Below are 288,358 nucleotides of genomic sequence, written 5' to 3'. Positions count from 1 at the left end.
TCACTGTAGTTAGTGAATGACTTAAGTCGCATATATATTTCTGAAATGTGACATATGTCCACAAACAGACGGTCAGTGACTTGCAGCGAGGTTACTGCATAGAGATCCAAGAAATTGAGCCAGCGTTGATGATGGTGTGATAGATTCGATCAAAATATACTATTAACCCCATGTAGAATTTTCCGTCATTCGGGGGCTGATAGTTAGTTAAACGCCGATGTTTGGCAGTATTTTAATTGAACCGTATGATGGCATCATATATCCCATACGTCAAGAGCCCAGGTCACAAATCAGCTGAAGTTTAGCTAAGATGGCCATGAAGGGGCCTTAACACATGTGATCTCAGCTCAAGCAAAAATGAGTATCTATTCACCCAGCAGTGAATGGGTACCCGGTGGTACCAGATGGTCATATGACTCTTAACATTCTAGCGCCTAACAGGCAGCTTGAGTTGTGGAGCACATTGATCCATTGACCTGGGTAATTATCTTTGAGCATGCACCTTGAGCATGGAGGGTAGGGTTTACTCCCATAAGAACTACACCCCATTTGAACTACATCCCAATTTAACTACAGGGATTAATTAGTGATCAATTATCTGAGTAGAGGCACCCCCCATGACATGTAATGAGCACAGCCCATCAGCTCTCCCAGAAGACTGACTGACTGACTGAGTTTGGTTTTACGCCGCTTTTAGCAATATTCCAGTAACATCACGGCGGGGGACACCAGAAATGGGCTTCACACATTGTGCCCATGTGGGCATTCGAACCCGGGTCTTCGGCGTGACGAGCCAACACTTTAACCATTAGGCTACCCCAACGCCCCTCTCCCAGAAGAACTACATGCTTAAATCTGTGCAATCTATAGGCATATTTCATTAATGTTTGTGAGTGTTAAAATGTGCATGTACGGGTGAGTGAATCCGTATGGGGTGAGGATCCGTGCGTGAAGGAATTTGGGGGTGGGGGTGTGCGTGCGTGTGTGGAAGAAAATGTGCTATGTATGTTGTATGTATATATACATGTATCTAATGTTTTAAATTTGTAATATCGTGTCTCGTAGGCCTGAGGGTCGGATGCTGGTTTGTATCTAAATTGTAATGATTATATTAGCATGTGACACGTAAATATGATATATTTCTTCCTCTTCTTCTTCTAAAACTCCTATTGACCAGTAATTATGTTGTTGTAAAGGTAATCTAATAACCAGAAAGTAAAGGACAAGAGAGAAGGGTGTGTTGTAGTTAGTAGTTAGTATAACACACTATACATACACAAAGGTATAATGACCGATATATGTGAGTGAGTGAGTGAGCGAGTATGTTCTACGCCGCTGTTAGCAATACATACATACATACTAACATTTGTATAGCGCCGATATCCAGCTCAGCTGCTCAAAGGCGCTTTGTTTTTCCCTCGTTCACTGGATGTCATTCTCAACGGCACATCGTATTGTCAATCTCAACTCCCTGGGGATCATACAGGCCAGCAATGTCACGGCGGGGGACACCAGAAATGGGCTTCACGCATTGTACCCATGTGGGGATTCGAACCCGTATCTTCAACGAGCCGAGCGAACCACATTAGGTTACCCCATCTTGCACCGATATATATAAGTGTATTGTTCGAAGAAGTGGTAATTGACATCATGCCCTGGCTCGCGTGCATTAAGTCCTATACCAACATTGGTTAAAATGTTGTACAGCGTTGTGTCGAGTTGCTTCCCTTAGCCGTTGGAGGATCCCTTGTTATTGATTCGAATCACAGGTGCACCACCGTACTTCAAGGTTTATCAGAAGCATGGTCGTTGTGGTGGGTATTCTTCCACACCAAGCTGACACATTTATTACTGCAACAGAGTGTCACTGGCAGATAAAACACAGGTATTGCCACAGGGAAACACAGGGAGACATAGGGACATAGGGTCACAGCTATATGCATATACAAGGACACACGGGTACTGAGTCTCTGGAACACACGGACACACGGGTACATTGTCTCTATTGACACAGGGACACACGGGTAAAGGGTCTCTAGGAACACAAGGGCACACGGGTACAGGGTATCTAGGAACACAAGGGTACACGGGTACAGGGTCTCTAGGAACACCAGGGCACACGGGTACATGGTCTCTAGGAACACAAGGGTACACGGGTACAGGGTGTCTAGGAACACAAGGGTACACGGTCTCTAGGAACATCAGGGCACACGGGTACATGGTCTCTAGGAACACAAGGGTACACGGGTACAGGGTATCTAGGAACACAAGGGTACACGGGTACAGGGTCTCTAGGAACACAAGGGCACACGGGTACATGGTCTCTAGGAACATAGGGACACACGGGTACAGGGTCTCGAGGAACACAAGGGTACACGGGTACAGATTCTCTAGGGACACAAGGGGACGTGGATACAGGTTCTCTAGGAACACACGGACACACAGGTACTGAGTCTCTGGGAACACAATGACACACAGGTACTGAATCTCTGGGAACACAGGGACACATCCGTACATGGTCTCTAGGAACACAAGGACACACGGGTACAGGTTCTCTAGGAACAGAAGGGCACACGGGTACAGGATCTCTAGGAACACAAGGACACACGGGTACTGAGTGTCTGAGAACACAGGGACACACGGGTACATGGTCTCTAGGAACACAAGGACACACGAGTACATGGTCTCTGCCAACACAAGGTTACGCGGGTACAGGGTCTCTAGGAACACAAGGGTACACGGGTACAGGGTCTCTAGGAACACAGGGGCACACGGGTACATGGTCTCTAGGAACACAAGGGCACACGGGTACAGAATCTCTAGGAACACAAGGGTACACGGGTACAGGGTATCTAGGAACACAATGGTACACGGGTACAGGGTCTCTAGGAACACAAGGGCACACGGGTACATGGTCTCTAGGAACATAGGGACACACGGGTACAGGGTCTCGAGGAACACAAGGGTACACGGGTACAGGGTATCTAGGAACACAGGGACACACGGGTACAGGGTCTCTGGGAACACAAGGACACACGGGTACAGGGTCTGAGAACAAAGGGACATTCGGGTACATGGTCTCTAGGAACACAGGGACACACGGGTACAGGGTCTCTGGGAACACAAGGACACACGGGTACAGGGTCTGAGAACACAGGGACATACGGGTACATGGTCTCTAGGAACACAAGGACACTAACTGATGTAGTTACGATCACAACGAAGCAAGCACGACGAAGTCTAACCCTGGAGATGAAGTGGACTCGACACCGGTGGGCCAGTGGTTACTGGGGATGTAACTCCAGACACACAGTGACCTTCATTGGCATCGTCTGGTTTCAACTGAGCGAGTGAGTTTGGTTTTACGCCGCTTTTAGCAATTTTCCAGCAATATCACGGCGGCGCGGTTTCAACTGATCTCGAGATTGATTTCATGATTCTTTTGATATTTCTGTTTCTTTCAAATTATCACAAGTGCTTCTGATATTCACCAAATCGTTAAGCATTATTCCCACATAGCATTGTCTTAAAATTCTAAAACACTCAGTCACTCACTCACTCACTCACTCCATGAGTTTGACATTCCACCATATAAAGACTGTATACTGGACCTATCAGCTGATGGAATGAAGATGTGGGTTGATGGACTGATATGACAATGTCAGTGTACTCACCGTGTCCCGATATAGATTTCCTTACCCTGGGGCCAAGGGGAATCACCCAGTGCGGCAGCAGGGTGAGCCCCCGGCAACGTGTGTGGCAGACTGAGTTAACAACGCGTGAACGATGCCAACGAGATAACGAGGTCACTGACTCGACCCGTGATACAGAACACAAGAGTACATCCAGGAATTGAAATGTATTAAAAATGTCCACTGTACGCACTCGTAGCAAGCCATTTTTTTCGTGTAAGTCCAATAGGTTGCAAAGCTTTATACTTAGATCGCAGGTACCTTAGTAAGCAGAAGGTTAAACTTTATTGTGTGTTCGTGGATTTTGCTAAGGCATTCGGCAGTGTAAGTCGTTTGAAATTATGGTCAGTTTTGAAATCTAGAGGTGTTTCCCCCAAAATGGTTAACTCTATACAGTCCATCTATTCATCCGTTAAGGCTAGCGTAAAATTTAATAATGTGTTGTCAGGATTTTCCTCTTGTTCACATGGTGTTCGCCAGGGCTGTGTCCTTAGCCCTCTGTTGTTTTCGATTTTTATCAACGAGTTGGCTGTTGAGGTAGAACGAAGTTCAGGTCCAGCTATTCAATTACATCCTGATGATATTCAAATATTTATTCTTCTTTTTGCGGATGACATCGCACTTATATCTGATACTATTGGAGGGCTACAGAAGCGCATCGATGTTTTAGAAAGGTTTTGTATAGAATATGGTCTTGAGGTCAGTTTGGATAAGACAAAAGTTGTCGTTTTTCAGAAAGGTGGTATTTTATCAAAAAGAGAAAGTTGGTTTTATAATGGAAGGAAGTTGGAAGCGGTTACTTCATATAAGTATCTAGGTATAACATTCACAAGGGGCTTGTCTTGGTCTAGTCATTGTTCTAATGCAGCTTTGCAAGGTAAAAAAATATAAGTAAGCTTGGTAATGTATCTCATGAATTATACTTTAAGATATTTGATATGATAATAGCTCCTATTCTGCTGTATGGTGCCGAGGTCTGGGGATTCTGTCAAAATGATTATGTTGAATCTGTGCACACATTAGCTTGCAAACGGTTTTTAGGCGTTAAGATCTCTACAACTAATAATATAGCTCGTGGTGAATGTGGGCGGTATCCCCTATATATCCTAGCATATAAAAGGGTAATAAAGTATTGGTTAAAATTATTGAGTATGTCTGATTCTCGTCATCTCAAAAAATGTTATCATATGATGTTAATGGCTTTAGATCATAATAAAGTTAATTTGGCGTCGAAGTGTCGAGATCTGCTGTACAGTTTGGGTTTTGGTTTTGTTTGGGAACAGCAATCTGTTATTTCTTCTACCTCGTTTTTATCTGAATTTGTGAGTCGACTTAAATGTATTCATGAACAGAATTGGTATAGTTCACTTCAAAATGGCAGCAAATCTATGTTTTATTCTTACTTCAAAATTTCATTGTCCAGGGAATTGTATTTAAATGTGATTAACATTAAAAAGTTTAGAGTAGCACTCGCTCAGTTTAAATGTTTTTCACATCAGTTGCGTATAGAAACTGGAAGGTATTATAATATAGATAGAAATGATAGATTATGTTTAGAGTGCGATGAAGGTTATATTGAGGATGAATACCATCTTCTCCTCGTGTGTTCCAAATTCCAACAGCTCCGATGGCCTACACTTCTGTAATAAATAATTGAATACTTAGATCGTATTGAGGGCTTGCCCAACCCTTTTAGCAAGGATCATGTGTAAGCCCGGGTTTTTTTATAATGGTAACCACGCCCCTGCTGTACACCGAGGTTATCTCATCGTAGTAAGTATCATCCATCAGGAAATAGCGATATGCTAACACTGAAGATACAGAGGCAAACAAGAGGTATCGAATAGTGTCATTCTGTGTCATCAACATGTAAATTGCTTTCCAGTAAAAATATGCATTATAGTACCACGTCCCAACTTTCGCAGGAGTGGTTGTCTTTAATGAAAATGTAGCTTGTCCAGTTTATTACACCTTAGATCGAATCACGATTTGCAATCAGCCATCCGACACACGCGAAATAGGACAGAGTGAATGCCCAGGAAGTCTAGCTGTTCTCAGTTCCGGAAATGAGCTGAATCAGCAGGGGTACAAACACACGGGCATGGGATTTGAAATCCCACCGTTCTTCTTAGATTTCTTAGTAGTCGTCAGTTCTTATGACCAAAGATAACTAAACTTGTGAATGGCCTGAGTTTTGGACATTTCTTGCAACATCTACAATAATAGGGACCTTGCGTAAGTCAAGAAACATTGCGAGACCTAGCATTGTTTTTGTACTTCCGGTGACACGGTTTCGCAAAAGTGATACGTCGGACAGACAACAAGTCCTTTAACGCAAAGATAAGAAAGAAAGATACGTTACAGGCAACATTAATACCCAAGGTAGCAGGAACAACACATATATGCTTCTCAAAATAGCTGTATTCTGTCAAAACGTCTACATCAGCCGTCTCCTGAAGCGACAAGCAGGCATCGAAACCTACTTTACCAGCTCTACATCACTGAAATCCCTACTGAAAGCTAATGGCAGGAACACCTCTAAACGACAACATCAACCCAAAGGTGTTGTCTACAAAATCAACTGTGACTATGGCGAGGCCTATGTAGGCGAAACCTCCCGGCCCATAAAAATAAGAATCAAAGAACACTTATCATCTACCACTAAATCTGATAGAAAATCAGTACTATCAGACCACATCATCAACTGTTCCAATCACAACATAATTTGGGACAATGTAGAGATATTATCGAAAAACCACTACGACTTCACCAAAAGAAAACTTGCAGAAGCAGTTCAAATCCGGAGACACAAGCCCTCAATCAACAGAGACCAGGGATATCTCATCCCTTCTGCATACAATGAACTGATAAAAACAACAGATTAGAGCACTCCAGCTATCATTGCTAATTAATCTCATCAGCCATGTATATTTTGTTTCTGCCTCTAGGACCATTGGCTTCCTCCTATTGTCACTACATTATTACCACCGTGCCTTGTTGTTGTTGTTAATCCCCTTGATTCATACCTACATGTTGTTATTACTTAATCCCTGTTCATGTATATAAGTCTGTTCTGTGCTGTAGTACTTCACTCTTGCTTGACAACGGTATAAGAATCCATACCGAAACGTCGCATCATATATAATAAAAGAAGTTGTTATCCATAAACAATCTTACTTTCTTACGATTGTAATCGTATTTGTTGTTATTCATATTCAATGTAAACAAGAAATGCAGTGGGTATTTGATGCTCATCCGTTATTCATGATACAATAACAGGGCAGATGTACGTGTATTGAAAAGTCAGGTCGCAATTCATATAAAGAAGAACGTTTCATCTAATCTATAAATAGCAATGAATACATCCTTTAAAGCTGCACGCTTTGGTTCTGTGTGAGACCAACACGATTATTACAAACCAAAATGGGCCTAGCAAGCTGAGTTAACGGTACGATCAACATGCCATTATCAATACTATTTTGACGTTAACGGTACGATCAACATGCCATTATCAATACTATTTTGACGTTAACGGTACGATCAACATGCCATTATCAATACTATTTTGACGTTAACGGTACGATCAACATGCCATTATCAATACTATTTTGACGTCACATCATCACAATGTAATTATAAGGAATTGTTGGCATATTGTACAGTATATAATGTGCGGTCTCAAAAGTGGTATTTAACTTTGCAGTGGACCCAGACTTCCGTGTCCTCACACTATAGGGAACGTCAGTGGGTGATAGCTTCCACAGTATAGTGTATCTGGTCACCTGAAGCTTCTGTGACCTGCTCCATCTTGTGGCAAGTGTGCCCCCCAGATCTAGAACAACACAGGGGCGGTGGGGTATCCGTCTGCATCTGTTCTGCACATATTTTCCTTTCATTCTATATAAGTTGCTCCTACCCTTATCATGCCGGCAGTGTCAGTAAACGCTAAGTTCGGTCTGGAGAGATTACCCATTTTCTATGTGCTCATGCTGATGTTATTGTTAGATATACGGAGCGAGATAACCTTGTCTGTCGCACATTTACTGAAACAGGTGATTTCAGGTCAAAATTGTATATCAATGATTCTGGACAATGGTATTGTCCAAGGTGAACTAACACCTATTCCTTATAACTGTATTTTGTGTCAGTGTTACAGCACTTACCTACACAAGGCGGCTTTGTTGACATATAGATGCTTGTTTAGTGCTGTGTACATATTAATACTTTCTGTCAGATATAACGCTGGTTAATTTGGAGCGTTTCATATTTGCTAAGACACAATTTGACCCGAACGACACATCCATATAGACCACATGGTAGAACTACTCAATTCCAAATACGTTTAGCCACTATAGGATTCAAACCTCTGAAGTAGACTAGAGTCATGGTTCATAGTTTTCAATTTTCGTATCTTTTCTCAAACAATATTTGTTCAGTTATATTCAACTGTTTTTAGAGATATGTTGGATTATAACTGAGCAAAGTTGTTCGTCCGCTTGAAGTATCCCTTGATATTTTCCCTGGAAGGTCATGGAATAGATTATTTATATACAAAGAAAATAGCCAAGCAGATAAGACACGACCTTGGCCCACGCCTTATCTAAAGTAAAACAGATCAGACTTAAAACCAACAGAACTAACACATGAGTACCTTGAAGTATAGGATAAGCGTCCGATCCTCCAGAGTTTCCGGGTACTTCCACGACAGTAGAGCTGTCAGTAGAGCTGTCAGTAGAGCTGACAGAGTAAACTTTTAATGTCCCACACGGTCAAATACTTTCTTGTTATCGAGGAGAGAGAGAGAAAGTTTAGCTTTACGCCGCTTTTAACAATATTTCAACAATATCACGGACACCAGAAATGGGCTTCACACATTGTGCCCATGTTGAGAATCGAACCCGGGTCTTTGGCGTGAAGAGCGAACGCTTTAACTACTATGCTACCCCACCACCCCTCGTTATCGAGGAAGGCTCAGTAGTCTGGTGAATGTTTTTTATTGTAATGTTGCAATACATCATACAAGTGAGAGAACTGCTGTCTCAGCACTTAAATATTTTTAAACTGGAAGGGGCTGGGGAACTCTATATTTTCAGGTGTTGTCCATTTTTCAATTCTGTTAAGGAGCATTCTTTCAAAACGTTTCCTCAGAATCGACGTTGATGTTATACCCTGTAGCTCTAGAGATCAGCTTTATTTTTAACATGACCCTTATGTAGTGGCAAAATTCGACCAACATTAAAAACTTTCAAGCCTAACAAGAAAGACAAATAACCGATCTTATCATTCCTAACTTAGCCCTCTATATATTTACGACTGTCAAAATGTTTGACAGCCAAACGTGTTAGGATAAACGTTACCTCATGCGGCCGCGCAGTAACAACGCAGAACTAGTTCATGAGCATTGTCACCGGAAATCTGTTAACGGAAGTTGCGCTGTGCCAGAGATGTAGGCCCTATTATTTTGAAAATATTTACAATCAAGCCGAACAAAACACATTCCATACCTAACAGTCGTAGCCATCTTCGGATGCAAGGAAAACTCACTTCACACTTTATATCACTCTTACAATTCTTCTTTTATGGTACATGTGTATTTTGCATATACCATACAACACAACACTTCCCCCTTTTCTCAATATTTGGCGGGACTGTAATGAAAGATATATATATCTGTCTGTGTGAATTAGGAAACATCAGTTACAAGATACATATTCACCAATTTTGAAGTCTGGATTAAACAGATTACATATGAAGATAAATTAATTCTGTACATCAATACGGAGCTGCAAGAGCTGCAAGAGCTGCAAGACAGAGCTTGGGACTACTCAGAATGTAGTTTTGACAAATTCCACCATATAATTATGACAGTAGGTTGACGTCCGTGTGAGCCAGTCCTGTGAAAGACCAGGTATGTCCGTCAGTGAGGTCTATATTAAGCTACAACACGGATATGTCAGCTTGACATTGAACTGGAGAAATGAAAGATATGTAAAATGTACATTAAGAATGCAGACGTCACTGAGCAGGGACCTCTAGCAGACCTTGAGGGGACTTGGGATCGAGCAGTAAGGTCAAGCAACAGTTCAAGTCGTTCAGTGTGTTTGTCGTCTCCGTTAGTATGCATGTCGAACCGACAGTTAATGATTACCCTTGTTCCACCGTCAGTATGATCTACAGTGGCCACTGACGCTATTACATAAGACGATTAAATAAACACACTTACATTTCAAACGCAAACAAAAATCATTTCTTAAACCTTTGCGTAGAAGGAGAATAATTATACTGTACAGATATGTTGTCGTGTTTTAGTAGTTTTGTGTATTCTAAGATGTTTCGCTAAGAGATCAAAGGCGCCGACAGTACTTTATCAGGCTATAAAAGTACACTTTTTTTGCATGACGTCTCACTGTGTTGACGTCATTACCATATTCTCTTCTGCCCCTCGTTATCAAACGTACCCATGGTAACCGACGTCACGATGCGGGTCAGTTGTCACATAGCCTTGTACAGTCTCCCACGGTAAACTACTCCGTAGCACCCCGTTTCTTGGTTTGCAGTTGCTTCACTCGGCTACCATCACTGGAGGAAGCATTACGTTTATGTTTTTGATGGATAAGAAGTCTCAGTTCGACTCTCAATTAAACAACGACACGGCAACGTTCGCAATGTTTACAGTCCCACAATGGTCCGTGGAATGTCACGTGACTAGTCACCTTCATCTGGATTTAAGGTTCTAAACTTACGTTGGTAGTAGAAATGCGACGTTCAAATTGCACCATATGGTTTAAGTTTAGTACAGATGCAATTGAATAAGTTAGAGAAGATATTTAACCCGAACGTAAACCATTAAAAGGTTTGTCGTTTGTTTTTCTGGTAACGTGCGTTTTAACGTAGGGGGTCAGACATGTCAACAGAACAGCACGTCAGTTAGCCCTGAACGAGAATTGTTAATTTAGGTCACCGACAACGTCGTTTTTCTGTTTGTTTTCTGCCTTAGATTTATCGTCTGGTATGTATTAGATTTGGCATCTTTGAAAAGAAATACAGTTGGCTCTACCCCCCAGGTATAGTGTAATAAAGTACACTTGTGCCCTAGACTATTACAACGTTAAAGCATGGGGCTAGAGCCAACTGTTTGTCTTAATTATTTGTAGGTGTAAGATATATGGACTCGCGTGTGGTGTACTGAAAATAGGTGCGGCAGTACAGAACATAACGTGGGATATACACAGTGTCACTATATATAGGTCTGATATGTAGAGACATACATGTGGTATAAACACAGTGTCACTATATATAGGTTTGATATGTAGAGACATACATGTGGTAAATACACAGCGTCACTATATATAGGTCTGATATGTAGAGACATACATGTGGTATATACACAGTGTCACTATATATAGGTCTGATATGTCGAGACATACATGTGGTATATACACAGCGTCACTATATATAGGTCTGATATGTAGAGACATACATGTGGTATATACACAGTGTCACTATATATAGGTCTGATATGTAGAGACATACGTGTGGTATATACACAGTGTCACTATATATAGGTCTGATATGTAGAGACATACATGTGGTATATACACAGTGTCACTATATATAGGTCTGATATGTCGATACATACATGTGGTATATACACAGCGTCACTATATATAGGTCTGACATGTAGAGACATACATGTGGTATATACACAGTGTCACTATATATAGGTCTGATATGTAGAGACATACGTGTGGTATATACACAGTGTCACTATATATAGGTCTGATATGTAGAGACATACATGTGGTATATACACAGTGTCACTATATATAGGTCTGATATGTCGATACATACATGTGGTATATACACAGCGTCACTATATATAGGTCTGACATGTAGAGACATACATGTGGTATATACACAGTGTCACTATATATAGGTTTGATATGTCGAGACATACATGTGGTATATACACAGTGTCACTATATATAGGTTTGATATGTAGAGACATACATGTGGTATAAACACAGTGTCACTATATATAGGTTTGATATGTAGAGACATACATGTGGTATATACACAGTGTCACTATATATAGGTCTGATATGTCGAGAGATACATGTGGTATATACACAGTGTCACTATATATAGGTTTGATATGTAGAGACATACATGTGGTATATACACAGTGTCACTATATATAGGTCTGATATGTAGAGACATACATGTGGTATATACACAGTGTCACTATATATAGGTCTGATATGTAGAGACATACATGTGGTATAAACACAGTGTCACTATATATAGGTTTGATATGTAGAGACATACATGTGGTATATACACAGTGTCACTATATATAGGCTTGATATGTCGAGACATACATGTGGTATATACACAGAGTCACTATATATAGGTTTGATATGTAGAGACATACATGTGGTATATACACAGTGTCACTATATATAGGTCTGATATGTAGAGACATACATGTGGTATATACACAGTGTCACTATATATAGGTTTGATATGTAGAGAAATACATGTGGTATATACACAGTGTCACTATATATAGGTTTGATATGTAGAGACATACATGTGGTATATACACAGTGTCACTATATACAGGTTTGGTATGTAGAGACATACATTTGGGATATGCACAGTATCACTATATATAGGTCTGATATGTAGAGACATACATGTGGTATATACACAGTGTCACTATATATAGGTTTGATATGTCGAGACATACATGTGGGATATGCACACAGACGTTGTATATTATGTTTTGCGGTATTCACTGACAGTATGTATTAGACAGGCATCTGTGAACGAGATTCCCACATCTATTTGTTTTGAGTATCATATATGTATATGACTAATCTTATAGAACTTTATCAGACTTACCGGCCAGTCTAGCTCGTTGTCACAAAGTCTAAATGCTAAACGTTTAGAACGTAAACACGTTATATATAGTCCTCACTTCAGTGCCTCCCTAGCTTGACCAGAACTTAACAAATGATATATCCATATTACAAAAACAAGATTCCCACACATAAATTTATCTATAGGTAAGTATACCTGTTTTATCGGATTGTTTCTTTTGATCTGATCCCAAGATCCGGATGTATCAGCGCACCCACCCGGATATGACGTCATCCAGATGATTTTCAAGGAATGTAGAAATTACAATGTATGTCAACGATAAAAGATTCTAAGAAGTGGCACACGAAGAATGTAAGTGAAGTCACCGTGAAGTACTTTCTGGGTGATGTCCTGGCTGGTGTCCATACATGGAGGCTGGTATTCCTTACTTCACTGACGTTGACTGGACTGTGACGTACATAGAGGAAAATATTCAATGGCAGCTGGCGTTGACTAGACTGTGATATGTATAGGGGATACTATTCTATATTGAACTATTAACATGAAAGTATTTACTCATGTAAATGGTGATATATTTGATACGGAAGTCATACTTGCATCACGTCAGTGAGTATCACCAGCGACACGATGTCTGAAGGAACTCGTCGCAGTCTCACGTTACATAGCAGCATGCAATGGCAGGAGTGAAATTTCAAGTGTACACTTTCTTTTACAAGGTACTATATTTTAGACTCTGTACAGGGGACATTTATATTTTATCGGCCTCTTGTACTATTTGAGTGACCTGAGTGAGTGAGTGAGTGAGTGATGAGGCGGAGTGACCGCCACTGTGGTGATCTGGTCAGCGAAAACATTAACGTAACAGCACATTTGTTCAGGAAGTGACCTCATGGCCACCGGATCACATCTAACGCTCTGACCACACGACTGCCGCTCAGCACCAACCCATGATGTATTTATCTACGAATAGTTCGCTCAAGGCATCAGGATTTGCTGGAGTCAGTTTGTTTTATGGTGTTTCAAAGTTTAACTGTCCTGACGGTTTAAGCCAACGGTATCCTACATAATTCAACTGCTTTTCCATTAAAATTCACATTATAATCAATGTCTGCATTTTAACACATAACCGAGAAACATTTCACTTGGAACCCTGCTATTCCGATCTGCCTTATGGTTCCAAACACCCATTACTTAATGTATGAAATAATGCAGTGGGTATCATCATAATCACCATCATTGTGATGTTTCAACACACCACGTGACACAGATATTGGGTATTTTAGCTGCTCTACATTGGCCAATACGTCGACAGATGTATAATTGCATACAACACCCTACTGGTGCCTCAGCAATATACGCACTGTCGTCTTTATGGATGTGGTGATGCTTTCTTCACTGTGGTATATTCCAGTCGAGACTATCCCGACACCAGGGGACTGTAGGTTGTGTCAGTGCCAGTCCCTGGGGGCGTCATGCCGCGTCCTTCAGTTGGTTCACTTTTAACCTTGAACCTTTCTTTACGACGTTTCCTGACGTTATTCAAACTCATAAAAATGGATTGACGTGCAGAAATCATGTGTTTTATTATTGTTGTTTAACGAGGAATTTCAGTTTACCACAAAACACAACACCTGTCACAATTTAGCGCTTGAAGCAGAAGTGTCATGGCTGACAACGTCAGGCGATAGAGCGTGACCTAGGGCTGGGACGGGTACTCGGGTACTCGAATCCGGGTCGGGTACAGTTGGAATTGAGTCCTATTTCTAGGAATCGAGTACCCGGAAAAGGAGAGAATTCTGTAATGGCAAGGGCAGATAATAACTTGTCTTTTTCATGATTGACGTAGCACTCATTTGCATCATTGGTATTATCCGATTAATAGAGGTTATTATTAACGACTATAATATATCTGCGCATGAGCAGTGAGTAGTCAATTTACAGTAACAGCAGGGGCGAAAAGTTCAATCTGTGTTTTAAGGAGGAATGTAAGTAATGGTGTTACTCTCTATATTGTTTAAACAAACGCAAATTATATAGCCTAAGTTCAGTTTCAGTGTCTTATTGCGATCATTTCAAGTTTTTTTGAAAAATGCCTGTCAACTCGTGATTAAATATTCAGAAAGTACATGCGGGTACTCGATTCCATTTTTTCCTACCCGTCCCAGCCCTAGCGTGACCTTGACCTCGCGATGAATGCCACATGTGTGGGACGTACACCTGTGGGGGACACATGATAACGTGGTGAGACGCGAATGTAAGGAGGATTCTGTAGACTGTGGCTACGGATGGTTGTGTCTTTCCGTGCTTACTTAATAAGATATTATTCTGTCTCTAAGACATCAAGATGACATTAACATTACATCTAGCTTCGTGTCAGAGAGGATAAACGAGGATTAGTTGGCCACAGTACATAAATGCTGACTCTGTGACTCTGTCATCTGACTGATGTTGAGTCACACACACAAATGCACCCACACACATATTTATAAGCACAAGAACACAAATTCAAACACACACACACACACACATGTACCCACATCAGCACAGCCACATAAACACACTAACATACAAAATCAAGCACACACACACACACACACAAAATCACACACATGTAAACACACGCACACACCAAATCGAACGCACGCATACACAGAAACATACACAGAATCAAATACACACTAATGCACGCATACACACACACATATACATTCTCTCTCTCTCTCTCTCTCTCTCTCTCTCTCTCTCACACACACACACACACACACACACACACTCACTCACTCACTCTCGCACTAACACCGAATAGCTGGAATATTGCCGACTAGAATAACACCCAAACACTCTGTACCAGCGCTGCGTCTCGTACAACTCTTCTCTGCTGTAATCCCAGACCGCCTGGAGGCAGTATTTGTGTTAGCAATGATGTCACTGACAACTGATCACATGACGGTATGAATACTAGCAACTAAACACTGACAGCAGGACACATGTGTTCTGAGGATTGATACTTTGCTAAACGTTCAAGACGTCTTCCACACCCAACTTTGAAGGTACTGCATACAGCCCACATCAAAGGCCTGGAAACACGTCAACAAGTGTAATCTATCGTCTGTCTAAATCGAAAAATGTTTCTTCCGAAACTTTTCAATCATGTCTGGCTGGAAAAACGTCTTTGTTGACGACTGCTTTCAACCCAGATATTCAGCTTCGTCAACTTTGCTAAAGGCTTATAATGTGTCATTTATGTAACTTTAAAAGAACGTAAAAGTTCCTTGGGTGATTTTTAGATTGAAGAGAAACAGATTTATTTTTTTCTCAGTTTAAAGGATAACGTTAAGTCTGCGAAAAGTGAAGAGTTTGACAATTTACCGAGATGACACAAAGGAGAAAGGATATTTTGTCGGAGAACGCACAAAACCTCGACGTGCAATTTAGAAGCTGCTATGCAGGGATTAATATGGATTTAATATTGGGTATTCCGAGTCAGTTAGGACACAGGGGCAGGAACCCTGTAGGCCAGTCGTTAATGAAGAAATTTTAAACGAGATAAACATGATGAGAGCTGGGGGAAGCTGCGAAAGAGCATTGTTAAGGCAAGTACATGTTAGACTTGTGAGTAATAAGTGAAGGCTTTTTTAACACATTTGAAGTAAGTTCTACGTAGATAGGTTGGCAGGTAGGCTCTTTATACTTCTGTTTCTGTTATCATTTTGTCACCCATTATCGTCACTAGTAAACATCGTGATGGGACGAATATAACATATGTTATATTTGGGATTACACTTTCTTAGTAAAGTACAGATTCTAGTACTTTTGTTGGGTTGAGTCCCATCCGGGATTCGAACCCACACCCTCAGAGTCAGGCACCTATTCGCCAGCACACAGAGTCAGCTGCCTAACCCGCTCAACCACCGCGACTTCCACTTTACTAAGAAAGTGCAATCCCAAATATAACATATGTTACATTTGACCACTTTCTAAATGGCATTGTGTAATCATAGCTTTCGGCAGTGGGAGCCGTGCCAATTTACACTTATCAGAGGGGTACACAAAGTCCGCAGTCTAGACTACCAGTTGTTCGACTTGTCGCGGTGGCTCAGCGGGTTAGGCAGCGGACTTTGTGTGTGATTGGATGTGGGTTCGAATCCCGGATGGGACACAAGCCAACAAAAGTACTAGAATCTGTACTTTACTAAGAAAGTGTAATCCCAAATATAACGGTTGTTACATTTGACCACTTTCTAAATGGCATTGTGTAACCATGGGACCAATAGCCTGCAATGCAGTTACATTTAACAGGTCTCTTTGCTTGTTTCATGTCTGTAACATTGTCTTGGTTTGTTTCTGTTTTAGGGTGGGGCAGGGGGCTGGGTGCAAATATTATAAGTTGAAGTGTTGATTTAACAACATCTCTTGTTTAGGAATATATTGTGACTATTTGTGGTGTTATGTAAGTAGGAATACCCCTGTTCTTGCTTGTTGTACAAAACGGTAAATGTGATGTATACGAGTGATTATAGAATTAAGACCTGAATGTTATGTGCTCAACAACACATAATTAACTATGTTGATCTATTTCATACCATCTCATGTCCATCACAGGCTGCTGAAGACTCTCTCGTGGTGGAGTCTTCACAGTGGAACATGGTCAGAGAATATCAGGTGAATATGTGGCTAACAGTAAGATTGGGGTCAGTACCGCTGTGGTCAGATGTATCCCGGCTGGACAACAGATGTGTGGACAGCCTGAAGTGATGTATGTCATTGTACCGCTGTGGTCAGATGTATCCCGGCATGACAACAGATGTGTGGACAGCCTGAAGTGATGTATGTCATTGTACCGCTGTGGTCAGATGTATCCCGGCATGACAACAGATGTGTGGACAGTCTGAAGTGATGTATGTCATTGTACCGCTGTGGTCAGATGTATCCCGGCTGGACAACAGATGTGTGGAAAGTCTGAAGTGATGTATGTCATTGTACCGCTGTGGTCAGATGTATCCCGGCTGGACAACAGATGTGTGGACAGTCTGAAGTGATGTATGTCATTGTACCGCTGTGGTCAGATGTATCCCGGCATGACAACAGATGTGTGGACAGTCTGAAGTGATGTATGTCATTGTACCGCTGTGGTCAGATGTATCCCGGCTGGACAACAGATGTGTGAAAGTCTGAAGTGATGTATGTCATTGTACCGCTGTGGTCAGATGTATCCCGGCTGACATCAGATGTGGAAAGTCTGAAGTGATGTGTGTCATTGTACCGCTGTGGTCAGATGTATCCCGGCATGACAACAGATGTGAGGACAGTCTGAAGTGATGTATGTCATTGTACCGCTGTGGTCAGATGTATCCCGGCTGGACAACAGATGTGTGGACAGTCTGAAGTGATGTATGTCATTGTACCGCTGTGGTCAGATGTATCCCGGCATGACAACAGATGTGTGGACAGTCTGAAGTGATGTATGTCATTGTACCGCTGTGGTCAGATGTATCCCGGCTGGACAACAGATGTGTGGACAGTCTGAAGTGATGTATGTCATTGTACCGCTGTGGTCAGATGTATCCCGGCTGGACAACAGATGTGTGGACAGCCTGAAGTGATGTATGTCATTGTACCGCTGTAGTCAGATGTATCCCGGCTGGACAACAGATGTGTGGACAGTCTGAAATGATGTATGTCATTGTACCGCTGTGGTCAGATGTATCCCGGCTGGACAACAGATGTGTGGACCGTCTGAAGTGATGTATGTCATTGTACCGCTGTGGTCAGATGTATCCCGGCATGACAAAGGATGTGAGGACAGTCTCAAGTGATGTATGTCATTGTACCGCTGTGGTCAGATGTATCCCGGCTGGACAACAGATGTGTGGAAAGTCTGAAATGATGTATGTCATTGTACCGCTGTGGTCAGATGTATCCCGGCTGGACAACAGATGTGTGGACAGCCTGAAGTGATGTATGTCATTGTACCGCTGTGGTCAGATGTATCCCGGCTGGACAACAGATGTGGACCGTCTGAAGTGATGTATGTCATTGTACCGCTGTGGTCAGATGTATCCCGGCATGACAACAGATGTGTGGACAGTCTGAAGTGATGTATGTCATTGTACCGCTGTGGTCAGATGTATCCCGGCTGGACAACAGATGTGTGGAAAGTCTGAAGTGATGTATGTCATTGTACCGCTGTGGTCAGATGTATCCCGGCTGGACAACAGATGTGTGGACAGTCTGAAGTGATGTATGTCATTGTACCGCTGTGGTCAGATGTATCCCGGCATGACAACAGATGTGTGGACAGTCTGAAGTGATGTATGTCATTGTACCGCTGTGGTCAGATGTATCCCGGCTGGACAACAGATGTGTGGAAAGTCTGAAGTGATGTATGTCATTGTACCGCTGTGGTCAGATGTATCCCGGCTGGACATCAGATGTGTGGAAAGTCTGAAGTGATGTATGTCATTGTACCGCTGTGGTCAGATGTATCCCGGCATGACAACAGATGTGAGGACAGTCTGAAGTGATGTATGTCATTGTACCGCTATGGTCAGATGTATCCCGGCTGGACAACAGATGTGAGGACAGTCTGAAGTGATGTATGTCATTGTACCGCTGTGGTCAGATGTATCCCGGCTGACAACAGATGTGTGGACAGTCTGAAGTGATGTATGTCATTGTACCGCTGTGGTCAGATGTATCCCGGCTGGACAACAGATGTGTGGACAGTCTGAAGTGATGTATGTCATTGTACCGCTGTGGTCAGATGTATCCCGGCTGGACAACAGATGTGAGGACAGTCTGAAGTGATGTATGTCATTGTACCGCTGTGGTCAGATGTATCCCGGCTGGACAACAGATGTGTGGACAGCCTGACGTGATGTATGTCATTGTACCGCTGTGGTCAGATGTATCCCGGCTGGACAACAGATGTGTGGACAGTCTGAAGTGATGTATGTCATTGTACCGCTGTGGTCAGATGTATCCCGGCTGGACAACAGATGTGTGGACAGCCTGAAGTGATGTATGTCATTGTACCGCTGTGGTCAGATGTATCCCGGCATGACAACAGATGTGTGGACAGTCTGAAATGATGTATGTCATTGTACCGCTGTGGTCAGATGTATCCCGGCTGGACAACAGATGTGTGGACAGTCTGAAGTGATGTATGTCATTGTACCGCTGTGGTCAGATGTATCCCGGCATGACAAAGGATGTGAGGACAGTCTCAAAGTGATGTATGTCATTGTACCGCTGTGGTCAGATGTATCCCGGCTGGACAACAGATGTGTGGAAAGTCTGAAATGATGTATGTCATTGTACCGCTGTGGTCAGATGTATCCCGGCTGGACAACAGATGTGTGGACAGCCAGAAGTGATGTATGTCATTGTACCGCTGTGGTCAGATGTATCCCGGCTGGACAACAGATGTGTGGACAGTCTGAAGTGATGTATGTCATTGTACCGCTGTGGTCAGATGTATCCCGGCATGACAAAGGATGTGAGGACAGTCTCAAGTGATGTATGTCATTGTACCGCTGTGGTCAGATGTATCCCGGCATGACAACAGATGTGTGGAAAGTCTGAAATGATGTATGTCATTGTACCGCTGTGGTCAGATGTATCCCGGCATGACAACAGATGTGAGGACAGTCTGAAGTGATGTATGTCATTGTACCGCTGTGGTCAGATGTATCCCGGCTGGACAACAGATGTGGACAGTCTGAAGTGATGTATGTCATTGTACCGCTGTGGTCAGATGTATCCCGGCTGGACAACAGATGTGTGGACAGTCTGAAGTGATGTATGTCATTGTACCGCTGTGGTCAGATGTATCCCGGCTGGACAACAGATGTGTTGACAGTCTGAAGTGATGTATGTCATTGTACCGCTGTGGTCAGATGTATCCCGGCTGGACAACAGATGTGTGGACAGGCTGAAGTGATGTATGTCATTGTACCGCTGTGGTCAGATGTATCCCGGCTGGACAACAGATGTGTGGACAGTCTGAAATGATGTATGTCATTGTACCGCTGTGGTCAGATGTATCCCGGCTGGACAACAGATGTGTGGAAAGTCTGAAGTGATGTATGTCATTGTACCGCTGTGGTCAGATGTATCCCGGCATGACAAAGGATGTGAGGACAGTCTCAAGTGATGTATGTCATTGTACCGCTGTGGTCAGATGTATCCCGGCTGGACAACAGATGTGTGGAAAGTCTGAAATGATGTATGTCATTGTACCGCTGTGGTCAGATGTATCCCGGCTGGACAACAGATGTGTGGACAGCCAGAAGTGATGTATGTCATTGTACCGCTGTGGTCAGATGTATCCCGGCTGGACAACAGATGTGTGGACCGTCTGAAGTGATGTATGTCATTGTACCGCTGTGGTCAGATGTATCCCGGCATGACAACAGATGTGTGGACAGTCTGAAGTGATGTATGTCATTGTACCGCTGTGGTCAGATGTATCCCGGCTGGACAACAGATGTGTGGACAGCCTGAAGTGATGTATGTCATTGTACCGCTGTGGTCAGATGTATCCCGGCATGACAACAGATGTGTGGACAGTCTGAAGTGATGTATGTCATTGTACCGCTGTGGTCAGATGTATCCCGGCTGGACAACAGATGTGTGGACAGTCTGAAGTGATGTATGTCATTGTACCGCTGTGGTCAGATGTATCCCGGCTGGACAACAGATGTGTGGACAGTCTGAAGTGATGTATGTCATTGTACCGCTGTGGTCAGATGTATCCCGGCATGACAACAGATGTGGGACAGTCTGAAGTGATGTATGTCATTGTACCGCTGTGGTCAGATGTATCCCGGCTGGACAACAGATGTGTGGAAAGTCTGAAGTGATGTATGTCATTGTACCGCTGTGGTCAGATGTATCCCGGCTGGACATCAGATGTGGAAAGTCTGAAGTGATGTATGTCATTGTACCGCTGTGGTCAGATGTATCCCGGCATGACAACAGATGTGAGGACAGTCTGAAGTGATGTATGTCATTGTACCGCTATGGTCAGATGTATCCCGGCTGGACAACAGATGTGAGGACAGTCTGAAGTGATGTATGTCATTGTACCGCTGTGGTCAGATGTATCCCGGCTGGACAACAGATGTGTGGACAGTCTGAAGTGATGTATGTAATTGTACCGCTGTGGTCAGATGTATCCCGGCTGGACAACAGATGTGTGGACAGTCTGAAGTGATGTATGTCATTGTACCGCTGTGGTCAGATGTATCCCGGCTGGACAACAGATGTGTGGACAGCCTGAAGTGATGTATGTCATTGTACCGCTGTGGTCAGATGTATCCCGGCTGGACAACAGATGTGTGGACAGTCTGAAGTGATGTATGTCATTGTACCGCTGTGGTCAGATGTATCCCGGCTGGACAACAGATGTGGACAGTCTGAAGTGATGTATGTCATTGTACCGCTGTGGTCAGATGTATCCCGGCATGACAACAGATGTGTGGACAGTCTGAAATGATGTATGTCATTGTACCGCTGTGGTCAGATGTATCCCGGCTGGACAACAGATGTGACAGTCTGAAGTGATGTATGTCATTGTACCGCTGTGGTCAGATGTATCCCGGCATGACAACAGATGTGAGGACAGTCTGAAGTGATGTATGTCATTGTACCGCTGTGGTCAGATGTGGACAACAGATCCCGGTGGTCAGATGTATGGACATGTATGTCATTGTACCGCTGTGGTCAGATGTATCCCAGCTGGACAACAGATGTGTGGACAGCCTGAAGTGATGTATGTCATTGTACCGCTGTGGTCAGATGTATCCCGGCATGACAACAGATGGACAGTCTGAAATGATGTATGTCATTGTACCGCTGTGGTCAGATGTATCCCGGCTGGACAACAGATGTGTGGACAGTCTGAAGTGATGTATGTCATTGTACCGCTGTGGTCAGATGTATCCCGGCATGACAAAGGATGTGAGGACAGTCTCAAGTGATGTATGTCATTGTACCGCTGTGGTCAGATGTATCCCGGCTGGACAACAGATGTGTGGAAAGTCTGAAATGATGTATGTCATTGTACCGCTGTGGTCAGATGTATCCCGGCTGGACAACAGATGTGTGACAGCCAGAAGTGATGTATGTCATTGTACCGCTGTGGTCAGATGTATCCCGGCTGGACAACAGATGTGTGGACAGTCTGAAGTGATGTATGTCATTGTACCGCTGTGGTCAGATGTATCCCGGCATGACAAAGGATGTGAGGACAGTCTCAAGTGATGTATGTCATTGTACCGCTGTGGTCAGATGTATCCCGGCTGGACAACAGATGTGTGGAAAGTCTGAAATGATGTATGTCATTGTACCGCTGTGGTCAGATGTATCCCGGCATGACAACAGATGTGAGGACAGTCTGAAGTGATGTATGTCATTGTACCGCTGTGGTCAGATGTATCCCGGCATGACAACAGATGTGAGGACAGTCTGAAGTGATGTATGTCATTGTACCGCTGTGGTCAGATGTATCCCGGCTGGACAACAGATGTGTGGACAGTCTGAAGTGATGTATGTCATTGTACCGCTGTGGTCAGATGTATCCCGGCTGGACAACAGATGTGTGGACAGTCTGAAGTGATGTATGTCATTGTACCGCTGTGGTCAGATGTATCCCGGCTGGACAACAGATGTGGACAGCCTGAAGTGATGTATGTCATTGTACCGCTGTGGTCAGATGTATCCCGGCTGACAACAGATGTGTGGACAGTCTGAAATGATGTATGTCATTGTACCGCTGTGGTCAGATGTATCCCGGCTGGACAACAGATGTGTGGACAGTCTGAAGTGATGTATGTCATTGTACCGCTGTGGTCAGATGTATCCCGGCATGACAAAGGATGTGAGGACAGTCTCAAGTGATGTATGTCATTGTACCGCTGTGGTCAGATGTATCCCGGCTGGACAACAGATGTGTGGAAAGTCTGAAATGATGTATGTCATTGTACCGCTGTGGTCAGATGTATCCCGGCTGGACAACAGATGTGTGGACAGCCAGAAGTGATGTATGTCATTGTACCGCTGTGGTCAGATGTATCCCGGCTGGACAACAGATGTGTGGACAGTCTGAAGTGATGTATGTCATTGTACCGCTGTGGTCAGATGTATCCCGGCATGACAACAGATGTGTGGACAGTCTGAAGTGATGTATGTCATTGTACCGCTGTGGTCAGATGTATCCCGGCTGGACAACAGATGTGGAACAGTCTGAAATGATGTATGTCATTGTACCGCTGTGGTCAGATGTATCCCGGCATGACAACAGATGTCTGTGATGATGTCATTGTAGTCTGAAATGATGTATGTCATTGTACCGCTGTGTACAGATGTATCCCGCATGACAAAAGGATGTGAGACAGTCTGAAGTGATGTATGTCATTGTACCGCTGTGGTCAGATGTATCCGACATGACAAAGGATGTGAGGACAGTCTCAAGCGATGTGATGTCATTGTCATTGTACCCGGCTGGACAACAGATGTGTGGAAAGTCTGAAATGATGTATGTCATTGTACCGCTGTGGTCAGATGTATCCCGGCTGGACAACAGATGTGGACAGTCTGAAGTGATGTATGTCATTGTACCGCTGTGGTCAGATGTATCCCGGCTGGACAACAGATGTGTGGACAGTCTGAAGTGATGTATGTCATTGTACCGCTGTGGTCAGATGTATCCCGGCATGACAACAGATGTGTGGACAGTCTGAAGTGATGTATGTCATTGTACCGCTGTGGTCAGATGTATCCCGGCTGGACAACAGATGTGTGGACAGTCTGAAGTGATGTATGTCATTGTACCGCTGTGGTCAGATGTATCCCGGCATGACAACAGATGTGTGGACAGTCTGAAGTGATGTATGTCATTGTACCGCTGTGGTCAGATGTATCCCGGCTGGACAACAGATGTGTGGACAGTCTGAAGTGATGTATGTCATTGTACCGCTGTGGTCAGATGTATCCCGGCATGACAACAGATGTGTGGACAGTCTGAAGTGATGTATGTCATTGTACCGCTGTGGTCAGATGTATCCCGGCATGACAACAGATGTGTGGACAGTCTGAAGTGATGTATGTCATTGTACCGCTGTGGTCAGATGTATCCCGTACAAATCAGATGTGTGAAATGTATGTCATTGTACCGCTGTGATGTATGGCATTGTACCGCTGTGGTGGTCAGATGTATCCCGGCATGACAACAGATGTGAGGACAGTCTGAAGTGATGTATGTCATTGTACCGCTGTGGTCAGATGTATCCCGGCTGGACAACAGATGTGAGGACAGTCTGAAGTGATGTATGTCATTGTACCGCTGTGGTCAGATGTATCCCGGCTGGACAACAGATGTGTGGACAGTCTGAAGTGATGTATGTCATTGTACCGCTGTGGTCAGATGTATCCCGGCTGGACAACAGATGTGTGGACAGTCTGAAGTGATGTATGTCATTGTACCGCTGTGGTCAGATGTATCCCGGCTGGACAACAGATGTGGGACAGCCTGAAGTGATGTATGTCATTGTACCGCTGTGGTCAGATGTATCCCGGCTGGACAACAGATGTGTGACAGTCTGAAGTGATGTATGTCATTGTACCGCTGTGGTCAGATGTATCCCGGCTGGACAACAGATGTGTGGACAGCCTGAAGTGATGTATGTCATTGTACCGCTGTGGTCAGATGTATCCCGGCATGACAACAGATGTGTGGACAGTCTGAAATGATGTATGTCATTGTACCGCTGTGGTCAGATGTATCCCGGCTGGACAACAGATGTGTGGACAGTCTGAAGTGATGTATGTCATTGTACCGCTGTGGTCAGATGTATCCCGGCATGACAAAGGATGTGAGGACAGTCTCAAGTGATGTATGTCATTGTACCGCTGTGGTCAGATGTATCCCGGCTGGACAACAGATGTGGAAAGTCTGAAATGATGTATGTCATTGTACCGCTGTGGTCAGATGTATCCCGGCTGGACAACAGATGTGTGGACAGCCAGAAGTGATGTATGTCATTGTACCGCTGTGGTCAGATGTATCCCGGCTGGACAACAGATGTGTGGACAGTCTGAAGTGATGTATGTCATTGTACCGCTGTGGTCAGATGTATCCCGGCATGACAAAGGATGTGAGGACAGTCTCAAGTGATGTATGTCATTGTACCGCTGTGGTCAGATGTATCCCGGCTGGACAACAGATGTGTGGAAAGTCTGAAATGATGTATGTCATTGTACCGCTGTGGTCAGATGTATCCCGGCATGACAAAGGATGTGAGGACAGTCTGAAGTGATGTATGTCATTGTACCGCTGTGGTCAGATGTATCCCGACATGACAACAGATGTGAGGACAGTCTGAAGTGATGTATGTCATTGTACCGCTGTGGTCAGATGTATCCCGGCTGGACAACAGATGTGTGGACAGTCTGAAGTGATGTATGTCATTGTACCGCTGTGGTCAGATGTATCCCGGCTGGACAACAGATGTGGGACAGTCTGAAGTGATGTATGTCATTGTACCGCTGTGGTCAGATGTATCCCGGCTGGACAACAGATGTGGACAGCCTGAAGTGATGTATGTCATTGTACCGCTGTGGTCAGATGTATCCCGGCATGACAACAGATGTGTGGACAGTCTGAAATGATGTATGTCATTGTACCGCTGTGGTCAGATGTATCCCGGCTGGACAACAGATGTGGGACAGTCTGAAGTGATGTATGTCATTGTACCGCTGTGGTCAGATGTATCCCGGCATGACAAAGGATGTGAGGACAGTCTCAAGTGATGTATGTCATTGTACCGCTGTGGTCAGATGTATCCCGGCTGGACAACAGATGTGTGGAAAGTCTGAAATGATGTATGTCATTGTACCGCTGTGGTCAGATGTATCCCGGCTGGACAACAGATGTGTGGACAGCCAGAAGTGATGTATGTCATTGTACCGCTGTGGTCAGATGTATCCCGGCTGGACAACAGATGTGTGGACAGTCTGAAGTGATGTATGTCATTGTACCGCTGTGGTCAGATGTATCCCGGCATGACAAAGGATGTGAGGACAGTCTCAAGTGATGTATGTCATTGTACCGCTGTGGTCAGATGTATCCCGGCTGGACATCAGATGTGTGGAAAGTCTGAAATGATGTATGTCATTGTACCGCTGTGGTCAGATGTATCCCGGCATGACAAAGGATGTGAGGACAGTCTGAAGTGATGTATGTCATTGTACCGCTGTGGTCAGATGTATCCCGACATGAAAAAGGATGTGAGGACAGTCTGAAGTGATGTTTGTCATTGTACCGCTGTGGTCAGATGTATCCCGGCATGACAACAGATGTGTGGACAGTCTGAAGTGATGTATGTCATTGTACCGCTGTGGTCAGATGTATCCCGGCATGACAACAGATGTGTGGACAGTCTGAAATGATGTATGTCATTGTACCGCTGTGGTCAGATGTATCCCGGCTGGACAACAGATGTGTGGACAGTCTGAAGTGATGTATGTCATTGTACCGCTGTGGTCAGATGTATCCCGGCATGACAAAGGATGTGAGGACAGTCTCAAGTGATGTATGTCATTGTACCGCTGTGGTCAGATGTATCCCGGCTGGACAACAGATGTGTGGAAAGTCTGAAATGATGTATGTCATTGTACCGCTGTGGTCAGATATATCCCGGCTGGACAACAGATGTGTGGACAGGCTGAAGTGATGTATGTCATTGTACCGCTGTGGTCAGATGTATCCCGGCTGGACAACAGATGTGTGGACAGTCTCAAGTGATGTATGTCATTGTACCGCTGTGGTCAGATGTATCCCGGCATGACAAAGGATGTGAGGACAGTCTCAAGTGATGTATGTCATTGTACCGCTGTGGTCAGATGTATCCCGGCTGGACAACAGATGTGTGGAAAGTCTGAAATGATGTATGTCATTGTACCGCTGTGGTCAGATGTATCCCGGCATGACAAAGGATGTGAGGACAGTCTGAAGTGATGTATGTCATTGTACCGCTGTGGTCAGATGTATCCCGACATGAAAAAGGATGTGAGGACAGTCTGAAGTGATGTTTGTCATTGTACCGCTGTGGTCAGATGTATCCCGGGATGACAACGGATGTGAGGACAGTCTGAAATGATGTATGTCATTGTACCGCTGTGGTCAGATGTATCCCGGCATGACAACAGATGTGTGGACAGTCTGAAGCGATGTATGTCATTGTACCGCTGTGGTCAGATGTATCCCGGGATAACAACGGATGTGTGGTCAGTCTGAAGTGATGTATGTCATTGTACCGATGTGGTCAGATGTATCCCGGCATGACAACGGAGGTGAGGACAGTCTGAAGTGATGTATGCCATTGTACTGCTGTGGTCAGATGTATCCCGACATGAAAAAGGATGTGAGGACAGTCTGAAGTGATGTTTGTCATTGTACCGCTGTGGTCAGATGTATCCCTGGATGACAACGAATGTGAGGACAGTCTGAAGTGATGTATGTCATTTTACCGCTGTGGTCAGATGTATCCCGGGATGACAACGAATTTGTGGTCAGTCTGAAGTGATGTATGTCATTGTACCGATGTGGTCAGATGTATCCCGGCATGACAACGGAGGTGAGGACAGTCTGAAGTGATGTATGCCATTGTACTGCTGCACCACCGAAACAGTTTGACCATTCCCAGTAACAACACACGGTTGGTGATGACCTTGACCTTGAGGTCTCTCGTATCGTTGTTAAACCGGCTCTGCAGAGTCTACCCCGATCTTCCCTGTGGCGAAACTCAACTGTTACGTAACCAGTACTCCCTAACTCACAAGCTCATGCAGTCCAATATGACAACCAGAGGATACAGAGGATTGTCCGAAGCAAGATGGGTTCTAATAGCTGCGTTCATGACGCTTCTGGCTACACGATAACGTCAGCAAGGAATCGTTAAGTGTACATGAGAACATCCTTGTTACCAAGTAAATCAGGATTCTGCTCGTAAATAACGTGTACACGGACATTACTAAACGCAGGTTTATTGCAGGTTTAAATTTAGGTATTTGTTACTGTGTGTCCACATTCCCCCGCCTGTGTGTAGACAGGAAACATTATTCTTCCCCTATAAAACAGTGCGGATGTGAAAGAAAGCCGAGAGACTACCTGTAGAGAATAATTATACGAACAGCAAAACACATCCATATATCTTAACCTGACTTAGAAACACAACAGCGAATGTATCATTGATATAGCAACACACACCGAAGGCTAAAAGTTTTTGAGTGATGAATTAAAAGGTTTGGTTGAAAGCTCATATTTTCACCTGTATGTTTGTGGTGTGTCCATATTCTTACCTGTCTGTGGTTTGTCCATATTCTCAACTGTATGTTTGTGGTGTGTGCATATTCTCACCTGTATGTTTGTGGTGTGTCATATTCTCACCTATGTGTTTATAGTGTGCCCATATTCTCACCTGTATGTTTGTGGTGTGCCCATATTCTCATCTGTATGTTTGTGGTGTGCCCATATTCTCATCTGTATGTTTGTGGTGTGTCCATATTCCCACCTGTATGTTTGTGATGTGTCCATATTCCCACCTGTATGTTTGTGGTGTGCCCATATTCTCACCTGTATGTTTGTGATGTGTCCATATTTCCACCTGTCTGTTTGCGGTGTGTCCATATTCCCACCTGTATGTTTGTGGTGTACCCATATTCTCACCTGTATGTTTATGGTGTGTCCACATTCTCACGTGTGTGTTTGTGATGTGTCCATATTCCCTCCTGACAGTGTGTTAGTAGTGTGTCCACATTCCCATCTAATCGTGTGTTTGTAGCGCTTCCATATTCTCACATGTGTTTGTTTTCGGTGTGTCCATATTCTCACCTGTGTGCTTGTGCACGTGGCTAGTCCATATTCTCACCTGTGTGTTTGTGGTTTGGCCATATTCCCACCTAACAGTGTGTTAGTAGTGTGGCCATATTCCCCACTAACCTTGTGTTTGTAGAGCGCCCAGGTTCCTCTATAAAAGTGTTCTTAGGTCACGATGTTCAGGTTAAGCTGACCTGCCAATCATGTTATATATTTACGATTGACACCGTCACCCCCACCCATGTTTTGTAATCCGTCAGCTGGCGGAACTATCCTGTCTTAAGGGGAGTCTGCTCTTAACAACGTTATTCATCTCTAACAAATGGTTCTGTTCATTCAAAAGGAGTGTGGGGACGTGTTTTAGTTTAAGTCAAGATGCCCCAGCCTCAGCTGTCTTCCGATGTTGTACATGACATTCCTTTCCGTGTCGAAACTACACCAATACGTCTGTATACGTCTGTTGTTGAAAATATTCATCAGTATTCACAATTCAATCTTTCAGGGCAATAATGTGGGTGAGTGAGTTGTGTTTTATGGCGTTTTTATATAGAGATTATTACACGAGCAAGTGTGTCTTACGACTTATACCAAACGAGTGTGAAATTTTGTATTGCGAACGGGTGCGAGGGAAATACTTAATGTTGCACGAGTTTCGTATGCATCATATGACACACTTGCTCGAGTGTAATTATTTCTTTATTATCCATTTTATTCATGTGCATTTGTGCAGTAACACTCGGTAAGCAAGTGTGACGGCCATGTTAATTGAGGTCACGTTCAACTGTTTAATGACGTCACAGACGACAAAATACAAAAACAATGGTTGCTAGGCAAAAGTGATATGTACACATGTGTACATATGATATGTATGACACTAGTTGTGTTTTGACATATGGATAATAAATAATTCTATCAGACATATCACAAGGGTCACCACGATTGAATGGTAGTGCAATCATGTACAGATTCGAACTTGGGCGTGACGAGGCAACGTCCTAACCGCTCTTTTACCCGGCCACCGACCCAGGGTACCACCATTAGAGCGGGTAGATGCACCTTGCTGGCATTAAACACGCTGATGTTCATCTCCCTTGTACTTAATAAACTTACTTCTAAAGCATACAGACACATCACTGAGATATTATCTCTGACGTCATATCCTTGTGACGTCAATGATGAATAGCTCTGCTTGTGACGTCATATATGCAATGGTGCTGAATTTTTTAAAGAATTGAATGTCACTTTGTGTGTTTGCCCTGAAAAATTAACGATGTCAAAGCGTTGTTCACACAAGTTTGAACAACGCTTTGACATCGTTCATTTTTCAGTCACTTTCAGTGTTTGCACTGAAAAATGAACCGTGTCAAAGCGTTGTTCACACAAGTTTGAACAACGCTTTGACATCGTTCATTTTTCAGTGCAAACACACAAAGTGACATTCAATTCTTATAATTTCGCACTTTGATGTTTACACACACGTATTTTACCCACTTCTACATGATCATTGTTTACAGTGATGTGTTTTAATGCCTGTAAAATAGTGTAAGACCGTATTGTAGCGATGTTTGTATACTTGGCGATTTGTTTACACATACATGTATATCCCAACCCTTGAAGAAATAGTTCTCAAAGTATTCCTTAAAATATTACAACAAATTCGTCAATAGTTTTGAATCTGCTTTAATAAGCATTACATCAATAAAATTATCAAACAGAAACAAATATCAATAACAATATCATTTTATCAAACTGTCATTGTACCTACAAAACTATGACGGATTCGTTTGACCGCGTAATAATACTCTGACCGACTTCGAAGTTGTGCGGCGTGGCAATAGAATCTCTTTGTTGTATTCTATTTATTTGTGATTGTTTATTGTGAAATTTAATGAGCAGTTTTTAAACAGATCACGGTGCAGAACCCGCAAACCGCAAGAGATTAAACTCTTGTGATAAGGAACAATGCTCTGCAATTGGAAATCCGTTTGGTCGTGAAGAAGCGACATTGCCAAAATTGGGGTGACTTGAAACAGGATCGCTCGCTAAATTGGCATCACCAAATGCAGCAAGATCATTGGGGTTCCTTGAAACCGTAGCGGAAATTTTGAAAATTAGGTCGCACTGGCTGGGACTTGTTGTCGGACCCGTTGTCAGTCATATTTTTGCAAAACTGTGCTCAGTTGGTGCTTTTTGTCATATACAAAAACAAGTAAGTGATATGTATACATTAAAAGGAGTGTGAATGCAAATGATTTATTTTGTTTACGTCAAGCTGGACAGCGAGTATCCTGGGAAAAACCCGGAAAGTAGTTCCGGCAAAAGTTCACATGACCCAGATCGGCTCGAAAACGTTCAGACACGTATGAACGATGTTTACACACGTATGAACGATTTGAAGGGTTCAAGGGAAATGAACCTTGAAATTTAGATCACATGACCCCTATCTAAACCAACCAACGTTCGGGAATCTGTGTAAACTTCACAGTACGAAATTATTAACATTTTCACACTTTCCTCGCAACAGCCGGAATCCCTGACTCGAAACCTCGAACAACAATTCAGTCGGAGAGATGGATGTTCCTCTTGTAGCTCGTAGTGTTTTGCCTAGCTTTGTAGTTAACACAACCGAGACCCGAGACTTCATTAGTAGTCCGGCGGTATCCTGGTCTGACAGGAGCCGGTGAGTTATAAGTACAGATATATCCCTAGGTTAATCCTCACATATGTTTGTACCCTACATTCTGGTCCTTACATTTGTCTGGTTCACTCGGGGAATATACTTGGTGCCTTTGATTGTCAGGTATTGCACATAACCCCCAATCTAACACCTTTATTACGAATATTTCGAGATATCACTAATGTCTTGTCATCAGTTTTGCGAGAACAGAGATAGAGAAGTAGTCACGTCAGCTGTTAGGGAGTTGAGAGGAAAGGTCAAGTTGATGCACGTCTCACAGGTGTGACCTACACACTTAATGAGGGATTCGAACCCATGACCATAGGCATGGGTCGAGGTGCAGGGACCCACTGGGCCACCAATGTACGCGGTTGCACCTTGATTGTAGACAATATAAAGCCGCCATGATACAGTATAACTTTAGGTGTCATGTGTCAATAAAACGGTCAGAGTATTACTCAGATATTGAAAGGTGTCCTGAACACGACACCTTTGCTTTACTGCAGGGGAGACGTCTTCCGCCAGACGTTACCGACAAATGCAAGTTACAGTTGTTACCCTCTGTAACACAGATCTGCCTGGAGATGAAATGTTCAAGAGTTTGTCACCAAGAACTACCAGAAACAGGAAACACGTGGCGCACATTTCCTGGAGTGCGTACATTACAACGTGCCTCCTCGGACACGTGAGGTATACTTCCATGAGGTATACTTCCGTGACGTATACTTCCTTGAGGTATACTTCCGTGAGGTATACTTCCGTGAGGTATACTTCCGTGAGGTATCAGCACTCGTGTGAACGTTGGTCAAGGCAATCAACTTTGCAGAGAGGGGCATTGGCCATTAACATAGCACAAATTTAAGTTGCGACACAACTCATAACCTTTATGAACTCACCAGAATCCCCACAGGGAGACTAGCATAAGGTATAGGGGACCAAGTCTGTCACCAGAATCTCTACAGGGAGACCAGCATAGGGTATAGGGGACCAAGACTATCACCAGAATCTCTACAGGGAGACCAGCATAGGGTATAGGGGACCAAGTCCGTCACCAGAATCCCCACAGGGAGACCAGCATAAGGTATAGGGGACCAAGTCCGTCACCAGAATCCCCACAGGGAGACCAGCATAAGGTATAGGGGACCAAGATTATCACCAGAATCCCCACGGGGAGACCAGCATAGGGTATAGGGGACCAAGACTATCACCAGAATCCCCACAGGGAGACCAGCATAGGGTATAGGGGACCAAGACTATCACCAGAATCCCTACAGGGAGACCAGCATAGGGTATAGGGGACCAAGTCCGTCACCAGAATCCCCACAGGGAGACCAGCATAAGGTATAGGGTCCCAAGAATATCACCAGAATCCCCACGGGGAGACCAGCATAAGGTATAGGGGACCAACTCTGTCACCAGAATCCCCACAGGGAGACCAGCATAAGGTACAGGGGACCAAGACTATCACCAGACTCTCCACAGGGAGACCAACATAGGGTATAGGGGACCAAGACTATCACCAGAATCCCCACAGGGAGACCAGCATAAGGTACAGGGGACCAAGACTCACACTCCGGCACAGCGATGACTTAACATAACATCACTGACACAGGCTAATTCGCATATCACGTGACCGGACTTTTCTCTTGTTTGTAATCAAACGCGCATATTCATAATAAGAAGAGACTGGACTCACGAAAGCTTTTCGGCGCTCTCTTCATAATGTTTTACATTGTTACATATATATTCTTCCACAACTGCGACAGTAAGGTCTATGACAGTACATATTTAGATATCAAACTGGCTGCATCGTTTGCTCTCCATCAGCTTCGATGACAGTACGTGGAGCCGTACAACCTATGTAAACAAAGGATCGCTACGCAAATCGAAATAGTGTTACATGTTTTAGGATATTTTCTCAATGAAACTAAACCATTCTATCAAAGATGTTTAATTAGTTGTGTAGACTCGTCAAAAATAAAAGAGTTGAGGAATATGTAAATTATATTGAATGGACATTGCAAGATGTGACGAATCGTAACCTTTTTCTGGACTGTGGCAGAGATACTATGCTGGCTTGCCGCATGGAACTCTGGTTAGGAAAGTGACCAAGACTATCACCAGAATCTCCACAGGGAGACCAGCATAGGGTATAGGGTCCCAAGAATATCACCAGAATCTCTACAGGGAGACCAGCATAAGGTATAGGGACCAAGACTATCACCAGAATCTCTACAGGGAGACCAGCATAAGGTATAGGGTCCCAAGAATATCACCAGATTCCCCACGGGGAGACCAGCATAGGGTATAGGGGACCAAGACTATCACCAGAATCTCCACAGGGAGACCAGCATAAGGTATAGGGACCAAGACTATCACCAGAATCTCTACAGGGAGACCAGCATAAGGTAAAGGGTCCCAGGAATTTCACCAGAATCCCTACAGGGAGACCAGCATAGGGTATAGGGGACCAAGACTATCACCAGAATCCCCACAGGGAGACCAGCATAAGGTATAGGGTCCAAACAATATCACCAGAATCCCCACGGGGAGACCAGCATAGGGTATAGGGGACCAAGACTATCACCAGAATCTCTACAGGGAGACCAGCATAGGGTATAGGGTCCCAAGAATGTCACCAGAATCCCCACGGGGAGACCAGCATAGGGTATAGGGGACCAAGACTATCACCAGAATCCCCACAGGGAGACCAGCATAGGGTATAGGGGACCAAGAATATCACCAGAATCCCTACGGGGAGACCAGCATAGGGTATAGGGTCCCAAGACTATCACCAGAATCCCTACAGGGAGACCAGCATAGGGTATAGGGGACCAAGACTATCACCAGAATCCCCACAGGGAGACCAACATAGGGTATAGGGGACCAAAACTATCACCAGAATCCCCACAGGGAGACCAGCATAGGGTATAGGGGACCAAGACTATCACCAGAATCCCCACAGGGAGACCAACATAGGGTATAGGGGACCAAAACTATCACCAGAATCCCCACAGGGAGACCAGCATAGGGTATAGGGGACCAAGACTATCACCAGAATCCCCAGGGGAGACCAGCATAGGGTATAGGGGACCAAGACTATCACCAGAATCCCCACAGGGAGACCAGCATAGGGTATAGGGGACCAAGACTATCACCAGAATCCCTACAGGGAGACCAGCATAAGGTATAGGGGACCATGACTATCACCAGAATCCCCACAGGGAGACCAGTATAAGGTATAGGGGACCAAGACTATCACCAGAATCCCCACAGGGAGACCAGCATAGGGTATAGTGGACCAAGACTATCACCAGAATCCCCACAGGGAGACCAGCATAAGGTATAGGGTTCCAAGAATATCACCAGAATCCCCACGGGGAGACCAGCATAGGGTATAGGGTCCCAAGACTATCACCAGAATCCCCACGGGGAGACCAGCATAAGGTATAGGGGACCCCGTCACCAGAATCCCCACAGGGACCAGCATAAGGTATAGGGGACCAAGTCCGTCACCAGAATCCCCAAGGTATATCACCAGAATCCCCACAGGGACCAGTATAAGTCCAAGTCACCAGAATCCCCACAGGGAGACCAGCATAAGGTATAGGGGACACCAGAATCCCCCACAGTCACCAGAATCCCCACAGGGAGACCAGCATAAGGTATAGGGGACCAAGACTATCACCAGAATCCCCACAGGGAGACCAGTATAAGGTATAGGGGACCAAGACTATCACCAGAATCCCCACAGGGAGACCAGCATAGGGTATAGTGGACCAAGACTATCACCAGAATCCCCACAGGGAGACCAGCATAAGGTATAGGGTTCCAAGAATATCACCAGAATCCCCACGGGGAGACCAGCATAGGGTATAGGGTCCCAAGACTATCACCAGAATCCCCACGGGGAGACCAGCATAAGGTATAGGGGACCAAGTCCGTCACCAGAATCCCCACAGGGAGACCAGCATAAGGTATAGGGGACCAAGTCCGTCACCAGAATCCCCACAGGGAGACCAGCATAAGGTATAGGGGACCAAGACTATCACCAGAATCCCCACAGGGAGACCAGCATAAGGTACAGGGGACCAAGACTCACACTGCGGCACAGCGATGACTTAACATAACATCACTGCCACAGGCTAATTCGCATATCACGTGACCGGACTTTTCTCTTGTTTGTAATCAAACGCGCATATTCATAATAAGAAGAGACTGGACTCACGAAAGCTTTTCGGCGCTCTCTTCATAATGTTTTACATTGTTACATATATATTCTTCCACAACTGCGACAGTAAGGTCTATGACAGTACATATTTAGATATCAAACTGGCTGCATCGTTTGCTCTCCATCAGCTTCGATGACAGTACGTGGAGCCGTACAACCTATGTAAACAAAGGATCGCTACGCAAATCGAAATAGTGTTACATGTTTTAGGATATTTTCTCAATGAAACTAAACCATTCTATCAAAGATGTTTAATTAGTTGTGTAGACTCGTCAAAAATAAAAGAGTTGAGGAATATGTAAATTATATTGAATGGACATTGCAAGATGTGACGAATCGTAACCTTTTTCTGGACTGTGGCAGAGATACTATGCTGGCTTGCCGCATGGAACTCTGGTTAGGAAAGTGACCAAGACTATCACCAGAATCTCCACAGGGAGACCAGCATAGGGTATAGGGTCCCAAGAATATCACCAGAATCTCTACAGGGAGACCAGCATAAGGTATAGGGACCAAGACTATCACCAGAATCTCTACAGGGAGACCAGCATAAGGTATAGGGTCCCAAGAATATCACCAGATTCCCCACGGGGAGACCAGCATAGGGTATAGGGGACCAAGACTATCACCAGAATCCCCACAGGGAGACCAGCATAAGGTATAGGGTCCCAAAAATATCACCAGAATCCCCACGGGGAGACCAGCATAGGGTGCAGGGTCCCAAGACTATCACCAGAAACCCCTACAGGGAGACCAGCATAGGGTATAGGGGACCAAGACTATCACCAGAATCCCCACAGGGAGACCAGCATAGGGTATAGGGAACCAAGAATATCACCAGAATCCCCACGGGGAGACCAGCATAAGGTATAGGGGACCAAGAATATCACCAGAATCCCCACGGGGAGACCAGCATAGGGTATAGGGTCCCAAGACTATCACCAGAATCCCCACAGGGAGACCAGCATAGGGTATAGGGGACCAAGACTATCACCAGAATCCCTACAAGGAGACCAACATAGGGTATAGGGTCCCAAGATTATCACAAGAATCCCTACAGGGAGACCAGCATAGGGTATAGGGTCCCAAGACTATCACCAGAATCCCTACAGGGAGACCAGCATAGGGTATAGGGAACCAAGTCCGTCACCAGAATCCCCACAGGGAGACCAGCATAAGGTATAGGGGACCAAGTCCGTCACCAGAATCCCCACAGGGAGACCAGCATAGGGTATAGGGGACCAAGACTATCACCAGAATCCCCACAGGGAGACCAGCATAGGGTACAGGGGACCAATTCTGTCACCAGATTCCCCTCAAGGAGACCAGGATATGGTACACGGGACCAAGTCTATCAACAGAATCCATGATACTGCAACCAACAGCATGCCGACCTCGGGTGCTGAAAGGTCCTGCACCGAGCTGTACCTCGGCTCTGAGTGCACGTTGATGACGCCATCCATTGGTCACATTTTACGGGCACTAAGTGACAACGTGTCTCTCAGCCCCCGACGTCGAGACAGCTGCTGCAAGACGTCACATCACATACATATGTATGTCCGAGGAAACAGCAGTCTGGGGTACATCAGGAATTTATACATGAATATGCAAGTGGCTAGATATAATTTAAACCTTGGTGAAATTACAACTGAAAAACACAGTAACAAACAGAAGTTTTGAAATATAATATTTATTATGATTTCATGATCTGTGAAATACCATGTATCATTGGAAAGGAACAGTCACGTGATCCATGCATTGTTCCGTTCAGGTAAAGCAAAATGATGGTCATTTTTGCTTCGATATTCAAAGATTCCTATTTCTAAATGTACTAAATAAAAAAGCGATCTTAAAGCATGTAACTTCTGAACAGCGGGTGACATCACAATGCGCATCTTACATCTTGAAGATACATTTGTTTAAGACTGAGAAGGCAGACCGGTCTACGCGAATACAGTTATGTTGTGTTACGTCTGGGGGTCGGGGTAGTGTGGGGGGTCGGGGGTAGTGTGGGGGTCGGGGTAGTGTGGGGGTCGGGGTGGTGTCGGGGACCGGGGTAGTGTAGGGGTCGGGGTGGTGTGGGGGTCTGGGTAGTGTGGGGGTCGGGGTGGTGTGGGGGTCGGGGGTGGTGGGGTGGTGGGGGCCGGGGTAGTGTGGGGGTCGGGGTGGTGTGGGGTCGGGGGTAGTGTGGGGTCGGGGTGGTGTGGGGATCGGGGTGGTGTCGGGGGCTTCAAGAGGGGCTGCTCAGCAGCATCTTTACTCTGAGTTTACTTACATGCCCATGTGCATTACCGGACACCACCCACTGTTTTACATAGACGAAAACACTACATTTTGCTGTACATGTTTTGAATGTGAACTTCGGCGAGTTAAAACTGGTAATTAGAATATATTTACTAATGCTAAAACAAAGCAATGTTGAAATATGGTAACAAGTTACAAGTTGAGAGGTTTACACAAACATGTATTTATTTATCAACAATGCCGGAACGTGAGGTCACCATGACATCGCCTCCAGTCTGATGATTATAGTGGAGACCTCATCAGTACCTGGTGTAGCCGACCCGAGCACTGATTACATCGGCCAGTCTTCCCCCCCCACCCCCGTACACCCATCAGTACCTGGTGTAGCCACCCCGCGCACTGATTACATCGGCCAGTCTCCTCCGGATACTCTCATACTGTGCCTGCAGATTTTGAACAGGAGAATCTCAAGCTAGAAATTGGCGTTCCCAGATGACATCCGCGTTTTCATACGCGGCTGCTTGCCGGCCAGGGTAATATTTCCACGGCGTTGTTCTGTAAATGGGCGATGACGGTTCAAGAACAGTCAGGTCTAAAGTTGTCATCCATGAATATCGGACGACGGGGTTGGGGGTAGGGGTAATGACGACGGTATCTGGTATTTCCTGAAGATACGGTTGACCACTGAGTGCCCCAGGTACTGTTATGAAGATCCAACATGCAGTCAAACGCCACACCATCACTGACCCACCAAACGGTTCAGCTGCATGGAACCTCTTCTGATGATGCACCTCGTTACCACGTCTCTATTCATGTCAACGGCGTTGGTAACGTGTGCGACTTACAGGGGATACGGTAGCCTAGCGGTTTATAAGCTTTCGCTCATGACACCGACCACCAAATATGACAAACAACGTTCACTCATGTTACAGTTAAGGTTATCTATCATCTCAGGATTTTCAACAATCGTTACAAACCGTTATATTGCATTGAGTTGCACTTAACAGGACGTAAAACGACAGTCGCTCATCACACGTCATATTGTTTCCCAGATGCGACCGGATGGCCCGTTAACTGAGGCACCTCGGTTTCGCCTTTCCAAGTTCAAGGATCCGCTGAACGTGACGTGATAATGATCCCAAGTTTGCAATCGTCACGTTTATTAAAATTGTAAGCGTCTGCGAACTGCATCATTTTCCTTTCTACACTGGGCGTTGGGGTAGCCTAGTGGTTAAAGCGTTCGCTCGTCACGCCGAAGGCTCGATTCCCCACATGAATGTGTCAAGACCATTTCTGGTGTCCCCTGTCGCGATATTGCTGGAGTATTGCTAAAGGCGACGTAAAACCATACTCACTCACTCACCTTTCTACACCAAACGCCCTGGTATATCCGAAATACTGCTCTTACTGCGGCTTTAAACCATACTCACTCACTCACCTTTCTACACCAAACGCCCTGGTATATCCGAAATACTGCTCTTACTGCGGCTTTAAACCATACTCACTCACTCACCTTTCTACACCAAACGCCCTGGTATATCCGAAATACTGCTCTTACTGCGGCTTTAAACCATACTCACTCACTCACCTTTCTACACCAAACGCCCTGGTATATCCGAAATACTGCTCTTACTGCGGCTTTAAACCATACTCACTCACTCAACTTTCTACACCAAACGCCCTGGTATATCCGAAATACTGCTCTTACTGCGGCTTTAAACCATACTCACTCACTCAACTTTCTACACCAAACGCCCTGGTATATCCGAAATACTGCTCTTACTGCGGCTTTAAACCATACTCACTCACTCACCTTTCTACACCAAACGCCCTGGTATATCCGAAATACTGCTCTTACTGCGGCTTTAAACCATACTCACTCACTCACCTTTCTACACCAAACGCCCTGGTATATCCGAAATACTGCTCTTACTGCGGCTTTAAACCATACTCACTCACTCACCTTTCTACACCAAACGCCCTGGTATATCCGAAATACTGCTCTTACTGCGGCTTTAAACCATACTCACTCACTCACCTTTCTACACCAAACGCCCTGGTATATCCGAAATACTGCTCTTACTGCGGCTTTAAACCATACTCACTCACTCACCTTTCTACACCAAACGCCCTGGTATATCCGAAATACTGCTCTTACTGCGGCTTTAAACCATACTCACTCACTCACCTTTCTACACCAAACGCCCTGGTATATCCGAAATACTGCTCTTACTGCGGCTTTAAACCATACTCACTCACTCACCTTTCTACACCAAACGCCCTGGTATATCCGAAATACTGCTCTTACTGCGGCTTTAAACTATGCTCAGTCACTCATGAACAAACCCCGTTCTACACTCTGTCTAACACTGGACCATGTACAAAGGACAGTCAGTTCAGACATCGTGTCTACCTTCTTTGTATGTTACATGTTTTTCAATTCCAGTTGACAGATGAGAAAAATAACACGACCCTGGAAGACGTCGCCAATACCGTCAGTGCAACTAGGTGAACGTAAGACGCTGTCCCCCTCCCTGGCTGTGAGGGTCAGAGCGTGTTACGCGGCATGTCATCCGTCGTGTCGATGTGACGTCAACGACTGTGGTGACGTTGTGGTGTGTCGGGCTGTCAAGGTGGACGGTGGACAGTATCATGTACCTGACAGTTTCCTGACTTGGGAACAGGTTCCGTCACACTGAACTCTCTACTTGGACTTTACTGCCCTAACAATGTATACAGTTAAGAGAAAATGAGTCGACGTTTTCGCCGCTTTTAGTAATAGTCCGAGAAGCGAAACAAGAAATACTCTGTACCCCTGTCAGTCATTTAACCCTGTCTTCCATTCTGGCTTGCAAGCACCCTAGCCATGAGACTACGTCGCCGCCTCTATACATATACACATGGAAAAAAAGTATCGTGACACCCCATACATTTCACAGTATCAATAGTTTACCATTAACCATAGCAAATGAACTTATCTAAACCTCAATTTAACTTACTATCTGGATATTTTGACAATCAAGGAATCATTAAATGGCAAATCTAAACTAAAAAGAACGAAAACGTGTAGTTTATTCAGAGAAACAAACATGGCAAAACATGGCTCATTTTATTGTGCTGATAACGTTCAAGGTTCTAGCATATAATCCCCAAGAAATCATATAATTAGCAATAACTGAGCACAATGTCGGCATCTGTTGTAGCCTCCGCTAACTGCAATATCATCCCTCTCTGACCCTCTTCCGCATGGACTGCATCAGACTGCATCAGACTGCATCCAACACATCAAGATTCCGTATGATGCCTGTAATTGCTAATACCTCAGTCACACTTGAGGCGGAATGGGCCGGAATGGGCCGGAATGCTGTTGGAATGAAACTGGATACTTCTGGAAATTCAAACTGAATTCTAAACCTCCTAATGCATTCTGAATGCATTCCAGCTATTCGGGTCAATTTCTGAACATGTTCAAAACGTTCGAGGTACATTCGAAAAGGAAAAATATCAAACGGCATTTGAGGTGCATTCGAACTGCATTCTATAAGTAAGTATTCTTACTGAATGTATCTCGATTGCTGCTGGACTTCAGGTGGGACATTCTTCAAATGGTTCGGAATATTTCGATTGAAGTTGGCATACAGCTTGAATGTACCTCGAATACACCTGGAATACATTCAGAACGTCCCGAATGCTCTTCAAATGAGTACTGACGTCATCAGAACACCGCCGAATCGCATAAAAACTTGGCCACCTGTCACTGAAACGTCAGATTTGCGTGTCGCAGTCTTACAAAGCTTGACAAAATTGTTTATTTTGACATTCTCTCCCGAATGCGGTTCGAATTTTGGAAATATATATTTTTCTTACTGATTCTCCTCGATTCCTGTCAATTCGAAATAAGTGCGAAGGGGCAATAAAGGCTCTCTCTGGTGCAGTATGTGACCCGCGAAGTCCCGTACTTGTTATTAGAGACCTGGACTCCTGGCGTGCCAATGTTCTTACTGCCTCTGGGCGGAAGAAATCAGCAGCTGCACGTACACGATGAGGCTTCCATTAAGACTGGCCCTCTGTTCAGGAGATGGCCATCTAAATGTGGTACAACAGCCCTGTCTATAATGTCAGTGTGCAATTTCCAAAAGTACGTGTTCTACCGGGTACAAGGTCTTGCTTTTAAAAACACACCTTTAAAGTGCTTTTCAAACATAACACCTAGTTGACTTGATTGACACATCCCAACTGCGAAGATGACAGGATTGACTGGTCCAGATTCGAATATTTGCAGACCGCCGCCATATAGCTGTAACATTGCTGAGCGCCGTACCAACGAACCAACAAACCTGATGGTAAGAAGACGTCATGCGAGAGTTTGCATTTCAATACTAAGTCTTCCCCCTCTACAGGCATAAATCGCAATAGGTTTATAAAAATAGTAACCGTCTGCGACCTGCTTGACGTTTGGGCTTAACTTGAAAATATATTTTGTGTCATGTTTTGTTTACAAACAGCATCAGAACGTTGTGGGCGTTGGTGTGGTGAAAGACGTCGTGCCTGGCGGGCACATCATGCTCTTACCACATCCATCGCTCCGTCCCAGCGACAAACAACAACACATTCTTACTTCTGCTACTGGTTACACAAGGTAACACGAGACGGAGTACTCGCTGACGTGCGGTATAGCGGGGATCTCTCAACCGCCACTACATTTGCATAATGCTGACATATGATTTGTATTCCGGGAAACAGTACGCGGATGTAGCCGTCACTCTTGTCACGTGCAGCCTTTGATGTAACGTGACAACTGGACGTGCCATGACGTATGTTTATCATCTCATACCGCTGTAATATGTGGTCACCTTGCAGAATAATGCATTGTCATTCGGGAACAAACGGCCTATTCCGTTAACAAACGTATTCCCATTGACATCATGTCTGGATATTGCCCTGGAATTAACAGTTGCAGAATTCCAACTTTGACAGTCCGATGATCAACTCCAAGACGACACATGTCTGCGTTGAGATGTGAAGACACGTCAATGGTAAAGACACTGGAATCAGGAAATACTACTCTCAGAATGTTTCTGTGGGACCGTACTTAATAATTCAAAATTTATGGCTAGAGGGGTGATGATGATTAATAATTATGGAGAAGCATGTACAATGTGAATGGTCCCCCCTAAAATGTATGTACAAAGTAAGTGACACCACACACACACACACACACTGCATGTCATGTACAAAATCAACCACCACCACCCCTGACCCCCCCCACCCCACACAATAATTTGGAATCATGAGACTGTCGCAGTAATCAGACAGTTTCATGTCGGCTTCCGCATCCTGTTTGATAAGATAATCTGAGTCATACGCGACAAATTCATGAACACAACATATTTCTGTAAGTCCTACAGCCTCTTAATTTCCGTCTTTCAGGCTCCGGTATCGGTTGTCAGAAAATATCTTTTCTCCTCGCCGCCATTAAACTGGATTGGAGCATGCATACATCTTGTCGTTATTGTACCATGTTCGTAAGTTCGGGTCTGATACGTGCTGTACAAGTACTCTCAGTTTGATTTGGACATGTAATTTGTATATGTATTACGCATCTTGTCCAATTCTGGGTTGGGGTTTGTTGTTTGTGTGTTTGTCCTAATCCCCGTTGCTGTCCCCGTTCCGGACGCCCTCCAGTGGGTAGACGGTTTAAAACGCCATGCTCATGCTCAGTCCGTGGCCTTGGCCAGCCTTGGCCGATAGATGATATTGGACTGCTGTTTTACATGCTCCGGTTGCAGATTCAAAGATCGCATGAGTGAAAGGTTATATGACGCCGCTAGCAATATTTCAGCGATACCACATTAAAGCGGGTGACAAAAGATAATCCGGTGATCGACAACACGAACATCGATACGGTTACATGCATCGACCAAGTCTGAGCAATCATGGGTTTCTGAAGAAAAGTTCTAACCCAAATCCTCGTGGGCAAACTTAGTCACTTTTCACAATATCAGTTGTGGTGTGCATTCACTTCACCCTGTGGCCACAGAAGGACCCAGACATACTTACAACCCCAGATGGCGTACTGACATCGGAGTCACGTCACTATAGACTGGGACATGACCCAGTAATGTCATGAGATCTCCTAATTATAACCTTATCCACAACTCAATGTTAAATTAAGCATGCAAGTACCGTCAAACAATACCTGCCAGTCCATTGTCTGCAGTTTGTGTAACGATTATATGTATACATATTAGTTAGTAAGAGTATGTTGACCTACACTGTAAATGTTCAACAAGTGTAGGCATGGGAAATGTGGAATGCAAAGTTGTACTCTCTCGCTCTCTTTCTACTCCCACTGTCTCTGTCTCTGTCTGTATCTCTCTCTGTCTGTCTCTCTCTCTCTCTCTGTCTCTCTACTCCCACTGTCTCTGTCTCTGTCTGTCTCTGTCTCTGTCTGTCTCTCTCTCTCTCTCTCTGTCTCTGTACTCCCACTGTTTCTCTGTCTCTCAATATCTCTGTCTCTGTCTCTCTTTCGCTCGCTCTCTCTCGCTGTCTCTCACTTATCCTTCTCTTTAATGAAAGGACACACACAGAATCCTGTCAGCTCAGACAGGGACGTCTAAAACTCACTCCCAATTAGACCACACCTTCCCGACCTACCTGTCGATATCTGAGATATCCCACACACGCGCATTGAGCGGTGGAGTCAAGGAACGTGGTCAACGGCAGCAACTACGCCTTCTCCTCCCGATCAACACCACACCGACATAGGGCGTGGTTGGGATGCATTCAGGGATCCCCTGTACATATAGGACTTAATGTGATTAGTGCTACAGTCATCTGCATAGTTACACAGTAAGCCAGGGCCATTTGATCCTCAGAATGGAGACCAAGTGGCTTTGTAAAGGATTGATACACCAGGGTGTGGCAGAACCTTACTGATGTACTGTGATGTACGAGACTATATGATAGTACTATACTCTCCTACACATAAAGAGGATCATAGAACATAAATGACAAGTAATAGAACAACGATACATGTTTAGGACAAACATCACTTTCAAGGACGGCAGTAAAACCTAATACCAAAATACATTCGATAATCTACACGTGACGCACACAGTAGCGCCATACACGTGTGCCAGGTGTCACAGGTAAAGTTGACACACTAAATTAATGTCGACTAATCACTGTTATTTCCGTTATTTCTCTTGTTGATTGTGCTTGTCTTACATGATTTACAGGATTTCATTCATTGTCATGGGACGCTGGAGTAGCCTGGTGTTCGCTCGTCACGCCTCAAACACTGGTTCGATTCCCCACATGGGTACAATGTGTGAACAGATATAGAAGATGGCTTATAGTCGGGGTGACAACGCTGTGATTGAAAGACTCCGGACGTTTACTGGACAGAGGTATCGGCACACTGACACCTTTGTTGTCCAGTGTGCCGCGATTGTGTTTGAATGTTTGTCTTCCAGTACCACAACGCTGACCCAGGTGGGATCTTACCTCCACAACAAGGACAACATCCACAGAACGCCCTGCATCAGAGAGCTTGACTATAGATCATATATTTTGCATTGCATCAGAGCCTTCGGCTTCAAGATAATCTGTTTTACATTGCACCAGCGCCCTTGACTTGCAGATTATCTGTTTTACATTGCAACAGAGCCCTTGACTTGCAGATTATCTCTTTTACATTCCATCTCGGCCCTTGACTTGCAGATTATCTGTTTTACATTGCAACAGAGCCCTTGACTTGCAGATTATCTCTTTTCCATTGCATCATAGCCCTCGACGTGAGGATTATCTGTTTTACATTGCAACAGAGCCCTTGACTTACAGATTATCTGTTTTATATTGCATAAGAGCCCTTGACTTACAGATTATCTCTTTTACATTGCATCAGAGCCCTTGACTTGCAGATTATCTGTTTTACATTGCAACAGAGCCCTTGACTTGCAGATTATCTCTTTTACATTCCATCTCGGCCCTTGACTTGCAGATTATCTGTTTTACATTGCAACAGAGCCCTTGATTTGCAGCTCATCTGATTTACACTGCATCAGACCCCTTGACTTACAGATTATCTGTTTTACTTTGCAACAGAGCCCTTGACCTACAGATTATCTGTTTTACATTGCATCAGAGCCCTTGACCTACAGATTATCTGTTTTACATTGCAACAGAGCCCTTGACTTGCAGATTATCTGTTTTACATTGCATCAGAGCCCTTGACTTACAGATTATCTGTTTTACATTGCAACAGAGCCCTTGACTTGCAGATTATCTGTTTTACATTGCATCACGGCCCTTGAATTGCAGATTATCTGTTTTACATTGCAACAGAGCCCTTGACGCGACGATTATCTGGTTTACATTCCATAAGAGCCCTTGACGTGAAGATTATCTGTTTTACATTGTATAAGAGCTCTTGACTTATAGATTATCTGTTTTACATTGCAACAGGTTCCTTGACTTGCTGATTGCTGATTATATGTTTATATCACATAGCTCCTTTTACAAAGGGATTTGGTTCTTCAACAATGAAAAGGCTTAGCTATCAACGTTTTTATTAACGACGACGCCAACCTGAAGTACGAGGTAACAACTGCGAAACAGGGTTATCCCCCTTGAGACGGCGTATCTGTCATCTTTCTTCTGTGGCAGTATTCTGTTGAGTGTTTTGATAGGCTATCCGTCACACGTCGGCTTTGTTTACTGGTTCACTGACCCAATCCCACCATGCCTTGGGTTGTGGGCCACAGCGTGTAATAATCATGCAACCATAACTCACACGTGCCAATCTTCCCTACACGTCTGTCAGCGGTATCCGCGGTGCGGTGGAGTTTGATGGATGCCACGTGAAGCGGACATGAACATGACATACGGCGGTGATTGGAGATAAAACAGTTCTCACCTCAACTAATATATCTGCCTAATTGCTTCGTTTAAGAAAAACTTAATGGTTGATTGGTTATTATTATAGATGTTGCAGATATTTGTTGGAATAGAAACTATATGACTACATTATTTAAAACTCTTTCCAAAACATAGTAAGTATTAAATGTTTGTTTGACTTCTAGGACAAATATGTACGACGACTGCACAAAAAATGCTGTTACGGGTGGCGTCCTCTGTGAAGGGCTCGCGCAGTGTTCTGCTAGTGATCTCGGTATCTACACTTACACGCCTCTTGTTCAAACACGTCCTTCTGTACTGATGGTACAAAATCTGACTGATGTACAGAACTGTACAGACAACGTATCGCTATTGTGTGTTAAAGGCGGGCCGCATTCTTTTAGTTGGGACGTGTCCATCACTGTGTGGAGCAAACGACTGATGCAAGGGGCACGTGGAGGAAATAGCACCTCCAGTCACCTCCAGGTGTGGGAGGTATGTTCCGATTGAGATGCAATATTTTAGATGCATATGTGTGCTGGTTGGTTGTAAAACCGCAGCATCCAGCTATATGACGGGGTAATGTTAGAAGTCTAACGACCAGCATGTTAGAACCTGGAATACTCTCTTGAATTCTTGTGACGGTGGCTGAGTGGGTAAGACCATCCGTTTCTGAGATTTTGGGTTCGAATGCTGAGTGGGACTCAGCCCTAAAAGAAAAGTACAACAAACGTTACAACCAGATTCAAGTTTATAAAAAACTTATTTTTCTCACTGTCCTCACATGACTTCGTTCCTCAGAACTAAAACATTTTATGTCACTCTATCAAAAACAAAATAACCGTTTTGAGACATGTAGACGACTTTATGGCCATATGACATTGGTACATGGAATGCATTGCTGGCACAAAAAGAATACATTTAGAAATATCGCTGCATTGTACAACAGTGAGTGAGTGGCGTTGACACCACGTCACGAAGTATTCCACGTGATCCTCCTGAATCTGCTTCAACACTTATCGTACCCATATTGGGTGTGGACTTCGATCCTTCGGCGGAGCGGGCGCACCCTTAAGCCACAAGGCTATCCCTCCGCATTTTCTTAAAACATTAAGAAAGATGAAGACAAGATGATGTTTGTGACGCTCCGTAATTGAGATGCCAGCGTCGCCTTGGTGACAGAGACATCATAATTTGCATAATGCCATGCCCTGACATCCTGGCATCCACAGCCAAGGCCAACGTATCTATTAGTATTGGATGAGTCAGGTTTGGAAGAAACAGTGTACACCCTCAAGCGTACAAGCTCGGGGGACTTCACTGAAACGCTCATTCGTCACACTAAACGTCACGGAGCCGATCTGTGATACGCTGAGTCAGCGATATGTGACGGCCGACTCAGGGGGACCAGTGCGAACTGCCTCAGGGGAGGAGATATTAATATATTATTGCTTTTCTGTCTCTCTCAGTGTCCGCTACATATACCCTCCTGAGATTAGGATGTCAATGTTCCAGAGAAACATCCGAGATGATATCAGCTGATCGCCTCACGGCTACTAATGGGACGGGGTTTTTCACTTTTTTGTAAGAAATATGCTTCATGAGCCTGCCACAGTATATACTCCCAACATGTGTTGCCACGTTTCCAAATAAATAGCTAATGGTACAAAAGTTAGCTGGAGATGCAGATAGGTGAACTGACGAATTCTGCATCTGATAAAGCTGCTGTTATCTCCAGCAAAATAGAAGCAAGAGCAACATGAAGTACAGTCGAGTCGATTGTACCATTACGACAGTACCATCAGCATGAGTTTATGCATCACAAACAGTGGTGACACCCGGTGTTCACGAACAGATGCTAACCAGCGTCACCGTCACAAACACATGGACAGGTTATTCATATATTTACCTCGAAAACCTCAGGAACAATTAGGGATGTCCACCACATGTCTACTCTAACGATGGTTGGAAGCTTCACTGAAGTCTTGACCTTGTGACGTCGATCATGCAGCTTCTCTGAAACCTTCGCAGGGTAGAGTATGTCGACTGAATGTCAATAGAACTCCAAAGGCTGAAACTGCTGGGATATTGCTCTAAAGTTTACAATCAGAAAGTTAAAGTCATGCATTTTGTGATACAGTCTTGTGGGGATAATTTTGTCACTCTGAGTCTATATGCAAAGACCTAGATCTGACACAGATCAAGATCTGACGCAGACCTAGATCTGACACAGACCAATATCTGACACAAACATAGATCTGACACAGACATAGATCTGACACAGACATAGATCTGACACAGACATAGATCTGACACAGGCGATGCGGTCAGCATTGTCCCTTATATTTCCAGTTCAGGGTCAAATCAGGGAAATGGGAACTTGGTATGATTACAGAACGTCATCAAATCATATTCATGCCTGAAGTTTAAGTAAAACGTTGTGGCTAAACTGCTTTGTTTGATGTTGTCAACCAGAGCAGAAATTCCGATATGGTTAAAGAAACACACAAGTAAGACGTTGAACACAGTCGGTGCCCGCGGGCATCGTCAGGTGCCGGAGTTGATAACTTAGAGCAGAAACTTCGATACCATTGATTCATGATTTGGGCAAATTTCCTGATTTTTCCAAATTTGGGCCTTATATGAGACATTCTGATGTTTCAATGATACACAATTCTTTGCAGCTTTGCATGTCGGACAGCCAGACGTTGTATGTCAGCTGTTTTCTCTTGTTCAGTGTCTGCATTCTACCGAGGTGACAAGTCACACACCGACTACGAGCAAGTAGAAGTAAGTTAAAAACACAATAGATCACCACAGAGGAAGCTAAGACAGAACCCAATAGACCACCACAGAGGAAGCTAAGACAGAACCCAATAGACCACCACAGAGGAAGCAGAATTAAGAACAGAACCCACATAGACCACCACACAACCACGAGGAAGCTAAGACAGAACCCAATAGATGAACCACCACACAGAGGAAGCTAAGAGTCACTATATAATACCTCTGTACTTCATGTACTGTTTTAGTGGTGACTGGTCATTGTATAATACCTCTGTACTTCATGTACTGTTTTAGTGGTGACGGGTCACTATATAATACCTCTGTACTTCATGTACTGTTTTAGTGGTGACGGGTCACTGTATAATACCTCTGTACTTCATGTACTGTTTTAGTGGTGACGGGTCACTATATAATACCTCTGTACTTCATGTACTGTTTTAGTGGTGACGGGTCACTGTATAATACCTCTGTACTTCATGTACTTCATGTTTTAGTGGTGACGGGTCACTGTATAATACCTCTGTACTTCATGTACTGTTTTAGTGGTGACGGGTCACTGTATAATCTGTACTTCATGTACTGTTTTAGTGGTGACGGGTCACTATATATAATACCTCTGTACTTCATGTACTGTTTTAGTGGTGACGGGTCACTATATAATACCTCTTTGTACTTCATGTATTCATGTACTGTTTTAGTGGTGACGGGTCACTATATAATACCTCTGTACTTCATGTACTGTTTTAGTGGTGACGGGTCACTATATAATACCTCTGTACTTCATGTACTGTTTTAGTGGTGACGGGTCACTATATAATACCTCTGTACTTCATGTACTGTTTTAGTGGTGACGGGTCACTCGCTATATAATACCTCTGTACTTCATGTACTGTTTTAGTGGTGACGGGTCACTATATAATACCTCTGTACTTCATGTACTTGTTTTAGTGGTGACGGGTCACTATATAATACCTCTGTACTTCATGTACTGTTTTAGTGGTGACGGGTCACTATATAATACCTCTGTACTTCATGTACTGTTTTAGTGGTGACGGTCACTGTATAATACCTCTGTACTTCATGTACTGTTTTAGTGGTGACGGGTCACTTCATGCTGTTTACCTCTGTACTTCATGTACCTCTGTTTTCATAGTGGTGACGGGTCACTATATAATACCTCTGTACTTCATGTACTGTTTTAGTGGTGACGGGTCACTATATAATACCTCTGTACTTCATGTACTGTTTTAGTGGTGACGGGTCACTATAATACCTCTGTACTTCATGTACTGTTTTAGTGGTGACGGGTCACTATATAATACCTCTGTACTTCATAATGGTGACGGGTCACTATATATAATACCTCTGTACTTCATGTACTGTTTTAGTGGTGACGGGTCACTATATAATACTGTCTGTACTTCATGTACTGTACTGTTTTAGTGGTGACGGGTCACTATATAATACCTCTGTACTTCATGTACTGTTTTAGTGGTGACGGGTACTCACGGGTCATAATACCTCTGTACTTCATGTACTGTTTTAGTGGTGACGGGTCACTATATAATACCTCTGTACTTCATGTACTGTTTTAGTGGTGACGGGTCACTATATAATACCTCTGTACTTCATGTACTGTTTTAGTGGTGACGGGTCACTATATAATACCTCTGTACTTCATGTACTGTTTTAGTGGTGACGGGTCACTATATAATACCTCTGTACTTCATCTGTACTTCATGTACTTCATGTACTGTTTTAGTGGTGACGGGTCACTATATAATACCTCTGTACTTCATGTACTGTTTTAGTGGTGACGGGTCACTATATATAATACCTCTGTACTTCATGTACTGTTTTAGTGGTGACGGGTCACTATATAATACCTCTGTACTTCATGTACTGTTTTAGTGGTGACGGGTCACTATATAATACCTCTGTACTTCATGTACTGTTTTAGTGGTGAAATAGACCACCACAGAGGAAGCTAAGACAGAACCCAATAGACCACCACAGAGGAAGCTAAGACAGAACCCAATAGACCACCACAGAGGAAGCTAAGACAGAACCCAATAGATCACCACAGAGGAAGCTAAGACAGAACCCAATAGACCACCACAGAGGAAGCTAAGACAGAACCCAATAGATCACCACAGAGGAAGCTAAGACAGAACCCAATAGATCACCACAGAGGAAGCTAAGACAGAACCCAATAGACCACCACAGAGGAAGCTAAGACAGAACCCAATAGACCACCACAGAGGAAGCTAAGACAGAACCCAATAGACCACCACAGAGGAAGCTAAGACAGAACCCAATAGACCACCACAGAGGAAGCTAAGACAGAACCCAATAGACCACCACAGAGGAAGCTAAGACAGAACCCAATAGATAAGACTAAGACAGAACCCAGACCCAATAGACAGCTAAGACAGAACCCAATAGATCACCACAGAGGAAGCTAAGACAGAACCCAATAGACCACCACAGAGGAAGCTAAGACAGAACCCAATAGACCACCACAGAGGAAGCTAAGACAGAACCCAATAGACCACCACAGAGGAAGCTAAGACAGAAAATAACTTGGCCAGACAAGGCAAACATTTTCACAGACAAGGTAGAATTAGAACACAATTTTAGAAATCACAACACAGAGATGTGCCACACAATCACGGACATTTACAATTACAGAGATTAAGATACATTCATAGAGACTAGCATCTATCCTCTGAGATGAACATAATTTACAGATAAAGATTGCTTCTAAATTATATACATAAAGTATAATTAAAAGGTGCCAGAGACTATCTTCATCTTCAGATTTGTTATGTTTGTTTCAAGTCCGTACGACAGACTAACATAGACAGTCAGACCAAGTTAAACACACGTGGACATTCAGAGAAGTGGGCTCACTTGAACATGGCGCTTTGGAATTCCAAACAATTTCTTTGAAGCGAGACCAAAGTGTTCTACCTCAAGTTTCTGTGACAGGCGATGTCGAGGTATGTCACCTGTCATTGCTGACGACCAAGGTTTAGTGGTGACGGTTCATTGTCATTCTGTACTTCCTGTACTGTTTTAGTGGTGACCATTGATAATACCTCTGTACTTCATGTAGTTTTAGTGGTGACTGGTCATCATTGTATAATACCTCACTGTATAATCCTGTACTTCATGTACTGTTTTAGTGGTGACTGGTCACTGTATAATACCTCTGTACTTCATGTACTGTTTTAGTGGTGACTGGTCATTGTATAATACTCTCTGTTTTAGTGGTGACTGGTCATTGTATAATACTCTGTTTTGTAGTGGTGACTGGTCATTGTATAATACCTCTGTACTTCATGTACTAGTGGTGACTGGTCATTGTATAATACCTCTGTACTTCATGTACTGTTTTAGTGGTGACTGGTCATTGTATAATACCTCTGTACTTCTGGTCATGTACTCTGTTTTAGTGGTGACTGGTCATTGTATAATACCTCTGTACTTCATGTACTGTGACTGGTCATTGTATAATACCTCTGTACTTCATGTACTGTTTTAGTGGTGACTGGTCACTATATAATACCTCTGTACTTCATGTACTGTTTTAGTGGTGACTGGTCACTTGTATAATACCTCTGTATAATACCTCTGTACTTCATGTACTGTTTTAGTGGTGACTGGTCATTGTATAATACCTCTGTACTTCATGTACTGTTTTAGTGGTGACGGGTCACTATATAATACCTCTGTACTTCATGTACTGTTTTAGTGGTGACGGGTCACTGTATAATACCTCTGTACTTCATGTACTGTTTTAGTGGTGACGGGTCACTGTATAATACCTCTGTACTTCATGTACTGTTTTAGTGGTGACTGGTCATTGTATAATACCTCTGTACTTCATGTACTGTTTTAGTGGTGACTGGTCATTGTATAATACCTCTGTACTTCATGTACTGTTTTAGTGGTGACTGGTCATTGTATAATACCTCTGTACTTCATGTACTGTTTTAGTGGTGACTGGTCATTGTATAATACCTCTGTACTTCATGTACTTCACTAAAATACAACGAATGTTCCCAGGTGTCCGAAAACTCAAACTCAAAGTTTGACGATATATTGCTGCGGCAGTGTTATACGTTGTGCACTATTGTTTTCACCTGTTGTACATTGTACCCGTAGAGTCAGTGACGGCCAGTGGTTATGAGGCAGTGTTATACGTTGTGCACCAATGTTTGACTTGTACCATTTGGAATCAGAATTCAACCACACATATCTGCAGCTAAAATTAATCTCAATATCATAGCACCTTACCGACTCCTGTATTGAAACCACAGGTCGATCTTACCCTCACTAAACTCAAAAAGTCCGAAACAAATCCTTTGATGTTCCATCAGGAATACAACCAATTACGTTCCAAGTATGACACCCATAGATCCATTTTCACAGACGGATCCTAGGATGAGGGCCAAGTTGCCAGTGCTACAGTCATTGGATCTAAGACTGTCTCCTCTAGGATTTCCCAACAACAGTTCCATTTTCACTGCCGAGGCCAAAACTACCTTTTCAGCTTTGACCTACATTAAACAGCAAAATCATTCCAAAAACTTCGTCGTTTTTACAGATTCATTATCTTGCCTTCAAGCACTTCAGAATGTTACTTGATTCTGGACATTTTAGAACTTTACAACGACCTTTCTACTGGCCAATGTGACATCGTCCTCTGCTGGTTGCCGGGTCACGTCGGCATAGCAGGTAACACAAAAGCCGATGCTGCAGCTAAAGCAGCTCTTGACAAGCCCTTATCTCCACTGCTGATCCTGTATAGTGATTTCAAACCCACGATCAAAAGCTATACTCGGGACCTCATGCAAAAGAGGTGGGACACTCAAGTAGGAAGAAATAAACTGTATGAAATGAAGCCAACAATTGGTTATACCTACTTGGGTTGTCAGTCAAGACGTGATGAGGTAATTTTACGACGATGTCGTATTGGCCACAGTCGGTTTACACATGAATATCTGCTGAAAACGGATGGGGATGGACCCCCCATGTGTGTCTCTTGCGATGAGGTTTTCACCATCAAGCATATTCAGCTTGACTGCGTGGACTTATCGTCTGAAAGGGACTCACACTATGATGCAACAAATCTGAAAGATCTGTTCTCCCGCGTGAGCGCTCATCTGATAGTGAACTACCTGACGGAAGTTGATCTGTATCATAAATTGTAACTGTGTAATGTGACTAACAAATTGCCCGCCTTTAATTTTAGTGCTATGCCTTTTTCTGTCTTTAAATGACAATGTAATGAATATATGTTTTTTAAATAAAACTCATTTTGACTCTGTACTTACAATATTTATTAAATGCAGACTTGTTCTCGTCACTATATGGCTGAAATACTTGTTGTACATTGTACCTGTAGAGTCAGTGACGGCCAGTGGTTATGACTGACTGACTGACTGACTGAGTTTGGTTTTACGCCGCTTTTAGCAATATTCTAGCAACATCATAGCAGGGGACACCAGAAATGGGCTTCACACATTGTGCCCATGTGGGGATTCGAACCCGGGTCTTCGGCGTGACGAACCAACGCTTTAACCATTAGGCTACCCCACCGCCTCCGAGTGGTTATGAGGCAGTGTTATACGTTGTGCACCATGTTTCACCTGTTGTACATTGTACCCGTAGAGTCAGTGACGGCCAGTGGTCATGAAACAGTGTTATACGTTGTGCACCAATCTTTCCCCTTTTGTACATTGTACCTGTAGAGTCAGTGAGGGGAAGAGGTGTACTATATCTAGGCTTTACTATATTTTCCAAATTAAGGCCTTGGGAAGTCCCCGATGCAGTTCCACCCATTGTGTATACTACTACTGCGGTGCATGCAAAGTTTCACGAAATTCGGTGGAATAGTTTAGTTACAGTGACAGAAATATATCATACTACAACTAATACCCAACACACACACACACACACACACGCGCGCGCGCGCACACACACACACACACACACAACACAAAAACAACAGAAAAACAACACAAACACACACACACAACACACACACACACACTGATAAATCATGAGAAAAATATCATACAGTGGGCGATCTAAAAGGGACTGTGTCGTGAGGTACGATCATCAACTGCTCTTTGGCGAATGCTCTCGCTGTCTTTGATGTCGACAAGGTCTAAGTTGTACGTTTTCATGGACCATATCGGATCGGTGGCGCATTTTCTGCTGTCTCCCTCGTATTCTCCCGGCTGGTACAAGTACCTAACACTGACATGGTAATGTATTATCGCGACGTGCCGCTGCCGACGACGATTCGACAGATTTCATTTTGATGGCTTCGACGGGTCTCTTCCCACGAGACTGGTGTTTTCGTTGTTGATGGCATCCACCACTCGCGGCGAGCGTACGACCCATTCCGTGTTTCTGTTTTTGGGATCCATTAAATCCTGCAAGTACTGATGTGAGAACAGGTATTCGGCTAAGGTGCGATTGAATCTCTCGACTATGGCTTGGCTTCGGTGACCTCCCACCACACCTCACCTCACTTGGACTTTGTGCTTGGCCAGCAGTTGTGACACGGCTCCCATGAACTCGCGTCCGGGATCGATTTGCAATACGGCAGGCCAGGTCAAGTGACTGCGTTTGTATATGCGTTCTAAGACTTTGGCGACTTCGTTCGAATCTTTGGTCATCAACGGTTTGGCTTCCTTGTAGCGACTGGCGACGTCAACGACTGTTATAAGAATCTCACTTAGGCTAAGGCTACCCATTTTTTCAGCAACCACCTACCCCATTTTCGACCCGATACCAAGACAGGTAAGCAAAAATACTGGCACCAAGGTTGCTCGAACTTCCAATTAGACATATGGAGTTGCTACAGTATACAGTATACACTCAAACAACAACAACTATGGCAAAACAAATTGCAGCAACTTTCCAAGAAATGGACATTCGATGCAGCAAATCGATCGCACACCACCTCCTACTGGAAAACACGCACGACAACAATCTTGTGTCCGATATCTCGAGGGTAAACTATCTATCTCGCAAAGACATCGTGCAGCAAAAGGGAAGCGTCCAGTGTACGACGGCAGAGCACAGCCACGCGAAAAATATCGTCAGACTACTCTACTGGATACTACGCACCACCTACAAAGAGCATACCGAAGCCACTAAAATGTATGCGACACTTCTCCACACGGTGCTAAAGACGAGTGCAGGAGCTATTGCCAGCACGATCCAAAAGATTGAAAGCGAAACCCGGCAGAAATCGCTACGAGCATGGAAAGCCCAAAACGACGACGAACCCCTTTTGCAGTCTTTGTGGCCAAATAGCGATCGACCGACTCCAAGAGTAATTGTCCAATCTAGAAACAAAACTACAAGGCAATGGGCTAGGAATCTACAGCATCAACTACACCTGAGACTATTCCGTCGTCCTTGACTGCAAACAGCTCGTGCAATTCCTCTGTAGCCAACATGGATTTGTCGAACAAGGCGATCTTGTGGAAGCCATCGAAACTGGAAAACCCACCATCCTGGACAACACACACTCGGTCGGCAACCATTGAAGAGACAACAAAGTCCGGCAAATGATGCGCACCAAGCTGTACAACAAAGTCGTTTGCAACTTCGAAGCTGGAGGAATCCGAGAACCGATTGGCGGACATCTTACGACTATGTGGATTGTCCAGATGAGCATCTCTGGAAAACATTTTACCACCCAGACGTACAACAACGAGGTTGCACTCGCATAGAAGTGTCCCTGTATTCCAACTGCTTTTCGTTGAACTCGGAACGGTACGGAAATTAGGCCTGGACGAAAAAAGCAAACGCATGGTTCGTATACCCTACTACAATACCTAGGCAAACTAGGTCCTGCCTAGTTCGCACATAGTTCCTACCTAGTTTGCGTCTAGTTTGGCTAGTTCGCCTAGGTTCTGCCTAGTTTTCTATATAGAAAATGGTGTAGATATATAGTACCAACACAATGCCTCCGAAAAGACAACTATTGCAAGATGCGTGGAAAATCTCTGCACAAGAAACCATACAACGATTTGGAATCGGTTCCAATCGACTACGCAAAATATGGAATACAGAAGAAGATATGCAAATAGCTACAAAGCCCATTTCTTCTTCCCCGGCTACAAATCCGAACTCCAGCACATCCGTATTGACAACCGCAGAACCGTCTACCAACACGCTCTTGCCTGCTGGCGAGATAGCTCCAAATCCGACGTCTACGTCCAGCACAATCGTATTGCCTGCTGCAGATCCGTCGACTGCACCAACCGTCCAGGACTTCTACGACCAATTTGGGAGGCCCGAGGCCCGTGTGGAACCAAACGCGACAATGTTGTCGGCTTGTGTGGAGCAAACCGCGACGATGTTGTCAGCCCGTGCGGAGCAAACCACGAATTTGTTGGTCAACATATTGTTGAGGCTGGACAAGGACGACAACGAAGAAGAACTCCGGGAGGAAATAGAAAGCGTCGAGGAGGAACAAGAAGAGACCCGTCTGGATATTGAGAAGGTGCGGCAGATGGTAGAATCGGCCCAAAGGTGGACCACCCTTTCGCTAGCCATTGTGTTTCTCTGGAAGGTCGTCCACAAGGCCTTGAAGCACAGCACACCGGCTAGCACGCCGGCACACATACCGGTCGACGAGAAGACAGAAACGCCCAAACCAGTTTCCACGGCCACACCCAAGGATCCCCACTATATGGAGTAGAGAAGTCGATGTGTGGAATGGAGCCTATTTGGAAAAAAGTATTGTAGTAGGGTATACGAACTGTACTTTTGTCTTTTTCGTCCGGGCGTGCGCCCTACGAAAACAGGCCTAGACAAGTCTATGACTCGTCCTTTGCAACCCCAAGCCCGTGACTGTGCATCTGCAAAAATACTAGGCGAGCTGTCGGAGGGTCTGTGTAGAAAACTATGCAATTGGGGCAAGACTAGACTATGTGCTGTCGGCTATGGAAACAGTCTGTGGACTTGTACTTCTAGAGGTGGCGTTGTGTTGTAGTTTCTATTTGTATGATTCTAGCTTTATTTTTGTTTGGGGTTGTGCGAATGGGCCCTAGACTACACAGAGCTGGGCTTTGCTTTGTCGACAGATCTATATCCGCTGCAGCACTGTCCATCCAATGTCCATGTACAGGTATGTCTACATCGTCTTTTGGTGCTCCATTTTCGTCCAGCGCTTGTAGATACAGGATAGTTCGCTTGGTCCCACGATACATATGTTTTGCAAACCTGTGGATGGCATAGATCCCTTCTGGAAAGTCTACACATTTCTGGATGGCGGGCGTTTTTGGCGGCGATACCTGGGAGATGGATTTCATACCCCTTTGTAGTTCTAAATATTCTTCGTATTCCGACATGTTCTCTATTTCCTCTATCTTCCTGCGCTCGTCCAGATACTCCTTTCCCAAAGGAGATGCCACTACCTGTATTTTCTTCCAAAGAATCTCTTTGCCGATTTTGTCGAAGAGCGATCTTACGGAGGATTCGATCTCGATTTGCAGGGTGTGTTCGTACACTTCATCTTGAGAGAAATCCTTTTCTACCAACCAATACGTTGTCGCTCAAAACAGTCTGTCTTCGTTCTCTCGAAGTAGGAGTCCTGTTGTCGCAGTACTCTTTCTAGCCCCGCTGTAGTCCAAACAGTGCTCGTTTGGCCTGTTGGCCATTGGACGACGATGCGTGTGAAACGGTTGGTGGTTTCGGAAGCTGACCTTACCGTATCAACCGGCTATTACCCCTACTTTGTTTGTATCCGTATTGCGGAGAGCATTTTCCACAAGCAGTTGGGATTGTCTTCGTTTTTAGATGTATGTTGTGGCTTCTGCGAAACTGTCTTGCAGAGCTTCGATCTCCTTTTTGCGTAGTTCTGCTCGTTCTTCCCGTATTTGTATTTCCTTTAGTAGCACCTTTCCCGCTTCTTTTTTCCAATTTTCTGCCTTCTCGGACTCCAGTAGCTCCATCAATTTCCTTCCTCGTGTCTGTGTAGACAGAGTAACAATTTTGCAATTGGCCGCTTTGTTCAGCATTTCTTGGAAAGGTTGATCGGATCCTTCTCTGCCAAGCTTTTGACATTTTTTCTGCCTCCATTGCCATTCGATGTGTGGAGTTGTCGGGAGAAATATGTCTGTATTCATGCCGGATGGATGTAGAGCTGTTGGCTTCTTGCTGGCAGCTAGCACCGTCTTGGTGTCCTCGCCTTTTGCACAGCATCAGAGTGGGCCTAGTTCCATTGTATCTCCTTCTACCGATAGGATGTCCACACGGAATATTGGAACCCTTCGAAAACCGAAGTCTCCTATGGCCCAGTCGATGTTTTTTGCCCAGGATTCTGTGTTGGTTGGATGAATGTGTACTCCGGACACACGACCCGTTTTCGAGTGTGCGTATCACGCGACGAAGATCGTTTGCTGTGGACGGCCGGCTAGGACCAAACAGCGGTCTATCTTTTCTGCGAGACGAAGCCACTGCGTTGCTGGTGGTTCTACTATGAATAGACCATCGCCTGCTGCTGAAACCCACTCTAACACATCTTGCAAATCGTTTTCTGCTCAGTTGGTGGACATGTCAGTGTCTTGGCAGGCGTACAGGGACACTTATATGTGAGTGCAACCTCGTTGTTGTACGTCTGGGTGGTAAAATGTTTTCCAGAGATGCTCATTTGGACAATCCACATAGTCCGCAAGATGTCCGCCAATCGGTTCTCGGATTCCTCCGGCTTCGAAGTTGCAAACGACTTTGTTGCAGAGCTTGGTGCACATCGTTTTGCCGGACTTTGTTGTCTCTTCCCAAGTGCAAACATGGTTGCCGACCGAGTGTGTGTTGTCCAGGATGGTGGGTTTTCCAGTTTCGATGGCTTCCACAAGTTCGCCTTGTTCGCCAAATCCATGTTGGCTACAGAGGAATTGCACGAGCTGTTTGCAGTCAAGGACGACGGAATAGTCTCAGGTGTAGTTGATGCTGTAGATTCCTAGCCCATTGCCTTGTAGTTTTGTTTCTAGATTGGACAATTACTCTTGTAGTCGGTTGATCGCGATTTCGAGACGTCCACTTTGGCCACGAAGACTGCAAAAGGGGTTTCGTCATCATTTTGGGCTTTCCATGCTCGTAGCGATTTCTGCCGGGTTTCGCTTTCGATCTTTTGGATCGTGCTGGCAATAGCTCCTGCACTCGCCTTTTGAACCGTGTGGAGAAGTGTCGCATACATTTTAGTGGCTTCGGTATGCTCTTTGTTGGTGGTAGTATCCAGTAGAGTAGTCCGACGTTTTTTTTCGCGATTTTACACTGGACGCTTCCCTTGTGCTGCACGATGTCTTTGCGAGATCGATAGCCAAACACGTAGAGGTCGTCGACAAAGGCTGGAAGACTGGAGATTAGTTGCAGGTGGGTTTCCCCAAGATTTCTGGCGAGATAATCTACCGTCGAGATATCGGACATGAGGTTGTTGTCGTGCGTGTTTTCCAGTAGGAGGTGGTGTGCGATCGATTTGCTGCATCGAATGTCCATTTCTTGGAAAGTTGCTGCAATTTGTTTTGCCATAGTTGTTGTTGTTTGAGTGTATACTGTATACTGTAGCAACTCCATATGTCTAATTGGAAGTTCGAGCAAACGTGGTGCCAGTTTTGTTGCATACCTGTCTTGGGGTTGGTGGTTGCTGAAAAAATGGGTAGCGTTAGCGAAAATGAGATTCTTATAAGTAGTAGTTTACACAATGGGTTGAACTGCATCGGGAACTTCCCAAGGCCTTAATTTGAAAAAAATTGAAAAATTAAGGCCTTGGGGAGGACCTGATGCAGTTCCACCATTGTGTATACTACTGAGTGTGCTGGAATTTACTAGAATCCATTCTGATGCACAGAATATTTTAGATTGTTCTAGAGTTTTTGTGTATATGAGGGAAGCTAGCTATTGCCTGTCATCTCACATTATGTCCCAAGTACACCAGCATTGTTTGTGAAGATCAGTATACTCTGCCAGGCCTATAGTTCTGTTACCGACAATATTACTCACCATTGTCTGTATTGCTATAATCACGGCTCTTGTATTATACTGCCTCTAAAATTGTAATACCAGACAATGGACCAGACAATCCAGTGATCAACAGCATGAGCTTCGATCTACGCAATTTGGATACAATGACATGTGTCAACCAAGTCAGCGAGCATGACACCCTATCCCGTCAGACAAGCATAGGTTATTGAAGACCCATTCTACCCCGGATCTTCACGGGTATGTATTGTCATAGTGACACATTTGTACCAAGTTGTATTCAATAATTTAGAACAGAGTTGTTAATCACATATGTTTGATGTTTGATGGTTCCACACCGTGTTCTTTAACGGACTGACACCCGCTTAATTTGGGGGATTTAGGATTGATCACGTAACAATATAACATTCTCAACGTGCATTATATAACATTATCTTCTCTCTCTGAAGATAAGGGTATAGGCGGAACATTCCTGTCGTGTCATTATTGTGAGTATTTCCTTATATATAATTTTTATATGCCACTGTACACTGTTGAACTTCGACACTGTATATAGACGATATCTATATGACACCCGGGCATATTTCTAAATATGTCATAGATATAACTCTTATAAAACAACTCGACATACACGTAACGCCGTGTTGTATAACATCATGTAACAGGTGGATATAAATGTGCATAGATCGGGGTTATAACAATCTATGTAAATATCTGAGAAAATGTCGGAATTCCTGTTCTCCTGCCATCTGTGACAGAATTATTACTACCATTAAAAAGAGGTTAGGTAATATTATATAACGTTCGTTTACAACGCTGCAATAGGCAAATATGTACAGTTTTGTTGACGTTTGGACATGTAAAACACAACACGTGTAGGAATGAGAAAACGACACATTCCGTATTTCGAGTTAAACAACCAATTTCTGAATATATTGAAAAGGAATTCATTTTAGGGATTAATTACAACATATATTTATGAGTAATCACAGATTATATCTTGGACTTGTTTTGAAGATTGTATTTATAAATGTCAAAGAAAAGGAGTTTTTAACTATTACAGGGATTAGTCCCTCATGTAACTATATCAAAATCAAGTCAGTAACCACTTCCACTGCATCCCACAATCCATTCTTTGGACTGGATCCCACCTCTATTTCCTGTTCGCCTCCCAATTGCATAGATCGATGTCTTTAAAGTGAGTCACATATTTTAAGTCACATGTCACGGTTTCCCTGTGAAAAGGCCATGTTCGTCATTTCCAGAAAGTGTTCATTTGCTGAATTTGTGAAGTGACATAATATACTTTCATTACTCAACAAAGTCTGACGATCTAACACCAGGTGAAGGCTGCATGATGACGATTATGTTAAAAGTATTGAAGGTGACCTCAATCATTCATATTTAACAATGGTTGTAATGTATAGAGAGGAAGCGTGTATAATGTATAGAGAGGAAGCGTGTATAATGTATAGAGAGGAAGCGTGTATAATGTATAGAGAGGAAGCGTGTATAATGTATAGAGAGGAAGCGTGTATAATGTATAGAGAGGAAGCGTGTAAAATGTAGAGAGAGGAAGCGTGTATAATGTATAGAGAGGAAGCGTGTATAATGTATAGAGAGGAAGCGTGTATAATGTATAGAGGAAGCGTGTATAATGTATAGAGAGGAAGGCGTGTATAATGTATAGAGAGGAAGCGTATAATGTAGAGAGAGGAAGCGTGTATAATGTAGAGAGAGGAAGCGTGTATAATGTACAGAGAGAGGAAGCGTGTATAATGTATAGAGAGGAAGCGTGTATAATGTATAGAGAGGAAGCGTGTATAATGTATAGAGAGGAAGCGTGTATAATGTATAGAGAGGAAGCGTGTATAATGTATAGAGAGGAAGCGTGTATAATGTATAGAGAGGAAGCGTGTATGATGTATAGAGAGGAAGCGTGTATAATGTATAGAGAGGAAGCGTGTATAATGTATAGAGAGGAAGCGTGTATAATGTAGAGAGGAAGCGTGTATAATGTATAGAGAGGAAGCGTGTATAATGTAGAGAGGAAGCGTGTATAATGTATAGAGAGGAAGCGTGTATAATGTATAGAGAGGAAGCGTGTATAATGTATAGAGAGGAAGCGTGTATAATGTAGAGAGAGGAAGTATAATGTATGAGAGGAAGCGTATGATGTATAGAGAGGAAGCGTGTATAATGTATAGAGGAAGCGTGTATAATGTATAGAGAGGAAGCGTGTATAATGTATAGAGAGGAAGCGTGTATAATGTAGAGAGAGGAAGCGTGTATAATGTAGAGAGAGGAAGCGTGTATAATGTATAGAGAGGAAGCGTGTATAATGTATAGAGAGGAAGCGTGTATAATGTATAGAGAGGAAGCGTGTATAATGTATAGAGAGGAAGCGTGTATAATGTATAGAGAGGAAGCGTGTATAATGTAGAGAGAGGAAGCGTGTATAATGTAGAGAGAGGAAGCGTGTATTGATATTGTTGTAAGTCATAGTTAAATATATTTTATTCCATTTTAGTAAACTTATTTTGTTACCTCTACATTTCTCCAACATTAACCACAGCAAGAGGAGGGACGCTTGACAGTAACTGTATGCCACTTTGTATCAATAAAACATTAACCACAGCAAGAGGAGGGACGCTTGACAGTAACTGTATGCCACTTTGTATCAGTAACAATATCTTAATGTATGACCCACCAACCAGTGCTGGCAGAGACCGTCAAGAACTGACAACAATGTCATAATGTATAACCCACCAATCGAGAAGCGTCCGGGTGCGGAAAGGCGAAGTGTGATTGACACTTAATCTTAGCTGACAGTTCTACATATTATATATATTGTATATATAGTACTGTCAGCCAAGATTAAGTGTGTCGAGTGTACTTGCTGTCTGGTCAAGCTCCCTCAAGCAGACAGGGCGCAAACACTCTCTGTCACTGGGTCGGGATAACAAGTCAGCAGTGGTTTCAATTCACTCTGCTGCTTCCTGTCATACGACAATATACAGTTTCCCTGTCGAGCTTTTAAAACAGTTTAAATAAAGACAGACCTCATTGCAGAAAGTTTTATGAATATACACCGTGTATACACATATTTTAAACATAATATTATTTTTATTTTATAAAACTAAATCTGGGTTGGTACTTCTGTCTGTCTGTCTGTCTGTCTGTCTGTCACATCGCTCCAGGAAAAAAACCGTGTAATTGTATGTAAACATGTTCAAGTTGAATATTCATACACATAACTAGTTATTCGTTCATATAACCACTATTCGACTATTTTACCTTTGGCAAAACGATGCTACACTGATCTAAGAACTTCCATTCTGATTGTATCAGTGAGCGGTGAGTTGGTGTATATACACGTTCAGGTTGTCGCCGCTGATGCACAAATACATATTGTTTCGGGTATTTGGGTAGTGTCGCCATGCAGTTAGATATTATCTCCACGTTAGCAGTCTGAGCTGATTACGTTTAGATCAATGAACATTTAATTCGATATAACCGAGCCGGAGGCGAAATTTCATAATTTGTCAGAATCGAGCACCGAAGATAAAGTAAATAGTTATTTGTAATGTAAGGGCGTCTAATTGTTAGATTCTCTACATGAGCAAGCGTTCGTGAGGTTATCGGGGAGGGCGTTCTGTGGTTCATGTACCAGAAAGGAATGAACGTGCATACGGTTAGGTCCCTCAGTTCATTGTTCGAAAATCTTATCCAGGTTATGAATGTTATAATTTGGGACTTGAGCAGGAATAGGTACACTTTGATCCTCAGGTGCAGCATCCGTAATAGGTATACTTTGATCTTCATGTGCAATATCCGGAATAGGTACACTTTGATCTTCATGTGCAACATCCGTAATAGGTACACTTTGATCTTCAGGTGCAACATCCGTAATAGGTACACTTTGATCTTCATGTGCAATATCCGTAATAGGTACACTTTGATCTTCAGGTGCAATATCCGTAATAGGTACACTTTGATCTTCATGTGCAATATCCGTAATAGGTACACTTTGATCTTCATGTGCAATATCCGTAATAGGTACACTTTGATCTTCATGTGCAACATCCGTAATAGGTACACTTTGATCTTCAGGTGCAACATCCGTAATAGGTACACTTTGATCTTCAGGTGCAATATCCGGAATAGGTACACTTTGATCTTCATGTGCAACATCCGTAATAGGTACACTTTGATCTTCAAGTGGAATATCCGTAATAGGTACACTTTGATCTTCAGGTGCAACATCCGTAATAGGTACACTTTCTTCATGTGCAACATCCATAATAGGTACACTTTGATCTTCAAGTGGAACATCCGTAATAGGTACACTTTGATCTTCAAGTGGGAATATCCGTAATAGGTACACTTTGATCTTCATGTGCAACATCCGTAATAGGTACACTTTGATCTTCAGGTGCAACATCCGTAATAGGTACACTTTGATCTTCATGTGCAATATCCGTAATAGGTACACTTTGATCTTCATGTGCAACATCCGTAATAGGTACACTTTGATCTTCAGGTGCAACATCCGTAATAGGTACACTTTGATCTTCAGGTGCAACATCCGTAATAGGTACACTTTTTGATCTTCAGGTGCAACATCCATAATAGGTACACTTTGATCTTCAAGTGGAACATCCGTAATAGGTACACTTTGATCTTCAGGTGCAACATCCGTAATAGGTACACTTTGATCTTCAGGTGCAACATCCGTAATAGGTACACTTTGATCTTCAGGTGCAACATCCGTAATAGGTACACTTTGATCTTCAGGTGCAATATCCGTAATAGGTACACTTTGATCTTCATGTGCAACATCCGTAATAGGTACACTTTGATCTTCATGTGCAACATCCGTAATAGGTACACTTTGATCTTCATGTGCAACATCCGTAATAGGTACACTTTGATCTTCATGTGCAACATCCGTAATAGGTACACTTTGATGGTACACTTTGATCTTCATGTGCAATATCCGTAATAGGTACACTTTGATCTTCATGTGCAACATCCGTAATAGGTACACTTTGATCTTCATGTGCAACATCCGTAATAGGTACACTTTGATCTTCAGGTGCAACATCCGTAATAGGTACACTTTGATCTTCAGGTGCAACATCCGTAATAGGTACACTTTGATCTTCAGGTGCAACATCCGTAATAGGTACACTTTGATCTTCAGGTGCACATCCGTAATAGGTACACTTTGATCTTCAGGTGCAACATCAGGGTTCATTTTTAAGGTCTCCAATCTGGAACTGTATCGTCTTGCTTTTTGATATTTGACTGGTGCAGCGAGCCCAGTGATCAGTAGATATTTATGAGTCCAAATGTAGGTCTTCTAATAACAGTCTGAGACAAACAATCGGCAGCAGCAATAAGGCCTGAAGTATGAAACACTGATACATTAGGTCGAGATAATAGATACTCCTTCAACAGCTGATCATGGAACCAACCTTTCTCACAAAATCATCGCTATGCATTTTCCATGAACTTATTGAATATCGTTAACATTTTCGGCCTTTTACCAGGATCGTCCTTTCGGATGAATCTTATACAACATGTAGAAGGATAACATGACAGATATCGGGACAACATTCACAGATATAGGGACAGTATGACGGACACAGGCACAGTTCGAAACCAGTAAGAGCAATCTGACAGTTATAGGACCAATATGACATATAGAGGGTCAGTATGGCAGTTATAGGGCCAGTATGACATATAGAGGGTCAGTATGACAGTTATAGGACCAATATGACATATAGACGGTCAGTATGACAGTTATAGGACCAATATGACATATAGAGGGTCAGTATGACAGTTATAGGACCAATATGACATATAGAGGGTCAGTATGACAGTTATAGGACCAATATGACATATAGAGGGTCAGTATGGCAGTTATAGGACCAATATGACATATAGAGGGACAATATGATGAGGTCAGTTACAGGGACCAATATGACATATAGAGGGTCAGTATGACAGTTATAGGACCAATATGACATATAGAGGGTCAGTATGGCAGTTATAGGACCAATATGACATATAGAGGGTCAGTATGACAGTTATAGGACCAATATGACATATAGAGGGTCAGTATGGCAGTTATAGGACCAATATGACATATAGAGGGGCAGTATGACAGTTATAGGACCAATATGACATATAGAGGGTCAGTATGACAGTTATAGGACCAATATGACATATAGAGGGGCAGTATGGCAGTTATAGGACCAATATGACATATAGAGGGTCAGTATGACAGTTATAGGACCAATATGACATATAGAGGGTCAGTATGACAGTTATAGGACCAATATGACATATAGAGGGTCAGTATGGCAGTTATAGGACCAATATGACATATAGAGGGTCAGTATGACAGTTATAGGACCAATATGACATATAGAGGGGCAGTATGACAGTTATAGGACCAATATGACATATAGAGGGTCAGTATGACAGTTATAGGACCAATATGACATATAGAGGGGCAGTATGGCAGTTATAGGACCAATATGACATATAGAGGGTCAGTATGACAGTTATAGGGCCAATATGACATATAGAGGGGCAGTATGGCAGTTATAGGACCAATATGACATATAGAGGGTCAGTATGACAGTTATAGGACCAATATGACATATAGAGGGGCAGTATGGCAGTTATAGGACCAAAATGACATGTAGAGGGTCAGTATGACAGTTATAGGAATATGACATATAAAGGGGCAGTGTGACAGTTATAGGACCAATATGGCAGATATGACAGAAATAAGGACATTATGACAGATACAGGGTCAATGTGATAGACGACTAGGCAATGTGACATGTTTAGTATATATATGGTATATATGCGGCAATATAACAGGTATTGGCAATTTGACAATATAGAGTTGGTCAGGAGATCGCCAGTAACCCGTGCTTGTCGTAAGAGCCGACTAACTGGATCGGGTGGTTAGGCTCGCTGACTGGGTTGACACATCTCATCGTATCCCAGTTGCGTAGATCGATGCTCATGTTGTTGATCACTGGGTTGTCTGGTACAGATCCGATTATTTACAGACCGCCGCCATATAGCTGGAATATTGCTGACTGCGGCGTGTAACTAAACTCACTCACTCACTCACTCACGCAGATAAAGGGGCAACATGGCAGAAATACGAAAACTATACATTCATTATCGTTTGGAAATATTTTATTAAACGGGGGAGATCAGAGTGTTTAGAAATTGTATCGAATAGGAAAGAGTGTGGTGTTTCGTTTTTTACACATGCTAAATAATTACAAACGTGTAAACTAGACAAGCATCGATATGTCCCCTGTTGTGAAGAATCTAGGCGTCCTAATTGATGCTGGATTATCGATGGAACAGCAAGTGAACAACATATGTAAAGTTGTTACTTTCAACTGAGAAACTTGGGAAAATCCGTCATCTCATAACTGAGGATTCAGCTGCAAAGCTCGCTCGTTGCCTGATTCTGACACGCATAGACTACTGCAACAGTCTGCTTGCAAACATACCAGCAACACTCCTAAGTAAACTTCAAAAAGTGCAAAATCAAGCGGCGAGGATAGTCACCAGATCTCCCTCAAGAATGCACATAACACCAGTGCTTAAGGCGTTACATTGGCTCCCAGTAGCGGCGAGAGTGGACTTTAAAATCATCATCCTGGCATATCTGCGTTCACAATCTAGCCCCATCATACCTGTGTGACATTGTATGTATGTACATTCCACCACGTTCCCTCAGGTCTGAGAATCAACAGAGACTCATAGTTGCCATCATGGAAGAAAATGTCCTTTGGTTACAAGTCCTTTAGTGTTGCAGCTGCCACTAAATGGAACTCACTGCCAGATTTTCTCAAAGACGCCCAGTCGTTGGAACAATTTAAGTGTCTCCTAAAGACTCATCTGTTCCATTTGTACTTTTAAAGTGACCTTGTACTGCTACTAGTTTTACTTCTTTTCCTTGACTCTTGTACTATGAGCACGCCCCAGTGGAGTTTGGCGCCATATAAATGGACATTATATATATATATATATAAACTAACATTAAAGAGAATAGTTGTTAATAGTGGTCTAAACTGGCATTGTTGACATTTCAGTACTTACGAGAAAACAACCTGTTCCTGGTAGCTTGTGTGAAGCAGGCGACAACAACGTTCAATTGAGAACTATTTCAACTAGTAGCAGTACGGATAATAACTGTGAGAACATGTGAGAACATAACATCCCATCCGGATTCTATTCGAACCCAAACTCAAACTCGCTGGTGGCAGAGTAGTTTGGACTGTAGTTGACTTTGTGTGCTACCAATTAGGTGCCCCACACTGTGAGAGAGTGTTCGAATCCCAGATGGGAGACAACCATGAAGTACTAGAATATGTACTTTTCTCAGTACCTGTAATCCAACATATAACACATGTTACGTGTTGATCCCTTTCTGAAAAGCATATTGAAGATGTGAGAAAACAACAAAATGACAACCAAAAGAAATTTTACCATGGTTTCAAATCAATTTAGTTTAAAAACCACAAATGCTTAAGGCAAGAAATAAAATGTATTCTTCTATGACCTCAAATTACTGGATTGTGATTGGTTAATCAAGGTCATTCAGAGTTATTATAATTTCGTTATATACCTCTGATTTTTCAACACAGTGTGTTTATCTCCTAATTGAAAAGAAATCTCACACTGAAACCGATGCTAGCATGGCCGTTGTCCCTTTTTCAAACGAAGGATCTCTGAACGACCGCTGTAAGTGTAGTGTGTTGACAGGAACACCAGCACCGTAGAGTCCTCAGCATGGATGACGGTCCCTGGACTGAACAGTGGAGCAGAAGGCTTTCTGATTGCTGCTCAGGGCCTCTCACCTCCAACTCGATAGGGTCAATGTGCGATTTTGCATCAAAATGTAAGTATGAGATGCAGATTACGAAACGAATATTCTGAGACATTCAAGCACCTTTTCAGTGGATGCCCAGCGTTGGCACACACAGAGCATTTCTAGCCACCGATTTGCGGAAGACGAGGTGGCTGTGTGGGTTCGATCGTTGAATTTGAGTGCTGGTGATTATGTCACGTCTCTGAGATTGTGGATTCGGATGTAACTCAGTCTAAATAATTCTAGAATCTGCACTGTACTGAGAAACTGACCCGAAATATAACATTTGTTGCATAAGATATACTTTTTTCATAAAAACAGTAATAACTGAAAAACGAAAAGAAGCTATGAACAACTGGGAAATATCATGTACGAACCAGTGAGTGGAACGAAGAGAGATATACTTGTTTCGATAAATAAACATGTTTCGATTTTTTAGACGTTGCTATTAATCATTAATACTACCAGAAGACCTACTTGTTCATTGCATAAACATATTCCAGTAATGAATATATATATCGGGATAAAGTGAATATATTATATTTAACGCTGTATTGAGACATGGTTAAAGCTGTAAGTCGGTGTTGTCTGGCGAGGGTTCAGCTACATCTACGTGTCGCCGGGATGTCCGTGGAGGTGGCGTGATGGAACCAGTCTTGTCGCTTGGAGGCTAAATATAACGTTATATCAGGTATAATGCCGTAAGTCAGGCTTCAGGGGGATGTAAACACAGACTTCGGGTAATGCTATTACAGGGAAGAAGAGGCATGCGAGTTCAGCATCAGTGAAGCAACGACTCTCAACCAGTGTATGTCTGTAGTGCCAGTATATGTCTGTAGTGCCAGTGTATGACTCTAGTGCCAGTGTATGTACGTAGTGCCAGTGTATGTCTGTAGTGCCAGTGTATGTCTGTAGTGCCAGTGTATGTCTGTAGTGCCAGTGTATGTCTGTAGTGCCAGTGTATGTCTGTAGTGCCAGTGTATGTCTGTAGTGCCAGTGTATGTCTGTAGTGCCAGTGTATGTCTGTAGTGCCAGTGTATGTCTGTGTGTGCAAGTGTATGTATGTCTGTAGTGCCAGTGTATGTCTGTAGTGCACAGTGTATGTCTGTAGTGCCAGTGTATGTCTTGTAGTGCCAGTGTATGTCTGTAGTGCCAGTGTATGTCTGTGTATGCCAGTGTATGTCTGTAGTGTCAGTGTATGTCTGTAGTGCCAGTGTATGTCTGTAGTGCCAGTGTATGCCAGTGTATGTCTGTAGTGCCAGTGTATGTCTGTATGTCTGTGCCAGTGTATGTCTGTAGTGCCAGTGTATGTCTGTAGTGCCAGTGTATGTCTGTAGTGCCAGTGTATGTCTGTAGTGCCAGTGTATGTCAGTAGTGTATGTGTATGTCTGTAGTGCCAGTGTATGTCTGTGTAGTGCCAGTGTATGTCTGTAGTGCCAGTGTATGTCTGTAGTGCCAGTGTATGTCTGTAGTGCCAGTGTATGTCTGTAGTGTGCCAGTGTATGTCTGTAGTGCCAGTGTATGTCTGTGTAGTGCCAGTGTATGTCTGTAGTGCCAGTGTATGTCTGTAGTGCCAGTGTATGTCTGTAGTGCCAGTGTATGTCTGTAGTGCCAGTGTATATCTGTAGTGCCAGTGTATGTCTGTAGTGCCAGTGTATGTCTGTAGTGCCAGTGTATGTCTGTAGTGCCAGTGTATGTCTGTAGTGCCAGTGTATGTCTGTAGTGCCAGTGTATGTCTGTAGTGCCAGTGTATGTCTGTAGTGCCAGTGTATGTCTATAGTGCCAGTGTATGTCTGTAGTGCCAGTGTATGTCTGTAGTGCCAGTGTATGTCTGTTGTGCCAGTGTATGTCTGTAGTGCCAGTGTATGTCTGTAGTGCCAGTGTATGTCTGTTGTGCCAGTGTATGTCTGTAGTGCCAGTGTATGTCTGTAGTGCCAGTGTATGTCTGTAGTGCCAGTGTATGTCTGTAGTGCCAGTGTATGTCTGTAGTGCCAGTGTATGTATGTAGTGCCAGTGTATGTCTGTAGTGCCAGTGTATGTCTGTAGTGCCAGTGTATGTCTGTAGTGCCAGTGTATGTCTGTTGTGCCAGTGTATGTCTGTAGTGCCAGTGTATGTCTGTAGTGCCAGTGTATGTCTGTAGTGCCAGTGTATGTCTGTAGTGCCAGTGTATGCTTGTAGTGCCAGTGTATGTCTGTAGTGCCAGTGTATGTCTGTAGTGCCAGTGTATGTCTGTAGTGCCAGTGTATGTCTGTAGTGCCAGTGTATGTCTGTAGTGCCAGTGTATGTCTGTAGTGCCAGTAGTGTATGTCTGTAGTGCCAGTGTATGTATGTAGTGCCAGTGTATGTCTGTAGTGCCAGTGTATGTCTGTAGTGCCAGTGTATGTCTGTAGTGCCAGTGTATGTCTGTTAGTGCCAGTGTATGTCTGTAGTGCCAGTGTATGTCTGTAGTGCCAGTGTATGTCTGTAGTGCCAGTGTATGTCTGCTAGTGCCAGTGTATGCTTGTAGTGCCAGTGTATGTCTGTAGTGCCAGTGTATGTCTGTAGTGTGTATGTCAGTGTATGTCTGTAGTGCCAGTGTATGTCTGTAGTGCCAGTGTATGTCTGTAGTGCCAGTGTATGTCTGTAGTGCCAGTGTATGTCTGTAGTGCCAGTGTATGTCTGTAGTGCCAGTGTATGTGTGCCAGTGTATGTATGTAGTGCCAGTGTATGTCTGTAGTGCCAGTGTATGTCTGTAGTGCCAGTGTATGTCTGTAGTGCCAGTGTATGTCTGTAGTGCCAGTGTATGTCTGTAGTGCCAGTGTATGTCTGTAGTGTAGTGCAGTGTATGTCTGTAGTGCCAGTGTATGTCTATGTCGCTATGTATGTAGTATAGTGCCAGTGTATGTATGTAGTGCCAGTGTATGTCTGTAGTGCCAGTGTATGTCTGTAGTGCCAGTGTATGTCTGTAGTGCCAGTGTATGTCTGTAGTGCCAGTGTATGTCTGTAGTGCCAGTGTATGACTGTAGTGCCAGTGTATGTATGTCTGTAGTGCCAGTGTATGTCTGTTGTGCCAGTGTATGTCTGTAGTGCCAGTGTATGTCTGTTGTGCCAGTGTATGACTGTAGTGCCAGTGTATGACTGTAGTGCCAGTGTATGACTGTAGTGCCAGTGTATGTCTGTAGTGCCAGTGTATGTCTGTAGTGCCAGTGTATGTCTGTAGTGCCAGTGTATGTCTGTAGTGCCAGTGATACTAGATACTAGTGTGTGCTTTCATCTGTAATTTCATTTCTTTGTCTTCTTGACTCTACAGTATTTTTTCCAGAGTCCTGGCGTTCGATATCACACTGGGTGCTGTGTCAATATCATGTAATGCCCACGCTTAGCTGATCAACTTGTGTTTAGTGTTGATATTTACCAAAACGGTGAAGGGTACGTTTTGTCGAGGAATGTCGATACACGTGACACTATGACCTTGTAAATAAACCCGTATCCCCTGTATATCAGAAGTTGAAAGGAGGTCAGTTTCCACAAAGAAACTATAAACGCTTGAATCTGATGTTCGCTTGTTTGGCATCATCCCTTGGAACCTAAGGTGTCTTGCTACCAATCCATTGAGTTAATGTCGTCTTAGCGTGTACGAATACATGCTCATCCCGGGACTCTACACGCATTACCGAGGGAATCCCCATTAGTCTGGTAAGTGAGTTATTAAGGACAGATGATGAATAGCTTGACTCACGCGGTCTGCCCGTAATGCCGCCTTATTATGTAGGCTATACATGTCACGGTGCGAAAAGGTTACAGGAAAAACGTCGCACTTGAAATATAATTCAGCCCAGCGTAATTTTGCTATTTCATACAGGTACGCTGTCTCGAAACAAGGACGGTGGGGTAGCCTAGTGGTTAAAGCGTTGGCTCGTCACGCAGCAGACCCAGGTTCGAATCCCCACATGGGTACAATGTGTGAAGCCTATTTCTGGTGTCCCCCGCCGTGATGTTGCTGGAATATTGCTAAAAGCGGCGTAAAACCAAACTCCAGTCAGTCTCGAAACACAGCCACTATTGCCAGGACTGTGAAATTAAATAAATTGCAAAATATTTCTAAAAATCTGAAATTAATAAAACATTTATTTGAAATTATCGAGATAAAAATGGGTAAAATCTGTTACCCGTTAGTGTGTTTGTTTGTTGGTGCTTGCTGCGCCCAGCTGTGTACCTGATTACATCTGTGCCAGACAACCCAGTGATTGACACCATGACGATCGATCTGCGTAATTGCCAAACGATGACATTCATCGACCAAGTCAGCAAGTCATAAGCCCATAAGCCCGACTCCCTTAGTATTGGCCAAATGTCTAACCCGAGTCACCCTCCCTAATCCCCGAACACACACAGACCGTTAAAGGGTAATCTGTCTGCGAGACATGGCTGATGTCTGCAGATGTAATCAGACACGGAGCAGAATTAAGACAGGAATATCCGACATTAATAGCAGCTCATTCAGCGTACCTCGTCAGATATCGATGTACCAAATGTCGCGCTAACTAAATATCGCTGAACATTAGGGATCTGGACGCATATTCTTTAACAGCTTCACTTTCTCGAATCATTTCTCACTTTCACGTCAGTGCCAGAGACAAGGTAATTCTGTAATCAAATCAGCGGCTGCTGTAGTTCGGTTGTTGTTTGAAGCAGCACTCCGCAATAATGGAGGATTTCTGTCAACAATCGAGTCTGGACCAGACATTCAAGTGATCAACAGCATGAGAATCAATCTACTCAGCTGGGAACCGATGACATGTGTCAACCTAGTCAGAGAGCGCGACCACCCGATCCCGTCGCCTTTTACGACAAGCATGGGTTACTGAAGATCAATTCTAACCCGGATCTTCACGGGTCAGCGGCTGGAGTTGATTAAAGGTGTTGCCTGTCTATTTAACGTATCGACATTACTGGCGCTCTAATTAATGTCGACCAGTGATTGACCAGCGGAAGTGACTCTAGATAAATGTGACAGGTGATTGACCAGAGGAAGTGACGCAAGGTAATTGTGACAGGTGATTGACCAGAGGAAGTGACGCAAGGTAATTGTGACAGGTGATTGACCAGAGGAAGTGACGCAAGGTAATTGTGACAGGTGATTGACCAGAGGAAGTGACGCAAGGTAATTGTGACAGGTGATTGACCAGAGGAAGTGACGCAAGGTAATTGTGATAGGTGATTGACCAGAGGAAGTGACGCAAGGTAATTGTGATAGGTGATTGACCAGAGGAAGTGACGCAAGGTAATTGTGATAGGTGATTGACCAGAGGAAGTGACGCAAGGTAATTGTGATAGGTGATTGACCAGAGGAAGTGACGCAAGGTAATTGTGACAAGTGATTGACCAGAGGAAGTGACACAAGGTAATTGTGATAGGTGATTGACAAGAGGAAGTGACGCAAGGTAATTGTGATAGGTGATTGACCAGAGGAAGTGACGCAAGGTAATTGTGACAGGTGATTGACCAGAGGAAGTGACGCAAGGTAATTGTGATAGGTGATTGACCAGAGGAAGTGACGCAAGGTAATTGTGACAAGTGATTGACCAGAGGAAGTGACACAAGGTAATTGTGATAGGTGATTGACAAGAGGAAGTGACGCAAGGTAATTGTGACAGGTGATTGACCAGAGGAAGTGACGCAAGGTAATTGTGACAGGTGATTGACCAGAGGAAGTGACGCAAGGTAATTGTGATAGGTGATTGACCAGAGGAAGTGACGCAAGGTAATTGTGATAGGTGATTGACCAGAGGAAGTGACGCAAGGTAATTGTGACAGGTGATTGACCAGAGGAAGTGACGCAAGGTAATTGTGATAGGTGATTGACCAGAGGAAGTGACGCAAGGTAATTGTGATAGGTGATTGACCAGAGGAAGTGACCCTGTGACAGGTGATTGACTGTATTTAATTACTTATAAAGGCTTATTGTTTTAAACCATATGAACACCAGATGCGGATCAGCTCGAACACCCATTCCGAGGCCTGTCGATGTTTAACAGACACAAGGAACTACTCAGTCGGTAGTACGCATAAGGGAACAGTGTTTCATATATTTATCAGCTTCGGGTGGACATGGACGCAAGGCTATGGGGTTGACAAGTCAATGATCAGCTTTATCAGGCCAGTAGTCTATTTGAAACGCCATTGTTTTGGATCCTAACAAATCTAAGGAACGTAACTCTATGGCGCATAACCTGTGACTTAATCGACTTAGGTGTGGATGAAGTGTATCATTGCGACAGATATTATTCGTGAATAACAGGTCCTTACATTCCGGAAGTAGAGGTAGTGTAAACGGCGTGCTGGGTAGTCAGTGAACGGTGTATTGAGGCGTCTGGCACAAGACGTGCTGGGTAGTCAGTGAGTGGTATATTGAGGCGTCTGGCACACGACGTGATGGGTAGTCAGTGAACGGTGTATTGAGGCGTCTGGCACAATGCGTGCTGGGTAGTCAGTGAACGGTGTATTGAGGCGCCTGGCACAATGCGTGCTGGGTAGTCAGAGAACGGTATATTGAGGCGCCTGGCACAATGCGTGCTGGGTAGTCAGTGAACGGTATATTGAGGCGCCTGGCACACGACGTGCTGGGTAGTCAGTGAACGGTGTATTGAGGCGCCTGGCACACGACGTGCTGGGTAGTCAGTGAACGGTGTATTGAGGCACCTGGCACACGACGTGCTGGGTAGTCAGTGAACGGTATATTGAGGCACCTGGCACAATGACGTGCTGGGTAGTCAGTGAACGGTATATTGAGGCGCCTGGCACAAGACGTGCTGGGTAGTCAGTGAACGGTATATTGAGGCGCCTGGCACAACGACGTGCTGGGTAGTCAGTGAACGGTATATTGAGGCGCCTGGCACAATGCGTGCTGGGTAGTCAGTGAACGGTATATTGAGGCGCGCCTGGCACAATGCGTGCTTGGTAGTCAGTGAACGGTATATTGAGGCACCTGGCACACGACGTGCTGGGTAGTCAGTGAACGGTATATTGAGGCGCCTGGCACAAGGCGTGCTGGGTAGTCAGTGAACGGTGTATTGAGGCGCCTGGCACACGACGTGCTGGGTAGTCAGTGAACGGTATATTGAGGCGCCTGGCACCCGATGTGCTGGGTAGTCAGTGAACGGTATATTGAGGCGCCTGGCACAAGACGTGCTGGGTAGTCAGTGAACGGTATATTGAGGCGCCTGGCACACGATGTGCTGGGTAGTCAGTGAACGGTATATTGAGGCGCCTGGCACCCGACGTGCTGGGTAGTCAGTGAACGGTGTATTGAGGCGCCTGGCACAAGACGTGCTGGGTAGTCAGTGAACGGTATATTGAGGCGCCTGGCACACGATGTGCTGGGTAGTCAGTGAACGGTATATTGAGGCGCCTGGCACAAGTCGCGTGCTGGGTAGTCAGTGGCGGGTATATTGAGGCGCCTGGCACCACGGCGTGCTGGGTAGTCAGTGAACGGTATATTGAGGCGCCTGGCACAACGGCGTGCTGGGTAGTCAGTGAACGGTATATTGAGGCACCTGGCACCACGACGTGCTGGGTAGTCAGTGAAGCGGTATATTGAGGCACCTGGCACCACGACGTGCTGGGTAGTCAGTGAACGGTATATTGAGGCGCCTGGCACCCGATGTGCTGGGTAGTCAGTGAACGGTATATTGAGGCGTCTGGCACCCGCGTGCTGGGTAGTCAGTGAACGGTATATTGAGGCACCTGGCACACGACGTGCTGGGTAGTCAGTGAACGGTGTATTGAGGCACCTGGCACACGACGTGCTGGGTAGTCAGTGAGCGGTGTATTGAGGCACCTGGCACACGACGTGCTGGGTAGTCAGTGAACGGTGTATTGAGGCGTCTGGCACCCGATGTGCTGGGTAGTCAGTGAGCGGTGTATTGAGGCGCCTGGCACACGACGTGCTGGGTAGTCAGTGAACGGTATATTGAGGCACCTGGCACAAGACGTGCTGGGTAGTCAGTGAACGGTATATTGAGGCGCCTGGCACACGGCGTGCTGGGTAGTCAGTGAACGGTATATTGAGGCGCCTGGCACACGACGTGCTGGGTAGTCAGTGAACGGTATATTGAGGCACCTGGCACCCGACGTGCTGGGTAGTCAGTGAGCGGTGTATTGAGGCGCCTGGCACACGACGTGCTGGGTAGTCAGTGAGCGGTGTATTGAGGCACCTGGCACACGACGTGCTGGGTAGTCAGTGAACGGTGTATTGAGGCACCTGGCACAATTAGTCATGCGTGCTGGGTAGTCAGTGAACGGTATATTGAGGCACCTGGCACACGACGTGCTGGGTAGTCAGTGAGCGGTGTATTGAGGCACCTGGCACACGACGTGCTGGGTAGTCAGTGAGCGGTGTATTGAGGCACCTGGCACCCGATGTGCTGGGTAGTCAGTGAGCGGTGTATTGAGGCACCTGGCACACGACGTGCTGGGTAGTCAGTGAACGGTATATTGAGGCACCTGGCACACGACGTGCTGGGTAGTCAGTGAACGGTGTATTGAGGCGCCTGGCACCACGACGTGCTGGGTAGTCAGTGAGCGGTATATTGAGGCACCTGGCACACGACGTGCTGGGTAGTCAGTGAGCGGTGTATTGAGGCACCTGGCACCACGACGTGCTGGGTAGTCAGTGAGCGGTATATTGAGGCACCTGGCACCACGGCGTGCTGGGTAGTCAGTGAACGGTATATTGAGGCACCTGGCACACGGCGTGCTGGGTAGTCAGTGAACGGTGTATTGAGGCACCTGGCACACGACGTGCTGGGTAGTCAGTGAGCGGTGTATTGAGGCGCCTGGCACACGGCGTGCTGGGTAGTCAGTGAGCGGTATATTGAGGCACCTGGCACACGACGTGCTGGGTAGTCAGAGAGCGGTATATTGAGGCACCTGGCACCGGTATATTGAGCGCGTGCACCCGGGTAGTCAGTGAACGGTATATTGAGGCGTCCTGGCACAATGCGTGCTGGGTAGTCAGTGAGCCGGTATATTGAGGCACCTGGCACAATGCGTGCTGGGTAGTCAGTGAGGCGGTATATTGAGGCACCTGGCACCCGATGTGCTGGGTAGTCAGTGAACGGTATATTGAGGCACCTGGCACACCGACGTGCTGGGTAGTCAGTGAGCGGTGTATTGAGGCACCTGGCACACGACGTGCTGGGTAGTCAGTGAACGGTATATTGAGGCACCTGGCACACGACGTGCTGGGTAGTCAGTGAGCGGTATATTGAGGCACCTGGCACAAGACGTGCTGGGTAGTCAGTGAACGGTATATTGAGGCACCTGGCACCACGACGTGCTGGGTAGTCAGTGAGCGGTGTATTGAGGCACCTGGCACAATGACGTGCTGGGTAGTCAGTGAAGCGGTATATTGAGGCACCTGGCACCACGGCGTGCTGGGTAGTCAGTGAACGGTATATTGAGGCGCCTGGCACAATGACGTGCTGGGTAGTCAGTGAGCCGGTATATTGAGGCACCTGGCACCACGACGTGCTGGGTAGTCAGTGAACGGGTGTATTGAGGCACCTGGCACAATACGGCGTGCTGGGTAGTCAGTGAGCGGTGTATTGAGGCACTGGCACACGGCGTGCTGGGTAGTCAGTGAGCGGTATATTGAGGCACCTGGCACAACGCGTGCTGGGTAGTCAGTGAAGCGGTATATTGAGGCACCTGGCACACGGCGTGCTGGGTAGTCAGTGAAGCGGTATATTGAGGCACCTGGCACAATGCTGGGTAGTCAGTGAGCGGTATATTGAGGCGCCTGGCACAACGACGTGCTGGGTAGTCAGTGAACGGTATATTGAGGCGCCTGGCACACGACGTGCTGGGTGGTAGTCAGTGAAGGGTATATTGAGGCGCCTGGCACAATGACGTGCTGGGTAGTCAGTGAAGCGGTGTATTGAGGCACCTGGCACACGCGTGCTGGGTAGTCAGTGAACGGTGTATTGAGGCGCCTGGCACAATGCATGCTGGGGGTAGTCAGTGAACGCGGTGTATTGAGGCACCTGGCACAACGCGTGCTGGGTAGTCAGTGAACGGTATATTGAGGCGCCTGGCACACGGCGTGCTGGGTAGTCAGTGAACGGTGTATTGAGGCACCTGGCACAATGCGTGCTGGGTAGTCAGTGAAGCGGTGTATTGAGGCGCCTGGCAACACAACGCGTGCTGGGTAGTCAGTGAGCGGTATATTGAGGCACCTGGCACAACGTGCTGGGTAGTCAGTGAGCGGTATATTGAGGCACCTGGCACACGCGATGCTGGGTAGTCAGTGAACGGTATATTGAGGCACCTGGCACACGACGTGCTGGGTAGTCAGTGAACGGTGTATTGAGGCACCTGGCACACGGCGTGCTGGGTAGTCAGTGAGCGGTATATTGAGGCACCTGGCACACGACGTGCTGGGTAGTCAGTGAACGGTATATTGAGGCACCTGGCACCACGGCGTGTGAGGCACCTGGCACCACGACGTGCTGGGTAGTCAGTGAGCCGGTGTATTGAGGCACCTGGCACACACGGCGTGCTGGGTAGTCAGTGAGCGGTGTATTGAGGCACCTGGCACCACGGCATGCTTGGTAGTCAGTGAGCGGTATATTGAGGCACCTGGCACCGCGACGTGCTGGGTAGTCAGTGAGCGGTGTATTGAGGCACCTGGCACCACGGGCGTGCTGGGTAGTCAGTGAGCGGTGTATTGAGGCACCTGGCACACGACGTGCTGGGTAGTCAGTGAGCGGTATATTGAGGCACCTGGCACCGGCGTGCTGGGTAGTCAGTGAGCGGTGTATTGAGGCACCTGGCACAATTGGCGTGCTGGGTAGTCAGTGAGCGGTATATTGAGGCACCTGGCACACGACGCGTGCTGGGTAGTCAGTGAGCGGTGTATTGAGGCACCTGGCACACGGGCGTGCTGGGTAGTCAGTGAGCGGTGAACGGTGTATTGAGGCACCTGGCACCGCGACGTGCTGGGTAGTCAGTGAACGGTATATTGAGGCGCCTGGCACAATGCGTGCTGGGTAGTCAGTGAACGGTATATTGAGGCACCTGGCACAATGCGGCGTGCTGGGTAGTCAGTGATATTGGGTGTATTGAGGCGACCTGGCACACGACGGTATGCTGGGTAGTCAGTGAGCGGTATATTGAGGCACCTGGCACACACCACGACGTGCTGGGTAGTCAGTGAAGCGGTATATTGAGGCACCTGGCACCACGGCGTGCTTGGTAGTCAGTGAGCGGTGTATTGAGGCACCTGGCACACGACGTGCTGGGTAGTCAGTGAACGGTATATTGAGGCACCTGGCACACGACGTGCTGGGTAGTCAGTGAACGGTATATTGAGGCACCTGGCACACCACGTGCTGGGTAGTCAGTGAGCGGTATATTGAGGCACCTGGCACACGACGTGCTGGGTAGTCAGTGAACGGTATATTGAGGCACCTGGCACACGACGTGCTGGGTAGTCAGTGAACGGTATATTGAGGCACCTGGCACACCACGTGCTTTTAGTCAGTGAGCGGTGTATTGAGGCACCTGGCACACGCGGCGTGCTGGGTAGTCAGTGAACGGTATATTGAGGCGCCTGGCACACGACGTGCTGGGTAGTCAGTGAACGGTATATTGAGGCGCCTGGCACAAGACGTGCTGGGTAGTCAGTGAACGGTGTATTGAGGCACCTGGCACAAGACGTGCTGGGTAGTCAGTGAACGGTATATTGAGGCACCTGGCACACGACGTGCTGGGTAGTCAGTGAACGGTGTATTGAGGCGCCTGGCACAAGACGTGCTGGGTAGTCAGTGAACGGTGTATTGAGGCGCCTGGCACAAGGCGTGCTGGGTAGTCAGTGAACGGTGTATTGAGGCGCCTGGCACAAGACGTGCTGGGTAGTCAGTGAACGGTATATTGAGGCACCTGGCACAAGACGTGCTGGGTAGTCAGTGAACGGTGTATTGAGGCGCCTGGCACACGACGTGCTGGGTAGTCAGTGAACGGTGTATTGAGGCACCTGGCACACGACGTGCTGGGTAGTCAGTGAACGGTATATTGAGGCACCTGGCACAAGACGTGCTGGGTAGTCAGTGAGCGGTGTATTGAGGCACCTGGCACACGACATGCTTTTAGTCAGTGAGCGGTAGCCACTCGTGTCTCCTTAGAGTAAACCTTAGACCACTCTTGTCCCCTTACGAGTAAACCTTAGAACAGTCGTGTCCCCTTACGAGTAAACCTTAGATCACTCGTGTCCCGTTAGAGTAAACCTTAGACCACTCGTGTCCCCTTACGAGGAAACCTTAGACCACTCGTGTCCCCTTAGAGTAAGCCGTAGACCACTCGTGTCCCCTTAAGAGTAAGCCGTAGACCACTCGTGTCCCCTTAAGAGTAAGCCGTAGACCACTCGTGTCCCTTACGAGTAAGCCGTAGACCACTCGTGTCCCCTTAAGGGTAAGCCGTTGACCACTCGTGTCCCCTTAAGAGTAAGCCGTAGACCACTCGTGTCCCCTTAAGAGTAAGCCTTAGACCACCCGTGTCCCCTTAAGAGTAAGCCTTGACCACCCGTGTCCCCTTAAGAGTAAGCCGTAGACCACTCGTGTCCCCTTAAGAGTAAGCCGTAGACCACTCGTGTCCCCTTAAGAGTAAGCCGTAGACCACTCGTGTCCCCTTAAGAGTAAGCCAGACCACCCGTGTCCCCTTAAGAGTAAGCCTTAGACCACCCGTGTCCCCTTAAGAGTAAGCCGTAACCACTCGTGTCCCCTTTTAAGAGTAAGCCGTAGACCACTCGTGTCCCCTTAAGAGTAAGCCGTAGACCACTCGTGTCCCCTTAAGAGCAAGCCGTAGACCACCCGTGTCCCCTTAAGAGTAAGCCGTAGACCACTCGTGTCCCCTTAAGAGTATGCAGTAGACCACTCGTGTCCCCTTAAGAGTAAGCCTTAGACCACCCGTGTCCCCTTAAGAGTAAGCCGTAGACCACTCGTGTCCCCTTAAGAGTAAGCCGTAGACCACTCGTGTCCCCTTAAGAGTAAGCCGTAGACCACCCGTGTCCCCTTAAGAGTAAGCCGTAGACCACTCGTGTCCCCTTAAGAGTAAGCCGTAGACCACACGTGTCCCCTTAAGAGTAAGCCTTAGACCACCCGTGTCCCCTTAAGAGTAAGCCGTAGACCACCCGTGTCCCCTTAAGAGTAAGCCGTAGACCACACGTGTCCCCTTAAGAGTAAGCCATAGACCACCCGATTTCCATTCTCGAATAAAGACCTATTTCAATATTCATATTCACGTAAAATATCAGTATCACTATATTCATAGAAACATAAAAGTGCACACTGATATCACTCTGGGTTATCAACATATGTCACCGCCCGTGAGTACGTGCATGACCAGGATGACGTCTTCCAGATTAGATGACGCCGTCCCCGCCGCCTCAAACAGTGACTTGATGTAGGAATCAGACAAATTACATGTACCATCGCCATGACATGATATAACCAGGTCCATTGCTACAAACACAACACGGAAAACTTGAAAAGAAACAAGCATGAAAAACACATTCTTCCGTGAGACAAATTCTCACATTCACGACTCGTTGACGTTTGTTTGTGTCAGTGTTGGTGTTGATGTTTAAAGGGGCATCACACCGATGATAAATGAGTGAATGAGTGAGTGAGTTTAGTTTCAGCAATATCAATATTCCATCTGTATTGCGGAGGTCTGTAAATAATCGAGTCTGGACCAGACACTCCGGTGATCAACATCATGAGCATCGATCTATACAATTGGGATACGATGACATGTGTCAACCAAGTCAGCAAGCCAGACCACGCAATCCCGTTAGTCGTCTCTAAGCATGGGTTACTGAAGATCAATTTTAACCCGGATCTTCACGGGTAGATGATAAGTGACTGTCCCAGCAAATGTATTGAAACCAAGTGGAGTGTTAGGACGTCAGTCATTCAGCAGTGTCATGATGACACAAACATTACCCGTAAATGTCTCGTTTTTCAATGTCAGTGGGTAGGCGAGTGGTGACAGCACCGGCTCGTCACGTCCAGCATACTGGTTCGACTTCCTACCTGGGTACGATGTGTGAGCGTGGATCAAGTGTACCGCTGCTGGAAAAACAGAGCCAACCCTCGGCTTAATGTCGGGCTTCAGAAAAGGCAACAAGTAACAGCTGTCTCACAGAGGATCGGACGTACGACCTTTCATTCCTGATGGAGACGATCCGTCCTCCAGACCTAGCCAAGCGAACCCCAGGGTCATGAAGAAACCATGTATCCACGTGGTGGACTAAACTCAGGTGGTAGGCGTGGCAAATGAACACTTTGTCCAAGGGCTACCTGACCGCACCCAGTCACGTGATCAGACATAATGTAAAATATTACCCGTTACGGGACAAATACACTTTCAAAGATACATTGTTTGTTATCAAGTTGACGGCAAAGGTAAACCAGTTAAACCTTCAATCATAAGTTATTGGCGTTTAACAAAATATAGGAGCACTTCGTGTGATTTCATTTCTCAATAAAACACTGCACAAACAGGTGTTACAAAAACTATAAAAGTAAGTCTTAACCTTTTTCAATGTCACCTTCGTGTCTAACACTCGATAAAAACTGTTGATCATTAACGTGGGTTTATGTTACTTAACCGTCGCAGTAATTCTTGTTTGAAAAAAGGGGTACACCCATGTGACATTAGTGCTCCAACTATCCTAGAAAAAGTAGGAATAGAATATCACGCCGCATGTATCAAAATGTTGCACCACTTTCAGCCATATGGAAAATTGGCTTCGCATGTTATACGATTTCTAGAGTCAAACCCGGGCCTTTGGCGTGACAATGACAAGCGAAGTGCTTACACACTAGGCTACCCCTACCTTCTTCAGCTGAACACAATACAGCTTTCTCCCATTTCAGAACATGATCACATCAGCTGTATAGCCATAGCATGTGTTATATACATGATCACATCAGCTGTATAGCCATAGCACGGGTTATATACATGATCACATCAGCTGTATAGCCATAGCATGTGTTATATACATGATCACATCAGCTGTATAGCCATAGCACGGGTTATATACATGATCACATCAGCTGTATAGCCATAGCACGGGTTATATACATGATCACATCAGCTGTATAGCCATAGCATGTGTTATATACATGATCACATCAGCTGTATAGCCATAGCACGGGTTATATACATGATCACATCAGCTGTATAGCCATAGCACGGGTTATATACATGATCACATCAGCTGTATAGCCATAGCATGTGTTATATACATGATCACATCAGCTGTATAGCCATAGCACGGGTTATATACATGATCACATCAGCTGTATAGCCATAGCATGTGTTATATACATGATCACATCAGCTGTATAGCCATAGCATGGGTTATATACATGATCACATCAGCTGTATAGCCATAGCACGGGTTATATACATGATCACATCAGCTGTATAGCCATAGCATGTGTTATATACATGATCACATCAGCTGTATAGCCATAGCACGGGTTATATACATGATCACATCAGCTGTATAGCCATAGCATGTGTTATATACATGATCACATCAGCTGTATAGCCATAGCATGTGTTATATACATGATCACATCAGCTGTATAGCCATAGCACGGGTTATATACATGATCACATCAGCTGTATAGCCATAGCATGTGTTATATACATGATCACATCAGCTGTATAGCCATAGCACGGGTTATATACATGATCACATCAGCTGTATAGCCATAGCATGTGTTATATACATGATCACATCAGCTGTATAGCCATAGCACGTGTTATATACATGATCACATCAGCTGTATAGCCATAGCATGTGTTATATACATGATCACATCAGCTGTATAGCCATAGCACGGGTTATATACATGATCACATCAGCTGTATAGCCATAGCATGTGTTATATACATGATCACATCAGCTGTATAGCCATAGCATGTGTTATATACATGATCACATCAGCTGTATAGCCATAGCACGGGTTATATACATGATCACATCAGCTGTATAGCCATAGCATGTGTTATATACATGATCACATCAGCTGTATAGCCATAGCACGGGTTATATACATGATCACATCAGCTGTATAGCCATAGCATGTGTTATATACATGATCACATCAGCTGTATAGCCATAGCATGTGTTATATACATGATCACATCAGCTGTATAGCCATAGCAGCACGGGTTATATACATGATCACATCAGCTGTATAGCCATAGCATGTGTTATATACATGATCACATCAGCTGTATAGCCATAGCATGTGTTATATACATGATCACATCAGCTGTATAGCCATAGCACGGGTTATATACATGATCACATCAGCTGTATAGCCATAGCACGGGTTATATACATGATCACATCAGCTGTATAGCCATAGCACGGGTTATATACATGATCACATCAGCTGTATAGCCATATCATGTGTTATATACATGATCACATCAGCTGTATAGCCATAGCATGTGTTATATACATGATCACATCAGCTGTATAGCCATAGCACGGGTTATATACATGATCACATCAGCTGTATAGCCATAGCACGGGTTATATACATGATCACATCAGCTGTATAGCCATAGCATGTGTTATATACATGATCACATCAGCTGTATAGCCATAGCATGTGTTATATACATGACCACATCAGCTGTATAGCCATAGCATGTTATATACATGATCACATCAGCTGTATAGCCATAGCATGTGTTATATACATGATCACATCAGCTGTATAGCCATAGCACGGGTTATATACATGATCACATCAGCTGTATAGCCATAGCACGGGTTATATACATGATCACATCAGCTGTATAGCCATAGCATGTGTTATATACATGATCACATCAGCTGTATAGCCATAGCATGTGCTATATACATGATCACATCAGCTGTATAGCCATAGCATGGGTTATATACATGATCACATCAGCTGTATAGCCATAGCATGTGTTATATACATGATCACATCAGCTGTATAGCCATAGCATGTGTTATATACATGATCACATCAGCTGTATAGCCATAGCATGTGTTATATACATGATCACATCAGCTGTATAGCCATAGCACGGGTTATACATGATCACATCAGCTGTATAGCCATAGCATGTGTTATATACATGATCACATCAGCTGTATAGCCATAGCATGTGTTATATACATGATCACATCAGCTGTATAGCCATAGCATGTGTTATATACATGATCACATCAGCTGTATAGCCATAGCATAGCATATGTTATATACATGATCACATCAGCTGTATAGCCATAGCACGGGTTATATACATGATCACATCAGCTGTATAGCCATAGCATGTGTTATATACATGATCACATCAGCTGTATATAGCCATAGCACGGGTTATATACATGATCACATCAGCTGTATAGCCATAGCATGTGTTATATACATGATCACATCAGCTGTATAGCCATAGCATGTGTTATATACATGATCACATCAGCTGTATAGCCATAGCATGTGTTATATACATGATCACATCAGCTGTATAGCCATAGCATGTGTTATATACATGATCACATCAGCTGTATAGCCATAGCATGTGTTATATACATGATCACATCAGCTGTATAGCCATAGCATGTGTTATATATACATGATCACATCAGCTGTATAGCCATAGCACGGGTTATATACATGATCACATCAGCTGTATAGCCATAGCATGTGTTATATACATGATCACATCAGCTGTATAGCCATAGCACGGGTTATATACATGATCACATCAGCTGTATAGCCATAGCATGTGTTATATACATGATCTCATCAGCTGTATAGCCATAGCATGTGTTATATACATGATCACATCAGCTGTATAGCCATAGCACGGGTTATATACATGATCACATCAGCTGTATAGCCATAGCACGGGTTATATACATGATCACATCAGCTGTATAGCCATAGCATGTGTTATATACATGATCACATCAGCTGTATAGCCATAGCATGTGTTATATACATGATCACATCAGCTGTATAGCCATAGCATGTGTTATATACATGATCACATCAGCTGTATAGCCATAGCATGTGTTATATACATGATCACATCAGCTGTATAGCCATAGCATGTGTTATATACATGATCACATCAGCTGTATAGCCATAGCACGGGTTATATACATGATCACATCAGCTGTATAGCCATAGCACGGGTTATATACATGATCACATCAGCTGTATAGCCATAGCATGTGTTATATACATGATCACATCAGCTGTATAGCCATAGCACGGGTTATATACATGATCACATCAGCTGCCATAGCCATAGCATGTGTTATATACATGATCACATCAGCTGTATAGCCATAGCACGGCACGGTTATATACATGATCACATCAGCTGTATAGCCATAGCACGGGTTATATACATGATCACATCAGCTGTATAGCCATAGCACGGGTTATATACATGATCACATCAGCTGTATAGCCATAGCACGGGTTATATACATGATCACATCAGCTGTATAGCCATAGCACGGGTTATATACATGATCACATCAGCTGTATAGCCATAGCATGTGTTATATACATGATCACATCAGCTGTATAGCCATAGCATGTGTTATATACATGATCACATCAGCTGTATAGCCATAGCATGGGTTATATACATGATCACATCAGCTGTATAGCCATAGCACGGGTTATATACATGATCACATCAGCTGTATAGCCATAGCATGTGGGTTATATACATGATCACATCAGCTGTATAGCCATAGCATGTGTTATATACATGATCACATCAGCTGTATAGCCATAGCACGGTTATATACATGATCACATCAGCTGTATAGCCATAGCACGGTTATATACATGATCATCAGCTGTATAGCCATAGCATGTGTTATATACATGATCACATCAGCTGTATAGCCATAGCATGTGTTATATACATGATCACATCAGCTGTATAGCCATAGCATGTGTTATATACATGATCACATCAGCTGTATAGCCATAGCACGGGTTATATACATGATCACATCAGCTGTATAGCCATAGCATGTGTTTACACCATGTGATATATACATTTCTTTGGGGGGCATTTAGAAGCTGGGGCAGTAAGGAAGGGTAACAATATATGGATGAACAATGTACCCAACACAATTCGTAAGAAAGCTGGTTTTTACGCCGCATGTAGCAATAATTCGGCAACAACATCGTACCCATGAGGGGATGTTCAGCGTGATGAGCGAACGCTTTAACCACAAGGCTACCCCATCGCCCCTAACAATTAGGGCTGCGCAGTAAAACCGGTTTACCGGTACTTACCGGTTCAGACATGAAATTGCGATACGCTGATCGAAAACCGGTATTTTGACTTGCATTCGGAAAACTTCGTAACGCTCGGAAATCTTCGGATATTTCATTGTTTCATTTGTGACAAATATTATTTACTTTTCTAATTTATTTGGATTAAAAGTTGGTACATATCGCAATATATATGCTTTCGTATGGCAATATATCGCAATATGAAATTTCTCTGTAATACCCACCCCTACTAACAATAATAGAAATCTGACATCCACATTAATGATATCAATTGTGTGTGGAGTAATCCTTGTCAGCCTCTTGTTGTGTCACATAACAGCAATGACGTGCAGGTTGAAGGAACATGGTCTTGCTGAAAGATTGTGACATCCAACGATCAAGCATACAGCTATTGATAAAAAGGAAATAGATACACGAGAATGGTGTGACACAATAAGCCATTTGAGTGTGCCATTGGTCGGCTTGATGCTGGACAGATCGTTGCAGTATTTGCACAAGCCCTGGGATGAAGCCTGGGAGCATCGCTGCCGATGTGACGTCACACCTATGTGACCTACAAACAGGGTTACGTCATTTCCGCAACAGACTGGCGACTGAAAACTCAACCAGCAGACAGTAAAATAGAGGTAAGAGTCATCGCAGAGCATCAGGAATCGACTGGGCACCACATGTATCCGAGATGGACCACCATGAATAGGACCTATTCTGACCCAGTGTCGTAGTGGTCAACGTTAACGACACGTCCGCAGATATGCCAGACTCAACCAGAGGTAGTGGAGCAGAACTGTCTTGACTGACCAGTCACGCTTCACATTGTATTATATTATTTAAGACACTAAACAAGAGAAGACAAGTCTGACTGAAGTGAAATATTCGTGACACTGTTGCCATTACCTTCCCACAGGGAGGACGGCGGGATCATACCAACTGTCCGGGATAGAAGGGTTGATGTCATGGACGTCGATCTACGCAGCTGGGGCACGATGACATGCATTAGCCAAGTCATCGAGTCTGACCGACCGATTCCGATGTCTTCACAAGCATGACTTGATGAAGACAACAATTTTGACTCAGGTCTTCACTGACCAAACCTAAACACGAGTATCATTAACCAATTCAGACAATGACCTACTTTTCGGCCGATCAGAATTTTCTCGTGTGAAAGTGAAAAAGACACCACAAACAACAATGGTTACACTGAATTCCAATTCCTTGTTTCATAGGAAAATGGTATTTACCATTCTCTTCCCACAGAGGTTACTTGTAATATCTTCCTACGAACCTCTGTTCTAATACGGCCATATTTCCCGGTTCTCGAAAAATCCCCTAGCTGCAAAAAATCGCAACACGAATTATCTCCCTTTTTTCTATCCAATCAGAACACGTGTTACATCGGCTTAGATCCAACTTGACTAATACAAGCAAATATGGGGCCACAAATATCCCTCCTCAGTCGGGGGACTTGTGTTGATGTGACACACAAAACATTTATTGGCTACCTTGTCCGTTGTCAACGAGGGCGATGGACACGCCATTGATCCGCCATTTACATGACTGAGTACTGTCTTTCAGAAACGTTTGCGCATCGCGCAGGGGAAGAGGTTCTAGTTTTCTCCGAAGCATACGGAAATTACCGAGGCCTTGCGAATGATCACTTTTGAAACGTCGCTGATTGCACAACTAAATTTGATTTCAACCAATTGCGCTGAAGGGAGCCTGAACACCACTCCATCTCACCTACTGACAGACATCCTTACTGTGTGACATATGACAGGGTCCAATGTAATTTTGTCTGCGTATTTCAGACTCTACTTCCGTGTCACCAGTGACGCGACAGGTTGCCGTCAACTGTATACCGGCTGACGCACTCCGACCCGCATCAACCAGATCCTTCACAGCTCACGGTTTGGACTTTTACATAATGTCGCAAGATATATTACATAAAGTGTACTATTTCAGATTTAGTTATTGATTTCACATCTCGCTGTTACTTTTCATCAGTGGAAACTGTCCACCACCAACCAGCAACGACAGTCGGCGTTGTGCCACCACCAGCAACACTGCAGCTTCACCACGGCGCAACATCAGCAGCTGAAAGTTTAAGCCGGAGTGAGTGAGGGCCAAGCGCGAAGTCGGAGTGGTCACTTCCGGTTCCTGTTTAGTACTTTTAAAACCTCCCCCCGTTCATCCACACGCTTACTCACACACGAGCGCTTGTACATACAGTAAAGCTTGGATTGTCACTTATAAAGTCGAACTTCACTGGGACTGAACCAAGACAGTCGTGATCGGTGTGTGTGTGTGTGTGTGTGTGTGTGTAGCCTTGTGGTTAAAGCGTTCCCTCGTCACGCCGAGGAGCCGAGTTCGATTTCCCACATGGGGTCAATGTGGAAGCCCATTTGTGGTGCCCCCCGCCATGATATTGCTGGAATATTGCTAAAAGCGAAAAATGAACTCACTTACTCAATCACTCACATTTGTGATCAATAACGCCTCCCTCCACACATACACACATCGGCCTATGTTAGGTCAGCACTTGTGGTGATATACACACCTACTTGCATGTGATTTACTGCCAATCGCGCCGACCTCGGGAACATATTCCCGATAGCTCCACCACTCAAGTCGGACAGAAAGATTTGAGGCCATATTGTCCTTCATGAAGATCGCCTGACAGATCCTTAAACTTAAAAACACTGTACCTGGTTAGATTAAACCCCAGCGACCTACGCTGGTCGTCAGAGGTGACTAAATGTACCAGCTTGTCAGCTGACCTGGTTGACAGTATGTGTTCGTACGTCGAGGACGGTGCTCAGAATATCAGTCACGGGATTGTCTGGTCCAGACTACATTGTTTCCGATCACCCTGACACACAAGTCCGTGAGTTTACAGGAGTGAGTGAATGATAGAAAGAAGTGAGAGAATGAGTTACGGGGGTGATGGAGTGAAGGTTGGAGTGACGCAATGGACTGAGTGAGTGAGTTACCTTCCGGAATTTGCAGAATCATGTACAATGGACCAAGTCAGTGAAATGAGTGAGTGAGTGAGCGAGTTTAGTTTTACACCGCTTTTAGCAATACTCCAGCAATATCACAGTGGGAGACACCAGAAATGGGCTTCACACATTGTACCCACGTGGGCAATCCAAACCCAGGCATGACCAGAGAAAACTTTAACCCTGAGTTTACCCCACCACCCACTTAGTAAAGTGAGTTGGAATATAGAATGAGTCAGTCTGTGAGGTGAGTGAGTGACTTACGAGAGTGACAGTTAGTGAGTGTCACCTGTCTGTATCACCAACACAAGCTCCACCTTTGAATTGCTGTCAGAGCACTGGACAAATACCTGCTCATCACGAGGCTGACAAAACAACAATAACAACAACCATGCCAGTATTTTGTTCTTTCAATCAGCAAAATATGGAAATTTGACAGTAGATTTCACAGGTGTTCAGTGTCTCAACTAAAACATGACTTTGATTATTCTGAAAATATATACATAGCTGCCAGTAGTGATGACCTTGAAAGGTCATGCGTCTTTAGAACATTTAAAGATGAATTAAACATGAAAAACCTTTCAGTCAAATAATGATAACACTTTTATTTTGCATGATGAAAGTGATGATGGTGATGATGGTGGTGATGATGTATATGATTGTTCCTGTATTGAAAAGTCAAGTACAGTCAATCAGGGTGGTGGGGGGAGTGATCATGCCACATTTTATTTTAAACACAAAACTCAGATCAGTTGTGAATCCAGGAGAAAGTCTGCATCAACATCCCCCTCCACCTCATCAGGTCCAGCGTTGGGTCCCTGCGATGGTGTAAACACCAGTGAGTCTGAACCACCTGAAACCCCTCCCTCACTGGGTACAACATTGATGTGCTCGGCAGAGCCATTTCTGTGTTTAGACAAACTGGACATCAAACTTCCCTCAGACCACAAGTGACATTTACCCTCAGTGTCTGTCCCTGAGACCCTATGCTGGTGTCGTAACGACCTCGAGGTCTTACACAATCCTCCTAGTGCATGATGGGGTACGTTTGTTAAGGAACCATCACAACCTGCTCTAGTGGCCCAGGAAAGGTCACTTCCTTGTGCCATCCTGTCAGTGTCTGAGTCATCCTGACCTGATTTCCAAATACAAATCTGCTGCAAGGGTCTCACTGGACCTGTTGCCCCTCCACCATCGGATGTCGCTGGAGGGGACAGATCGAGAGAGTTCACACTGTCAGACAAGTTTGGCTTCAAGGCAAGTTTTGGGTCTAGATTGTGATCATTAAGACTTCCACGTGACCTGCCGAGTAATGATGTCGGCTCCAAGCCATTTCCACCATGTTCCAATAAACACAGCAAGTCCGGAGTCCCTCTGTCATCTCTCCAGGAGATGGACGCTGAAGGCGATGTTTTGCATTCTTCCTCTTCTAGCTCCAAGCAACAATTTGTAACATTCACGTCTATTCCCCGAGCCACTGATCTGACTTGACAGCCTCGTCTCAATCTCCTTACCAATATTTCGTCACTGGGATCCATGTCGTGTTTTGTCAACACATTGCCACTTACACAGTGTCTGTCACAATCAATATCTAATGAGTCAGAAAAACATAGCCTTGGCCCAGATTTACAAGAGTCATCGTGAAAAGTCTGAGTGAAAGTTAGAGAGCTATCCACAAATCTTACAGTATCTTCACATACGTTTTCCTCTCCCTGTTTTTCAGATTCCCTGAGTTTGAAACCCCTTGAACCTTTTCTCATACGTAAAGGAAGAGAATCTGACAGGTTAACTGTGAAGAGAGCATCTCTAAATCCGGTTTTGTCGGTTTTGTGATCATCTTCCAACTCATGTTGTTGCCTCCATCTAGTACCTTCATCCTGAGATGCTTCAGGCTCACAAGATGGTAAGATGGATTTGTCTAAGCTCTGATTCCCAACCATGTCTGGACAAGATGAATCACTCCTTTTAATGACCGGCTCTTCAAGCTTTGGTTTGGAAAAATCAATATGAGACAGGTGCTCTTCCACTCGAACAGGCACATCTTCATGTGAGTCACACATTCGTTGAAGAGTAGCCTCCCTTGAATGCTGATTTGAGTTTGGTGAGCTGAGGTCTTGATTTGAGGAACTTTTGTCCCCTGATGTGGAGCAGACATTTGTGGATGAGAATAAAGGGTCAAATTCTATATGACTGTCCAGAAAATGTTCACTGTCATACGAGGAGTGTTCACTGTCACATGAGGAGTGTTCACCAGCTTGAGGCTCATTGCTGGATTCTTTAGTTGGTTGTTTAGCTGTAACAAGAAGGAGTGAGTGAGTGAGTGAATTTAGTTTTACGCTGCACTCAGCAATATTCCAGCTATATGGAGGCGGTCTGTAAATAATCGAGTCTGGACCAGACAATCCAGTGATCAACAGCATGAGCATTGATCTGCGCAATTTGGAACCGATGACATATGTCAACCTAGTCAGGGAGTCTGACCACCGCCTCTTATAACAAGGAACTAATCAAGAGACACTGTCCATTGCTGTACCAACTCTAACGATTTTTCTAAAACCTTCTAGATTCAGTTGCTCCAGTTACAGTTCCTGGCCTCCTGCTGATACACAACTCTCTGTCTGACAAACATGTGGTCAATAGCATGAGCAAATTCGTTATATTATATATACATATTGTCTGTACCAACATCTTGTCTGTATATATCATATTTGATACACTCTCGGTCGTCTCCTACCTACCACAGTTGTTTTTTGTGTGGAAGAAGCCCTGTATTGTGGTCCCCTACCTTCCACTGTTAATGCGGAAGAAGCCCTGTATTGTGGTCCTCTACCTACCAATGTTTGTGTGGAAGAAGCCCTGTATTGTGGACCCCTACCTACCACTGTTTGTGTGGAAGAAGCCCTGAATTGTGGTCCCCTACCTACCACTGTTGTTTGTGCGGAAGAAGCCCAGTATTGTGGTCCCCTACCTACCACTGTTTGTGTGGAAGAAGCCCTGTATTGTGGACCCCTACCTACCACTGTTTGTGTGGAAGAAGCCCTGAATTGTGGTCCCCTACCTACCACTGTTGTTTGTGCGGAAGAAGCCCAGTATTGTGGTCCCCTACCTACCACTGTTGTTGTTTGTGCGGAAGAAGCCCTGTATTGAGGACCCTTACCTACCACTGTTGTTTGTGCGGAAGGAGACCAGTATTGTGGTCCCCTACCTACCACTGTTGTTTGTGCGGAAGAAGCCCTGTATTGTGGTCCCCTACCTACCACTGTTTGTGTGGAAGAAGCCCTGTATTGTGGTCCCCTACCTACCACTGTTTGTGTGGAAGAAGCCCTGTATTGTGGTCCCCTACCTACCACTGTTTGTGTGGAAGAAGCCATGTATTGTGGTCCCCTACCTACCACTGTTTGTGTGGAAGAAGCCCTGTATTGTGGTCCCCTACCTACCACTGTTTGTGTGGAAGAAGCCCTGTACCGTGGTCCCCTACCTACCACTGTTTGTGTGGAAGAAGCCCTGTATTGTGGTCCCCTACCTACCACTGTTTGTGTGGAAGAAGCCCAGTATTGTGGTCCCCTACCTACCACTGTCTGTGTGGAAGAAGCCCTGTATTGTGGTCCTCTACCTACCACTGTTTGTGTGGAAGAAGCCCTGTACTGTGGTCCCCTACCCCACCACTGTTTGTGTGGAAGAAGCCCTGTATTGTGGTCCCCTACCTACCACTGTTTGTGTGGAAGAAGCCCAGTATTGTGGTCCCCTACCTACCACTGTCTGTGTGGAAGAAGCCCTGTATTGTGGTCCTCTACCTACCACTGTTTGTGTGGAAGAAGCCATGTATTGTGGTCCCCTACCTACCACTGTTTGTGTGGAAGAAGCCCTGTATTGTGGTCCCCTACCACTGTTTGTGTGGAAGAAGCCCTGTATTGTGGTCCCCTACCTACCACTGTTTGTGTGGAAGAAGCTCCTGTACTGTGGTCCCCTACCTACCACTGTTTGTGTGGAAGAAGCCCTGTATTGTGGTCCCCTACCTACCACTGTTTGTGTGGAAGAAGCTCCAGTATTGTGGTCCCCTACCTACCACTGTCTGTGTGGAAGAAGCCCTGTATTGTGGTCCTCTACCTACCACTGTTTGTGTGGAAGAAGCCATGTATTGTGGTCCCCTACCTACCACTGTTTGTGTGGAAGAAGCCCTGTATTGTGGTCCCCTACCTACCACTGTTTGTGTGGAAGAAGCCCTGTATTGTGGTCCCCTACCTACCACTGTTTGTGTGGAAGAAGCCCTGTATTGTGGTCCTCTACCTACCACTGTTTGTGTGGAAGAAGCCCTGTATTGTGGTCCCCTACCTACCACTGTTTGTGTGGAAGAAGCCCTGTACTGTGGTCCCCTACCTACCACTGTTTGTGTGGAAGAAGCCCTGTATTGTGGTCCCCTACCTACCACTGTTTGTGTGGAAGAAGCCCTGTATTGTGGTCCCCTACCTACCACTGTTTGTGTGGAAGAAGCCCAGTATTGCGGTCCCCTACCTACCACTGTTTGTGTGAAAGAAGCCCTGTATTGTGGTCCTCTACCTACCACTGTTTGTGTGTGGAAGAAGCCATGTATTGTTTTCCCCCTACCTACCACTGTTTGTGTGGAAGAAGCCCTGTATTGTGGTCCCCTACCTACCACTGTTTGTGTGGAAGAAGCCCTGTATTGTGGTCCCCTACCTACCACTGTTTGTGTTGAAGAAGCCCTGTATTGTGGTCCCCTACCTACCACTGTTTGTGTGTGAAAGAAGCCCTGTATTGTGGTCCCCTACCTACCACTGTTTGTGTGGAAGAAGCCCTGTATTGTGGTCCCCACCTACCACTGTTTGTGTGGAAGAAGCCCTGTGTTGTGGTCCCCTACATACCACTGTTGTTGTTTGTCTTGGAAGAAGCCCTGTATTGTGGTCCCCTACCTACCACTGTTTGTGTGGAAGAAGCCCTGTATTGTGGTCCCCACCTACCTACCACTGTTGTTGTTTGTGTGGAAGAAGCCCTGTATTGTGGTCCCCACCTACCACTGTTTGTGTTGAAGAAGCCCTGTATTTGTGTCCCCTACCTACCACTGTTTGTGTGGAAGAAGCCCTGTGTTGTGGTCCCCTATCTACCACTGTTTGTGTGGAAGAAGCCCTGTATTGTGGTCCCCTATCTACCACTGTTGTTGTGTGCGGAAGAAGCCCTGTATTGTGGTCCCCTACCTACCACTGTTTGGGTGGAAGAAGCCCTGTATTGTGGTCCCCTACCTACCACTGTTCTTTGTGGAAGAAGCCCTGTATTGTGGTCCCCTACCTACCACTGTTTGTGTGGAAGAAGCCCTGTATTGTGGTCCCCTACCTACCACTGTTTGTGTGGAAGAAGCCCAGTGTTGCGGTCCCCTACCTACCACTGTTTCTGTGGAAGAAGCCCTGTATTGTCGTCCCCTACCTACCACTGTTTGTGTGGAAGAAGCCCTGTATTGTGGTCCCCTACCTACCACTGTTTGTGTGGAAGAAGCCCTGTATTGTGGTCCCCTACCTACCACTGTTTGTGTGGAAGAAGCCCTGTATTGGGGTCCCCCACCTATCTCTGTTTGTGTGGAAGAAGCCCTGTATTGTGGTCCCCTACCTACCACTGTTTGTGTGGAAGAAGCCCTGTATTGTGGTCCCCTACCTACCACTGTTGTTGTTTGTGTGGAAGAAGCCCTGTATTGTGGTCCCCTACCTTCCACTGTTAATGCGGAAGAAGCCCTGTATTGTGGTCCTCTACCTACCAATGTTTGTGAGGAAGAAGCCCTGTATTGTGGACCCCTACCTACCACTGTTTGTGTGGAAGAAGCCCTGAATTGTGGTCCCCTACCTACCACTGTTGTTTGTGCGGAAGAAGCCCAGTATTGTGGTCCCCTACCTACCACTGTTGTTTGTGCGGAAGAAGCCCAGTATTGTGGTCCCCTACCTACCACTGTTGTTGTTTGTGCGGAAGAAGCCCTGTATTGAGGACCCTTACCTACCACTGTTGTTTGTGCGGAAGGAGACCAGTATTGTGGTCCCCTACCTACCACTGTTGTTTGTGTGGAAGAAGCCCTGTATTGTGGTCCCCTACCTACCACTGTTTGTGTGGAAGAAGCCCTGTATTGTGGTCCCCTACCTACCACTGTTTGTGTGGAAGAAGCCCTGTATTGTGGTCCCCTACCTACCACTGTTTGTGTGGAAGAAGCCCTGTATTGTGGTCCCCTACCTACCACTGTTTGTGTGGAAGAAGCCCTGTATTGTGGTCCCTACCTACCACTGTTTGTGTGGAAGAAGCCCTGTACTGTGGTCCCCTACCTACCACTGTTTGTGTGGAAGAAGCCCTGTATTGTGGTCCCCTACCTACCACTGTTTGTGTGGAAGAAGCCCTGTATTGTGGTCCCCTACCTACCACTGTTTGTGTGGAAGAAGCCCAGTATTGCGGTCCCCTACCTACCACTGTTTGTGTGGAAGAAGCCCTGTATTGTGGTCCTCTACCTACCACTGTTTGTGTGGAAGAAGCCATGTATTGTGGTCCCCTACCTACCACTGTTTGTGTGGAAGAAGCCCTGTATTGTGGTCCCCTACCTACCACTGTTTGTGTGGAAGAAGCCCTGTATTGTGGTCCCCTACCTACCACTGTTTGTGTGGAAGAAGCCATGTATTGTGGTCCCCTACCTACCACTGTTTGTGTGGAAGAAGCCCTGTATTGTGGTCCCCTACCTACCACTGTTTGTGTGGAAGAAGCCCTGTACTGTGGTCCCCTACCTACCACTGTTTGTGTGGAAGAAGCCCTGTATTGTGGTCCCTACCTACCACTGTTTGTGTGGAAGAAGCCCTGTATTGTGGTCCCCTACCTACCACTGTTTGTGTGGAAGAAGCCCAGTATTATGGTCCCCTACCTACCACTGTTTGTGTGGAAGAAGCCCTGTATTGTGGTCCTCTACCTACCACTGTTTGTGTGGAAGAAGCCATGTATTGTTGTCCCCTACCTACCACTGTTTGTGTGGAAGAAGCCCTGTATTGTGGTCCCCTACCTACCACTGTTTGTGTGGAAGAAGCCCTGTATTGTGGTCCCCTACCTACCACTGTTTGTGTTGAAGAAGCCCTGTATTGTGGTCCCCTACCTACCACTGTTTGTGTGGAAGAAGCCCTGTATTGTGGTCCCCTACCTACCACTGTTTGTGTGGAAGAAGCCCTGTATTGTGGTCCCCTACATACCACTGTTGTTGTTTGTGCGGAAGAAGCCCTGTATTGTGGTCCCCTACCTACCACTGTTTGTGTGGAAGAAGCCCTGTATTGTGGTCCCCTACCTACCACTGTTCTTTGTGGAAGAAGCCCTGTATTGTGGTCCCCTACCTACCACTGTTTGTGTTGAAGAAGCCCTGTATTTTTGTCCCCTACCTACCACTGTTTGTGTGGAAGAAGCCCTGTGTTGTGGTCCCCTATCTACCACTGTTTGTGTGGAAGAAGCCCTGTATTGCGGTCCCCTATCTACCACTGTTGTTTGTGCGGAAGAAGCCCTGTATTGTGGTCCCCTACCTACCACTGTTTGGGTGGAAGAAGCCCTGTATTGTGGTCCCCTACCTACCACTGTTCTTTGTGGAAGAAGCCCTGTATTGTGGTCCCCTACCTACCACTGTTTGTGTGGAAGAAGCCCTGTATTGTGGTCCCCTACCTACCTCTGTTTGTGTGGAAGAAGCCCTGTATTGTGGTCCCCTACCTACCACTGTTTGTGTGGAAGAAGCCCTGTATTGTGGTCCCCTACCTACCACTGTTGTTGTTTGTGCGGAAGAAGCCCTGTATTGTGGTCCCCTACCTACCACTGTTTGTGTGGAAGAAGCCCTGTATTGTGGTCCCCTACCTACCACTGTTGTTGTTTGTGTGGAAGAAGCCCTGTATTGTGGTCCCCTACCTTCCACTGTTAATGCGGAAGAAGCCCTGTATTGTGGTCCTCTACCTACCAATGTTTGTGAGGAAGAAGCCCTGTATTGTGGACCCCTACCTACCACTGTTTGTGTGGAAGAAGCCCTGAATTGTGGTCCCCTACCTACCACTGTTGTTTGTGCGGAAGAAGCCCAGTATTGTGGTCCCCTACCTACCACTGTTGTTTGTGCGGAAGAAGCCCAGTATTGTGGTCCCCTACCTACCACTGTTGTTGTTTGTGCGGAAGAAGCCCTGTATTGAGGACCCTTACCTACCACTGTTGTTTGTGCGGAAGGAGACCAGTATTGTGGTCCCCTACCTACCACTGTTGTTTGTGCAGAAGAAGCCCTGTATTGTGGTCCCCTACCTACCACTGTTTGTGTGGAAGAAGCCCTGTATTGTGGTCCCCTACCTACCACTGTTTGTGTGGAAGAAGCCCTGTATTGTGGTCCCCTACCTACCACTGTTTGTGTGGAAGAAGCCCTGTATTGTGGTCCCCTACCTACCACTGTTTGTGTGGAAGAAGCCATGTATTGTGGTCCCCTACCTACCACTGTTTGTGTGGAAGAAGCCCTGTATTGTGGTCCCCTACCTACCACTGTTTGTGTGGAAGAAGCCCTGTATTGTGGTCCCCTACATACCACTGTTGTTGTTTGTGCGGAAGAAGCCCTGTATTGTGGTCCCCTACCTACCACTGTTTGTGTGGAAGAAGCCCTGTATTGTGGTCCCCTACCTACCACTGTTGTTGTTTGTGTGGAAGAAGCCCTGTATTGTGGTCCCCTACCAACCACTGTTTGTGTTGAAGAAGCCCTGTATTTTTGTCCCCTAAATACCACTGTTTGTGTGGAAGAAGCCCTGTGTTGTGGTCCCCTATCTACCACTGTTTGTGTGGAAGAAGCCCTGTATTGTGGTCCCCTATCTACCACTGTTGTTTGTTGTGAAGAAGAAGCCCTGTATTGTGGTCCCCTACCTACCACTGTTTGGGTGGAAGAAGCCCTGTATTGTGGTCCCCTACCTACCACTGTTCTTTGTGGAAGAAGCCCTGTATTGTGGTCCCCTACCTACCACTGTTTGTGTGGAAGAAGCCCTGTATTGTGGTCCCCTACCTACCACTGTTTGTGTGGAAGAAGCCCAGTGTTATGTGGTCCCCTACCTACCACTGTTTCTGTGGAAGAAGCCCTGTATTGTCGTCCCCCTACCTACCACTGTTTGTGTGGAAGAAGCCATGTATTGTGGTCCCCTACCTACCACTGTTTGTGTGGAAGAAGCCCTGTATTGTGGTCCCCTACCTACCACTGTTTGTGTGGAAGAAGCCCTGTATTGTGGTCCCCTACCTACCTCTGTTTGTGTGGAAGAAGCCCTGTATTGTGGTCCCCTACCTACCACTGTTTGTGTGGAAGAAGCCCTGTATTGTGGTCCCCTACCTACCACTGTTGTTGTTTGTGCGGAAGAAGCCCTGTATTGTGGTCCCCTACCTACCACTGTTTGTGTGGAAGAAGCCCTGTATTGTGGTCCCCTACCTACCACTGTTTGTGTGGAAGAAGCCCTGTATTGTGGTCCCCTACCTACCACTGTTTGTGTGGAAGAAGCCCTGTATTGTGGTCCCCTACCTACCACTGTTTGTGTGGAAGAAGCCATGTATTGTGGTCCCCTACCTACCACTGTTTGTGTGGAAGAAGCCCTGTATTGTGGTCCCCACCTACCACTGTTTGTGTGGAAGAAGCCCTGTATTGTGGTCCCCTACATACCACTGTTGTTGTTTGTGCGGAAGAAGCCCTGTATTGTGGTCCCCTACCTACCACTGTTTGTGTGGAAGAAGCCCTGTATTGTGGTCCCCTACCTACCACTGTTTGTGTGGAAGAAGCCCTGTATTGTGGTCCCCTACCTACCACTGTTTGTGTGGAAGAAGCCATGTATTGTGGTCCCCTACCTACCACTGTTTGTGTGGAAGAAGCCCTGTATTGTGGTCCCCTACCTACCACTGTTTGTGTGGAAGAAGCCCTGTATTGTGGTCCCCTACATACCACTGTTGTTGTTTGTGCGGAAGAAGCCCTGTATTGTGGTCCCCTACCTACCACTGTTTGTGTGGAAGAAGCCCTGTATTGTGGTCCCCTACCTACCACTGTTGTTGTTTGTGTGGAAGAAGCCCTGTATTGTGGTCCCCTACCTACCACTGTTTGTGTTGAAGAAGCCCTGTATTTTGGTCCCCTACCTACCACTGTTTGTGTGGAAGAAGCCCTGTATTGTGGTCCCCTACCTACCACTGTTTGTGTGGAAGAAGCCCTGTATTGTGGTCCCCTACCTACCACTGTTGTTGTTTGTGCGGAAGAAGCCCTGTATTGTGGTCCCCTACCTACCACTGTTTGTGTGGAAGAAGCCCTGTATTGTGGTCACCTACCTACCACTGTTGTTGTTTGTGTGGAAGAAGCCCTGTATTGTGGTCCCCTACCTACCACTGTTGTTTGTGCGGAAGAAGCCCTGTATTGTGGTCCCCTACCTACCACTGTTGTTGTTTGTGTGGAAGAAGCCCTGTATTGTGGTCCCCTACCTACCACTGTTTGTGTTGAAGAAGCCCTGTATTTTTGTCCCCTACCTACCACTGTTTGTGTGGAAGAAGCCCTGTGTTGTGGTCCCCTATCTACCACTGTTTGTGTGGAAGAAGCCCTGTATTGTGGTCCCCTATCTACCACTGTTGTTTGTGCGGAAGAAGCCCTGTATTGTGGTCCCCTACCTACCACTGTTTGGGTGGAAGAAGCCATGTATTGTGGTCCCCTACCTACCACTGTTCTTTGTGGAAGAAGCCCTGTATTGTGGTCCCCTACCTACCACTGTTTGTGTGGAAGAAGCCCTGTATTGTGGTCCCCTACCTACCACTGTTTGTGTGGAAGAAGCCCAGTGTTGCGGTCCCCTACCTACCACTGTTTCTGTGGAAGAAGCCCTGTATTGTCATCCCCTACCTACCACTGTTTGTGTGGAAGAAGCCATGTATTGTGGTCCCCTACCTACCACTGTTTGTGTGGAAGAAGCCCTGTATTGTGGTCCCCTACCTACCACTGTTTGTGTGGAAGAAGCCCTGTATTGTGGTCCCCTACCTACCTCTGTTTGTGTGGAAGAAGCCCTGTATTGTGGTCCCCTACCTACCACTGTTTGTGTGGAAGAAGCCCTGTATTGTGGTCCCCTACCTACCACTGTTGTTGTTTGTGTGGAAGAAGCCCTGTATTGTGGTCCCCTACCTACCACTGTTGTTGTTTGTGTGGAAGAAGCCCTGTATTGTGGTCCCCTACCTTCCACTGTTAATGGAAGAAGCCCTGTATTGTGGTCCTCTACCTACCAATGTTTGTGTGGAAGAAGCCCTGTATTGTGGACCCCTACCTACCACTGTTTGTGTGGAAGAAGCCCTGAATTGTGGTCCCCTACCTACCACTGTTGTTTGTGCGGAAGAAGCCCAGTATTGTGGTCCCCTACCTACCACTGTTGTTTGTGCGGAAGAAGCCCAGTATTGTGGTCCCCTACCTACCACTGTTGTTGTTTGTGCGGAAGAAGCCCTGTATTGAGGACCCTTACCTACCACTGTTGTTTGTGCGGAAGGAGACCAGTATTGTGGTCCCCTACCTACCACTGTTGTTTGTAAAGGAAGAAGCCCTGTATTGTGGTCCCCTACCTACCACTGTTTGTGTGGAAGAAGCCCTGTATTGTGGTCCCCTACCTACCACTGTTTGTGTGGAAGAAGCCCTGTATTGTGGTCCCCTACCTACCACTGTTTGTGTGGAAGAAGCCCTGTATTGTGGTCCCCTACCTACCACTGTTTGTGTGGAAGAAGCCATGTATTGTGGTCCCCTACCTACCACTGTTTGTGTGGAAGAAGCCCTGTATTGTGGTCCCCTACCTACCACTGTTTGTGTGGAAGAAGCCCTGTACTGTGGTCCCCTACCTACCACTGTTTGTGTGGAAGAAGCCCTGTATTGTGGTCCCCTACCTACCACTGTTTGTGTGTGGAAGAAGCCCTGTATTGTGGTCCCCTACCTACCACTGTTTGTGTGGAAGAAGCCCAGTATTATGTCCCCTACCTACCACTGTTTGTGTGGAAGAAGCCTCTGTATTGTGGTCCTCTACCTACCACTGTTTGTGTGGAAGAAGCCCTGTATTGTTGTCCCTACCTACCACTGTTTTGTGTGGAAGAAGCCCTGTATTCTGGTCCCCCTACCTACCACTGTTTGTGTGGAAGAAGCCATGTATTGTGGTCCCCTACCTACCACTGTTTCTGTGGAAGAAGCCCTGTATTGTGGTCCCCTACCTACCACTGTTTGTGTGGAAGAAGCCCTGTATTGTGGTCCCCTACATACCACTGTTGTTGTTTGGAAGAAGCCCTGTATTGTGGTCCCCTACCTACCACTGTTTGTGTGGAAGAAGCCCTGTATTGTGGTCCCCTACCTACCACTGTTGTTGTTTGTGTGGAAGAAGCCCTGTATTGTGGTCCCCTACCTACCACTGTTTGTGTGGAAGAAGCCCTGTATTGTGGTCCCCTACATACCACTGTTGTTGTTTGTGAAAGAAGCCCTGTATTGTGGTCCCCTATCTACCACTGTTGTTTGTGCGGAAGAAGCCCTGTATTGTGGTCCCCTACCTACCACTGTTTGGGTGGAAGAAGCCCTGTATTGTGGTCCCCTACCTACCACTGTTCTTTGTGGAAGAAGCCCTGTATTGTGGTCCCCTACCTACCACTGTTTGTGTGGAAGAAGCCCTGTATTGTGGTCCCCTACCTACCACTGTTTGTGTGGAAGAAGCCCAGTGTTATGGTCCCCTACCTACCACTGTTTCTGAGGAAGAAGCCCTGTGTATTGTCGCCCCCCTACCTACCACTGTTTGTGTGGAAGAAGCCATGTATTGTGGTCCCCTACCTACCACTGTTTGTGTGGAAGAAGCCCTGTATTGTGGTCCCCTACCTACCACTGTTTGTGTGGAAGAAGCCCTGTATTGTGGTCCCCTACCTACCTCTGTTTGTATGGAAGAAGCCCTGTATTGTGGTCCCCTACCTACCACTGTTTGTGTGGAAGAAGCCCTGTATTGTGGTCCCCTACCTACCACTGTTGTTGTTTGTCTTGAAGAAGAAGCCCTGTATTGTGGTCCCCTACCTACCACTGTTTGTGTGGAAGAAGCCCTGTATTGTGGTCCCCTACCTACCACTGTTGTTGTTTGTGTGGAAGAAGCCCTGTATTGTGGTCCCCTACCTACCACTGTTTGTGTTGAAGAAGCCCTGTATTTTGGTCCCCTACCTACCACTGTTTGTGTGGAAGAAGCCCTGTGTTGTGGTCCCCTACCTACCACTGTTTGTGTGGAAGAAGCCCTGTATTGTGGTCCCCTATCTACCACTGTTGTTTGTGCAGAAGAAGCCCTGTATTGTGGTAACCTACCTACCACTGTTTGGGTGGAAGAAGCCCTGTATTGTGGTCCCCTACCTACCACTGTTCTTTGTGTGGAAGAAGCCCCGTATTGTGGTCCCCTACCTACCACTGTTTATGTGGAAGAAGCTCCTGTATTGTGGTCCCCTACCTACCACTGTTTGTGTGGAAGAAGCCCTGTATTGTGGTCCCCTACCTACCACTGTTTGTGTGGAAGAAGCCCTGTATTGTGGTCCTCTACCTACCACTGTTTGTGTGGAAGAAGCCCAGTATTTTGGTCCCCTACCTACCACTGTTGTTTGTGCGGAAGAAGCCCTGTATTGTGGTCCCCTACCTACCACTGTTTGTGTGGAAGAAGCCCAGTATTGTGGTCCCCTACCTACCACTGTTGTTTGTGCGGAAGAAGCCCTGTATTGTGGTCCCCTACCTTCCACTGTTTATGTGGAAGAAGCCCTGTATTGTGGTCCCCTACGTACCAATGTTGTTTGTGTGGAAGAAGCCCTGTATTGTGGTCCCCTACCTACCACTGTTTGTGTGGAAGAAGCCCTGTATTGTGGTCCCCTACCTACCACTGTTTGTGTGGAAGAAGCCCTGTATTGTGGTCCTCTACCTACCACTGTTTGTGTGGAAGAAGCCCTGTATTGTGGTCCTCTACCTACCACTGTTTGTGTGGAAGAAGCCCAGTATTGTGGTCCCCTACCTACCACTGTTGTTTGTGCGGAAGAAGCCCTGTATTGTGGTCCCCTACCTACCACTGTTTGTGTGGAAGAAGCCCTGTATTGTGGTCCCCCACCTACCACTGTTTGTGTGGAAGAAGCCCTGTATTGTGGTCCCCTACCTACCACTGTTTGTGTGGAAGAAGCCATGTATTGTGGTCCCCTACCTACCACTGTTTGTGTGGAAGAAGCCCTGTATTGTGGTCCCCTACCTACCACTGTTTGTGTGGAAGAAGCCCTGTACTGTGGTCCCCTACCTACCACTGTTTGTGTGGAAGAAGCCCTGTATTGTGGTCCCCTACCTACCACTGTTTGTGTGGAAGAAGCCCTGTATTGTGGTCCCCTACCTACCACTGTTTGTGTGGAAGAAGCCCAGTATTGCGGTCCCCTACCTACCACTGTTTGTGTGGAAGAAGCCCTGTATTGTGGTCCTCTACCTACCACTGTTTGTGTGGAAGAAGCCCTGTATTGTTGTCCCCTACCTACCACTGTTTGTGTGGAAGAAGCCCTGTATTCTGGTCCCCTACCTACCACTGTTTGTGTGGAAGAAGCCATGTATTGTGGTCCCCTACCTACCACTGTTTGTGTGGAAGAAGCCCTGTATTGTGGTCCCCTACCTACCACTGTTTGTGTGGAAGAAGCCCTGTATTGTGGTCCCCTACATACCACTGTTGTTGTTTGTGCGGAAGAAGCCCTGTATTGTGGTCCCCTACCTACCACTGTTTGTGTGGAAGAAGCCCTGTATTGTGGTCCCCTACCTACCACTGTTGTTGTTTGTGTGGAAGAAGCCCTGTATTGTGGTCCCCTACCTACCACTGTTTGTGTGGAAGAAGCCCTGTATTGTGGTCCCCTACATACCACTGTTGTTGTTTGTGCGGAAGAAGCCCTGTATTGTGGTCCCCTATCTACCACTGTTGTTTGTGCGGAAGAAGCCCTGTATTGTGGTCCCCTACCTACCACTGTTTGGGTGGAAGAAGCCCTGTATTGTGGTCCCCTACCTACCACTGTTCTTTGTGGAAGAAGCCCTGTATTGTGGTCCCCTACCTACCACTGTTTGTGTGGAAGAAGCCCTGTATTGTGGTCCCCTACCTACCACTGTTTGTGTGGAAGAAGCCCAGTGTTGCGGTCCCCTACCTACCACTGTTTCTGAGGAAGAAGCCCTGTATTGTCGTCCCCTACCTACCACTGTTTGTGTGGAAGAAGCCATGTATTGTGGTCCCCTACCTACCACTGTTTGTGTGGAAGAAGCCCTGTATTGTGGTCCCCTACCTACCACTGTTTGTGTGGGAAGAAGCCCTGTATTGTGGTCCCCTACCTACCTCTGTTTGTATGGAAGAAGCCCTGTATTGTGGTCCCCTACCTACCACTGTTTGTGTGGAAGAAGCCCTGTATTGTGGTCCCCTACCTACCACTGTTGTTGTTTGTGCGGAAGAAGCCCTGTATTGTGGTCCCCTACCTACCACTGTTTGTGTGGAAGAAGCCCTGTATTGTGGTCCCCTACCTACCACTGTTGTTGTTTGTGTGGAAGAAGCCCTGTATTGTGGTCCCCTACCTACCACTGTTTGTGTTGAAGAAGCCCTGTATTTTGGTCCCCTACCTACCACTGTTTGTGTGGAAGAAGCCCTGTGTTGTGGTCCCCTACCTACCACTGTTTGTGTGGAAGAAGCCCTGTATTGTGGTCCCCTATCTACCACTGTTGTTTGTGCAGAAGAAGCCCTGTATTGTGGTAACCTACCTACCACTGTTTGGGTGGAAGAAGCCCTGTATTGTGGTCCCCTACCTACCACTGTTCTTTGTGTGGAAGAAGCCCCGTATTGTGGTCCCCTACCTACCACTGTTTATGTGGAAGAAGCCCTGTATTGTGGTCCCCTACCTACCACTGTTTGTGTGGAAGAAGCCCTGTATTGTGGTCCCCTACCTACCACTGTTTGTGTGGAAGAAGCCCTGTATTGTGGTCCTCTACCTACCACTGTTTGTGTGGAAGAAGCCCAGTATTGTGGTCCCCTACCTACCACTGTTGTTTGTGCGGAAGAAGCCCTGTATTGTGGTCCCCTACCTACCACTGTTTGTGTGGAAGAAGCCCAGTATTGTGGTCCCCTACCTACCACTGTTGTTTGTGCGGAAGAAGCCCTGTATTGTGGTCCCCTACCTTCCACTGTTTATGTGGAAGAAGCCCTGTATTGTGGTCCCCTACGTACCAATGTTGTTTGTGTGGAAGAAGCCCTGTATTGTGGTCCCCTACCTACCACTGTTTGTGTGGAAGAAGCCCTGTATTGTGGTCCCCTACCTACCACTGTTTGTGTGGAAGAAGCCCTGTATTGTGGTCCCCTACCTACCACTGTTTGTGTGGAAGAAGCCCTGTATTGTGGTCCTCTACCTACCACTGTTTGTGTGGAAGAAGCCCTGTATTGTGGTCCCCTACCTACCACTGTTGTTGTTTGTGTGGAAGAAGCCCTGTATTGTGGTCCCCTACCTACCACTGTTTGTGTTGAAGAAGCCCTGTATTTTGGTCCCCTACCTACCACTGTTTGTGTGGAAGAAGCCCTGTGTTGTGGTCCCCTACCTACCACTGTTTGTGTGGAAGAAGCCCTGTATTGTGGTCCCCTATCTACCACTGTTGTTTGTGCAGAAGAAGCCCTGTATTGTGGTAACCTACCTACCACTGTTTGGGTGGAAGAAGCCCTGTATTGTGGTCCCCTACCTACCACTGTTCTTTGTGTGGAAGAAGCCCCTGTATTGTGGTCCCCTACCTACCACTGTTTATGTGGAAGAAGCCCTGTATTGTGGTCCCCTACCTACCACTGTTTGTGTGGAAGAAGCCCTGTATTGTGGTCCCCTACCTACCACTGTTTGTGTGGAAGAAGCCCTGTATTGTGGTCCTCTACCTACCACTGTTTGTGTGGAAGAAGCCCAGTATTGTGGTCCCCTACCTACCACTGTTGTTTGTGCGGAAGAAGCCCTGTATTGTGGTCCCCTACCTACCACTGTTTGTGTGGAAGAAGCCCAGTATTGTGGTCCCCTACCTACCACTGTTGTTTGTGCGGAAGAAGCCCTGTATTGTGGTCCCCTACCTTCCACTGTTTATGTGGAAGAAGCCCTGTATTGTGGTCCCCTACGTACCAATGTTGTTTGTGTGGAAGAAGCCCTGTATTGTGGTCCCCTACCTACCACTGTTTGTGTGGAAGAAGCCCTGTATTGTGGTCCCCTACCTACCACTGTTTGTGTGGAAGAAGCCCTGTATTGTGGTCCTCTACCTACCACTGTTTGTGTGGAAGAAGCCCTGTATTGTGGTCCTCTACCTACCACTGTTTGTGTGGAAGAAGCCCAGTATTGTGGTCCCCTACCTACCACTGTTGTTTGTGCGGAAGAAGCCCTGTATTGTGGTCCCCTACCTACCACTGTTGTTGTTTGTGCGGAAGAAGCCCTGTATTGTGGTCCCCTACCTACCACTGTTTGTGTGGAAGAAGCCCTGTATTGTGGTCCCCTACCTACCACTGTTTGTGTGGAAGAAGCCCTGTATTGTGGTCCCCTACCTACCACTGTTTGTGTGGAAGAAGCCCTGTATTGTTGTTTGTTTTGTGGCTGTAAAGAGGAGAGGGTGAGGGGCCGTGGTCTGAGTCAGTTCCCATAGCGATGACTTGGACTGTCGGGGAAATCCCCTAACCACACTTGAGCGTCGTCTCTTATGCTTGGGTGAGGCTGGCTTGATCTGCAACACAGATTAAATATAAAGCACATTTAACAAATATTCCAAGTTAGTCATCATTTGCATGTAAAAGCATTCAGGTGATTTCTGGGTGAAATGATGAAACTATTACACAAGTCAGTAATACATCATTGTTTCAGGAAATGAAACCCAGGTGTGTTTACCTGGCTGGTGGGAAGGTACAACCCAGATGTGTTTACCTGGCTGGTGGGAAGGTACAACCAAGATGTGTTTACCTGGCTGGTGGGAAGGTACAACCCAGATGTGTTTACCTGGCTGGTGGGAAGGTACAACCCAGATGTGTTTACCTGGCTGGTGGGAAGGTACAACCCAGATGTGTTTACCTGGCTGGTGGGAAGGTACAACCCAGATGTGTTTACCTGGCTGGTGGGAAGGTACAACCCAGATGTGTTTACCTGGCTGGTGGGAAGGTACAACCCAGATGTGTTTACCTGGCTGGTGGGAAGGTACAACCCAGATGTGTTTACCTGGCTGGTGGGAAGGTACAACCCAGATGTGTTTACCTGGCTGGTGCAAAGGTACAACCCAGATGTGTTTACCTGGCTGGTGGGAAGGTACAACCCAGATGTGTTTACCTGGCTGGTGGGAAGGTACAACCCAGATGTGTTTACCTGGCTGGTGGGAAGGTACAACCAAGATGTGTTTACCTGGCTGGTGCAAAGGTACAACCCAGATGTGTTTACCTGGCTGGTGGGAAGGTAAAAACAACTATACCTGGACTGACAGACATGTTAAATGGATGCAGATACTCAAAACTGTATTTAAACTTGGAAAACCAATTTCTATTTCAGTTGTGAATGTATTGCTCGCTGTCCAGAAAGAAACCTTTCCTAATGATGCCCTGTGTTATAACGGGGCTGTGCTCAAGTGAAGTAGACACTGAATATATAACCTCTAGAGTGCTTCCATCAGCTGACCAAACCCCCAACGGTGAGGAACTCCAACTGTGAGGCCATGACAAGTCACAATCTGCCACACTCTTGCATTCCTCTGTAAGCTCATGTAAAATTAAAACACCCTGACATAAAGAAAACAAACATTTGAAGCTGATTTGTTTATCAATGCCACATTCAGCAGCACTCCAGTTATATGATGAAGGATGTAAATACCAGGGCCTGGACCACACAATCAGGTGATTGCTATCCCTAAGGTCGGGAATAAGTAACGTAAATGTGTGTCTTGCATATCCATTACACACTAGTAACAAGGAGCCAGTAAGTCTGCACCAGACAATCCAGTGACAATCCAGTGACAACACCAAGACTCCCCATGTAGAGACAAGCTAATGAGATGAAGCCAATATTCCCTTTTACTAGTTTTAGTCGATGATTTGAGAAGTAATGCACAATTTGACATTCGTCTTAGACTAACACACATCAGAGCTAAGTGTGTTACTGTTTCACAGTAATAAAGTAAAATCTTGATGGTAAAAGATATCAGTGTTTTATCACTAAAGTATGTTTGTCCTGAACATGATGAATGTTGCTTACAATGCAGTCAGTTACATTGGCGGGTTCGAACCCCCCACCTTTTGAAAATGACTTAAGACCACATTGAACATTTTTTTTTTTGCGATGGCGGAGTCAATGGGGGGTTCAGGGCTTCAAGCCCCTGAACCCTCCCTCCTTTCAAAATTCCTGGATCCGCCCATGAGCTATATTCCAGCTGTACAATGCAGTCAGTTATATTCCAGCTGTACAATGCAGTCTGACAGTTATATTCCAGCTGTACAATGCAGTCAGTTATATCCCAGCTGTACAATGCAGTCTAACAGTAATATCCCAGCTGTACAATGCAGTCTGACAGTTATATTCCAGCTGTACAATGCAGTCAGTTATATCCCAGCTGTACAATGCAGTCTAACAGTAATATCCCAGCTGTACAATGCAGTCTGACAGTTATATTCCAGCTGTACAATGCTAGGTAAAAGGAAGCAGGAATCCTCATGAGATTTTCTCTGAATGCATGATGGTTTTCCTGCAGGCACAAACTTGGAGTGGATCTCACAATTTAGTTGGGATTTTTGTTCTGTTCTTTCAGTAGCCTTGGACGAAAAAAACTGAGATCTTGTCAAACCGTATCAAAAATAATATCTACCTTTTGTTTATTCCTAGTGGAAAGCCATTCCTCAGATGTTGCAGAGGAGTTGTCATCATCCGGCTGCTTCCTCTTCATCCTTGCAACAACAGAAGAAACATCACATCAGCAACATATCACAACATCATCCTAACACTGGACATCTACCATATACAAGACAAATCTTATGTATACCAACTTCTTGGTTTATTTTTCCACAACGTTTCTGGGCTACTTCTTGCCCCTTCTTCAGGTGAATAATGGTGATAGTGAACAGTACAGTATATATATAGATGTACAGGAAGCCAGATATGTAAATTGAGTATATACAAGGGAAGAAGGAGGTATAATTAAGTATGTACAAACAATGCAGTGAGATCAAAGAGCAGAATGCAATGATAGGGTATGTTTCTACTGTAAGGGCAAGGGTGTGTTTACATAGCAGAGTGGTTAAAGCAGATAGAGTTTGAGAGTCTATGATTTCTGGGTGATGGAACAGGCGCTGGGGAGGTAAACCCCTTAATCTCTGTTGATCTCAGGCACTAATCTTCTTATGTTGATTGACTCTCACAGTTTTCTTTTGCACAAATTGCTGATGTTGGAAGCCAGGACTTCGGTGTGTTGCCAGTTGATAGATTGGTTGGGATTGTTAACGATGTGTTCTGAGAGGGCAGATTTGAGATCAGATTTTCCAACAAGAGACTTCTTGTGCTGGCGTTCTAACTTTGCTGTTGGATCCTTGGGTATGATCTTGTTCATCGAGTGAACGACCACCAGCAATGCATCCCTCAACGGTAAGATGAAACAACGCCATACTAAGAAATTGAGCAACCTTCAGCAGCATGCAGCAGCTCACTCATCCCATTCCACGCAAAGATAGAAGGCCAGCACAAGAAAACTCTGAAGACTCTCCATGACAGCAACCAAATCAATGACACTGTGTTCAATAAGTTAAACCCAATCAATTGTCAATCTCCTTATGCTCGTGCCAATGTAAAAATCCACAAAAAGCCTGTAAAAAACAAGGATTCTTGTGTGCTCGCGAGGGTCAGTGTACTACAATACTGCACTATTTCTTTCTATACTGCTTGCCCCTTTGGGTAAAGAAGGTAAATCATTCATCAGTGACTCAGCATCATTTGTGAACCAACTGTTGGACTCTAGATTATCAGGCCAAATGGTCAGCTATGATGTTGTTGATTTATTTACAAACATTCCATTGTATGAAGCTCTTAACATTCTCCATGCAAAATTAGACAGTTGTATTGACACTGTTGAAACTAAACTCACCACAGACAGTATAATCGAATTGGTATCCAGCTGTTTACAGACTTCCTATTTCACATGACAGAACTTCATCTATCAGCAGATTCATGGGCTCCCCATGGGTTCACCAATCTCCCCTCTGATTACTGAAATCTTCATGACCAGCTTTGAAGAATCAGCCTTATCTACATCGCCCTACCAGCCACTATGCTGGTACAGGAAGGTGGACGACACTTTCGCCATCCTTGATCCTGACCACGACCCTGCCGTCCTCCTAGATCACCGGGGCGGTGGGGTAGCCTTGTGGTTAAAGCGTTGTCTCGTCATGCCGAAGACCCGGGTTCGATTCCCCACATGGGCACAATGTGTGAAGCCCATTTCTGGTGTCCCCAGCCATGATATTGCTGGAATATTGCTAAAAGCGGCGTAAAACCACACTCACTCAGTCAGTCAGTCCTAGATCACCTCAACAAACAGCACAACCGCATCCAGTTCATCATGGAGACTGAAGATCAACACAAACTGCCCTTCCTTGATGTATCCCTCGACAACTCATCCAACAAGATTACTCCCTCTGTCTATAGAAAACCAACACACACGGACCAGTATATCCACTATCTATCCAACCATCACCCACAAATCAAACGAGCCATAGTCTCTACCCTAACCAGACGTGCCAAGGTTATCTGCGACCCAGCACAACTCAATAATGAAACTGACCACCTCAAAGCGACCTTCATCACCCTCAACGGGTATGTCCCAAGAAACTTGTAGAGCGGACTATAGTCACCACCCTCCAGCCACAAAATCACAGTCCACCCAAATCCGAACCAGCTCCCATCCGAATCAATATCCCTTACCAAGGCCAGATTAGCCATCACATCAGTCGACTCCTTAGAAAAACTGCCAGTGTTGATGTGACATTTTATTCCGACAAAACCTTAAAATCAATCCTGAGAGCGAGGTAGCAGCCATCAGGGAGAACCCAGTCCAAGAGGATGTGTCTACAAAATTAGTTGTGATTGTGGAAGCAGCTATATTGGAGAAACATGTCAGCCCTTCAACATAAGACTAAAAGAACATAAAACTCTCAGAACACATCGTTAACAATCCCAACCACTCGATCAACTGGCAACACACCAAAGTCCTGGCTTCCAACATCAGCAATTTGTGCAAAAGAAAACTGAGAGTCAATCAACGTAAGAAGATTAGTGCCTGAGATCAACAGAGATTAAGGGGTTTACCTCCCCAGCGCCTGGTTCATCACCCAGAAATCATAGACTCTCAAACTCTATCTGCTTTAACCACTCTGCTATGTAAAAACACCCTTGCCCTTACAGTAGAAACATACCCTATCATTGTATTCTGCTCTTTGATCTCACTGCATTGTTTGTACATACTTAATTATACCTCCTTCTTCCCTTGTATATACTCAATTTACATATCTGGCTTCCTGTACATCTGTATATATACTGTACTGTTCACTATCACCATTATTCACCTGAAGAAGGGACAAGAAGTAGCCCAGAAACGTTGTGGAAAAATAAACCAAGAAGTTGTTATCCATAAGATTCGTCTTGTATTACTACACCAACTTCTAAATGCCTTTGAAGAATTTCATCTACCATATAGCACTACATAAGGTACATGGATGCAAGTTGGACTCAAATTTAACCCAAAAAGCAAACTTAACCTTTCTGGTTAGACTTCCGCCCATATCCCCCCTAAATCATAACAATGAGGAAAACTTCCTTTGAGTGGCATTTTTAGAAGTTTCGTATGTCTTTCAGTAAATGTTCAGATACAATTAAAAACATTTTAAAAATCACCCTTATCAGATAAGGAATATATATTCAGGTGATGATTTGACTAGAATAACATTTATGGGGGGATACGGGCGGAAGTCTTTACACTATGACGTATAATGTAAGTAACTTGTAAAAATAACAGTTAATATTCACACACACGGAGTCACTGACTCAGCCGGTAAAGTAACAGCTTGATTTTGTCATTCGCTATTTTTTCACCTGCTTAGTCAATCCGTAGCCCAGCTCAGAATAACAGCCTTAAGTATTATTAGTAGTGCGCTTTTAAAAACATAGCCTGATCACGGATATGTTGTCTGTGAACGCGACAAACCGCACCTTTAAAAATACTAACACTAATTTTTACCTGTTTACACGAGCGCGCCATGTGATGTACTATTTACCAAAGGGGCGTAACTCTACTGCAGCACTTTTCACACCGTTAAAGAAACACACATTCAAGCATTTCATGAGAGGCTCCTTGATTTACATTATAAATCTGAACACAAATTTCGAATCCTCAACATTATGGATCTATAATTTGCATCTTGAAAACGAATAAGATTATGTTCCTCTTTTGCGACGATGATAATAATTGTTGAGAAACAGAAACAATATGCACGGACGATACTTACCGCAGGTGTTCGTTACATTAAGTATGAGATTATGTAATTTGTATGTCTAATTTTATGTCGAATTAATGATCGCCTATAGTGCCAGCGTGTGTTGTAATGGAATGTCATAAGCGGCATAGTAGGAAGCAGTTTTTGTCAATTCTACTCTATTGATTCACAAAATGCACAAAAAGAATGTCGATTAACCAACTCACAAAAATAACGCTATTTGAATCTTTCTCTTCTTTAGTTATTGTATTGAAACTATAAGCAAGTATTATAAATGCAAGTCTGTCAACTATTGAAAAATACACTGCCCTTGCAGCTGCCGCTTGTCTTGGGTGAACACACATTGTACGACCGCTTCAGACATTATGTTCATGGCGTGGTGTACACGTGCAACAGAAATAGGCCGATTGGCGTCCCGTTTCCGAGGCCCAGACGGCTTGTAGCTCTTGCACGTTCTCGTGAGTATTGTTTCATATATAAAACAATCTCACCCATTCCTTTTTTTAGGTGTAAGAGTATTTATCACTTTGATGGTTTTTTTACATTCCAGAGTCTGCAAATTTGATTCATTTGTTTTGCTGTTCACCACTGCACTCGGGAATATACCCCAGACACGGGAACGTGGTTTGTCAATGATCAGTCTGGTCCATCGTCTCCAGTGACGGACACCAGGTCACCGAAACACAACACTGAAACACGATGCCATGCATGGACCAACAAGCCTGTCCACCTGGTATGTGTTTGACGAGCGTTACCAGAGTTTAAGAAAGCAAAATCCTCTACCTCAAAATATTTGCTTGCATTTCAGTTTTCCCAAGCTACCACCCTTCAAGTTCGGTCGGTGTCACAGTGAAAAAGTCTTCTTATGGTTCCTAAGAGATTTCTATTTTGATTTCTTTCGCTTGTAATTCAGCTGGGCTTGTTTTCATTTTAGGTTCATTGATGGAGTTTTTAAGTCAGTGAAAGAGATTGCCCGATTGGCATACTTTCGTTGACGTAACATTGGCGATTTCTTTCAGAGACGTGACGGAGGGCCAACAGTCCCTAAAGCGTACATAAAATATCCACAGGACGTCTAGAAGTTACGTCTCATCTTTACTCTCATTGTCTCGGATCCCGCGACAGATTACTTTTCTCATTTTTACTCTCATTGTCTCGGATCCCGCGACAGTTTACTTTTCTCATCTTTACTCTCATTGTCTCGGATCCCGCGACAGTTTACTTTTCTCATCTTTACTCTCATTGTCTCGGATCCCGCGACAGATTACTTTTCTCATCTTTACTCTCATTGTCTCGGATCCCGCGACAGTTTACTTTTCTCATCTTTACTCTCATTGTCTCGGATCCCGCGACAGTTTACTTTTGAGTTCAATCAAACTGTAAATATGAAACAACAATATTCTCATGGCAACAGTTAAAAATGCACTTGTAGAAATGTGTATACCCTACATGTAGGAGTGGGAAGGAGAAGCAGACTTGTTGCCGACGTTAACCAGAAGAGCTAATATGTGAGTGAGTGAGTTAATAGATACCGCGTTTTGTGACGACCGGTCAGCTTAACGTGGGAGCACAACCTGCAGTGTTGCAGATCTATTTGGCGAAACCTATATTCCCAGATATCTGAACCACGCACCTTTTGGGAAATACACGTGTATGAAAGTCTGTTGTGAGAAGTCATATATACAGTAGAAGACTACTTCACGCTTCTTCGTTGCGGCAGTAAAATGTAAAATGTGTGATAGAAATGAATGTCCTAAAGAGACATAATGCATGGTCGGCTGTGCGTTGATAGCAACTGAAGATGACACGCCCCTCTTAGGCATCGATTTAACATACATCAAACAATCAACAGAACCATTCAGTAGACGCGTTGTCGATAAAACACGATCAAGGTGGCTTAGAATGTGAAAAGAGATTTGAATATAAATTGAGACAGGTTGGTCTGTTCTCCAGGGCAAGATGAACAGCTGATTTAAACAACAATTCCACATACATACATCAAAAACTTAAACCAAGCACCCTTCATTCCAGCCACTTTTACCAAATATGTATACTCTCAACAGAGAAACGCATAGATGGTATTGATTCATGAAATTTCAAATATTTTCCAAAATTAGTGTTTGGTTGTTATAGGTTCGCCATTATAATGCTGGTGTGCGTACATGGATCGAACGTATAGTGCAAAAACTGATCTCAGGAAGCTTCAATGCAAGTTTATGTTCGAAAGTGTCAACTTTCATGAAAATGTCATGGAGAAAAAGTGGTTCGGAATATGTACGTGAAATTCCGATGAATCGGGAGCAGGGCCATTGCCTATATAAGGCCGTTTTGAATTTGTTTAGCTACATGAAAGAATGTCATTATGTCGCGGCTCACTTCTGTAAAATCGGCACGTTGCCATTGGACGTCTGGAAGCTGGGGAGTCTCAATCTGCCGTTGTACATCACCTCAGTGTCCACCAAAACGGCGACGTGTGTGGTTCAGTGACGAATCACGCTTTCTTCTTCCTTGCCGTGACGGAAGAGTACGTGTCTATCGACGTCGAGATGGACGTTTAGAGCAGAACTGGTTGTTGTCGTGTTACACAGAAATCTAACTTAGTGCGCCTTCAAGGCAATTTAACTGCTATTCGATGCAGAGACGAAAACTTAAGGATTCATATGGCTCCGATCATTTACCACCAGAGGGAGTTGTTCCAGCAAGATAATGCCAGGCCTCACACACCAAATGCCACTATTCAGTATCTACAGAATGAAAACATTACAGTGCTTTAAAGTAAAGCAGATTAAATTCGTGAAAATACACCCATGCGTTTCTCTTTTTTGAGTGTATATTTCGTACAGTGTGATATTTTCAGTTTTGCTTCACACGTTTTTCAAACAAAACTTGCATCTGGTCACTTTTTAGAAACTGAGCAAAATGTATAACGCGTTAACTTTTACGATTCTCGAAACATATTGTGTCCTTCTCACGTTCATCTGGGTTCACTATACCAAACCTTAGCACCAGCCATGAAGTTCATGTCACAAGCATATACATTGTATAAAGAGCAAGGCTATGTAAAAGTGAATCTTTGTGCATATGTAATATACACATTTTACTCTTGATGTTTCAGCCACAAGATTTGATAGATATTACATCACATATACATGTACTTTGTATGCATGCAGATATAATATTCTCCTTACTTACTCAGATATACAGAAAAATATGATATTTATTTAAACTAAATACGTGGACGCTGCAGCAGGAGTGCGTGTCATCCACATACATGATGTGTGGGCACACAACACATCAACATAGAAATAGCTGACATGCAGGTAGCATGTTCTTGCACACTGACTGGAAATGTACAATAGTTACGTATATGCACAAATACATGGTGATCAAACCACTGGTATATAGATCAAATACATGGTGATCAAACCACTGGTATATAGATCAAATACATGGTGATCAAACCACTGGTATATAGATCAAATACATGGTGATCAAACCACTTGTATAGGGATCAAATACATGGTGATCAAACCACTGGTATATAGATCAAATACATGGTGATCAAACCACTTGTATAGGGATCAAATACATGGTGATCAAACCACTTGTATAGAGATCAAATACATGGTGATCAAACCACTGGTATATAGATCAAATAGTGGTGAAATATATATGACAATGATTGCAATAATAACATAATAACACAATATACGACACACCTGGTGAGACTGTTTCCCAGTCTCAGCTCACTTTGCAAGGGCTTGATGAAAGACGAGTTGTTTAAGCGTTCCATTGGCAACTCAAATACACAGCTGCTATCACTGACCACATGCAATTTGAACTTAACACCAATCAGGCTATACACCATAAACAAAATGCATTGATTTATGGCCCGAGTTCGGTCTCTGTCACATTATGTAATTACACAGACAGGCAGGTGTGATACTTGAACACATGACACGTTATGATGTCTGTTGATTGCAAAATATTTTACACAAAAAATGAGCATGTATTTACAAAACCCAACATCTCTATATATACACACACAATGACCCGTGAGGGCATCTGCTAATGAACCAGCCGTTACACTTGAGTGCACACCCACCCGCTCTGACTGGGTTCGGTATCCCGGCTGCTTCGTTTCTTGGGAAGTAAACCGAAGTACACAATATTGCACTTTTGATTTGCAATTGTACGCTTATAATTTTGTTTATATGTTTTTTCATAACCAGCAATGAAAATTATATGTCATGAATAAGTGATAATTGTGTTTTAATTATGTTTGATTTTTTGGTTGCATGTGACCTTTAACCTGCCTCTATGTTCGTGCATGTACGATGAGATGTTTCCAGAGTAGCTGGTTAAGTGGAGGCAGTTAAGACACCGACTAGTCACATGAGTTATCACGCCAGGTGAGATCAAGTCAGTCATTACGCCAGGTGAGGTCAAGTCTGTCCTCAGGGCCCAGGGGCGGACATGTGGTCCCCTTTACACGTGGGCAAGTCAATCAGACACTTGCTCTGCCACACGAACATCTCATTACCATATTTCCTCTCTGAAGTAGGATCAGGGCCGTGTGGGCAAGAGACGATCAACCCACGGCAAGTTAAGTGTTTGTTCCTTCCCCTGGACATCGGAGATTATCTCATCTTGCTATTTGACTCATGTTAATTCTGTCACAAACTGTTGGAATCAACCCAACATGTTATTCTGTCACAAACTGTTGGAATGGCCGTGTCACAGTTAACAGTCCCGACGGCATCACGCTCACAACAAAAACAGAACCAACTGATCGAAGGGTATGTACAAAAGTTCGCATACAATACAACGCCTTTATCATAAGAAACACACCGTTTCGGAGTATACTGCTACTCCTTGATGAGGGGAAACGTTGTGCTCCGTTTGATTAAGCAGCTGACACAATAAAGGAGAAATCTATGGACTGCAAGTTCAATATGTGTCTCACTTCTGCACATCCTTCAAAGACATGTTTTTAATCACTTTGTCTATCAACCCAACATATTAATGTCGCATATGTTTTGTTTTTTTCGTAGGCCGTCTTTTCTCTTTCGTGGAGACTGATATTGCTAGTTGCTTCCGGTTGAATGATAGTGAGGCTGTTGAAGGGAGCAGGTTCAACCGAAAGTTGGGATCTTCCATGGAGTGGACAATTACAACTGAATGTCATGTCACCCACTGTCCGGTTTTGTCACAAAATGAAACTATCCCCTGTTAAAAGGAAGGTCCCTGTACTGTAGACGTACCTGCAACCATGAAGCTTTGGTCGTAACTGGCCCCGCTGTCGATAATGAATCCTGGAACGAAATGAACACAACCATGATGGTAAGGCACATATTACTTTCCTTAATGCTACTATTTCTGCTGTATGACGTCGGTTTGTAAAAATCGAGGTTGGAGTAGACAGTCAGATAGTTCACACCATGACCACCGATCCACGCTTTAGCCCAACGATTAGGGTTTACGACAGAATAGGGTTTCAGTGACTGAAACCAAATGTTTATACCCACAAAATATTCTTGTCAGAACAACCAATATGTGCAGACAACAAAAAGACATAAAGACAAAGTATATTTTACGAAAAATTATTTAAAGATGTCACATGTGTATTGTACATGTCTTACCTGCAATTGGCGGCCCGACCAGGTAACCAGATCCTAGGACAAAGGTTCCCACCCCTATACCTCCTGCCAGGTTGTCCACGCCTACCAACTCCACCGTCAGCGGACTCAGTAGAACCATAGGACTTGCTAAATAGAACCCTAGCATTGAAGAATATATCATCTGTCCCACATAGGTGGCGCTGTACAGCGGGAATAAGAACTGGCTATAGATGCCATTCCTAGACACCCCATGTGTAAAATTAGGCCGTCTATTTCCTGCCTCGTCACTACAAGTCCCGTGAGAATTCGTGCAACCAGCGAGAACACGCCCATTCCTGTAAACAGCGCGGCCGCCGATTCGGGAGATGTTCTTTTACTCTGGGCATAAAATGGAAGGTGTAGGTAAATCGTGGACTGGGCGAGATTCCACGAGAATATACTAACACAGTACAGACCAAACGTTCGGTTTTGGAATATAAGAACATACCGCTACCATCCGTCGCGAGCAGATTCTCTCATGGTTTGTTTTGAACTCTTCTGACGTTTCTGTTTCAAGTTCCTCTCTAGCTTGGTCGGCCGGAACAACATTCCACGTGCACACATATTGGCGCTGATACCGCCCATGAGGATGAAGGTCCCACTGAGGCCGTAGTTGTCGATGAAGAAGCGGATGATGGGCCCGTCACTAAAGAGGCCGAGAGCGACACCCGTCCTTGAGATGTGGCCACTGAAACAGACGTTTAAACGTTATACATTACTAGTTTTTGTCTGCCCAAAACTGGGATCAAGTTAGAGGATTAACGTCTTGGTGTTGTCATCGTCGTAGACGTCTAGAAGGGCGACGTGGACGACCCCGACGGTATAGGCGAACCAGCCGGACAGCAGGAAGGCATGATCCCAGCACGACCCAGGACCAGCCTTTGTGTGGAAACAGAGTCAACCTGCGGGGCAAGAGCAGACAGAAGGTAGATGAGGTATACCGATGGGTGTGACTATAACAAGAACAAGGGTACACCTGCATACACAAACACGCGAACCTCAGCCGTCTTGGATTTTGCCGAAAATATGCCCAACAAATCGGGCACACCTCAAAAATATGTTTTATCATGATGTTCCCTAGCACTGTGCTGGGTTTTCTGCTTTAATATAACGGGCAAAAGTCACATAGTGGTAGAATTTGAAATCGTGGGCGCCATCTTGGATTTTTCGGAAAATGGGCCCAACAAATCGGGCACCCCCCAAAAATATGTTTTATCATGATGACTGATAATTATAGAGGAATATCTCTTATTTGTTCATTCTGTAAAGTTCTCTGTGCTGTTCTTAGGAATAGACTTCAAACTTGGTGTGATACAAATTCTGTCCTGTGCGAAACTCAGGCTGGTTTTCGTCCCAGATTATTCAACAGTAGATCAAATATTTTGTTTACATGCAATGATACAAAATATTTGTCTAAAAAAGGTGTTAGAGTGTATTGTATATTTGTAAGACTTTAAATAAAGCCTTTGATAGTGTTGACAATGAAGTATTATTTAAAAGCCTAATTAACATGGGTATCAAAGGGATATTTCTTAGTTTAATTGTCTCTATGTATTCAAATTTATCTGCTTGTGTTAGGACAGATCAGGGTCTATCCAGGTGTTTTAAATGTAATATTGGTATCCGTCAGGGTTGTATCTTGAGCCTTCTGCTTTTTTGTAATCTTCGTAAATCAGTTATCTCAAATGTTTGATGTTAGTGGTGGTAACGGTATCTTTATTTCTAATGATGTCCCCAGTGTTGCAGGCTTCTTGTTGGCAGTGTCATGTTTATCTGACACAGCAGTACAGTTACACAGGAAGATAAATGTGCTTGAGCAATTTTGTAATGATACACGATGAGTATAAACTTGAGTAAAACAACAACAAATATGATTTTCGTAAAGGTGGTCCTCTCCGCCACTACGAGGAGTGTTGTTTTAGGGCGAGAAAATAGAGGTCGTATGTATACAGATACCTAGGTGTTGTGTTTACATCAGCTCTCTCATGGACTAAGGTTCAGTGTTGTCTCTCAGCTCAAGTACAAAAAGCTTGTATGTCATTGTATAATTATCAAAATAGATTTGGAGCAATTCCGTGTCTAGATATATTGAAAATGTTTTTGATGCAGCTATTTGTCCTATCCCTTCTCATGGGGCAGAGATTTGGGGCACTTCATACTGTAGAAAAATATAAAGTTTGCAAATATCCTTGTGTAGAAGGTGTTTGAAAGTTAGTATATATACCAGCAATATCATGGCGTAAGGTGAATGTAACAGAGTTCCATGCAATATCACGATATGTCTGGATGTGTTAAATATTGGTGTAGATTGCTTCAGTTAAATACTCAGAGGTTGCCGTATCAGAGTTTTGGATAAAGGTGGTCGAAATACTTGGGTTACATCTGTTAAACACATTTTGTATCATTTTGGTTTTGTTAATGTATGGTTATCCCAACAAGTAGGTAATGTAAAGTTATTTATGTTCACCTTCAAACAAAGGTTGTATGATAGTTTATGTCATCAAAATGTAATGTATATACTTAAGTGCAGATATTCAATATCATTAGAAGCATGTTATTACATGTAATAATTTCCGTTTAGCGGATGCTTGATGGGCATTTAGAAGTTGTGAGGTAAGACAACAACGTCTGTTATGGATTTACAACGTCTTTAATATTTACAACACGACGTTTCTGGGCTACTTCTTGCCCTTTCACCAGGAGAATATGATACAAGCAAAATATATAGTATGTACAGGAAATCGGTGAGATAGAATTACAGATTGAGATGTACAGAGCTTAAGTGATGTGTTTAGATGAGATGTACAGAGTTCAAAGAGATTAAGTGGTATGTTTATGCAAAGGACGTACGGAATGTTTATATAGTGTAAAGGATTGGATATACATGATAGGATTGATTGGAAGCCAGTTATGAAAACAATGAAGGAGCTGTAGCGATGGACACCCCAGAGCTCATCAGCCTAGTGAACAACACCCTCAGTGACAACAGCACCTATAAGATCCTTGACAAGGACCTACGGCCAAACTTGAGCGGAAACATAAAAAACAGCTGAAGACCCTCAATGAGATCAACGATGTCATCTACAACAAACTCAACTCCATAAACTCTCAGCAACCCTATGCACGTGCCACCATTAAAATCCACAATTCGCCTGTCAAAACTAGGATACCAGTGTGTCTCGTGGTTCTGTGTATTATGATGCTGCCCAGTTCTTGTCTAGATTAGCACCATTAGGCAAAGAAGGACGCTCCTTCATTAGTGACTCTTCCTCATTTGTAGAGAAACTCAAGAACATTGACACTGATGGCACCATGGTCAGTTATGATCTGGTAGATCTTTTCACCAACATTCCACTTGACGAAGCCCTGGACATTCTGCGCACCAAGTTAGAAATCTGGTTCAATGACATAGACACTAAATTATCCGTTGACAGCATCATCAATCTTGTACATAGTTGTTTTTTTGAGACTTCTTATTTCAGTTGGCAGAACCAAATATACCAGCAAATACATGGCTTACCCATGGGCTCTTCTCTGTCACCTCTCATAACAGAGATCTACATGACTAACTAATTCGTGAAATAATATATATTTATATCTTACAAGAACCAAGAATAACTGATTGTTTGACTATTTAGGGTTCATAACTATCTTTAATTTTCTTCTTATGTTACTTACCGTGAAGACATTACTTTTGCTGTCCTTTATTGTTGTCAAATACCGTCGGGGAAAAATACCGGAATTGTAATTGACCGGAACTGCGAACGTGTGATACTGATGTATTGGCGATAACTGGTACGCGGTGATAACTGTTCGCTAGCCAGTATGGTGTTAGAATTGGACATCTTTGAATTTAGGCGGCCATCTTGGACGTCATCTTGGATTTTCGGAAAATTGGCCAAAAATCAAGCAAACCCCCCAAAATATGTTTTATCATGATATTCCCTAGCACTTTGCAAAGTTTCATGCTTTAGTCCGGCGTGTAACGATCAACTTCAAAATCGAACTAAGCCACTGCGCTATATGTAGACAATTGAAGCTGGGTCGTTGCTGTAAAGAGCGGACACTAAAACCATTAGACTACATCACCGACCCCATTGATCATGAAGTGGGACAATTGTAAATCTTCTAACATTAACTAACATCTTCAACGACTAACACTTGGTTCAAGCACCAATGCTGTGTTTCATCACAAAGCACTAATGTGGTGTTCTAGCACAAACGGAGCGATTAAACACAAATGTGATGATCCATCACTAACTGAGTGTTCAAACGTTATTTTGGTGTTCTACACTAACGTAGTGTTCAAACGCTAATGTGGTGTTGTAGCACTAACGGAGTGTTCAAACGCTAGTATGGTGTTCTAGCACTAACGGAGAGTTCAAACACTAATGTGGTGTTCTAACACTAACGGAGTGTTCAAACACTGATGTGGTGTTCTAGCACAAATGGAGTGTTCAAACGCTGATTTTGGTGTTCTAGCACTAGCGGAGTGTTCAAACGCTAATGTGGTGTTCTAGCACAAACATAGTGTTCAAACGCTGATTTTGGTGTTCTAGCACAAACGGAGTGTTCAAACACGGACTCTAATGTGGTGTTCCAGCACAAACGGAGTGTTCAAACGCTAATATGGTGTTCTAGCACTAACGGAGTGTTCAAACGCTGGTTTTGGTGTTCTAGCACTAACGGAGTGTTCAAACGCTAATATGGTGCTATATCACTAACGAAGGGTTCAAACACTAATATGGTGTTCTAGCACAAACGGAGTGTTCAAACTCTAATGTGGTGTTCCAGCACAAACGGAGTGTTCAAACGCTAATATGGTGTTCTAGCACTAACGGAGTGTTCAAACGCTGATTTTGGTGTTCTAGCACTAACGGAGTGTTCAAACGCTAATATGGTGTTATATCACTAACGAAGGGTTCAAACACTAATGTGGTGTGCTAGCACTAACGGAGTGTTCTAACACTAATGTGGTGTGCTAGCACTAACGGAGTGTTCAAACGCTGATTTTGGAGTTCTAGCACCAACGGAAAGTTCAAGTGGTTCTGTGTTGTTCCAGCACTAACACAGCATGCCTTATGGTAGGCCTATCTTTAACCCTCCAGTTTATACACCCCGTCTTTTGTCATTAATTTATCGTAAAGTCACTAACATTGTGCTTGATGTTCCTGGAACATACTGACACCAGACATCGTGCTTGTTGTTGCTGGAACATACTGACACCTGACATCGTGCTTGTTGTTGCTGGAACATACTGACACCAGACATCGTGCTTGTTGTTGCTGGAACATACTGACACCATCGAACATACTGACACCTGACATCGTGCTTGTTGTTGCTGGAACATACTGACACCAGACATCGTGCTTGTTGTTGCTGGAACATACTGACACCAGACATCGTGCTTGTTGTTGCTGGAACATACTGACACCTGACATCGTGCTTGTTGTTGCTGGAACTTGCTGGAACTTACTGACATCGTGCTTGTTGTTGCTGGAACATACTGACATCTCACATTGTGCTTGATATTCTGGAACATATTGACATGACCTTGTGCTTGATGTTGCTGGAACATACTGACATCTCACATTGTGCTTGATGTTGCTGGAACTTACTGACATCTGACATTGTGCTTGATGTTGCTGGAACATGCTGACATCTCACATTGTGCTTGATGTTGCTGGAACTTACTGACATCTGACATTGTGCTTGATGTTGTTGGAATGTACTGACTGACATTGTGCTTGATGTTGCTGGAGCATACTGACATCTGACAATGTGCTTGATGTTGCTGGAATAATATAACAAAGGTGGACACGTAACAAAAGATGTCTACAGCTTATAAGCACTGACTGGCGACAGATAATACGCTGTCATTAGTAATGGACACCAGGCTGTCAAATCAGCTGGCTTCTGTCCGTCCTGGCGATGAGTGTTAATTAATTCTAGCCCTCTTGTTGTACAGGACCAGTCTACAAAATCGTCCAGAATAGTTGGCCAGCCGAGGTTAATGTCTGAGAATCTAAGGCTTGTTTTAGTATATTTTGGTTTGTGATTTTCTGTAAAATATGTTTATGGCTGAAACTACATATCAGTGTACCGACTGCCCAACGCTCCATGACTTGCGCAACATGATATACTACGCAGAGCACTCGCCTTTTACATTTTAGATGGTACCATTACATGTTTACCTATCGGGTTGGAGGCGGGACTGATTGGGACTTTACCCGCCATTGCGGTCACCGATGACGTCCACCAATCCGTACGGTCTCGATAATTCCAACCCGACACGTTGACAAAAAGTTGTATTTTCGAAGAACAATTACACACATTTGAAGGCATTGTGTGGTATTTGTCTAGTCCAGCAACACAGAGATACGGTGCAGCTACGCAATGACGTATACACATGGAAGAAAGTATCGCAACACACTATGTTTTTGTACCTCCATATAGCCATGTAGTACAGTACAATTGTATCATGATGATTCAGGCGCACAATATATTCATTTTAGTTATGCACGTGCTACGATCAAAGCCAAGTCTGCTACTGCAAACTGTTCTAACACCTTGATAAGTTGGACAATAAATACTGGGCCTCTTCAACAGTCGAAAGGCAACGCAGTCGTTCTAAGTCGAGCTCAGCGAGGACGGAAACCTCGCGTAGACCATAAGGGCAAAACATCGCTTGATTTTGATGTTCAGTTCGATTACAGACCGTGAAAGCATGGTCTAACGATCCTTTTTAGACAATATGACATTCATTGTCTCACTTTACGAGTTTTTCTCAAAGATGGCGCGTTAATAGTAACATATGTTACATTTGAAAACTTTCTAAATGGCATTTTGTATTTGTGTTGATAGTATTCGGAATGCTGAGATGTCACTGAGGGCAACAGCAAGATGTGTTTGATGTCATCCATCCACTATCAGCCTTTTGGCCAGTAACAATCAACAAACTATAGAGATTTATGACCGTCAGCTTTCAGGCCGACCACGAGTGAAACCTCCAAGGGAGGATACAGCCATTCTCAGAATCACAAGACTTCATCCGTTCATGTCCAGTAGCCAAGTCAAGATCCTCCAGGACAAAATCTTGATGTCCTGAATCAAACTCTCCATTAACGTCAACGCCACGTCAACGTCAACGTCAACGTCTCACGCCGTCAATGAGGGCGAGGGTCGAGGATATTAATGCACCTATCGGAGTTACACCAGGTATTGACATTGTGCTCGGTTGTTGACACTTGTGCCATTTCTTGATGCATGCCAGAATCTTGACAATTATCGCACTTGTAAATGTTAGCACGACAAAATGAGTCAAATTTCGCCATGTCTGCTTCTACTAATACACCACTGTTTTCATTGTGTTTAGATTTGGGTCAGTTTATGTGGATAGTAAGTTAATTTGTTTGGATAATTTGCATTAGTTAGTAGTAACAAATACATGCTATGAGATATATGGGGTGTTGCGATACTTTTCCTTGTGTATATATACTGAGTCAAAAAAGAAACTTCACAAAATGTAATTTGAAAAATAAAGAATAATTTTTCTCTGATGATACATCTCTGTATCCGAAATGGGATCCCTATCTTTCGACTCTAGAAAAACGTTAGCAAAACCCACTCAAACCCATCCATTCGTCGTGCAAATGACGTTAGTGCCAAATCAGGTTTTGCACGTGCAGTCGATCACGTGATCTTCGCATCGAAGTTTTCTTCATATGCACGTGTTTGCATTGGCCTCAAGAATTGCAAAAAACACTTTTAAACCACAGTTCTAAGGGTACTTGAAATGCCACGATTGTCAAATGTGCAACGTGAACGTGCCGTTGGCATGTTGCAAGCTGGAAGATCAGTTATTGACATCGCAAGAGCAATGGGATGCGGCCGTCGTACTGTGTATGACTTGCGAGGTCGTTTACAACAAACAGGCACCACTTCTGATCGCCCAAAGTCGGGTCGTCCACGTGTGACGTCACGAGCGGAAGACCGTCAAATCGTCCTACGTCACCTACGTGACAGATTTCTGCCGGCTACACGAACCAGGGCTGAGATGTTTAGAGGTCGACTGTCCTCACAGACCATTCGAAATCGGTTGCAGGCTGCCAATCTCCATTCTCGACGTCCATATCGTGGGCCAATATTGACGCCGTTTCATCAACGTCAACGTCTGCTGTGAGCCCAACGTCACCTCCGATGGACCCAGAGAGACTGGAATCGAGTCGTTTTTAGCGATAAATCCTGGTTTACCCTCAGATTCGCGGACGGCAGGCATAGAGTCTGGAGACGACGACGTGAACGGTATGCCCAATGCTGTGTACAGGAAGTCGACAGATTCGGGGGCTGAAGTTGCATGGTGTGGGGTGCTTTCTGTGGGAACAACCGTTCCCGACTTCTGGTCATCCGTGGAAACCTCACAGTTGCTGCTTACCGCGACCAGGTGCTCACCCCTGAACCCGTTCCTTTCATGGCGGCTCACGGCCCAGGTCTACAGTTCCAGCATGATAATGCTCGGCCGCATACCGCGATGTTGACACGAAATTTCCTTCAAAACGCTGGAATCAACGTCATGGACTGGCCATCGAGGTCCCCTAACCTTAATCCAATAGGTCACGTTTGGGATGCACTTGGGAGAAGGCTTCGTGGTCTTAGGAACCAACCTTAGAATTTGCAGGAACTTGGCGCTGCCTTGCAAGAGCAATGGCGCAGAATCCCCAACCACGTGTTCACAAGCATCAGGCAGTCGATGAGGAGACTGTGTTTGGCAGTGGTGAATGCGCGGGGCGGCCATACACGATATTGAACTGAGAAATTTCGCATTTTTATTCTTGTGACTTGACATTCTGTATACCCATGTTTTGGAACGGCGGTGTAGCCTAATGGAACTGATTATGGCACTGTCAGTGTATCGAGTACATCACACAGATCTCAGCAATGAAATAATAACAATTTAACCATCTTACCATCTCATGTTCTTTGATAGTGCCCTGAAGAAAGAATGTGAAGTTGTTTTTTTGACTCAGTATAAAACGTATAACTGAAATACTGTTCCGTGCGTCATTTTACGACCTACTCACTCATGAAATGATTTAGTAACCATAATTTAGACTTTCAACACCCCGGTCGTGTTATTTGTCTCTTTTATTTATTCAGAAGGAAGTTGGGACGTCTTTACGTACTTTGTTCCACAGCCCACCTGACAATGATCTACGTTGTATTCCCGCATCCCTTGAAACACATCTGATATGAAATAACACTTCATTGTTTGCTGTATGCCATGATCTAAGGAACACAATGATGAAACACGTGTAGTGAATACATGTGGCAATGTTCCATCAAACAGTTAAAAAAACCACTTGAAAACCTAAAGGGTGGGCAAAACTCTTGCATATGAGATCGGCCATACTGCAGATATTGGGATATATCGACGGTTTAGTTTGAAAACAAAAGAAAGAATATTAAGATAAATAATCATCAGCTGATTACTTCAGAGTTACACCACTACTGTTGACCACAACGAAACAAGGTCAGATCACCTAATTGGGGGACCATGGGGACTGACGGTGCTTCTTCTCCCTGGATGATCTCCGTCATCATGTTGGTCACCAGAGGTTGGGTGAAATGATTATCAACATAAGATATGTAAATACTATCTAGGGATTAAGGCACTAGTTGAGGTTATATTCCTTGATTTAACCTGCTCACGTGCCTCTACCCGAACAGATAAAATCATAAACTATCTGGGTTATATCATATACGTATAACACAACAGAAGCAAACAGTAACTTAAAGGCATTTCAGTCCCGCCTTCTCGGACAATACGATGTGGAGACAGGAATTTCAGTAGATCCGCTGATATGTGGAATTGGCTGCCCCAGACAAATCAGTTAACTCAGCAGCTTCCGTGCCACCCTGAAAACCGTCCTTTTCTCCAGAGCATATGGCTAAACGCACCTAAACAGGGGTATCTCTGGATATAGGATGCGCAATATTAATGTCCAATATATGTAAATGTTTCTTACCTTATACGAAGAAGAGGAAGGATTACAGGCAAGCAGATTCCTGTCAGTGGTGTACTGACCAATGAAGGCGCTTGACCTTTATAGTAATCGCCCTCCTGTCTCTCGATTGTGAGTGATACCTATTTGAATGAATTGTCCATTGTCTTGATGTAAGTCGTGACCGATTATACATCGCTGGTGTATTAGCATGTAATTATACCTTGTATGGCGATACAACTGCAGTCAGCGCGCAATGGCTCTGCTGTATGTGTCCATCTGACGTCCTGGTAGCCTGCTATGTAGCTGTCAGTGTTTAACCTGACGCATACTGGCAAATCGGTACATCAAACAAGTCTTTGCACGTCTCATGCTTCTGATTATGGGCCGACAGAGGGAGTTGTTCCAGCTTTACAAAGCTACTTCATATACAGCACGCGTCACGGTACGCTACCTTCCCAATTCTAACGTCAATGTTTTGCTATGGCCTTCCCGATCACCAGATCTAAACCCGGTAGAATACCTGTGGGATGAACTCGATCGACGTGTACCTTATCGTCAAAACACGCCTAGACACTTCTACAACTGGCCATCGCATTGCAGGAAGAGTGAGGAAGAATTCGGCAAGATCGACTTCGTCGACTTATCCAGTCTGTGCCAAGACGGTGCCGAGCCGTAATTGCGACTTTGACGCTATCTTGTGGACTCAAGTAAAGAGTAACTCAAAAATGAAGTTGTATGGATGAACTCTGTGTCTGTTGACATGTAAAATTTTCACCTTTTTACCATTGAAATTTCATGAGATAATTGCTCTTAAACTAGCGCAATATGTATACTACTTTGTTCGTTTGTTGCGATAAAACGTATTGAGTTGGATACCCGGAACCAGAACATGTACAATATACTCTCCCAATAAAGAAACGCACGGGTTATATTGGTACATGAAATTGCAATATTTTTCTAAAGTAGTGTTTGACTGTTATAATTTCGCCGTTATAATGCCAGTTTGTGTACATGGAACGAATGCAAAGCGCAAAAACCGCATCATAGGAAACTTTAATGCGCGTTTACGTTTGAAAGTGTCAACTTGAATAAATATGTCATGGAGAAAATGTGGCTCGCAATATGCACATGAAGTTCCTGGAAATTGTCCAGTTTCTGGTGTCCAGCCGTGATATTGCTAAAAGCGGCATAAAAACCTCACTCACTCACTCCTAGAAATCGTGAGCAGGACATTGTCTATATAAGTCCGTTTAACGTTTAGACGGTCAATGGCACTGATTAGCTAAATGAAGAATATCGTTATGCCGCGACTTAATTCTGTAAATCGAAACATTGTCATTTCACGTCAGGGGACATGGCAGTCTCAGTCTGCCATTGCACGTCACCTCAATGTTTATGGGACCGATATCAACAAACCAGGTCTACGCTAGATCGGCCTTGAAGTGGTACACCAAGGGTTACAACAGTAACTGCGGCGCAGGATAGGCGCATCCGGGTACTTCATTGGCGGAATCGAACCGTTAACAGCAATGTCAACTGTAAGTACAGTGCCTGGTGCAAACCATTCGTAATCGTTTACGGCAAGCTGGACAGAAGACTCTTATCATGGAACTGTTCTGCGACGACTGCATCGACGTCGACGGGTCTAGTGGTGAAGTAACGTTTGACTCTGGAATCTATATACAACACTGGCGATGTGTGTGGCTCAGTGACGAATTACGCTCTCTTCTTCATTGCCATGACAGAAGAGTACGTGTCTATCGACATCGAGATGGACGTTTGGCGCAGTGTCAGGATGCCGAGGTTGGGAGTCATATTCTACACAGAAATATTAGTGCGCCTTCGAGGCAATTTAACTGCTAAATCCTAAGGATCCACATGGTTCCGATCATTGACCACCAGGGAGAGTTGTTCCAGCAAGATAATGCCAGGCCTCACACAACACATGACACTATTCAGTATCTTCAGAATGAGAACATTACAGTGCTTCCATGGCCTTCCAAATCGCCCAACCTCAAGCTCCCTCGAGTATTTGTGGGATGACCTCGGCCGACGCCTTCGTTAACGTCAACCGGCACCCCAGACATTAGAACAACTGTTGCAGGCACTGCAAGAGGAATGAATCGGAATTCCACGCAGTCGCACGCAAAGACTTGTTTAGTTCATGAATATCAGAAATATTATCTTTCATACTGTGAAACGTGGCTGCAACTGGTCCAGAAATGCACGTGTTCTCTCACTTTAAATTAGCAGATTAAATTCGTAAAAATACACCCATGCTTTTTGGGGGGAGTGTCTATTTCATACAGTGTGATATTTTTATTGTTGTTTCGAATTCCCCACATAGTAAGTGTTTCAAACAAAATCTGCATTTAGTCGCTTTATATACATTGAGCAGGATTTATCGTATATTTTTTACTCCGAACATATCGTGTGCTTTCCACGTTCATCTGGGTTCACTATATATATATATAAAGAACAAGGCTATGTAGATGTGAATCTTTGTGCATATATAATATACACATTTTACTTTTGATATTTTAGCCACAAGATTTGAAAGACATTACATCACATATACTTTGTATGTATCCAGATAGAACATTCTCTTTACTTACCCAAATATACAGAAAAATATCATATTTGCTAATTGTAAGCACGTGAACGCAGTACAAACAAATCTGCAGCAGCAGTGCGTGTCATCCATATACATAATGTGAGAACATACAACACATCAATATAGAAATAGCTGATATCATGTTTTTGTACACTGATTGGAAATGTAAAATAAAGAGATACTTATATGCACAAATATATTGTGATCAAATCACTTGTATAGAGATCAAACGTCGCAGCGTGCTTGTCGGTTCAACATCCATAGAACACCATATACCTTCCCCATTGTAGCCGTCCCCGTTGTTGCCGTCCACCACGTCAAGACCGACGGTTCGAACCACGCACCGCTGACACAGGTTCCAGCGAGCATCCAGTGTCCACGAGAACTATTGGTCGACGTGTGCGAGTCTACGGCCTGTTCTGATCCCAGTATATCGACGTCGCCATCTCCAGAGAAGCAGACACGGCTTGCGATAGGGAGCACATGAGTGGAGAGGAGTTCTCGTCAACGATGATTCCCACTTCCTTCTTCTGACAGGACACATGTTTACACGTGCACAAGTGAACGATGTGTTCGGAACGATGAAAACCATGTGTTTGGAAGGTGGTCGTTTTGGAGGTGGAAGCGTTATGATCTAGGTTAACAGCTGCAAGCAGGATGCCAATGATTGTGATTGAGAGGAACTTGAGTTCTGTACCAACTGCCTACTTTCCGCTTTTGCAACTGGAATGATCCTTCAACACGATTGCAACCAGACGTTGTTCGATTTGTACAATAGTGTCTTAATCAGATCAGTGTTAATATGCTATGCTGAAGAGATCCCAAGATCTGTCCCACATGGAATATGTCTTGGATAAAATGGAGCAACGTTTACGACGTCATCGAACCCTCCAGGAACTCATGAAGGGTGTGCAGAAACTGCTTCCTCGGATATGGAATGATCTTCCCCAGGACATTCATCAACGTTTAGTGGCCTCAGTGTGGAGAAGCAGTCATGTTTCCATCAATGCACAAGGTGGACACACTCGCTGATGACCGTGTGAAAGTGCTTGTGAACCCCTTCTGCATCTGCCAGGCCCCCTATTCTTGAGGTCTGTTGATCGTTACTACATCTTGGAACTTTTGTGTTTCCATGTAATCACGTTTCATTCGCTGTGGTACACGCTTAACACTGATTCTGTTTGAGTGTCACAATAACTTTTGCCTTTGAGCATAAATCAGTAAAACAAAGAGGACAGAATAATGTGAACACATATCTAACTTGTCATTTCCTTGGCCCAGTTTGAAGCCTTGTAGTAGTAGTATCTTCATTCTGCACAAGTGCCTGGTAAACACGGGGAGAATACATCGTATTTATTATAGGAAATACACTGTACCGTTTAATGTTTCTCCTTCTTGTGGGAAAACACTAAGCTCTTTTTAATTAAGCAGTTGACCCAATAAAGGAGAATTCTATGGATTGTAAAATCAATGTGTGTCTCACTTCTGCACACCCTTCAAAAGTGATTGTTTTCAATTACTTCAAATGACTACCTTTCCTGTACCACTGTGTCCTCCTGGTTAATGATGCTATTATCGACAAGTAAGGATATTTCGCTGGGTTGTGAATTTTGATTGTTGTCACCAGGGTGATATGCAAAATCTCTCCCCAACTCATCTATGAACATATTAATGTCGCGTATATGTTTTGGTTTTTCAGAGGTCCACGACCCCGAAGCGGCCGCCTTTTCTCGTAACTCTCTAGCGTGGAGACTGATATTGCTAGCCGCTTCCGGTGGAATGATAGTGAGGCTGGTGAAGAGAGCAGGTTCAACCGGAAGTTGGGATCTTCCATGGAGTGCCGCCGCCCCCAGGGTAACAAGCGAGGACACAAGGAGAAAACAGCCTGAAATAGAAGGTTAAACAGAAGTCAACACAGAATTCCAAACTCACACCACTCCATGGGTACACGCGGTATATTGTTCCCTCAGTAGCCCATTGCCAGATGTCACACAAGAGGACAAGAGTATGTTGCTGGGGACCTGTTCTGAAATGAATCCCTAACGAGGAGACCGGCACCAGAGTCAGACTTGGGCATGATCTTCAGGACATATTCTACCCGCAGGACATATTCTACCCACAAGACACATTTTACCCACAGCACACATTGTACCCGCAGGACACATTCTACCCGCAGCACACATTCTACCCGCAGGACATATTCTACCCGTAGGACACATTCTACCCACAAGACACATTTTACCCGCAGGACATATTCTACCCCCAGGACACATTCTACCCGCAGCACACATTCTACCCGCAGCACACATTCTACCCGCAGGACATATTCTACCCGCGGATGCTGTTAAGATCCTTGTCAGAATCCCCAGAAGGCCAACGGTGTCCTGTATGAACTCAAAGTCCGTTTTATACAGGACATTTTCGTGGACAATTACAACTGAATGTCATGTCACCCACTGTCCGGTTTAGCCACAAAATGAAACTATTCCCTGTTGAAAGGAAGGTCCCTGTACTGTAGACGTACCTGCAACCATGAAGCTGTGGTCGTAACTGGCCCCGCTGTCGATGATGAATCCTGGAACACAATGAACACAACCATGACGGTAAGGCACATATTACCTTCTTTAATGCTACTATTTCTGCTGTATTTGTAAAAATCGAGTTTGGAGCAGACAATCAGAAACTTTACACCATGACAACAGATCCACGCTTTAGGCCAAAGTTTAGTGTTTGCGACAGAATCTGATTTCAGTGACTGAAACCAAATAATTTTGTTTATACCAACAAAATGTTCTTGTCAGAACACCCCATTTGCGCAAAACATAAAGACAAAGTATATTTTACAAATAATTATTTAAAGATGTCACATGTGTATTGTACATGTCTTACCTGCAATTGGCGGCCCGACCAGGTAGCCAGATCCTAGGACAAAGGTTCCCACCCCTATACCTCCTGCCAGGTTGTCCACGCCTACCAACTCCACCGTCAGCGGACTCAGTAGAACCATAGGACTTGCTAAATAGAACCCTAGCATTGAAGAATATATCATCTGTCCCACATAGGTGGCGCTGTACAGCGGGAATAAGAAGGTGGTTATAGATGCCATTCCTAGACACCCCATGTGTAAAATAAGGCCGTCTATTTCCTGCCTCGTCACTACAAGTCCCGTGAGAATTCGTGCAACCAGCGAGAACGCGCCCATTCCTGTAAACAGCGCGGCCGCCGATTCGGGAGATGTTCCTTTGCTCTGGGCATAAAATGGAAGGTGTAGGTAAATCGCGGACTGGGCGAGATTCCACGAGAATATACTAACACAGTACAGACCAAACGTTCGGTTTTGGAATATAAGAACATACCGCTGCCATCCGTCGCGAGCAGATTCTCTCATGGTTTGTTTTGAACTCTCCTGACGTTTCTGTTTCAAATCCCTCTCGAGCTTGGTTGGCCGGAACAACATTCCACATGCACACATATTGGCGCCGATACCGCCCATGAGGAGGAAGGTCCCACTGAGGCCGTAGTTGTCGATGAAGAGTCGAATGACAGGCCCGCCACTAAAGAGGCCGAGAGCGGCACCCGTCATTGAGACGCCGGCCGTTATTCCCAGGTACTTCTGGAAGTTGTAGCCCAGACTGACGACAGCGGGGCAGTAACTGAAGCCAGTACCAGCACCTGTTGAAAAATAAAATCACAATATGATATGATTCTTTCCAAACAGCTGGTAATCACTTAAACTGAGTGAAGAATACAACATGGTGATCTCCATTTGGAGCTCTTTAGTTGACTCTACGACATTACTTACCTTAATGTCTTCTTTCGTAACAATCACTCATCTGACATGGACTGGTTACTTCGCAATTATTACGTACTGTTTATACACCGTTGATGACTATAGGAAGGATGTAGACGCACCTGCAATTACACCGTATGTGATGAGGAGGACGTCGATACTGTGGACGAAGGCGGAGATGGTGAAGCCGATGAGGATCAGGATGCCGCCGATGATGGTGCAGACGCGGCAGTTGTAGCGGTTGATCACCAAACTCGCCACAGGGCCTTTTGGTGAGAAACATGGAAGACATGAAACATCTGTCAGTGAAAGGATATTCATTCATTGTACAGGCAGGGGGCTACAGGAATTGACTTCAGACACCGGGTGTTCAGCAAGCCGTCGCTTTAACCACTGGGCCCCACCAACCTTTCGTGAATAAATGTAGATTAATGTGGATTTGTAAGGTAATGTACAGGTTGGAAATGGAGATACTTTAAGTCAAAAATGTAAGTAATGGTGCAGATATTAATGAGCACCCTTGGCTAAATTAGCATTAGTATCGGAGTATATGCATCGTCCATGTAGACCGTCGTAGACCCTGCACAGCTGTCCAAAATAACTTGTGAGTTAGACAATGAGTTAAATGAGCTTTTCTTAGGAGTGTTAACATGAGAATTGATAGGCAAGCAACGTTATTTTTCATGTCTATAGGACTTATGAAAGTTGAGGAAAATATCGACAACTATATATGTCACACATCTCATGGACATCACGTCATTTCATCGCTGAAAAAGACGTTTAAACGTTATACATTACTAGTTTCTGTCTGCCAAAAATCGGGATCAAGTTGGAGGATTAACTCTTAGTCTGGCAGTACCTTGCGTCCCGTCTTAAAGGGTAGCTACGCCCCATTTTCTCTCACAACTGACAATGTCTAGACCTAGAACGGGCATCAGGCCACGGTGTCCCCCTTTAAACTTCTCCACCTGTCAGACACATCATGCTGGAGTGGAGCGCTCCAACCCACGACGTCTTGGCGTTGTCGTCGTCGTAGACGTCTAGAAGGGCGACGTGGACGACCCCGACGGTATAGGCGAACCAGCCGGACAGCAGGAAGGCCACGAAGCATGATCCCAGCACGACCCAGGACCAGCCTTTGTCCATCTTTGTGTGGAAACAGAGTCAACCTGCGGGCAAGAGCAGACAGAAGGTAGATGAGGTATACAGATGGGTGTGACTGTATGAATAAGGGTAGACCCGTGACTGACACGGCATACACAACCCACACCAGTCTCATGTGTGATGAGGACCTCTTATGTACACGTCCCCCATTACAACAACGCTGTCATCTTCGGTATTGGCCACCGTAGCTACACTCAATAAACTCAAGGACTTACGTGCGTGCTGTCAAAGATACGCCTTCTTACAAATGAGCCATTTTTTAACCCTCCAAACAAAGTGGAGTAATCCCTGCCGACTACGCTATGTCATACCGATAATGGTGCCTCTATTTCACCGTAAATCAACATTAACCTGCTCAAATACAACGGTGACTGGTTCCTGCCGGCTGAGATGGTCGTCATGTGATTTTCCACAGGGAGAGGCACCCGCTCGAGGAGATCGGGAAACATTTGCGAAACATGTTGTTCATACCAAGTATACTAAAGTACATACAGTCTAATTACCGCATGGTGGGTCAGTTGAACCTTTAGGGACGAAACGTAGACACACAGGTCGAATTCAGTGTGCTTTTCTTTTAAATAAATAACTATTATGATAGTTTATCGATGCTGACTGATAGAGTGAGTATGGTTTTACGCCGCTTTTAACAATATTCCACAATCCCACGGCGGGGGACACAACAAAGTGGATTTACAAATTGTAACTGTGGACAAATGAACCTGGGTTTTTGAGGTAACGAGCCAACACTTTAACCGTTAGACTACATCATAGCAACTATTGATCTAGAAGTGGGACAATTGTTAATGTTCGAACATTAACTAACGTCTTCAAGCACTAACACTAAGCACCAATGCTGTGTTTCATCACTAACGTGTTGTTATTGATAGAGTTGTGCTGATTGCTTCCTTAAACAACATACTCTCACCACATACCTTGTGGTCGACCTATCTTTAACCCTTCAGTTTATGGACCCTATGATAATAGTGTATTTCCAAACATAACGATGCTCTAATCGCACAATCTGGTTGATAATCAACAGTCAGGGAAAGCTTGAATACAGTGTTTGTATGGGGAACAACAAGGTGAGACTTGGTCTGGGATCTGAGAGTTCGAGCAGGCTGGTAGATCTGAAGAAGGTTGCGGAGGTAGACGAGCTGATCCGGAGATACATTGGAAGGCGAGGAACAGGAGATGGCCCTTGATACGGAAGTCATTTTTTCATTACAATGTTGTAAAACCACTGACACTGGGCTTGATGTTGCTGGGACATACTGGCATCTGACACTGGGCTTGATGTTGCTGAGACATACTGACATCTGACACTGGGCTTGATGTTGCTGGGACATACTGACATCTGCCACTGGGCTTGATGTTGCTGGGACATACTGACATCTGCCACTGGGCTTCATGTTGCTGGGACATACTGACATCTGACACTGGGCTTGATGTTGCTGGGACATACTGACATCTGACACTAGGCTTGATGTTGCTGGAACATACTGACATCTGACACTGGGCTTGATGTTGCTGGAACATACTGACATCTGACACTGGGCTTCATGTTGCTGGAACATACTGACATCTGACACTGGGCTTGATGTTGCTGGAACATACTGACATCTGACACTGGGCTTGATGTTGCTGGAACATACTGGCATCTGACACTGGGCTTCATGTTGCTGGAACATTCTGACATCTGACAGTGTGCTTGATGTTGCTGGAACATTCTGACATCTGACACTGGGCTTCATGTTGCTGGAACATACTGACATCTGACACTGGGCTTCATGTTGCTGGGACATACTGACATCTGACACTGGGCTTCATGTTGCTGGAACATACTGACATCTGACACTGGGCTTCATGTTACTGGAACATACTGACATCTGACACTGGGCTTCATGTTGCTGGGACATACTGACATCTGACAATGATACATAAAGCAATAATATAACAAAAGTGGACACGTCACAAAGGATGTCCACAGCTTATAAGCGCTGACTGGCGACAGATAATAAGATGTAATGGACTCTAGGTTGTTAAATCAGCTGGCTTCTGTCCGTCCTGGCCATGTATGTTAATTACTTCCAGCCCTCTTGTTTTGTACATGACCACTTTACAATGTCGTCCAGAGAAGTTGGCCAGTCGAGGTTAATGTCTAAGAATCTATGGCTCGTTTTATTATATACATGTATTGGTTTGTATGCTACATATCAGTGTACCGACTCCCTTACGCTCCATGATTTGCGCAACATTATTCACTGTGTAGAACACTCGCCTTTTAAATTGTATATGGTACCATAATGTGTTTGCCTATCGGGTTGGAAACGGGGCTGGTTAGGAGTTGAGCAATACAGACATACACTGCAGCAACGTTATGATGCATAAATTGATCAACACCCCGGACGTGTTATGATGCATAATTGATCAACACCCCGTGGACGTGTTATGATGCATAAATTGATCAACACCCCGGATGTGTTATGATGCATAAATTGATCAACACCCCGTGGACGTGTTATGAAGCATACACACGGAAAAAAGTATCGCAACAACCATGAAGTTTAACGCCCATATATGCATTTATATTGATATAATAATTATATTTGTTTGTATAATTATTTTAACCCTTCGTTTGGACATATATTGATTTAAGCTGTGCACGTGCTCCGATCAAAGGCGATCAAGTTTCATCAAACTGACCTTGCGACGATCACACACAATCTGACAGGACAACGGTACATCGACATCACTGACATCCTGTACAGGGTTGTTGTACCACATTTAGATGACCATCCCCTGGACACAAGGCCAGTCTTCGTGGACGACAGTGCTCTGCCAAGTCGGGCACGTTATGTCAAAAGGCGATGGAAGCTCTATTAGCCCAGATACCAATCCCACAGAACATGTTGGGACATTATGTGTCGTGGAATACGTCAGGGAGATCATACAGTACAAAATCTTGATGTAATGGAACAAGCCTCCATTAGGAATAGAACGCAATACCTAAACATCAAATTAAACGTCTGATACAGTCAAAGGTTGGTCAGGGGGTGTTACCGCAGTATGCCGAGGTTATCGGCAGAAATTGACATTGTGATCAGTTATTCATACTTCTGTGATTCCTGGAGGATTGTATGCGAGAATCTTAAACACTGATTACATTGTTAACGTCAATACAAAGTAAGTCAGTTAATTATTGCCATGTCTGCTACCACGCATAAACCACAGTGTCTCGTTCTTTAGCGTCTAGATTTGCCATTTTTATTCCTTGTGGGTCAGTTTATGTGGATAGTAAGTTAAATTGTTGGATAAATTGCTTTAGTTAATAGTAACAACTACATACTATGAAGCATAAGGGTGTTGTGATACTTTGGTTTCATGTACGTCATTTTACAACCCGCTGACTCACGAAATGATTTATTAACCATAATTTAGACTCTCCTCATAAAATATTCCACCATGGCGTATATGTATCTTTGTAATCATGTACCTGGTGGCATTGTCACTGTCGCTAAACCTTGATCAACACCTCGGACGTGTTATTTGTCTCTTATATTATTCGGAAGGAAGTTGGGGACGTCTTTATGTACTTTGTTCCACAGCCCACCTGACAATGGTCTACGTTGTATTCCCGCATCCCTTGAAACACACCTGATCATATTGTACCATGAAAACTTCATTGTTTGCTATGTCATAATCTAAGGAACACAATGATGAAACGCATGTACTGAATAAATGTGACAATGTTACATCAAACAGTTAAAAATAACATCAAAAACCTAAAGGGTGGGCAATACAATTATACATCACATCGGCCATATTGAAGCTATATTGCGATGAGATCAAGCTTGTTATTACATTGTAGATTGAGGTCACAAATCAGGTGAAGTGAAGAAAACTTGGTCACGAAGAGTGGTTGAATGGGTCCCTGTGTTTGGCGACTTGACTCCTGGGAGTTTCTACGAAGCACAAATGTGGTCTCACGTTAGGCAGGTGAGTTTGCCTCTGTTCACCCAGCAGAAAATGGTGGATGAATCATATGGCTATTAACCTTCCTGCGCCTCACAGGTAACTTGGGTTATCCGGGGTAATGATGGCCACCATGTTGTGTGCTCTTACAGCATGACCCAGCGGCGTGGAGCGCTTTATAATTGACTATATTATAATAATTATTATTATTATTCCTTGTGATAGAAAAATCTTTAGTCATGCAGTCACTGTAATTCTGTCATCACTCGTAACAGAATGGAGCATATTAGCAAGTGTTCATGGGTACAACGCGTATGGCCAATCTGACATCGTCGTATTACATCTTCATCCTGCCTAGAGAGACACGCATAGCAGTTGTGACCTAATTTAGGTTTGAATTAAAGTTTATTTTTTCCCACTATTGCATTGATTTACGATCATGGTCATAAATGCATTGTGTGAAATCACTGTAGAGAATTGAAAGGAGAAAGCTGATTTATTAAGACATGCACCGTCAGCTCTTGTCTTAATTACCTGCAACACCAGCCTGACCTGGGACAAAGGACGCATTGACTGTACATTTATTGACAATGAAGTCAATGTTGTCAGTGCTACAGCATAATTATCGCCAGAACAGATGGTGTTGGTCGTATCTGGATACGTCTGGATATAGTTATATGACACACACACCAGGCACAGTTGATATTGACAACTGGTGACTAGAGGGTGCCAACACTGACAGCACACCTACATGGTTTCACGTGGTAAAACATATTTAGGATAAATGATAGGGTGTGCAGTGTATGTGGATAGAGGTGTGGGGTGGAGAGAGAGAAGGAGCGAGAGAGAGGGAGAGAGGAATGGGGAGAGAGGGGGAGATAAACGGGGAGAGAGGGGAAGAAGAGAAAGGGATGGGGAGAGAGGGAGGTAAAGACGGAGAGAAATAGAGAGAGAGAGATACAGAGAGTGGGTGAGGAGAGAGGGAGATACACGGAGAGAGAGAGAGATAGAGAGAGAGAGAGTGAGAGAGAGAGAGGGAGGGAGAGAGAGAGGGGGAGAGAGAGAGAGGGAGAGAGAGAGAGGGAGAGAGAGAGAGCGAGAGAGAGAGAGAGAGAAAGAAAGAGAAAGTGAGTACGACGGAGACAGAAAGAGGCAGTGGGAAGAGGGAGGGCAACATAGTACATCAACTTTGTGTATCATACCATATGTCAGATGCCTACAACGTCGTTGCCGAACGTACTGGCACCAGTCAAATTATTATTACGCCTACATACGTCAATTAGAAATATGACATTATAGATGACATTTAGCCACATTCACCAACACACAACGTGAGTACATCCGTATTGGGGAAATCATCTGTTGGATTTAAACAAAGACGTTTTGTGTACACACAATCTCTACATCTCTACACAATACATTCACGCTGGCAAGGTGGTCGGTGAGTACCTGGGTGAGTAGTGGGTGAGTTGCTCGGGAGAGTCACGGGGACAACATCGGTGCCCATAATGTTCAGGCAACATATGTCAGCCTGTTTTAAATAAAACAAACACTGCAGTGACTGAGTGCACCAACTGGTCAGTGTGTCCGCCCGATGTGTCATTCCCCCCGACGTTATTCCAGCCAGTGCAGTAGTTCCCTGTCAACATGGCCAGGCCTACATGTATGTCCTCGAGTTGAATATGATACACTTACTAACCTTGCCCAGGTAGCTCCCTGTATCTCACATCAAGCTCGTATCCTCCTATAAATGTCAAAACGGAGATTTTACATATTCCGCCATTGCCGCGGAAGGAAGACGATTCTTCACTCCCTCAGCACAAAGAGGTTTAAAGGTCTATCCAAACCTCGGTTAGCTCACACACACAAATCGATGCGGGCGCGCTGACAAAGGGCTCCCTCTACTGGCGAGAACAAAGTTAACAGGTCTTCTGGCTCACGTGCCGGGAAGCGGCGCATATGAAACTATGAATGACGGGATGAATGGACAGATTGGTCACCACCCGAGGAATATATTGGTTAAAAAAACGCATGCTGCTCCGTTAAATTCGGTACTTCTGACGACCCTCTAGCGTGTCTATAACTGTACCAAAGACGATCTCTGTTGCCATGGCAACCCATGCGAACATTCTCCGATCGCCTTTTCGAAGAATATCATTTTCCATGAAGGTCATCATTTTTCTTTGGAGAGGAGCTAGATGTCAGTAACAGATCTCACGGAGCTGTCGGAAATATTTTAGTTATTAATTATAATTAGTGTGCTAGCTGCGCTGGCTGCAGTTGAAACACGGAGCAACAGTCACACACCGGGGTGCAGTTCGTTGACACATTGGTTACACTGGGAGTCTCGGCACACAGAGTACGCGCGCCTACGTGTGTGCGTGTGTGTCTGTCTGTCTGTTTGTCTGACTCTGTGTGTCAATGTGTATCTCTGCATGTCTGTTTGTGTGAGTCTGTGTGTGGATCTCTGCATGTCTGTTTGTGTGAGTCTGTGTGTGTATCTCTGCATGACTGTTTGTGTGGGTCTGTGTGTGTATGTATGCATGTCTGTTTGTTTGAGTCTGTGTGTATCTCTGCATGTTTGTTAGTGTGAGTCTATGCGTGTATTTGTCCATTTCTCTTCGTCACAGTGTCTGTGTGTGTGTGTCTGTGCGTGTTTCTCTCCATGGGTATGTATGTCTGTGTACGTGTCTGGATGTGTGTGTCTATACACGCGTGCCTGGGTGTCTAAGCGTCTCTCTATGTGTGTATATGTCTGCTGCGTGTATGCACGTGTGTGTGTGTCTGTGTGCACAAACCGGTGTGAGTAACCAGCACGTGGGCAGTCAGCGAGTGTACAGCGCAACATGGTCATTGGTCAGTGAATGTGGACTGTATATTTCTGACTGACCACGTGCTTGGTGCTCCGCCCACCTCCTGACTTCCACACGATGTAGAAGTCTATGACGATGACCCACAATGACGTCGACACGACAACATAATGCAGTCAGGATACTATTGTCTGTTTCCTATGCCTGGCTGGAATACTGGTTACGGTAGTGTGGAAATGCTGTCCCTCGTTCTGATTAACAACACATATTAGGATCGACATCCCGAACATCGTCACCTTCATCCCCACTGGCCGGTTGATGACCGGTCAGCCTATCACTGTTTACACGCACATATCAGTTGATTTGCTTGGAATGTTTACCCCTAAACCAAGGTGAAGGTTGAACATCAAGACAACGCACTTCTCCAGCTACGGAGACACGCGTGTGTGCCTGCCGGCTTTACTGAACCACTGTCCCGTTATTCATCCCGTTATACCGCGCGCCAGGCAAGGTAACAAAATGTACCATGTCTTAACGTGATTCGCTGTAACGAAGTCAGATAATCTAAACACCGTTCTTCCGTTAGACCTTTATTCCGGGACACGAATAAGATTAAAAGCACGTTCTACACACTGGCGTCATGAGACTAAAACATGGTTAGAATTTCCAGGGTAGGAAACATTCCAAGTGCCCCCACCCCAATCCCTCAGCCCCACTAATTACGTCTGTAGCCAACAGGCCCGTGTGTGGGGAGTTCAATACTGTTTGACAGACCTTCGCCTTAAACTTGTTTTCTAAACAAACGGTTGTGTCACCTCTGACGGACTTGTGCTGTTCATGCAAGAAATCCGCTTAGCTTGACATACAGAGTGCGATAAGTGCGATACATGGTCTGTATATTAATCTGCTTCAACCCACCACTAACGTGCTTGGTGCAGCTGGTATTAAACTAACCCCTTGACTACGTATTTCCTACTTACTGCTGTATGTATTATTAGTTTTGGTCACGCGATGAGTCAGCATTGGGTCAGTGTGACCTCACCCCAGGCCACATGACATCAGGGCTCGTCTTGAGATCGATGTTTGGTAATATAGCCCCTGCTCCTGTGTTCACAACAACGGTTACTGTTACGGTAATATAGCCCCTGCTCCTGTGTTCACAACAACGGTTACTGTTACGGTAATATAGCCCCTGCTCCTGTGTTCACAACAACGGTTACTGTTACGGTAATATAGCCCCTGCTCCTGTGTTCACAACAACGGTTACTGTTACGGTAATATAGCCCCTGCTCCTGTGTTCAAAACAACGGTTACTGTTACGGTAATATAGCCCTTACTCCAGTGTTCACAACAACGGTTACTGTTACGGTAATATAGCCCCTGCTCCTGTGTTCAAAACAACGGTTACTATTACGGTAATATAGCCCCTGCTCCTGTGTTCACAACAACGGTTACTGTTACGGTAATATAGCCCCTGCTCCTGTGTTCACAACAACGGTTACTGTTACGGTAATATAGCCCCTGCTCCCGTGTTCAAAACAACGGCTACTGTCAAAGGCGTCACACTTGCTGCCGTCTAGAATGTAATGCTGAATGTTTAATTAGAAATTAGAAATTCCTTTCTGCCTGCACGACGCTATGTCCTCCCATGCGGTTAAAAAGCCGCAATCTGGTGTTCTCGCTTATGTCTTCCTGTTTTGATCTTCACCTTCTCATTAAAAGTATATGAACATCAAAATGTGTTTAGCTGTCACGTCACCAGCCTGTCTTCCAATGGTAAAGCCTTGTATCTATACTAACATCACATTGAATCTCCATACGTATAATTAGTACAGTGTCCCATTGACGTTAACAAACTGTAACTGACATTAATGCAGTGTAACTGACGTTAATGCCGTGTAACTGACGTTAAGATCGTGTACCTGACGTTAAGATTGTGTACCTGATGTTAATACAATGTACCTGACGTTAATACAATGTAACTGACGTTAATACAGTGTAACTGACGTTGATGCCGTGTATTTGACGTTACTACAATGTAACTGACGTTAATGTCGTGCACCTGACGTTAAGATCGTGTACCTGACGTTAATACAATGTACCTGACATTAATACAATGTAACTGACGTGAAGACAGTGTAACTGACGTTAATACAATGTGCCTGACGTTAAGACAGTGTAACTGACTTTAATACAATGTAACTGACGTTAATACAGTGTAACTGACGTTAATACAATGTACCTGACGTTAGGACAGTGTATCTGACGTTAATACAATGTAACTGACGTTAATGCCGTGTAATTGACGTTACTACAATGTAACTGATGTTAATACAATGTACCTGACGTTAAGATCGTGTACCTGACGTTAATACAATGTAACTGACGTTAGGACAGTGCAACTGACGTTAATTCAATGTACCTGACGTTAATACAGTGTAACTGACGTTAATACAATGTAACTGACGTTAATACAGTGTAACTGACGTTAATGCCGTTTAATTGACGCTACTACAATGTAACTGACGTTAATACAATGTACCTGACGTTAATACAATGTAACTGACGTTACTACAATGTAACTGACTTTAATACATGTAACTGACGTTAATACAATGGAACGACGTTAATACATTTAACTGACGTTAATACAATGTAACTGACGTTAATACAATGTAACTGACGTTAATACAGTGTAACTGACGTTAATGCCGTTTAATTGACGCTACTACAATGTAACTGACGTTAATGCAATGTACCTGACGCTAATTCAATGTGACTGACGTGAAGACAGTGTAACTGACGTTAATACAATGTAACTGACGTTAATACAATGTAACTGACTTTAATATAATGTAACTGACGTTACTACAATGTAACTGACGTTAATACAATGTAACTGACGTTGATACAATGTAACTGACGTTAATACATTTAACTGACGTTAATACAATGTAACTGACTTTAATGCAATGTAACTGACGTTAATACAATGTAACTGACGTTAATACAATGTACCTGACGTTAATACAATGTAACTGACGTTAATACAGTGTAACTGACGTTGATGCCGTGTAATTGACGTTACTACAATGTACCTGACGTTAGTTCCCTGGTGATGGGTCAAAGACGTCAGTTCAAACCTGACATGTTCACACACGATCGCATGAACGTCACATTTCACGCAGTTCTTGTGGTGCTTTGCGTACAGATCAGCGCCACGAGGTGTAACAGCACGCGTGTTACGACTAGAGCGGGATACCCAGTCCACAATTTTGTAAAACCCCATTTACTGCGATACTGCTCCCGGTTAACTATAAACACCTGAGGCGATTGCTGTGTGGAATATGATGTTCACGTTTTTCTCGGGAAACTAATTGAAAATGGTCATTTTCCATATTTCCATATTCCTATGTGAATACGTAACCCATATTGAATTTGTCACTTACATCACACCGAATGAAAGGCGCGGAGGGTGTATATAGGAACATAACTTACATCACACAGAATGAAAGGCTGAAGTTAATGTTACACATCATATTTAGACTAAAAGGCGATTTGGCGTGTGTATAGTATGTCGTCATCATTCAGGAAGAAAGGAGGGGAGCCGGGAGTGGGATAACGCCTATCAGCCCGTTTACAGCTGATATGGAATTACATGGCTTCATTCGGACTGTTGATAGTGAATAACATTTCTAACTTGTGAGAGTTTTGGTGCCACATTGTGAGTGAGTGAATGAATATGGTTTTACGCCGATTTTAGCAATATTCCAACAATATCACCGCGGATATCACCAGAAATGGGCTTCACACATTATGCACATTTGGGGAATCTAACCCGGGCCTTCGGCGTGACGAGCGAACACTTGAACCACAAGGCTACCCACCGCCCCGCCACAATGTGATGGATGTATGATGTATGCATCAATTACATAAAGAGTCACTACACTGCGAAGTTCAAGTCTGACGAGGACGCCAAGTACAACGCACGTATTGATTTACAATCGCCATTTAATTACTGCCATGGATTACGCGACATTGGAAACAACATATTTATTGTGAAATGTTATACATCATAATTTATTGCTTTCGCTGTTAGCATATATGGGTTTATGGGTAGGTAATTGAATGGAAAATGTATACATAATTTTCATTTTTTTCTACAATTGTTTGTAAAGAGGAGCAATGTTTATGGAGAGACAACCTCTGTATGGTATGCTGATGATGGACGGTGCCGGTTGCTGACATACTGGTGTGTCTCTGTATGGTAGGCTGACGATGGATGGTGCCGGTTGCTGACATCCTGGTGTGTCTCTGTATGGTATGCTGATGATGGATGGTGCTGGTTGCTGACATGCTGGTGTGTCTCTGTATGGTATGCTGACGATGGATGGTGCCGGTTGCTGACATGCTGATGTGTCTCTGTATGGTATGCTGATGATGGATGGTGCTGGTTGCTGGCATGCTGGTGTGTCTCTGTATGGTATGCTGATGATGGATGGTGCTGGTTGCTGGCATGCTGGTGTGTCTCTGTATGGTATGCTGATGATGGATGGTGCCGGTTGCTGACATGCTGGTGTGTCTCTGTATGGTATGCTGATGATGTATGGTGCCGGTTGCTGACATGCTGATGTGTCTCTGTATGGTATGCTGATGATGGATGGTGCCGGTTGCTGACATGCTGGTGTGTCTCTGTATGTTATGCTGATGATGGATGGTGCTGGTTGCTGACATGCTGGTGTGTCTCTGTATGGTATGCTGATGATGGATGGTGCCGGTTGCTGACATACTGGTGTGTCTCTGTATGGTATGCTGATGATGGACGGTGCTGGTTGCTGACATACTGGTGTGTCTCTGTATGGTATGCTGATGATGGATGGTGCTGGTTGCTGACATGCTGGTGTGTCTCTGTATGGTATGCTGATGATGGACGGTGCCGGTTGCTGACATACTGGTGTGTCTCTGTATGGTATGCTGATGATGGATGGTGCCGGTTGCGGACATACTGGTGTGTCTCTGTATGGTATGCTGATGATGGATGGTGCTGGTTGCTGACATGCTGGTGTGTCTCTGTATGTTATGCTGATGATGGATGGTGCTGGTTGCTGACATGCTGGTGTGTCTCTGTATGGTATGCTGATGATGGATGGTGCCGGTTGCTGACATGCTGGTGTGTCTCTGTATGGTATGCTGATGATGGATGGTGCTGGTTGCTGACATGCTGGTGTGTCTCTGTATGGTATGCTGATGATGGATGGTGCCGGTTGCTGACATGCTGGTGTGTCTCTGTATGGTATGCTGATGATGGACGGTGCTGGTTGCTGACATACTGGTGTGTCTCTGTATGGTATGCTGATGATGGATGGTGCCGGTTGCTGACATGCTGGTGTGTCTCTGTATGGTATGCTGATGATGGATGGTGCTGGTTGCTGACATACTGGTGTGTCTCTGTATGGTATGCTGATGATGGATGGTGCCGGTTGCTGACATACTGGTGTGTCTCTGTATGGTATGCTGATGATGGATGGTGCTGGTTGCTGACATGCTGGTGTGTCTCTGTATGGTATGCTGATGATGGATGGTGCCGGTTGCTGACATGCTGGTGTGTCTCTGTATGGTATGCTGATGATGGATGGTGCCGGTTGCTGACATGCTGGTGTGTCTCTGTATGTATGGTATGCTGATGATGGATGGTGCCGGTTGCTGACATACTGGTGTGTCTCTGTATGGTATGCTGATGATGGATGGTGCTGGTTGCTGACATGCTGGTGCGTCTCTGTATGGTATGCTGCTGATGGATGGTGCTGGTTGCTGGTGTGTCTCTGTATGGTATGCTGATGATGGATGTTGCTGGTTGCTGACATCCCTGGTGTGTCTCTGTATGGTATGCTGATGATGGATGTTGCTGGTTGCTGACATCCTGGTGTGTCTCTGTATGGTATGCTGATGATGGATGTTGCTGGTTGCTGACATCCTGGTGTGTCTCTGTATGGTATGCTGATGATGGATGGTGCTGGTTGCTGACATCCTGGTGTGTCTCTGTATGGTATGCTGATGATGGACGGTGCCGGTTGCTGACATGCTGATGTGTCTCTGTATGGTATGCTGATGATGGACGGTGCCGGTTGCCGACATGCTGATGTGTCTCTGTATGGTATGCTGATGATGGATGGTGCTGGTTGCTGACATGCTGATGTGTCTCTGTATGGTATGCTGATGATGGATGGTGCCGGTTGCTGGTGTGTCTCTGTATGGTATGCTGATGATGGATGTGTTGCTGCTGGCTGGTGTGTCTCTGTATGGTATGCTGATGATGGATGGTGCTGGTTGCTGGTGTGTCTCTGTATGGTATGCTGATGATGGATGTTGCTGGTTGCTGACATCCTGGTGTGTCTGTATGGTATGCTGATGATGGACGGTGCCGGTTGCTGACATGCTGATGTGTCTCTGTATGGTATGCTGATGATGGACGGTGCCGGTTGCTGACATGCTGATGTGTCTCTGTATGGTATGCTGATGATGGATGGTGCTGGTTGCTGACATGCTGATGTGTCTCTGTATGGTATGCTGATGATGGATGGTGCTGGTTGCTGACATGCTGGTGTGTCTCTGTATGGTATGCTGATGATGGACGGTGCCGGTTGCTGACATACTGGTGTGTCTCTGTATGGTATGCTGATGATGGATGGTGCTGGTTGCTGACATGCTGGTGTGTCTCTGTGGTATGCTGCTGATGGATGGTGCTGGTTGCTGGTGTGTCTCTGTATGGTATGATGATGGATGGTGCTGGTTGCTGACATGCTGGTGTGTCTCTGTATGGTATGCTGATGATGGATGGTGCTGGTTGCTGACATGCTGGTGTGTCTCTGTATGGTATGCTGATGATGGATGGTGCTGGTTGCTGACATGCTGGTGTGTCTCTGTATGGTATGCTGATGATGGATGGTGCTGGTTGCTGACATGCTGGCTGTATGGTATGCTGATGATGGATGGTGCTGGTTGCTGACATACTGGTGTGTCTCTCTGTATGGTATGCTGATGATGGATGGTGCTGGTTGCTGACATACTGGTGCTTACTCTCTGTATGGGCTTCTGACGATGGATGGTGCTGGTTGCTGACATGCTGGTGTGTCTCCTCCATAACCTTTGCCTAATGGGGTCAAATCTGTCATCACAACAACCATCAGTAATGTTCACTTGACATCAACTTCTTCAATTTCATGAACTCTAATATCCTTCATGCATATATTCTCCTTGTGCAGGGGCGGTGGGGTAGCCTAGTGCTTAAAGCGTTGGTTCGTGACGCCGAAGACCCGGGTTCGATTCCCCACATGGGCACAATGTGTAAAGCCCATTTCTGGTGTCCCCCGCCGTGATATTGCTGGAATATTGCTAAAAGCGGCGTAAAACTAAACTCAGTCACTCTCCTTGTGCAAAATGTCGTTTATCATTTGCTTGATAACGGTGTTAGCATCTACACCGAAACGTCGTATCTATGGCAATCAAGAAGCTGTCTATCCATAAAACTTGTTCCTCATCCCAATACCAGCTTCTAAACTCCAGATAAAGACATTGTCTGTAACAGCCGTTGTGATCACGTGCTCTGTGCTGCCTCTCCTGCACCCTGCGACAGGTGCCCTCTGACTTGTGTTGGTTCTGAATTAACTGTTTAATCATTGTATATCATTTGCATAATTCAAACTTGAATAAACTCTGTAATTATACTGGTCTGTTGATAGTGCTCTGAAAGGTCTATGGCACACTGCATGCATGTATGTATTTTAATAAGTACTGTTTTAGGCATGTCATATTATTTAGTTGTTTTAAACTGAGAAATACGTGGCTTCTGTTAGACACTTCCGACGTGATAGATCATGGAGTGACATTGAGACCCAACTAGGCTACCATCACATTCAGTATGTACAGACCTAACTAGGCTACCATCACATTCAGTATGTACAGACCTAACTAGGCTACCATCACATTCAGTATGTACAGGCCTAACTAGGCTACCAGCACATTCAGTATGTACAGCTCGCAGGTGTGATCTGTTGGTGGTCAGCTGTCTCCCAGGTGTGATCTGTTGGTGGTCAGGTGTCTCCCATGTTCGGTCTGTTGGTGCTTAGCTGTCTCCAAGGTGTGGTCTGTTGATGGTCAGCAGTCTCCCAGGTGTTGTCTGTTGCTGATCAGTGTCGCCCAGGTGTGATCTGTTGTGGTCAGCTGTCTCTCAGGTGTGTGGTCTTTTAGTGGTAACCTATCACACAGGTGTTGTCTGTTGGTGGTCACCTGTCGCCAGGTGTGTTCTGTTGATGTTGATGGTGTCACAGATGTGGTCTGTTGGTGGTCACCAGTCTCCCAGGTGTGGTCTGTTGATGGTCAGCAGTCTCTCAGGTGTGGTCTTTAGTGGTCACCTGTCACCGTCAGGTGTGGTCTGTTGGTGGTCACCTGTCGCCAAGGTGTGTTCTGTTAATGGTCAGGTGTGTTCCTACAGGTGTGGTCTGTTGGTGGTCAGCTGTCTCGCATCTTGCGAGGTGTGGTCTCGTTAGTGATCAGTGTCTCCCAGGTTTGATCTGTTGGTGGTTAGCTGTCTCCCATGTGTGGTCTGTTGGTAGTCAGCTGCCTCCCCAGGTGTGATATGTTGGTTGTCAGATGTCTCGCAGGTGTGATCTGTTGGTGGTCAGCTGTCTCCCAGGTGTGATCTGTTGGTGGTCAGGTGTCTCCCATGTGTGGTCTGTTGGTGGTTAGCTTTCTCCCAGGTGTGGTCTGCTGATGGTCAGCAGTCTCCCAGGTGTTGTCTGTTGCTGATCAGTGTCGCTTGGGTGTGATCTGTTGTGGTCAGCTGTCTCTCAGGTGTGGTCTTTTAGTGGTAACCTATCACACAGGTGTTGTCTGTTGGTAGTCAGCTGCCTCCCCCAGATGTGATATGTTGGTTGTCAGCTGTCTCCCTGTTGGTGGTGAGCTGTTGGTGGTCAGGTGGTCAGGTGTCTCCCCATGTGTGGTCTGTTGGTGGTTAGCTTTCTCCCATGTGTGGTCTGTTGGTAGTCAGCTGCCTCCCAGGTGTGATATGTTGGTTGTCAGATGTCTCGCAGGTGTGATCTGTTGGTGGTCAGCTGTCTCCCAGGTGTGATCTGTTGGTGGTCAGGTGTCTCCCATGTGTGGTCTGTTGGTGGTTAGCTTTCTCCCAGGTGTGGTCTGCTGATGGTCAGCAGTCTCCCCAGGTATTGTCTGTTGCTGATCAGTGTCGCCCAGGTGTGATCTGTTGTGGTCAGCTGTCTCTCTCAGGTGTGGTCTTTTAGTGGTAACCTATCACACAGGTGTTGTCTGTTGGTGGTCACCTGGCGCCAGGTGTGTTCTGTTGATGTTGATGGTGTCACAGATGTGGTCTGTTGGTGGTCACCAGTCTCCCAGGTGTGGTCTGTTGATGGTCAGCAGTCTCTCAGGTGTGGTCTTTGGTGGTCACCTGTCACACAGGTGTGGTCTGTTGGTGGTCACCTGTCGCCAAGGTGTGTTCTGTTAATGGTCAGGTGTTTCACAGGTGTGGTCTGTTGGTGGTCAGCTGTCTCATCTTGCGAGGTGTGGTCTGTTAGTGATCAGTGTCTCCCAGGTTTGATCTGTTGGTAGTTAGCTGTCCTCCCAGTTGTGATCTGTTGGTGATCAGCTGTCTCCCAGGTGTGATCTGCAGGTGGTCAGCTGTCTCTCAGGTCTGGCCTGTTGGTCGTCAGCAGTCTTTTAGGTGCGGTGTTTTAGTGGTCACCTATCACACAGGTGTTGTCTGTTGGTGGTCACCTGTCGCCAGGTGTGTTCTGTTGATGTTAATGGTCTCACAGGTGTGGTCTGATGGTGGTCACCTGTCTCCCATCTTACGAGGTGTAGTCTGTTGGTGATCAGTGTCTAACAGGTTTGATCTATTGGTGGTCAGCAGTCTCCCAGGTGTGGTTTGTTGGTGACCAGGTGTCTCACAAGTGTGGTCTGTTGGTGGTCACCTTTCTTCCAGGTGTGGTTTTGTTGATGGTCAGACTGTCTCCAAGGTGTGGTCTGTTGGTGATCACATGTCTCCCAGGTGTGGTCGGTTGGTGGTCAGCAGGTTCCCAGGTATGGTCTGTTGATGGTCAGTTGTCTCCCAGGTGTGATATGTTGTGGTCACTGTCAGCTGTCGCTCAGGTTAGGTCTGCTTGTGGGCACCTGTCGCCAAGGTGTGTTCTGCTGATGGTCAGGTGTTTCACAGGTGTGGTCTGTTGGTGGTCACCTGTCTCCCATCTTGCGAGGTGTCGTCTGTTAGTGATCAGTGTCTCCCAGGTTTGATCTGTTGGTGGTTAGCTGTCTCCCATGTGTGATCTGTTGGTAGTCAGCTGCCTCCCAGGTGTGATATGTTGGTTGTCAGATGTCTCGCAGGTGTGATCTGTTGGTGGTCAGCTGTCTCCCAGGTGTGATCTGTTGGTGGTCAGATGTCTCGCAAGTGTGTGATCTGTTGGTGGTCAGCTGTCTCCCAGGTGTGATCTGTTGGTGGTCAGGTGTCTCCCATGTGTGGTCTGTTGGTGGTTAGCTTTCTCCCAGGTGTGGTCTGCTGATGGTCAGCAGTCTCCCAGGTGTTGTCTGTTGCTGATCAGTGTCGCTCCCAGGTGTGATCTGTTGTGGTCAGCTGTCTCTCAGGTGTGGTCTTTTAGTGGTAACCTATCACACAGGTGTTGTCTGTTGGTAGTCAGCTACCTCCCAGGTGTGATATGTTGGTTGTCAGCTGTCTCCCAGGTGTGATCTGTTGGTGGTGAGCTGTTTCCCAGGTGTGATCTGTTGGTGGCCAGACTGTCTCCCATGCGTGGTCTGTTGGTGGTCAGCTGTCTCCCATGTGTGGTCTGTTGGTAGTCAGCTGCCTCCCAGGTGTGACATGTTGGTTGTCAGATGTCTCGCAGGTGTGGTCTGTTGGTGGTCAGCTGTCTCCCAGGTGTGATCTGTTGGTGGTCAGGTGTCTCCCATGTGTGGTCTGTTGGTGGTTAGCTTTCTCCCAGGTGTGGTCTGCTGATGGTCAGCAGTCTCCCAGGTGTTGTCTGTTGCTGATCAGTGTCGCCCAGGTGTGATCTGTTGTGGTCAGCTGTCTCTCAGGTGTGGTCTTTTAGTGGTAAACCTATCGCACAGGTGTTGTCTGTTGGTGGTCACCTGTCGCCAGGTGTGTTCTGTTGATGTTGATGGTGTCACAGATGTGGTCTGTTGGTGGTCACCAGTCTCCCAGGTGTGGTCTGTTGATGGTCAGCAGTCTCTCAGGTGTGGTCTTTTAGTGGTCACCTGTCACACAGGTGTGGTCTGTTGGTGGTCACCTGTCGCCAAGGTGTGTTCTGTTAATGGTCAGGTGTTTCCCATGTGTGGTCTGTTGGTAGTCAGCTGCCTCCCAGGTGTGATATGTTGGTCCTCGCAGTGTCAGATGTCTCATGTCTGTTGGTGGATTAGCTCTCCCGGGGATGTGTGATCTGTTGGTGGTCAGCTGTCTCAGGTGTGTGATCTGTTGGTGGTCAGGTCTCCCATGTGTGGTCTGTTGGTGGTTATCTGGTGTGGTCTGCTGATGGTCAGCAGTCTCAGCTGTTGCTGATCAGTGTCCCAGGTGTGATCTGTTGTGTCAGGTCAGGTGTCTCCTATCACACAGGTGTTGTCTGTTAGTGGTCACCTGTGTGTTCTGTTGATGGATGGTACAGATGTGGTCGTCTTTGGTGGTCTCTCCCAGTGTGGTCTGTTGATGGTCAGCAGTCTGGTGTGGTCAGCAGTTGTCTCACAGGTGTGATGTCTGTTGGTGGTCACTGTCGCCAAGGTGCTGATCAGTGTCGCCTGTGGTGTGATCTGTTGTGGTCAGCTGTCTCAGGTGTGGTCTTGTAGTGGTAACCTATCACACAGGTGTTGTCTGTTGGTGGTCACCTGGCGCCAGGTGTGTTCTGTTGATGCTGATGTGTGTGGTCTGCTGGTGTCAGTGCAGTTTATCCTGGTCGGTTGGTGGTCACAGATGGTGGGTCTGTTGGTGGTCAGCAGTCTCCCAGGTGTGGTCTGTTGATGGTCACCCAGTCACAGGTGTGGTCTGTTGGTGGTCACCTGTCGCCAAGGTGTCTGCTTGTGGGCACCTGTCGCTGTTAATGGTCAGGTGTTTCACAGGTGTGGTCTGTTGGTGGTCAGCTGTCTCGCATCTTGCGAGGTGTGGTCTGTTAGTGATTAGTGTCTCCCAGGTTTGATCTGTTGGTGGTTAGCTGTCCTGCCTCCCAGTTGTGATCTGTTGGTGATCAGCTGTCTCCCAGGTGTGATCTGTGCAGGTGTGGTCTCAGCTGTCTCTCAGGTCTGGCCTTTTGGTCGTCAGCAGTCTTTTAGGTGCGGTGTTTTAGTGGTCACCTATCACACAGGTGTTGTCTGTTGGTGGTCACCTGTCGCCAGGTGTGTTCTGTTGATGTTGATGGTCTCTCACAGGTGTGGTCTGATGGTGGTCACCTGTCTCCCATCTTCCGAGGTGTAGTCTGTTGGTGATCAGTGTCTAACAGGTTTGATCTATTGGTGGTCAGCAGTCTCCCAGGTGTGGTTTGTTGGTGACCAGGTGTCTCTATCGCTCAAGTGTGGTCTGTTGGTGGTCACCTTTCTTCCAGGTGTGGTTTGTTGATGGTCAGACTGTCTCCAAGGTGTGGTCTGTTGGTGATCACATGTCTCCCAGGTGTGGTCGGTTGGTGGTCAGCAGGCTCCCAGGTATGGTCTGTTGATGGTCAGTTGTCTCCCAGGTGTGATATGTTGTGGTCACTGTCAGCTGTCGCTCAGGTTAGGTCTGCTTGTGGGCACCTGTCGCCAAGGTGTTCTGCTGATGGTCAGGTGTTTCACAGGTGTGGTCTGTTGGTGGTCACCTGTCTCCCATCTTGCGAGGTGTCGTCTGTTAGTGATCAGTGTCTCCCAGGTTTGATCTGTTGGTGGTTAGCTGTCTCCCATGTGTGGTCTGTTGGTAGTCAGCTGCCTCCCAGGTGTGACATGTTGGTTGTCAGATGTCTCGCAGGTGTGATCTGTTGGTGGTCAGCTGTCTCCCAGGTGTGATCTGTTGGTGGTCAGGTGTCTCCATGTGTGGTCTGTTGGTGGTTAGCTTTCTCCCAGGTGTGATCTGTTGTGGTCAGCTGTCTCTCAGGTGTGGTCTTTTAGTGGTAACCTATCACACAGGTGTTGTCTGTTGGTGGTCAGCTGTCTCCCAGGTTTGATCTGTTGGTGGTTAGCTGTCTCCCATGTGTGATCTCTGTTGGTTGTTAGCTGTCTCCCAGGTGTGGTCTTTTCGTGGTGAACTGTCTCTCAGCTGTCTCCCCAAGTGTGGTCTGTTGGTGGTCACCAGGTGATAGGTGTGTGAGTGAGTGAGTGAATGAGTGAATGAATTGTGCAGATTACTTCCTTAGGTAAACTACTCTCACCACAAACATTGTGGTTGCCCTACATTTAATGCATCAGTTTATGGACCCCGTCCTTTTTTGTCACATAACATTACATGAAGATGCACTGATAGTTTTTTTATGTTTCTGGAACATACTGACATCTGATATTGCGCTTGATGTTGCTGGAACATACTGACACCTCACATTGTGCTTCCTGTTGCTGGAACATACTGAAACATGACATTGTGCTTGATGTTGCTGGAGCATACTGACATCTGATATTGTGCTTGGTGGTGCTAGAACATACCGACATCTGGTATTGTGCTTGATGTTGCTGGAACATACTGACATCTGACATTGTGCTTGGTGTTGCTAGCATATACTGACATCTGACATTGTGCTTGATGTTGCTGGAACATACTGATATCGGCCGGACGTTGTGCTAGAACATACAGACATCTTACATTTTCCTTGATGTTGCTGGAACATACTGACATCTGACATTGTGCTTGATGTTGCTGGAACATACTGACATCTGACATTGTGCTTGGTGGTGCTAGAACAGACAGACATCTGACAGTGTGCTTGATGTTGCTAGAACATACATACTGTTATTGAGCTTAACATTGCTGGAACATGCTGACACCTGGCACAGTGCTTGATGATGTTGGAACATAATAACAGCTGACATTGTGCTTGATGTTGCTGGAACATACAGACATCTGACATTTGTGCTTGGTGGTGCTAGAATATACTGACATCTGACATTGTGCTTGGTGGTTGCTAGAACATACTGACATCTGACATTGTGTGCTTGATGTTGCTAGAATATACTGACACTTGACAGTGTGCTTTGATGTTGCTCCCTTGATCCAAAATAGAATGATTATAGAGATGGTCCCTTCAGTCCTAACTTCCTGTCCACCCACATGGCTGATGGCTATTATGCAATAAGCGCCAGGTCTCCAATAGGCGCAGGGCCTGAAAAGTCCGTTGAAAAAACTAAGCGCCCGGCGCTCACTAGAGGTAATGCGGTACATGGCTTTCTTCAGGCTGTTGATAGTAAATAACATTTAAGACGTTTTGAGCAAATTGAAATTAAGATATAGGTGTTGCCTATACTTTATACTTATGGGCAGAATCTGAAACACAGGACAAAAAGCTGGATTGTACACCTTTGAAATAACCGCAAACACGTGTTATGGCCCGGATTTACATATGTCTGCAGATATTTCCTAACTTTGGGTATCTATACTGAACAATATAACGTACCACCCATATAATACGAAATATCCCCGTCAGACTGAAATGTACCCATGATATCTGAGCATCGTCGGTGCATTTTAGTGTTGTGCGTTTCTAATGTTGTTCAGTATATTTTCATACAATGCTATACCTTTGAAACATACGCTCATCGTATGTTTTCGTATGCACAAACACCTCGTTCATGTATGCTATGACCGCATTTTTCAGGTGTAAGCATGAATTAAAAACAGATACCCCAGCAAATGCGTGACCATAGCGTATTTCCAATGAATTTCTTTTAATTGCAGTGGGTGTCGAAATTTCCGTTTAGAAGGGTTGGAAACAAGGGAAATTTCATTAGGCGAGGAGACATATGTAAACTGTATATATTTCAAATCTTTACTTATCTTAAATTGATGTATCATACCGGATATCAAGGGTATGTGTATGTGAACGAATAGTTAATTTTCAAATTACCGGTGCTCAAACAAGATGATCACCTGTTTCCATCACGTGAAATACTTGATCCATGTTATTTCATTTTCAGCCATTTAATGCGTTTTAAATCATGTGACCTTATTCATCTCACCACCTAAGGCGCCTATCAAAGAAAACAGTATTATGCAAATTAACACGTCCTGCTACCAGTATCAGTTACGCCTCACAGGCGGTTCAGAGGGAGGTGGGGGTGCCGGAGGAATTTGCAGGGGGTGCGCATCCCCCTTTGTCCTGAAAGTTTATAAAATGACCATTGAAACTCATGTGAAATCGGGTCAAAATGCAGTGTGCAGCCCACCCCTTCTCAAAACCCCTGTATCACCCCTGCGCCGCCTTGTGTACTGCACTGTAGACAAATATTGTGAGGTGCTTGTTTCAAGGATGGGAAGTTTGCACAGCTCCTTTGTCGTCGCAAGTGACATTACATAATTATCCCTATAGAATCACACTGACAGTCAAATGCCCGAGACAAACCATGTAAATATCAAAGCTTATAAGTCTATTCAGTTCGAGCTACACTGCTGTATACAATATGTTATATACAATCCAGGTGTAATATATTAGCCGTGGTGATAAGCTTGTCAATATACACTAAACGCCAAAAGAAACGTTACGGAAGTACCTATCTTCAGCTGGTGTTGTGATGCGTGGACGTCCACTGCTTGGTCTGTCTACGGTGACCCCAGTCTGTCTGAAGCCCTGAATAAGTCTTATAACCGTGATACGATGGCATCCGAGGGCGTTGGCAACGGCATGCTATGTCGACCCAATCTGCACCATTACAATGGCTCTTTCTCTCTCTTCAGCTGTTAATCGTTGGCATATTTCTCGTACTTGTGTATCATATCATGCATTCTAGGCTCTCTTCATACCCTATAAAATCATTCTACATGTGAAATGGATGCAAATGCTGCTTCAATTATGCTGCGGTGTGGCGATTGATATTGCTATATGTAAACAGAAAATGGAAAATGTTACTTTGCAAGCAAAAAATGTTAACAAAGATACTTTAAGATGTTCCTGAACATTTTTGACAATATCAAAGACACGTTTTACTTGTTTTCACTAATGCAAATTTGCAGAAAATGTTTTAAAGGACAGAAATCATAGGAATGATTATTTTACAGTTATACAGTTGTTTCTTGTTTTAATAGTTGAAAAATGGTACCTTTAAATGTTTTATCATTTTTCCCAAGCAGAATTTTATTTCAACCTTTCTTTTGGACATCAAGATCACTGTTATTGGTTATTTCGGCATGGACGAATATAGGACAACTTAACTCTTCTGGAAAAGATACATTTCACCTAAATATGAATACATTGGATAATTTTTTTTTTCGTGATTTGCATAAAGCTGTGTTGTTAAGCTTTCTTGTAAACTAATACCTTTATAACATATCTGTGATAGCTTTTCAGTAATTCATAAAGGTAGGAGGGTAACGTTCTTATGGCGTTTAGTGTATATATCACTGGCCCTCGTGTCTTTGAGAGGAATAAAGATTAATTTGGCTTTTTGAAATGAAACCCGACTCGAAATGCTTCACAGTACAACGCATCATGACAAGGCTGGACACTTCGGTGCACCCCGCCCGCCTGTTTTGCCAATCGCTACACGCTACCATCGCATGCAATCGATTAAAATTGAATGTAAACATAATCATGTATGATTGGCCTGTCAATCATACTCCTGATACTCATGTCACCTACCAAATGTTTATTTCTACAAGTCGACTGAAAGCCTATTCTGACCCTCAACTTAACGATCTGGTCACAAATGGATGACGATAGGTCCACAACGCTTGTAAATCTGCACATTCTTTACAAATTCGGCGGAATGTTGACTTTCATCGACTGCTTGACTTGGAAATGTAAGATATTTATTTTCAGCTTCTCAAAGAAAGCATCAGCTGTAGATGTCTCCTTAACAAGCGTCGACCAATCAGAAGGCTTGCTTCGACCACACCCGCTCTGTGCGGACCTATTGGCACCTTTCCCATAAACAATAAACAGACAACCCACACAATCTCCAGCCCTCACTTCCAGGATCAAGACATTACCTTCTGGATAAAAGCAACCCCCTTAAGATAAAATAACTACCTCGGAAAGTGCATAATATACATTGTCAATATTTTTATTTTGAAATAATATAACATAAAGGGGGTACAAAATACCACAGTTGGTATCCACACGGTATTATCACTGGATTGTTGTGTGGTGTGGAAGTGACTGGTATTTGCATGGATTTGCAATTAACACAATGTATGTCGTCAATAACAGCTGGTCTCAGCATAAGCTGTTTCTTACAGTGGGAAGTGTAAATAAGGTAATCACAATGAGCTGTTCAATATATGAATACACAATGCCATTAAGAAAGTGTTCAAACGTAACATACATGTATGTTATGTTTGGGATTACACTTTCTTAGTAAAATAAAGATTCTTATACTGTTTGGCGTTGAGGCCTATTCGAGATTCGAACCCACACCCTCAGAGTCACCTAATCGCCAGCACACAAAGTCAGCCACTTGACCCGCTCAGCCACCGCGACTTCCACATGTTCAATATAACCATACTGTACTCTTGTCATTTGCCAGACGCGTTAGATGCATTAAAAAACAACTTTGCTTTTCACGAAGCAGTACCCGACTAGTTTGTCATAGAGACGCTCTTTGGTAGTTTTGGATTTCTGAATAAAATATTTTGTTTGGGTTTCCATGGCAACAACTTTGACTTCGACAGAAATTGGTGTTGGTGCTCTTTTCCGGAGCAGAACTTTTAAACCGTTCAATATTCCTTCACAAGACTTGGCACAGAGATAGGTCTGGTAGTGAACTGTGCCTTTTGAATAGTTTACATATGTATGTTTTCGTTAGATCAATGTGAAGAACAATGTAACATTTGACATAGTCATAACTAGTTGTCATATTCATGAAGAGTACTTTACCATTGCGGGGAAACTGACGACTTTGTCTTCTTGCAACATTGTATAATTTTCTTTAGAAATATCTTTCCATCATGACATGTCAGCGTTAAGTCAAAATGCTCAAGTGCTTAACTGCCCATTGACGACAGTTTTTTTTTATGTTGTACGTTTATTCATTCTTAATGCAAAACATGTTGTCGTCACGATATGACTGACATACTAGATATGTGACGTTATGAAGCAACATACTCACTCAGTCATTGTTGACCTCTTGTTTAAGGTTAGTGTTCCAATGTTAAGTAATGGAAGTATTATCGCGAAACTCTCGTTATACCATTCTGATTATGAAGTTCATATGATTTTTGACGCCTGGAGCTACCTGCTAGGACAAGACCAATGCCAATGTGGTTGACCTTAGTGGCGCAACTACTGGCGAGGGCAACATCAAACATCGACTGGGGTTGAATTTGAACTGCCGATACTTAATACTAAAGGGCAAACATTTGAAAGACTGGTGGTACACTGGCATGAGGTTTGTTTTACATTATCACAGTATTGTTTCGTTGGGATGTTACATGTCATGGTGTCAGTGTTTTAACTATAAGTCGTTTGTAACGATGTTATATTTGAAACCATGAAACGACTGTCTTTCATTTTTACAAACTGCCTGTAGGTAACGTTTTTACTTCATGTCCTCGTCTTCGTGCAAGCACATGTTTCGTCACATGCTTGCTTGGAAAGGAATAAGAAAAGATTGTTAGTTTAGTGTCTCGAAATTACAAAGCAAGTTAGATGTTCAGCGGATTCTTGTCAGATGAAATAATTGGTCCCGGATACACTCAATGCCCAATCAGCTTACCAAACGGATGACATTTTACACTTGGCGTTTTACTGTGATATACATCTACACATATGTTATATTTTCTATGCCATTTGCAAATCAAATACTATCCGTGACAAACTCATTTTGAAGTCTTTGAAGTCTTTGAATCACAATTTATAAGTGTAATTTTTGTCATACATGCAATGATAATGTTAAAATTGAAATCTATCTATCCGTGGTAAACATACAGATGTTTTCAGCATCCTCTCTGAGACATGTGTTGCGTTTCGTAAACATACCTACACAATTAGAATCTTTAAATCCCTTTTAGCAGTCTTGGCCTACCGCTCAATCTTTTTGTTTTATCGTGTTTATGTATGCAGGTTTATGCATTCGTAAACATCCAGACATTAGAGACATTCAATTTGCGTAATGTTTGTGTCGCTTTGTTGTTGCCCATGAGGCTGAACTGTAATAAACAGGATCGCCACAATAGTCCCGCTTAGAAGTGCAGTCCTATTTATCCCTAATGTTCGGCAGTTAACAAAGCCGAGGTCACCCAGCCCACCAGTGGGACACGCAACAAACTTTGTCCTTGGCCAAAGCAAGAACATGATCTATCTTGTAGAATCTCTAAGCGGCAGTAAAGAAGTGTCAATCAAAGTCAGTACGACACCTTCCAGAAATTGTGTATGTTTTCGTTAGATCAATGTGAAGAACAATGTAACATTTGACATAGTCATAACTAGTTGTCATATTCATGAAGAGTACTTTACCATTGCGGCGACTTTGTCTTCTTGCAACATTGTGTGTAATTTTCTGTAGAAATATCTTTCCATCATGACATGTCAGCGTTAAGTCAAAATGCTCAAGTGCTTAACTGCCCATTGACGACAGTTTTTTATGTTGTACGTTTATTCATTCTTAATGCAAAACATGTTGTCGCTGTCACGATATGACTGACATACTAGATATGTGACGTTATGAAGCAACATATACTCACTCAGTCATTGTTGACCTCTTGTTAAGGTTAGTGTTCCAATGTTAAGTAATGGAAGTATTATCGCGAAACTCTCGTTATACCATTCTGATTATGAAGTTCATATGATTTTTGACGCCTGGAGCTACCTGCTAGGACAAGACCAATGCCAATGTGGTTGACCTTAGTGGCGCAACTACTGGCGAGGGGCAACATCAAACATCGACTGGGGGTTGAATTTGAACCGCCGATACTCTAATACTAATGGAGCGAAACATTTGAAAGACTGGTGGTACACTGGCATGAGGTTTGTTTTACATTATCATGCCAGTATTGTTTCTTGTTGGGATGTTACATGTCATGGTGTCAGTGTTTCTAACTATAAGTCGTTTGTAACGATGTTATATTTGAAACCATGAAACGACTGTCTTTCATTTTACAAACTGCCTGTAGGTAACGTTTTTACTTCATGTCCTCGTCTTCGATGCAAGCACATGTTTCGTCACATGCTTGCTTGGAAAAAGGAATAAGAAAAGATTGTTATTTAGTGTCTCGAAAAGTTACAAAAGCAAGATTAGATGTTCAGCGGATTCTTGTCATGAATGAAATAATTGGGTCCCGGATACACTCAATGCCCATCAAGCTTACCAAACGGATGGCATTTTACACTTGGCGTTTTGCACTGTGATATACATCTACACATATGTTATATTTTCTATGCCATTTACAAATCAAATACTATCCGTGACAAAACTCATTTGAAGTCTTTGAAGTCTTTGAATCACAATTTATAAGTGTAATTTTTGTCATACATGCAATGATAATGTTAAAATTGAAATCTATCTATCCGTGGTAAACATACAGATGTTTTCCAGCATCCTCTCTAAGAGACATGTGTGCGTTTCGTGGTGTTTGCAACATACCTACACAATTAGAATCTTTAAATCCTTTTGCAGCAGTCTTGGCCTACAACTCAATCTTTTTGTTTTATCGTGTTTATGTATGCAGGTTTATGCATTCGTAAACATCCAGACGATAGAGACATTCAATTTGCGTAATGTTTGTGTCGCTTTGTTGTTGCCCATGAGGGCTGAACTGTAATAAACAGGATCGCCACAATAGTCCCGCTTAGAAGTGCAGTCTATTTTATCCCTAATGTTCAGCAGTTAACAAAGCCGAGGTCACCCAGCCCACCAGTGGGACACGCAACAAACTTTGTCCTTGGCCAAAGCAAGAACATGATCTATCTTGTAGAATCTCTAAGCAGCAGTAAAAGTGTCAATCAAAAGTCAGTACGACACCTTCCAGAATTTCTTGTGGCTTTGGAACTCGCCACAGAATATCAAGGTTACCAACAACAACCATGGGTTACCCCACTCCTTGACTCACACAGTCCACGTCTAAGAAATGAGGACAAGTATCCGGATTAAGATCAACAGTGTTAATTGCATGCAAATTGTAAAATTTACTGTCCATAAACAAATAAAGAGTTCACAGAATGAACTTGAACATGTACATTGGAAAGATATAAACTTTTGATATCGTTCATGTATGCTATGACCAGGTTTTCAGGTGTTTCCAAGCAAGAATTAAAAACAGATAGCCCAGCAAATCCGTGATGATAGAGTCTACGCAGCTGGAGTTATCCAAATTATCATACAGGGCACCCAGGGCATATATATAGATGTTTTCCATATGTTCATGTTACCGGTGCTCAAACAAGATAATCATGTGTTTCCGTCATTCTAAATACTTGCTTCATATTGACACATTTTAGTACATCTAAAATCAACGTTCAAGTGAGCTCATTAATCTGATCACCTAAAGAGACTGGCAAAGAAAGCATTACACGCAAGCTAACACGCCTTTTTACGTTGGATTCGCTCTTGCTACCGTATCAAGCAAATGCAAGAGACCAACTAGCTCGTAACTTCAAAGTCTATTCCGCTCGAGCAAGACTGCTGTATGAAATATATTTCTGGCATTACATAACTGGAATATTATCGTACTAAACGTGACTGTTTAATAAGTAGTCTCACAGTGCCTGAACAATGGTATTTCCCCGCCCGCTAAGCCTTTGCTGTAGTAACTTCATATATTAACGTTAAAATATATTGCAAAAGTGTTCGATAACAAACAGTGTCATTTCGAATGATTTATTCTGTGAGACATGAACTGAAAAATAGATTTTATGCTATGTAACGATATTGTCTGGATAGCACAGTCGGGAGTCTGGAATGGCGCATGCGTTCGAATTGCGGAGTCGAATTACATCCTGGTGATTTGAACAACCGCTGAGAAACTACGATAAATCTATCTGTCTTGTTGTATGCCGACGAGGATTTGTTTCAAATTGGTATAACTTTAGTACAACTGATAAATCTGGACATCACGTATCTCATCCTTGTAGTCTCTTCATATCCTGATGAAGGATCTAGCATGAATCTCATCCATGTAGTCTCTTCATAGCCTGATGAAGGATCTAGCATGAATCTCATCCATGTAGTCTTTTCATATCCTGATGAAGGATCTAGCATGAATCTCATCCATGTAATCTCTTCATAGCCTGATGAAGGATCTAGCATGAATCTCATCCATGTAGTCTCTTCATATCCTGATGAAGGATCTAGCATGAATCTCATCCATGTAGTCTCTTCATATCCTGATGAAGGATCTAGCATGAATCTCATCCATGTAGTCTCTTCATAGCCTGATGAAGGATCTAGCATGAATCTCATCCATGTAGTCTCTTCATTCATAGCCTGATGAATGAAGGATCTAGCATGAATCTCATCCATGTAGTCTCTTCATAGCCTGATGAAGGATCTAGCATGAATCTCATCCAAGTAGTCTCTTCATATCCTGATGAAGGATCTAGCATGAATCTCATCCATGTAGTCTCTTCATAGCCTGATGAAGGATCTAGCATGAATCTCATCCATGTAGTCTCTTCCTATCCTGATGAAGGATCTAGCATGAATCTCATCCATGTAGTCTCTTCATAGCCTGATGAAGGATCTAGCATGAATCTCATCCATGTAGTCTCTTCATATCCTGATGAAGGATCTAGCATGAATCTCATCCATGTAGTCTCTTCATAGCCTGATGAAGGATCTAGCATGAATCTCATCCATGTAGTCTCTTCATAGCCTGATGTAGGATCTGGCATGAATCTCATCCATGTAGTCTCTTCCTATCCTGATGAAGGATCTAGCATGAATTTCATCCATGTAGTCTCTTCATAGCCTGATGAAGGATCTAGCATGAATCTCATCCATGTAGTCTCTTCATATCCTGATGAAGGATCTAGCATGAATTTCATCCATGTAGTCTCTTCATATCCTGATGAAGGATCTAGCATGAATTTCTTCCATGTAGTCTCTTCCTATCCTGATGAAGGATCTAGCATGAATCTCATCCATGTAATCTCTTCATATCCTGATGGAAGGATCTAGCATGAATCTCATCCATGTAGTCTCTTTTCATATCCTGATGAAGGATCTAGCATGAATCTCATCCATGTAGTCTCTTCATAGCCTGATGAAGGATCTAGCATGAATCTCATCCATGTAGTCTCTTCATAGCCTGATGAAGGATCTAGCATGAATCTCATCCATGTAGTCTCTTCCTATCCTGATGAAGGATCTAGCATGAATTTCATCCATGTAGTCTCTTCATAGCCTGATGAAGGATCTAGCATGAATCTCATCCATGTAGTCTCTTCATATCCTGATGAAGGATCTAGCATGAATTTCATCCATGTAGTCTCTTCATATCCTGATGAAGGATCTAGCATGAATTTCTTCCATGTAGTCTCTTCCTATCCTGATGAAGGATCTAGCATGAATCTCATCCATGTAATCTCTTCATATCCTGATGAAGGATCTAGCATGAATCTCATCCTTGTAGTCTCTTCATAGCCTGATGAAGGATCTAGCATGAATCTCATCCATGTAGTCTCTTCATAGCCTGATGAAGGATCTAGCATGAATCTCATCCATGTAGTCTCTTCATAGCCTGATGAAGGATCTAGCATGAATCTCATCCTTGTAGTCTCTCTTCTCCTGATGAAGGATCTAGCATGAATCTCATCCATGTAGTCTCTTCATAGCCTGATGAAGGATCTAGCATGAATCTCATCCATGTAGTCTCTTCATAGCCTGATGAAGGATCTAGCATGAATCTCATCCATGTAGTCTCTTCATAGCCTGATGAAGGGATCTAGCATGAATCTCATCCATGTAGTCTCTTCATAGCCTGATGAAGGATCTAGCATGAATTTCATCCATGTAGTCTCTTCATAGCCTGATGAAGGATCTAGCATGAATCTCATCCATGTAGTCTCTTCATATCCTGATGAAGGATCTAGCATGAATTTCATCAATGTAGTCTCTTCATATCCTGATGAAGGATCTAGCATGAATTTCTTTCCATGTAGTCTCTTCATATCCTGATGAAGGATCTAGCATGAATCTCATCCATGTAATCTCTTCATATCCTGATGAAGGATCTAGCATGAATCTCATCCTTGTAGTCTCTTTCATAGCCTGATGAAGGATCTAGCATGAATCTCATCCATGTAGTCTCTTCATAGCCTGATGAAGGATCTAGCATGAATCTCATCCATGTAGTCTCTTCATAGCCTGATGAAGGATCTAGCATGAATCTCATCCATGTAGTCTCTTCATAGCCTGATGAAGGATCTAGCATGAATCTCATCCATGTAGTCTCTTCATAGCCTGATGAAGGGATCTAGCATGAATCTCATCCTTGTAGTCTCTTTCTCTCCTGATGAAGGATCTAGCATGAATCTCATCCATGTAGTCTCTTCATATCCTGATGAAGGATCTAGCATGAATCTCATCCATGTAGTCTCTTCATAGCCTGATGAAGGATCTAGCATGAATCTCATCCTTGTAGTCTCTCTCATATCCTGATGAAGGATCTAGCATGAATCTCATCCATGTAGTCTCTTCATATCCTGATGAAGGATCTAGCATGAATCTCATCCATGTAGTCTCTTCCCTATCCTGATGAAGGATCTAGCATGAATTTCATCCATGTAGTCTCTTCATATCCTGATGAAGGATCTAGCATGAATCTCATCCATGTAGTCTCTTCATATCCTGATGAAGGATCTAGCATGAATCTCATCCATGTAGTCTCTTCATAGCCTGATGAAGGATCTAGCATGAATTTCTTCCATGTAGTCTCTTCATAGCCTGATGAAGGATCTAGCATGAATCTCATCCTTGTAGTCTCTTCCCTATCCTGATGAAGGATCTAGCATGAATCTCATCCATGTAGTCTCTTCATATCCTGATGAAGGATCTAGCATGAATCTCATCCTTGTAGTCTCTTCCTATCCTTATGAAGGATCTGGCATGAATCTCATCCTTGTAGTCTCTTCATATCCTGATGAAGGATCTAGCATGAATCTCATCCTTGTAGTCTCTTCATATCCTTATGAAGGATCTAGCATGAATCTCATCCTTGTAGCCTCTTCATATCCTGATGAAGGATCTAGCATGAATCTCATCCTTGTAGTCTCTTCATATCCTGATGAAGGATCTAGCATGAATCTCATCCATGTAGTCTCTTCATAGCCTGATGAAGGATCTAGCATGAATTTCTTCCATGTAGTCTCTTCATATCCTGATGAAGGATCTAGGATGAATCTCTTCCATGTAGTCTCTTCCTATCCTGATGAAGGATCTAGCATGAATCTCATCCATGTAGTCTCTTCATATCCTGATGAAGGATCTAGCATGAATCTCATCCTTGTAGTCTCTTCCTATCCTGATGAAGGATCTAGCATGAATCTCATCCATGTAGTCTCTTCATATCCTGATGAAGGATCTAGCATGAATCTCATCCTTGTAGTCTCTTCATATCCTTATGAAGGATCTAGCATGAATCTCATCCATGTAGTCTCTTCATAGCCTGATGAAGGATCTAGCATGAATTTCTTCCATGTAGTCTCTTCATATCCTGATGAAGGATCTAGCATGAATCTCATCCATGTAGTCTCTTCATAGCCTGATGAAGGATCTAGCATGAATCTCATCCTTGTAGTCTCTTCATATCCTGATGAAGGATCTAGCATGAATCTCATCCATGTAGTCTCTTCATAGCCTGATGAAGGATCTAGCATGAATCTCATCCTTGTAGTCTCTTCCTATCCTGATGAAGGATCTAGCATGAATCTCATCCATGTAGTCTCTTCCTATCCTGATGAAGGATCTAGCATGAATCTCATCCATGTAGTCTCTTCGTTGTGCCTTTACTAACAAGTTAACATCCACAAATGTTTCCCTGAGTTGATAAAATATAAACAGCAAAATATTTATTTTTACATATGAATGTATATGATAGATTATATTATAGGATTCTCCCTCCATCCGGCGCATCGCCCCCACCTGGGAAGTTGTGCCCCAGGAGTCACATTATAATTAGGGTTCATAGAATTATTCAGTTTTACTGTGATACGTTTCGTTTTGTGCATGTATGTTAACACACATAGGTTTAAAGGTGTTTCCCTAAGACTTCCTACTCCTCCTCTGGTATTTCCGTGCATCAAACACATCGTTCTGCTTGTTTCAACCATGAAAGATTAAACAGTTTTAAGCGTGAATTATCTCAATTTGAGAAAGGAAAAAGTCATTGTTACTAATTAACATAAGCCGAGTTTTCTGCCTACCATCTTAGAATACGATGAAAATATACCGAAAATACAGAAGTACCTAACGCTTTGTAACCACAATGGTGTCGATAACGAACATGTTTCAGCGTAACGGTGCTGTATACTTTTTACAGACTGTTTGATAAAGATCGATATATAGTGAACAGAAACACAATACGTATTCTCACCAAGCTACGCAGCGGTATCCTAGCTCTCCATGTCGAAACAGGACGATACAACAAGAATCAGAGAGTATGCCCATTTTGCAGCAGTGTAGAAGATGAAATCCATTACCTTTTAAGTTGCCATTTTATAATGACTGAAGAATGAAGTTATTAACCTTATTTTTATTAGCTTAAAAGGACATTTGTAATTTTCAGCTTTGAGATTAGTACATTCTTCATTAAACCATGGCGGTTGGTTATCTGTGCTTCTAGAGAAACTGTAGCCGTCATATCCAACTTGTGAAACACAAATATTTCAGTTAATGTAACTACTGCAGCATTTACATCATCAGTTAATGTAACTACTGCAACATTTACATCATCAGTTAATTTAACTACTGCAACATTTACATCATCAGTTAATGTAACTACTGCAGCATTTATATCATCAGTTAATGTAACTACTGCAGCATTTACATCATCAGTTAATTTAACTACTGCAACATTTACATCATCAGTTAATGTTAACTACTGCAGCATTTACATCATCAGTTAATGTAACTACTGCAGCATTTACATCATCAGTTAATGTAACTACTGCAGCATTTACATCATCAGTTAATGTAACTACTGCAGCATTTTACATCATCAGTTAATGTAACTACTGCAGCAACATCAGTATTAACTACATCATCAGTTAATGTAACTACTGCAGTTTACATCATCAGTTAATGTAACTACTGCAGCATTTACATCATCAGTTAATGTAACTACTGCAGCATTTACATCATCAGTTAATGTAACTACTGCAGCATTTACATCATCAGCACTTTTACATCATCAGTTAATGTAACTACTGCTGCATTTACATCATCAGTTAATGTAACTACTTTTTACATCATCAGTTAATGTAACTACTGCAGCATTTACATCATCAGTTAATGTAACTACTGCAGCATTTACATCATCAGTTAATGTAACCACTGCAGCATTTACATCATCAGTTAATGTAACTACTGCAGCATTTACATCATCAGTTAATGTAACTACTGCAGCATTTACATCATCAGTTAATGTAACTATCTGTTAATGTAACTACTGCAGCATTTACATCATCAGTTAATGTAACTACTGCAGCATTTACATCATCAGTTAATGTAACTACTGCAGCATTTACATCATCAGTTAATGTAACTACTGCAGCATTTACATCATCAGTTAATGTTATTACTGCAGCATTACATGATCAGTTTATAGCAGCACATATTCTTCAAACGTCAAACTAAACGAGTTGGTTGAATTTAGAATATCAAGCTTCAAACGGGAATAATCTCTTAGTTTTCTCAACAGCAATATTCACTACATCAGAATCCGAACTGTGAAAAAAGAATGTTTTTAAGCAAACATTCCAATGGCAAATGGGCAGACTCTGTTCGTGGCAGTACAGTCACATCATGAAGATTACTGAATAAGGCAGTGGTAATAATATAATAGTGAACAGCACTAGTCCCTATGCTTGACATACAAGAGAAGTTCGGTGGTGTGTTTGGACGTCCATTAACAATATGCATATTCATGGTTTTGCACAAAGCAAGAAGTTGTTTTCCATAACTGGTTACTACATTACCACAAGATGATCATGGTTTAACAAACGAATCTTCATTATACAGGGCTTCATCAACTGGTGCTTATTTATGGTCATAAACACTCATTCTCAGTCACCGTGCGTATTTGTCATCTTGGAAATCGGATTTTGTTATTCTGAACACAATTTCTTCGATATGACAACAAGTACTATTTACAGACAAACAGACAACAAGTACTATTTACAGACAGACAGAACAATAAGTACTATTTACAGACAGACAGACAATAAGTACTATTTACAGACAGACAGACAACAAGTACTATTTACAGACAGACAGACAGACAGACAGTACTATTTACAGACAGACAGACAACAAGTACTATTTACAGACAGACAGACAACAAGTACTATTTACAGATAGACAGACAACAAGTACTATTTATAGACAGACAGACAACAAGTACTATTTACAGACAGACAGACAACAAGTACTATTTACAGACAGACAGACAGACACTTTATTCGGTAATATACGAACTTATGGCCCATTTCACAGTTAATATGCAAAGTATTTATAATGTCACGTGAACACAAATTGATGTAAATATATGTTTTAACAATACTGCAACTGAGGATTTTGAGAGTTTAATAAATTTACCATTAACATATTGTCTTTATGGACACGTTTAATATGTCGATGATATTCTCTCTCAGATCTTTATATTCATCATAAACTAATAATGCATGAAGTGCATCTTCAAATAGAGCCCAATTTACAGTTTGCACATTGAATTAGATCAATATCGTCCTGTTTATGCCTTCTAGAAAATTTGACATTAAAATTGTGTAGGAAAGTCTAAATTTACGCATGGCTGTGATCAAATGCGTATTTTCTAATGATGTCAAATATTTCTCTGGTTTTATAGCTGACGTAATCGAATTATAATCACATTAAAAGGATGAAGATGAAACACTATTGTGCCAGTTTTTATAATACATATCTTGTAATCTTTGTTTTAACGAAAATTGAAATAACTCTTCATCATCAAAGTCTTGCGCAATCCAAACAAAAGAATACCCACAAGTAAAAAGCAAAGATCTAACATTTGAAACCCAATCACAACTGGTCTTACCATTATCATCAAGACTTTTTCATAAACTTTAGCATTGATAAGGATATCGTTGTCGTTCCATCTTTAGAAATTTACACCAATATTAACCACTCCAATTTAGCTGAGAATGAAAAGAGGATAACGCCGTGTATCGCCTAAAATAGCCTTATTTGAAGCAAACTTCCGAACCCATAAAAAGCGTTGAAAATATGATGATTGGACTTTCTCCATTGCCTCATTATATTTAGTGCCCCATATCTCTGCACCATATAACATAATCGGTGCAATTTTACCATAAAATAATTGAACATGCTGTAGAAAAAATGTTTATACTGGAATAACAGCTTCAAGAAGCTTGACATGCTAATTGTTTACAAGATACTGACCATGATAACCTAGAAGATATAACTAATCCTAAATATTTATAACATGTCTTAATTTCTAAAGGAACATTGTCATATGCCCAGTGTTCATGCTTAGCAATTCTATCTCCATTTTTTAATACAATGACATTTGTTTTTTGTAGCTGACTTCTAAACATTTACAAAGGAAGACTTCTAAACATTTAATTACATTTAATGGTTTCTGCAGGCCATTAACAGTATATGAAAATATGACATCATCAGCAAAGAGAAGTAACATTAAATTAAAAATAGTCTGTGTCACAAATACACCATAAATACACTCATTATATTCTTCTGTTACTAGTTCATTAATGAAAAAGATAAATAAAGCTGGGCTTAATATACAACCCTGCCTCACACCACTAGAAGTGGAAAACCATTCTTTACTAACAGATGAAATTTAATACAAGCCTTTACAGAAGAATACATATTACGAATGACGTTAAACAATTTTACATGAGAACTTTTTTTAAGCAGTACATCCAACAATTTCTTTATATCAACGTAATCAAAAGTCTTTTCTCAAATCGATAAAAGCACAATAAAATCTACCTTTTGGCTTACATAAATAGTTTGAACACAATGCTTGCAATATGAATAAATTATCAACGTTTGAGTAATTTTGGCGGAAACCAGCTTGACATTCTGATAAAAGATCATTTACATCTCCCGACATCTTGAAAAATTCAGGGGTACTCCATCCTCACCTGCAGATTTACCACTTTTCAGAGCATCTACTATTTGTCTACCTGTTATTTTACCTGATAAAATATCATCCGTGAAAGACAAATCATTACAATCCACACACTTTTGTAAATTAATACTAGTATATTGGGAAACAAAACAATCAAACTCGATTACATCAACTTTCGGATTAAGCAAATTATTGAAATAAACGTACCAAATATCAGGAGACATCGAATAACTTGAAACATTTCCACGTATAACTTTCTTTAACGTCTTCCAAAAACTCTTACAATCTCCATGTTGAGCAGACCTCTGTATATCATCACATATTTTGGCATTATAAGAACGTTTTTGTCTTTTCACAACATTTTTTATATTCAGTTTTGGCATCCACATATAACTTTTAGTGTAAATCACATTTAAATTTTCTGAATTTGTTCAATAGAAAATATTTTCTCGATTTTAATTGACTACAATCCTTATTAAACCAAGGTGTTTGGTGTGAATGAGATTTCCGTGTGATTGTATGATAAGCTCCTGCATTCACGCCACAGTGAATTAATATATCAATTAGCCGTAGTACAGCAGTTTTCCTGCAATAATAAAGTAAATGTGTTCAACATATCTATGACATCTTTACTGCGGAGACGATTTTGATATGGAATTTGACAATCCGAAGGAAGCCGGTAACTTATCCTACCCTTATCATGACTATGATTCAATTTTTTGTGAATTCGGAATCTCATTATTCCTTACAGATGGGATAATATTCTTAAAATAGCACACCGAGTATTATTTATTTGCCCTATTTACAAAATGGTAGGTACAATGTCTTATGATTTGTTAATAAACGGCACTTACTAGCAGTGGGGGTATTTTATGGTGTATTTTACGTCACACAGATATATTAATGTCAAATATATAAAACTAAACTACAACTTGTTTTAATTGTTTGCTTAAATCCTTTTACAAATTAAAGTTAATTTCAACACAAATAAATCAAAAGAGTAAGCAGGTGTTACTAGTATATAGAATTTGACCATTATATTGACAATTGTTTAAACGTCAAACAAGAATTTCCAAATAGATTCTCTAGTTCATCTAAAGTAATATTGAATGCATTTCTATATTTATAGACGTTGTCAAGGAGTTATGCGACCTGGAAATATATTTATTTGCTCCATAGTGGTTATCGAATGTATCACTATAAGGTAATAGACATTTGATACAACATTTATGTTCATTTAACGCCAGTACAAACTGATATAGTGTGAATATAGGAGACGGGAAAATTAACTAGGTTGCATACTCCTTACCAGATGATCATATAGATGTGCTCAGGTTATGTATAAGCTCTTATATCGTCGTAACGTAAAATACACCCCTATCTATAATGTATATTGTATCTTCCCAACATATTTAGATTTTTACAACAAATGGACTTGATGTTCAGTGTCTTCAATAAGGCATGAGCGGTTACCTTCGGAAAGTTACTGGATGCAATTTTTTTCTCTTTTGATGTTTTCTTTCTTTTTGGAGCATAACGTAAAATACAAAAAAATAAGCGACAGTGGAATTTCATTACAATTTTACTAATATCCTCAAATATTAGGTTAAATGACTACCTCACAGTAAAATTTAGCATGATATTTTCTACATGTGATGCTATACATATCGTAAGAATATAATATATATATTTTCATGCATTATAGTAATGGGAAATGAACACAGAATACCGAATGTAGATTTATTTCCAAACTCATTTTTGTGAAGAAGTTCAATATTTTTACACTTGCAATCGCAATAGAGTAAATGTGCAGAATGAGTGATAATCTGGTTCAGAGGTTGTTCTTGCAATAAAATATCCACATATGATAAACATAGAGTCAACTCCATCTCCATGCTTCAACGCTTCAACAAGTCAATACCACTGTCTTCCGAAATCTCGCACCCGACAAGCCCGCGAGTGTATACATAGGAATGCAAGTTACATTGTATAAGGAAGATTAACATAAATAATTGAAAAATGCAATAATTTCACCAGTTACAGTTAAATCCGCTTGAAATGTGATTTTAGTGCTTTGCTTATGCAAAGAGAAATTCCCCATGAAAATCGTCCACGGACGACGTTTTGCCTCTGATGTGCAGCAAAGCTAGTAATCAAATGTGCTGCACATCTGACTGTGTGCTTCACATCGCCGCTAGAACTGAAATACTTCCGTATGCAGATACAATTAATAAGGGGTAACATTTCCTCAGTATTGTGTATTTGTATTGTGGATTCATAAACAAACAACCTTGTAGTTATATGAGCAACTGACTGTCCGAGATTAAAGAATTAATACGAATGGTTTTATGCTTTTCCATTTCTTTAAATGACGATACAAACTTAAGCTGAACTCACCTTTCAAAATCCTCAGTTGTCCTGTCCGATTTGGTAAAGTAAATTGTCACAGACGTTGCTCACAGTGCTGTATGGCGTTGTGACTGTCGCCGGATCGTCGCACACTGGGAGATGGTTGCTCCTCCACCAGCACGACCGTCGTTGGTGTTGCCGGGTCACGTGATACGTACCGATGACGATTCTGGGACGAATGGCGATGCGTGTTTTGTGCAACGCTTGTGTGACGTCAGGAAACGGCAGGGGGCGGCGCCGGTTCAGAAATCATAAGATAGAAAATAACAACAAATGACCTTTTCTGATTGACAGATTCACGTGGTTTACAATAATACACTATTATGTAAAGTGGACGAAGTTTATGCTCATATATCACAGACTGAAAATAGTGCTTCTTTCGAAAATGTGCTTATTGACAAAAATGAAGGCAGTTTTGGAATGAGAGCAGTTTGCACAGGTCATTCTGAATACACATACAACTGGAGACATGGTCTCCCAAAGAAATATAAATATGATCAACAACAACAATATCCTGGATGAGGAATGTATCGAGCCAGAACCTGGATCACTGGATCACTGGAATACTGGATCACTGGGATACTCGAGCACTGGAATACTGGATCACTGGAATACTGAATCACGGGAGACTGGAATACTGGATCACTGGAATACTGAATCACTGGATCACTGGAATACTGGATCACTGGATTCTGGATCACTGGAATACTGAATACTGGATCACTGGAATACTGATCACTGGGATCACTGGAATACTGGATCACTGGAATACTGGATCACTGGAATACTGCATCACTGGGGATACTGGATCACTGGAATTCTGGACTGGAATACTGGATCACTGGAATACTGGATCACTGGAATACTGAATCACTGGAATACTGGATCACTGGAATACTGGAATACTGGATCACTGGGATACTCGAGCGCTAGAATACTGGATCACTGGGGACTTGAACACTGGATCAATGGGAGACTGGATCTCTGGGGACTGGATCACTGGGGGACTGGAATACTGGACTACAGAATCACTAGGAGACTGGATCACTGGAGTACTGAATCACTGGAGCACCGGAATACTGGATCAGTGGGGGACTGGATCACTGGAATACTGAATCACTGGATCACCGGAATACTGGAGCACTGGGGGACTGGAATATTGGATCAGTGGGGGCTGGATCACTGGAATACTGAATCACTGGGGACTGGATCACTGGAATACTGAATCACTGGAGCACTGGAATATTGGATCACTGGGGACTGGATCACTGGAATACTGGATCACTGGAGACAGGATCACTGGAATACTGGAGCACTGGGGTACTGGATCACTAGAATACTAAGATCACTGGGGACTGGATCACTAGAAACTGGATCACTGGGGAACTGGAGCTTGGATCACTGGAATACTAAAAGCACTGGCACTGAGCACTGGGGACTGGAGCACTGGAATACTGAATCACCCTTGTATCCTTAATGAAAAAGATTATTGATCTTCCCTGGAATAACACGACTTGGTCCCGAATGACCAGATTATAATCGGAGGGCGTTACTCAATGTAAGAACCTGAAACCATTACTTTCAAGTTAAAACCGGACGATGGAATAAACACCCCAAAATGAAAGATTATACTTTCTTTGTAAAACAAAAACGTGTATCAAAACCTGTTACTGCAGGAACCCGAATATACACACAATGAACCAATGCGACTGCAATAAACAATTAACAAGTGGCAAATTAATATTCTGCAAAATAAATGTGCCCCGTTTTAAGCACCCCCTCCTCCCCAAATCATAATTAAATTAAATTAAAATTTAAAAATAGGAAAAAAGGAAAACAATAACATATTAGAGTAACATTTTCATTTAACTGGTTAAATGCATGCACACACATAGCTTATTCTTGCACCCAAGCGATATGTCTACATTACTTTGTGTATCATCCATGTATGTAACATATGTAAGTTGTACATAATAATGTTATAAACATGTACCTCTAATGCCGCAGGAAACTAAAAGTTCAGTTCAATTTTGTTCTCTGAGCATACCATGGAACTGTTGGACCTCGGCGCCTCTTGGAAATTCGTCTCAGATCGCCAAGGCAAATATCGTATAAGTAAAAGCGATACGAGGGGTGTCCCAGAGGTTTCCGGCCTAACCATGAAAAATACGATATGTATGAAAATCTGTCTATATATTTTTCAACATAGTCCCCCTTGACACACTTTCCAACGTTTCTTCTACATTTGTAACCCATCCGAAAAACAGTTTGTCACGTGACCCTTAACCTTTTTCATGCTAATGTTCCCATATGGGAACATGGCAGAAAAGGCTTTGTAACTTTTTGATGCATGAAGATAAATTAATGTGCTTCAACCATATTGATCTTTGCCAATGTTCTAACATTTCAAAGTCATACTCTGAATTTTTTTTTAAAGAAATGACCAGGGTCCAAAAATGCAACAAAATGACACAGAGACTCAAAAAGAGAGGCACACACAGAGACACAGACACACACACAGTCACAGAGACGTACACGCACACGCACGCACGCACACATCAATGTCAATGAGTTTACCAGTTATTTCATGCTGAAATAGAGAAGATTTTGTAATACCACTTTGATGGTTTAAATAAATATTAAAGAAAAATATGTTTTCAATAACTTGTACACAATCATTTCTTTTCAAAATTAACCCTCTGAGATGAGGAACAACCTCTCCCGCTTATTTCATTCTGAAGTAAGTATGGCTTGTATGGTTGTGTCATGCACCTCCCACGTGTATGTTTCTCTAGTTGTGTAGGTCATCGTGCACACAATACTCAGATGAAAGGTATGTATGGTCACGGCTGGTAAATCTAATACGATAATGACAGTAATGTCAACACAACATTACCTGGAGGCTAAAATCATTATGCAAAATGAAGCCACTATTTGCTTGAAGGAGGAGGGACATCAACTTTTCGGGGTGAGACCTCAAAGTAAACCTTTCAACTCAGTTCAAATCTGCATTCTATATTAGAAGGTGAGCATTCGGCTGTCTGTATAACAACATCTTGTTTATTGCTGCCATTGGCTGATTTTTCAAAAAGTAGCTTAATAAAGTACATAAGTAGTTCAAGTGATTTTGCTGTTACTAAGTGTTTGTCGGCTGAATGCAAAGTTCAAAGCAACACGCATAATTTTCCATGGTGTTAACCCTTAGTTTTAGTCTCTATACGCGAACACGACCAGCCATCGGATTTGTGGCGCCACATTGTGACTGAGTGAGTATGGTTTTGTGCCAATTTTAGCAATGTTCCAGCAATGTCACGGCGGGGAACGCCAGAAATGGGCTTCACCCATTGTACCCATGTGGGGAATCAAATTCAGGCCTTCGGCGTGACGAGCGAACACTTGAACCACAAGGCTACCCCACCGCCCCGCCACAATGTTATGGATGTATGATGTATGCATCAATTACAGAAAGAGTCACTACATTGCGAAGTTCATGTCTGACGAGGACGCCAAGTACAACGCACGTATTGATTTTACAATCGCCATTTAATTACTGCCATTGATTATGTGAAATTGGAAACAACATATTTAATGTGAAATTTTATACATGATAGGTTACTTTCGCTGTTGGCATATGTGGGTTTGTTGGTAGGTAACTGAATGGAAAATGTATGCATTTCATTTTTCTCTAAAATCTCTACAAAGAGTTTTTTATGGACTGACAACTTCTGTATGGTATGCTGATAACCTTTGTCCTGGGGCGGGGGTAGCCCAGTGGGTAAAGCGTTCGCTCGTCACGCCGAAGACCCGGGTTCGATACCCTACACTGACTCACCCTTTTGCCCTTCTGGCTTCAACATCTGTAATCACAGCAAGTATCAACAATGTCAACACACTGTACACCAACTCCTCAATTGTACAAACTCAAATATCCCTCCATGTATATATCCAGTAAGGTATTATGTACAGATCTGTAACTATGTCTGCATATAGGGGTTGTTTGTGCCAGTGTGTGATGGTTGTTAGAGTATGTGTGTTGACTAGATGCGTGCCATTTTTTATAAACTCTGTCAAAGAAACGCAACCCCTGTCCTCAGATATGAAAAATTCGTTTGAATGAAGTTATTGCTTCCAAACTAAATTTTATTCGAATGTATTGAAATGATACACGTAATTAATGAAGATTACCATCCAAACAACTGCATTTGTACGCATAAGTGTATTTTATTGCTTATTCCAGTCACAACGCATGAAATGACCCTCATGGTGACTTCGCACAAAAAACACATGCAAATCATGAAAATGGCAGTTAATGTAGTGTGTATAAAGCCCATGTGCTTCCGTATTATATTCATTCATTTGTCGCCGAAAAGCTGTGTTAAAAATGCCACGATTGAGTGCTGCCGACCGAAATATCGCCATTGGTCGTGTTCAAGCCGGAGAAAGTTTTGGAACTGTTGCACGGCACCTAAATGTTCACAAAACAACGATATCCCGACTTTGGAGCCGCTACAACAACTTCAATTTGACCAACGATCGCCCGAGAAGTGGAAGGCCAAGAATCACGCCCCCCCTTCAAGATCGGTACATCCGGGTCCATCACCTGCGTAATCGGCATGCCCTACCAACCGTGACTGCCACACAAATACCAGGTTTGAGGAGAGTGTCAGCTCAAACGATTAGGAACCGTCTGAAAGAAGCGGGTTTACGTGCCTGTAGACCAGTTGTTGACCTGTACTACGCCCCCTACATCGACGCCGACGACTCAGGTGGTGCAACAACGTAAGGATACGGACTTTACAAAAACTGGAGGCGAATCTGGTTTTCTGATGAATCACGTTTTCTTTTGCAACGTCACGACGGAAGACAGCGTCTGTATAGGAGACGTCATAAACGTTTAGCGCCCATCTGCGTCCGACAGGTGGACAGATTTGGCGGAGAAAGCGTCATGGTTTGGGGAACCATCTCATACAACCAGAAATCTGACTTGGTGATCGTTCCAGGGAACCTGACAGCCCAACGTTACATCAACCACGTGTTAGAGCTTCACCTTCTCCCGATTATTGACCAACAGACACAGATTTTTCAACGGGACAACGCCCGGCCTCATACTGCACGTGCAACAATGAACTTTCTGCAGAATTCCAACGTCAATGTCTTGCCATGACCCTCTAAATCACCAGACCTCAACCCTATTGAACACCTGTGGGATACTCTGGATCGACGCGTACGTCAACGTCAGCCGCCGCCACAGACGCTGCAACAGCTCGCCGTTGCACTGCAGGAGGAGTGGAGAGCCATTCCCCAGGAAAGAATCCGGCGTCTTATCCGTTCTTGTCCAAGGAGATGCCGTGCAGTGATTGCATCGCGTGGTGCTCATACGAGATACTGAGACAGACGCCCCCTGGTGACAAACTGGTGTCTGTGAGATGACTTTGAAATGACAATTTTAAACATGCCCATCTGGGTTATTATTCTGCCAAATTTCAGACTTCTGTCTTAAATAATAAAAATGCCGTGTCGTCCTAAAACTTCAGATCAAAATCTCTAAAATACAGGGGTTGCGTTTCTTTTTTGACAGAGTTTATTATCATGGTTTATGTCCTTTTTCTTGTTGTGTCTCGTAGGCCTAAAGAGGCCGGACAAACAATGTTCTTCTTTTCTTCTATCTTTCTATATTCTTCTTGTACATAATGTCGCTTATCATTTGCTTGATAACGGTGTTAGCATCTACACCGAAACGTCGTATCTATGGCAATCAAGAAGCTGTCTTTCCATAAAACGTGTTCCTAATCCCCATACTGGAAGTTGTCATTGTTTATAGTTTTAACGCAAGCAGTATCATTTTAAGCGTTAGTCGATGGTTATTTTTAGATCTTGCCTAGTCCATTACGGGTATAAGGGGTGTCAAGAGATTGTGTCATCGCTTGTGTTGTGCCCCTTTGACTTGCTTGGCCCCTTTTTGTGTTGATTGGTTCTTTTAAAACACTAAACATTACTTGCACGTCAGCCATTGCACTTCACTTCAATCCGATCGCAGTTCAGAGCATAAAACAACTAACACGTCCGATCTAAAGGTAGGAACAATATTTCCAAGTATTTTATATATGTTGTAACTAAATAACAATGTTATTAGTGCTAATTAAATGTTCTTCTTGATAATAAAATAGGTTAAAGTATATTTGTGCAATTGTAAATATTATGCCAAGGTAAGTAGACAATCTTGCAGTGATATAGTAAATAACGATCATGCTTAAAACTATGATACTTTGTTTATTTGAATGATGTTTATGCATAGGTTATTTATTGTGCATTATAACCATAGCGCACTTGGTTTGCATTGTACTTACGATGCAGAATGATTGAATGTGTGATTGATTTTGGGTATGACCTAATGTGGCTTTACACATAGTTACGTCAGAACCGAACCATAGCTATTGATTGTTGTGATTTTGTATACATACATATTTAGAATATTGAGACTTTGGTTTGCTTTGTTCTTGTAGCAGCAGTATATTCCTCCTTTGGAGGCGTGGCTCTTCTTCTACACCCCAGTGTCACGCACAGGGTATGAACGTTATCATTGTGTCATATGTATAAAGTTATTATGTTATTCACATAGTTGATGGATTTTATGTATTATGTACAAACACGTTCACCATAATGTGTACGTTGGTACGACGTATTTGAAACCGTTATTCTAATACCAAGGAGTTACTGTTCTTGGTGGTTCAGTCAACGTGTTAATGGCTATGTACCTATTACCACAACAACATTATATAATGTGCACCTGTTGACATTAATTGATATTACACTCATTTCTAATGTTAGAAATGATATAAGAGATTCAATGATTGTATATATTTATCTATATTTACATGTTTGCCCTTAACTTGGCACTTATTTTGTAAGCATGTGTTTCAGGTGTCTGTCAATAAAGAATAGATCTCACAACCCGTAATCAGTGTCTGGTCCTCAGTATTCCCATTCACGTCCCGGTTACAATACCAGCTTCTAAACTCCAGATAAAGACATTGTCTGTAACAGTCATTGTGATCACGTGCTCAGTGCTGCCCTCTCCTGCACCCTGCGACAGGTGCCCTCTGACTTGTGTTGGTTCTGAATTAACTGTTTAATTATTCATTTTTTTGGTATATCACTTTGCATAATTCAAACTTGACTAAACACTGTAATTATACTGGTCTGTTTATGATAGTGCTCTGAAAGGTATACGGCACAATGCATGCATGTTGGTATTCTAATAAGTACTGTTTTCAACGTCATATTTTTTAGTTGTTTTAAACTGTGAAATACGTGCCTTGTGCTAGGGAGTTGCTTGCAGCCATGCGCAGTTTCGATGTGATAGTTCACGCGGGGACCTTGTGACCCAAATAGGCTACCATCACCTTCGAGTATGTACAGACCTAACTAGGCTACCATCACATTCAGTATGTACAGGACGTAAAGGGTGTCTGTGTACAACAGCTAGAAAGGAGTAAAATCAATATTGTCTTAAACATACCTGTGATGATTAAACGGTTTGTGACCATGGTTATTGCTGTGGCAAGCATCAACCTTTCTTGTCTTCTTGTATCAACTGCTCTGTCGGTCAGCTGTCTCCCAGGTGTGATCTGTTGGTGGTCAGCTGTCTCCCAGGTGTGATCTGCTGGTGGTCAGGTGTCTCCCAGGTGTGACATGTTGGTGGTCACCTGTCTCTCGGGTGTGATCTGTTGGTGGTCAGCTGTCTCCCAGGTGTGTGATCTGTTGGTGGTCACCTGTCTTCCAGGTGTGATCTGTTGGTGATCACCTGAGCATTGTGCCACATTGATGGTTGCCCTACCTTGGTAACGTACGTCACTTGACATGGACCCAGTCCTTTTGTCATGACATTGTGCTTGATGTTGCTAGAATGTACTTCATCTGACATTGTGCTTGATGTTGCTAGAATGTACTTTATCTGACATTGTGCTTGATGTTGCTAGAATGTACTTGATCTGACATTGTGCTTGATGTTGCTAGAATTACTTTTATCTGACATTGTGCTTGATGTTGCTAGAATGTACTTTATCTGACATTGTGCTTGATCTTGACATTGTGCTTGATGTTGCTAGAATGTACTTTATCTGACATTGTGCTTGATGTTGCTAGAATGTACTTCATCTGACATTGTGCTTGATGTTGCTAGAATGTACTTTATCTGACATTGTGCTTGATGTTGCTAGAATGTACTTCATCTGATATTGTGCTTGATGTTGCTGAAACATTCTGAAATCTGACAATGTGCTTAATGTTGCTGGAGCATACCGACATCTCACAATGTGCTTGAAGTTGTTGGAACATACTTATTTCTGACATTTTGCTTGCTGTTGCTAGAAAATACTGACACCTGATACTACAATATTCCAACAATATGGAGGCTGGGGACAACGAAAATTCCCAGAGCTTATTCTACCCATGTTTGGAATCGAACCCAGTGCTTCGGCGTGACAAACAAGCACTTTAACCACGAGGACAACCGACCAACCTGTTTAGAGAGAACTAGTCATAATAAAGCAGCAGCTTATTGTATATATATATATATACAACGAAAGAGGATCCAGTCATAGTTATATCGAAGCATCTAATGGAAATGTCAGCCCATGCGTAGACAAAATATCAAAACAAAACTATGTCTTTTATGACATGTTTTCAATTCATATATGCTGAGAAAAGTTGTATTCTCATGCTGCATGTTGACTACATCCTCTGTGTTAATGTATGACACTTCGACAGACCCACTCCACCAGCTATGACGACCAGGTAACCGTTGCTGATTGAATAGAGTGCTCGACTTCCACGGAGAAATATGTTATCTGTGTTTGCATGGGTAGGAGCGAACGTAATGGCGAGGGTAGGGCGACGGTAGGAGTTGTAGTGGTAAGAGCGTCCGCCCGGAGAGCGGAAGGTCGCAGGTTCGATCCCCGACCGCGTCATAAGACGTTACTATATGGTACTTGTTGATCTCTGCCTTGCGCTCGGCATTAATGGGAACAACAAGGACTGGTCGGCTCGGAGTCAGTATAATGTGTCTGAGTGGGGTATTCATGCTTCACTGCGGCATGGTATCTCAGTGTGCTAGCACTATAAAACCAGTTTAAGTCTGGGCTAATACAAGCAGCCACACATACACACGCATGCACGTCGTCATATGAGCGAAATATTCTGAAGTACGACGTTAAACCCAATTTCATCTCTCCTCTTGTTAAATCACAGAATCATATATTGTTGGTATGAAATTTATACCCGTTACATAGAAAATACTCACACATTAAACACTGCTGCAGGGCTTAGCTTGTTTTACTTACGTTTTTTAATATTCTCACATTTTGTTGTTGCTGGGGATTTGTGTGTGGCGGTGATTCGCTCAGATAACATCCAACAGTTGGGGTAATAACGTCATCGTGTTAAACTAATCCAAAACAACTGCTCAAAGAGTGAGTGAGTGAGTTTAGTTTTACGCCGCACTCGGCAATATTCCATGTATATGACGGCAATCTGTAAATAATCGAGTTTAGACCAGACAATCCAGTGATCAACAGCATGATCATCGATATACGCAACTGGGAACCGATGACATGTGTCAACCAAGTCAGCGAGCCTGACCACCCGATCCCGTTAGTCGCCTCTTACGACAGGCATGGGATACTGGAGATCAATTCTAACCCGGGCCTTCACGGGTGCTCAAAAGAAAGTATACAGTGTGTTTGACCAAACTTGAAAAGAAAAGGGAAAAGCATATAAATGAACATGTATTTAGTTTTAATGGAGTATTCAACACTACACGAAATATACACAATTTCATACAAAGTCGAAAGTACCGTTTGACGGACCCTGAAAGACACGTGGTATCATAGTCTGAACGTTTACACAAATCAACAGGCGGTTGTTTGCAAAATGTCATCAAATGTTGAATCAATAGTGACTGTGACCACCACTGGCTTCAATACACGCCAAAACACGTTGACGCATTGATGACGAAAGGCGAAGAATGACGTTAGGCGTAATCCGTTGCCATTCCTGTCGGAGACAGTAGTTGTTTAGCGGTGATAGGTGGCGCTGGCAGTCTTCTGATTGGTCGATCCAGATAGTTCCATAAGTGTTCTATCGGATTCATGTCGGGTGAATACGCTGACCACGGCAAAACATCGATGTTAGCGTTATGCCGAAAGTCGTTTGTCAGTCTTGCTGTATGAGGCCTTGCGTTATCGTGCTGGTAGACAATACCACGTGGTTGTTGCTGGATAAATGGCAGCAAGACTGGTCGCAAAACTTCATCCCTGTATCTTCGAGCATTCAGGTTGCCATGAATAATCACCAGTCGCGTTTTGTGATATTCGTCTTCTTGTTAGGATATAATGCCTCAACTATTGAACATTTGCTCTGGTTTATCACCATTTCTTTCAAAGATAACATACCTGACCGATGCTCATGGTGTCAGCCATTGGGTTTGTATGCGTCATACAGCTGGACAATAGCTGAATGCGGTGTTAAACAGAAAACGAAACGACAGCTCTCGCCCATGGTAGCCGTGGCATTTACACAGGTGCACAAAGTACAAGGCCGATACTTCCACGATGTGGGTAAACTCGCTGACTCTGTTGACAGACTGTGGTGTACCTCATCCAGTGAAAGAGTGAAAGAGCCTGGCGTGCTTGTCACGACTGGCTCGTGGCAATATAAGCACAGATATTGACACATACATATCGATACCTAACGCGATCTGAACATATCATGGTACGCTGATGAGGTGAAACTCTCGGAGCTACATAAATTCCCATTCACATCACTACTCACTCGCTCGAACCGTAAAGGCGTTTATTTAACCATATTTATATTCATGAAAATATACAAGTCATGAATGGATTGGCCAACAAGCACCGAGTAGCTTGTTTGAAGGCCGCTCCAATATACACAAATTAATACATATACAAGTAAATACAGAAACAGATGACACAATAATGATGCAAGTTTATTTATCAGCAATCACGATGAGGATAATGCACGAATATCGATTAACGCGATTATGTCGTGGAATTTATTGCCCCGTGAAGCTGTTAACGCTACTTCCCTGAATCAATTTAAAACCATGATAAACCAAACAAAAACTCGCAATTAGTTTGATTTAAATTTTGGAGCTAGATTTTGCTAAATCATCCCTTGTCGCCTTAAACTCTGCTGTATTGATCTAAACGCAGACAGCTATGATCGACATACATTGGAAACATCCTGGTGTTCATGTGGTCATTATAACGTAGACGTTATTCTCTGCATTTTTACATGTCGTAGGTATCAAATGTAAGAAAAACTATGCATTTATATTCAAGGATACGATGTTAAAACTACTCTATGCGGTAACAGCGCATTTAATAACTCAACTAATAGTAACATTCTCAACTCATTACACTAGTTCATTTCTAAAAGCTTCCAGTGATTATCGGCACTACATATATACTCAATGTAGCTCAAATTTCATATGATTGGATTTTCTGCTGCAGCTCATTTCGTTGCTAGGCATAACCAACACCATAACGAACATATTCATTATTATCATACATCTAATATTTGTGTCAGCATTATTCTGTTGTTGCTGTTAAATTATTTCATTTATGTATCCAGCTATTGTAATAATGCACTGGAGCGGCGTTCATATAATCCACTAGGCTTGTTCTCCTATCCAGGTTTCAGTTTTGGCGAAATTAAAATATGTTTCAACAAATATCGATTCGTTTGTTTGACACATGTCTGAGACGTGCGTAAAATCTCCCGTTGTCGTCGTGTCTGGTAAAAGCGACATATTTATTTCTTCCCTTCTGAGATCGAAACTAACTTGACTTTTTCTCAGATTTTTTTCGGTTTCGGTTTTCCGCTACACGAAGCATAACTATGCAATGTAATAAACATAACGATAAAAAGGCTCGAGTTATACTTTCATTATACAGCCAAAGACATATTTGACAACTGGCACTAAAGTCACAAGAAGACAGAGTTATTTCCCTTGCTAATGAATTAATAGTTTTAATTATCAGTGCTGGCCTCCATATCATCGAGGTTATCACCAACATGACTCTCTAGGCCTGGATAAATGCACTGGAGATTACCAATCGGCGCCAATAGATTGACTGACTGACTGACTGCCTTCAGGTTGGTTTTACGCCGCTTTTAGCAATATTCCAGCAACATCCCGGCGGGGACACCAAAATGGGCTTCACTCATTGTACCCATGTGGGATTAACCACTGGCTTCTATATATGATTCGAACCCGGGTCTTCGGCGTGATGAGCCAACGCTTTAACCATTAGGCTACCCCACCGCCCTTGGTGCCATTAGACGCTGGCTACGTTGTTAAGTGGCATCATTGTTATCTCATCTTTGATGACTTGATTAATCCCTGGCTTCTATATATGTTATTGACATTAAACCCTGGCTTCTATATATGTTATTGAGATTAACCACAGGCTTCCCTTGTTCAGTCCTCACCATTGATGACTGATGCCTGGATTAATCCCTGGCTTCATTCTCCATTGCCATTATAGTCTGGTAGGATGGGTACAGCATTCAAGTCAAGTGGAAGTTTTGTGATGAAAGCAAGACATTGTGTGTTTTATATTCATCCGACATGCTAGTTTAATATAAAAAGTTTGGTTCCAAGCTGAAATATGGTGCAAATAGTACTTTTTTATTAGGGATTAAACTACTGAAGCACTGTACAAAATGGTTGTGAAAAGGTTGCTAAAACGGCCAGAAGGTCATAATGGGAGAGTTGAATATTTATAGTTTCAGGTTATTAACTGTATCCAAGTGTATTTCTCTATTTTTCATGGATTTTTTTTATCAAAAGAAAACCTCAAAATATTTTGTTGGAATACGAAAAAAATTAAAATAATGAACACTCCCTCTCTCTCAAAATGGCAGCTAGCAGACGAATTTAAGCAGATAAGCAGATTTTGTGCATTTTGTAGGTATGCGGTTGCTTCAGTTTATACAATCAATGTAATTCAAGTTATTCATAAATGTGAAAGAACAGTTATGCATGAAACTAAAAGATATGTTTATTCCTGTTTGGTGAGACAACCAGCAAGGGAGCAGTCCATATTTCAAAATGTAGCTGCTCAGTATGAGATTATAATTGATCATTTTTTTTATTAACATGTTTAAAGCTCTTCTTCTAAAAGCAGAGTTCTTTGAAAATAGATAAGAATATAATGAAATGATGGGCAGAAAACTCTATTTTCTGATTCACACTCTCTCAGTTTAATCCCTTGAAATAATTCGAAAAGTTTTCATTTCGGATCATTCTACAATGTTTATAATCTTTGAAACAAATATACCAAATACATGTGGCGAGAAATCTTCTTTTTGTTGTTGTATTTCTGTCAACAAAGACACACATGCAGATGTCGATATGGAATCAGATTGTCCAGTTGCACAACTGACAGAGACAGATAATCTGTTCCTTAAGTGTATTATAATATAGAGACACATGTATAGTGTAAACATTTTCAAAAGCAAGCTGGTGGTTGTCCACAAAGAAACAAGTACCGGCAGGAAATCTTCCACTAACCCTGCAGCACTGAAACTACACATGCTGAGATCGCATTTCCAAGCATACATATATATATCTGGCATAATGCCATCTGTGCCAATATTGACCTTCCTTCCCCAGAAAAGTATGGCTGGACTCTAACTGAGGACGTTTCAAACCAGTCACCACAACAGTTCCGCCACCTCCTACATCGATCATTCAACTGGTTCAATCATTCAAGATGTTCTACCAGCCTATCTGTATCTCACAAGACCAGACTCCCATGCATTGAAATGTACATGCTCAACGGCCGACTCTTGTGAAGATGTCTTCACTATTCACTCTAGCGATTCAGACACTGACACTGATAGTGACTGATAAAAAACGTAAAGCCTAACATTCAAGTCATTGGACATCTGTTTAACTCAAAACTATTCGCAGTAGAATTGAATGACGCACCAAACCGATTGTATATTGTAGTAGCCAAGACAATTTCATTGCGTGTTTGACCTTGAGAAAAGGCATTATATAATTATACAATTTAAAAATAGAGAAACGCATAGGTGATTTTTAGAATATTGGACTCATGTAGCTGTGGCAAAAACAATACAAGTATACTATTTCTTCCCAAAACGTCATCTTAGTGTGATTGTAAACAGCTTCAGCGCCAAAACGCGGCAATTTTAACTTTGTCCCTTGTTTTAGAAGCGTTTGAAGAAATATTTGCCAAAACGTCACCAAGAAAACATGCAAAGCAAAATGCAGGTGCAAGTAAGCGGACAGCAGGCGGTATCGATCATTCTAAAAAGGCAAACGGTGTGTTCAATTTTTTTATTCGTTTTAGCCTGGAAAAGAGGAAATCATCATGCTACGACTGTGTGCAGTTAATCGAAACATCGCCATAGGCCGCCTTGAAGCTGGGGCGTCGCAGTCTGCAGTTCATCACATGTGGTGCTGTGTGGTCTTGTGCATCTAGCTCAGGTCACAAATTAGTCCAAGTTAAGCAACGTTGGGCATGGAGAGTCCTTGGATGGGTGACCGTGTTTGGCAGCTACACTCCTGAGAGTTTCTAGGACTTCAGTCCTGATCCACAACGAAGTGCATGTAATACATGTGGTCTCACCTTCAGCAAGTGTTTTTCAAAATTGGATCTGTCGAGCAGCAGATAATTCGTATCCGGTGGGATATGGTATGTGATTATAACCTATCATTTCGCAAGCAGCTTGGGTTATCCAGGGTAATAATGTGATGTGCTTTGATTGCTAGCGCTATGAGCATTCACCTAGTAAATGAAGTGTAGAGCAATATAAATGCACATATTATTGTTACAAGAGCACCATATCTCGCCTTTGGGGCCGTTTCCTGCAGACAGATTCCACCCAAGCAATACATCTGGGCTGCTCACTTGCGTCATCGTCTTGAAACAGCCGTGGAGACTGCACAACACATCCCTGGTTTGAGAAGAATTTCTGACCAAACCTTCAGGAATCAATTGCGTGAAGTGGGGATTTGACCAGGAAGGCCAGTTGTCAAAATGGAAGACAGTGTGTTTAACGTCAGAGAAATGAACGTTTTGCCCCTAATTGCATTTGACAGTTCAACAGCTTCGGTGGAGGCGTGTCATGGTGTGGGGTTAAATATCCAGCACACATAGATCTGATTTAGAGGTGGTTCAGGGGAATTTGACAGCAAATCGGTACATCAAACAAGTCCTTGCATGTCTCAGACTTCCGATTATGGACCGACAGAGGGAGCTGTTCCAGTATGCCAACGGTACTTCATATACAGCACGCGTCACTGTCCGCTACCTTACCAATTCTAACATCTTTGTCTTGCTATGGCCTTCCCGATCACTAGATCTGAACCCAGAATGAATTCGAATTCCAGAGCCGTCGAGCTACGATTTGGAAGCTTCTGTTTCCAAAAGATGTTCGGGCGGAGGGAACTGTCAGTAGGAGTTGGTTATCGGATCGCAAAGATCTTACAGGTTGGTATTTGTGAATAAGTTCGTTGAGATAGGGAGGTGACTCAGAGTGGTATCCACGGAAAGTTAGAGTGAGTGTTTTGACCTTGATTCTGTCTACAATCTTCAGCCAGTGTAGATTCTTCAGTACAGGGGTGATGTGGTCTGATTTTCATGTTCTCTTGATTAATCGTGCAGCGGAATTCTGGACTTTTTGCAGTTTGTTGATGAGACGGTTTAGGAGGCCATAAAGAAGTGAATTGCTGTAGTCAAGATGAGACATAACACAGGCTTGCACAAGCATGGATGAAGTTTGGAAGTTGATGAATTGACGGATGCGACTGATGTTCCTGACGTTCATATAGGCTCGTCGACAGACTTTGCTGACGTGAGACTCGGCCCTGAGTGTAGAGTCGAAAATGACACCGAGATTCCTGGTTTCCTGGCTAGGGTCGATGATACTGGTTGACACTTTGAACTCAGGACGTGACAGTTTAGGTCTGTTGAAAACGCGCCTCAGGCACTTCCACAACTGGCCAGAGTGGGTCAGAATTCCACAAGAGCGACTTCGTCAACTTATCCAGTATGTGTCGAGACTGTGCCGAGCAGTATTTGCTGCCAATGATGGCCATACAAAGTACTCACCTTTACCCCCACCTCTAGACTCAAGTAAAGAGAAACATGTCAATAAAGGTTGTTGCTATGTTGGGGAACTCTTTGTCTATAGACGTTTGATTTTTTCTAAAATGGATTATGCGTTTCTTATTTTGAAGAGTATATTCTGGATCTGCCACTGTTATCCCCTGTTAAAGAAGGATAACCTAGATCCAAACTTGCTTAAAACTTTCGACCAGTCTCTAACCTGAAGTTTATATCCAAGATACTTGAGAGAGCGGTTAATATTCGACTCAGGTATCATTTCTCTGCCTTTTCACTTTTGGATAAATTCCAGTCCGCCTACAGATCAAATCATAGCACCGAGTCAGCTCTCCTTAGAGTCTCCAACGACTTACTTACAGCTGTTGATGAAGGCAAACTAGCTACTCTTATCTTGCTTGACCTCTCTTCTGCCTTCGATACAATCGACCACCAACTTCTTCTGGAAAGACTCAAGGGCCAATTTGGAATCCATGGGGTACCCCTCATCTGGCAGAAGTCAGACTGTCCTGTTAGATAACATCAAATCACAAACCTCCTTGGTCCACTGTGGTGTACCCCAGGGATCGGTACTCGGTCCGCTTCTTTTCAATGCATACACGACCGATGTTGCAGACGTAATTGACAAACATGGCATTTGCCATCATTCGTTTGCAGGTGACACCCAACTTCTGAAAAACTCAACTCCCAAGGACTTTCACACTTGTCTTCATAAAATAACAGACTGTACTAAAGATGTTAAGTCATGGATGACAAACAACTTGCTAAAGTTAAATGATGACAAAACTGAGGTAATGGTTGTTGGATCAGGCAATTGCATAAACAAATTATCACCAGTACTGTTCTGGTAGCAGATGCAGAGATACAACCAGTGGACTCAATTAAATACCTCAGGTTACACTTGACTCACACCTGGCGGTGGATACTCATGTAAATCAACTCTGCAGAATACGCTACTTTCATCTACGAGCCATTGGCAGAATACGCCATCTCATCAGTCGTGATGCAGCACACGGTCTGGTCCAGGGACTTGTTATATCAAGAATTGATTACTGCAATAGCCTCCTTTTGGTATTTCTCAGAAGCTGTTATAAAAATTGCAAAATGTCCAAAATACAGCCTCCCGAATCATAAGCAGAACTTCAAAGCGCTCACACATAACACCTGTCATGAAAACCTCCACTGGCTGCATGTTAAATCAAGAATTGACTTTAAATTATTGTGTTTTGTCTACAAATGCCTCAATGGCATAGGCCCAGAATACTTGAAAGAACTTCTTACCCCATACACTCCAGAAAGACAGCTCCGTTCTCAGAATCTGAACCTACTCTCTGTGCCTCGGTTCAAAGCTGCAAACTTTTGGAAGGAAATCCTTTGCCTGCTCTGTCCCTCTACTCTGGAACTCTCTCCCTATCACCATTAAATCAGCAGTTGACTTTACTTCCTTCAAACGACTTCTCAAGACTCATCTGTTTTCACTGCATTATGACTAGCTACTAGTCCCTAATTGTATATATGTATATGTATATTATCCACCCACTTTGTTAGCGCTTTGAGCATGGGCCTTGTGCTTGGAAAAGGCGCATTAAAGGTTCACATTTATTATTATTATTATTATTATTATTATTATTATCAGTTTCATGTGAAGACAGTGCTTAAACAGGGTAAGAAGCATATTCCTTTTTCATATTGTAATAGTTCTATATAAAATTTATGCTTTGTGCAGAAATAGGGGTTTTATCCATCATTGTGACTGTCAATCATCGTTAAGATTTGGAGCTAAAAATAACTTTTTTATGTATAAGACTAAAGCAAACACTACCAAGATCTGGTGACTTACAGCATATGAGAAATATATTCCTTAACTAAATATGCATGGTATTTGATATTATACCATTGTTTTGTTCCGAGTGTTTGCAACTTTTTCAGTTCCCGGTTATATTTTGGCGGCCATCTTGGATTTTGAGCTAAAAATAGCTTTCGCACTAAAATTCGGATTGGAACCAAACATTTCTTTAAACTACTTAAACATATAAACACAAAAGAATATATGATTTACTTTCAGCAAGTAACTTTCACTTGACTCCATAAGCTTCTTGACTATTACCAGTCAGAGCCAATGACCTACTGGCTTCCCTTGTCATCTTATCATTGTTGTTGTTTCATAAAATATAAAACGAAAAAACAGACACATGCACACACGGCAACGGAACGTCCGACGGCCCAACTAGGGCTAACATATAAAAATAATACAAAACAAAACATCAAAGCAAACAAAACAAATACCAGCAAAACCATACCATAGTTCATTCACCCCTACATCTGGCAACTTTCAAAATATTAAGATTCATACAAATTTAATTATGCAACACTAACGCTCCCTTCAAGTTACCATGTCTTTCGGTCAAATCAACCATCTTTCGATCAACCACAAGATGGGCTGGCGGGCCCGTGAAATACGCATTATGTCGGAAAGTGCATCATCATCATCATCATCATCATCATCAACAACAACAATAACCTAGTTGTATTCATTCACTTAATGAAGGAGCAAGAATGTACTCCAAACCATCGTGTTCTTAAAAATAATGAGTGAGTGGGTTTAGTTTTACGCCGCACTCAGCAATATTCCAGCTATATGGCGGCGGTCTGTAATAATCGAGTTTGGACCAAACAATCCAGTGATCAACTGCATGATCATCGATCTAAGCAACTGGGAACCGATGACATGTATCAACTAAGTCAGCGAGCCTGACCACCCGATCCCGTTAGTCGCCTCTTACGACAAGCATGGGTTACTGAAGATCAGTTCCAACCCAGATCTTCACGGGTTCCTCAAAATAAATAAACGGACATCCATAAATCCTTACCTTCCCTTACACCATAGTGTAAATCCAGCTCGTGTCCTTGCAGGTAGCAAAAGTCCCCATGGACCCTAGTATGGTGATCTACCTTGATTTGTTGGCAATCTATAGCCTGTTTTCATGTTATGTATTGTCCAAATAATGCTATTAATTTTGATATTACATGCTAGTTCTAACTGTGATAGTCAAGTTCAAGTTGTTTTACTGTCCTTTGACGACAGTGTTATAATGTACACATCTTCATTATCAATGTCAAATTTGTTCTTGTCACGACATGGCTGAAACATTGCCGATGTGACGTTAAATATTAACTCACTCACTCACCTTATACCATTTGTGCGACAGGCACTGGCACTAGGCTTTGTCTCGGGCAAGTTCCAGGTGTAGGACTCAAGCACAGTTGTTTATTAGAAGAACTGTGTAGAAATGTACATAGGATGAAATGCATTTATGACAAGGAATTCAGCGCTTAAAATTCCCGCCTGCCCGACCGTCCGGAACGGTCTATTTTCTTCTCGGAAGGTCAAATTTCAAAAGTAGCCTGTCCGGTGGTCTGGGAGATATTTTTACTCCTAAGAGTAAATATTTCATAATATCAGACGGGTTCTCTTGTCGCCAGTTTGAGGTGTTTAAGGTATTAGGTTAGTTATGTTAAACTACTTACGATTGGACAGTTCATGCTACGATAACCAATCACAATTACGTACGTTTAGTTTTACCTAAACTCGGTGCATTGCCTGTTTGTGTTATGTAAAGTGAGTGAACTGAATTCATGCTGACAATGACAACAATACATATGTTCATCCGTGTGTGGAGTTTCCTGCATCTATCTTAAAACTCAATGGACTTATGAACACTTAGATACGTTACCTTAAATTTTGATCTATGCGTTTCGTTTTTGAAGATTTTATCTTTAATAGCATGTGTCCTGTTCTCCGGTAAACATGTAACTGGCTGTAATGTGTAGGGTTTTAAGGGATAACACATGAAATAAAGTCTAACAAAACTGCAGACATTAACAATCTACATGTAGCTCAGTTTATCTATATGCATACGAAATGAAAGAAGGTTAGAAAAACAGAAAATAGTTATTAAAATTTTAAAAATTCCAGTCCAGGAATACATATATATGTTACTGATATTTTCCACTGGGGATGTAGGATAATCTATGCAGGTAGACAGGTAGATGCTATGAATTTTAAGAAAATGTTTCATTTTTTCGTTCATGCCTTCATGACTATTTGGAACATATTAATTATATGTATATGGGTTGGTGACCTTCATGATTTAGATTCTAATAAAGATTGTGATGATGAAAAACAAAAACAGAAAATCCACAGAAGTTTGGAAAAATGGTGAATCAGCAAACAATACAATTAGATATTTTGCATCAGAAACAACTGTTTTATTTGATGCTGAGGATAAAGGGGCGTGACAGAGGTACTAGGTGGGCTGCAAGGATCTCAGGATAAAGGGGCGAGTCGGAGGTACTAGGTGGGCTGCAAGGATCTCAGGATAAAGGAGCCTGTCAGAGGTACTAGGTGGGCTGTAAGGATCTCAGAATAAAGGAGCGTGTCAGAGGTACTAGGTGGGCTGTAAGGATCTCAGGATAAAGGAGCGTGTCAGAGGTACTAGGTGGGCTGCAAGGATCTCAGGATAAAGAAGCGTGTCAGAAGTACTAGGTGGGCTGTAAGGATCTCAGGATAAAGGAGCGTGTCAGAGGTACTAGGTGGGCTGCAAGGATCTCAGGATAAAGAAGCGTGTCAGAAGTACTAGGTGGGCTGTAAGGATCTCAGGATAAAGGAGCGTGTCAGAGGTACTAGGTGGGCTGTAAGGATCTCAGAATAAAGGAGCGTGTCAGAGGTACTAGGTGGGCTGTAAGGATCTCAGGATAAAGGAGCGTGTCAGAGGTACTAGGTGGGCTGTAAGGATCTCAGGATAAAGGAGCAAGTCAGGGGGTACTAGGTGGGCTGTAAGGATCTCAGGATAAAGGAGCGTGTCAGAGGTACTAGGTGGGCTGCAAGGATCTCAGGATAAAGGAGCGTGTCAGAAGTACTAGGTGGGCTGTAAGGATCTCAGGATAAAGGAGCGTGTCAGAAGTACTAGGTGGGCTGTAAGGATCTCAGGATAAAGGAGCGTGTCAGAAGTACTAGGTGGGCTGTGAGGATCTCAGGATAAAGGAGCGTGTCAGAGGTACTAGGTGGGCTGTAAGGATCTCAGGATAAAGGAGCGTGTCAGAGGTACTAGGTGGGCTGTAAGGATCTCAGGATAAAGGATACTAGGTGGGCTGCAAGGATCTCAGAATAAAGGAGCGTGTCAGAAGTACTAGGTGGGCTGTAAGGATCTCAGGATAAAGGAGCGTGTCAGAGGTACTAGGTACTAGGTGGTCAGCTGTAAGGATCTCAGGATAAAGGAGCGTGTCAGAGGTACTAGGTGGGCTGTAAGGATCTCAGGATAAAGGAGCGTGTCAGAAGTACTAGGTGGGCTGTAAGGATCTCAGGATAAAGGAGCGTGTCAGAAGTACTAGGTGGGCTGTAAGGATCTCAGGATAAAGGAGCGTGTCAGAAGTACTAGGTGGGCTGCAAGGATCTCAGGATAAAGAAGCGTGTCAGAAGTACTAGGTGGGCTGTAAGGATCTCAGGATAAAGGAGCGTGTCAGAGGTACTAGGTGGGCTGCAGTGATCTCAGGATAAGTTCCCTAGGCGGGAGAGAGGTACAGAAACCCAAAAGGTTCATTACCTGTGTCGTCCCAGCTTACACTCACTGTGCGGCTTTGGTTATAATTGAACGTATATTACGACAACAGTTTATGGTCCGTCAACAGCTATTATTGGGATTTTTATACACCACCCACATAGCATTGACGTCTTTTGTTTTAATTTACATGCCATAAGCAGAATCGTGTTGATAACATTTGTTTTTGTGTTTAATTTCCAATTGGAATCAACCGCAAAATTATCGACCAACGTCGTTTATACATCCCAAGAAGTCATATATTCCACAACATACGTGTATGTATAAATAGAAATACATACAAAGAGAGGAATGTGTAGATGGCCGTTGCATGTCCAGTACCCGGATCTCTCTGTCCGGCTGCGTCCACCCACCACCATGATGTCTGCAACTCCCGTGACGTAACGAGCAACCATTGCGCCCTGAGAACAAATGGATATATGGCAATGAGGAAGTGGTGTGCTGGGTTTTCCCCTACCAGCTAGCACGTGACATCAGTAACGTAAACAATATGTGGCCTGTGATATGTGATCCTACTTCCTGTATCCTATGTCCTGTTGTGACTATAGAGACACACAAGGAATACAACCCATACAAACATGACTGAAATCTCGTTGTAAAGTTGAGATAGCTACGGCTCACCGTTCACAGACACACGCTGTTCCTGACGTGCTTGTTCTTCTTTGAGAGAACACAACAGGCCCTGTCGTTGACGTTGTAGAGGTGCGGCACGTCGACATGCAATATACTTGTGGTCAGGATCGTTTTGATATGTTTCTTGGTTTACCATTCATTGTGAACACCAATGAATGCTAAGTGCACGTGTACTAACAACACCGAAAGCAGCAGATCACAGATCACTCACACAGATACATTCTAAGTTTAAGCTACGTTTCGTTAACTTTAAAAAATGTTTTCCACCCAAAATATCTTGTCAAGTCTAAACATATAGTGTCAAGTTGAAGACAAACACCATCCAACACACGTTGCCCCTATGTTCCCCTATGTTCTCCTACTGTAGCCCCCTCCATGTTTCCAGCTGTTGTACTATTGATAGATCAGCGGACAGAGATATAAATATACCAGGAGCGGCTGGTTAGTCTGTAGAATTTCACTATAATTATTTACTTGCAACACGCACTGGATCCAACATGGACTCGTGAAGGTCACTAATGCAAGTATTCCATAGAAAACCTTCTCCTAAAAACGAAGTCAAGGACGTTCTGTGGAACACACACAGCATCCTCTTCCTGGAGTCCCACATGGAGGCGGGGATGGGGGTTAGAGGGTAGCTCATGCAGCTTCCCGGTCTGTTGATAAGGTTCAAGTTGTATATCTTTTTTCCTTCGAGACGACGTGGCTGTGGCGATACAAGTATATACAGTTGACAGGAACGCTGATGTGATTCTAGATACTGTTTGTCCAAGTGCCTGATTTCGGATGTCCACAGATTAGCCATGTACGTTTCTTATCGTAAATATCATTTCTCTGTAATACACGTTGTTTTACGCGAAGCTGTAGCGTGCACGATTCATGTTTACACACGACATATTTAACATGTGGAAACACGCAAGGATAATAATCTATTTACCGCATAATATCGTGCTTAAAATATTTGCCAAGTTATTTGTATTCACTTTAATCACTTTAGGAAGGTATATGTAGCCTGCGTTACCTGTTCAGGCTCCAATTTCTCGAAACAAACTTAAGTCTGAGTTTTGACTTAAGTTAGAGTTTTGACTTAAGTTAGAGTTTTTACTCAAATGTGAGAAGGCGCAGGTAAATGCATTACCCAAAATGAACTGAAATCGACATTAAACTCAAATTTAGTAGACAATTTGAGTTTGGTGGATAGATTTGTTTGGGCTTTTTTACTGCAAACATGGAGTTGAGTTACAAATTCATTTGTTTCAAATTATCAAACTCAGTTGGAAACTTGAGTAAAAACTTAAGTTTGCTTCGAGAAATCGGGGCCAGGATACAGTTCCGTAAGATGAACAGCCAAGTTGGAAGTTGTGATGAAGATGAGGAAGTAGGAAGATGAAAGAGAACTCTGGTCCGCAGAAAATATCATACAGTAAGCAAAGTATTTTGAATGACTCGTGTTCTGAATAATTTTTAACAAATTTTCGAGGAATAACAAATCATTGTTTTGTATTTAGTCAGTTCCATTTGATTTTAAATGAAACTATGGTGAAATTTGTTTGCGTTTTAATTGAATCGACGGAATTGGTATGAGAGAGAGTACATGCACACATACATATGGATGACGTGAATAAATAAATACATAACTTGAATGGTTAAAAAGTAGCAATTACTGTTCATCAAGGATTGGGTAAAATGCTCTTGAGAGATCCTCTAACACGTCCAAGCATACGTTAAGGGGACACTGGTTTCCGCATCTGGAAACACTTGTTCTCAGTATGAAGAATGGTAAGTCCAATACAACGTTGATGTTGATAATGATGATATGTATTGGGAACCTTTTCATGATGTCAATGAGGTAAAATTCGAATAAGACATAAGTGTGATAACTGAGGTGATTTGGAAATATGAAAAGCGCAAGGCCATGAGGATATCATAGCACAAATGTTGAAATGCTGTCAGTTTGATATCATGCCATTCTCCGAAATATAATCAAAATAAAATCTTTAATAAAGGTATTTTTCGAAAGTGTAGGGTTTTCTCTGTTTAATCCCGTTATAAAAGAAAGGGACCCAAAAATCCCGAAGACTGGAGGAGTATTTTGGGAAAGGTTTTCACACAAACTGATAACAATAGGTGTTTACCTGTAATATGCCCGATATACAACCTGACCCCTGGTTTCTGAATGAACTACTCTACTTCTAACTACATATTTACTAAAAATGAAACAGTTGTCATTAAACTGACATGGATTGTGTATCATTATACGATTTAACAAAAGCATTTGACACTGATGGTCGTTCTAAATTATGCAATGTATCATTAAAGTTGACCATAGATGTAAGATCTACTTCATCGTGAAAGTTGTGAACAGAAATGTTAAATCATGTATTTGTTGTGGATATGACGTCACAGACTGTCCTGATTGTCCGAATGGACTGCGTCAGGGGTTCACCCTAAGTCCTATTCTCTTCTCTTCTCCTTCTACCAAATCGTCAATGAATTGTACGTTGAAGTTCTGCATTATGGTAAACATTGTATGGTACAAATGTTCCCTAGATGTAACAGAACTTCTACTACTTCCCGTTGCGATGATGTAAGATTAGTATCAAACTCTATTGTTGGACTATAAACACAATAGAATGATGTAAGATTAGTATCAAACTCTATTGTTGGACTATAAACACAATAGAAGATTTTTGGAAAATATTGTAATCCATCTATACTGTCGCATAATTTGTATAAGAATATCATTGTAGCAATAATTGGAAGCGGTGGACTCTAGAAATGCTCTTGTCCAGAACAATCAATTCATGTTATCAATTTGTACACATATCATGGATTGGTATTTTTATACCCAATGAGTGAGTGAGTATGGTTTGAGCAGTATTTAGCAATATTCCAGCAATATCCCGGCTAGGGACAGCATTAATGAGTGAATAAGTATAGTTTTACGCCGCTTATTCAGTGATATTCCAGCACTATCACTGCCGGGGACACCAGAAATAGGCTTCACACATTGTACCCATGTGGGGAATCGAACCCGGGGAGCCCGGGTAGTCAGAATGATATGTGGACGCTTTAACTACTTGGCTACCCCACCGCCCCCAATTAATTTTCTAAACAAATACACATTAGACCTATCTTTACGTGGTGTAAAAGCTTCTATTCAAATATTCAGTGTGGCAGTGTTTTTAATTTTGAAATTCGTCCTAATGGATTTTTAAAACTTTTCGATACTCAAATACTAGCAGTTCGGCACTGTGGCTCCTACGTTTGATGGTTCCAAAGATTCGAATGCTTGAAAAAAGAATGGATGTTTAGGCACGTGATAATATCTTGGTGTGGGGCCCTATGCGCCGAATGTTATGGCTTATGCTGAAGGTGATAGGTAACCTCCACACATACGTTCACAAATAAGATGATTTACATTCTGGTTAAAACGTATGCACTGAGAACGCCTATCGAAAAAAGCTGACAATATACTTGTACATTAGTAATGCATACGTAAGATAACATGGTGTTCACACATTAGAACACTTCACTGTCATACTATGCTAGCATTGCCTGCTTGCCCCTGTCAGTTGGTAATGCTTTTGAAAGAATTCAAATATATTTTACTACGTAACTTCTAAATGTAAGTACACGCAATGAATCCTGTAGAGGTTTTAAATGTCTTTTGAACCTAGAAAATAGTTTCAGTATTCCCTTCTGAAATTTTACGTGTTTAAGTTGAGGGATATCGATTGGGTCTGTCAGAACTACTGACCAGGGTAGGAATAACTATAAGTACCTATACATAACAGAGAACGAGTATATGCAACAGAGGTGGGGAACATGAAATCCACTTTATCTTCACTTTATGTTAATAATTTGAGGCTTCAACAAATACCCCAACCGTATTTAATTAAAGCACCAAACATTGCGTTTTCTTCTTTAAGATGATGTACAATTTCCCGGCCCAAGGAAACAAGTTGACACAAACGCGTGGCTTTGTGTAGTAGTCATTACAGTACTGACGCGTAGCAGTAGCGGTAGCAACAGCAGTTGTAATAGTAGTGGTGGCAGTGGTAGAGGCAGTGGCAGTAGCAGTAATGGTAGTGCTAGTGGTAGTAGTAGTGGTAGTAGTAGCGATAGAGGCACACTCACTCACTCACTCACTCAATCGCTCACTCACTCACTCACTCACTCATTCAGTCAAAAAAAAAGGGATGTCAACACGTGCAACTACGAAGCTAAGATGTGACATGCCTGTTTCTGTCAGCGCGACTGGAAGTACCGGGTGCTTCCCCTACCGGGTGTATTTTGTAACTCACGACAACACTAACAACACGCTGGCAACAACAAAACACACCCAGCACTGACTGATTTGGTATCGACAATGGCTCGAGCTCTAGTGATAAAGTACAAAGATCATGTTTGTGTCTAATGTCTTTGAAATGTATTTATAGGGCCTCCTTAGAACTTGGAGCCATTTGATGTATTGTGACGATTTATATTCTGGGTAGAGAAGCAAGAAGGAAGCATTATGACACACACTGAGACACACGCACGCACACACACGCACACACACACACACACACACACACACACACACACACACACACACGCACGCACACACACACACACACACCCTCTCTCACACACACACACACATACACACACAAACACACCAACCACACCACACACGCCCCAAACACCCACACCCCTCCCCGACTTCTATGGCGCCGTCACATACATTCACTCCTTTGCTGAATTTCCCCATTTCTGATCACTTACTCATTCACTGAATTCGCTCACCTTCCAAGTCCACCCCCCACCCTCATATTTCCACGTAGCATCTCTGTCAGCCACCATCCAAAACACCAACTTCAGTCCAACCATCCATCTACCCACCCGCATGACGCCTTCTTCTGTCCACTACCCACTGACATACTCATTTAGCCGTTCACCAAGCCCCTTCCTTTACCACTCACATTAATACCCATTTGCTTCAATAACCCCACTCTCTTTACACTCACTCATTCGCCGACACACTCCTGTGATCACACACACACCAACCTGGTATAAGGAAGTACCAAGAAGATTATATATTTTGTATGAACCAAGAAGTATTCACGACGTGCGTGTTGTGGTGCCACCCTGTGTTTCCAGCTACTGTGCGGGAGGTGATATTCATCTACATTGACTCCGGTTACATTCGGGGAAAGCCCATATAGACATACGTATATCTTGCGTCAAGCATAAGTAAAGCCACACAGCGTAATACCCATGTAAAAAACACTATGTATTGGAAGGTTATTTTCAGGTCTGACGCGCCGGTGTGTGACGGGCTGGGTATAAATGGGTTGGCTGCACCACTGGGGCGATAACTGTCGCCTCCCGCAGCAGCATGACGTCAACACTGCAGCTTCTTCTAACTGTTGTCACCATAGTCTCAGCACAGCAAGAGCTGCTCAGTAAGTAGTTGTAATTCCTTCTTCATCAACCCTCCATATAGGAAATGTTGGGGTATGTTGGCTGGGTTTACTTGTTAAGGCTCCTAAGTGAGTGGTATGGATCAGACACCACAAATATCGTGCCTTTTTACAGTTTCTTTCAGTATGTCACCGCGTGTGAGGTGACATGCATACACTGCACTTCTTTACTTGTATCCTCATTTATCATCCTAAACTATGTTTCACTGGAGATATTGCTTGTGTGAGATCAAACGATATCTCCTAGGATTTCCTCACACAGCAAAATTAAGATATTTGGTTGCAAGACATATTGGAATAAGATGAAAATTTTATTAATACTATTCGACTCATCTCATCATTAAAGAATGTACATCTTGGACTCGTGGAGTTAACCTTTTTTCTTGTAACAAAGATCCCATCCTGCCAGATTAATATGTTTTTTTTTTGGGGGGGTGTGGGTGTGGTTATTCTCTGGCCTTGACGAAATGAACGGCATTTATTTTATTAGTTCCCCAAATTACAATATCACAGACATAACAGATAAAGCCGTGATACGGCTTAAAGTAATATAGCTACATGATGTAAAGATAAGATACCAATATATTAGTATATTCATAAACATGCATAAATCATTACATGAATCATGTATAGGTAACGTCGGGTACAAATCGATACAGTTTAGAGTCATCTAGTACTGGGGAGAGAAGGCTCCATTTGTCATTGAAATTATTATTTTTTTTTTTTTTTGTCAATGTATGATTTTCTATAAAGAATATTTCTTTAAGAGTTTTTATATATAAAGTTAGATTTGGAAACTCATTTTCTTTTAAACTGCAGATGTGAATATGTCTCTTCGCAGCAATGATGATGTGCTTTAGAATTCTATTTTCATATGGAGTACCGAACCAAATCATGTTTTTTGATAAAATTAATGGTTGAGGAAAACAAATTTTTAGAAGCCAAGTTTGTAGGTTTATCCAAAAGGTTTGAGTCTCCTGACATTCCCAGTACACATGACACACACTCCCATTTACATCTTTGTAAAAACAACACAAACTGTTGTCAACGTTTTTCATTTTGACCAATTCCTTTTTTGGTGTAAATAATACCTTGTAGAAATCTATATTGAAAGTCTATAAGCTTTGTATCTTGCAGTCCTTTCTAAATAAATATATTTTCCAATCAAAGTCAATTTCAGGAAATAAAAGCTGCCATTTATTACAAATGTTTAGGTATTTATCATTGCAACTGAGTTCATCATAAAAAATCCAGCAGCCTTTTGATGCTTACACTTAATTTATCTGGCATTGGTTAATATTCAAATAACTGACTGGGATAGAGTGACAGTGCTTTAAAGTATGTTTCCATGATTCAGGTAATATGTTCAGTAAATATGTAACATCTAAAAAAATACCTTTTGATATGATAACTTTCTTTTAATTATTATATTGATAGTAATCCGTTTTCATCACATATATTCCAATATTTATTATCCCTTTCTCTGCCCAATTCTTTATGAAATGTGTAGAGTTTTTAAAGTTGTGATTGAACCATAGTTGTTGGGATAAAATTTCATTAATGTTATTTGGGTCAACATAATGTTGTTTGTGAAGTAGTTTCCATGCTTTCAGCACATCATGCCAAAAAGGGTTTTCAGTCTCTTTCAGAATTTCCTCCAAGATTAAACATATCTTTAATAAAAGGTATTTTGCATGGATTTTGTTTTCACATTTTTTAAAAATAAATTCTTAAAGTGGATAACTTCAACTCATCAATAATCTATTTGTATCAATCATTCTCAATCTTCCTTCTTCATATCTATTTTTTATTACACTCCTCTTTATTTTATCATTTTTATCATTCCAAATGAATTTAAAAAATAGTTTTTCAAGCGAAGTAATAAATTCTGCTTCTGGGTTGGGCAAGAAATTGAAAATATGAACTAATTTGGAGATTGCTAGGGTTTTTATTACTGTTATTTTACCAATAAGTGTTAAATGTCTTTTTCTCTAAGATGCTAAGAGTCTATTAATTTCTTCCAGTCTTATTCTTGTGTTGATTACCCATAGTTTTTCAAGATCAGGAGTAAGTTTAATACCTAGTACATCAAATTCACCAGTAACCCATTCAATTGTCAGGCGATTACATATTTCATCAGTAGATTTAGCTTTTGATCCAATCCAGATAGCTTTTGATTTGTCTAACTTAATTTTCAAACCTGACATTTTATAAAATGCATTAATTGTGTCAAAAGCAAGATATAAACTCTTCTCGGTTCCATCAAGAAATAGTTCAGTATCATCGGCGTATTGATACAGCTTATATTCCTTATCATTGATGACAATACCTTTAATGTTTTCATTGTTTCTTATCGTACAACCAAGAATCTCAGCTACGAAAAAGAAAATTAAGGGGAAAGAGGGTCTCCCTGTCTACATCATCGTTCATTAGCAAAATATTCAGAGAGATTACCCTGTTGGATAACACAAGATGTTGTTTCAAAAGTCAATATATTTATCCATCTGATCATTTCAGGACCAAATTCAAATTTATGTAAAACTAGGTTGATAAAATCTTTAGAAACAGTGTCAAATGCTTTTTCAAAATCAATTAATTTTACTGGTCGGGTGATCATGAGTCCTTTCAGTGTGAAATTTGAAGGGGAGTGAGTCGATGTGTAAAGTTAGGTAATAATAGAGAGTCGAGAGTATCGGATGGTGACTAGGGTTATGTCACGGAAGAGAATCTGGTTGGACAAGTCCCTAAAGTAATAATTAATAGTTTAAATGAGATAATCTAAAACATTATAAATATCCTTCTAAAAGACTGGCGTCTAGACGTGTCTCTTAAAGGACAGAGTTACTATACATCCATGGGCTTCGCCTTCAGTACAGCCCAGGCTAGCTATTCTCGAAACGTTCGTAGCCCATTCTTAACACATTGGCTACGATCAAAGTTAAGAATTTTTACGGCTACGAACGTTTCGAGAATAAGGGCCCTTGAGCAAGGCTAGGGTAGAGGATACAAGCACTGTCTGGGTAGAGGATACAAGCACTGTCTGGGTAGAGGATACAAGCACTGTCTGGGTAGAGGATACAAGCACTGTCTGGGTAGAGGATACAAGCACTGTCTGGGTAGAGGATACAAGCACTGTCTGGGTAGAGGATACAAGCACTGTCTGGGTAGAGGATACAAGCACTGTCTGAAGGAGGAGGTAACTGTGCAGTATCCGGTCGTCGTGGTTGATATCGCCTCATCGTGCCCTGATTGATGGGTGTTCTAGTTCTATACTTTGCGTTGCCCAGACATGGCCAGGTGCTGCCTTCCGTGAGACCGTGTTTACTGCGGCGTTGTGCAGCATTAACTCACTCACCATGGCATACAACTGCATCCCGATTCACACAGTGAGCTGACACAATGTCGAACTGGAAAACAGTTCAAAGTGGCATTAAACCCAAAGCACTTCCTGGATTTGGCGCTTTACTAATGACTATGGAATCCGAGAAGGGACAGTGTCGCGTTGTCGCGTTGTCGCCCTCTCAAAAACAACAAAATGAGGCAAAATTAACCAACGCACGAAAGTGCGACAATGCGACAACGCGACATTTCGGCAATTTGTCGCATTGTAGCGATGTTGCATTGTCGCGTTTTGAATAATATTTTTCTATTCCTCAAAAAGGGCGACAATGCGACATAGCAACAATTGTCATGGTCAAAATATGTCGAATTGTCGCGTTGTCGTGCATTTTGGGGCTTTTTTGACACATCTTAGATGGGGCGACAATGCGACAACGCGACAATGTCCCTTCTCGGATTCCATTAATAACAGTGTGGTGCCGCTACTCATTGTCAGCAACATCTGTATAACCCCATAACGTTTCTAGAGTCGGGCGGCAAGGTACCCCAGCTGTTATAAGTTTCGTTTTGCCGAATTCCAGTACGATTCCGAACATTTACACGTTACATGAAGATCCCTATTGGTGCTCCTCTCTTGTTATAAAAGAAAACTTTAAAAAGAAACAGCGTAAGACCACATTTAAACATTCCATTCCCCATATCATCTGACTTTTTTCCTAATCCTACGAAAGTTATTAACGATATTTTGTCTATAACTCCCGTCTTAACTGTTTGATGAAGTATATTTTGTTGACAGCGTACGAGGACCACCCCTGTATACGTGAGTGTGTTGATGGCGCCCCTCCCATGACGTGCGAGTATAACTTCACCTTGGAATACTATCACGTGTTGAGCAAGGCCTGCTTCACGTGTCCTTTCAACATCACCGACTGCAACCGACCTCACTGTGTCGCTGCTGACGGCGTCCGGAGACCCATTATCACCGTCAACAGGATGCTGCCCGGTCCCGCCCTGCATGTAGGTGGAAACTAGCACTTCCTGGTCGTGTAACATGTCTATAACGGGAAGGCGCTTCTGGATGTAGGTTAGAAGGTCAGTTCGCACTGACTGTCTTGCTAGATCTTGTCATCACCTTCCTGTTCTCATGGGTTTCAATAAGCTAATGGAACGTAGTAGACACCGCAAGAAGGCTAGGAGATACTATGCAGAAACAGATGGGATGCAGCCACCGACGTTTATTTATGTCAGGGAGCTTGAGGACTCTACCAAGGGGTGTAGGACATAGTGGGTTTGTGAACACTGTCAGTGGGTTGCACGTCTCTACAGATGTATACTTTACAGACAGAGAGCTATGCCATAGATACAGCTGATTTGGGGTACCTTCTGAAGAAAGTATGTTTATCTGCTATTTAGAACAATTTTTCATTTTAAATAAATCGTTAAAAAAATATAATCTGAAAATGTTTCCACAAATATTGATTAACCCTGTCTGCATGTTGGAAGTGTATCTAGCCAAAACGTGATGAATATGTCTTCCGCAGGTCTGCCTAAACGATATGGTCGTTGTGAACGTGGACAACAGGATGGAAGGGTCTGAGAGCACCTCCATCCACTGGCACGGGGTCTTCCAGAAAGGTTCCCAGCATCATGACGGCGTCCCCATGATCACCCAGTGCCCCATCCCGCCTTCATCCAGCTTCCAGTACAGGTACGTCACTCTGACCACCCAATACCCCATCCCGCCTTCATCCAGCTTCCAGTACAGGTACGTCAATCTGACCACCCAGTACCCCATCTAGCCTTCAGCCAGCTTCCTGTACAGGTACGTCACTCTGACCACCCAGTACCCCATCCAGCCTTCAGCAAGCTTCCAGTACAGGTACGCTATCCTGACCACCCAGTACCCCATCCCGCCTTCATCCAGCCAGCTTCCAGTACAGGTACATCACTCTGACCACCCAGAACCCCACCCAGCCTTCATCAAGCTTCCAGTACAGGTACGCTATCCTGACCACCCAGTACCCCATCCCGCATTCATCCAGCTTCCAGTACAGGTACGTCACTCTGACCACCCAGTACCCCATCCAGCCTTCAGCCAGCTTCCAGTACAGGGACGCTATCCTGACCACCCAGTACCCCATCCCGCCTTCATCCAGCTTCCAGTACAGGTACGTTATCCTGACCACCCAGTACCCCATCCCGTCTTCAGCCAGCTTCCAGTACAGGTACGTCACTCTGACCACCCAGTACCCCATCCCGCCTTCATCCAGCTTCCAGTACAGGTACGTCACTCTGACCACCCAGTACCCCATCCCGCCTTCATCCAGCTTCCAGTACAGGAACGTTATCCTGACCACCCAGTACCCCATCCCGCCTTCATCCAGCTTCCAGTACAGGTACGTCACTCTGACCAGCCAGTACCCCATACCGCCTTCATCCAGCTTCCAGTACAGGTACTTTATCCTGACCACCCAGTACCCCATCCCGCCTTCAACCAGCTTCCAGTACAGGTACTTTATCCTGACCACCCAGTACCCCATCCCGCCTTCATCCAGCTTCCAGTACAGGTACGTCACTCTGACCACCCAGTACCCCATCCCGCCTTCATCCAGCTTCCAGTACAGGTACGTCACTCTGACCACCCAGTACCCCATCCCGCCTTCATCCAGCTTCCAGTACAGGTACGTCACTCTGACCACCCAGTACCCCATCCCGTCTTCAGCCATTTTCCAGTGCTGGTACGCCACTCTGGCAAAAATATTGTACTAGTAGAAGAGTGGTTCAACATCGGATGCGATTCCTCGGATGCTCACAGTGATCGTGATATTACTAGAATATGTTGCTCTCTCTCTTAAGAATTCGACTGTTACCTTAAGCTAATCAGGTAACTGCAAAGACCTGCGCCCTTTATACATTGTCGTGGGTTAGCTGGAGTTCTTGTGTCCATTGTCCTGAGTTCCTCGGCGATAGGCAGCCGTCATGAAACGATGCATCACCAACTCTATCAATCACTCGCTCTATCACTCACTCACTCACTCACTCACTGTTGCACGTGTCTGTGTACGCCAGGTTTAAGGCAGCCAATCGAGGCACCATGTATTGGCACTCCCACTCCGGGCTGCAGCGTAATGACGGCGTCTTTGGTGCTCTGATCATCCGGGAACCTAAATCACGTGACCCCTCGTCTAGCCTCTACGAGCATGACCTTCGTGAACATACCTTGGTTGTGCATGACTGGCTGACTCGCACGTCCACGACACGCTACACGGAGCTGCTGTATGTGGGTGCCTTCACCTCTAAAGTCACGATGCTTATTAACGGTAGGTTGTGTCTCCTTCCCTCAGTAACTACACCCTAAAACCATCTTACTCCGGCCAGCTGTTGTCTGAAGGATTATTGCATGTAGGTCTGCGGATGGTCGGTCTCTCATCGTGGGCTGGCATCCCTCGTTACCGTTCTCGGCGTGTTAGTGACATACATGTACTTCATCTAGTTTAAAAAAGACAAATCTCCGAACCCGTGATCCTAGTGTTCAAGGAGTTCATCAGTCCCAAAAGAAATTGAATGCGGGATAGAGTTTCTATAAAATTTCTAAATTTGAATTAACTCGAACGTATTTCAACATTGACACGTGACGCATGGTGTCTGCTTGTTCTGTTCAGGCCGCGGTGCCTACCAGGACTTCATCAACCCAAACACCAACGAGACGGTGTACACCCCGTACTCCGTGTTCCGTGTACAGAAGGACACCAGGTATCGCTTCCGGGTCATCAGCAGCGCCTTCCTGAAGTGCCCCATCCAGATCTCCGTAGACGACCATCAGGTCACCATGATTGCCAGTGATGGAGTTCCCTTCAACCCTGTCGTCGTCAGCTCATTCAACGTTTTCCCAGGAGAAAGGTTAATATAATACAACAATAATAAATAATATACAACAATACAATGTAATACAACTACCCATGTCTGTGCAGGTATGACTTGGTGGTACAGCTCTGATACCGTGTATATGCCCATGTCTGTGCAGATATGACTTGGTGGTATTGCCCTGACACCGTGTATATGCCCATGTCTGTGCCGGTATGACTTGGTGGTATTGCCCTGACACCGTAGAAATGCCCATGTCTGTGCAGATATGACTCGGTGGTACAGCCCTGACACAGTGTATATGCCCATGTCTGTCCAGGTATGACTTGGTGGTACAGCTCTGACACCGTGTATATGCCCATGTCTGTGCAGGTACAACTTGGTGGTACAACTCTGACACCGTGCATATGCCCATGTCTGTGCAGATACGACTCGGTGGTACAGCTCTGACACCGTGTATATGCCCATGTCTGTCCAGGTATGACTTGGTGGTACAACTCTGACACCGTGCATATGCCCATGTCTGTGCAGGTACGACTTTGTGCTGGATGCAGACCAGGTTGTGGGCAACTACTGGATCCGGGCTCGCGGCATGATCGACTGCGAAGGGGACAAGGCCAGACAGGTCGCCATCCTCAGATATGACAGCGCCCCAGAGACGGAGCCCAGTGCACCTACTGACTACGACAGTGCAGTGCGAATCGGGAAGGTAGGCGCCAAGCTACTAACAGACCCCCATAGACTTATATCCTAATATGATTCACGCACCCAATGTAGAAAACTCGTGTGAACACTTATTCAGTTTCGTATTTTTCTCTATAACGTAAATTCAAGATTCTTGCTTGTGTTTTGTGCCCCGCTGTGTGTGATCCCAGTGCCCATATTTGGAGTTTAAACCGGGTGGTCTTAATTTGTAACCTGGGTTAGTTGTGCCCTAGTACCTGACATCGCTGCTACCAACCACTCGTTGAGGCTGATTGAACAGGCAGCCGTGACAAAGTTTGATTATTGCTGTGACGTGCAGAAGTCGCTCACTCACATTAGAACCATTGTTAGGTTGATACACTCATCCTGCCTCAGTAAATACGCAGACACACGTCACTGATTAGTTGGCGTTCTAGAAGCTGCGGAGTAAACACGAAACACTGCTTCTTGGTTAGTGCATCCTCGGGTAAGTGCTCTTAGCGACCGTCAGTCAGCAAGATGCAATAGTCTAGAAGATGTCATTCATAAGGGCGCTTCCTTGAATATGCATGACTTTTGTTTCAACAACCAAACCATTTTTCCAGATCGTTTTCATATTGTTTTCTTTTCCTTCAGCTTTTGAATCCCCTGAACGACAAAGGGTCACCGGACAGAATGCCGGTGTCGTTGCTGAATGCCACTCTGGCTGATCCAGTTGATCTCAAGGAGAAGCCTGACAAGAAATTCTACCTTACAGTTGACTTTAACAAGGTCAACAACCACCACTTCCACCATGAACTGTACTACCCCATGTCGGCCACGGAGAAAGATCTACCCTCACCACAAGCCAACAACATCAACAACAAGGAACCCTCGGCGCCTCTACTGACACAGTACAACGATGTACCACAGGTATGTTGTTACTACTGACACAGTACAACGATGTACCACATGTATGTTGTTACTACTGACAAAGTACAACGATGTACCACAGGTATGTTGTTACTCCTGACACAGTACAACGATGTACCACAGGTATGTTGTTACTCCTGACACAGTACAACGATGTACCACATGTATGTTGTTACTACTGACAAAGTACAACGATGTACCAGAGGTATGTTGTTACTCCTGACACAGTACAACGATGTACCACAGGTATGTTGTTACTACTGACACAGTACAACGATGTACCACATGTATGTTGTTACTACTGACACAGTACAACGATGTACCACATGTATGTTGTTACTCCTGACACAGTACAACGATGTACCACATGTATGTTGTTACTACTGACACAGTACAACGATGTACCACATGTATGTTGTTACTCCTGACACAGTACAACGATGTACCACAGGTATGTTGTTACTCCTGACACAGTACAACGATGTATCACAGGTATGTTGTTACTACTGACACAGTACAATGATGTACCACATGTATGTTGTTACTCCTGACACAGTACAACGATGTACCACATGTATGTTGTTACTACTGACACAGTACAACGATGTACCACATGTATGTTGTTACTCCTGACACAGTACAACGATGTACCACATGTATGTTGTTACTCCTGACACTGTACAACGATGTACCACAGGTATGTTGTTACTACTGACACAGTACAACGATGTACCACAGGTATGTTGTTACTCCTGACACAGTACAACGATGTACCACAGGTATGTTGTTACTCCGAACAGTACAACGATGTACCACATGTATGTTGTTACTCCTGACACAGTACAACGATGTACCACATGTATGTTGTTACTCCTGACACAGTACAACGATGTACCACAGGTGTGTTGTTACTACTGACACAGTACAACGATGTTCCACATGTATGTTGTTACTCCTGACACAGTACAACGATGTACCACATGTATGTTGTTACTCCTGACACAGTACAACGATGTACCACATGTATGTTGTTACTACTGACACAGTACAACGATGTACCACAGGTATGTTGTTACTCCTGACACTGTACAACGATGTACCACATGTATGTTGTTACTACTGACACTGTACAACGATGTACCACAGGTATGTTGTTACTACTGACAAAGTACAACGATGTACCACATGTATGTTGTTACTCCGGACACAGTACAACGATGTACCACATGTATGTTGTTACTACTGACACAGTACAACGATGTACCACAGGTATATTGTTACTACTTACACTGTACAACGATGTACCACATGTATGTTGTTACTACTGACACAGTACCACGATGAACCACACGTGTGTTGTTACTACTGACACAGTACAACGATGTGCCACATGTACAATCGGCTGTTTCAGTCAAAGGTAGTTATTGTTATGTATTTGATCCTCCTGACTGACACGAGGCAATTCTCACTTCACATGCAGGTGATACATGATATTTCGACTACGAACAAGTGAAGCGGTGAAGGGAACGGGACCTTGTCCTATCTAAACAAAAGTCATTAAATGTTTTTCATGTGACACAAAACCAGATGGCCATGATTTTAAGACTGGTGTAAGCTGGTAGGTGTGTTGGCAAGCTTCTGAATCAGTATCCTTACAGGAACGTAGCGATTCTTACCTTGTGCAGTTGTCGCAGACACGCGAGGTTAACGTTTCGCTATATATCGATACACTGTGCACCATTTATTCCATTGTACACGCAATTCCACAATGCGAATGTTGCAGTTAGCAGAATGAATGTCATATAAACACTGTCAGGTAGTCTCTCACAACCTCTCTTCACTGTTCACGATGATACACTTTGAGACTAAAGGTCATGTGTTATTCTTACGAATCATGGGTGGATGGTCCAACAATGCAACTTGGGAGCATCGTTCTACCCTCTACTGCTTCCCCATTTAATGAAATGACTTACCCAACACAAGACTGCTCGATGTCTGTTTCAGGAACTGTTTTGTACCCCCGAGAACACCAGGAACTGCAGTAACCGCTACTGTGAGTGCATCAACGTCCTGAAGGTCGACTTGGACGACACGGTGGAGATCATCCTCATTGATGAAGGCTCATTCACCAGCACCAACCATCCCTTTCATCTCCATGGATACAACTTCCGGGTGGTTGCTATGGACAAGGTACGCGGTACTGTAAACATCGGGTCAGCTCGGGTTATTCCGTTAAATACGTGATAACTGAAGGGGGGGATGTTGAAAGACGGACCGCACACCAACAGACCCCTCCGCAGCCCTCAAAACTAAGGGCTATATAAGAGGATCTGTATGGGGTTATTAAGAAAGATCCATATGAACTAGAATGGATCGGGGACCCACATAACAGGGTTTAATATAAACTCCTTCGTAAAACAAAAGTTCGACGAATGTTCATATGTCCTTCAAATACGTGAACACAGGGACGAGAATTAGTCAAATGTAGCTGGGTGTAGTTAATGAATAATAATATATATTTATGCCGTTTTAAACAGTATAACGGCAACAGCACAACAGGCAGCTCCAAGAATGGGCCTCATACATCATAGCCATATGTGGAATCAAACCTGGGCCTAGATTCTTCCATATGAATCTGATCGGCTTACATCACGCTGAAACAGCCGGCAACCCAGCAAATTGCTGTCTCGTGTATTTGTTTTGCATCTACGCGTTTGCAGGTGTTAAAGAATTGGTCATACTATTAGCCGGGACGTTATCCACGGCGGACCTACACAGAATAAGCATACCTGCCTGCCAGGGTCAGATAGCTACAGCTTGTGTTTATGTCGTTCACACCTGTGTCCAGGGTCTGATAGCTACAGCTTGTGTTTATGTCGTTCACACCTGTGTGCCAGGGTCTGATAGCTACAGCTTGTGTTTATGTCGTTCACACCTGTGTGCCAGGGTCTGATAGCTACAGCTTGTGTTTATGTCGTTCACACCTGTGTGCCAGGGTCTGATAGCTACAGCTTGTGTTTATGTCGTTCACACCTGTGTCCAGGGTCTGATAGCTACAGCTTGTGTTTATGTCGTTCACACCTGTGTGCCAGGGTCTGATAGCTACAGCTTGTGTTTATGTCGTTCACAAACGTATTTAGACGCAGGAATACCTTGTAGATTGACATAGATATATAACCATCTTAACGTCGGGGTGACTGGTGTCAGACTTGTGTGACATATGTACATGGTTGTATCGATGTTGCCTTCGATGTTCAGATGCGGCTGATGTCCGATTTGGTTTGGTTGTTGTTTTACACCGCACTCAGCAATATTCCAGCTATATGACATCGGACTGTAAATAGTCGAGAAGACAGGACAGTCCAGTGATCATCGACATGAGCATCGACCTACTCACTTGATACAATGACATGACTGTGTCAACCAAGTCAGCGAGCCTGACCACCCGATCACGTTTGTCGCCTCTTACGACAACCATGGGTTGCTGAAGATCAATTCTAACCCGGATCTTCACGGGTCGGTTGACATGCGATGTAATGCGTAGCAGTGGCATACGAGGTATCAACAATGGGTATATGAAATAGCATATCTCAGCGGTTGATATGATACTATACATGGCTGGAATATTTTGAGGATTATTTCTTTCTTGACTGATATAAGGATTATAACAAGCTGGGTGGTTGTGGTTGTTATAACATGAGGGTTGATATGGCTGTTATAACATAAAGGGTTGACATGGGGATTATAACAAGCTGGGTGGTTGTGGCTGTTATAACATGAGGGTTGATATGGCTGTTATAACATAAAGGGTTGACATGGGGATTATAACAAGCTGGGTTGTTGTGGCTGTTATAACATGAGGGTTGATATGGCTGTTATAACATAAAGGGTTGACATGGGGATTATAACAAGCTGGGTGGTTGTGGCTGTTATAACATGAGGGTTGATATGGCTGTTATAACATAAAGGGTTGACATGGGGATTATAACATGCTGGGTGGTTGTAGCTGTTATAATATGAGGGTTGATATGGCTGTTATAACATAAAGGGTTGACATGGGGATTATAACAAGCTGGGTGGTTGTGGCTGTTATAACATGAGGGTTGACATGGGGATTATAACCTGCCGGGTGGTTGTGGCTGTTATAACATAAAGGGTTGATATGGGGATTATAACAAGCTGGGTGGTAGTGACTGTTATAACATAAAGGGTTGATATGGGGATTATAACATGTTGGGTGGTTGTGGCTGTTATAACATAAAGGGTTGATATGGGGATTATAAGATGTAGGGTGGTTGTGGCAGTTATAACATAAGGTTGACATGGGTATTATAACATGCTGGGTGGTTGTGGCTGTTATAACATTAAGGGTTGATATGGGGATTATAACCTGCCGGGTGGTTGTGGCTGTTATAACATAAAGGGTTGATATGAGGATTATAACATGCCGGGTGGTTGTGGTTGTTATAACATAAAGGGTTTATATGGGGATTATAACATGCTGGATGGTCGTGGCTGTTATAACATAAAGGGTTGATATGGGGATTATAACATGCTGGGTGGTTGTGGCTGTTATAACATAAAGGGTTGATTTCCGGATTATAGTATGCTGGGTGGTTGTGGCTGTTATAACATAAAGGGTTGATATGGGGGTTATAGTATGCTGGGTGGTTGTGGCTGTTATAACAAAAGGGTTGATATGGGGATTATAACATGCTGGGTGGTTGTGGCTGTTATAACATTAAGGGTTGATATGGGGATTATAACCTGCCGGGTGGTTGTGGCTGTTATAACAAAAAGGGTTGATATGAGGATTATAACATTATGGGTGGTTGTGGCTGTTATAACAAAAGGGTTGATATGGGGATCATAACATGCTGGGTGGTTGTGGTTGTTATAACATTAAGGGTTGATATGGGGGTTATAACATGCTGGGTGGTTGTGGCTATTATAACATAAAGGGTTGATATGCGGATTATAGTATGCTGGGTGGTTGTGGCTGTTATAACACAAAAGGGTTTATATGGGGATTATAACATTCTGGGTGGTTGTTATAACATAAGGGTTGATATGGGGGTTATAGTATGCTTGGTGGTTGTGGCTGTTATAACAAAAAGGATTGATATGGGGATTATAACATGCTGGGTGGTTGTGGCTGTTATAACACAAAAGGGTTTATATGGGGATTATAACATGCTGGGTGGTTGTGGTTGTTATAAGATAAAGGGTTGATATGGGGATTATAACATGCTGGGTGGTTGTGGCTGTTATAACATAAAGGGTTGATATGGGGGTTATAACATTCTGGGTGGTTGTGGCTGTTATAACATAAAGGGTTGATATGCGGATTATAGTATGCTGGGTGGTTGTAGCTGTTATAACATAAAGGGTTGATATGGGGGTTATAACATTCTGGGTGGTTGTGGTTGTTATAACATAAGGGTTGATATGGGGGTTATAGCATTCTGGGTGGTTGTGGCTGTTATAACATAAGGGTTGATATGGGGGTTATAATATGTTAGGTGGTCGTGGTTGTTATAACATAAAGGGTTGATATGGGGATTAACATGCTGGGTGGTTGTGTCAGTTATAACATAAAGGGTTGATATGGGATTATAACATGCTGGGTGGTTGTGGCTGTTATAACATAAAGGGTTGATATGGGGGTTATAACATGCTGGGTGGTTGTGGCTGTTATAACATAAAGGGTTGATATGCGGATTATAGTATGCTGGGTGGTTGTAGCTGTTATAACATAAAGGGTTGATATGGGGGTTATAACATTCTGGGTGGTTGTGGTTGTTATAACATAAGGGTTGATATGGGGGTTATAACATTCTGGGTGGTTGTGGCTGTTATAACATAAGGGTTGATATGGGGGTTATAATATGTTAGGTGGTCGTGGTTGTTATAACATAAAGGGTTGATATGGGGATTAACATGCTGGGTGGTTCTGTCAGTTATAACATAAAGGGTTGATATGGGATTATAACATGCTCAGTTGATGTGTTATACCAATAAGGATTGATATGAGGATTGTGTCTAGCTATTATGATTAAGTCAGTTAATATAAGGATTGTAAGATGTCATGACAATTTGACTTGATAGATACCATAACATACTTGCGGGTTACAACACGTGCATTTCCCTGTAGACAATATATGTATATAGTAAAATACCGTTAATAATCCCGGAAATATCCTAGCAATCAACTCATTTCCGGATTATCGAATGGTTGTTTTAAAATGACGGCATGCTGAAATATGTGAAGATGTTTCTACAAGCTCTTAACTTTGGTTCATCGTCTAGATAAACAGTTCCACCACTCTGCAAGAGGTAATGAAACTGGACACCGATGGTTTGATTAGCAGGAACCTTGTCACGCCAATAGCTAAAGATACCGTCACCATTCCAAATGGCGGCTACACAGTGGTCCGATTCAAGGCCAATAACCCAGGTATGTACTTCGGGACTAGAAGATATCACTTACACATCCTGTTACAACCAAGTGGTCGAGGGCGACCGGTGTATGTGACATGTGACATGCATGCTTACACTGCAGTGGTCTTGGAAACACGAGCCCGGACTGCCGCATTCCGATCAGGTGTGAAGTCCGGTGTGAAGTCCGGTGTCAGGACCTAGTGTACAGGGTGGGGTGCTGCATGTCGGTGTCAGTTTACGGCAAGCACTTTCTTATAGACATGACTTTCTTTTCTTAACAGGAGAATATACGACGGTAGGCAATGGCAACATCGACGCTTGCGTGATCAGGGTCGACATGCCGTATCAGAGAGCGGCGTGGCCATAAATGACAACATTCCGTTGGAAATCCGATCTGTTTGCGTTTTTCTTAGTTTATTACCTGAACGTCCGGGAGTAAATTGGGGGGAGACAAGTGAGTGAGTGAGTTTAGTTTTACGCCGCACTAAGCAATATTCCAGCTATAAGGCGGCCGTCTGTAAATAATCGAGTCTGGACCATACAATCCAGTGATCAACAGCATGAGCATCTATCTGCACAAATGGGAACCGATGACATGTGTCAACGAAGCCAGCGAGTCTGACCACCCGATCCCGTTAGTCGCTTCCTACGACAAGCATGGGTTACTGAAGGTTCATTCTAACCCGGACCTTCACGGGTCTCCCTATAGACAAGATAATAACACAGATAACCAACGTATTGTGGTATATAAGGTGATAACAATGATGCTGACGATGTAGACCACGATGACGTCACTGTTGCAGAATCAACGAGGATAGAAATTTCAACAATTTGAATAGTTTGATGGCTTAAAGGTCGCACTTTGCGATAGTCCTGCTATAGCACAGCGTACAAGTAGTAGTGGTGAATAGTGGTCAGGTGATTGGGAGGTCAGTTGGTCAGGAGACCAGGATGGCAGGAGGGCAGGTGCGCTTGGAGGTCAGGAGATCAGTAGATCAGGAGGGCAGGTGCGTTTGGAGGTCAGGAGATCAGGAGGGCAGGAGGGCAGAAGGTCATAACTCAGTTGGTCAGAAAGTGAGGAGGTCAGGTTGGATTAGACTAACAACTAGTCTCTGAAATGGACATATTTTACTGAAAAAAGTTCATTGTAAAAAAAATAAATATATAATTTAAAGGAGCCCTAAGACTTTCTTCATTTTCAGCCTGAAGCTGGGGAAATCTAGACTTGCCACATTTTCTATGACTTGCGTGGGCTTTCTTGGATATATTTGCTTCAGGGTCTGTACGACAGACTAAGGTGAGATCGATGTGTGTCCACTGATACATTGCTCGTGTTTTTCAGGTTTCTGGCTGTTCCACTGTCACGTGACATTCCACAGTCTGCTGGGTATGGGCGTGGTCATCCAGACTGGGGAGGTGTCCCATATGCCTCTCCCCCCTAAACGCTTCCCCATGTGCGGAAGCTGGCAGTACAGTGGAGAGTCTGACGGCGATCTGACATTTTGTAACTCAGGGCGTCGTCGAGGTTCTTCACTGACTGTGATAATACTGTGTATATCCATGTGGTTGTATTACTGTATACCCGTCCACAGGGACTCCACCAATGGTCAAATCTTTCAACTCCTGTGAACGCGACATGGAGCCCAATCATATATTTCTTATCTCAGGAAACAGAATATGTTCTTGCAAAACATATTTTGGTTAGGTGAGGTGAGGTGAAATTGGGTTTAACGTCGTGCTTGAGAATATTTCGCTCATATGACGACGTGCATGCGTGTGAACGTGTATGTGCGGCTGCTTGTACTAACCCAGACTGAAGCTGGTTTTATAGTGCTAGCTCACTGAGATACCATACCGCAGTGAAGCATGAATACCCCTTAGACACATTATACTGACTCCGAGCCGACCAGTCCTTGTTGTACCCATTAATGTCGAGCGCCAGGCAGGGACCAACAAGTACCATATTTTAACGTCTTTTGGTGTGACGCGGTCGGGGATCGAACCCGCGACCTTCCGCTCTCCGGGCAGACGCTCTAACCACTACACCACGGAGGCGGTCTTTTGGTTAGGTACTGTGTATATAACAATCCACCGTCCATGGCCACGTTAGTGAAGTAAGCACATTATAGACACCTGATATAGAGAGATGTAAATAAAAACAATGTATCTGATCAGGTTGACTTACATCGCTAAGACACTTGTCACCACTGTTGTATATAGTATGTAAGTATGTATAGAGTATAGAGTATATATTGTATGACAGAGGCCAGTTGATTCCATGTGAGGGCATCGGTGCAATACTTGGAAGGTCATTGATGGGTTTTGTCTGACAACCGCCAGCTATGAGTGGTCATATGCAGTGCATAGAAGGAGTAAGGTCGACATTGGAGCAGATTTGATAAATCAGTTATCAGGAAATTGGCAGACAATACGTTAGAATTAGGCTCAGGTAAGTCCTTTAGTCTGCAGACCAGGAAGTGATGGCAAGGAGACTATAACACGGAATATTTATAGGACAGACGGGGATTGGTGTACAAACTAGATTTGATTCTAGTTTTAGTGTGGATTTAACACAAACCATTTACTCAGTCTTAACTGACGGAAAGGTGTAGTGTATAATTGGACAGGAAAGGTGTACTTGGTCAATACAACTTGGAAATATAGAATCCGTCAGAGAGTACTATATGATGTATTATACATTGCAAATACACTTGTAAATAAACTTGGTGAATTTATTATAAATCAACTCGTTTGTTTTTGTAACATCAACTTGACATTGACACTTTATTTATGCTATGATAAACACACGTGATCCTCTAACAGGTAACTGATGTGTGTTTGATCACGGTGGTTATCTACCTGTTTACAGGTAACAGCTATGTGTTTGATGATGGAGGGGCTTTCTACCTGTTACAGGTAACAGCAGTGTGTTTGATCATGCCTGTTGTCTGCTTGTTACAGGTAACAGCAGTGTGTTTGATCATGCCTGTTATCTGCCTGTTACTGGTAACTGCTGTCTGTTTGATCATGCCTGTTGTCTGCTTCTTACAGGTAACTGATGTCTGTTTGATCGCGGGTGTTGTCTGCTTGTTACTAGTAACTGCTGTCTGTTTGGTCATGCCTGTTGTCTGCTTGTTACAGGTAACTGATGTCTGATCATGCCTGTTGTCTGCCTGTCACAGGTAACTGCTGTCTGTTTGATCACGGCTGTTGTCTGCTTGTTACAGGTAACTGATGTCTGTTAGATCATGCCTGTTGTGTGCCTGTTGCAGGTAACTGATGTCTGTTTGATCATGCCTGTTGTCTGCTTGTTACAGGTAACTGATGTCTCTTTGATCATGCCTGTTGTCTGCCTGTTACAGGTAACTAATGTCTCTTTGATCATGCCTGTTGTCTGCTTGTTACAGGTAACTGATGTCTGTTTGATCACGGCTGTTGTCTGCTTGTTACAGGTAACTGATGTCTATTTGATCATGCCTGTTGTCTGCTAGTTACAGGTAACTGATGTCTGTTTGATCATGCCTGTTGTGTGCCTGTTACAGGTAACTGATGTCTGTTTGATCATGCCTGTGGTCTGCTTGTTACAGGTAACTGATGTCTCTTTCATCATGCCTGTTGTGTGCCTGTTACAGGTAACTGATGTCTGTTTGATCATGCCTGTTGTCTGCCTGTTACAGGTAACTGCTGTCTATTTGATCACGGCTGTTGTCTGCTTGTTACATGTAACTGATATCTGTTTGATCATGCCTGTTGTCTGCTAGTTACAGGTAACTGATGTCTGTTTGATCATGCCTGTTGTCTGCTTGTTACATGTAACTAATGTCTGTTTGATCATGCCTGTTGTCTGCTTGTTACAGGTAACTGATGTGTGTTTAATGACATGTGTTATCTAGCTGTTACAGCTTACAGCTCTGTGTGAGATCACGGCGGTTGCCTGTTACAGGGAGGCTGTAACTGCTGTGTGTTTGATCACGATGGTAGTCTTCCTGATATCTTCTCAGATAACTATGGATGAACGACTTCTTTATTCAGGTGATGCGACGATACAGATTCCTGTATAGTTGTCAAGCAGGTTGTCATACGTGCTTCTAAACAATGCTACTCATAGAAGTAATCCTCCTCTCGGCATATTTTATTTCAATTGTACAGCTGTCTCTTGATCCAAGTATGACGTCAGATGACTACGATCGTTGATGGTGTAGTGTTGCATGAGAAATACAGCCCAAAAATAGCCAAACAAAACAAAAGCCATAAAGTCTATATTTCTTAGTGACGAAATGTCGACCCGGATACGTTCAGGTTGAGAGAAACTATGCACTCATGTTTCAAGGTAAATACAAGTGACACAGACAACGATTGGTTATTCGGTAAAGGGGTATTTGATATACTTGTGTTTTCAACCTTAGCTGCCCTTCGGTGACGTTCATCCTAGTAGCGTTGTATTGTTTTGTCAAATCCAATTGTCAAGTATACACTTTGTATATAGCCCGACAGTGGAGCTGGCGATGGTTTGACATGAAACATACATTCCAGCCCACCACATGTGTCGTCGCTATTGACAGTAAAGACTCCGCCCATACATTGGCTTTCTATATTCAAGTGATTAAAGCTGCCTTCAGTTGCTACTTGTAACTTGTTACTTGCAGCTAACATCATCCATACAAACAACAAGGTCCACGATGATCTGTCAGGCTACGACCACAGAATGGTAAAGACATTTAGACATGCGTGATGAAACATGAGCAGTTACCTGGTATACTGTAAACTGTGTTATAGGAAGGAAACTGTCTACCGTCATTTCAAGTGTTCGAGAAATAAATGTTCACATATCGTGTATAGATTCTCACAAGCCATCTTCGAACAACTATACTTCATGGAGCACCAGGAATGGTCTTCAGTTTTGACCACTGTACCGTAGTCGGGGTCTGGACACTACTACTGTCTACTAGACCACCTCATAGATCAGAATCAGGGAGTGACTGATAACTTACCGTGGTCTAAACAACCCACCCTTGTTAGCCCTAATTAGGAGAAATCTCAGTCACGCTGACACGTGTTCACAGTAGATTAGATGGCTCAACACATTCTGACCGCCACCTCCAGTATATGTCTGAGCGTAGGTTCCATGCATTTGCTATTTGGGGAATACAGACATCAGTACTTAGTTACGGAAAGCATGTGAAGACACCGGAACCTGGATGAATGGGCACTGATCAATGTCACTCCAAGGAAACATGTTGGAACCTGGAGAGACTTGGTCCCTTATATCTCACTGCTCATGCTATCCTAAACTTCCAGCTAGTTCACGCTCGACGTTATCTGGACAACAGTATGATCACATACACCGACTGGTGTCAACTCGATGTTCTGCGTGAAGTACTCAGTAGAGCGTCAGTAAAATCACAGTGCGTCACATGGATTGTCATGTCCATCACAACTGTTGTTAATACTGAACAGGTTATAGCATATATGACTGACACGACAAGCAAACAAACAGGCCATACATATAGAGATAACATGCGTTCGGAATGGCTATGTTGGGTATTAGGATATACTAGTGAATTGTTGCAGCGACGTTGAAATGCATACCTTGTACTAGTTAATCACCACATGGGAACATGTAACTTGATCTCGTGAACCAGTCATCACGTGGAAACATGTACCTTGTTCTCGTGAACCAGTCACCACGTGGGAACATGTACCTTGTTCTCGTTAACCAGTCACCACGTGGGAACATGTACCTTGTTCTCGTGAACCAGTCATCACGTGGGAACATGTACCTTGTTCTCGTGAACCAGTCACCACGTGGGAACATGTACCTTGTTCTCGTGAACCAGTCACCACGTGGGAACATGTACCTTGTTCTCGTGAACCAGTCATCACGTGGGAACATGTACCTTGTTTCTCGTTAACCAGTCATCACGTGGGAACATGAACCTTGTTCTCGTGAACCAGTCACCACGTGGGAACATGTACCTTGTTTCTCGTTAACCAGTCATCACGTGGGAACATGTACCTTGTTCTCGTTAACCAGTCACCACGTGGGAACATGTACCTTGTTTCTCGTTAACCAGTCATCACGTGGGAACATGTACCTTGTTCTCGTGAACCAGTCACCACGTGGGAACATGTAACTTGATCTCGTGAACCAGTCATCACGTGGAAACATGTACCTTGTTCTCGTGAACCAGTCACCACGTGGGAACATGTACCTTGTTCTCGTTAACCAGTCACCACGTGGGAACATGTACCTTGTTCTCGTGAACCAGTCATCACGTGGGAACATGTACCTTGTTCTCGTGAACCAGTCACCACGTGGGAACATGTACCTTGTTCTCGTGAACCAGTCACCACGTGGGAACATGTACCTTGTTCTCGTGAACCAGTCATCACGTGGGAACATGTAACTTGATCTCGTGAACCAGTCATCACGTGGAAACATGTACCTTGTTCTCGTGAACCAGTCACCACGTGGGAACATGTACCTTGTTCTCGTTAACCAGTCACCACGTGGGAACATGTACCTTGTTCTCGTGAACCAGTCATCACGTGGGAACATGTACCTTGTTCTCGTGAACCAGTCACCACGTGGGAACATGTACCTTGTTCTCGTGAACCAGTCACCACGTGGGAACATGTACCTTGTTCTCGTGAACCAGTCATCACGTGGGAACATGTACCTTGTTTCTCGTTAACCAGTCATCACGTGGGAACATGAACCTTGTTCTCGTGAACCAGTCACCACGTGGGAACATGTACCTTGTTTCTCGTTAACCAGTCATCACGTGGGAACATGTACCTTGTTCTCGTTAACCAGTCACCACGTGGGAACATGTACCTTGTTCTCGTTAACCAGTCATCACGTGGGAACATGTACCTTGTTCTCGTGAACCAGTCACCACGTGGGAACATGTACCTTGTTCTCGTTAACCAGTCACCACGTGGGAACATGTACCTTGTTTCTCGTTAACCAGTCACCACGTGGGAACATGTACCTTGTTCTCGTTAACCAGTCACCACGTGGGAACATGTACCTTGTTCTCGTTAACCAGTCATCACGTGGGAACATGTACCTTGTTCTCGTTAACCAGTCACCACGTGGGAACATGTACCTTGTTTCTCGTTAACCAGTCATCACGTGGGAACATGTACCTTGTTCTCGTGAACCAGTCACCACGTGGGAACATGTACCTTGTTCTCGTGAACCAGTCACCACGTGGGAACATGTACCTTGTTCTCGTGAACCAGTCACCACGTGGGAACATGTACCTTGTTCTCGTTAACCAGTCACCACGTGGGAACATGTACCTTGTTTCTCGTTAACCAGTCATCACGTGGGAACATGTACCTTGTTCTCGTGAACCAGTCACCACGTGGGAACATGTACCTTGTTCTCGTGAACCAGTCACCACGTGGGAACATGTACCTTGTTCTCGTGAACCAGTCACCACGTGGGAACATGTACCTTGTTCTCGTGAACCAGTCACCACGTGGGAACATGTACCTTGTTCTCGTTAACCAGTCACCACGTGGGAACATGTACCTTGTTCTCGTGAACCAGTCATCACGTGGGAACATGTACCTTGTTCTCGTGAACCAGTCACCACGTGGGAACATGTACCTTGTTCTCGTGAACCAGTCACCACGTGGGAACATGTACCTTGTTCTCGTGAACCAGTCACCACGTGGGAACATGTACCTTGTTCTCGTGAACCAGTCACCACGTGGGAACATGTACCTTGTTCTCGTGAACCAGTCACCACGTGGGAACATGTACCTTGTTCTCGTGAACCAGTCACCACGTGGGAACATGTACCTTGTTCTCGTTAACCAGTCACCACGTGGGAACATGTACCTTGTTCTCGTGAACCAGTCATCACGTGGGAACATGTACCTTGTTCTCGTGAACCAGTCACCACGTGGGAACATGAACCTTGTTCTCGTGAACCAGTCACCACGTGGGAACATGTACCTTGTTCTCGTTAACCAGTCACCACGTAACCCAGATATTCACGGGCGTGTGTTGGTGGACGCTTCAAGATTCGGAAACATGACGTAGCTGCTGGAGTCAATCCCAGACCAAACAAGACAAAATACAACAAAATGCATTTTATTTCACACACAGTATAAATGAACGTCGTATGTACTTTAAGAAAAGCGAAAACATAAGACGACCGCAGTGTGAGTATTTTAATTAAACAAACGTCGGAATTCCTTGTAAGCTCAATCTCCACAGCCCCTAATTCTAAAACAAAACATCCAGATTAGCGGGAGAAATATAAAGACGCCACGCCAGCTCTCGCCCGAGGTCTTCCACTTCCAAAGACGTTGTAGTGCGGTTACTACAATAAAAGGTCAGCCTGACCATTGCAGGGAAAACTCTGTCTTTTAGCGGAGCATTTATGTAAACCTTGGATCATAATACTTTGAGTGAGTTGTTTTGTTACCAGCATTTAAGTATGTGAGGTCAATACTGCAGGAAACACCTCTGAGGGCCGCGGGTAGAACTCTCACTGGTGAAACCCCCATGGATCCTGGATATCACAACCAGGGCTTGTCCGTGATTCGAACCTATTAACCGCGGATCCTGGAATGACTAAGGGACGAAATCCTTTCAGTTTAAGATATGGGTGATATAAGCATTGAAATATGCAAGTTTTTACATTAGATTACAAACTGTATACAAACTGTAAAATATTGAGTCAGTCAAAATATTTACTATAGGTATTGTATAGTATAGTACACTGTGTAGCTGCAGTCGGTACACGTACCGGATGTGACTCTATAGTTACAGCTAAATAGCAGCTACAATACAAGTGTAAACCATCAGTCAGACCACACAGGGAAGGATGCCTGTCAGCTATATACGATCTATGTGAAGGATGTATACAGTGATGCCGCTACATACAGTACAGAAGCATCAGTCCTATAAACCCACATCTAGCATCTGTTAAATAAACTATGTAACAATGTAACCGTATGTAACAATGTAATATCACTCTCAGTCCATGTACACAAACAAAAGGGGGATAACTTTAAACACGCGTAACAAGAATGTGATATTTTATAAAACTTATATATATATATATACCTGGGTATATGAGTGTATATGTTAATAGTATATGAAACAGTTCGAACTCTTGGAGAACGTGAACCTTGGTCACAGCAAACACATGGCCAATACTAGGTGTTACTTTATATGGAAACCATGATACATGCATATAATTTACGTATATAAAGTCCAATCATGAATTTTGTAAAACAGGTCTTATATTTCATTTTACATACATATTGTAGGTGCAACGTGTTGTATTGGGTAATCTATGTGTTTATGTTGTGTGGGGCTGTAATCATTTGGAAAGTTTCGTTAGTATTTCCTGAACCAGTAACAAAATATGAACTTGATGAAAGAACACAAACTGAAATACACTCATTCTGTGTCAATAATACCGGAAGTACATCATCTCGATTTGTCACGTTAAACTCACGGTCAGCCGGAAGTGATGCAGGCTCCGGACAGCAGTAACTGCAGGCCACAAAACCAATGGCATCCCACGTGAGGATGTTACCGCCGCCGCCGCTATGTACAGGTATAGACGATGATGATCCTGTGATTCCTTATCTTGTGACAAAAGCCACGAATATTCCTTCATCGAACCTGTCAGATGCAGCCGGAATAGACATAAACAATTAGGAGTAATGTGACACGACACGCGATGTTCAGTTTTAGCTGAAGCGATAAGCTGTAATGTACTTCCCATAATTCCAGGGTTCTATGCAACCCTGGCTCACCTTAAGAGTATTTTTATATCTCTACGTATACCTATTTCGCATCGCCATAGTCAATCTAAACAGCACATGCGCAAACACACCATGTACATCAGGTGTTGGTGACAGGAATCTTTCATCACGTGTAAAACACGACGATTATTTGCGATAGAAATATTTACATTAGCACGTCATGCACGTGCAATTATTCCGATCCATTTTTATGCGTCACAGTTCGTCAAATACAGTTCATCCTATCACTCATTTTATTGACCCACTTAATTTTTTATGATTAAAAAAGCCATGTTATCATCTCTTTATCATCAGTGTGTATAGAACTTCCTTCCGGATAAATCAAACTCATTCCAAAATATGACTCTGTCCCACATTTCAGACAAGACGTGTGTATAAACATGTAACTATGGTAACGATTAGACACGTGAGGGTGTGAATCTGCAGGTGACTACTGGTGGACCTTGTCGAGACAGTGTCCACCTGGTTGGCGGTCCAGGCTTTCAGTTTCTCGGTCAGGACATGCAGGGGCTTGTAGCCATACTCCAGAACCGACGAGTGGAACTCGCGAATATCAAACTGGTCTCCTGCAGTGAGAACATAAGAGTTACGATTGTAATCAGGTCTAAATTGGGATACGATAAAACATGATTACTACTTTAACCATGATCGCATAGTAATACGTGTGATATTTGGGATGACAGAGTACAGATTCTAGTACTTTTGGGTTGAGTACCATCCGGGACTTGAACCCACACTCCCAGAGTCAGGCACCTAAACGCCAGCAGACAAAGTCAGCCGTCTAACCCACTCAGCCATCACGACAAAGGTGCTAGAATCTCTACTCTTTCTGAATAGCATTGAATATTCACGATCTCACAGATGTATATGGCTCATTGTGGACAGTATCGGGTGCCCGTGTTTTAGTTAATCTGATGTTACAACTTACTTAAGTAACCTCCACTATGTTATGTAGGCCAGCGTATCGTGAGTATACATATCTTTTGGGACAAATGTTTTTATGATGCTTTTGTAAAACATATGTTTGTTTATTTTACAATTGTAATATCCAGAAATAAACTATTATTTGTCATGAGCTTCCTTCGGTTCTTTCTCTGCATGAGAGTTAACGCTTTCATCTCATTAAGGTATTGTCCCTGAAGAAGCACTTAGGTCCCGTTCCACACAAAAATTAACTTCGACATTGACGCTGTTTGTATCTGGAGTCGACGTATGCTGGATGTTCCACCTACCTAGCTTTTCCTCGGCCATTTTCCTCAGCTTCTTGATGGTCAACTCCCCGATCTTGTAGGAGCATGCTTGTCCAGGCCACGTGATATAGCGGTCCACCTCCACCTCGATGAATGGTCTCCCCTTGGCAGTGATGTTCAGCAGGTACTCGATAGCCTGATCGCGGTCCCAGCTGTGGAAGACAATACATGCTGAAACTCACCGTCAGCAGTTGGTTTCAGGAAAATAGTTTTATTCCTCTCATATTTTCATTGGGTAGGTGGTACAATTTTTAAATATTTATTAAGGTCATTTGTATGTTTTCCATTCCCAAGCCACCCCAACGATACGGAGAAAGTGTAAGTGTGCTATCTGTCCTTCGTTGTTGATGGTCCAATGTATGTTACATTTAGGATTACACGTTCTCAGTCATTAAGACGAATTACATAGCGTCAACCAGAAGAATTGCCTACATTAACAAGGCAGAAATTACATCATATTACTTTTGGATCGAGTCGACCTTTGGATAAGACACAATACCTTGTAATGTGGCATTACGTAAGTTGCGACTTCGGGATTTCCGGGTTCAGCATTCATTGTGTAATCCCATAAAACATATGCGCAACATACACCATCACACGCAGCAGTTTGTGTCCCTTCTTACCCGTAGTAATGGATACCAGTATCCACAACGAGGCGTCCCGCTCGGAAGATCTCGGAGCTGTACCGGCCCATCCTGTCAGGGGAGATAACCAGCATATATATGTGTGAAGGTGAAATGGAGGTTAACGTCGTGCTTACGAATATTTCGCTCATATGACGACGTGTATGCCATATGTGTGGCAGCTTGTACTAGCCCCGAGTGAAGCTGGTTTTATAGTGCTAGCTTAACCGCAGTGAAGCATGAATACACTATTCAGACACATTATACTGACTCCGAGCCGACCAGTCCTTGTTGTACCCATTACCCATTAATGCCGAGCCTCAGGCAGGGACCAACAAGTACCATATTTTAACGTCTTTTGGTATGACGCGGCCGGGGATCGAACTCGCGACCTACCGCTCGCCGGGCGGAAGCACTGACCACTATACCACGGAGGCGGCTTATATGTGTGAAGAGACAGAAGCATTGTTTGTAATATCTCATAACTTGTCCACTGTATCTAAACAAATCTGATAAGATACTAGCTATTCTGTTTCAGTTGTTTAATTCTGCAAATGTGTGCTTTTGGTTAAAACGTTTACCACAGTCATGGAGGTGCCAACGTGACAGGTCGTTACAAGAATAAGTTACGACGCTGACTTATTGGGGCTATGTACAGGACGCGATGGCATAGTAGTCCAAAACAGAGTGTAGGTGTAACACAGAATGAATTGAAACCAGTAGTTTTATCATTGATATAAAGATGCCTGTGTTGATTAAACATTATGTGAAAAGTATGTTTTTGTACAGTACATTTTGAATACAAGTGCTAATTTTATTACAGTTCGTTGCAGTGTGTTTCACACTAAATCCCTTCACGTATGAAATCAGGATTAACTTTAAATTTTGTTTCAGCTGGCAAAATCAGCGCGTAACAATTTCTTATATTTAATTTCAACTGACATGTATATATGTACGATAGGATTAGTAAGATTGTAGAAGGAGCTGCTGATATAAATGTTTCAAGATATTACTTTACACTGCCTTAAACTAGAGGCCCGCTTTACAGCAGAATGCCGTGCTGGTGCTGCAGGTGCTGTCTAAACAGCAAGATTCGTTTGTGTACAGAATAGATACTCACAGTTCATAGTCGTCTCGGTACAGCCCAAACTCCTCACCCAGTGACTCCGCATACAACGCCCAGCCCTGAAGTAGAGCACAGAGACAGATGCAGACTAAATCACCGCTCACACAGCGTGTTGTATCCCCTTTCTAAGTTGATAAATACTCATTTGGCTCCAGTATATCTAATTTGGAAGTGACGTCCCCACTTCCAGTGCTCACATCTCGTGAAGAGAATTTCACTGCACGGCGAGGCTAGTGGCGGATGTGTCCAGGGTGTATAACTGTATGGAGATGTATTTCCCTTGAATACTGAGGATGCACTGACTGCTTTTTCTCGCGATTTTGGTATGAACAAGTTCAAACGGCCAGCAGGATGACAAACATTTTAGCATCTCAAAATCTATATAATATGTCATCCTCGATAATCTCCAGTGGATACGTTACGATCACTGTCCACTATACCCTGGATGCTTCCACGGCTGATTTTTATTACCTCCCTTGGCTGGCTTTTTATCCAATCAGGTGTCTACGCTTGGAAGTTGAGCGAACCAATCACAACTGACTTTCGCTTCTCAACATATCTAACCGTTTAAACTTGGCAACACAATTGATGCAGAGGTACTCTGAAAGATGTAGAAGGAGTTCTTTTATATATTTTTTGAAAGTTTCAGATCTGTCAATTTGCCTGTATTATTTCCTAAAAGATTTGAGAGGTACTCCGAACAAACATTCGCAACTGCGACCGCTATATTTGTTGACACTGGCAAGCTCGGATGTAACGGCGGCTTAGCTGATTGGCTGCTGTGATAATGCGGAGCCAGCAAAGGGAGGTAATATAATTATCGGGCCAAGCCGCGGATGCATCCAGGGTATAGTGGAGAGTGATCGTAACGTATACCCTGGGGATTATCGAGGATGAAAAAAAGTGAGCTATCAAGCATATTCATTGTAATATGGTCATGCTGTTTTTGGTTATTTTTCATGTTAATATTCATTACAAAAGCACATAATTTGATGTACACTGTCGAGGCTTCATGGACGGATCTCTATGTCAGGACTACAACCAGCGTTATCGATACAGATGTACCGACTCAAACAAGCTCTGGTCGGTCGAGGACGAAATCCACAAAGTTCACCATACCTGACCAGCTGGCAAACACATAACAGTATCTAACCATGCTTGGAGCTACAAGGTTACAAGTTACGTGACTTATCCCACCGGGTACCCATTTTCTGTCGGGTGAATTGAGGCAATTTCGAACAAACTTACTTGAATAAGGTGAGATCACATGTGTGATTCGTTGTGGGGCTGAAATCCTAGAAACTCTCAGCAGGCTAGCTGTCAAACATTGTCACCCATCCAAGACTGCGTGACCAACGTTGCTCAACTTTAACTGATCTGTGACGTGGGCTCACCAGGCCACATACCACCAAAGCATGCTTTATGTCCTTGTCCATTGCACCTGTCAGTTTGTTTCTGCGAAACGTCAACTATTTCAATGTATTCGTTAAAGAGATCCGTTCGCCATTCACGACCTTGACCTTGCCAAGGTGACCTCAATACATCCTCTTCGTATTCTACAGTACTAACAGTGTTCGCCAAATATATAATAATCATAATAATAATAATGGATAGCATTTATATAGCGCAAATCTCCGCAAAGGACTCTTTGCGCTTGCTTTGTTTTTCCCTCGTTCACTGGATGTCAATCTCAACGGCACATCGTATTGTCAATCTCCACTCCCTGGGGAGCATACAACTCTTGCAGCAACTAGGCGCACCAAATTATTGTGGCATTCCCATCCTTACGTAGTACCCGAGGTATATATCTTGTAGCTCCTATATATATTTAACCTGGCCCAGATTTAGTTGACGTAAAAGGCGTAAAACAACAGTCACTCACTCATCTTTGGTGAGCCGACCAAGCGTAGGTTATACACGTGGTGAGCCGACCAAGCGTAGGTTGTACACGTGGTGAGCCGACCAAGCGTAGGTTGTACACGTGGTGAGCCGACCAAGCGTAGGTTGTACACGTGGTGAGCCGACCAAGCGTAGGTTGTACACGTGGTGAGCCGACCAAGCGTAGGTTGTACACGTGGTGAGCCGACCCAGCGCAGGTTGTACACGTGGTGAGCCGACCAAGCGTAGGTTGTACACGTCAACTGACTAGGGGAGACTACTCTGTGTGCCCGGACTTACCTCCGTGAAGGCTGAGTAGGCGGGGAAGGCGTAAGGCGCCTGGTAGTAGTGGGGGTGTTCCATGTACTTCATGAACCGGGGTGTGTTGGCAGACATGGCAGCGCTGATCTGGCAAACAGATAGTTGAAGTAAACAAGTCACCTTGTCTCTAAAGATACTCCGTAATGAACGTTACCTGAGGACATTTGAATACCTATCTGACAAACTCTGGAACCAGATATCACCATGGAGACACATTCCCTACTCCATTACTATCGCATGTAGATCAGTCGGTGTGAGTTGCTGGAAGAACTACAGAAAATATCCTCTCACTGTCGTCGGTTAGGTTATACACGTGGTGAGCCGACCAAGCGTAGGTTGTACACGTGGTGAGCCGACCAAGCGTAGGTTGTACACGTGGTGAGCCGACCAAGCGTAGGTTGTACACGTGGTGAGCCGACCAAACGTAGGTTGTACATGTGGTGAGCCGACCAAGCGTAGGTTGTACACGTGGTGAGCTGAAGTCCCTACTCCATTACTATCGCATGTAGATCAGTCGGTGTGAGTTGCTGGAAGAACTACAGAAAATATCCTCTCACTGTCGTCGGGAACACGTGTGAAGTATTTCTTTGTACTCAGTCCACTCTATTATTATTCCCAGTTAACTTTTAAGGGCACGATGGACAGGTTCTATTCTGATCAATACCCGGAAGTGCTGTAACGTGGCATCACTTCGTCTAATTGGTATAAATACATGGTGTATATGAAGCTTCACATCACAACTGATTACCTGGAAGTGATGCCCCGGGTTGGCCTCGTGCATCGCCAGCGACATGAACGTGTACACCGGCCTGGAAATAATCACAACAATTAACACCGGGTGTCCAACAAGGAATGGCCATTTAGGGACATATAATAATCTCCTGTTACTGACCTTATGGGTATCATGGATTACATGATGCACGTGGGATAAATGATACATGTGACAGTTGGATACATTTGGACACAGTTGGACACGAAGTATCCTGTCAGTACATACTTAGCCCAAGATGTCCCTTTCATCTGTTATATAACTTCTTTTTGTTATTTTTAAATTAGTATTTACCTACGAGATAACAAAAAGGGAGATAACCCTGTAAGACTATGTATGATCTGTAACATATGGACGGGGTTGGAGATGAGGGGGGACACCGAGGGGTTTCAGAAACTGTACCAATGTGGAGATTCAAGCTCGTGTACACTGGGCTACATGCCCCCCAGAACAACACAGTGACATTAGATGGGGTACCGGAGTGACACCTTGATGGGAGATAACCATTAGATGGGGTACCGGAAGTGTACACCTACATGACCCTCAGGAGAACAGACATTAGATGGGGTACATTAGATGGGGTACCGGAAGTGTACACCTACATGACCCCCAGGATAGCACAGTGACATTAGATGGGGTACCGGAAGTGTACACCTACATGACCCCCAGGAGATAACACAGGTACATTAGATGGGGTACCGGAAATGTACACCTACATGCCCCCCAGAACAACACAGGTACATTAGATGGGGTACCGGAAGTTTACACCTACATGACCCCCAGGAGATAACACAGTGACATTAGATGGGGTACCGGAAGTGTACACCTACATGACCCCCAGGAGATAACAGTGACATTAGATGGGGTACCGGAAGTGTACACCTACATGACCCTCAGGATAGCACAGTGACATTAGATGGGGTACCGGAAGTGTACACCTACATGACCCCCCGGATAGCACAGTGACATTAGATGGGGTACCGGAAGTGTACACCTACATGACCCCCAGGAGATAACACAGGTACATTAGATGGGGTACCGGAAATGTACACCTACATGACCCCCAGGAGATAACACAGGTACATAAGATGGGGTACCGGAAGTTTACACCTACATGACCCCCAGGAGATAACACAGTGACATTAGATGGAGTACCGGAAGTGTACATCTACATGACCCCCAGGATAACACAGGTACATTAGATGGGGTACCGGAAGTGTACACCTACATGACCCCCAGGATAGCACAGTGACATTAGATGGGGTACCGGAAGTGTACACCTACATGACCCCCAGGATAACGCAGTGACATTAGATGGGGTACCGGAAGTGTACACCTACATGACCCCCAGCATAGCACAGTGACATTAGATGGGGTACCGGAAGTGTACACCTACATGACCCCCAGGATAGCACAGTGACATTAGATGGGGTACCGGAAGTGTACACCTACATGACCCCCAGGATAGCACAGTGACATTAGATGGGGTACCGGAAGTGTACACCTACATGACCCCCAGGAGATAACAAAGGTACATTAGATGGGGTACCGGAAGTGTACACCTACATGACCCCCAGGAGATAACACAGTGACATTAGATGGGGTACCGGAAGTGTACACCTACATGACCCCCAGGAAATAACACAGGTACATTAGATGGGGTACCGGAAGTGTACACCTACATGACCCCCAGGAGATAACACAGGTACATTAGATGGGGTACCGGAAGTGTACACCTACATGACCCCCAGGATAACACAGTGACATTAGATGGGGTACCGGCAGTGTACACCTACATGACCCCCAGCAGATAACACAGTGACATTAGATGGGGTACCGGAAGTGTACACCTACATGACCCTCAGGATAGCACAGTGACATTAGATGGGGTACCGGAAGTGTACACCTACATGACCCCCAGGAGATAACACAGTGACATTAGATGGGGTACCGGAAGTGTACACCTACATGACCCCCAGGAGATAACACAGTGACATTAGATGGGGTACCGGAAGTGTACACCTACATGACCCCCAGGAGATAACACAGGTACATTAGATGGGGTACCGGAAGTGTACACCTACATGACCCCCAGCATAGCACAGTGACATTAGATGGGGTACCGGAAGTGTACACCTACATGACCCCCAGCAGATAACACAGGTACATTAGATGGGGTACCGGAAGTGTACACCTACATGACCCCCAGGATAGCACAGGTACATTAGATGGGGTACCGGAAGTGTACACCTACATGACCCCCAGGATAGCACAGTGACATTAGATGGGGTACCGGAAGTGTACACCTACATGTTTCGGGGGTGCATCACGTTGGCGATGAAGGTAGCGGGGATGGATCCGTCTGGGGAGGGACGTGAGTAGCGGCCTGCCGGACCGTCAGACATCATCGGCACCACTCTGAAACAACATCACTGACACCTCTTAGAAACAAGAAAAGAGGTCTGTCAGACATTCTGGACGTCACTCTGAAAAAACCGCTGCATGCATGTGACTGCATGCTCATCGATATAACTAGACAAATCATGCAGTAGCCTTATCGTCTTTCTCTCCACCCTCTCTACTGTCTCTGTCAAACCAGTGGACGATATTATGACCAAGTACAGGATTGTTATGACTGGTGTGGCAGTGAATACTTGCCGCCTCCACTACACACCCTGTCTGCTGTAGATGACACTCACTCGATATCAAACTTGGGCATTTCGTAGAACATCTCTGGCAGGTATGGGTTGATTCTGTGCTTGATCATATCCCGGAACTCCTGTAGAATGTCCGCCTGCACAGAGAATGCTGAGTAAAACGTGACGTTTCTCACAGACAAATGTTTTTTCGGGGGCCTGACATATTATTTCTTTTGTCTGAAAACAAGAGCCACCCTATTCATTTGAACAACGAACCTATCAAACTTTTACGATGGGCGTTCAATAGTTTTGCAACTTGGTCATTTGTATTTACCCAAACCATATCCACTTTTGGCAGGTAAGACACTAGTCCTACAGTCAGGTTGACACGTGTCATAACATCAGGTTGACACGTGTCATAACATGTTCCAAACACAACAATAAGTCCGACGGGTGGTCACAATCATGGATTATCTCAAACATGAACAACGCGCTGTAATAAAGCTCCTTACCAAGAACGGATGCAAAGCAAAAGAAATGTGTAAAGTGATGGTTAAGGGTGCTCCTGACTTACTGTGTGACTATTCCACAGTTTGTCGTTGGTCTCTACAGTTTAAAAAGAGTGGGGAGTCCATAGACGATGACCCAAGGTCAGACAGGCCTTCAGATGCCACCCAATCGGAAACCATAGCTGCTATAGAAAGATGAAATTTGTCTTACTGACTAATGAACGTCTCTGAACTTTCTAAAGAAATTGAATTTGAACTGTTGAAACCATTATTCATGAGCATCTTGGTATGTCCAAGGTGCTCAAGAACGCCATCAGAGAACTGAAAGTTGTCGAGGGCTGCTGTGTCTCTATACTGCTGATGAAGCTGGATTTCCTTCTCGTCTTGTGACAGGTGACGAAACATGGATCCGCCACTGGGACCCAGAAACTAAATTGGATTCCATGCAATGGAAGCACCCCACTTCTCCGCATCCGAAGAAGTTTCGCACTCAACCATCGGCTGGCAAGGTAATGGCCATCATACTTTGGGATACAAGAGGCATATAACTTATTGGTTATATGCCACCAAGAACTATAATCAATGGACAGAGTTACGCTAATTTATGAGAAAGATTTGTAAAAATCTATTCGCCAGAAACGAATGAAAGTATCTGAACTTTCCAAGGAATTCCAAATATCAGTTGGAACTGTAGAAACCATATAACGGGATGTCAATTCGTGGTGTTCTACTTTTGCACGACAACGCTCCGGTTCACAGGTCGAGAATTACACAGGCCGCCATACGTGAATGTGGATTCGAACAAGTAAAGCCCCCACCTTACAGCTACTATCTAGCCCCCGGTGACTATTTCCTGTTCTGGCAAATGAAATCTGCCCTACGTGGAAGAGGCTTCCAGGATGACGAGAACATAAAGGCTGCCACAGAGGTGTGGTTAGTGAGCCAATCTTCCAGGATGACGAGAACATAAAGGCTGCCACAGAGGTGTGGTTAGTGAGCCAATCTTCCAGGATGACGAGGACATAAAAGCTGCAACAGAGGTGTGGTTAGTGAGCCAATCTTCCAGGATGACGAGGACATAAAGACAGAGGTGTGGTTAGTGAGCCAATCTTCCAGGATGACGAGGACATAAAAGCTGCAACAGAGGTGTGGTTAGTGAGCCAATCTTCCAGGATGACAACATAAAAAGCTGCAACAGAGGTGTGGTTAGTGAGCCAATCTTCCAGGATGACGAGGACATAAAAGCTGCAACAGAGGTGTGGTTAGTGAGCCAATCTTCCAGGATGACGAGGACATAAAAGCTGCCATAGAGGTGTGGTTAGTGAGCCAATCTTCCAGGATGACGAGGACATAAAAGCTGCCACAGAGGTGTGGTTAGTGAGCCAATCAGGATGACGAGGACATAAAGAGCTGCCACAGAGGTGTGGTTAGTGAGCCAATCTTCCAGGATGACGAGGACATAAAGGCTGCCACAGAGGTGTGGTTAGTGAGCCAATCTTCCAGGATGACGAGGACATAAAGCTGCTGGTGTGGTTAGTGAGCCAATCTTCCAGGATGACGAGGACATGTGTGGTTAGTGAGCCAATCTTCCAGGATGACGAGGACATAAAAGCTGCCACAGAGGTGTGGTTAGTGAGCCAATCTTCCAGGATGACGAGGACATAAAAGCTGCCACAGAGGTGTGGTTAGTGAGCCAATCTTCCAGGATGACGAGGACATAAAAGCTGCCACAGAGGTGTGGTTAGTGAGCCAATCTTCCAGGATGACGAGGACATAAAAGCTGCCACAGAGGTGTGGTTAGTGAGCCAATCTTCCAGGATGACGAGGACATAAAAGCTGCCACAGAGGTGTGGTTAGTGAGCCAATCTTCCAGGATGACGAGGACATAAAAGCTGCCACAGAGGTGTGGTTAGTGAGGCTGCCAATCTTCCAGGATGACGAGGACATAAAGGCAGCAACAGAGGTGTGGTTAGTGAGCCAATCTTCCAGGATGACGAGGACATAAAAGCTGCCACAGAGGTGTGGTTAGTGAGCCAATCTTCCAGGATGACGAGGACATAAAAGCTGCCACAGAGGTGTGGTTAGTGAGCCAATCTTCCAGGATGACGAGGACATAAAAGCTGCAGAGGTGTGGTTAGTGAGCCAATCTTCCAGGATGACGAGAGGTGCCACAGAGGTGTGGTTAGTGAGCCAATCTTCCAGGATGACGAGGACATAAAGCAGCAACAGAGGTGTGGTTAGTGAGCCAATCTTCCAGGATGACGAGGACATAAAAGCTGCCACAGAGGTGTGGTTAGTGAGCCAATCTTCCAGGATGACGAGGACATAAAAGCTGCCACAGAGGTGTGGTTAGTGAGCCAATCTTCCAGGATGACGAGGACATAAAAGCTGCAACAGAGGTGTGGTTAGTGAGCCAATCTTCCAGGATGACGAGGACATAAAAGCTGCCACAGAGGTGTGGTTAGTGAGCCAATCTTCCAGGATGACGAGGACATAAAAGCTGCCAACAGAGGTGTGGTTAGTGAGCCAATCTTCCAGGATGACGAGGACATAAAAGCTGCCACAGAGGTGTGGTTAGTGAGCCAATCTTCCAGGATGACGAGGACATCTTCCAGGAACGAGCATGCTGCACAGAGGTGTGGTTAGTGAGCCAATCTTCCAGGATGACGAGGACATAAAAGCTGCCACAGAGGTGTGCCTAGAGTGCCAATTAGTGAGCCAATCTTCCAGGATGACGAGGACATAAAAGCTGCCACAGAGGTGTGGTTAGTGAGCCAATCTTCCAGGATGACTAGGACATAAAAGCTGCCACAGCGGTGTGCCTAGAGTGCCAATCTTCCAGGATGACGAGGACATAAAAGCTGCCACAGAGGTGTGGTTAGTGAGCCAATCTTCCAGGATGACGAGGACATAAAGGCTGCCATAGAGGTGTGGTTAGTGAGCCAATCTTCCAGGATGACTAGGACATAAAGGCAGGAACAGAGGTGTGGTTAGTGAGCCAATCTTCCAGGATGACGAGGACATAAAGGCTGGTGAATGGAAATTCTATTGAAAATATAAAGCAAAAAAGCAAAGTTTTCATGCGACTTGGTCTTATATTGAAGTTTCAAAACATATTTAACGCCCCTCGTATATTTACAGCTGAGGAATCGATAGGTTTGCTTCCAGTCGATGCTTGGCACACAAGACCTGTGCCTTGCCTAGAAGAATTTAATTACGAGTGAACCTGGACATTATATGACGTCATCGAGGTGTACTCAACAAACAAGGCATTGATCAAACCCTCATAGCCGCCCTGCATAAATAGTTCCGGATAGTTCGGGGTCCGGACAAACGAGGCTTCAATGTTCGTTGTATAGTCTCATTTAATGTTTACATACCGGGCTACTCTTGAAGAAACGCTGGTCTTCGCTTAATGACTGGAAATATTCTGCGACTGTGCCCGTGAAATTCTGTCTTTCCATAATCTAAAAACGAAACAATATATGGTTTTATTCATATAAATGGATAGGTAATATCAACAAGGACGAGTTTTCCCAAAAATCAGTATCCACGAAGACCGCTCAGCAATTATATATAAACTTATATTTAAAATTCTATACCCAAACTTGCACGACACTAGAAGGTGTGACTGAACATGATACAGGACACAGCTGTATAAGGCATGGTCTCACTCTGCACGGCATTCCCATCTCAGCCAACTTCGGGATGAATTCGTACATGAACAAGCTATAAAACCTTCACTAGTTCACGTGACTATCACAAAACACCTATCACTGGTGTCAAATGTCACACCTTCATAAATGTTGATCTGTGTCACGTTTACAAATAAACAAGAATATTGAAGGTCGTTTCTCGGAATCTGCTGCAGTGGAGTGCTAACTTTATATCGTGGGGTGGATATGCGGTTGACATGATGGCAATATCACCATCACACTGAAGCCCGAGAATAAATAGTGGAAAATGCCCCACACTTCCCTAATACTTTCGTGAACCAGGGGAGATAACTCTAGTCACCCACCTCGCTCATCCTCTCTTTGATTCGCTCTACCTCCTTCAAACCAAGTTCATGCACCTCTTCGGCGGTGATGTTGACAGACGTGTACCACCTCAAACAGGCTTCGTAGTAGTCTTTGTTGACACCGTAGCTGCGCCGAGTCCTTGGGATGTACATCTGGGCGATATGTATGTCATGTAGAAACACAAAGATTGCCATGATGATGATGATGATGATGGTGATGATGATGGTAGCTTTTGGAGTTATAAACAAGGTATACAAGTTCACAGATATGTATTACGTGTTTCTGGTTAGTCGGTGATGCAAACGGAAGGGTTTCATTTCACCATTAACGGTCGTGTAGTTGATTTCCCCTATTAACGAGATACAGATGGGATACATTTTCTTACCGCACGGAGCCAGTTGAGGAACATCCGGTATGACTGCAGTAACTTCCGGGTCGCCTCATAGCCATGGCGCCTGATGTCACTCCTGGAGACATACAACAGACACCCTTCTCGTCAAAACATTGTCGTGTAGGGCTAGCTATTGTCTCTGTCATATACCTATCACCCAATGGTATCATACACCCTATGTCATCATACACCTGTCACCCTATGATATCATACACCTGTCACCCTATGATGTCATACACCTGTCACCCTATGATGTAATACACCTGTCACCCTATGATGTCATACACCTTTCACCCTATGATGTCATACACCTGTCACCTATGATGTCATACACCTGTCACCCTATGATGTCATACACCTGTCACCCTATGATGTCATACACCTGTCACCCGAAGATGTCATATACCTGTCACCCTATGTCATCATACACTTGTCACCCTATGCCATAATACACCTGCCACCCTATGACATCATACACCTGTCACGCAATGGTATCATACACCTGTCACCCTATGATGTCATACACCTGTCACCCTAAGATGTCATATACCTCCCACCCTATGTCATCATACACCTGTCACCCTATAACATCATACACCTGTCACCCTATGTCATCATACACTTGTCACCCAATGGTATCATACACCTGTCATCCTATGTCATCATACACCTGTCACCCTATGTCATCATACACCTGTCACCCTATGATATCATACACCTGTCACCCTATTTCATCATACACCTAATACCCTATATCATCATACACCTGTCACCCCATGATATCATACACCTATCACCCTATGATGTCATACACCTGTCACCCTATGATGCCATACACCTGTCACCTTACGATGTCATACACCTGTCACCCTGTCATCGTATACTTGTCACCGTATGATATCATACACCTGTCATCCTATATCATCATATACCTGTAACTCTATGTTATCATACACCTGTCACCCTATGTCACCGTACACATGTCACTCTATGTTATACACCTGTCACCCTATGATATCATACACCTGTCAACCTATGTCATCATACACCTGTCACTCTATGTCATCATACACCTATCACCCTATGATAACATACACCTGTCACCCTATGTCATCATATACCTGTAACCCTATGATATCATGCACCTGTCACCCTATGTCATCATATACCTGTAACCCTATGATATCATACACCTGTCACCCTATGTCATCATACACCTATCACCCTATGATATCATACACCTGTCATCCTATGTCATCATATACCAATCACCCATTAAAGTGTGTGTTAGTAGAACCAGTTCGTGTTTTCTTCTGCATTGACACATAACCAGCGTTGAGTCCAAAAGGCCTTAGGCTCAAACTCAATAATTGACATAACAAGTGACCACGTGGGTCCAGTACCTCCGTCAACAGACCTGCCTCATAGAACTATCACGCTGTCCTCAGGTCCAAATGAATATTACTGATGTGACGATCGTTCTCTCACTCACTCACTCACTCACTGACATCACCCTCATTGTCGTTTCCGTCTCATCTCGTGAAGCACAGATCACTCCCTCAGCATCTTGACGGTTCTTTATGGAATCCCACTCACTAATTCTACCACAAGTAAAGATCGTGCATACTGCAATTATTGTATAATTAGTTGTAGGCTAGCACCATCGCCAGGTGACATGCGCACTGGCCTGTCGATGTACGAGTCAGTTCTGTTAGTCAAGTCGTGTTGACTGGTCGTGCTTGTTGGTTGTGTCCAGCCAGTAGTTCACCGAACATACGTGCGAACATAACACATACCACTGGGCATGAAGTGAGACATGGATGAGATAGACAGTGAGTGTGCCATCACCCTTGCCGAGCAAACATGCAACCTGGAATAACAGCGGGATTACACTGAGGTGTCTCCCCACTGTGTTCAGACAGGGAAGAAACAGACAGCGACCCTTGTTACTATGAACTATAATACATTTAAGGTTGTTTTGCCAGGTTCAGACACTAAATACAAACATCTGTATGAAACAACCAACACCATGTCCTGACACTAAATACAATCATCTGTATGAAACAACCAACACCATGTCCAGACAGCAGGTTGAGATGGGACGAAGGACGCACCTTTACAGTGTAAAATATTCACACTAGCCACTCACGTCCTACGTACATTAACAGGTAGGAAAATAGATATTAATGGAATAGAGGATGTGTTTCCAGGGTGATCTTTTGATGTTGAGTTAGGCAGATGTTCATTTCCGTGTCTGCACGTGCTATCCTCTGCAGTAGTATCAAAGTTGACTTGTTAATTTCAATCTTCTCCAAGTGCTAAATGATTCGTCACGTGTTTGCCATGTCCGCCAACACCCCCGGTTCATGAAGTACATACACACCGCCACCCCACCCCCGCTACTACCAGGTGACTCCCCCCCAACCCCTACACAGCAGGTGCAGGTGCAGGTGCAGGTGCAGGTGCAGGTGCAGGTGCAGGTGCAGGTGCAGGTTCCACTACACCACATGCTCCTAGAGCGACTAGCGTATGTAAACACCTGGAGATACAGAGACGACATGTGACAGCTGTGATTGGATGGAATAGTGTAGGATTTTTATGCTTTCTTAAAAGCACATCCATCCAGTAATTAAAACTGACAACAATTTTAATAAGTATTTAGTGCTGTCATTTTTATCATCATGACTTATGCTTAATGTCTTTACAGAGTTTTGCAAGTAGGTGACATTTGGATGTGGTCAGCTTCCTGTGGTCGGCCTGGATGACTCTTAAGAAAATATAAGGTTACTATAAAAGTCTATGTGAAAACATTTGGTGTTGTGTCACCTTCACGGAGCTAAGACCGGGCATACAGAGTTGCCTCCCCTGGACTTCGTTACCGGAACATGGGGTAACTGACTTGAACTGTTGACAGGTGGATGCCTGAAGCTGTAAATGGATGATTCTAGGACAGCCTACGAGTGACCGATTACATGATCACCAGTCCTCACAACCCAGATGATGACGTATCAGCCACTCCGCACACTGCAGACCCCCTTATTTACTACTGTTGTCGATTTTACAGGCTGGCAGAATAGCCTGAAACGGGGATTGGATGGACAAGCTCTGAGGCTTGGCTGACTGGGCCGATGGCCGTTTATCGTAGCTCATGTCGTTAGCATATAGTCACTTGTCAGGTTAAATCCCGAATCTAATACCTTGGTGAAGCTTCCCTATTACAGTTGTAACAACATGAACTGACAGTAACACCAGCAGCAAGCGATAAACAGCAATAGACAACACGACAGCAGTAAATCAACTCACTCGCCCAATTTTTTGCCCAACCATTAACCCAGTCACTCAACCAATAACTAACCCGTTCCCCCGGTGTCCTCCCATTTGTGAGAACTCCCAGTTGTGAGACACATTAATTAATGGTTCGGTGCACACAGGTAGAGCTTCCCCATCCCTACGATGAAAGTGGGAACAGCCCTGTTGCTGAAGAGTACCCGCAGGAGGCATAGTTCATTAATGGGTTAATTAACACAGAAGACATTGTTCATTGAAGAGCATTTATTGTTTTCAATAAAGAACAAGTTAAATACTGAAATACTGAAAAGATTATCATTATATTTAAACAGAAGAAATAGTTCATTAAATATTTCATGATGATTTTTGATTCACACATTTTGATGATTTGCGTTATAATGATGTTTGTGTGTCATTATAAAACACTTTTTTACATGGGTCCATATTTGGAGATTTTGACACTTTTCATATTGATCACGAAGTTACCTACACAAAGTGTTTATTTTTTAAAGCCATTTACCTGAGTAGGTTAATTACTTTATCTGTTAAGATAACTCCACAAGATTCAGTTAAATAGCTAATCCGAAATTAGCTGGGGTTAATCCATTCTATCAGATAGGGGAGTAAGGTGTGTTTTCTTTGCTACTTACCTACTCCACTGTCTCACAACTGGGAGTCTCACAAATGGGAGTAGACCCATTCCCTCCCCCAATCACTAACCTAATCACTCACCTAATCACAAACCCAATCACTGACATAATCAATAACCCAATCATACCACAAATCACTGACCCAATCACTGACATAATCAATAACCCAATCATACCACCAATCACTGACCCAATCACTGACATAATCAATAACCCAATCATACCACCAACCACTGACCCAATCACTGACATAATCAATAACCCAATCATACCACAAATCACTGACCCAATCACTGACATAATCAATAACCCAATCATACCACCAATCACTGACCCAATCACTGACATAATCACTCGCCCAATCATACCACCAATCACTGACCCAATCACTGACATAATCAATAACCCAATCATACCACCAATCACTGACCCAATCACTGACATAATCAATAACCCAATCATACCACCAATCACTGACCCAATCACGGACATAATCAATAACCCAATCATACCACAAATCACTGACCGAAATCACTGACATAATCAATAACCCAATCATACCACCAATCACTGACCCAATCACTGACATAATCAATAACCCAATCATACCACCAATCACTGACCGAAATCACTGACATAATCAATAACCCAATCATACCACTAATCACTGACCCAATCACTGACATAATCAATAACCCAATCATACCACCAATCACTGACCCAATCACTGACATAATCAATAACCCAATCATACCACTAATCACTGACCCAATCACTGACATAATCAATAGCAATCATACCACCAATCACTGACCCAATCACTGACATAATCAATAACTTGAATCATACCACCAATCCTTACCCAATCACTGACATAATCAATAACCCAATCATACCACCAACCACTGACCCAATCACTGACATAATCAATAACCCAATCATACCACCAATCACTGACCCAATCACTGACATAATCAATAACCCAATCATACCACCAACCACTGACCCAATCACTGACATAATCAATAACCCAATCATACCACCAATCACTGACCCAATCACTGACATAATCAATAACCCAATCATACCACCAATCACTGACCCAATCCCTACACCAACCACTCCCCTAATCAATCGCACGTAAGTAAAAGAAATCAGTGCAATGACAACAACCTGGACAGACCAACGAGTGCCTATGCAGCGTGGTAGCAGAAATACACGTGAATCAGTACTTTGTTATATTCCGCCATTTTGAAATACAACTCTTTCACCGTGGCCAGTGATGACAGAGCAATATAGATCAGCAGCAACCCACAACCAGCAACAGACAACACGACATCAGTAGTGAAACATGGTAATTCAGCCCTGGAACCACTTACTGGCAGAATACCACGACATCAGTAGTGAAACATGGTAATTCAGCCCTGGAACCACTTACTGGCAGAATACCAAACTTAATAGACGATGAAACGAAGATTGAGCTCCGATACCTACCAGCTGTGTGGATGAGATAACTCACTGAGAATGTCACCCCTATGTTCGACCTCAAGGCCATCCTGCCCAATTCCCCTCCTTCATCTCACTCAAAACAATGGAGCATCTACGAAATCGTCCAACCTCACACTTTTGTGTTCAGTTGAAAACGTGAAGCATGCAAAGATAAATCCCGACTCTACCTTGAATAACATCATATCTGTCTGCACCGCTGGTACTGTTTATACAGAACACTACAGCAGTCCACGAGGTAATAACATCAGCTACACACAGAACCACAAGCACAGTAACGTGGGGGTGGTGAGGTACGTCTCTAATTGTATTCTCCGTTCTGTTCCTCTCCCCATGAACCGTTGTCAAGGTAATTGCATAATTCAATGTTGTAAGACTGGATGCTGTAGCGGTGAAAAAATATAAGCTCTTCTGATCGCGTTTTATGCAATGGTTTTCGGTTTACGCTCTTCGAAGAAGAAAAAATCATTCACAACTCCCCAAACTAGACTCGGAGGTGACCATTCAAATTAATTACAAATATTTACTGTATTCTTAAAGAACAACTTTACAAACGTTTGACATCAGTCACAGTTTCGCCTCGTTTGGACAGCAATTCAATGAGGTTATGTTAGGGATAGATGACGCTCATCGATAACAAGAATCACCGAGAATGATGGTTGAGAGGAACTGAATAAATGACCGTGTTGATAACGGCGAAACTCAACCCAACAAAACATGTCAGCTCAAGTTGAAACCATTCCACATAATAAATAAATGTGTAGTGAAGAAAAAAACAACTATCAAATTCTCCATCCATGTTGTCAGAGTTTCAGAAAATATTCGGGGCCTTCTACATTCTATCAAATCGTCGTCATCTTTAAACTAATGTTGATGTATGTATGTATATATGCCATCTATGAAAACTGATGTGTATTCCGGATATGTGTAGGTCCACCTGTCTTACTGATCCAGCAGAGGGAAGGAAGTGGGGCCGGGAGGTGGTTTTGTGATGGAGGTGGGACGGGGAGGTGGTTTTGTGATGGAGGTGGGACCGGGAGGTGGTTTTGTGATGGAGGTGGAAGGAGGTGTGGGGAGGTGGTTTTGTGATGGAGGTGGGACATGGAGGTGGTTTTGTGATGGAGGTGGAAGGAGGTGTGGGGAGGTGGTTTTGTGATGGAGGTGGAAGGAGGTGGGACGGGGACGGACTGTTGTTACCTGTTGTAGGAAGCTGCAGTAGAAGGTGGAGCACAACTCTCAGGTATGTAACTGATACATTTGATGCTGATGTGTATCGTTTATAGACAGCTAAAAACATGACATGCAGCTTGAATCTCAACACACCATGTTGCTACTTGAAGATACGATACTAAGTACGTATTTGTTTTTGTGTTATGCTTGGATTCTATTCCTAGCAACCGAATTTCCCATATGTAATACGGTGTAGAAAGCAGATCCCTCCCCCATGCTGGTCCGGGATTCACTCTGGCTCAGATATGTGGAATAAAACTGTCTATAAACTAATACTGCACAGTCGCTATCAGAATATACGAGTATTGTGTCAGGTATACATTCTACACGGACCATGACGAACATACCGAGGCTGTATGTGGCGTGGCGTAGGGCTCGTTGTAGGATGTGTGTGCTCTGTATGTGTGTGGTGTGGCTGTGTGTGTGTGTTTGGTGTGGCTGTATGTGGCGTGACGTAGGCTCGGTGTAGGATGTGTGTGCTCTGTATGTGTGTGGTGTGGCTGTATGTGGCGTGACGTAGGCTCGGTGTAGGATGTGTGTGCTCTGTATGTGTTTGGTGTGGCTGTATGTGGCGTGACGTAGGCTCGGTGTAGGATGTGTGTGCTCTGTATGTGTGTGGTGTGGCGCAGCAGTGTCTGGTGTGGTGTGTTTGTGTTTAGTGTGGCTATGTGTGGTGTGTTTGTGTTTGATGTGGCTGTGTGTGGTGTGTATGTGTTTGATGTGGTTGTGTGTGGTGTGTATGTTTTTGATGTGGTTATGTGTGGTGTGTTTGTGTTTGGTGTGGTTGTGTGTGGTGTGTATGTGTTTGATGTGGCTGTGTGTGGTGTGTATGTTTTTGATGTGGCTGTGTGTGGTGTGTTTGTGTTTGGTGTGGCTGTGTGTGGTGTGTATGTGTTTGGTGTGGCTGTGTGTGGTGTGTTTGTGTTTGGTGTGGCTGTGTGTGGTGTGTTTGATGTGGCTGTGTGTGGTGTGTATGTGTTTGATGTGGTTGTGTGTGGTGTGTTTGTGTTTGGTGTGGCTGTGTGTGGTGTGTTTGTGTTTGATGTGGTTGTGTGTGGTGTGTTTGATGTGGCTGTGTGTGGTGTGTATGTGTTTTGTGTGGCTCGACAACGACATGAGAATCTATGTCGAAAACGTCGCATATATAGAATAAAGAAGTTGTATATCCATAAAAACAGTCCTCATCCTTTCTTGAATGTCTCTCAAACAGGTCGTGTCAAAAGTCAGTTCACAAATTCAGTATTGTGTGTCCACCATTGGCGTTGATGCAGGCTTGGCATGGCAAGACACACGCTCAGTTAAGGTTGAAAGAAACGCGTTTTCCACAACATTCGGAGACTAGACAATTATCAACCGTTCAACGGGGGACAAATCCGGTGATCGAGAAGGCCAAGGTAAAAACTGAACATTGTTTTACTGGAGGAAGACCTGTCAAACACGTGCAACGTGAGGTCGAGCATTGTCGTGCTCCAAAGATCACGTTTATGCAGTGAACGACGTGACGTTGAACTGGTCTTCTGGCAAATAGTCTGGCTTTCTATTGTCAATTGAGCACTGCCTGGTCGGAGATTCGGAGCAGTCCAGCTATTTGGATTGTTGTGAATGATGCAGCCGTGGTGTTTAAACGAAAAAGTCTCAACCGGATGTAGCGATCCTTGGCGTCCATAGGTTTAGATGGTCTGTCTGGATACGATGAGTGCCTTGCCACATCATGCTGCGATGTCCGTCTTTGTAAACGGCCGACGGCGTTGTGTCGTTGAGCTTCTGTCAGTCTTTTCATTCTCTTTTCGTCTATAGTGACTTAAAGCAATGCATGTGGGGTACCAATGATGTAGCTTTTTAAAGCCTACAGTCATAAGCTTCAGCTCAGGGTGATACACAATTTCATGATGCTCGTGCATTTGATGTAGGGCGCGTTTTAGCGATTCACTACAGACGTGAGTGTAACGTTACGTTTTGATAAAAGTTTCTTTTTTTCAAACGTTTTGTCGTCGGCAACCATTCCCCCACATGCTGGGATTCAGCATGGATTGGTTTATGTCAAATATTTTCCTAAAATTCACATTTGTCCTATGTCAAGTTTCTTCGGCTGAATAAACAGTCAGCTGGCAAGATTTCATTGACCTTTCAAACCATGTAAGTTTATGCTAGTATCACCACATGTGATAACACATCGATGTTAACAAGCCTCAGTATTGTATTGCACGTTATGTAAAAGTAATATTTGTTGTTGTTTTTTAGTTTATTTGTCGTTGTCGTGGTCGTCCGTGGCAGCAAGTGGTCGAAGCGGGAGTTAAATGTCGAGTTCTGGCGTGACAAGGTCTTATACGTATCTCCAGACAGGAGTGAGTGAGTAAATCGGGATTTACGCCGCTTTTAGCAATATTCCAGCAATACCACGAGGGGGGACACCAGAAATGGACTTCACACAAGGTGCCCATGTGGGGAATCGAACCCGGGTCTTCAGCGTGACGAGCGAACACCTTAACCACTAGGCTACCCCACCGCCCTCCCCCAAACAGGAAGATCTTCATTCTGTATACACGTTCACGATTATCCGTGACAGACTTGACCGTTCGAGAAGTTTCGGGATAGAATATTTTCTAAGAGGCTGGCTATTACTATGTAACAGTACTAGAGATCGAATGGAAGTCTCTTACATCATGACGTACGACGATATGCGTTCGCCTGGCTACCACAATGATCATATCGGCAACGACCAGCATAAAGTACCGGGGACGAATTCTAATCCCCATTTCTTCACCTACCACTGTTGCCCCGGAATGCTGGAGTCTTTCAGCGTGATGAAGGGAAGGAAGAACACGGACTTTGTGACGTCACCGACAGACAGGAGCTCGATCTGGCGCTCCAACCGCATCTGTACAGACACGGAATATAACACTGAAGAAACATTGGATTGGTAAGATGAATCAAATTGTAAACAGCTGGTAATGAAGCATCGTTTTAACCTTGTATTTTTGCTGGTATTATAAATGAACCCAAAACTTTGTGTGAAGTACAATACACTTTAAACATTTGGTGACCTATCATCGACGACGACGACGACGATAATTATGACGACGACGACGATGATGATATGGATGACGATGATGATGACGAAAAGGACAGTGTAGTACTGCGGATAGTAATGCTAATGATATAGGAAAGATAGACATGGTACTACTTGCCACCGAGACTTTGTGCAGCGTCGTGTTCCTCCTGATCGCCTCCAACATCAGCGACTCCATCTGCTTCAACTTGAAACAACAACGCTACACGTAAATATGTGGTAGATACACTGAAACCTCCTGAATCCAAACTCATAATAAACTGCGAGGGTGAGCACAAATGAAATGCAGTGAAGAGTTAAGATCGATGAAGAGATCGATCAATCGATTGATGTATAAGTAATTAATCAGAGATACATCACACGATGAACATGCATCTACACACCCATATCTAGTCAGGATACAGCACAACGTGATGCTGGGATACTGAACTGAGCATCACCATGACAACGACGTGTGTTACAGGTGTGTTACAGGTGTGTTACAGGTGTCATGAAGCACTTCAAAACATTCCCTGCTCATTAATATTTGTTAGGCTGACTAGTAAAACTATTGTGAAGCCTCCAGTGATGAGATGAGACTTACCTGCTGGGGAAGTAGTTGGAGCCGGGCGATGTAGTTTTCGAAGTCCCCGACGGTGTTGAACGGCATCATATTGACAAACGCGAGGGGGTTCCTCTGAATACCCTCCATGAAGTTCACCGGGTTCAGGCTGTAGCTGCAAACAGTGAGTGAGTGTTTGAGTTTATCGCCGCTTTGAGAGGTATTTGAGGTGTCTGAAACAGTCGTATTTCAGTTGTAGGTACGCTGAACGTGACACAGGTCATTGGCGTTTATAAATGTATAATTGTTACAAGGCAATATGAGTGTATAATGGTTACAAGGCAATATGAGTGTATAATGGCTACAAGGCAATATGAGTGTATAATGGTTACAAGGCAATATGAATGTATAATGGTTACAAGGCAATATGAGTGTATAATGGTTACAAGGCAATATGAGTGTATAATGGTTACAAGGCAATATGAGTGTATAACAGTTACAAGGCAATATGAGTGTATAATGGTTACAAGGCAATATGAGTGTATAATGGTTACAAGGCAATATGAGTGTATAATGGTTACAAGGTAATATGAGTGTATAATGGTTACAAGGCAATATGAGTGTATAATGGTTACAAGGCAATATGAGAGTATAATGGTTACAAGGCAATATGAGTGTATAATGGTTACAAGGCAACATGAGTGTATAATGGTTACAAGACAATATGAGTTTATAATGGTTACAAGGCAATATGAGTGTATAATGGTTACAAGGCAATGTGAGTGTATAATGGTTACAAGGCAATATGAGTGTATAATGGTTACAAGGCAACATGAGTGTATACAACATGAGCGTATAATGGTTACAAGGCAATATGAGTGTATAACGGTTACAAGGCAATATGAGTGTATAATGGTTACAAGGCAACATGAGTGTATACAACATGAGTGTATAATGGTTACAAGGCAATATGAGTGTATAATGGTTACAAGGCAATATGAGTGTATAATGGTTACAAGGCAATATGAGTGTATAATGGTTACAAGGCAATATGAGTGTATAATGGTTACAAGGCAATATGAGTGTATAATGGTTACAAGGCAATATGAGTGTATAATGGTTACAAGGCAATATGAGTGTATAATTGTTACAAGGCAATATAAGTGTATAACAGTTACAAGGCAATATGAGTGTATAATTGTTACAAGGCAATATGAGTATAATGGTTACAAGGCAATATGAGGGTATAATGGTTACAAGGCAATATGAGTGTATAATGGTTACAAGGCAATATGAGTGTATAATGGTTACAAGGCAATACGAGTGTATAATGGTTACAAGGCAATACGAGTGTATAATGGTTACAAGGCAATATGAGTGTATAATGGTTACAAGGAAATATGAGTGTATAATGGTTACAAGGAAATATGTATGTTTGCTTATTTTGTGCCAGACTCGGCAATACTCCGGCTACATGGCTGCCGTCCATTCCCCTCTGGACCAGACAATGCAGTATTTGATATCGTGAGCATGGATCTACTGAGTTGGGACACTGCATCAACCAAGTCATCGAGTCTGACCACCCGATCCCGTTAGTCGCCTCTTACGACAAGCATGGGATCAATTCTATTCTCGATCTTCATGTGGCTAAGAGACATTACGTGAGCAAAGCCTGCATAGACTGCCATCACGATGTACATTAACCTGCGATCGTAAAGTCGATTTAGAGAAGTAAACTTTATACTTATTGCTTGCTGAACATCTTCTTGTAGCACATAAACACTTAACACTGGTGATGACTGTTAAGTGTGAAAGAAATCAACGGAATACATGCAAATGTTTTCTCATTTAATGACCAGATTGGCCTCAAAGAATATAACATCTGTCGCACATCAATAATTGCAAGTATAGTTGATCTTTTGATGCAGTTACCTACTTCAAGAAGGAGTATCCTTCGATGAAGGTGTTGAGCATGTCGTACAGGATACTGTATGACGTCATGTCCGCACCGTCCAAGTCCTCAACGGATATGTTTCTAAGTTGCGACATCATGTCGTCAGCTACGGCCTGGAGGATGATTGGAACAGTTCGTGTGAGAGTTAAACAAGACAAACAGGTGGTTGATGATCTGAGCCATGACCAATAATCCTCACGGTTAAGTAGATAGTGTGTGCTAAGGTAGACAGTGCCGGAGATCTCACCCAAAGCTATCTGTAGGACACTCTACTTGTTGTTGCCTTGTCTGACGCTCTGCATTAAGGTGAGACTCGGCTGGTCGGCTCGGGAACAGTGTCCAGTGTAGTAGGACAGAGTCCACATAGTATCCAAGTTCCAGTTAGTGAGCTGACGCTGTAACACCGGTAGTAGTCTTCACTAGTGCGGCAACCTCAGGAATACGTACGTACGTACGAACACGTCGCCAAATATGCCATGTTGAATGCTACGTTGAGCCCCCTTTCCCTTCACCACCTGTGTAAGGTAGTTTATTGTATCCCACACATGCGTCTGGGCTCAGCTTCTCTAACGTCTTTGAAAGTCATTTTGCAGTTGGAGTACCAAGTAAGGATAATATACACATGGATGAACAACTTTGTTATTACAATAAGGGACGACGTTTCGATGTTGATTCTACCAATGTTATCAAGCGAGTGATGTACAAGGAGTGCAATGAGGCTTATATACAGATATGAAGTAATGTTTTATGATAGTGTAGAGAAGCCTGTAGAGAAGCCTGTTTGGCATACACTGCAGAAAATTAGTGACCATACCGCAGTTTACCATCAACTCATCAAACGTCCTAATCTGACATAATCCTTCTGGGTGTTTACACGACTGGCTCATTTGGTAATGACTAAAATTTACCTTCTGACCTGTCGCCCTGTCAACCTCACCTTATTGTCCTTCAGTTTGTCCAGACTCAGGACCTCGAGGTCATCGTTGTAGTTGTAGATGTTCCTCTTGGTGGCCTGTAGAGGTCGTTCACTCATGCGCCAATCGAAGAACTTATTTCCCAGAGCGTACAACTCCGCTGATTCGCTCTCCGCTGGAACAGAGAGGAACATGATTACAGTGAGTTGGGCTCATATCAGGGACCACTATCTAGGGGTTAAATGTACACATGGATCTGGAGAATCTCAACAGGGCTTTAGGTAGGAAGCAGCAACTCGTATGCTGTCTGGCCCCATCTGCCCTGCCCCGTTCATTGTAATAGCATGGAGATTCACCGCCTTCCCAGAATACCCTGTTACATGGTCTGACATCCCCACATCTCCATACTTCGTTTGCTACAAAGTTGTTCAAATAGGTTACATCATTCAAGTAAAGCTGCTATAAAGATGTACAGTAGATATGTGAATGACTGTTTCATATTTCATCAGTGATGAAACTGATGTTGTTCCCTAGAGTATTCATGTTTACACTTCACTTGCCTGTGCATGTGTTTGTGACCAAAAAAGGGCACAGGATACACTCAACCTTTCACAAATACTTGGTATCGCAATGTATCACTCATGCATACATTTGTTGATGGTATCTCAGTCTGGACTATGCTTTCGGCAGAGTTTCTGACAGTCCAGGGAACTGACTCTTGATCACTGCTTACCTTGTGAGTAGAGCGTGATGATACACAACACTGCTAGCTGGAATGTAACGGACCCCATTCTGAAACCATAAATAACATGTTGTTATGCATTTAGTAGTAGTTATACTAGCGGGAGAAGAGGTGGGAGCAGAGGGAGTCGTTGTCGCTGGAGCAGTAGCTATAGTAGGACAGGCACAATGCCATCTTCATGCAGCAGTTAGTGTCCGATAGCTACAGAACAACTGAGAACTAATGTGTTTCTCTACTTTGTATCATATCTTAGAGTGGTATATCCGTGTTATGCGTTGACCCTGAGGTGTCCTTGATTAACACTGTGTGCGCCTTATTATCGCACTTCCCACAGCGAGTTTTGACTGGAACCAACAGGTATTTGGTCGTGTGCACAATGTAAAGGTATCACTCGGGTAAGTTAAGAAAGGTCGATGACGGAGTGTAGTTGGATGGGTGACCACGGTTACCAGTTCAATTCCTATACAGACTTTGGTCCCACCCCAGATTCCTGCACATGTGTCTGATCAGGTAAATGTTGGAAGAATATGTCAGCTCTACTAGCAGTACAACTGGGACCTCGGCTGGACGAAAATGCCAGCACCGGACAGGGCAGCCTGGGTTGAATACTAGCCACGGAGCTGAGCGATAAAACGAGTGCACACGAACTCACTGACCGGATTATGATTTATCTCTCTGACCATGCACCTCGTGAATGGAGCGCAGTATAAATAAACACAATATAAACATGAATCACGGATAACGATAAAAACGATATTACTTGATTTAAAACGCATTGGAAGGCAAAAAGGATACCAGTACCCATGTATCACCAGACAGGGTAACAACAAGTACCGCTTTTTAAGGTTATTGGTCTGACGCAGCCAGGTGACGATCAACCGATCTTCATTTCTCCTGGAGACAATCTGTCCACTATACCACATAGGCAGTTGTTAAGGAAGCAGAAAATGAGGATCAGGTCGTCGCAATGTCGGAGCTACCTGCTGTGTGTCGCCGTACACCGACGTTCATGACATCACCCACTGGTCGACCCATCCATCCGCGATTACCTTCTACTTCATGACATCACCCACTGGTCGACCCATCCATCCGCGATTACCTTCTACTTGTCGTGGTACAAACTGAACATTGACTGGCGTAATACTACATTCACTCACTCACCCTTCAATAAGATGTTACAAATCAAGGTCTGCGGAACCGCTCAGCCTATTCTCATACTTGTTTCCCCATAATGACTTCCGCCATATAATATTCCATCATCCGGCTAGGTACCATCATGCTTGTTTAATGCGAAACTGCAATTACTTCTGCTGTGATCATTGCCGCGCAGTGCAGGGATCCTGTTTGTTTTCAGGTGATTGATGCTGATATTAGAAGAGGAATGTGATGTGTGTAGCAGAGCCGGCATTTCCACTGGAAACACGAAGCAAGTTGCCCAACGTGGCCATGCCACCCTCTGGCGCCCTAGACAGAACATCAGCTTACCAGTCGAGAAACCAGTCCATGAGTACTGCAGCGACCTTAGATCTGCTGACAGGGACAGTGTTGGATGTAAAGGCTGCTCGCTGACTATACGTGACTTTTTCCATCTCTTCCACGGACTCCCCACTAATTCCAAAGGTTCGATACTATTTCCACAGCTTGTACACTATGTCCACAGACTCTACACTATGTCCACAGACTCTACACTATGTCCACAGACTCTACACTATGTCCACAGACTCTACACTATGTCCACAGACTTTTTTCTCCACAGTCTATACTCAATTTCCACAGACTCTTCTCTATTTCCGCACACTCTACTCGATTTCCACAGATTCTACACTATCTCCACAGATTCTGCTCTATTTGCACAAATTCTGCACTATTTCCAAAGACTACTCTATTTCTATAGATTCATCAGACACCTCCTTCCCTCCCACCCCAACTACCTGTCTATGATAGTTTTGCCTTTCCAAATCTGATCCTAACACTTTGCAGTTCCGCCAGTTCAGATTCTCTTGTCGTATTGCAGAGATGCAATACCAGTGTTTATTGTGGCAGTGATGAGAACGGTTTCCACTGACTCTGCCACGTTAGTGCGGCGACGGCGCTGGGTAACGTGATCGTCGTTTTCTGTAGATACACTTGTGTGCACATGAGCTCTGCCTATTGTTTACGTGGAATAGCTATGTCTGTTTAAATCTTATAATCACCAAAAGACGTTCCAAGTTATCTCTGCGGTGTTGGAACAGTAACCTGATGTAGAAATGTGCAGAAACTCTTCTGTTCTGCCAATTCCGAGGACGTTGTGTCATGTCTAATGTGCACCCATGTAAGATGGTACTTGCAGCCAACGTGGAATTATCTGACCGCTGATTGGTCAGTTATGCGTCCAGTAATACATTCCAGCAGTTGTTGATGCTCGAAGGAATCTATCGCCTAGTTATGAAGTCACGGATAGATCACGTATATGTGACGTCATTCGCGATCGGCGCTTTAGTGACGATTACCTATTTTGCTGATCAGCTGATGACTTACCTGTTAATTGTGGACAACATTCAGCTTCCGTAAGACCGATCGACTGGCTTTATCCTGCAAAGACGGGGCATGGCATGTTTGTGTGTCCAACCTTGACATCATCCAACACAACGAGCAGCTATTACATGAAACCAGTCAAATAACGTAATCAAACCTTCTGGTAATAAAGAATGCCACACGTTTCACGATAGTTTTCTAATGAGAAGTATGTTTTTAGCTATTGCAAGACGCGTTTCAGTGAATATTATCATTATGTTCTGTTATAAACCCAATTGTTCTGCTCTCTGGTTGTCAGCCACGCTTTGAAACTCATGACGTCAGGTCATGTCACCTGGTACCATGCAACTGAAATGCTCAAGCGAAAGTTCAGGAATCCAGTCTTGCGTTCTTACCATTCATTGACGTCATGACGCGTGGCCCATCATTTTCCTGCTGACCTAATATGACACCGCACCTAAAGACACCATGATAAATACTATGGCGTCATGGTTAGGATGCCTTGTGTTTACGTAGACTGGTTCCGTTTCGCTCATGCGATGGCACCTGACTGGAGCCAGGTGGAGACTTCTGAAACCAGTCTAGTGTTTTACCAAGTCTCTGGGTTCCTTGCAGTCAGACTCAGACCTCCTGTCACAGGCCTCCGACATGTGACTATCATTCGTTGAGAATATATCCTTAAACGTAAACTCCACTTCCTCAGAGTAATCGCCCTTTGTTTAAGATGATTATGCTGTGTACGGCTCAACGTGAGGACATCGAAGTCTGAACTGCTGACGAAACGCGGCTCAACGTAAGGACATCGAAGTCTGAACTGCTGACGAAACGCGGCTCAACGTGAGGACATCGAAGTCTGAACTGCTGACGAAACGCGACTCAACGTGAGGACATCGAAGTCTGAACTGCTGACGAAACGCGGCTCAACGTAAGGACATCGAAGTCTGAACTGCTGACGAAACGCGGCTCAACGTGAGGACATCGAAGTCTGAACTGCTGACGAAACGCGACTCAACGTGAGGACATCGAAGTCTGAACTGCTGACGAAACGCGGCTCAACGTGAGGACATCGAAGTCTGAACTGCTGACGAAACGCGACTCAACGTGAGGACATCGAAGTCTGAACTGCTGACGAAACGCGGCCACTTCAAGTTGTAAAGTAACTCTCCTCCCAGCTGTAGTGATCGTATACATAAGCTTAGTGCCGCATGAATTATATTCAAGTTACCCTAACTCTGAATTTCTCTTCACTTGATTATTTCCTTGCTATTCCCAGTTTCTTTCAAACACTCGACATTTCTATAATGGAATTAGCGAGAACATAGTCGAAGCAACAGTAAATACTCGAAGGAATGAGAAAATACTCTAAATTTCGAGAAATTTGAAATAACGCGAGAAAAATCGATGAAGCAAGAAAATACTCGAACCAACGAGAAAATACTCGAAATAATTTATGAGGTTCGTGACCTCCGAATAATTTATGTTACAATATTAAAAGAGGCAGTATTCGGCTTTCGTAATCGGTTTGCATATAACATTGCACAACAATATTAAAGAACACTGAACTGCTTCCGTCAGGCCAATCTGCTGTTATTTCAGAATAAGCAACTTTGTTTACATACGAAAGAAAAGTCCGGTCACGTGATATGCAGACATGCATTAGAAGTGTTAAGTCGTCGCTGCGCCGGAGTGTAGATGTTTTCACAAGAAGGCAACTGGCCAACGAGGTGGCGAGACGCTATTGCTGTAACGGTAATTGTTTACCGCAATCCCCTCCCACCCTCATGTCGTCATCATTCATTTTCTCGAAGAAGTCATCTTCCGTCCATTCCACAGGTTGTATATCGAAGTCATAAATATATCGACTGTTCCTTTCCATCATTGTGTTTAACATCTGTATACAATCATAACTCAACTATTTCTGTCGTGTGTTGACTCAACCCCTCTTGGTGCAAGCATATTGTACAGACATTCGCATTCTTCAACCAGCTATTTTAATACAACTTAGTGTCGGTGTAATTGTTACAGCCAATATGTCTGTCAATCTGTTTAAATCAAACATTTCGACAGTTCTTTTCACAAACTCAAAAGTCTGAACTAGGATCACTGTGTTGCTGGTTTATCTTCAACACAATATACTGTGATACAAATGAGATTCGCCAAAAGAACATTTTCCCTGGTAAACACCACAAATAGTTCTAGAACTCGGTCAAGGCAGTAAGAGTCTCCGTACAGGAATGTTAATCATGATCATAACGAGTATAGGGGAGGCATGCCCACATCTCTCCATGTGGTCATGATATCCTCAAATAACACACACACTCACGGTGCTAATTGACCTGTCACTGTAAACCAGGCTTCAACGCTCAACAGGTACTTGCTCGGGATTGAACCGGAAACTCTTCAACTGATGCTAATAATAGACTCCATTCACAAACTCCTAACGTAAACATGCCTTTGACCCCGAGCATGAAATATGTTTGTGTTTACTCTCCGGGGTAACACACCAATAACTATTTAGCCTTTAATGATCAGATGCTAGTTGTGCGCCGACTGAGGCATTAATCAAAGGGCTTCGCGTTCCGCAGGATCGGAAGTCGGGGCCGGAGCTTATCCCGACCTACTTCCAATTGAGAAGCAGGCTCAGAATGAGGAAACTATTGCAACAATGTATCGAACATAATGGCGCCGATTCCTGTCGACAGACACAGAAACAACTAGTTTACCCTACAGATTCCCGTCGACAGACACAGAAACAACTAGTTTACCCTACAGATTCCCGTCGACCGACACAGAAACAGCTAGTTTACCCTACAGATTCCCGTCGACAGACACAGAAACAGCTAGTTTACCCTACAGATTCCCGTCGACAGACACAGAAACAGCTAGTTTACCCTACAGATTCCCGTCGACAGACACAGAAACAGCTACTTTACCCTACAGATTCCCGTCGACAGACACAGAAACAACTAGTTTACCCTACAGATTCCCGTCGACAGACACAGAAACAGCTAGTTTACCCTACAGATTCCCGTCGACAGACACAGAAACAGCTAGTTTACCCTACAGATTCCCGTCGACAGACACAGAAACAACTAGTTCACCCTACAGATTCCCGTCGACAGACACAGAAACAGCTAGTTTACCCTACAGATTCCCGTCGACAGACACAGAAACAGCTAGTTTACCCTACAGATTCCCGTCGACAGACACAGAAACAGCTACTTTACCCTACAGATTCCCGTCGACAGACACAGAAACAGCTACTTTACCCTACAGATTCCCGTCGACCGACACAGAAACAACTAGTTTACCCTACAGATTCCCGTCGACAGATACAGAAACAGCTAGTTTACCCTACAGATTCCCGTCGACAGACACAGAAACAGCTAGTTTACCCTACAGATTCCTGTCGATAGACACACAAATAGCTAGTTTACCGTACATGCTCGTGTCGATAGACACACCTATATAGCTCCTCTACCGTACAGTTCCGTGTCGATACACGTATAGTATAGCTAATGTACCGTAGATGTGAGCATCAACACAGGCCTCGAGATGTTTCGCAAGAAACTTAATAATAATCATAGTAATCGGTTAGAACTAACAGAATCAATATTCCCTGTCTGTATGACCTGTATACTTCTTGCTGGCTCATATTTCAAAAACACTCTCAGATTAGAACTAATTATGTGTATTTGTACGAATCTTCTTTCTATCCATAACTGAACCGTTGCCAGTAAGCGCCCCAACAGCTCAATGTTCTCTCGGTGTCACGTGTTAGACTGGTTGCCTGTTAGGATCCCAACAGCTCCATGTTCTCTCGGTGTCACGTGTTAGACTGGTTGCCAATGAGCGCCCCAACAGCTCCATGTTCTCTCGGTGTCACGTGTTAGGCTGGTTGCCAGTAAGCGCCCCAACAGCTCCATGTTCTCTCGGTGTCACGTGTTAGACTGGTCCCAACAGCCTGTTTAGACTTGATCCCAACAGCTCCAGCTCCATGTTCTCTCGGTGTCACGTGTTAGACTGGTTGCCAATGAGCGCCCCAACAGCTCCATGTTCTCTCGGTGTCACGTGTTAGACTGGTTGCCTGGATCCAACAGTTCTCTTTTCTCGTGTCACGTGACTGGTTGCCTGATCTGGTTCTCTCGGTGTCCGTGTGAGCGCCCCAACATGCTCCATGTTCTTAGACTCGGTGTCCATGTTCGTGTTGTTAGACTGGTTGCCAATGAGCGCCCCAACAGCTCCATGTTCTCTCTGTGTCACGTGTTAGACTGGTTGCCAGTGAGCGCCCCAACAGCTCCATGTTCTCTCGGTGTCAAGTGTTAGACTGGTTGCCTGTTAGGATCCCAACAGCTCCATGTTCTCTCTGTGTCGCGTGTTAGACTGGTTGCCAATGAGCGCCCCAACAGCTCCATGTTCTCTCGGTGTCACGTGTTAGACTGGTTGCCTGTGAGCGCCCAACAGCTCCATGTTCTCTCTGTGTCACGTGTTAGACTGGTTGCCAGTGAGCGCCCCAACAGCTCCATGTTCTCTCGGTGTCACGTGTTAGACTGGTTGCCTGTTAGGATCCCAACAGCTCCATGTTCTCTCGGTGTCGCGTGTTAGACTGGTTGCCTGTTAGGATCCCAACAGCTCCATGTTCTCTCTGTGTCAAGTGTTAGACTGGTTGCCAATGAGCGCCCCAGCAGCTCCATGTTCTCTCGGTGCCACGTGTTAGACTGGTTGCCTGGATCCATGTTCTCTCGGTGTCACGTGTTAGACTGGTTGTCAGTGAGCGCCCCAACAGCTCCATGGTCTCTCTGTGTCAAGTGTTAGACTGGTTGCCTGTGAGCACCCCAACAGCTCCAAGTTCTCTCGGTGTCACGTGTTAGACTGGTTGCCAATGAGCGCCCCAACAGCTCCATGTTCTCTCTGTGTCACGTCTTAGACTGGTTGCCTGGATCTATGTTCTCTCTGTGTCACGCCTTAGACTGGTTGTCAGTAAGCATCCAAACAGCTCAATGTTCTCTCGGTGTCACGTGTTAAACTGGTCGCCTGTCTAGTGGTACATTTCCCCCATTTCCTTGCATCTACCTCTCTTCTATCATGTCCGTTGACATAGCAACACCATCAGTCGATGTTATACAGGCATAGCGAGAGTCTCTTCAAAGAGATGTAGATATTTGGCAGCCTTGCAAGTCAGTTCCCACCTGTTGTACGAGTCTCAAGCATAACTCTCCCGCTGATTGCTCAGATCGGTCTGTCCAATAAGGTGGGTAAGGAATAAATCTCACAGGGCTTTTACTGCATTGTAAAAGAGTGAATACGGCTTTACACCGATTGAACCAACAAACAGTGTCACGGTATTAGCACCTGAAATGGGCTTAACACAATTCACTCATCGGGGGAATCGAACCTTGACAAGCGAACATTTCAACCTGTAGACTAGCTCATTGTCCCACGCCGAATTGTAGAAACACACTTTCCCATCAAATATTCAATTGTTAGTACGGCCAGTAGACCTCTTTTCTGTTACAAACTTTCCGATCCCTTGTCAACCTCGTAGATGAACAATAAACGACTTGTCATAGTCCATCTTTGTCTTAACACCTGAAATACTCATTAGTGGGGTGAGGTTTCCATAGCTGTATCCGGTGACGGATTACCCATTCTTAAAGGCTTGGCATCCACAAATATATCCCCTGATGGATATAATTCTAAAACACCCGGTATCCACAAATATATTCCCTGATGGATACAATTGTAAAGCTCCCGGTATCCACAAATATGTCCCCTGATGGATATAATTCTAAAACACCCGGTATCCACAAACATATCCCCTGATGGTTTTAATTGTAAAACACCTGGCATCCACAAATATAACCCCTGATGGATACAATTCTAAAACACCCGTTATCCACAAATATATCCCCTGATGGATACAATTGTAAAGCTCCCGGTATCAACAAATATATCCCCTGATGGATATAATTCTAAAACATCCGGTATCCACAAATATATCCCCTGATGGATATAATTCTAAAACACCCGGTATCCACAAATATATCCCCTGATGGATTCAATTGTAAAACATCCGGCATTCACAAATATATCCCTTGATGGATATAATTCTAAAACATCCGGTATCCACAAATATATCCCCTGATGGATATAATTCTAAAACACCCGGTATCCACAAATATATCCCCTGATGGATACAATTCTAAAACACCTGGTATCCACAAATATATCCCCTGATGAATACAATTCTGAAACACCCGGTATCCACAAATATGTCACCTGATGGATACAATTCTAAAACACCCGGTATCCACAAATATGTCACCTGATGGATACAATTGTAAAGCACCCGGTATCCACAAATATGTCCTCTGATGGATATAATTCTAAAACAGCTGGCATCCACAAATATATCCCCTGATGGATACAATTCTAAAACACCCGGTATCCACAAATATATCATCTGATGAATACAATTCTAAAACATCCGGTATCCACAAATATATCCCCTGATGAATACAATTCTAAAACATCCGGTATCCATCAACTATATCCCTGATGGATACAATTCTAAAACACCCGGTATCCACAAATATGTCACCTGATGGATACAATTCTAAAACACCTGGTATCCACAAATATATCCCTTGATGAATAAAAATGTAAAACACCTGGTATCCACAAATATATCCCTTGATGAATACAATTGTAAAACATCCGGTATCCACAAATATATCCCCTGATGGATATAATTCTAAAACATCCGGTATCCACAAATATATCCCCTGATGGATATAATTCTAAAACATCCGGTATCCACAAATATATCACCTGATGGATATAATTCTAAAACACCCGGTATCCACAAATATATCCCCTGATGGATATAATTGTAAAACACCCGGTATCCACAAATATATCACCTGATGGATACAATTCTAAAACACCCGGTATCTACAAATATGTCCCCTGAGCGATACAGTTGTAAAACACCCGGTATCCACAAATATATCCCATGATGGATACAATTCTAAACCACCCGGTATCCACAAATATGTCCCCTGATGGATACAATTGTAAAACATCCGGTATCCACAAATATATTTCCTGATGGATACAATTCTAAAACACCCGGTATCCACAAATATGTCCCCTGATGGATACAATTGTAAAGCACCCGGTATCCACAAATATGTCCCCTGATGGATATAATTCTAAAACAGCTGGCATCCACAAATATATCCCCTGATGGATACAATTCTAAAACACCCGGTATCCACAAATATATCACCTGATGAATACAATTCTCAAACATCCGGTATCCACAAATATATCCCCTGATGTATACAATTCTAAAACATCCGGTATCCACAACTATATCCCCTGATGGATACAATTCTAAAACACCCGGTATCCACAAATATGTCACCTGATGGATACAATTCTAAAACACCTGGTATCCACAAATATATCCCTTGATGAATACAATTGTAAAACACCTGGTATCCACAAATATATCCCTTGATGAATACAATTGTAAAACATCCGGTATCCACAAATATATCCCCTGATGGATATAATTCTAAAACATCCGGTATCCACAAATATATCCCCTGATGGATATAATTCTAAAACATCCGGTATCCACAAATATATCCCCTGATGGATATAATTCTAAAACACCTGGTATCCACAAATATATCCCCTGATGGATACAATTGTAAAACACCCGGTATCCACAAATATATCCCTGATGGATACAATTCTAAAACACCCGGTATCTACAAATATGTCCCCTGAGCGATACAATTGTAAAACACCCGGTATCCACAAATATATCCCCTGATGGATACAATTCTAAACCACCCGGTATCCACAAATATGTCACCTGATCGATACAATTGTAAAACATCCGGTATCCACAAATATATTCCCTGATGGATACAATTCTAAAACACCCGGTATCCACAAATATGTCACCTGATGGATACAATTGTAAAGCACCCGGTATCCACAAATATGTCCCCTGATGGATATAATTCTAAAACAGCTGGCATCCACAAATATATCCCCTGATGGATACAATTCTAAAACACCCGGTATCCACAAATATATCACCTGATGGATACAATTCTAAAACATCCGGTATCTACAAATATGTCACCTGATGGATATAATTCTAAAACACCCGGTATCCACAAATATGTCACCTGATGGATACAATTCTAAAACACCCGGTATCCAAAAATATGTCACCTGATGGATACAATTGTGAAACACCCGGTATCCACAAATATGTCCCCTGATGGATATAATTCTAAAACAGCTGGCATCCACAAATATATCCCCTGATGGATACAATTCTAAAACACCCGGTATCCACAAATATATCCCCTGATGAATACAATTCCTAAAAATCCCCGATGGATGGTATCATCCGGTATCCACAAAATATATCCCCTGATGAATACAATTCTAAAACATCCGGTATCCACAACTATATCCCCTGATGGATACAATTCTAAAACACCCGGTATCCACAAATATGTCACCTGATGGATACAATTCTAAAACACCTGGTATCCACAAATATATCCCTTGATGAATACAATTGTAAAACACCTGGTATCCACAAATATATCCCCTGATGAATACAATTGTAAAACATCCGGTATCCACAAATATATCCCCTGATGGATATAATTCTAAAACATCCGGTATCCACAAATATATCCCCTGATGGATATAATTCTAAAACATCCGGTATCCACAAATATATCCCTGATGGATATAATTCTAAAACACCTGGTATCCACAAATATATCCCCTGATGGATATAATTGTAAAACACCCGGTATCCACAAATATATCACCTGATGGATACAATTCTAAAACACCCGGTATCTACAAATATGTCCCCTGAGCGATACAATTGTAAAACACCCGGTATCCACAAATATATCCCCTGATGGATACAATTCTAAACCACCCGGTATCCACAAATATGTCACCTGATCGATACAATTGTAAAACATCCGGTATCCACAAAATATATCCCTGATGGATACAATTCTAAAACACCCGGTATCCACAAATATGTCCCTGATGGATATAATTCTAAAACAGCTGGCATCCACAAATATATCCTGATGGATACAATTCTAAAACACCGGTATCCACAAATATATCCCCTGATGGATACAATTCTAAAACACCCGGTATCCACAAATATCCCTGATGGATACAATTCTAAAACACCCATAACAATATCCCTGATGGATACAATTCTGTATCCGAAACACCCGGTATCCACAAATATATCACCTGATGGATACAATTCTAAAACACCCGGTATCCACAAATATGTCACCTGATGGATACAATTCTAAAACACCCGGTATCCACAAATATGTCACCTGATGGATACAATTGTAAAACACCCGGTATCCACAAATATATCCTATCTGATGGATACAATTAAAACACCCGGTATCCACAAATATATCCCCTGATGGATATAATTCTAAAACACCCGGTATCCACAAATATATCCTAAAACACCTGGTATCCACAAATATATCACCTGATGGATACAATTCTAAAACACCTGGTATCCACAAATATATCCCCTGATGGATACAATTCTAAAACACCTGGTATCCACAAATATGTACCCCTGAGCGAATACAATTGTAAAACACCGGTATCCACAAATATATCCCTGATGGATACAATTCTAAAACACCCGGTATCCACAAATATGTCCCTGATGGATACAATTGTAAAACATCCGGTATCCACAAATATATCCCCTGATGGATACAATTCTAAAACCGGTATCCACAAATATATCCCCCTGATGGATACAACACTGTAAAACACCCGGTATCCACAAATGATGGATATAATTCTAAAACACCTGGTATCCACAAATATATCCCCTGATGGATACAATTCTAAAACACCCGGTATCCACAAATATATCACCTGATGGATACAATTCTAAAACATCCGGTATCTACAAATATGTCACCTGATGGATAAAATTCTAAAACACCCGGTATCCACAAATATGTCACCTGATGGATACAATTCTAAAACACGCGGTATCCAAAAATATGTCACCTGATGGATACAATTGTGAAACACCCGGTATCCACAAATATATCCCCTGATGAATACAATTGTAAAACACCCGGTATCCACAAATATGTCCCCTGATCGATACAATTGTAAAACATCCCGTATCCACAAATATATTCCCTGATGGATACAATTCTAAAACACCCGGTATCCACAAATATGTCCCTGATGGATACAATTGTAAAGCACCCGGTATCCACAAATATGTCCCCTGATGGATATAATTCTAAAACAGCTGGCATCCACAAATATATCCCCTGATGGATACAATTCTAAAACACCCGGTATCCACAAATATATCACCTGATGAATACAATTCTAAAACATCCGGTATCCACAAATATATCCCCTGATGAATACAATTCTAAAACATCCGGTATCCACAACTATATCCCCTGATGGATACAATTCTAAAACACCCGGTATCCACAAATATGTCACCTGATGGATACAATTCTAAAACATCCGGTATCTACAAATATGTCACCTGATGGATATAATTCTAAAACACCCGGTATCCACAAATATGTCAACTGATCGATACAATTCTAAAACAGCCGGTATCCAAAAATATGTCACCTGATGGATACAATTGTGAAACACCCGGTATCCACAAATATATCCCCTGATGAATACAATTGTAAAACACCCGGTATCCACAAATATATCCCCTGATGGATATAAATCTAAAACACCCGGTATCCACAAATATGTCACCTGATGGATACAATTCTAAAACACCTGGTATCCACAAATATATCCCCTGATGGATACAATTCTAAAACACCTGGTATCCACAACTATATCCACTGATGAATACAGTTCTAAAACATCCGGTATCCGAAAATATGTCACCTGATGGATACAATTGTAAAACACCCGGTATCCACAAATATATCACCTGATGAATACAATTGTTAAACACCCGGTATCCACAAATATAACCCCTGATGGATACAATTGTAAAACCCGTAATCCACAAATATATCCCCTGATGAATACAATTGTAAAACACCCGGTATCCACAAATATATCCCCTGATGGATATAATTCTAAAACACCCGGTATCCACAAATATGTCACCTGATGGATACAATTCTAAAACACCTGGTATCCACAAATATGTCACCTGATGGATACAATTCTAAAACACCTGGTATCCACAAATATATCCCCTGATGGATATAATTCTAAAACACCTGGTATCCACAAATATATCCCCTGATGGATACAATTCTAAAACACCTGGTATCCACAACTATATCCACTGATGAATACAATTCTAAAACATCCGGTATCCGAAAATATGTCACCTGATGAATACAATTGTTAAACACCCGGTATCCACAAATATAACCCCTGATGGATACAATTGTAAAACAAACCGGTATCCACAAATATATCCCCTGATGAATACAATTGTAAAACACCCGGTATCCACAAATATATCCCCTGATGAATACAATTCTAAAACACAAATATATCCCCTGATGGATACAATTCTAAAACACCCGGTATCCACAAATATGTCACCTGATGGATACAATTCTAAAACACCCGGTATCCACAAATATATCCCTTGATGAATACAATTGTAAAACACCCGGTATCCACAAATATATCCACTGATGCAGATAAATTTAAAACACCCGGTATCCACAAATATATCCGATGACGGATAAGCTGAGCGGGTTTCGGGTGGTGGCATCAGTGCAGCTGTGTCTGCATCCAAACCTTGACCTTCTGACGGACACTGACATACATCCACGGAATCCTCCCTCAGTTGATGTGGAGGTACTGTAAACCAGATGCCCCCGTTACAACAATACAAGTCACCTCGCCCTCCCCACTGCCCTGTACACGAATTGTTTATATCTCATTATGTATGTTTGTTTGGAGCGCATGTCCCGCCACAGGGCCCGCACACCCTGGACGACAGGCTAGGAGGGACTGATTCCACTGGGAAGGGGGGTGTGATGCTCTCGGGAAGACCTTGACACTTCAACACATTTGTTCTACGCGGTTGCAAGTAGTATTGGACTACTGACAAACACCCCTCCCGGCAGTAAATATACTTCTTGGAACTTGAAAGTGCCACTCCGCACAAAATTATGCTGATTTTACCATTTTCTCCGCATGTTTAGTATGCTAATTACCTCGCACATATAACACATGATGAGTGTGTGAACGTTTATGGTTTTTTTTGAACGTTTATGTAACAGCATCAGTGATTCAGACACTCGCTAAACTCCAAGAACATGTTTTCACCTTGTTGAACAGGCAACGAAAAAAGTAGCCAATGTACATAAAACACTTAATCCATGTCAGAAGAATCTTCCCCGAGGGAGGAATAAATTATTTATCAGGAATATATTACATTAAACGTAATGCGACGTGTAGCAATATTACCTGAAGGATTTCAGATCGCATAACGAAACTGACCAATGAAGGGGAATTGAGAAACGTCTTAAATATATTCTATTCGCGTTCAATATTCATTACAATTTTATTGTAGGTGAGAAAATGTTGAGAAAGTAACACTAACCTGTAGCTCCTCGCCCCTCGCACCAAACAAGTGGTGGAGTTATTTTTGTGTGTAAATGTGCCCGAGTTGGGGGCCGTGTGCAGAGCAGGGGGCGGGAGATGCTGCGAGCTTGGCGTTGTTCATTCTCCTAGCAGTTTGTTGTTGCCATGGAAACTAAATGCATCGGGATACAGATTCGAAGATGAGTGTTTTCTTGGTGGATCGTGTCCATGTGCGCTGCATCTGATACACGGCAACATCAATGAACCGAGGCAGGCGCTGTCTTAGTTTTGTCTGTGCGATGTTTAACGCAGCGCTCAGCAATTTCCCAGCTATACCACTGCTGTATGTAAATAATCGACGTCCACCACACGATCCTGTGATATATGAAATTGATGTTACCTACAGCGGCAGAAGACCTTCCCGTTCCAATATGTCCCCGAAGTTTTTAACACTTTTAGTAATAAGTGAATAGACAATCTTTTATGTCGCTTTATCAATATTTCCAGTGATGGTGACATCAGAAAGATATCCCCCAATGTTTCCACGAGAGACATCGGACACGTGGCCCTGTACGTCTTGAACCGACAGGCGTGTCACCTGACCTGACCGGGAGCCGTCTGCTCACTAACAGTGGTGTGCCATGTATAGCTGGCAACCGTGATGAACGACCCAAACTTATACAGCATCATCAACACCATCAGCTTCGCAGTACGACTTTGATGAAACCCACAGGCGCTTGCATGGTAACGTAGGGACATATAACCGAATACTGGGAATCGAACCCATGATCCCAGGTTTCTAACCCCCTCCCCCTCCCAACACACACACACCCTACACTACACTACACACACTACATCTCTCTATCTCTTGCTAACACACACACACACTCCCTCTCTCTCTCTCTCTCTCTCTCTCTCTCTCTCTCTCTCTCTCTCTCTCTCTCTCTCTCTCTCTCTCTCTCTCTCTCTCTCCACAGACGACTTGACGGTAATTAGGTTTTCGTTTTAAAATTGAATTGACTGTTACAAATTATATCCAAACGTTACCGAGATCAACATTCGCGGAAACAGTGCAAACTTAACGTCATGAAGTCAAGGACATATATAGCATTTGAGGAAGAGAGCTATACAAGGGTATTATTTGTAGGAAACAACCATACAAAGGATATATTTACTATTACCCAGCGTGATGCCACCGTGTATTGCACGCGCACATACACACACAGACACAAACACACCGACAAATACACACAGACACAAACACATACCCAGCCTCACACGGACGCACACAGAGACTCAGGCATGCACGCACACACACACCGGTTCGTCTACATCAATAGCTGATGTGTCCTCATTTCCAGTAATTACTGCTTGGAGAAGTCATGGTGACCCTATCTAATTGTATATAATAGTTTCCCCAACCACTTGGCAAACGACACATGTTGATAGTTAGCCAATAGACTGGTTATGACACGCCAGCAGGCAATAAATATCACTGCTGACATTTCAGTCCAAGCTATTATTCTATGTACAAATAATGTCTAATAGGGATAGAAGTATGCAACTTGACATGCATCGTGTACTTCAAAAGTGACCTCGTGTTTTCCCAAAGGTTCACAAACACAACACATGTAATGTAAAGACTTGATATGTTATAATTGTCTTCACCAAGGGTGCTTCCTGGACGAACCAGAAGAGGTAGTCACGGACACTGGAGGGACGGTGGGGTAGGTGTTGACAGTCCCCCGACAGTCCGTGTTCGATTTACCGACCCTGAACGGGACTCGTTGTTCCAGGAATATCACCAGACGCAGTACTAGTGTACAGCATCACTCTAGCTGGTACCCCTGCACCATCAACATCTCAATCCACATCAACAGTTCGGTGGTGGCAAAGGAGAGTTGCGTCCCCTAGACTCCGGCGATGACGTTCACAAATCACAGACATTCCATACATTATACTCACGACTGCTGTCAAATGTTAGAAAAGCGTTATCGAAACAAGGGTAAAACATATTCTACCATAACTTCAGTAAATACTGGATTGTGATTGGTTAATCAAAGTCATTCAGAGGTATATAATCACGTTAAACACCTCTGATTTTCCAACACAGTAAATTAAATCTTAATAACACAGTTGTGGTAGAGTGGAGATAAACGTACTGTATTGGAAATAATAAAAGCTCTAAATGTGGTTTAAAACCGAACGCGTAGCGTACCTCTGATTTTCCAACACAGTATGTCTATCTCCTAAGTGTGCGTATTATGTGTATATCAATCGTTTTAACAAGACTTCAGGTCACTGTGGACTCTAGACGTCTAACCATTTTAGTACCAGTGTGTTTTTAATCCTTCAAACGTATTTTGTCAGGTGAAGGTAAACAGAATCCGGTTATGTGAAACAGATTATAATATAGGTGCTACCTACATCTCCCACAAGTGCGGCATCTGTACGAGGTTACAGTCCTTGGTTCCGGGATCAGCGTGTATTCACTCTACCCTGTCCCACTTCACACTGGCAAGACAGGTGAGCGCGCGCAACACAAATAAAGAAGAGATCACACAAACAGATCTCAGTGACTTTTCCGAGAAGGGAATTTGCAATTATGCGCTGGCTTCAGTGGGGACTGCAGCCCTTGGACCCTGGTGTTGAAGTTCTGTGTCCATACATTTTACGTGTTATCTGTCAGTACTCACTCTGAGTGACAACTTTGGCGACCATTCCATGGCATCAAAGGGCACCATATGATCCCGTCTGTACAGTCGACTGAAAACACCCTTGGAAGCAGACAGTAGGTTCATATCCAACATTTGGCGATCCAATGGATGCTGATGCAGTTTGGTCAAAGAATGAGTATCCTTGTTGGTCAAAGAATGAGTATCCTTGTTGGTCAAAGCACGAGTATCTTTGTTGGGCAAAGCATGAGTATCCTTGTTGGTCAAAGCACGAGTATCCTTGTTGGTCAAAGCATGAGTATTCTTGTTGGTCAAAGCACGAGTATCCTTGTTGGTCAAAGCACGACTATCCTTGTTGGTCAAAGCACGAGTATCCTTGTTGGTCAAAGCATGAGTATCCCTGTTGGTTAAAACATGAGTATCCTTGTTGGTCAAAGTATGAGTATCCTTGTTGGTCAAAGCACGAGTGTCCGTGTTGGTCAAAGCACGAGTGTCCGTGTTGGTCAAAATATGAGTATCCTTGTTGGTCAAAGTATGAGTATCCTTGTTGGTCAAAGCACGAGTATCCTTGTTGGTCAAAGCATGAGTATCCTTGTTGGTCAAAGTATGAGTATCCTTGTTGGTTAAGATATGAGTATCCTTGTTGGTCAAAGCACGAGTATCCTTGTTGGTCAAAGCATGAGTATCCTTGTTGGTTAAATCATGAGTATCCTTGTTGGTCAAAGCACGAGTATCCTTGTTGGTTAAAACATGAGTATCCTTGTTGGTCAAAGCACGAGTATCCTTGTTGGTTAAAACATGAGTATCCTTGTTGGTCAAAGCACGAGTATCCCTGTTGGTTAAAACATGAGTATCCTTGTTGGTCAAAGCACGAGTATCCTTGTTGGTTAAAACATGAGTATCCTTGTTGGTCAAAGCATGAGTATCCTTGTTGGTCAAAGCACGAGTATCCTTCTTGGTCAAAGCACGAGTATCCTTGTTGGTTAAAACATGAGTATCCTTGTTGGTCAAAGCACGAGTATCCCTGTTGGTTAAAACATGAGTATCCTTGTTGGTCAAAGCATGAGTATCCTTGTTGGTCAAAGCATGAGTATCCTTGTTGGTCAAAGTATGAGTATCCTTGTTGGTTAAAATATGAGTATCCTTGTTGGTCAAAGCACGAGTATCTTTGTTGGTAAAAGCGTGAGTATCCTTGTTGGTCAAAGTATGAGTATCCTTGTTGGTCAAAATATGAGTATCCTTGTTGGTTAAAACATGAGTATCCTTGTTGGTCAAAGCACGAGTATCCTTGTTGGTCAAAGCATGAGTATCCTTGTTGGTCAAAGTATGAGTATCCTTGTTGGTTAAAATATGAGTATCCTTGTTGGTCAAAGCACGAGTATCCTTGTTGGTCAAAGCATGAGTATCCTTGTTGGTCAAAGTATGAGTATCCTTGTTGGTTAAAATATGAGTATCCTTGTTGGTCAAAGCACGAGTATCCTTGTTGGTCAAAGCACGAGTATCCTTGTTGGTTAAAGCATGAGTATCCTTGTTGGTCAAAGCACGAGTATCCTTGTTGGTTAAAACATGAGTATCCTTGTTGGTCAAAGCACGAGTATCCTTGTTGGTTAAAACATGAGTATCCTTGTTGGTCAAAGCACGAGTATCCTGTTGGTTAAAACATGAGTATCCTTGTTGGTCAAAGCACGAGTATCCTTGTTGGTTAAAACATGAGTATCCTTGTTGGTCAAAGCATGAGTATCCTTGTTGGTCAAAGCACGAGTATCCTTGTTGGTTAAAACATGAGTATCCTTGTTGGTCAAAGCACGAGTATCCTTGTTGGTTAAAACATGAGTATCCTAGTTGGTCAAAGCACGAGTATCCCTGTTGGTTAAAACATGAGTATCCTTGTTGGTCAAAGCACGAGTATCCTTGTTGGTTAAAACATGAGTATCCTTGTTGGTCAAAGCACGAGTATCCTTGTTGGTTAAAACATGAGTATCCTTGTTGGTCAAAGCACGAGTATCCTTGTTGGTTAAAACATGAGTATCCTTGTTGGTCAAAGCATGAGTATCCTTGTTGGTCAAAGCATGAGTATCCTTCTTGGTCAAAGTATGAGTATCCTTGTTGGTTAAAATATGAGTATCCTTGTTGGTCAAAGCACGAGTATCCTTGTTGGTCAAAGCATGAGTATCCTTGTTGGTCAAAGTATGAGTATCCTTGTTGGTTAAAATATGAGTATCCTAGTTGGTCAAAGCACGAGTATCCCTGTTGGTTAAAACATGAGTATCCTTGTTGGTCAAAGCACGAGTATCCTTGTTGGTTAAAACATGAGTATCCTTGTTGGTCAAAGCACGAGTATCCTTGTTGGTTAAAACATGAGTATCCTTGTTGGTCAAAGCACGAGTATCCCTGTTGGTTAAAACATGAGTATCCTTGTTGGTCAAAGCATGAGTATCCTTGTTGGTCAAAGCATGAGTATCCTTGTTGGTCAAAGTATGAGTATCCTTGTTGGTTAAAATATGAGTATCCTTGTTCGTCAAAGCACGAGTATCCTTGTTGGTCAAAGCATGAGTATCCTTGTTGGTCAAAGCACGAGTATCCTTGTTGGTTAAAACATGAGTATCCTTGTTGGTCAAAGCACGAGTATCCCTGTTGGTTAAAACATGAGTATCCTTGTTGGTCAAAGCATGAGTATCCTTGTTGGTCAAAGCATGAGTATCCTTGTTGGTCAAAGTATGAGTATCCTTGTTGGTTAAAACATGAGTATCCTTGTTGGTCAAAGCACGAGTATCCTTGTTGGTCAAAGCATGAGTATCCTTGTTGGTCAAAGTATGAGTATCCTTGTTGGTTAAAATATGAGTATCTTTGTTGGTCAAAGCACGAGTATCCTTGTTGGTCAAAGCACGAGTATCCTTGTTGGTTAAAACATGAGTATCCTTGTTGGTCAAAGCACGAGTATCCTTGTTGGTTAAAACATGAGTATCCTTGTTGGTCAAAGCACGAGTATCCTTGTTGGTTAAAACATGAGTATCCTTGTTGGTCAAAGCATGAGTATCCTTGTTGGTTAAAACATGAGTATCCTTGTTGGTCAAAGCACGAGTATCCCTGTTGGTTAAAACATGAGTATCCTTGTTGGTCAAAGCACGAGTATCCTTGTTGGTTAAAACATGAGTATCCTTGTTGGTCAAAGCATGAGTATCCTTGTTGGTCAAAGCACGAGTATCCTTGTTGGTTAAAACATGAGTATCCTTGTTGGTCAAAGCACGAGTATCCCTGTTGGTTAAAACATGAGTATCCTTGTTGGTCAAAGCACGAGTATCCTTGTTGGTTAAAACATGAGTATCCTTGTTGGTCAAAGCACGAGTATCCCTGCTGGTTAAAACATGAGTATCCTTGTTGGTCAAAGCACGAGTATCCTTGTTGGTCAAAATATGAGTATCCTTGTTGGTCAAAGCACGAGTATCCTTGTTGGTCAAAGCATGAGTATCCTTGTTGGTCAAAGCGTGAGTATCCTTGTTGGTCAAAGTATGAGTATCCTTGTTGGTCAAAATATGAGTATCCTTGTTGGTTAAAACATGAGTATCCTTGTTGGTCAAAGCACGAGTATCCTTGTTGGTCAAAGCATGAGTATCCTTGTTGGTCAAAGTATGAGTATCCTTGTTGGTCAAAATATGAGTATCCTTGTTGGTCAAAGCACGATTATCCTTGTTGGTCAAAGCATGAGTATCCTTGTTGGTCAAAGTATGAGTATCCTTGTTGGTTAAAATATGAGTATCCTTGTTGGTCAAAGCACGAGTATCCTTGTTGGTCAAAGCACGAGTATCCTTGTTGGTTAAAACATGAGTATCCCTGTTGGTCAAAGCACGAGTATCCTTGTTGGTTAAAACATGAGTATCCTTGTTGGTCAAAGCACGAGTATCCTTGTTGGTTAAAACATGAGTATCCTTGTTGGTCAAAGCACGAGTATCCCTGTTGGTTAAAACATGAGTATCCTTGTTGGTCAAAGCACGAGTATCCTTGTTGGTTAAAACATGAGTATCCTTGTTGGTCAAAGAATGAGTATCCTTGTTGGTCAAAGCACGAGTATCCTTGTTGGTTAAAACATGAGTATCCTTGTTGGTCAAAGCAAGAGTATCCTTGTTGGTTAAAACATGAGTATCCTAGTTGGTCAAAGCACGAGTATCCTTGTTGGTTAAAACATGAGTATCCTAGTTGGTCAAAGCACGAGTATCCTTGTTGGTTAAAACATGAGTATCCTTGTTGGTCAAAGCACGAGTATCCTTGTTGGTTAAAACATGAGTATCCTTGTTGGTCAAAGCACGAGTATCCCTGTTGGTTAAAACATGAGTATCCTTGTTGGTCAAAGCATGAGTATCCTTGTTGGTCAAAATATGAGTATCCTTGTTGGTCAAAGCACGAGTATCCTTGTTGGGCAAAGCATGAGTATCCTTGTTGGTCAAAGCGTGAGTATCCTTGTTGGTCAAAGTATGAGTATCCTTGTTGGTCAAAATATGAGTATCCTTGTTGGTTAAAACATGAGTATCCTTGTTGGTCAAAGCACGAGTATCCTTGTTGGTCAAAGCATGAGTATCCTTGTTGGTCAAAGTATGAGTATCCTTGTTGGTCAAAATATGAGTATCCTTGTTGGTCAAAGCACGAGTATCTTTGTTGGTCAAAGCATGAGTATCCTTGTTGGTCAAAGTATGAGTATCCTTGTTGGTTAAAATATGAGTATCCTTGTTGGTCAAAGCACGAGTATCCTTGTAGGTCAAAGCATGAGTATCCTTGTTGGTCAAAGTATGAGTATCCTTGTTGGTTAAAACATGAGTAACCTTGTTGGTCAAAGCACGAGTATCCTTGTTGGTTAAAACATGAGTATCCTTGTTGGTCAAAGCATGAGTATCCTTGTTGGTCAAAATATGAGTATCCTTGTTGGTCAAAGCACGAGTATCCTTGTTGGTCAAAGCATGAGTATCCTTGTTGGTCAAAGCACGAGTATCCTTGTTGGTCAAAGTATGAGTATCCTTGTTGGTCAAAATATGAGTATCCTTGTTGGTCAAAGCACGAGTATCCTTGTTGGTTAAAGCATGAGTATCCTTGTTGGTCAAAGTATGAGTATCCTTGTTGGTTAAAACATGAGTATCCTTGTTGGTCAAAGCATGAGTATCCTTGTTGGTCAAAGCACGAGTATCCTTGTTGGTTAAAACATGAGTATCCTTGTTGGTCAAAGCACGAGTATCCTTGTTGGTTAAAACATGAGTATCCTTGTTGGTCAAAGCACGAGTATCCCTGTTGGTTAAAACATGAGTATCCTTGTTGGTCAAAGCACGAGTATCCTTGTTGGTTAAAACATGAGTATCCTTGTTGGTCAAAGCATGAGTATCCTTGTTGGTCAAAGCACGAGTATCCTTGTTGGCTAAAACATGAGTATCCTTGTTGGTCAAAGCACGAGTATCCTTGTTGGTTAAAACATGAGTATCCTTGTTGGTCAAAGTATGAGTGTTCGTGTTGGTCAAAGCATGAGTATCCTTGTTGGTCAAAGCATGAGTATCCTTGTTGGTCAAAGCACGAGTATCCTTGTTGGTTAAAACATGAGTATCCTTGTTGGTCAAAGCACGAGTATCCTTGTTGGTCAAAATATGAGTATCCTTGTTGGTCAAAGCACGAGTATCCTTGTTGGTCAAAGAATGAGTATCCTTGTTGGTCAAAGAATGAGTATCCTTGTTGGTCAAAGCACGAGTATCTTTGTTGGTCAAAGCACGAGTATCCTTGTTGGTCAAAGCACGAGTATCCTTGTTGGTCAAAGTATGAGTATCCTTGTTGGTCAAAATATGAGTATCCGTGTTGGTCAAAGCACGAGTATCCTTGTTGGTCAAAATATGAGTATCCTTGTTGGTCAAAGCACGAGTATCCTTGTTGGTCAAAGAATGAGTATCCTTGTTGGTCAAAGAATGAGTATCCTTGTTGGTCAAAAGCACGAGTATCTTTGTTGGTCAAAGCACGAGTATCCTTGTTGGTCAAAGCACGAGTATCCTTGTTGGTCAAAGTATGAGTATCCTTGTTGGTCAAAATATGAGTATCCGTGTTGGTCAAAGCACGAGTATCCTTGTTGGTCAAAGCATGAGTGTCCTTGTTGGTCAAAGTATGAGTATCCTTGTTGGTTAAAACATGAGTATCCTTGTTGGTCAAAGCACGAGTATCCTTGTTGGTCAAAGCATGAGTATCCTTGTTGGTCAAAGTATGAGTATCCTTGTTGGTCAAAGTATGAGTATCCTTGTTGGTCAAAGCACGAGTATCCTTGTTGGTCAAAGCATGAGTATCCTTGTTGGTCAAAGTATGAGTATCCTTTTTGGTTAAAATATGAGTATCCTTGTTGGTCAAAGCACGAGTATCCTTGTTGGTCAAAGCACGAGTATCCTTGTTGGTCAAAGCACGAGTATCCTTGTTGGTCAAAGCACGAGTATCCTTGTTGGTCAAAGCATGAGTATCCTTGTTGGTCAAAGTATGAGTATCCTTGTTGGTCAAAATATGAGTATCCTTGTTGGTCAAAGTATGAGTATCCTTGTTGATTAAAACATGAGTATCCTTGTTGGTCAAAGCACGAGTATCCTTGTTGGTCAAAGCACGAGTATCCTTGTTGGTTAAAACATGAGTATCCTTGTTGGTCAAAGCACGAGTATCCTTGTTGGTCAAAGCACGAGTATCCTTGTTGGTTAAAACATGAGTATCCTTGTTGGTCAAAGCACGAGTATCCTTGTTGGTTAAAACATGAGTATCCTTGTTGGTCAAAGCACGAGTATCCTTGTTGGTTAAAACATGAGTATCCTTGTTGGTCAAAGCACGAGTATCCTTGTTGGTTAAAACATGAGTATCCTTGTTGGTCAAAGCACGAGTATCCTTGTTGGTTAAAACATGAGTATCCTTGTTGGTCAAAGCACGAGTATCCCTGTTGGTTAAAACATGAGTATCCTTGTTGGTCAAAGCACGAGTATCCTTGTTGGTTAAAACACGAGTATCCTTGTTGGTCAAAGCATGAGTATCCTTGTTGGTCAAAGCACGAGTATCCTTGTTGGTTAAAACATGAGTATCCTTGTTGGTCAAAGCACGAGTATCCTTGTTGGTTAAAACATGAGTATCCTTGTAGGTCAAAGCACGAGTATCCCTGTTGGTTAAAACATGAGTATCCTTGTTGGTCAAAGCACGAGTATCCTTGTTGGTTAAAACATGAGTATCCTTGTTGGTCAAAGCACGAGTATCCCTGTTGGTTAAAACATGAGTATCCTTGTTGGTCAAAGCACGAGTATCCTTGTTGGTCAAAGTATGAGTATCCTTGTTGGTCAAAGCACGAGTATCCTTGTTGGTCAAAGCATGAGTATCCTTGTTGGTCAAAGCGTGAGTATCCTTGTTGGTCAAAGTATGAGTATCCTTGTTGGTCAAAATATGAGTATCCTTGTTGGTTAAAACATGAGTATCCTTGTTGGTCAAAGCACGAGTATCCTTGTTGGTCAAAGCATGAGTATCCTTGTTGGTCAAAGTATGAGTATCCTTGTTGGTCAAAATATGAGTATCCTTGTTGGTCAAAGCACGAGTATCCTTGTTGGTCAAAGCATGAGTATCCTTGTTGGTCAAAGTATGAGTATCCTTGTTGGTTAAAATAAGAGTATTCTTGTTGGTCAAAGCACGAGTATCCTTGTTGGTCAAAGCACGAGTATCCTTGTTGGTTAAAACATGAGTATCCTTGTTGGTCAAAGCACGAGTATCCTTGTTGGTTAAAACATGAGTATCCTTGTTGGTCAAAGCACGAGTATCCTTGTTGGTTAAAACATGAGTATCCTTGTTGGTCAAAGCACGAGTATCCCTGTTGGTTAAAACATGAGTATCCTTGTTGGTCAAAGCATGAGTATCCTTGTTGGTCAAAATATGAGTATCCTTGTTGGTCAAAGCACGAGTATCCTTGTTGGTCAAAGCATGAGTATCCTTGTTGGTCAAAGTATGAGTATCCTTGTTGGTTAAAATAAGAGTATTCTTGTTGGTCAAAGCACGAGTATCCTTGTTGGTCAAAGCACGAGTATCCTTGTTGGTTAAAACATGAGTATCCTTGTTGGTCAAAGCACGAGTATCCTTGTTGGTTAAAACATGAGTATCCTTGTTGGTCAAAGCACGAGTATCCTTGTTGGTTAAAACATGAGTATCCTTGTTGGTCAAAGCACGAGTATCCCTGTTGGTTAAAACATGAGTATCCTTGTTGGTCAAAGCACGAGTATCCTTGTTGGTTAAAACATGAGTATCCTTGTTGGTCAAAGCACGAGTATCCTTGTTGGTTAAAACATGAGTATCCTTGTTGGTCAAAGCATGAGTATCCTTGTTGGTTAAAACATGAGTATCCTTGTTGGTCAAAGCACGAGTATCCTTGTTGGTTAAAACATGAGTATCCTTGTTGGTCAAAGCATGAGTATCCTTGTTGGTCAAAATATGAGTATCCTTGTTGGTCAAAGCACGAGTATCCTTGTTGGGCAAAAGCATGAGTATCCTTGTTGGTTAAAACATGAGTATCCTTGTTGGTCAAAGCACGAGTATCCTTGTTGGTTAAAACATGAGTATCCTAGTTGGTCAAAGCACGAGTATCCCTGTTGGTTAAAACATGAGTATCCTTGTTGGTCAAAAGTATGAGTATCCTTGTTGGTTAAAACATGAGTATCCTTGTTGGTCAAAGCACGAGTATCCTTGTTGGTTAAAATATGAGTATCCTTGTTGGTCAAAGCACGAGTATCCTTGTTGGTCAAAGCATGAGTATCCTTGTTGGTCAAAGCACGAGTATCCTTGTTGGTTAAAACATGAGTATCCTTGTTGGTCAAAGCATGAGTATCCTTGTTGGTCAAAATATGAGTATCCTTTTTGGTCAAAGCACGAGTATCCTTGTTGGGCAAAGCATGAGTATCCTTGTTGGTCAAAGCGTGAGTATCCTTGTTGGTCAAAGTATGAGTATCCTTGTTGGTCAAAATATGAGTATCCTTGTTGGTTAAAACATGAGTATCCTTGTTGGTCAAAGCACGAGTATCCTTGTTGGTCAAAGAATGAGTATCCTTGTTGGTCAAAGAATGAGTATCCTTGTTGGTCAAAGCACGAGTATCTTTGTTGGTCAAAGCACGAGTATCCTTGTTGGTCAAAGCACGAGTATCCTTGTTGGTCAAAGTATGAGTATCCTTGTTGGTCAAAATATGAGTATCCGTGTTGGTCAAAGCACGAGTATCCTTGTTGGTCAAAATATGAGTATCCTTGTTGGTCAAAGCACGAGTATCCTTGTTGGTCAAAGAATGAGTATCCTTGTTGGTCAAAGAATGAGTATCCTTGTTGGTCAAAGCACGAGTATCTTTGTTGGTCAAAGCACGAGTATCCTTGTTGGTCAAAGCACGAGTATCCTTGTTGGTCAAAGTATGAGTATCCTTGTTGGTCAAAATATGAGTATCCGTGTTGGTCAAAAGCACGAGTATCCTTGTTGGTCAAAGCATGAGTGTCCTTGTTGGTCAAAGTATGAGTATCCTTGTTGGTTAAAACATGAGTATCCTTGTTGGTCAAAGCACGAGTATCCTTGTTGGTCAAAAGCATGAGTATCCTTGTTGGTCAAAGTATGAGTATCCTTGTTGGTCAAAGTATGAGTATCCTTGTTGGTCAAAGCACGAGTATCCTTGTTGGTCAAAGCATGAGTATCCTTGTTGGTCAAAGTATGAGTATCCTTTTTGGTTAAAATATGAGTATCCTTGTTGGTCAAAGCACGAGTATCCTTGTTGGTCAAAGCACGAGTATCCTTGTTGGTCAAAGCACGAGTATCCTTGTTGGTCAAAGCACGAGTATCCTTGTTGGTCAAAGCATGAGTATCCTTGTTGGTCAAAGTATGAGTATCCTTGTTGGTCAAAATATGAGTATCCTTGTTGGTCAAAGTATGAGTATCCTTGTTGATTAAAACATGAGTATCCTTGTTGGTCAAAGCACGAGTATCCTTGTTGGTCAAAGCACGAGTATCCTTGTTGGTTAAAACATGAGTATCCTTGTTGGTCAAAGCACGAGTATCCTTGTTGGTCAAAGCACGAGTATCCTTGTTGGTTAAAACATGAGTATCCTTGTTGGT

At 43.5% G+C, this 288,358-nt stretch overlaps 5 protein-coding genes and 1 long non-coding RNA gene across 12 annotated transcripts; 2 read left to right on the top strand and 4 right to left on the bottom strand.

Annotated features, from left to right (window-relative positions):
• Positions 1-60,141: 60,141 nt before the first annotated feature.
• Positions 60,142-70,127, bottom strand: LOC124289591. Its single transcript, XR_006901706.1, has 3 exons — positions 70,116-70,127; positions 67,849-67,857; positions 60,142-60,220 (listed from the first exon to the last, which is right to left on the bottom strand). It is a non-coding gene; the product is annotated as an uncharacterized LOC124289591 (long non-coding RNA).
• Positions 70,128-94,186: 24,059 nt separating this feature from the next.
• Positions 94,187-113,662, bottom strand: LOC124289613. 3 transcript variants are annotated; one of them, XM_046726212.1, is made up of 4 exons: positions 113,458-113,662; positions 111,174-111,342; positions 97,663-97,668; positions 94,187-95,889 (listed from the first exon to the last, which is right to left on the bottom strand). In XM_046726212.1, exons 1-4 carry the CDS (start codon positions 113,533-113,535, stop codon positions 94,340-94,342), a joined length of 1,803 nt encoding a protein of 600 aa, XP_046582168.1. In that variant the 5' UTR covers positions 113,536-113,662; the 3' UTR covers positions 94,187-94,339. The 3 variants fall into 3 exon arrangements, with proteins under 3 accessions (XP_046582168.1, XP_046582170.1, XP_046582169.1); XM_046726214.1 differs by lacking the exon at positions 97,663-97,668 and adding an exon at positions 102,307-102,334 and having other exon boundaries at positions 111,199-111,342; XM_046726213.1 differs by lacking the exon at positions 97,663-97,668 and having other exon boundaries at positions 111,171-111,342.
• An 86-nt stretch (positions 113,663-113,748) lies between these two features.
• Positions 113,749-115,660, top strand: LOC124289614. Its single transcript, XM_046726215.1, has 2 exons — positions 113,749-114,976; positions 115,159-115,660. The coding sequence occupies exons 1-2, from the start codon at positions 114,821-114,823 to the stop codon at positions 115,474-115,476; spliced, it is 474 nt and encodes a 157-aa protein (XP_046582171.1). The 5' UTR covers positions 113,749-114,820; the 3' UTR covers positions 115,477-115,660.
• A 19,623-nt stretch (positions 115,661-135,283) lies between these two features.
• On the bottom strand, positions 135,284-180,142 carry LOC124289596 (monocarboxylate transporter 12-like). 3 transcript variants are annotated; one of them, XM_046726180.1, is made up of 6 exons: positions 180,017-180,142; positions 140,167-140,367; positions 139,321-139,464; positions 138,298-139,080; positions 137,933-137,983; positions 135,284-137,293 (listed from the first exon to the last, which is right to left on the bottom strand). In XM_046726180.1, the coding sequence occupies exons 2-6, from the start codon at positions 140,342-140,344 to the stop codon at positions 136,938-136,940; spliced, it is 1,512 nt and encodes a 503-aa protein (XP_046582136.1). In that variant the 5' UTR covers positions 140,345-140,367; positions 180,017-180,142; the 3' UTR covers positions 135,284-136,937. The 3 variants fall into 3 exon arrangements, with proteins under 3 accessions (XP_046582136.1, XP_046582137.1, XP_046582140.1); XM_046726181.1 differs by lacking the exon at positions 180,017-180,142 and adding an exon at positions 146,034-146,336; XM_046726184.1 differs by lacking the exon at positions 180,017-180,142 and having other exon boundaries at positions 140,041-140,302.
• Positions 180,143-207,542: 27,400 nt separating this feature from the next.
• On the top strand, positions 207,543-224,968 carry LOC124289617 (laccase-1-like). Of its 2 annotated transcripts, XM_046726221.1 has the most exons (11): positions 207,543-207,616; positions 207,757-207,907; positions 212,061-212,281; positions 212,806-212,972; positions 214,334-214,584; positions 214,927-215,164; positions 215,660-215,837; positions 216,449-216,724; positions 218,729-218,914; positions 223,034-223,181; positions 224,508-224,968. In XM_046726221.1, the coding sequence occupies exons 2-11, from the start codon at positions 207,841-207,843 to the stop codon at positions 224,792-224,794; spliced, it is 2,019 nt and encodes a 672-aa protein (XP_046582177.1). In that variant the 5' UTR covers positions 207,543-207,616; positions 207,757-207,840; the 3' UTR covers positions 224,795-224,968. The 2 variants fall into 2 exon arrangements, with proteins under 2 accessions (XP_046582177.1, XP_046582176.1); XM_046726220.1 differs by having other exon boundaries at positions 207,581-207,907.
• A 6,291-nt stretch (positions 224,969-231,259) lies between these two features.
• Positions 231,260-275,799, bottom strand: LOC124289600. Of its 2 annotated transcripts, none has more exons than XM_046726190.1 (18): positions 275,595-275,799; positions 260,381-260,439; positions 259,671-259,822; positions 258,716-258,846; positions 256,822-256,954; positions 256,357-256,425; positions 255,937-256,046; positions 246,489-246,570; positions 246,103-246,255; positions 245,462-245,548; positions 241,633-241,727; positions 241,244-241,351; positions 238,913-238,973; positions 238,144-238,251; positions 235,960-236,024; positions 234,840-234,911; positions 234,199-234,368; positions 231,260-233,532 (listed from the first exon to the last, which is right to left on the bottom strand). In XM_046726190.1, exons 2-18 carry the CDS (start codon positions 260,436-260,438, stop codon positions 233,324-233,326), a joined length of 1,863 nt encoding a protein of 620 aa, XP_046582146.1. In that variant the 5' UTR covers position 260,439; positions 275,595-275,799; the 3' UTR covers positions 231,260-233,323. The 2 variants fall into 2 exon arrangements, with proteins under 2 accessions (XP_046582146.1, XP_046582145.1); XM_046726189.1 differs by lacking the exon at positions 275,595-275,799 and adding an exon at positions 262,910-262,966.
• Positions 275,800-288,358: the final 12,559 nt, after the last annotated feature.

This window comes from Haliotis rubra, unplaced genomic scaffold (assembly GCF_003918875.1).
Source record: "Haliotis rubra isolate DU_JTF1 unplaced genomic scaffold, ASM391887v1 Scf444, whole genome shotgun sequence".
NCBI lineage: Eukaryota > Metazoa > Mollusca > Gastropoda > Lepetellida > Haliotidae > Haliotis > Haliotis rubra.
Note: the sequence above shows the minus strand (reverse complement) of the source record. Positions and strands in the feature narration are given on the sequence as shown.

What these genes read in the sequence shown, in the direction of transcription:
- LOC124289617 (XM_046726221.1), top strand. Translation starts at nt 207,841, where the DNA reads ATGACGTCAACACTGCAGCTTCTTCTAACTGTTGTCACCATAGTCTCA. An exon ending in AGCACAGCAAGAGCTGCTCA is followed by an intron (nt 207,908 to 212,060) that starts GTAAGTAGTTGT and finishes TTTTGTTGACAG; the next exon opens with CGTACGAGGACCACCCCTGT. An exon ending in AGTCACGATGCTTATTAACG is followed by an intron (nt 214,585 to 214,926) that starts GTAGGTTGTGTC and finishes TGTTCTGTTCAG; the next exon opens with GCCGCGGTGCCTACCAGGAC.
- LOC124289600 (XM_046726189.1), bottom strand. Translation starts at nt 262,929, where the DNA reads ATGTTGTCCACAATTAACAG. An exon ending in TCCTCAACTGGCTCCGTGCG is followed by an intron (nt 246,256 to 246,488) that starts GTAAGAAAATGT and finishes CATATCGCCCAG; the next exon opens with ATGTACATCCCAAGGACTCG. An exon ending in ACCCGGGGCATCACTTCCAG is followed by an intron (nt 238,252 to 238,912) that starts GTAATCAGTTGT and finishes TCTGTTTGCCAG; the next exon opens with ATCAGCGCTGCCATGTCTGC.
- LOC124289614 (XM_046726215.1), top strand. Translation starts at nt 114,821, where the DNA reads ATGGGTTCACCAATCTCCCCTCTGATTACTGAAATCTTCATGACCAGC. An exon ending in ACCACGACCCTGCCGTCCTC is followed by an intron (nt 114,977 to 115,158) that starts CTAGATCACCGG and finishes AGTCAGTCAGTC; the next exon opens with CTAGATCACCTCAACAAACA.
- LOC124289596 (XM_046726180.1), bottom strand. Translation starts at nt 140,344, where the DNA reads ATGGACAAAGGCTGGTCCTGGGTCGTGCTGGGATCATGCTTCGTGGCC. An exon ending in CAGCATGATGTGTCTGACAG is followed by an intron (nt 139,465 to 140,166) that starts GTGGAGAAGTTT and finishes TCTCACCAAAAG; the next exon opens with GCCCTGTGGCGAGTTTGGTG. An exon ending in GGTCGGGCCGCCAATTGCAG is followed by an intron (nt 137,984 to 138,297) that starts GTAAGACATGTA and finishes ATTGTGTTCCAG; the next exon opens with GATTCATCATCGACAGCGGG.
- LOC124289613 (XM_046726212.1), bottom strand. Translation starts at nt 113,535, where the DNA reads ATGAAGAGGAAGCAGCCGGATGATGACAACTCCTCTGCAACATCTGAG. An exon ending in CCACTAGGAATAAACAAAAG is followed by an intron (nt 111,343 to 113,457) that starts GTAGATATTATT and finishes TCTGTGTTGCAG; the next exon opens with ATCAAGCCAGCCTCACCCAA.